Below are 288358 nucleotides of genomic sequence, written 5' to 3'. Positions count from 1 at the left end.
ATGAAGGGTTTGAAGTTCCCTTTTAGGATTGTTATAAAAACACTATAGCAACAGAAATTGTACTACTATGCATATTTTTAAAATAATTTTCTCTCTTCTGTATTTTGTGAACTATGAGGAAATAAGTGAAAACTTTGTTTGTCTGGAAGACTGTGTATCTGTATGACCCTTCCAAGTCTGACATTTTAATTCTGTAAAATTTTTAGCAACTAAGATATGTTCTTAGGAAAAGTATAGGGTATTAATTTTTCCATTTTAATACAAAATATTGATGAAAGTTATGAAATTATGAATGAAAGCATTTGAACCACAATATTGTGAAGGCTTTTTATGGTCAAATCTCATAGCTGGAACTTTGCATTAAAAAAAAAGAAAAAGGGCATCCCTGGTGGTGCAGTGGTTGAGAGTCCGCCTGCTGATGAAGGGGACACGGGTTCGTGCCCCAGTCCGGGAAGATCCCTCATGCCGCGGAGCAGCTAGGCCCGTGAACCATGGCTGCTGAGCCTGCGCGTCCGGAGCCTGTGCTCTGCAACGGGAGAGGCCGCAGGAGAGGCCCGCGTACCGCACAAAAAAAAAAAAAAAAAAAAAGGTGTTTAAAGGTTCCATTTGTCTTTCAAAGTCCAGTAGTTGCATAACTTTCCATGAGTGTTAATATGAGTTAAGAGCAGATCCTGAAAAGAAGTTTCCTAAAGTACTTTTATTATTTATATTTCGTTTGAGACTAGAGGGAAAGTAATATTCCCTGTGAGCCAATGAGCAATGGTTAAAGTGTTTAATGGGATATGGGAAATCCATTAGTCATTAATATGGGGGAGCCCTAAATTCTAATTTTTGCCTTATCTCTTTGTTATGATCCTATTATTCAAACCTGGGAAGAGGGGTTTGATTGAAAGAAGCCTTTATGAAATTGTCAAGCAGTAGTAAGCTGGATGTGAGGATATGCTATAATTTCCCTCGTGCCCTGCATTATAATTCATTATTAAAATACCAGATTGGTATCAAATGTGAGAGTGCAGTTGCATTTGATGTTTATGCATTTTGATACCATTAGTGCATTAAAAGACACTGTGGTTTGCCCCATCTGAGGGAAGTTAACAATTCGCACAGAAGTTTCATATTACACATCTTCAGCTGATCACTCTTAGGGGACTCAGTAAGTGCTGGAGTTTTTATAGAAGATCTGAGCTGCCTGGAGTTGAACATAAAGAGACTTTTCAAAGACTACTACCATATTTGGTCCTTTTTAAAAGAAAAGACAATGATAATCACTCAGATTTCATTGTTCTGTCCAGCCTAACTGGAAAAGAATAATAGTTGATTCTCTATTTCAGGTATTGTCTCGACAAAGGAGTGAGGGTTGTTAATCTTGTGTGAAGTAATATTGTATGACAGTTTCACATTCCCACACAGAGTGACAAAACTGTCATGCCAATGATAAGATACAGAGTCTTCACAGTGTTTGTTCTACAACATTGTAAAACTGGTGTTTTAACCATAGAAAAATTTCAATACCAGAAAAACAAATCCTTTTACCTTTCCTTTGAGTATGTGATAAGTTATGCCATTTCTTTCACTCCTGTGTAGCACTAAAGAAAACCACACAGGATCTATGATTTTTCATGTTGTATTGGTACATGCTACTCACTCTGAGATCTAAGGAAGGCTTCTACTACATTTTACTTTCAGTACTGCAGCCCCTGGGCATCAGCCACAATCTCACCATTTTCCCTGATTACTCAGAACTGGGATATCAATGAAAAAGAATATTTATTCAAAGTCCACTATTGTAAATCCATCGTAATATCTGGAGCAAACATCATTTTATTGACTACATAAGTCCAGACTGATGTAATGAGCTGTGAAACCCATGGCAGGCAACATGGCACAGCAGAAGGAGCAAAACCTCACGGTACTTTGGCTTCAATTCTATTCAAGATCATTCTTTCTTTTTTTTTTTTTTTAAGATTTTTTTATGTGGACCATTTTTAAAGTCTTTATTGAGTTTGTTACAATATTGCTTCCGTTTTATGTTTTGTTTTTTTAGCCATGAGGCATGTGGGATCTTAGGTCCCTGACCAGGGATGGAACCCATACCTCCTGCATTGGAAGGTGAAGTCCTAACCACTGGACCGCCAAGGAAGTCCCCAAGATCATTATTTCTTAGCTGTGTGAAAAAGGAGGTTTATTGCCGATTAGTAGTCATTTTACCCATCCATTGTATTTCCAATTTCCCAAAGCTAAGGGTAAAGTTTCAACCATTTATCACTATCCTCAAGCTCATCATTCTTCCCCCACTTTTTGACTCTCAACACATTACAAAGCCCTTAATAACTGAAAAAAATAAAATAGATGCACTAGGAATGACCTTAAAACATTTTTAGTGAGCCTCCAATTGTGTCTGTATCTTTTCCGTATGCATCTCATAGTAGGGTATATGTGTACATGGAGGTAAGTGGCAGAGTACTGGGTTCAGAGCTCCCTGGAATATTAGTTTTTACAGAAATGTTTAGAGAAAAAAAGATCTAAATTAATGAACTTGTAAAAGTTGCACAAACACATGCAAGTAATATCAGCAAAGTGTGGCTTTTCCATGGTGGCCAATCTTATGTTTCTTTCTGGGAACGTGAAGAGTAGAAAGTTTTCATTAGTAGCATTTAATTAAATAATCTGGTTTATAATATTTAATAAAATTTATTGTAATTGATACAATTTTTTACATTTAAAACTATGTAACTTAATTTTTCTATACTATATATCCTCTGAGATAAACACATCATCCCAACTAGTCCTCAACCATCATAATTGGGTTTTTGATAAAAATAGGAATGGGAAGATCTCTGGGCTGCCAAGTTCAGATAGTGGCTGAAGTATAGTATACATCTTTATCATCAGGGGTAAAGTCAAAATAGTTAATGAGCAATAGAGCACAGGCACCAAGAATCAAAATGGATACTGGCCACTACAAAGTTCCGGTGTGTACTAGTCAAATGTCATCCCTGGTTTTCATATCAAAAACAGAGTCAACATGATCATGCTAGTTCCAAGAATGCCAGACCCACAGAGACCTCTAGCTGAAGTGTGTTAATCGTGGAACTATAGAAGTAATAGGTAGTAAGATTTTACTAGTTCTGTATAATCAAAAATATTCTAGAGACCAACTTAAGCTAACCACACTACAGAGTCATGGCCTCTGAGCCCATTTTCCAAAATTAGAGGCCCTTGAATAAGGTCAAAATCACACATGTTAAGGAAGGATTTACTGTAACACCATACATAGGTTCTCTAGTCCTTCCTCCCAGTCTTCCCCAAAGAAATTTAAGATACTCGGCACTGTGAAAAAGCAAGGAAGGGAATCACCAAAACCTTTTAGGTAGTATTGGATACTGAGCTAATCTTAGTTCCAGAAACCCATTAAATCATCATGGTCTGACAGAGTAAGGCTAATAGGATAAGTGCCAAAATGGAGTACTTGCCCAAGGCCAGTGGAACAAACCCATCCAACGATTATTTTCTTAGTTTATTGGTGTATATTTGAATGGACATCTTTGGCCACTGGCAGAATCCCTACACTAGCTCACTGACCCACAGGGTAAAGGTTTATAGTAGGAAGGGCCAAATGCAAGACATCAGTGTTCCTCAGTCCAGGGTCTAATATACTAATTTCCATAATACATGCAAACTTCAGGCATTTAACCCAATAGCAGTGGATTTCTTGCTCATTTGACAGTCAAGTATGGGTATTCCTGGATGGTGGCATTCATTCACATAGTGACTCAGAGATTCAGCACTTTTGCCTCTTAAATCTCTGCCATTCCCTAGAACATTGTTATCCTCTGCATCTATGTGACAGCAGGGAAGATGTAAGACTGCAAAAGAAGCACAAGATTTCTTAAACACCTTCCCCTGAAAATGGTATTGATAGCTTACATTTCATTAGCTAGATCACAGTCACATGATCACACCTAACTAACTACAAAGGAAGCTGCTAGACATAACCTGGAAATAATCCAGGAAGAATAAAAGAATAATTATTTCGGTGAATAGCAAGTAGTCTGCCACGTGGGAGAATTTCAGAGATTTCATGTCAAACATTTCAAAGATGAACTTCTTCCTAAACCCATATCAATAGATTTATTGGCAATTCCTTTTGATTGGATGACCAAGGATGAAATCTGGTTTAGTTTTCAGATGGTTCTCCAAGCTTTTCTCCAACAGCTAATATAATCTTCTATTGAATTATGGTCCTACTTACTTGTGGCCCTGGAAGACAGTGGAGAAAGACAATCCTTCCAATGGGCAGTCTTTTGAATTGCACCTCTTCTTATAACATAAGAAGAGTTTCTTATAACATAAGAAGAGTTTCTTATAACATAACAAAAGAAGAGTTTCTACACTGATGCATAGACACTGGCCAACAGTTTGCCTGAATGGCGCTCTCAGAATAGACCAGGGCTAATAATATTTATGTCCCATGTGACTGTTCACCAGAAGGTCACCACTGTTTAAAAGGTGTTTAGAAAAACAACAACAACCACAACAACGCATACAAAGGGTTGCGAAGGGAAGACATAAATAGCTGGTAAAGCCTTATGACTAGCTGCAGAAACAAGGATGATCGATAATCCAGAGATTCCAGACTTGAACCTGAATGCACTAAATGGTTATCATTTGGTTAGTCTGCTCTACAGCGCTGAGAGCATTTTCTGTTGGAGATAGATCCATTATGTCAGCTGAAGGGATTTTTAAATATTTACATGCGGAGGAAAATATGTCCGTGTGTGTGTGTGTGTGTGTGTGTCTGTGTACACGTTCTGGTAGGGTATTGACAAAATCTGGTGGGCATCTGTTGTGTTTCCTATATCAAGCACTTTCCTCATTTTTATAGTTAAAAAACCTACTCTGGGAAACTGTCTCCCATTCAAAGTAGTCACTGAAGTATAGGAATAAACCAGTCCATGGCTATTAGATATCTCTCCTTGGAATTTGAATCTGATGCAGAGACAAGAATTAAGCAGACAAGAACAGTCGGACAAATAAAAAGATGGTCCTGGATTGCTGGCTACTGGGATGCCCAGCAGCGCTCACCGTTACCGTCTCAGACTGGTTGTTTAGAACATTCTTTGATGAAATAACTGAAACAATTTTCTTCCAAAAAATTATCTGTTTTTGCTTCAGTGTTTAGAATTGAATTATTTTCTTGCAATCAGATATAACAGGCATAAACTTGTCAACCTACAGAAGTAAACTGCAATTTTTTATTAGTTGTGCTCTCACAAACAAGGTCTTATGTGAAATCCAAATGCACCTATTCCTCCTGTAATGGCCTTAACTTATTCCTAAAAATAATGCCACTAAGTGAAAAGTTGTTAAATATAAAAACATGCAATGTGTCCATACCAATCTAATATATCCAACATTTTTCTCAGATAATATATCAATTGAATAATAAAAACATGTTTATAAAAATAATCAATTTACCGTGTCCCCAGTCGGCGCCGGCTTCCTGCGATGTGCGTTGAAATGAAATTGGGTCCTGGTGCCAGTCCAGTCAGCCTTGAGAATCCTGTGCCGGCTGTTCCTGCTTCTGGAGAGGACGAAGCCACGGAGTCTGCTGAGATACACCAGAAATACATCTACACGTGGAACAACTCCTACAGAACACCTACTGAACGCTGGCAGAAGACCTCAGACCTCCCAAAAGGCAAGAAACCCCCCCCCCCCCCACGTACCTGGGTAGGGCAAAAGAAAAAAGAATAAACAGAGACAAAAGAATAGGGGCAGGACCTGCACCTCTGGGAGGGAGCTGTGAAGGAGGAAAGGTTTTCACATACTAAGAAGCCCCTTCGTGGGCAGAGACTGCGGGTGGCTGAGGGGGAAAGCTTCGGAGACAGGGAGGAGAGCATAGCTACAGGGGTGCAGAGGGCAAAGCGGAGGGATTCTCGCACAGAGTATCAGGGCCGAACGACACTCACCAGCCTGAGAGGCTTGTCTGCTCACCCGCCGGGGCGGGCGGGGCTGTGAGCTAAGGCTCGGCCTTCGGTTGGAGCTCCGGGAGAGGACTGGGGTTGGCGGCGTGAACACAGCCTGAAGGGGTTAGTGTGCCACGGGTGGCCGGGAGGGAGTCCGGGGAAAAGTCTGGAGCTGCCGAAGAGGCAAGAGACTTTTTCTTCCCTCTTTGTTTCCTGGTGCGCGAGAAGAGGGAATTAAGAGCGCTGCTTAAAGGAGCTCCAAAGACGGGCGTGAGCCGCGGCTAAAAGCGCGGACCCCAGAGACAGGCATGAGACGCTAAGGCTGCTGCTGCCGCCACCAAGAAGCTTGTGTGCGAGAACAGGTCACTATCCACACCCCCTTTCCGGGGAGCTTGTCCAGCCCGCCACTGCCAGGGTCCCAGGATCCAGGAACTACTTCCCCAGGAGAACGCACGCACGGAGCCCTCACGCTGGTACGACGTCACGCCGGCCTCTACCGCCGCAGGCCCGCCCCACACTCCGTGCCCCTCCCACCCCCGGCCTGAGTGAGCCAGAGGCCCCGAATCAGCGGCTCCTTTAACCCCGTCCTGTCTGAGCGAAAAACAGATGCCCTCCGGTGACCTACACACAGAGGCGGGGCCAAATCCAAAGCTGAGCCCCTGGGAGCTGTGAGAACAAAGAAGAGAAAGGGAAATCTCTCCCAGCAGCCTCAGAAGCAGCGGATTAAAGCTCCACAATCAACTTGATGTCTGTGGAATACATGAATAGACAAGGAATCATCCCAAATTGAGGAGGTGGACTTTGAGAGCAAGATTTATGCTGTATAGCTTTGCTTCCACAATATGTCCTAGGGGGTCTATCCGTCCGTTTTTTGTTTTTTTTTTTTTTTGGTTTTTTTTTCCCTTTTTTCTTAATAATTATTTTTTATTTTAATAATTTTATTATATTTTACCTTATTTTATTTTACTTTATCTTCTTTCTTTCTTTTTTCCTTCCTTCCCTCCTTCCTTCCTTCCTCCCTCCCTCCTTTCTTTCTTCCTTTCTTTCTTCCTTCCTTCCTTTCTTTCTTTCTACTTCTACTAATTCTTTCTTTCTACTTTTTCTCCCTTTTTTTCTGAGCCGTGTGGATGAAAGGCTCTTGGTGCTGCAGCCAGGAGTCAGTGCTGGGCCTCTGAGGTGGGAGAGCCAACTTCAGGACACTGGTCCACAAGAGACCTCCCAGCTCCACATAATATCAAACGGCAGAAATCTCCCAGAGATCTACATCTCAACACCAGCACCCAGCTTCACTCAATGACCAGCAAGCTACAGTGCTGGACACCCTATGCCAAACAACTAGCAAGACAGGAACACTACCCCACCCATTAGCAGGGATGCTGCCTAAAATCATAAGTCCACAGACACTCCAAAACACACAACCAGACGGGGACCTGCCCACCAGAAAGACAAGATCCAGCCTCATCCACCAGAACACAGGCACTACTCCCCTCCACCAGGAAGCCTACACAACCCACTGAACCAACCTTAGCCACTGGGGACAGACACCAAAAACAACAGGAACTACGAACCTGCAGCCTGCAAAAAGGAGACCCCAAACACAGTAAGATAAGCAAAATGAGAAGACAGAAAAACACACAGCAGATGAAGGAGCAAGATAAAAACCCACCAGACCTAACAAATGAAGAAGAAATAGTCAGTCTACCTGAAAAAGAATTCAGAATACTGATAGTAAAGATGATCCAAAATCTTGGAAATAGAATGGACAAAATGCAAGAAACATTTAACAAGGACCTAGAAGAACTAAAGATAAAACAAACAATGATGAACAACACAATAAATGAAATTAAAAATACTCTAGATGGGACCAATAGCAGAATAACTGAGGCAGAAGAACGGATAAGTGACCTGCAAGATAAAAGAGTTGAAATAACTACTGCAGAGCAGAATAAAGAAAAAAGAATGAAAAGAACTGAGGACAGTCTCAGAGACCTCTGGGACAACATTAATTGCACCAACATTCGAATTATAGGGGTTGCAGAAGAAGAAGAGAAAAAGAAAGGGACTGAGAAGATATTTGAAGAGATTATAGTTGAAAACTTCCCTAATATGGGAAAGGAAGTAGTTAATCAAGTCCAAGAAGCACAGAGAGTCCCATACAGGATAAATCCAAGGAGAAATATGCCAAGACACATATTAATCAAACTGTCAAAAATTAAATACAAAGAAAACATATTAAAAGCATCAAGGGAACAACAACAAATAATACAAAAGGGAATCCTCATAAGGTTAACAGCTGATCTTTCAGCAGAAACTCTGCAAGCCAGAAGGGAGTGGCAGGACATATTTAAAGTGATGAAGGAGAAAAACCTGAAACCAAGATTATTCTACACAGCAAGGATCTCATTCAGATTTGATGGAGAAATTGAAACCTTTACAGACAAGCAAAAGCTGAGAGAGTTCAGCACCTCCAAACCAGCTTTAATACAACTGCTAAAGGAACTTCTCTAGGCAAGACACACAAGAGAAGGAAAAGACCTACAATAATGAACCCACACAATTTTGTAAATGGGAATAGGAACATACATACTGATAATTACCTTAAATGTAAATGGATTTAATGTTCCCACCAAAAGACACAGATTGGCTGAATGGATACAGAATCAAGACCCATATATTTGCTGTCTACAAGAGACCCACTTCAGACCTAGAGACACATACAGACTGAAAGTAAGGGGATGGAAAAAGATATTTCATGCAAATGGAAACCAAAAGAAAGCTGGAGTAGCAATTCTCATATCAGACAAAATAGACTTTAAAATCAAGACTATTAGAAGACACAAATAAGGACACTACATAATGATCAAGGGATCGATCCAAGAAGAAGATATAACAATTGTAAATATTTATGCACCCAATATAGGAGCACCTCAATACATAAGGCAAATACTAACAGCCATAAAAGGGGAAATCGACAGTAACACATTCATAGTAGGGGACTCTAACACCCCACTTTCACCAATGGACAGATCATCCAAAATGAAAATAAATAAGGAAACACAAGCTTTAAATGATACATTAAACAAGATGCATTTAATTGATATTTATAGGACATTCCATCCAAAAACAACAGAATACACATTTTTCTCAAGTGCTCATGGAACATTCTCCAGGATAGATCATATCTTGGGTCACAAGTCAAGCCTTGGTAAATTTAAGAAAATTGAAATCGTATCAAGTATCTTTTCTGACCAGAACGATATGACACTAGATATCAATCACAGGGAAAGATCTGTAAAAAATACAAACACATGGAGGCTAAACAATACACTACTTAATAACGAAGTGATCACTGAAGAAATCAAAGAGGAAATTTAAAAATACCTAGAAAGAAATGACAATGGAGACAAGAGGACCAAAAATCTATGGGATGCAGCAAAAGCAGTTCTAAGAGGGAAGTTTATAGCAATACAAGCCCACCTTAAGAAGCAGGAAACATCTCGAATAAACAACCTAACCTTGCACCTAAAGCAATTAGAGAAAGAAGAACAAAAAAACCCCGAAGTTAGAAGAAGGAAAGAAATCATAAAAAATCAGATCAGAAATAAATGAAAAAGAAATGAAGGAAATGATACCAAAGATCAATAAAACTAAAAGCTGGTTCTGTGAGAAGATAAACAAAATTGATAAACCATTAGCCAGACTCATCAAGAAAAAAAGGGAGAAGACTCAAATCTATAGAATTAGAAATGAAAAAGGAGAAGTAACAACTGACACTGCAGAAATACAAAGTATCATGAGCGATTACTACAAGCAACTCTATGCCAATAAAATGGACAACCTGGAAGAAATGGACAAATTCTTAGAAAGGCACAACATGCCAAGACTGAATCAGAAAGAAATAGAAAATATGAACAGACCAATCACAAGCACTGAAATTGAAACTGTGATTAAAAATCTTCCAACATACAAAAGCCCAGGACCAGATGGCTTCACAGACGAATTCTATCAGACATTTAGAGAAGAGCTAACACCTATCCTTCTCAAACTCTTCCAAAATATAGCAGAGGGAGGAACACTCCCAAACTCATTGTACGAGGCCACCATCACCTTGATACCAAAACCAGACAAGGATGTCACAAAGAAAGAAAACTACAGGCCAATATCACTGATGAACATAGATGCAAAAATCCTCAACAAAATACTAGCAAACAGAATCCAACAGCACATTAAAAGGATCATACACCATGATCAAGTGGGGTTTATTCCAGGAATGGAAGGATTCTTCAATTTACACAAAACAATCAATGTGATAAGCCATATTAAAAGATTGAAGGAGAAAAACCATATGAGCATCTCAATAGATGCAGAGAAAGCTTTTGACAAAATTCAACACCCATTTATGATAAAAACCCTGCAGAAAGTAGGCATACAGGGAACTTTCCTCAACATAATAAAGGCCATATATGACAAACCCACAGCCAATATCGTCCTCAATGGTGAAAAACTGAAAGCATTTCCACTAAGATCAGGAACAAGACAAGTTTGCCCACTCTCACCACTCTTATTCAACATAGTTTTGGAAGTTTTAGCCACAGCAATCAGAGAAGAAAAGGAAATAAAAGGAATCCAAATCGGAAAAGAAGAAGTAAAGCTGTCACTGTTTGCAGATGACATGATACTATACACAGAGACTCCTAAAGATGCTACCAGAAAACTACTAGAACTAATCAATGAATTTGGTAAAGTAGCAGGATACACAATTAATGCACAGAAATCTCTTGCATTCCTATACACTAATGATGAAAAATCTGAAAGTGAAATCAAGAAAACACTCCCATTTACCATTGTAACAAAAAGAATAAAATATCTAGGAGTCAACCTAACTAAGGAGACAAAAGACCTGTATGCAGAAAATTATAAGACACTGATGAAAGAAATTAAAGATGATACATATAGATGGAGAGATATACCATGTTCTTGGATTGGAAGAATCAACATTTTGAAAATGACTCTACTACCCAAAGCAATCTACAGATTCAATGCAATCCCTATCAAACTACCACTGGCATTTTTCACAGAACTAGAATAAAAAATTTTAGTTTGTATGGAAACACAAAAGACCCCGAATAACCAAAGTAATCTTGAGAATGAAAAACAGAGCTGGAGGAATCAGGCTCCCTGACTTCAGACTATACTACAAAGCTACAGTAATCAAGACAGTATGGTACTGGCACAAAAACAGAAAGATAGATCAATGGAACAGGATAGAAAGCCCAGAGATAAACCCATGCACATATGGTCACCTTATCTTTGATAAAGGAGGCAGGATGTACAGTGGAGAAAGGACAGCCTCTTCAATAAGTGGTGCTGGGAAAACTGGACATGTACATGCAAAAGTATGAGATTAGATCACTCCCTAACACCATACACAAAAATAAGCTCAAAATGGATTAAAGACCTAAATCTAAGGCCAGAAACTGTCAAACTCTTAGAGGAAAACATAGGCAGAACACTCTATGACATAAATCACAGCAAGATCCTTTTTGACCCACCTCCTAGAGAAATGGAAATAAAAACAAAAATAAACAAATGGGACCTAATGAAACTTCAAATCTTTTGCACAGCAAAGGAAACCATAAACAAGACCAAAAGACAACCCTCAGAATGGGAGAAAATATTTGCAAATGAAGCAACCGACAAAGGATTAATCTCCAAAATTTACAAGCAGCTCATGCAGCTCAATAACAAAAAAGCAAACAACCCAATCCAAAAATGGGCAGAAGACCTAAATAGACATTTCTCCAAAGAAGATATACAGACTGCCAACAAACACATGAAAGAATGCTCAACATCATTAATCATTAGAGAAATGCAAATCAAACTACAATGAGATATCATCTCACACCAGTCAGAATGGCCATCATCAAAAAATCTAGAAACAATAAATGCTGGAGAGGGTGTGGACAAAAGGGAACACTCTTGCACTGCTGGTGGGAAAGTAAATTGATACAGCCACTGTGGAGAAAAGTATGGAGGTTCCTTAAAAAACTACCAATAGAACTACCATATGACCCAGCAATCCCACTACTGGGCATACACCCTGAGAAAACCATAATTCAAAAAGAGTCATGTACCAAAATGTTCATTGCAGCTCTATTTACAATAGCCCGGAGATGGAAACAACCTAAGTGTCCATCATCAGATGAATGGATAAAGAGGATGTGGCACATATATACAATAGAATATTACTCAGCCATAAAAAGAAACGAAATTGAGCTATTTGTAATGAGGTGGATAGACCTAGAGTCTGTCATACAGAGTGAAGTAAGTCAGAAAGAGAAAGACAAATACCGTATGCTAACACATATATATGGAATTTAAGAAAAAAAATGTCATGAAGAACCTACGGGTAAGTCAGGAATAAAGACACAGACCTACTGGAAAGCGGACTTGAGGATATGGGGAGGGGGAAGGGTGAGCTGTGACAGGGCGAGAGAGAGGCATGGACATATATACACTAACAAGCGTAAGGTAGATAGCTAGTGGGAAGCAGCCACATGGCACAGGGATATCGGCTCGGTGCTTTGTGACCACCTGGAGGGGTGGGATAGGGAGGGTGGGAGGGAGGGAGACACAAGAGGGAAGAGATATGGGAACATATGTATATGTATAACTGATTCACTGTGTTATAAATCAGAAACTAACACACCATTGTAAAGCAATTATAGTCCAATAAAGATGTAAAAAAATAATAATAATCAATTTAACAGTGAATAAATACTGCTTGTACATATAAAGTAATGTAATGAGTTTTATTATATTCTCCAAGGAGGAAGATTGATGATGGCTGACGAAGAGGGGTGAAATATCATCCTTCAAAAGTTAGAGTCACTTGTTTGAATATTGGGCAAGCATTTAATGTTAGCATCATATGAACTTGACAATTCTCTTTCCCGTGAGACTTTAACCCTAAAATAACTATCTGATATGAAAGGCTTTGACATAAATGGAAAAGACTGGAATCTTTGGGTAGAAAAATATGTGCTTCCAAACATGAGGAAATTGTATACATGCACAAGAATGAAGAGTAGCAGAAGAGGACACGTCTGAATTCCTCTTACTTGGCCTCCATAGGCAAAGCACAACATTAAGGTTCATCCAAATGTAGCATGCATTTCAAATTCGTTCCAAGTAATATTCTTTAACTAGAAACTGTTGTATAATATAAACGTGTAAGTGTGCCATTGTTTGAAATAATAATGCTGAAATATAACTTTGCATAGTATGTTTATTTAGTGGATTTTAGGAGAAAAAGTCATTATACTGGAAAAAAAGGAGTCATTATCTAAAAAGTGGTATAAGTTTTCAAGAGCTGTTAAGGGAAAAAGTGATTTGTGGAGTTAAACTGCATACAGAACCAATAAAAGCTGTATTGGGAAGGTGGTAGTGAGTTATGACCCTTTCTCTCTCTCCTCTCAGTTGCCACCTCCAGACAACCACTTCCAAAGTTTTGACCAACTTACCTTCTCAGTCATATAATCTGTAAATTCTTTCCCAATTCCCATGATCCACCATCTGAACTACCCTATTTGCTGATTCATGAATATGCTATGAATGTTCAGGCCTTCAAGCAATTGTTTATGTTCCTCCCTTTCAGTAAACACCTTCACTTTCTCCTCAAAGTTTAAAAAAATCCTACTTCTTTTTGAATTCCCAGCATATATGTCACTGTCCCTAAGCCCCACCTAAAGCAAAAAGAAATGCTTTATTATGTATATTCTCATAGCATATGATTATACTTCCATTCCAGTATTTATCAAATTTCATTATAATTAGTTGTTTATGTGGCTAATTCCTTTCTAAGTTCTTCAGAGCAAGGAATTCTGCCTAATTTGTTTTTGTTTGCCCTGTATCTAGCACAGTGTCTTATTCATCAGAAGATGATCAATAAAGACATGTTGAATCCTTGGTAAGTAGAACAAAGGGAGAGAGTTTTAAGAAATATTTGGTGGTTATACCCATTCAAAAAATAGGCAGAAGAACTAAATAGATATTTCTTCAAAGAAGATATACAGATGTCCAAAAAGCACATGAAAAGATGCTTAACATTACTAATTATTAGAGAAATGCAAATCAAAACTACCATGAGGTACAGACTCACACCAGTCAGAATGCCATCATGAAAAAGTCTACAAATAACAAATTTTGGAGAGGATGTGGAGAAAAGGAAACTCTCCCATACTGTTAGTGGGAATGTAAATTGGTGTAGCCACTATGGAAAACAGTATGGAGGTTCTTCAAAAAACTCAAAATAGAATTGCCATAGGATCCAACAGTACCACTCCTGGGCATGTATCCAGAGAAAACTCTAACTTGAAAAGATACATGCACCCCAATGTTCATAGCGGCACCATTTACAAGAGTCTAGACATGGAACAACCTAAATGTCCATCTAGGACATGTCTAGATGAATGGATAAAAAAGATGTGGTACAGATATAAAATGGAATACTACTCAGCCATAAAAAAGAATGAAATAATGCCATTTGCAGCAACATGGATGGACCTAGAGATTATCATACTAAGTGAAGTTAAGTCAGAAAGAGAAAGACAAATACTATATGATATCACTTATATGTGGAATCTAAAATATGCCACAAATGAACTTATCTGTGAAACAGAAACAGACTCACAGACATAGAGAACAGACTTATGGTTGGCAAGGGGTGTGTGTGGGAGGAATGGACTGGGAGTTTGGGGTTAGCACATGCAAACTAGTACATATAGAATCCATAAACAACATGGTCCTACTGTATAGCAAAGGGAACTATATTCAATATCCTAAACCATAATGGAAAAGAATATAAAAAAGAATGTGTATATATATGTATAACTAAATCACTTTGCTGTACAGCAGAAATTAACACAACATTATAAATTAACTCTACTTCAATAAAATAAATTTTTTCTAAGAAAAGAAATATTGGTGGTTGTAGTGAAAGATGAATAGAATTGAAGGTCCAAGTAGTGCTAAAGTTCATGGTTTGAGGATGCTCTCTACTCAAAGTTGTAACAGTTAAGATTACCTATAAAAGAGAAAAATTTGAAAGATAGCCATGTTCAAAAAAGTATAATAGAACCAAAATAAAACAAAACAAAACTTGAAGTGGTAAGTGTAGCTGAAGGCATAGACCTCCTGGGCTTTGAGTGATCAACAAGTACAGACGACCAGTTCAGATCATTCAGAGTAGTTCCCCTTCGCACGAGGAGAGGACCGGGGCCTAAAACATGCATTTAGTGATGGTGTAAATATAAATTGGTACAGTAACTCTAAAAATAGTAAAATGCTCATACTTTGTAACCCAGCAGTTTCATTTCTGTGTTTGTAACCTAGAAAACCTTGCATACATGCAGAGACTTTTCCAAGGCAGTTAAATGTACATGTTCGGGATCAAGACTTTTGGGCTCAAATTCTGCCTCTGTTGCCTTTAGCTATGTACCATGGACAATTACTTAACCTTTCTGTACCCGGATTTTCTCATCTCAGAAATAGAAATAATAAAAATACCCACCTCTTGGGGATTGTTGTGAGGATAAAAATGTGTTAAACACTTGTGTAACTCTTAGAATAATGCCTAGCACATAGTAAGGACACAAATCTTAGCCGTAATCTTAAGTATGGCAGTTTTGGTTCTGTTTAAAAAAAAGACAACAGGTCCCAAATGCAGTCACTCATGCTAAGCCCCACATCACCAAACCACGACTTAGTTATAGTTTCAGCTCTCTGAGAAACAGAATCTTAAACCAGTCCATCAGGAACACCTGATCAGCCCTAGGTAGGTAATCTGCCTGATAGGCCCCTGCCATCCCCTAAGGAAAGTAACTATGCAATTAACCAGCCTGCTTTTTTTTGCCTCATATAACTTCCAAGTTCCTGCTCCCTTCTGCCTATAAAAGTCTTTCAGTTTGTACATCTCTTCAGAGTGCCTTTTATATCTGTTAGATTGGTTGCTGCTAGACTCAAACTGATTTTTGCTCAAATAAACTCTTAAAAAGTTTTGGGTACCTCAGTTTCTCTTTTAACTGTTTGGGTGTCAGAAGAGGGAACTGAAGGAGATCCCAAAGGGCCCTCAGGAGCACCGAGCAAACAGAGGTACCTGTTGAGCCCCTTGAACTCGCTGCTTTCTTGCAGACTCCGGAGGTCGTGTGGAAGTCCTTCTCGGATTCTAGCTTTGCAGCTTTGTGTTATTTTATGAGCTTTCAGACTTTGAGTATTTCTTTTTCCAGACTAGGTCCAGAAACCAGCTTGAGTCCGACTGGGTCTGACTTAGAAACCAGACTGGGTCTGGGGACGGACCGGGTCTTGCTTGGAAATCAGACCAGGTGTGGGAACAGATTGGGCCCGACTTAAGCTGAACTGGGTCCAGCTGTTAGGCCTCAGGTGAATAAACTTTGTTTTTAAGCTGAATAAGCAGGTTAACCTTACCAAAGATAATCTTGAATTATAGTGGCCACAGTGGAGAACTTTTTCTGTAAGGTACCACATAAATGGATAAGGTTATCTAAGTTAAAAGTTCTCCACTGTGGCCACTATAATTCGACACTCACCATAAAGTGTGGAGGGAAAATTATTTTTCCTCCTCTTCAGTTTCTGGTGACCAGGATGAGGCCCACTGCGACACTCTGCTCACTCTAGAGCCGGCAGATGGGATCCTGGGAAAACTGGTGGAGGCTGGAAAAAGGTGAGAATTCTTATCAAAGACAGCTCTCCCAGTTCTCTGTCTGTGGTGCCTGGTCAAAAGAGGAAGGTAAAATTTCACATTGTCCTTTCCTTTCAAATTTGCAGGCAAAAAAATAAAAATAAAAAATTTGTAAGAATTAGATCTTTGAATTGTGATTTGTGAATTTGGTATTGGGTACCCATTTATTGTCAATCTCTGTGTTGTCTAATCTCCAAATATTTGGGGGTCTTCCAGCTAATTTTTTCTTACTGAATTTAATATAATTCTATTGCAATCTGAAAAAATATCTCAGAATAATTTCTATTTTTTAAATTTGTTAAGGTATGTTTTCTGACCCAGAATATGGTCTATCTTGATGAGTGTTCTATGCAAGATTGAGAAAAGTGTGTATTTTGTTGTTGGGTGATGTGTTCTATAAATGTCAATCAGATCCAGGCAATAAATGATGCTTTTTAGTTCAACTGCATCCTTCCTGATTCTTTAGCTGCTGGAAAGAAAAAGTGCGTGGAAATCTCCAACTATAATGTGGATTTGTCTGTATCTCCTTGCAGTTCTGTCAGTTTTGCCTGTTTTGATTCTCTGGGGCCCTTGTCACATGACAGTAAGATGAGGAAAATTGAAGTGTTCTGTAATCTTATGATAATATCTCATTCCTTGAATGGGTGTAGGTCCTTGGGTTGTAATCTTCAAAAATTTTTCGTAGCCTTTTTTTTTTTTCCCATGAGATTAGACAGGAGAACTAGAGAGAGCTGGTTTGGCTAACTGCCCTTCCCCAGGTCAGATAAGATCTGATAAAGTCCTTTCCTGTGGATAGTAGGCCTTTGCTACAGAGAACACTGTGGGCATATTTCCAAATGGCTACTTTTCTCCTCCTCCTGCCAGAAACATGAGAGGATTTTTCTTAGATCTTCACCTTGAGAACAGGGTAGGGTCCCTGGAGGTAATAAAGACAAAAGTATTGGGTCCCCCCCAAGACTGGGTCCTCCTGAGTTTCTCTCTCTCAAGCTAGTTCATACTTGGCCTCCACCAATTCATCAAAATGTTCCATGAAAGTCTGAGAAAAATGTGAATTGTGCTGTTGTTGGGCAATGTATCTATAAAGGTCAGTTAGATTAAGATGCATTACCACTTAAGTGTTCTTACCAGTTTATGGCTCCAGTGGCGTCTGTTCCAGATAGTAAGCTGATTGTGACTGTGAATTTCTGTATTCACCTTGACTCTCCAGATTTCCCAGTGGCAGTGTGTCCTGTGACCCCAATTTTCCAATGGATCCAAGTCATTGGTTTTCACTTTGTTCAGCATTTTTCTTCTTTGAGAATAGGAGTACCAGCTTCCAAGCTCTTTATATGTCAGAGCTGAAATGCATTGCCTCTATGTATTTTTTAAAGCCGAGTCAATTACTTTGAGGTGAACTCACCTGTGACTCAGTCAGATTATTGAGGATTGTCTTCTATTTTCTCTGGGTACAATGGACTTGTGCAAATGATGGGGTAGACCTGAGGCCTTGAGTCCCTCAGTCAGAAGGACCTGGTGGAGCTGTTGGTTTTTTAAGCTGGGTGGTTAAGAAAAATTGGTGAAGATGAAAATATGGGATGATGTTTTAGGGATGAGAGCCCTCACAGGTGGGTCCAAGGAGCTACTTCACATAAGGTCTGATGAGATCTGAAGAAAATTCGTACATTAGTGAACACATGATTGTTATCGCCCAGAGGCTATCATCTCCCAAGAAATATACTTTGTTGCCCTTGAGGAGATGAACAAGTGATCAAAACTACCCAGTTGCAGCTGCCTCTTCGTGTTCTAAGGACTTCCCTAAAGGAAACCTACACTTTGTGAAACAGATTAATGGGCTTCCTAGTCTCCTGAGTAGCTCTCCTAAATGTCCTGTCCTATCCTGCTTCTCCTTGACCCTCATAATGAGAAAATGGGAAGTAAGGGACCCCCGGGCACACTAAGAAGATTTCCCTGTGAACTTTCTGGTTTGGAAAATGAACCACCTGGAAAGACACATAAGGAGGAGCTAGACTAGGTTGGGAACCTATCCTGCATCTTTCCCACACTTTCAATCAGCACACCAAGTGTGCTGTTTATGCCTCTCCACCCCTCACAGTTCCTCCCCCAAATTCTGAATTTATAGATATCAGAGATGGTGGCTTTTTAAAACTCACACCTGCTCATAGAAGGAGAGACTAAATAAGGGGAGATGTCAGAAAGAAACACTCTCCCAGGACTCATGTGAGGCATCAGCAAAACAAGAACCAGATGCGTGAGTGTCAGTTATTCTCACGACAAAATAGCAAATAATACCATACTGCATCTCCTGAACCTCAACAATTGTTGATTATACTGACAGGAGGAAAGAGAAGGGAAGAAAAGCACTGCAAAGTTTTACACCATCACTCAAAAATTAGAATACCCAGGTACATATTACAGTATGTTTTATGCAATAAAAAAAAAGTACAGAATAACACATTTTCTTGAGTCTAAGATGTAACAACCAATTTAAAAATGACTTTTATGGGAAAAAACCAAACCCTAGAGCCCCTACCCTATTAACCACACATATCTATCGTGGAATGCCTCCTGGCATTAAACATGTTAAAATGTTTAAATGTGAGCATCTTATGTTTGTGGAAACACAGTGTTTTATGGACTCTACTAAGTTACATCATTCTGAAATAAAACATAACAATGAGGGTCTCAACTTCCTTTGATGTAAATGGGTCAGCTTAATGAAATTGAAAAATATTTATACAAACGAAATTTTGACTTATCCATTACCCTAACATTAATAATTCATTAAAAAGTTCTCTGAAAGTAAGTTACAACATTGCACATGAAAAGAGTATAGATGCTTCTAGAGGTGAACTTACGAACACTAACAGGTATTAAGGCAGTAAGTATAGGAGATACCAAAAAAACACAATTAATAACACCATCTGGTAAATCAGTCTCAGGAATAATGCACTCTGGACATACTTGAAAAATTAGTCCTTAGACAAAGACATACAAAATCTTCATGGTTCATGGGGAAAAGGGTAAGGACGTTTATAAATTGAACATGTTCGCTTAGGTTGATTTATTGTTTCCTAAAGCATTTGACACATATACAACAGGAGAATGAATTCTTAAGTACTTAGATTAGTTTTTCACACACAATCAAATAAATTGGCAAAAATATAGAGACATCTGTACTGATGATGAAAAAGCAATGGCAGGAAGGAACACAGGAGCAGTGGAAAAGCTGTTGCCATAGTATGTGCAGACTCACTGTGTTTCATCGACAAGCACTGGGTTGTTAAGAAAATGTAACATCATTGGAAATAGTTGTAAATAATAAAGATAGGCTGTCAACATACTCAGATACAGTATCTATGTAACAGAATTTTCAGAGTGTAGTATCATGATGACATAGGCAGCAAAATCAGACTCAATGACAGTCTTTACGAAGCGTCCTCCTTTGCTGTCCACCCCAGTATACAGTGAAATGGCTCCCTCCTTTAAAGCACATCGTGGGTTTGCAAGGGTGCTGTTTTTCTGCAGTAGGGTGGTAGGTGGCTAGGTTCTTAGTGCAGCTAGGAAGGAAAGCCACACAGCCTTCCTAGCAATGAGACACCTTTCCTCGGACTTTAGTCCATGTAGTTTCAGCAGGGCTACCCCTCCCCTGTCTGTTTCTGGCTGGCATTGTGGCATCTGAGCACCACAGGCCTTCATGCCGGCTCAACTCTCCTGTCTCCACATGGTGAACAGGAAAGTCAAGAAGGAAAAATCAAAAGAAAGGAAGTAGTTTGCTTCTGGAAAGGGGCATGTTATCAATACTTCCCCTGGCTTCTCCTGTCAGAAGCAGGCACTAGTGGGAATCAAGAACCTCTCAATTGATGTATTCATTCATGCATTTGTTTATTTCAGGCCAAAAAATTGGGTACCTATTCTGTGCAATGCACTATTTTAGGTACTGAGGGGCATCTGTGAAAGCACCCTAATCACAAGCCCAAGAACCTCTACAGCTCATGAACCCCAACTTAATGGTTTGACTTAATTTTACCAGTAATAGGAAAAGAGTTCCAGAATTTCTTATTATATTTTCTTTAAGTCAAAATTGAGAACAATTCACTGTTATTTCTTAAGAAAAACACTGCTGGCTAAATATCTCTCAAATATGAGTAACCAAATTCAACTGAATTTTGTTAGCTAAACCTCATGTGGGACCTGACTTAAACTCATAAAACCCTTCATCAAACACACACACCTAATTCCATGAAGCACTGGTAAGTAAGGTTGATTTTTACTGACATTTCCATGGGGAGATAGGGTAGTGGTTTAAATCCCACACCATATAGCAAGGCTTTCTAAACATCCTCTTCAAAGATCAGTTCTGAATGCCTTCCATTTCCCCTTCAGATTCTATCTCCACCTTTTCCCACCCTGTTCTGTGCCTTAGAAGGTGGACCTCTGTTGACTACATCATTGGGCTTCCTTGCTCTGCGGCCAATGGGGAGTTTCAGCAAGAAGTAAGAACAGAGTAAGAGACTGAGATCCCCCAGTCTGGGTGTTGTCTTTATCCCACATCCTAAGATGGAAGGTTTTACCCCTTGATAGGCAGCCATTTTATCATGGGGCTCACAGACTCCAGGTTCTGATAATTGGTACTTCCCTTCAGATCTGGGAATGATAATAATGTCTTTTTTTTTTTTTAATTAATGCAGGGGTTCTGCACTGGCCCTTATGGTTTTCCTACATACTGCATACATCTCAATCAATAGTCCCTTAATTAAACTCGCTTCAAAGTACCCTAATTTGAATGTGCCATCTGTTTTCTGCCAGTACCACCGGCCAATCCAATATCCCCATTTCCCCCAAAGCTCTACTGTCTAAGGTACATGTCGTGTGTCTGTATCTTTCTCAGCCTCTCTCATTCCTCCCTGATATATCTTCCTCCAGACAGTGCTGCACATGCTGATCCCATTCTGCACACACACAAAAAATGCTCATCTAGAAGTTTTATCAAAATGAAACCTGGTTATTAGCTTAAAGAACAACCATTTTCTCTACCTCAAAACCTGTTCTGGGAAGATCCACTGTATTTTACTACAGTTTCCTGCTGGTTAGAAAGACTGTCATATTTCCTTGTGGCACCTAGAGTCACCCACTCATGGTCCATTCACCCACCAATCCCCTCGGTTCTTTTGGGGGTAGAGTGTAGGACTATTTCTGAATCTCTCTTTACTCTGCTGGGTTCACCAAAGCATTTAGAAATATAAAACTGGGGCAAGTTCTACACCTGCAACGCAGATACATTCAATAGCATCCACATTCAAGGAGGAGGAGGAAAGCAGAGTTTTGAGTCAGGTTCCCTTCTCCATTTCTCCTACATGAAGCCTCCCCTATGTTTCCAACTCACATCTATAAGCAGCATCAAGGGAACCCCTTCCAATTCCTGTAAATGTAGAAGCTTTGCGCACTCTGCCATAAAATGTATTACACCCTCTCTCTAACTTTTTGAAATGTGAGAACCTTTCAAACTCCCAAAGTCCAGAGAAGACTTCAGTTTGATTGTGAACATGTCCTATTCATATGAGGCTCTTCTAGATAGATCAGTTTATGCTTCAAGGGCTCAACAATAGCAAATCAGGGGTGTGATCTCTGGCAGGGGCCATGGACTGGCTGTGAGGAACCAGCCAGGCCAAGTTTTGGGCCAGCATCTTGCTCTGCATGAGGTTCAGATGCTGAGTCATACACCCAGGGACTCCGGCTTCCCTGAGTCAGCCAAGCAGCTACTGACAAAATTGTGTTGGCTGGCAAGGTCTATCTGGGGTTTATAAGCAGTGTTTAGACACCAGTGACCCCCGCACTAACCTGCTCTAGCTGATGAGTTTTGAAACTGTGTTGCCCACCATGTTTTTACAAGGCTTGTTGTCAGTGTCTCTCAAATTTAAACGTAAGTGCCAAGCAACTTTGTTTCCTGTTGACAAGCTCTCACAGACTGAGCAACAGAATCAAGTCTCTCTCCCAGGCCTTGCTGAATTATCTTTAGACATTATGGTACAAGCACAGTCCCTCATGTGGGTCCTAAAACAGGACCCTGTAAAGTTCCATTCAGTTCTCCTCTTACAAGACTTGCTATCTACATGTCCCTGAAATGTTTTAACCTTGACTCAGAGTCATCTGCCCTCCCTGGCTCTACACTCCTTGAAAACTCTTCTAGTAACTAATCGCAAGAGGCTTCTATTCTTCTATTCATGGTTCCATAGCTAGCCTGATGGTTTTCCCCATAGCAGAGTATTTTAACAGAGGATGCCTGGTCTCAGCTGCCTCTAGATATTGGTTGATTAATGAATGATTATTAGGAAATCGCCATACCTTTTCACCAGAGAACTATTGGAATGTAAGTCTTCAAGATTAAATTCAGAGACTCAGGTGCTATTCCTGCCACTTACTAGCCAAGTGATTTCTAATCAGTCTTTCTGAGCCTCAGTTTACTCTTCGGAAAATTAGAGCACTGGACTAAATCACGGAAGATAAACAGTTTTCCTCCCGTGTGCCAATTTCTGTTTGAATAGTAATGACTAACCATAGTGCTGTATTGAAAAAGATTCAATAGTCAAGTTCAGGCTCTGTGGGAAAGAAGGTTATGAGAGGTGAAGGGTCAGGACTCATACTATGTATTTGCCTCTCCCGGACTAGCTGATTTTGAATTCCCCTATTCAAAGCAAAATCATGACAGACATTAAAGATTTCTTCAGTGCCTGACCAGGAGCCGCTGGTCCATCTGTAGATGGGCCTATTAGCTAATAAGCCATTTTGGATGCATTGGCCTGGAGAATATAGAAATGCCAGTCAAGGATTCCAGGTAGTGCAGTGAGTGCCGTCTTAGTCACTGTGTAATTCCTTCTGGGAGGTCTATATCCCTGTTAATATCGTGAAGTATAATCATATCAATTCTCCAAAGGTAAACATGTCCACATGACAACTATATTATTTGTCATGTTAGAAATGGATGTGAATTTTCTCAATAAACTGTTTCCCTCAATCACTCTTTAAAAATACAAATTACACTTTTATATGCTGAAATATGGGGGCTGATATCTGCAAAAGAATTCTGTATAGGTCTTAAATAAAATTAATTTCCAAAATATACAAACAGCTTATACAGCTCAATATCAGAAAAACAAACAACCAAATAAAACATGGGCAGAAGACCTAAATAGATATTTCTCCAAAGAAGATATACAAGTGACCAGCAGGCACATGAAAAGATGCTCAACATTGCTAATTATTAGAGAAATGCAAATCAAAACCACAATGAGGTATCATCGCACACCAGTCAGAATGGCTATCATCAAAAGGTCTATAAATAATAAATTCTGGAGAGGATGTGGAGAAAAGGAAACCCTCCTACACTGTTGGTGGGAATGTAAATTGATGCTGCCACTATGGAGAATAGTATGGAGGTTTCTTAAAAAGACTAAAAATAGAGCTACCATATGATCCTGCAATCCCACTCCTGGGCATATATCCAGAGAAAACTCTAACTCGAAAAGATACATGCCCCCCCAATGTTCATAGCAGCACTATTTACAATAGCCAAGACATGGAAGCAACCTAAATGTCCATGGACAGATGAATGGATAAAGAAGATATACATGTAGAGGAATATTACTCAGCCATAAAAAAAATGAAATAATGCCATTTGCAGCAACATGAATGGACCTAGAGATTATCATACTAAGTAAAGTCAAAGACAAATATCATATGATGTCACATATATAGAATCTAAAAACAGTGATACAAATGAACTTATTTAGAAAACAGAAATAAACTCACAGACATAGAAAACCAACTTATGGTTGCCAAAGGGGAAAGGGGGTGAAGGAGGGGTAAATTAGGAGTTTGGGATTAATAGATACACACTACAGTATATAAAATAAGTAAACAACAAGGACCTACTGTACAGCACAGGGAACTATTTTCAATATCTTGTAATAACCATTAATGGAAAAGAATCTGAAAAAGAATATATATATATATGTATAACTGAATCACTAAAAAAAATACAAATTCCACTTTTATACTTTGAAATATGGGGACTGATATCCACAAAAGAATTGTAAGTAGGTCTTAAACACACTTGTTCTTTTATGTTTACAGTAAAATGTTAAGCCCAAAGTGACTACTTCTTAATTTTGGTCTTTTTATTTTTTCTGTTAGTAAAGCATATGTACAATATGCGAAATATTTTACCCTAGGCTGTAAAGGGGAAGGGTGTAACTAACATTTCCTTTTCAGTCTGAAAATTTACAGGAATGCGCTAGCACATCTGTATGGAATTAGCAGAGCTGATTCTATAGATTCATGTGACCCACCAGTTCTAGTTTCTGTGCTTCTGAGATCAGCCTTTTTTTTTTCCCCCTTTTAATAAAAATATGACTTGTCTACATTATGGGTAACATAATTAAACTAGGATAATACAAAGTTGCTTAAATATAAACTCCAAACCATCAAGTTGCATCATATGTTTGCATTCACTTGTAAAATATGGTCTCCTGAGGTATCTTTCATTGGGCCAAACACCAAAACAAGCAAATGGAAAAACTGAAAAATAAAAAGACAGCATTATGGGATTTCAAGGTTGACAAATTAAGCGTTCCTATGTAATAAAATGATTTCATCTTGGAATCTTCTTTTGCTATTTAATTTATGGACTCTATGTGATCCAAGATTACATTTCACAAAAGTGTAAATACATTTAAGACAGAGTACACGTGCTTCATTAATCATGCTATCAGACGTTCAGTCCTAAACCGTAGGCATTTTTTATGTGGCTCCACTGGGAAATCACTCATGGTGTTAATATTTTTGACTCCTAAGGGCTTGTTTACTTCAATTTTTTACTTTTTTTTAAAATTAGAGTTCCAGTTTATTAGAGAAGCTTATTTGTCTATATAAGCCATTGAAAAGACATACAACTTAGAAACAGTGACAGAATATAGTGCATAATATCAGAAGCCTGGAGAAAGATGCTCGATTGTTTTTTAATACCAAGCCATAGGTCCAAAATGACAGGAGAGCTCTCTTTCATCGATTAAAAAAATACGATTATATAAGCACACATATAAGGAGCAAACTACAAGCCAGTACAAACTAATTACAGTTCTGTGGAAGAGTTTTATGTCTAAGTCTTTAGAGTAGTCAAAAATATTTTCTAGAGGAATTAGTAAAGGTAGTGTAGAGTGGATACATTTTAAAATGCAGTTTGTTAGAGATGAAAGAAAAGTTATATTCTATGTAAAGTGACACATGCAGAAGTTTGGAGACAATAACATAAGTGTAAAGATCCATGTTAGTAATCAATGATGATGATAATAACTATGATTGGACAATAACATGTAGGACTAGACAGAAATCTCACTTATTTCACAGAAGTAGAAAATCCAGGCCAAGGGTATTACCAAATATGAGATAGGGTAGTTGATATCTTGGAATACACTCTAAGAAGTTTGGATTTTATTTTAGAAGCTGTAAAGAGGGGGGATATTGTGTCTGAGTTGGGTGTGAAGAAGATGACTTGTGCAGTCTGGTTCTATATAAAAATGTGTCTATATAAAGAGGGATTTACTATGGCATGATGGTTGCTAAGAAGGCTAAGTAGTGTCTAGTTTGGGGGGAAAGTGAGTTTGAAACAAGGTCATAAAAATGGAGTGTTAAGAAACTGGAAACTCTGCAAAGCAAAATTCAGGCTGGAGAGAGAAAAAGTAGAGAAACACTAAGATGGTAACCCTAGGAAAACCCATAATGGTCTGTTGTTATGTTAATTCCAAGGTCATCTTAAAAAATCATTACATGAAAGAAGGTAAAAATATTTCAATACCACTTTTGAATGAAAAAAATAAATCTAGTGTAACACCAAAGGTAGCCAAGTCTATGTTGTTCTTCTGAAACACTAAGAGAATTAAACTTTAAAAAGTCTTCAGTAAAACTTTAAAAATATCATCTTAGTGATAAAGTCACTAAAAAGATATTAATATAAATATAAGGAAAATTATAGGAAAAAATTTTACTTGCTTTATATATTGAGAAAGGGATTTAAAGTGGACTTTTGAGAAGTATCTTAAGAATGAACATCCTTTAACACAGTAGCTTAAATTACTCTTCATATGATCAGGGAGCCATTCTGTATTTGAACATGAAAATCTTATTTATAAAGGGTTTCCTCATCCAAGAATCTTAAATGTGCTATTTCAATTGGCTTCAAAAATTCACTCCATGAATTGCCTAATATAGTTTAAAGATGGGAAATCTGAAACTGCCAGACTCTACTTTCATAAGAAACTTTCACTATTCCAGAGGGATGAAGAGGAGGACAGAAGTAAAAGAAAATGGGAGTGTGTAAAAGAAATTCAGACAAATCCATAATTAATTCAAAAAATTTAAAAATTAAACATATAAGTCTATTAGCAACTTAATAACACTTGCAACTATTTTCATTTTTCCTAGGGAAATACTCTTAATTGAATTAAGAAATTCCTTTGGTTGATGGGGAGGAAAAAGCAAAAACTTGCTTATTCACTGTTCTTTTTAAAGTGGATAATAGAGGGCTTCCCTGGTGGCGTAGTGGTTGAGAGTCCGCCTGCCGGTGCAGGGTACACGGGTTCGAGCCCTGTGCTGGGGGGGATTCCACATGCCGCGGAGCGGCTGGGCCCGTGGGCCACAAGTACTGAGCCTGTGCGTCTGGAGCCTGTGCTCCGCAACGGGAGGCCGCGATGGTGAGAGGCCCGCGCACCGCGATGAAGAGTGGCCCCCGCTTGCCACAACTAGAGAAAGCCCTCGCACAGAAACGAAGGCCCAACACAGCAAAAATAAATGGATGAATAAATAAATTTAAAGTGGATAATAGAGTTATTATTGACTATATTTACATGGTTTCAGAAAAAATTAAATCAATTTCCTGCATATTGTGCCAATATAATAGCCAAAAACGATTTTGGAAAAGGCATACAAAAGTAAAAATAATATAAAAGTGAGTGCAGTAATTTAAAATTTTTGTTTAGATAAATGGTTTGGTTTCTTAAATAAATTAGATGACTTAGAAAGTGGAAAATGAGCATTTTCAAGATGAATATTTCAGTAATATAAGTTAAAGCCATAGTATATGCCAATATTAACGTATCCCTAAGAATCTTATCCTTGTTTCTACACCAGGAAGAGTCTCAAACAGAGATTTCATGTGTTCCCTTTTAAAGTTTTAAAAATAAAAATTCAATGGGTAAATATTTAGAGAGTAATAATGACTAGATTTAATGAAAGGATTTAAATTCTGGTTGGAAGGTTATTCCATATTAGGAAGTCTCTTTGTATAATATTTATCAAACTGATAAAATTTAAAATATTATGTCTTTTGATTCACTGATTGCAGCTTATTTTAAAAGTATTCAATAAAAAATAGAAATCTTTCTTTACATAATAAAGAGTATCAGCCAATTTTAATATTTTATTTAATGGTGAAAAAAATAGAAGTAATCTTATTAAACTTAATTTTGCATTAGTATCACTAAATAAATAGCAAAACTTTGATAGCTGATATATATCATTCTCGTGATTAATACCATTTTAATAATGTATGAAAGAAAAAATTTTTAATTTATTTTTTAGAAATAAAAGCACAGTATTACTTTTTTGGCAATATCAACAGAAACTAAATGTAAATTTTATTCTACAATGCCAGGATTTTTTATAAATAATTAGGATTTGTAAAATTACTTATATGTAATTTAGAATGATTTCATATAATATACACAAATTGATAATATACATATCAAAAAGAAAATATTTTTAGAAGTTGTTTTCACAATAACACCAAAATAAAAACTACAGTAGTGCCCCTTATCCACAGGGGATACATTCTAAGACACCCTGTAGATGCCTGAAACCTCAGATAGCGTCAATCCTATATATACTATTGTTTTTTCCTATACATACATACCGATGATAAAGTTTAGGCACAGTAAGATACTAACAACAATAATAAAATAGAACAATTATAACAATATACTACTAAAAGTTATGTGCTCTCTCTCAAAATATCTTACTGTACTGTAACTCACCCTTCTTCTTGCGATGATGTGAGATGATAAAATGCCTACGTGGTGAGATGAAGTGAAGTGAATGACGTAAGCATTGTGACTTAGCGTTAGCTTGCACTCACCTTCTGTTGTCAAGGAAGGAAGATCATCTGCTTCCAGCGATTTCTTTTTCCCTCTTCAGAATTGCACGGATAGAAAACTCCTTCTTAACAGAGATCTTAGCAACCTCAGCATTCGAAGCTTTTTCTTTTCTTATTAAGTTGAGAACTTTCACCTTTTCACTTCAAGGAAGCACTTTACGATTTTCCCTTGGCATAGTGGAATTGCCGGCATCACTACGTTCTGACACTTTGGGGCCGTTATTAAGTGAAATAAGGGTTACTTGAACACAAGCACGGAAATACTCAGTAGATCTGATGACCGCGTGGGCAGTAAGTGACCAACGGGTGGGATACGCTGGCGGAAGCGATAATTCTCATCCGGGGCGGAGCAGAGCAGGATGGAGTGAGGTTTCATCACGCCGCTCAGAACAGCACGAAATATAAAACTTATAAATTGTTTCTGGAATTTTCCATTTACTATTTTGGACTGAGGTTGCCTGCAGGTAAGTGAAACTGAATCCAAGAATAAGGGGGACTACGGTACCTGGCAAAAATCTTGCAAGGAAGTACATGTGAAAGATATTATAAACCTTTTATGAGCAATAAAGAATAACGAGTAAAGACATATCCCTCATTCTTGAATGAGAAGAATAAATTTTATAAAGATGCCCCTTCTTCTAAAATTATTTACTGGATTAATACAATTTCTATAGAAGTCAATGCAGTTCTCCAGTTCATCTAGAATGATAGAGCGAATGCAAAAGGATGTTTACACTGTGGAGTCACCCAGCATTCATTTCCTCCTTATCGTATTCTTGTGTTCACTTCTTCCACAAATGGCCTATGTCCTCAAGGGAAGCTCACCTCGCTCAGGCCAGCGATGGCCCAAGATTGGCTTAAACCAATCAGCTACTCCCATTTGCTCACCAGGCACGGTGTATCAAGAAAGGTCCTATGACCTAGTTTAGAAGGATGCATATTTTACTGGAAGCTTCAGAGAAAAAAAACTGCTTCTCTTAATTAGAAGTTCCTTGAGACACTCTCACTTCACTCCCTGTTAGGCAGAGGCCATCCCCTAGAACACTGCCTGACACCAAGTTGACTTTCAAAAAGTTAACTTGCTAATTAGAACACTGCAGCCCTCCTAGTGAAGCTGCACGGGGGGAGAAAAAGTGACACACAGAGGAGGGCAAAACCAAGAAAAATAATAAAGGAGTGAAAAATCTTTGTAAGCAATGCCTTTAAGCCCTCCACAGTGGATGTCTGTCATTTGTGACTGCCCAATATATTTTGAACTCCTTCTCTAGATTTTAATAGTTTCCTACATTGTGAGTCTTGCCTTGCCAATGGAGAAACCACCATCTGTCTCAATTTCCTTTGCCTCAGTCATTGAGAACCATGACTTCACCTCTGTAACCAAACATACCCAAAGGAGGACTGAAGAGGAAAAGAACTGCATGAGGAAATGGGCAGAGGGTGGAGGCATCTCTCAGTGGCTGGCAGCAGAATTAGTGTGTTCAGTGCCCAAGGTCGTCAGGGCAGGAGAACAGCAGAAGAAGCATGGTTCTGAAGGGGACAGTGGTGGTGGCAGTAGCAGAAAAACCAAACACAAACAAACACAGCTCTAGAGAATGATTCTGGGCATACTTCCTGGAGCCTCAGCCTCTTCCTCCAGTTCTTCCAATGATTTTGTATGCTTTCTCATATCCTTTAAAAAGCATCTTATTGATAAAACAAGCACAGTGAATTCTGTTGTCTATAGCTAAGAGCCATTACCACCACACAGCCTTACTTCTGTGTACTTTTATTTTTTAATCTGCTTTGGGTTGGAATTTCTACTAGTCACAACTTAATTCATTCCAAGGTAGCAATGACAACTTGGAAAAATGAAGATTAAGGAAAACTAGAATTAGTTCTGGGATATTAAACATATTCTTAGTATATGAAGATATCACCTAGGGAGGGAATGTATTCAGAGAAAGTCAACTGCCAGGTCTGTTTAGAGGCCTGGTGCCGGGACTGAAATTAGTAACTGGTAAGGTGGGAGGACATGGAGAATGCAGTGTTATAGGATAAAAGTAAGGAGCAGTTTTCAAGAAAGAGGGAGTGATCAATTATTTCAAAGGTTGGGATTGAGTAAAGTAAAATTATTAAACGAGTAGGAGTAAAATGAACACAGAATCATACCCACTGGATTTGGTAACTTAGTATTCATTTGGCAACACTGAAAAGGAGTAGTTTCTATAGTGGTACCAAAAAAAACCCCTTAATTGGCCCAGGTTTAGGAACTAATAGGGTGCCCCTGATTTAGCTGTAGCTTCAGCAAAGCTCAAGTCCCATCCCCTCCTCCTGACTCACCACAGTTCCCTCTGCCAAGGAACAAGCGGATTAGGAAGCAGCACTGGAGCTGTGACCTCTAAGGAAAGACGCTTGTGGAACCCAATTAAAATTACCCTAACCAACAGCAATGTCAAATCCCTGGAGAAACTCTGTGCTGACTTGTTTAGATATGCAAAGGAAAATGACCTCAAAATTAAGAGATCAGATGGGATGCCTACCAACACTCAGGATCACTACAAGAAAAATTCCTTGTGGTGAAACGTTCTAAGAGTTGGAATTCTTTTCCAGATCACAGTTCTCAAGTGACTCACTGACTTGAACAGTCCTTCAGAGACCTCCATCTGTACTGAGTCAAGAGTAGAGATCGAGGTCACCGTTGCAGATGCTTAAATCAACTATTTTAATAAATTGGTTATCAGTTCCTAAATAAATACATAGAGATGAAGAAGCAGGGACAGCAGTGAAGAATAGAAAAGAAATATAATATCTAGAATGAGGCGCAGACACAAAGCAGACTTTTCTTTTAAGATGAGGGATAATTTAAGAATGGTGGAATGCTGGTGCTGAACAGAGGGACAAGCTAGAAGAGTGAAGTTTTTCGTGAGCCTGGAGGAGAAGAGTTCCAAAGCGTTAAATGGAGGAGTTGGCCTCTGAGTGAAAAATGGACACTTTTTCCAGTAGAGGTAGAAGTGAGGCGAAGAAGTTCAGATGCAGTTAGCTGAGGAGATTTGGTAGTGAAAAAATGAAGGGGTTCTCATCTTATTTGCTTTACCACCTCAATGAAGCATAAGTGAGATCATCAGCTGATGGAAAAATGTGGAGAGGTGCAGAAGGTTTAAGAGAGTGCAGAAAGCATTAAATATTTGTATTGAAAGTAGGAAAACGAACTGACATAGATACAAAACATTTTCATCATTGCAGATAGTTCTCTTGTATTACACTATTTCAGAGAAGTATTCCATTCTTTGGAAGCCGATACAAGATGTAGAGTTTAATCAAGATTAAGTTTTTGCTAGGTTAGAGGCAAAGGAGTTGAGGGTATTTGCATGGAAGATCCATGGAATGTAGACTGGCTAAGGAAAGAAGTGAAATAAAAGAGAGTACAGAGAAAAGTATAAAGGGGGGATAACGGATCAGTAATTTCAATGATGTTGAACTATTGCATTGGGGCATTAGAGTAAGCGAGCTGGCATAGCAAGTGAAGAGAAGAGAATAATAGCAAGTTTAAAACAATTATTTCAACGATGGTAATAGTTACTGGTAATATTGTTTAATGTGTGACCATGGGACTGAGTACCTGAGGTTGGATGTAATGTTCATTGAAAATAAGGAAGTCCAGAACCTGGGAGACTAGAGTATTGAATATGTTATTGACATGGATGTTGTTCCATGAGCATTAGAGAGATTAATCTAGGAGTTCAAGACTTCAATAAATGACAAGGAATGATGAAGAATTGGAAGAGGACAATGAGGAGAAGCAGGGGAAGATAAGGTCCAATGGTAAGAGCATCAAAGGAACTGGGGACTCTGAAAATAGAAGGAGAGATGTTTTGATAGCAGCGGCAAGGAACAAGGAGGGCATTTACTTGCACACTGCCCCTTTTTTTCATGAGGTTTGAAAAGAAATTATCTTCCTCTAAAGAAGGTTGCAAGGGAATTGGTGTCAGTGAGAGCCCCCATTATTTAGCTTCTGATAAAGCTAAAGGAATTAAAACAGTGTAGTATTGTTATAAAAGTAGACGGGGTAATGAGACAGAATACATAAAAGGAAGTAGGCCCTAATACATATAAAAATATGTTATAAAACACCACAAATCATTAAGAAGGGGTGTTGTATTTAATAATTAGTGCTGGGCATTCAGCTCACCAAATATCAGAAAATATAAGAAAATCAAAACAATAATCAAGTTTCTTTTTTTTTTCTTCAAATTTCTATTTAGGAAAGTGCTTTCTAAGTTTTGAAGACTGTGGCAGAAAAACATTTTAATTGACAGATTTTAAAACTTTTGTAAATAAAAAAGAAAACACAATTATAAAGTAAAAGATAACAGTCAAACAGGGAAAATGTTTTCAACAAATACTGAACAAGGAAAGGGATTATCATTAATGCATAGACACTTTCTTTACAGGAAGATCAAAAATAAGAATTTGCTCTCATCCCTCCCTTGACCTGACTGAAAAAAAATGCAAAAAGGAACAAACTCACAACAGTGAAAAGAACAGGAAGAGAAGCTTACCCATGGAGGAGAGCTTTTGATAAATTTAAATAGAGAATCTCCAGAAGGTACAGTGTTTGACTACTAGGTATTTCAGAAAAGGGGAACAGAAAAGATGGAGGAAGTAAATAATCAAATAACTGAAGAATACCATCATTCTCGAGGTCAAAGGGGTTCATGATATACTCAGCATAATAAATGAAAAAAAGACCCCTCCTATAAAGTTTCTGAACCTCAAATAAGAATAAAGATTACCACATTTTCTAGAAAGAAAGGAACAACAAAAATCCAATTCACTTGCAAAGGCAGGAGAATTGGACTTACATTAATCCTTTTCAGCACCCTGACTGACAGAAAACAATGGAGCAGTAAAAATGAGGGGAAGAGGTAGGGGCCAACAAACAAATGAGACATCTTGCCAAGAAATAATACCAACAAATTATAGGTCAGAATAAATATGTTTTCAGGACTTCAGGACGACTTGTTATTTAAATTTGTGTGTGGTTGTTTTCTTTTGGCTGAATATTATTCAACCTACATCATTTGGGGGGAGTATTCCCTATTGTGTGCAATATTGGTGGGGCGCAGTTCTATCCCTTCAACTGCAAAAGACAAATAGGTATGTCTTCCCCCAGAGGCCATGTGGGCCAGTGCTTAAACTCAGCCACTGGACACTCATTTCCAGAGCTCTGAATCAGACGTGAATGATGTAAAGGTGAAGGGGATGATATAAATCCTTAAGGGTAGCTGCAATAATACCTAGTGGTGACCGAAGGCCTATTCCTGCTAAAATATAGTGGTTATACTTCCTTCTTGAGTCTGCTTGTATCTTGAGCCCCTCTGAATAATTCTTATCACATTTGTGAGCTATCCAAGTTCCTTCTAAAAGATTCCTTCCTGCTTAGGATAGTCAGCTTCTTCAGCTTGCGAGTAAGAATTTTAGCTTATTTTCTATTTTACCATTTTCCAGGTAACAGATCATCAGGAATCAGTAGGGAAATCTGGCCCAGTGGGAGCTGAAGGCAAATAGCTAATCATCGTACTGCTCATTTGTTATCTACTACCACTTGAGGTCAAGGCTTTGGTGAAACTCATTACCAGGGCAAATGAACAGTATAAAGAGCATGAGGAATTCAAAGATTACTAAATGGTGTGCCTACTTCTGAAGGCCTCAAATGTATTAAAGGAAGGAATATGTACATCAAATCCCTAAGTTCTCAGTCAAAACCAAAAGTGAAACCTAAGAAGTGTCTATAATTTTGCTAAAATAATCTTATTTCTTAAAGCCAAAGAACTATCAAACCCAAAGACCAAACTTGGGATCTGACCATGAAGATTGCTGATACACAATGTCAATTAAATTCATCACCTAGTTATGTCTTGATAAAGATACATGTTCTACAGACATTGAATTCAGTCTTCAGTTTTGAGGGGATAGATACGGTTCTAACTGCTTGCTGTGCTGGTAAACAAAGATATGGACTCTCAACAGTGGTCCTCATTAAATAAAATTGAAATGCCAGAAATTCCTTGGTATAACAGGAGAGAATTCAGACTTCAAGATACAGGAGAGCTAACGTGTATTTATCAAGTGTGTCCTGCCCACCCCACACTATGTCCCCTGAAAGATCCCAGAAAGTACTCCCTTTACCAAAGGCTTGTGTCCTGTTAGGTGAGAAGAATACCACCACGACCTAAGGAATGAAGAAATGGTAAATATTTGAGTCAGTACTCAAAAATCATCTTTACTGCTATATGCTAAGTGTCTCAGAGTCAGAATTTCACCAGAGAAACAGAATCAGTAGGATAGAGATATATTGTAAGGAACTGGCTTATGTGATTGTAGGGGCTGGCTAGTTATGTCTGAAACTCTCAGCGAAAGCTGTTAGGAAGGGTAAACTGGAAACTCTTGGGCAGAAGCTGAAGATGCAACCCACAAATGGAATTTCTTCCTCCTCAGGGAAACTTCAATTCTGCTCCTCAGGCCTTTAAATTGACTGGATCAGGCCAATCCAGATTATCAAGGATAATCTTTACTTAAACTGACTATAGGTGTTAATTAAGTCTACAAAATATCAATATAATACCTTCACAGCAACATATGGATTAGTGTTTGCTTGAATAACTGAGTACTATAACCTAGCCAAATTGACACATAAATCTGGAATATTATATTACTATGAGAAAGTAATGAAGAACCAAATAAATAGATGTTCCATGCCCATGGAGTGTTAGACTCCGTAAAAACTCAATATTGATGAAATTCCATTCTCCAAACTTGATCTACAAATTCAGTGCAATCTCAGTCAAAATCCAAGCAGACATTTCTGTAGAACTTGACAAACTGATTTAGCTTGGGTTAGGTAATGATTTCTTAGCTAGTTGTCACTCTCCATGAAATAAAAAAGAAAAGATAGACATATTTCATCAAAATATAAGTATTCTGCTCATCGAAAGACACCATTAATAAAACATATCTGAGCCTCAGTCTGGGAGAAAGTATTTGCAATACCTATATCTGATAAAGCACTTGTATATAGAATATATAAACAATTCCTACAACTCAATAATAAAAAGTAAAACAACGAATAAAAGATCAGCAAAAAACTTGAACAGGCATTTCATGGAGGAAGAAATAAAAATGGTTAATAAGCACATGAAAAAGTGCTTAACATCAATCATTAGTCACCTGGGAAATGCAAATTAAGATCACAGTGGTATATACCGCAAAATCATTAAAACGGAAAAGGTGAAACAACCAGTAACACCAAATGCTGTTGAGCATATGGAGTAGTCAAAACTTTCATATATTGCTGGAGGCAGTGTAGAATGGTATAACCAGTTTAGAAATTATTCTAGTAGTTTCTCATAAAGTTAAAAGTACACCTACTCTAAGACCCAGAAACTCCACGTTAGTCCTTTACTCAAGAGAAATGAAAACATGTAGACATAGGAAGATGTGTACAATAATGTCTGTAGCAGGTTTCTTTGTAGTCACTCCAAACTGGAAACAACCTAAGTGCCCATCGTCAGCAGAATGGATAAACAAATCGGAATATAAACAGACAATGGAGTACTCTTCACTAATAAAAAGGAACAAACCACTGAAACATGTTACAACACAGAAAATCTTCAAAAATTTTATGTTGAGTTGAGAAAAGCCAGATATAAATGAGTACCTACTGTATGATTCAATATACATGAAATTCTACAGGAGGCAGACTAACCTATGGTGAAACAAAACCCATACACCAATTGCCTCTGGGATGGAGGAGTGAGGTGGGGATTAACTGCAAAATTACAAAAGGAATCTTTCTTGGGTGATAAAAATGTTCTATATTTTAATAGAGGGGGTCACAGGGTATGTGCAATTGTCACAACTCATCAGACTTTACACTTAAAATGTGTGCATTTCACAGTGTGTAAGAAAAAGAAAAAAGTGCCTCTGTGGAGTAAGGTTTGTGTAAAGCCGCAGTGAAGCTGAGTTCAGTTGTTTCTTATCACAATATTTTTTCATGAATTGATTTGTTACCATTTGTTTATATTACTTTGATTAAAATGTATTTAAAGTACTCATACAGATTTTCCAGTTAAGATGGTAGAATGAAAATGCCTAAAACTCTCCTTTTCCCTAAACCTAGTGATATAATAACAAATTAGGAGCAAACCAGCTAAAATACCTCAATATCAATTAAAAGAAAGGACTGAGCTTCATGCCATACAATCCAAAATGAGGGGGAGGAGGGAGAGAAAGAGAGAGAGAAAAGAAAGAGGTTTACTTGAATCCTTGTGGTTCATTGTAGTAAAACAAATTACTGTAACTAGCATGAAACACCCAACACACTCACTAACACACACAGTAGGCAAGAAATGTTAATGAAAAGCTGCTTTTTAAAAAATTGTACTAAGACCCTCATACACAGAGAAAGGCGAACCGACACACAACACTTGTACCTGCACAAGCTAAAATATGGGAAGATTTAAGTGTCCTCGTGGGGGTAGGAAACTAAGAAGAAATGCATCAACTGCCTTTAGCTGTGAGTCTTGAAATGTTGCCTTTTAGCTGGGTACATTACTGCCTTGAATAAAATGAGTGGTCTGGAAATAAGAAAATAGGGAAGGATGGGTACTGAGTAGGCTGCTACTAATCTATGCCACAGACGACAGTCTTATCTAGACAAAAGCAAAATTGAAGAAATAGAAAAAATTTCCCTAGAAAGGTTTTGTGTTGAGGAAGAACATAATGAAAATATGAAACTTGATAGAAGCAGAGAACCTTAGAGATGACAAACAAAAGCTGAAGGAAAATGAAAACTGCAGACCTAAGAAATAAATACAGAAGCAAAACCAAACTAAACAGAAAAAAAAAAGACTAAATTTAGCAAATTAGACTTGGCCTATAACGAAATTACTAACAAAGAAAAAAGGTTTGAGATAACCACGATGAACATAGAGGAAAAGAAGGAGATTAAAGTAAGTGGACAGCAAGGCAGAGGACCTGAATAGACATTTTTTTTCCAATTTTTTTCCATTTACATTTTTTTCCATTTACAGATGGCCAACAGATACATGGAAAGATGCTCAATATCACTAATCATCAGGGAAATGCAAATCAAAACCACAGTGAGATGCCACCTCACACCTATCAGAATGGCTAACACCAAAAAGACATCAAACAACAAGTGTTGGCAAGGATATGGAAAAAAGGGAACCGTTGTACACTGTTGGTGGGATTGTAAACTAGTGCAGCCACTATGGAAAACGTACAGAAGTTCCTCAAAAAATTAAAAATTGAACTGTCATATGATCCAGCAATTTCACTTCTGGGTATTGGCCCAAAGAAAACAAAAATACTAATTCAAAAAGTTATATGCACCCCAATGTTCATTGCAGCATTTTTTTAGAATAGCCAAGATATGGAAGCAACCTAAGTGTACATCAATGGAAGAATGGATAAAGAAGATGTGGTATACATACATACAAACATACATACATACATAATGGAATATTACTCAGCCATTAAAAATGAATTCTTGCCATTTGTGACAACATGGATGGACCTAAAGGGTATTATGCTAAGTGAAATAAGTGAGACACAGAAAGACATCTTTCCATATGATTTCACTTATAGTGGAATCTAAAAAGCAAAACAAACAAAACAAAAACAGACTCATAGATACATAGAACAAATGGGTGGTTGCCAGGGGGCTCGGGGGTGGGAGGGTGGGCAGTAAAGGTGAAGGGGATTAAGAGCTACAAACCTCCAGTTATAAAATAAATAAGCCAAGGGGATGTAATATACAGCATAAGGAATATGGTCAATAACATTGTAATAACTTTGTATAGGGATAGATGGTTACTATATTATCATAACAAACATTTCATGATGTATGTAAATGTCAAATAACTATGTAGTACAACTGAAACTAACATAATATTGTCCACCAACTATGTTCAATAATAATAAAAACGTAAATGGACAATAGACCAAAACAAAAATAATATTTGTCATTGAAGTCAGGAAACCAACATGCAGAATGGAAAAGATAATCAAAGACAGAGAAAAATAAAATTTTCTAGAAAATAGGAAGAATTGAATCTGTAGAAAAATATTATATCACATTGCAAGAAAAAAATAATAAATGATGATATATTCTGAAACATGTATTAGGTAAGTTCACAAAACTTCAAAAGTAATGCAAGCATTTTCCAGGGAGAAAAATCAGGCTGAATGCGAGGTGGAAGTGGGAGGGGAGGATCAGGCTGGCCACATACTGATCTAAAACCAGATTAAATGCCATTAAAAAATGCATCAATAACCTACAAAGAGCTAATGAAAGGGTTATGTGATGCCAAAATGGTATGCTTTATGCCAAGCTGAGTAATTATCCAAATATACAGTCAATAGGTAGACATTCTCAGACAGTAGGCAGATAGCTTTAAAACCAAGCAAACAAATCATGAAATATATATTTGTGAATCTTGAAAAAAAATGACAACATCAAAATATTCTACCCAAGTAAGAAACGATAGGAGAAATCATAGCAAATATGTGATTAATTTAAATATATAACAATGACTAGGGAGTCCCCTGGCAGTCCAGTGGTTAGGACTCAGTGCTTTCACTGCCATGGCCCAGGTGCAGTCCCTGATTGGGGAACTAAGATCCCATAAGTCACGTTATGCAGGCAAAAGAAAAAAAAAAAAAAGACTATTATAGGATGCATGATTGGGGAGAGAAAGGTTAAATTGGCATAAGTTGTAAAAATAATAAAACTGGGGGAAAGAAAATGTATCCATTTCGCATATCTCTTGGTCATAAATCAATAAACATAGCAAAGTGAACAAATTGACAAGTAGTAGTATAAGTATATTATTTATATGTTATAAAGGGAATCACCAGAACTAAAATAACAGTACAATTGACAAAAGCAGAAAGTGAGAAAGAGAAAAGAGTTAAGAGAAAGTGCAGTGTGCTAATTATCTAAAATTTCACAGGGAACATCAACAAATGCTGCCTAAAGTTGCTATACCAAGAGGTAGTGGTTAGATAAAATATATAAACTTACAAATGTTTCACTGGCAATATCTAAAAAGAGGATATAATCCTTCCAAATTATGACAAGGAAAGTACACACTGCATACATTTAGCCCAAGTAACAGAAAGAAAATCCATGCACAAGAAGGCAAAAGACAAGGGAAGCATTTGAAACAAAACTAAAACATAAAATTAGATGAAAAAATTAAAACAAAATATATTTGTTTTGATATCAAATGTAAAAAGGATATATTCACACAAAGATGATCAGATTTGATTTTTAAAAATACCAAACAATCTGTTGAATACACAAGAAGCATCCAGAGCTAAAAGATTCAGATTATATGGGAAAACAAGACACGATAGGCAAATATGTAGTAACAAAAAATATCTTCATTGAAAATATCAGTATCACCAAGACTAAATCCAAAACAAATGTTAGATAAGGTAGAGGTCCATTTTATAGGTATGAGGTATACAGTTTACAATGAGAATAGAGCTGCCACAAATGTGTACATTTATAATAAGAGATGAAAACAAAAACTGCAGGAAAACAAGAAGTGGATAGAAACACAGTATTAGCAGCAGATTTTAACTTGCTCCTGTAGGCTTATGACAGACCAACTACACATCAAAATAAACATACAGAGAATTTTAATAATATAATTATACTCCAGCTAACAGATATGCCTCAAACTCTACAACGTGAAAGATATATACCTTCTTTTCATGGAAAATTTAACATTTCTTTCCATGGAAAATTTACAAAACCAGTGCTATATAAAGAACACAGATCATTTCCAAATATATACACAAATACATGAAGAAGAGACCATGATCCATGAACACACTACAATAAAACTAGAAATTAATAATCATAAATAGAAAAATATCTAGCCACAGAAAAGTATGTGCCTTTCTCTTAAATACTTCAAATTCAGAACGAAAAATGAAGAAAATTTATAAAATACAGATTATGAATACATCCTATATCAAAAAATTTAGGGATTATCTGAAGTTGAGCACTCATAGTTTTACACATTTAAGCAATTAAAAAGGAATCTAAACAAATAAGAATTGGACTAATATATCTGAATAAAAACTACAAAATTAAATCATGCAGTTTTTCAAGGAAAACATAAGAAATAAGATAATAATGATTAAAGCAGAAATTTCTTATATAAGAAACAGAAAATCAGGAAAACGGATAAAACCTAGAGTGTAGATAAAGTTTTGGTTATTAGGGGAAGGGAGAAAACACAGAGAAAAGGGCAGTTGAAAAAGGCTCTCAGGAACAAGTATGTAGCATTTAAAAAAATCTTTTCATTATGAAAACCTTCAAATATATACAAAATTAGAGACAGAAATATAATAAACACCCATGTATCCAATAACCACACCATCTTGATTACCGTAGCTTTTATAGTAAGTCTTGAAGTTGGGTAGTGTCAATCCTCTGACTATTCTTCAATATTGTGTACGATATTATGAGTATTTTGCTTCTTCATATAATCTTTAGAATCAGTTTGTCAATATCTACAAAATAACTTGCTGGTATTTTAATTGGCATTGTGTTGGAACTGTAAATCAAGTTGAGAAGAACTGACATCTTAACAGTATTGAGTCTTTTCATCCATGAACAAGGAATATCTCTCCACTTATTTAAATCTTCTTTTCTTTCTTCAGAGTTGTGTAGTTACCCTCATATAGATCTTGTACATATTTTGTTAGATGTATATCTAATATTTTTGCCAATAATTTATTGATATACAGGAAAGCAACCAACTTGTCTATATTGACCTTGTATCCTGCAAACTTACTATAACTATGTATAAGTTCCAGGAGTTTTTTGTTGATTCTTCAGAATTTTCTAGATAGACAATTATGTCATCTGCAAATAAGGACTGTTTTATTTCTTCCTTCCCAATTTGTATAACTTTTATTTCCTTCTCTTCTCTTATTCCAGTACAATATTGAACAGGAGTGGTGAGAGGGGACATCCTCTCTCTGCTGGAGACAACTCCTTTTTGTTTCCTTCATCTGACATCTTGATTTCCCTTTCTTTCCTGAAAAATATTGTCACTGGGGATAGAACTCTGCATTGACAGTTCTTTTCTTTCAGCACTCGAGAAATGTATGCCACTTCCTTCTGGCCTCCATGGTTTCTGATGAGAAACTTGCTGTCATTTGAATTGTTTTCCCCTACCAGTAAGGTGTCATTTCTCTCGCTGCTTTCTTTGTCTTTGATTTTCATGAGTCTGACTATGAGAAATCTTGATGTGGATTCCTTTGCGTTTATACTGTTTGAGATTTATTCAGCTTCTTGAATCTGTATGTTTATGTCTTTTGCTAAATTTGGCAAATATTCAACCATTATTTCTTCAAGTAGTTTCTTAGCAGCTCTACACTCCTCTTCCAGATTCTGATGACGAAATGTTAAATATTTTTGTTATAGTCTCCCAGATCCCTGAAACTCTGGTTGTTTGTTTTTTCAATCTAGTTTCTCTTTTTGTTTGGGTAATTTCTATTATTCCACCGTCAAGTTCATTGATTCTTTCCTCTGTCCTCTCCATTTTGCTGTTAACCCATTTATTAAGCTTTTAAATTTTAATTATTGAATTTTTCACTTATAAAATTTCCATTTAGTTCATTATATCTTCTATTTCTTTGTTGAGGCTTTCTTTTTTCTTTTTTTTTCTTTTGTTTCAAGCATGTTCACAAATGCTCTTTGAAACATTTTTATCATGTCTGCTTTAAAGCCATAGTCGGAAAATTCTAACACGTGCATCATCTCAGCACTGGTGAGTATTACTTTTCTTTTCTCATTTACATTGAGATTTTCCTGGTTCTTGGTATGAGGAGTAATTTTCAATTGAATCCTGGACATTTTGGGTGTTATGATACTTTGGATCTTATTTAAGTCATCTGTTTCAGCAGCCTTTTCTGATACTGCATGGGGTTGGGGATGAAGAGAGAAGGGTGCTGCCTCATTACTATTAGATGGCAGGAGAAGTCCATGTTCTGCCTCTGTTGACGCAATTGAGATGTGAGGAGCACTTTGTAATTGCTGGGCTGGGGTGGGAGTACTAGCTCCCCACTAAATTTCTGCTATACCACCCTGGCTGGGAGGGAGAGACATGCTTTATTATTGTTCCCCATGTGGCTCTCCTTGGCTTCCCATGGGGATGGGCAATGATAAGGGTCCTGACTCTCTACTAGGACTCCTCTGATACCATCCCAGCAGACAGGGGCACTTCATTACTGTTAGGTGGGAGTGGAAGTCCAGGTTCTCCATTGGCACTGTGGGGGCAGCAGGGGGATGGAGTGGCCCATTATTTGGCCTTCTCTGACACTACTCTGGGGAAGGACACCTTGTTACAGCCTGGCAAGGATGAAAGTTTAAAGTCTTCACTTGGACTTTGCTGGTTGGGGGTGACCACATTTTTTTTTTCTGTGATGTTTGGCTGGTTATAGAGCAGTTATCATCTACAAGTTTTCTGGCTGGCTAGTATGCCCCTTTCCTGTCCTTTGGCTAGAGAATTCAGGGTTTTTTTGGAGGCTTTTTTTTTGGTCTGTGCCAGTTGGCATTTCCAGGTTGTCACCTACTCCAGCACCCAGTCCACAATGTATGAAGCAAAAAAACAAAAACAAAAAAACCCAAGGAATTCACTTCCATGTTGTGATTCAGGTCCCTGGCAAGTCTGCCATCTTCTCTCCACTGATCAGAGTCTTCTTACTCTTTTTTTCCATACATAATGTCCAGGATGTTCAGCTAAGTATACTTAGCAAGAGGAATAGAGGAAAGTACATCTACTCCATCTTTTTAGAACCCTGCCTGTGTTTTTCCTGTGGTATTTTATGTCAAATTCCAGGCATCATATCATTTCACCCATAAAGAATTTAGTCAGTATTAGAAAATGTTATTAAAAAATATAGCCACGATACCATTTTCACACTCCCTAAAATTGAAAATAAATCTTTACTAGCTAATAATCAGCTTTCACCCCCACCCCCACATACTGCCTCAAAATTTTGTTTGACACCTGTGTTCAAATAACAATCTCCGATAAGGTACAAACATTGCATGGGATTGTTGGATCAAAAGAGCTCCCCTCCCTTTTCTATACTCACGTCATTTATTTGAAAAACTTTGGTCCTGTGGTATCTCCCACATTCTAGATCTGGTTGACTGTATTCCTGAGGTATCATTTAATGTGTTTTACTACTCTCCATAGTTCCTAGAAACTGAAAATTTATATTATTAAATATAAAGTTATGATTACATTTAGGTTCATTTTTTTTGACAAACGTATTTCACAGGCAGTTCTGTGTGCCTCTAGTTGTACCACTTAAGAAGACACATAATGTCTGATTATCCTATTTTTTAGAAGTTAGCAATAATCACTAGGTTCTGGGGGTAACAGCTTGAATCATTCATTAAAAAGGTCCCCACTGACTGTTCACCTAATGCAAGGGTTCTCAAATAAATTGCTATTTTGGACCAGATAATACTTTGTTATGGGGGACTGTCCTATGCATTGTAGGATACTTAGTAGGATCCCTGGTACCCTCAACACTCTTGCCCCATACACACCATCTTATTGTGACAATAAAAAATGTCTCCAGATGTTGCCAAATGTCCTCCAGAGAGAAGATGGCCCCCAATCAAGAATCCTTGACTTTACAGTTTTAGCAGCCATTAATAACTCTTGCCTGGATCCATTATTTCATTAGAGTTTGCAAAGTTGAGATTTTTAAAAATTCTATCATTCCTGTGTTTACAACTGTAATTTTTTAAAGAAATACTTACTCTGAGTCTATCCAGCAAAGGCAAAATAAATGTTTGATTATTTTATTTATCAATGTTTCTAGAATAAGCTGTGCCCTAACAATCTCCAAATTGACTAATTAATTTTTGTTTAAAGTATCATTTGTAATTCTTGAATATTTACACATTTCATATATTTCAGTCCTTTGCAGTCATTTTTCTTTGTGATGTTCGGGTTTTCCCATCTTTCGTCAGTGGAATCTTTTTCAAGTTAGGTCCTGTTTCCTTTTGACATGACCCTAAATTGTTTGATAATTTCCTTGCTTTCAAATATGACAAAATAGATAATCCAGACTCATTTTACATAGTTCCTGCCCCAGACCTGAAGTCAGCCACCTACCCAAAGGAGCCCTCATTCCTTTTATTGGGAAATGGTATTTAGGATCCACAATCTGAGCACAGTGGGTTTTCATTGCTATTGGGCTGTCACTACTTTCAGGTCTTTTCAATGCGTAGGACCAGGAAATACATATTTTTTTAATGAAAAATGTAAGTTCTGATTACATCTTGGCATTTTAATTCAATTTAACTTGCAGTGTTTTTACTTTCATTTTATATTTAATCTCTTTTCTCTTATGCTGAAATCATGATTTCTAATATCTATCTCCCTCTTTCTCTCTCCCCCTTCCCAATCTCTCTCTCTCACATTACCACCATGGAATGCAATTTCAGACTTCTTGTTCATTTCATCCTTAGGTTACATCCTACTAAAGGATGTAGGTTACATCCTACATCCTGTTTAAATGTCACTTTAAATAATAATTCTCTCCATTTATGACACTAATGTGATAAACAGGTTCATTTGTTTTAGTTTCTTTTCAGTTTTTAGGCATAGCTCTTTTAAATTTAATTTTGTTTTTAACTATATAAGATATACACATGGCTCCAAAGTTAGAACTATAAAACAAGACATGTTTGGAAAGGTAGAGGTTCCATCATTATCTATTCCTTCACCTCCTCTTCCTTCTCTAAGATAACTATTTTTATTAGATATGGTTTATACTTCTGTTTTTTAAAAGTGTACGCACACAGACACACACACACATGCATGTGCATGTTTGCCCCCCCAAAGGTAGCATACCGTATACAATATCCTGCACCTTACATTAAAATTTTTATTGTTGTAAAATATACACAACATGAAGCTTATCATTTTAGCCATATTTAAGTATACAATTCAGTGGCATTAAGTACATTCAAAATATTGTGCAATCATTATCACATTATTAATTTTCAGAACATTTTCATCATCTTAAATGGAAACTCTATACCCATTAAACAATGATTCCTCATTCCCTTCTCCCACCTCAGCCCTTGGTAACCTTTATTCTTCTTTTTGTCTCAATAGATTTACCTAGTCTATCTGCAGTTTGGTTTTTTTTGTTTGTTTGTTTTTCTTTTTCATTGAATTGTATATTCTAGAGATCACTCATAGGAATATAGAGAGATCCTCATTGATTTATTACAGCTGTATAGTATTCTACCGAATGGATTAAACCATATTCAACCAGTTTCTTGTGGATGGGAACTTTGTATTTCTAATCTTTTGCCATTATAAACAGTGCTGCAATGAACAGAATACGGCATTCATCATTTCATTTTTTGCCTGTTTTATCTTTTAAATACATTTCTAAATGTGGAATTGGTGAGTCTAAGGATAAATGCCTATGTAATTTTAGAGCATTTGGATTTGATACGATAGACAGAAATGAACCACAAAACTATTTAAGTATTAAATAAAAACCCATTTAATGGGGCTAAATGTTTAAAAAGTATGATTAAAACACTGCTTTAACCCAGGGGATACTTTATTTAGCTCTTTTAATTAAAATGATTTTGTTTGAAGGACAGGGCATGACAAATACCTCTCTTGCTGTCTTTAGTTTCTTTGGATTTGAACAGATTGGTGTCCCACATGAAATTATGTTGCTCCTACTTTTCCTTATGAGAATACTGTTAAGAAGGAATACTACCTTAAAAGTCTTTGCCTAACTACATTGGGGAAAAAGGGAGGGAGCTATGCCAATTCTCAAAGAATTTTGGCTGCCAAATAGCACATCTGGGCAAATTGGGTCAGGAAAAAATCTTTAGGTATATAAATCTTTAAAGTAAGTTTCTCTAGGCCTGAATAATCCAGACATTGGTGTCTCGTACTATATCCTAAACCATGATTGGATGTCCAGTCCCAGATTTCAGGGGTGTTAGATTTTTAATTATGAAATGCTGAGAGACAATTAGGGCTTCACAGAAATCTCATGAAGTCAGGGCCACAAAGGAAGACCCCAAAGTCGGGTGAGCACAGAGGCTACTCTCGGATCCAGAGGGCATGTGGCCAGCCAGTAGATGCACCAATTGCTAACGTTTAACCATTAATCAGAAGTCTAAGACAGGAACCAGGGATATGCCCCAAGATCCATTTACCCACCATGCGCGTCCCCCCCCAAACACACTTCTGGGGATCTAACTCTTCTCTGGCTGCGAACTCATGCAGAGTCCTGGCAGGGCTCACCCCGAAGCACACCCCCTGTACGGACTCCCCAGGACCGCGGCGCCTGCAAGCTGCCAAGGCTCCCCGCGGCTACGTGAGCTCGGTCTTGGAGGTGGAGGGCGCATTTCAATCCGGAAACGCCCAGCCCCTCTGCGGGTTCCGCAGACTGACGCCGATCCCGATGGGGAGGTGGGGGTAGGAGGGCGATGGGGAGGGCCCGGCCTCCTCGGATGGAGGTTGCAGCCAACTCCCGCGGGAGTCTCTAGTCCTGCTTGACTGAGAATCCCGCATCCCCGGGTCTGGGTCTGGGTCCCTGCAGGAGGACCCGTTCTCATCCTCAACCTTGTGGCCTCTGCCGGGTGGGGAAGTTCAGCTGTGGGTCTAGCCAAGCCAGGCACGTTTAGAGACCCTCGTCCCTGGTCCGTGGCCCAGCGAGGGCGGAGGGGGAGGGGAAGGGGCTGCAGTCGCCTTTCCCAAATCTGCTCCCTAACTGCCCCCTCCCCCGTCGTCTGCTTGCTTTGTACAGGCAGTCAAAACAGAGCTAGCGGCCAATTGAGGGGGACGGGAAGCAAAGTCGACTAGCGCCTCGCCCCCTCCTCCAGGCCCCCCCGTCCTCCCTCCCCTTTCCCACTTCTCTCCTCGCCCTAACCTCGCCCCCATCCCCCGCTCATTTCCTCTCGTACCCAAGCTCGCCAATCCCTCTTTCCAAGCCCCTTTTCCAAACCCTGGCCTTCCTCTCCGGATCGCCCCCCTTCTCCCCAATCTGAGTCCTTTCCCCTCCCTTCACCCTACCCCTTTCCTTCCTCTTCCCCTCCCCCAGCCCCTGGCTCCCCTCGTTCCTCCCCACCCCATCGCCCCCTTACTCTGTCTCCGCCCACTCTGAGCCGGCCCCTCGGTCAGGGCTGCGCCCCACGTGTGGACGGCTGCGCTCCAGCCCCCACTGACAGCCGCCGCCCGCCGGCCCGCCCAGCGCCCCGCCGGGCCTCAAAACCCCCGCGCCGCGCCCTCGCCCGCCGCATCTTCCCCGGCGTCCAGCCTCCCGCCCTCCCTCTCACCGGCGTCTCGCCCCGGTCCCGCGCACCTCCGCCCTGCTCTTCGGCCGCCGCCGGCGCGTCGCTGCCCAGTGGAACTCCGGGCGAGCCGGGAGAAGACCCTCCTTTTCTTTGGGGGGCGACTTTTGTTTGCTTTCCGGCTTATTTCTGGTGACTTTTGCAGCTTTCCAAGATCTGTACCCGGAGCGCACGGGAATCCGCCGAGTCGCTGCGTGCAGGCCCTTTTTTTCTTTTGAGGTCCGCTTTCTTTGTAACTTTACGCCGCGGCTGCTCGGGTTACTTTTGTAATTTCCCGCCCCCGCCTGCTGGCGGTCCTGGAGTCGCTCGGGGCAGCGGCCCGGGGGATGCAACGTGGACCGCGCGGGGCTGCCGGCCGCTCCGCCGCCGCGCCTCGCCGCCCGCTGCTCTAGAGCTCGCGCCTCGCCGGCAGTCAGCGGGCCAGCGCTCGGTCCTGGGCTCCCACTAGAGCAGGGAGCCCGAGCTCAAGGGAGTCTCCGGAGCCGACGAAGGGCTTGTTAGACCTGACTTTTTTCGGGCCGCGTAGATTTTGTCTTCGAGCGCTCCGTCTCCGCGGACCACGGTCCGCGCGCTCTCAGCGCGCGCGATGGGGAGACGACGGCGGCTGTGTCTCCAGCCCTACTTCGTGTGGCTGGGCTGCGTGGCGCTCTGGGCGCAGGGCACAGCCGGCCAGCCCCAGCCCCCGCCGCCCAAGCCGCCCCGGCCCCAGTCGCCGCCGCAACAGGTCAGGCCCGCAGCGGCGGGCTCTGAAGGCGGGTTCGCAGTGCCCGAGTACCGGGAGGAGGGCGTCGCGGCGGCCAGCCGCGTCCGCAGGCGAGGACAGCAGGACGTGCTCCGAGGGTAGGTGGGCAGGCGGCACGGGGGGAAACCTCGGCTTGGCAGCTTTCCATCCCACCCCCTCCCAAAACTCAGTTCTGGCGGCTAGAGCCGAGGCCCCTTCCACCAGTAGACCCCGAAGACTCCCAGAAGCGCCTCCCCCTTTTCCTCAGCAGTTCGGCCGGCAAAAAAAAAAAACCACAAAAAAAACCTCCCTCGGGGGGTTGGGCAGCGGGTGGGTCGGAGGCCCCCGGGTGCGGATCGCGGAGCGCCTGCAGAGCCCGCCGTGCGGGAACAAGTTCCTGGCGGAAGGCGCGCTTCAGGCCGCCCCGCGCCGGGGCTGGTCAAGCCTGCCTGCTCCCCACCGTCGGGGGCGCAACTCCCGAGCCTTTTGTTTGAGGACGTGTGCGGGGTTTACAGCTCATTCTAAACATCAAGCCGAGCGCTCCACCTTCCGACTCGCCATCCTTGACATGTCGGGGCCAAAGTAACAGTTGATCAAGGAGGGATGGATTTGGGGACGAGGGCAAGGATTTTTGAAACGGAGTGTTCCCTTTGTTCTCTGCATCCGGAGGCTAGAATAGTAGCAAATTATATGTTTCCCTGTTTCTTTTCGCTCCTTAAAAAGGTAGCAACGGAGGGCGGATGAAAGGCAATGTTTAGACATTTCTGACCCTCCTCATTCCAGTGTCTAGCTCGTTCACTTCCACGTCTGAGCCCCAAGCCCCAAGAATTTGACGTGTAGTTTTGGTCTGTTGGTTGTCCCATAAATGTTACGAAAACTGCTAATGTATTACCGCACCCCTCTCTAAGTGTGCGTTACTTCACTTGTCTATCGCAGGCCCAACGTATGCGGATCCAGGTTCCACTCCTACTGCTGCCCGGGATGGAAGACGCTCCCTGGAGGAAACCAATGCATTGTCCGTGAGTGCTAGGCTGGGATCGCAGTTTGGGAGCAGCACGCTCGGCCCCATCTCAGGGCCGACCTCTTGCATTCAGTCGTTTGGACACACATTTGCGTTTAGAATCCGGTGGCCACATAGCAGTAATAATTAGGACGCGCGACCCCATTTGAATGGTGGGGAAGAAGCAGCCAGTTTGCTTCGGTTTAGACTTCACTTGTAGACTCTGTTGAAGGGCAATAATAATAAAGGTTTCAAAGATACTTGGAAGTTTTATCTTTCTATGTCTATTAATACAAACTGAAGGGGGAGTACAGCAATTCCCCAGATAACCCACACCACTTTTTCCTGAAGGAGAGCAGATAAGACCACAATGTGATTATGTAAATTATCTGCCTTTTGACTCTGCAGGAGGTTTAGGCCTTCTGAAGATCAAGCTTGCTTAGGCCTCCGTACAAAACCGCTTTATTATCTCTGGTTTCATCTCAACAGTCATCTAACATAGATATGAAAGGAGCACTCTCAGAGATTTAGAGTTGATCCAGGTTAACGAAAATTTTAAAAGAGAACTCTTCCAAATGGCTTGACTTTTTTTTTTTTTAATTTTTGGAAGACATTTAGGAAATTTAGGATTTCCAGATCCCAGATCTCATAGTGTACAGTAGATTTCCAAAGTGTGAGTCTTAGAACTTCAAAAGTTTTGCATATCTGACCTTAAAAGTTTTGATTACTTTATTCAGTTTCCAAAGTGTATACCCAGCTCTCCAGGTTTTAATTGGAGAAGTCATTAGTTATCATTATCAGCCTCACAGTCGTGGACTATGGGATGTCTTACTTCACATGCCTGTGAATTTGTGAGTTGAAGTGTGACTGGCCTTTTCTTGTGTATTTATATAGCACAGCCACATTTGCCTTGTTGGGAGGACAGCCAGGTGTCATAGCACATTTATTTAGAGACAGTCTTGACTTTAGATTGACCTCAATATTCTCCAGGGAAAAGATAATTATGCCACATGAAGAGAGAAAAAGGGCAAGCCACACTAGCCAAGGGATAATAAGGATGTAGTGGCATCTCTGACTCTATATTTATTGGTTTTGTGGGTTTGAGATAGACACTTGATGTTATTTCTGTGCAGTTTTTAGAAAGGCATGGTATCTCAAGTGTTGTGAATGCTAGCTGCTTCTTATTTCTACCCTAAAAAATCCCACAGTATCCAGTAATGAGGCAAAAACAGGAAGCAACAGCTGTGTTCTTTAGGGTGATTCATAAATATTTTAAATAAACCTTTTGATTATAAGCCTTTACTTTTATTAAAAAGAATGGAAGGGTATTGGATATTTTCCCCTCCAGCACATAAGTCATATACATGAGGCGTGTGTAGAGGGTGCATTTACTTTTTCAGACCAGTAGGGTGTTACTGTGCCTGCTTTAAACTTCCATGGTTCCTAGAATTCTGAAACAGCTAAGTCACTCACCACACACCTGCCATACTAGCCGGGAGTGACTTAGGCACTGCGGAAAGTCTGACTCACTAAATGTAATGAATGTGACTGCCATTATTGAGTTGGAGAGTAGCCGAGGAGAAGGGATTGGTTTATGGTACGTGTTGAAAATCTGTAAAGTCAGATTTTATTGGATCAGTGTGGAATGGGAATTCCAGAGAACAGAGCCTTCCAGAATATTCGCAGTAGGAAAAAAAAATGTATACGTATATATATGGCCCTCTGAGTGTCAGCTTTAAATATATTTTTGCTCTTTGAGTAACAGTGTGCTCTTTACATGTTTAGAAAATCAGCTTTGGAAATCTCAAAGTAACAGTGAATATTGTAGCCCTCATTTCTGATACTCCAAGCATTTGGGTGCTTATGAAATACACTGGACTGTACATGTATCATAAATCTGTACAAAGCATAAACTTTGAAATGATCTTTATATCTCCAAGAAACATTTACAGTACTTGTGTCAAGAGATATCTACAAAAATATTTATTAGCACATTTAAAAGGTAATTCAAATACCCAAGACTATAAAATAGTGCACAAAAGAGAGGGAGACTGTAATGCGTTTATATTCTCTTGCATGGGTCTCATCTAAATTTTACCTTAATATTTTGTATTAAGTTCACTAGTTCAATTAGTCTGACATTTAAAACTGTAGTATATGGAGGTAATAACTAAATTGAAACCATCATAAAGTCAAAATTAAGAATTTTCATTCCATGAAATTCTGCCATTTGCAGCAATGTGGATGGACCTAGAGAAAATTATGCTTAGTGAAAATAAGTCAGACAGAGAAAGAAGAAAATGTATGATATCACTTATATGTGGAGTCTAAAAAATAATATAAATGAATGTATGTGCAAAACAGAAACAGACTCATAGATACAGAAAACTAGTGGTTACAAAGGGGAGAAGTGGGGAAGGGACAAATTAGGGGTCCGGGATTAACAGATACAAACTACTATGTGTAAAATAGATAAGCAACAAGGATATATTGTATAGCACAGGGAATTTTAACCATTATATTGTAATAACATAATGGAGTATAAACTGCAAAAACACTGAATCACTGTGCTATACACCTGAAACTAATATTGTAAATCAACTAGACTTCAATAAAAAAAGAATTTTCATTCCATGACTTTCTTATGATAACAAATTATTTATTATATTTATTGAATTTCCATCATTTAGCAAAAGAAAAGCTCTGAGGAAACTTACAAAAAGAGAATAAGTGAAATACAAATAGAAAAGGAGGACCAAAGATTAATTTCCTTATACATTTATACATCAACATTTTTTCTTTACAGAAAGATATTAAAATGATCAACTCCTAGAATTTTAACCTGGTTGGCCTTGACCAGGCTTCATGAGAAGATATTAAAATAAAAATATACTTCTCAAACTACTGGAAACTTAATGCATTTTGATTTGAGTCTGCGTCTTGTTGTTATTGTTCTTAATTGTGGCCTGCAAAAATCACTGAAGTACTTCCAAACTTCCAAATATTTGTTTCCAAAAGGATGAAATTGACTTTCTCACTCTCCATTTGTTTTTTTGAAATCTTGTTAGAACATGAAGCAATGGAAAAGTTTGCTTATTAATTTTTTTGTTGTGAAATTATACTATGAAGAGCATTTTGATCAGTGAATAACAGTGGGAAGGGGTTGGCCCAGAATCATAGCATTTGAGACCCGAAGAGACATCAGAACATTCCAGTATAATCCTTTTGTTTTATTTTACCAATGAGAAAACTAAACCCAGAGAAGCTGTGGGTTTTTTTCCGAGCTTGCAGTGGGTCAATGGCAGAGCGGGAACTCAACCTCAGACCTCTTGCATACCATTCATTTACTCTCCACTGTGCCATGCATCTTCTCCCAGCATCACTGAAATCCCAACACCCAGGTCCTCTCTCCTTTCCTCTCTGGTATTTCTGGGCCTCATCGTTTTTGTCATTGTGGGAGGGACAGATATTTAGATGAGATGTACTGTAGTTTGAGATGAGTGTGAAGAGAAAGAGCCTAAGCATTCTTGCTTCTCATGGGTTCACGGATATACAGGGTACACCTGTGGCCATGACAGGGCTCTGTCTGAGGATGAGTAGTCTCCAGCCCATCAGACCTTCTTTGGGTTTAGGACCTGGGAAGGGGCACTTTGTATATAACGTAAGTCTAGACTAAATGTCTACCTACTGAGGGTAAGGGGGCTTTGAGATAAAACAATGTTTTAGTAAACATTTTTCATTGGAAAGTTATTGGTGATCAGAAAATCTAGCACATTTTAAGAATTAATAGTCAACTCCATGGCAGAAGCCATGTTCTTGCCTAAAATTGTTTTTTATCTTCACACTATAATTTATGACATTTTCGTTTATAGGGAGTGGTAATAGAGATGCTGGCCATATTATGTGGGTGTCAAAAGGCAATCCGGAGAAGAAAAACATTTATTGAGTTAGTTCATTTCTATAGAACACACCCTTTACATTACATATTGAGGGGCTCAGATCTCTTTGAAAGTTGTGAGACCCCCTCCCTAGTGAAAGATACATACACACATTTACATACATATTTACAGCTAGTTTCAGGGCATTCCCAGACTCTCCTCTTCCTGTCTTCACGCATCCACTCATGGAGCATTAAAGCACTTGCCTGTGTGCACAGAGAGAATTCACTTGTGGGTATAGAGATAAATCTCCCAGCTCCTAAATGAACTGACTCTAAATATGGGAGAGACTTCCCATTTGAAGGCACTGGACTACCGATTTTGAGGATCTGTGGTATGTGCTGTGTCAGTGAGCCTAACATTCTTTGCTCTGATGACCCTCATACCTTGGAGGTCATAGCTGCAGGAGGCTTTGACTTTCCCTCCATCAAAATGTCGCAGCAGCTTTTCTGAGCAGCGGGAATAGGCTAGGTTGTGGAGGTAAAATGGGAGAAGAAAGGCTGGAGGAAGGAGAGAGAGAATTATTAAGGGGAACAAAGATTGATGATGGGGCAGGTCAGATACCAGCCGGGAAGGAATGTGCATGGAACCCCTGGGGCTTGGCCAAGTCGTTAGAGCGTGGAGCCTCCAGCTCAGCCAATTTCACATTCTCTGTCTCCTGTGAAGGTCCTTTACAGAGTTGGCTGTGTTTTCTGAAGGTATGCAGGACCTCTAGGTTTCCTCAACCCTCCCAGCTTCCTAGGACCAAGACTGTCTTCTCACCGTGAATTCTGATTATAAACTCTTTCCCTTGAATGGAAAAGATGACCTGTGTTGATAAGAGTTGAATGATTAGGATTATGGAACTTGAAGTAGCTTCATTTGTGTGAACATTATCATAAGGATACTTAAGAGACTTATTCACTTGTCTACAATGGGTAATTTTGTTGTATATCTGAAATTAGGCATTATATATCACATATTTAAAAACATTTTTTTAACATCTTTATTACAGTATAATAGCTTTACAATGTTGTGTTAGTTTCTGCTGTATAACAAAGTGAATCAGCTATACGTACACATATATCCCCATATCCCCTCCCTCTTGCATCTCCGTCCCACCCTCCCTATCCCACCTCTCTAGGTGGTCACAAAGCACCGAGCTGATCTCCCTGTGCTATGTGGCTGCTTCCCACTAGCTACCTATTTTACATTTGGTAGCGTATGTATGTCCATGCCACTCTCTCACTTCGTCCCAGCTTACCCTTCCCCCTCCTCATGTCCTCATGTTCATTCTCTATGTCTGCATCTTTATTCCTGTCCTGCCTCTAGGTTCGTTAGAACATTTTTTTTTTTAGATTCCATATATGTATATATGTTAGCATATGGTATTTGTTTGTCTCTTTCTGACTACATCATTCTGTATGACAGACTCTAGGTCCATCCACCTCATTACAAATAACTCAATTTCGTTTCTTTTTATGGCTGAGTAATATTCCATTGTATATAATATATCACATATTTTATATCTTAGTTTTTCAGGTTTGTTGTTTTTAACTATAGTTTTCTTATTTTGTAAACTATGGTTTATTACCTAATTGTTCGTTCGTTTCCCTGTTGTGCTTTCTACAGCAATTTGTAGAAATAGTTGTGGAGATGGATTTTGTTCCCGTCCTAACATGTGTACTTGTTCCAGCGGCCAAATATCACCAACCTGTGGATCAAAATCAAGTACGTTTTTAATATGTGACCTTATTCACTGCATTATCTGTAAGCTTTTGAGTAAATACTAAATGTCCTTTTCAATGAGGATATAGACCCATGATAATTTTCCTAACTAGGTCAGTACTAATCGTTGGAGTAAAAATCTTTGGTGGCTTAGTTGTTGCCACCAACAACTAAGGGGTAATGGGGGAGTGATTTTCATTAAGAAAAATGATGTCATACTGGTCCAGATGCTATGTGTCTATTCAGTAAAAGAGCCTGGATTTAGTGGAGAAGTAATTCTTTGCGAGTAATAGCTATAACTTAACTGGGTTTTTACCATGTTGCAGGTACTGTTTTAAGTGTTTAACTATATCATTTTATTTAATTCTCACATGAATATTATGAGATACTATTATTACCCCATTGACAGAGAAGGAGGATGAGGCACATAAGTTTAACTCGCCCAAAGTAACATGGATTTGAAGCCAGGGATTCTGATGCCTAAGCCTGTAGTCTCAAACCCTCAGCTCTGTTTATTGCCTTTGCTTAACTCCTGTGGCTCATATCCTGTTTTGTGGGTTAACTAAAGGGGAAGGATAAGAGGATTGAGATGACAACAACTATTTATTGTGTACTGACCAGTTGTTTTACATATATTAGCTATTTTGCTGTTCACATACTGACTCCCAACAGCTCTGTAAGATCACAATAACACTGGGCTAAGATTGTGTTTTTCATGACCTAAGTAGAAATTGATGGGTCTTTAGGTCCAAGATTAATCTTTTAGGCCAGTGTTTAAGGTAATATTTTATAGCAAGGTGGAAGCAGATATTATTTATTTAATTGCTCAATAATTAAATAAATCTTTGTCTGCCTCAAACTAGTGTGAAGTTGTTATATTTTTAACACTTCTCTCTACAAATTTTCCCTAAGAAAAGGTAATAGATAATTTATCTGATTGAGGAATATAAGATTCAAGATTCATATAACAAATGTCATTGTCTGATGATGAAGCTTCTGATTAATGCTCTAGTTTCGTTTTCTGTGAAAATAATCTGTCATTTTCCCGACCTTTGAAAACCTGTTATTTAGAATTCATCGAGACTTTCTTGACCACCCTGATTAGCAAACTTCTTCCACTACTTTCCTGAACCTCCCTTGTCTGACTGCCTGGACGATACCATTCCCCGTATCTTCATTATCCTGTTCTCTTAGTTTTCTCAACGACACCCTCAGCAAAAAACCCAAACCTGGAGAAATTTTTTACAGTTCAGTTTCTTAATTCCTCTACCTGGGCAGCTGAACAATCACTGGCTGACCCTCAGTTTATGGTATGTAATTTAATAGAGGATCCCTGAATTCATTTGGCCTTGAGTAATACTGGCTGCCTTTCCATCAGGAACTCTTCTCTCCTTTCCAGTCCTCAAGATGCTCCAGCTCCACAAAGCATTTAGCACCATTAATCAGTATCTTCTTGAAATGCTCTCTTTTCCCTTCACTTGTAAAATATTAATGGCTCACAATACTCCTTTTCTTGATTATTATTTCTTGGTCTCTTTTCTGTATCTTCTTTATTAGCCTTACAGTCACAGCTAGGTATTCCCAAGAGTTCTGTCCTCCCTGGGTGAACTTGTTTACATATGTCTTCAGTTACTACCAATGTGTTGCTAACTCATAATGATTATCTCTAGAGTAGATCCCTCCACTGAGCTTCATGTTCACATGTTCCAATTCCTTTTGGACATCTCCACTTGAATGGATAGTAGGCATCTGAAACTGTGGCATGAAACTCTCGATTCATTGTTGACCACAGTCTACTTCTTCCACAGTTTCCTTGGCCCCAGCAAATGGCAATGAGCTCAGTGCCCTGATGTCATAATGGACTTGGCATCCACTGTCACGGAGCTTACATCCCTGTAGGGAGACAGACAAAACACAAGTAAACAAACACCACAGAGTCATTATAGATAGTGGTAAGTTCTCGGAAGGAAACTTTGCTGTGAAGGAGAACAGCCTGGAGCCAAAGGGGAACCTAGTTACAGGAGCCAGACAAGACCACTCTGATGAGACGTGATATTGGAGCTGAGTTCTGAAGGACGAGAATGAGCCAGGCATGAGAAGAGCCAGGGAGGGACCCTCACAGGGAGAGGAAGTAGCAAATCAAAAGACCTTTCCTCCACTTGAGAAACTGTGAAAGGTTCATGTGATTACAAAGAGGAAGATTGGGAAGAGAAGGTCTTAGAGAAGCAGGCACATCCAGGGAGATCATACACGGCCTCCTTGGTCATGGAAGGGTTGCATTATATCCCAAATGCAACAGGGAATCATTGAAAGGGTTTCAATAAGAAAATGAAGCAATGCCATTTATATTATTAAAATATTACTGTAGCTGCTCTGCAGAGAAAGAATTTGAAGAGGGTAAGAGTAGAAGCTAGGGAACCTATCAGGAGGTTACTGCAACAGTCCAGGGGAGAGATGAGGGTAGCTGAACCACACAGTATCAATGGCGACAGAAAGGAGAAGATGGATTTGAGATGTATTTTCCAGTGGAACCTGCAGACCTTGTTAAAACACTTGATGTGAGAGAAGGAGAAGCAGTTGCTTAAGCACTGGGTGATGGCAGTGCCAGGCCTCAGCCACCGCATTCTGAATAAATACATGAGTGCTTCCTGCATCCTAGAACTTACACTTCTAGTCACCTTATATTTCCTTCTTTTAACATTGAAAGTGTAGTAGATTTTAAATATATACTAAATAACATATGTTGTAACAGATATGCTCATGTGCATACTTACTACAAATAAATAAAGGTATGCTTGGGTCATAACATTTACTTCCATAGAATACATTTGTCATTAATTGGGTATTTAGTATAGTTTTATAACTCTCACAGATACTATAATTCTGGTGATTGATAATTTTATGTTTTTTGTTGTTCTTTGCAGTTCAGCAGTGCAGTGTTAGGTGCATGAATGGTGGGACCTGTGCAGATGACCATTGCCAGTGCCAGAAAGGATATATTGGAACTTATTGTGGACAACGTAAGCAACATTGGGATAGACTCGATTTATTAGAAATAATTTGATTGAGTGGGCGTTTGATACTGAGTCGTAACTTAAGGTCTTGTAAAGGATCTTAAGATCCTTTAAAAATATGTTGATGTAGAAAAGACATACCTTATAGCTGAATACTTAATGTTTTCCAGTTCTTTAAAAATTTTTGTTTTAGAGTATTGATGTTGTTGAATATTACTAGTGCTTTATCAAATTTGACATATATCACAGGTAAATATTTACTTGATTTTCTTTTATCTAGTTCCATAAAGCATGGATACTTGTCTGAAAAAAATGGTAACGTTCGCTGTGATCTCTCTCTGTTTTTAGGATATCCCAAATTTAACCCTAGCAGAGCCAATCTTATAAATTGTCCTTTGCTCAAATATATTTTATTATTTAACACCACAGTACAGGGCTGTGAGGTGATTTTTTAAAAATCATGTCATTGTGAAAGAGGGAGCTTTAATCCAGCAAAGCTCTTCACTCACTGGAGAATATCCTATTATAATCAAAAACAACCTTTTAGCAAGAATGTAAGGATGATAGCTCTTGTATTTTGACTTATCACTGGGCAATACTTTAGGTTAGTGCTTCCCAAATTGTGGGACTCTTACAGGAATCCCCATATTTTTAAGTATGGATGAGTAGAAGGACATGATATTAACGAAAGTTGAATCATAAATAGTAAGAAAGTCCCTTTTCACTCCGTTTGCACTTCATCAGGTGCAGCGTCTAGGTTTGCTGCTAATCATCAAGACCTCCCTAAGAATTGTTCATTAACCATTTTAACATAGCAAGACCACGTCTTAGATGTGCAAGAATATCTAGCTTGTTTTAAACTAACCTTATCCTGGTTTTGTTGCAGTTTAAAAAACTTCTGAAATTATTGTAAAATATATGTAATATAAAAGTTACCATTTTAACTACTAAGTGTATATTCAGTGGCATTAAGTACATTCACATTATCGTGCAACTGTTGCCAGCATCCATCCACAGAACATCTTTTGTGTTGCAAGACTGAAACTCTGTACCCATTAAATGCTATCTCCCCATTTCCCCTCACCCCACCTCCTGGCAAGCACCATTCTACTTTCTGTCTCCGTGAATTTGACAGCTCTAGGTACCACATATAAGTGGAATCATATAGTATTTGTCCGTTTGTGGCTGGCTTCTTTCACTTAGCATAATGTGTTTGTGGTTCATTTATGTTGTAGCTTATGTCAGAATTTTCTTCCTTTTTAAGGCTGAATAATATTCCATTTTGTGTATATGTCATATTTTGCTTTTATCTATTTGTCCATTGATGGACACTTGAGATACTTCCACCTTTGGTTACAAATAACACTGTGGTGAACCTGGGTGGATAAACATCCATTCAAGTCCCTGCTTCAGGTCTTTTGGATATATACCCACAACTGGAATCCAGGGATCATATGGTAATTCTGTTTTACATTTTTTGAAGACCTACCCTTCATACTGTTTTCAATAGTGGCTACACCATTTTATATTTTACTACAGGTGGGAACCAGCAGTGCACAAGGGTTCCTATTTCTCCACATCCTCACTAACAATTGTTATTTCTGTTTTCTTGATGGTAGCAATCTTAATGGATACAAAGTATCTCCTTGTGGCTGTTGATGTTATTTTTGAGGTTGCCTTCAGGTTTGGGTAATTTTAGCTTTCTGTTTATAAATGCTATGAAGTTTTCTTTTAAAATAATTTAAAATAAACAGGTGAATTGATTTAAAGAAAAATATTCTCTTAAGGTCAGGAGTCGACAAACATTTTCTGTAAAGGCCAGATAGTAAATATTTTACACTTTGTGATCCGTGTCACTATTCAACTCTGCCATTGTAGTGCAAAAGCTACCATATGCAAATAAAAAAGTTTGGCTGTGTTTCAGCAAAACTTTCTGGACACTGAAATTTGAATTTCATATAATTTCCACGTCACAAAAATATTATTCTTCTTTTGATTTTTCAACCACATAAAATTGTAAAAACCCTTCTTAACTCATGGACAGCACAAAAACTGGCAGTGAGCCAGATCTGTTCTGTGGCCCATAGTTTGCAGACCCCTTGTGTAGGTGGTTCTCAGATATGGAAAAAGCTGTTAAGCTAGCCTGAGATTGAGCCTGGGAAATGGAATCTTAAGGAATTTGAGAGAACACCGTGCACTGAGGCCAGTTTTTTGCAAGAATAGAAGATGCCAATGTAATAACTTTTTTTAGGCTAGGGTTGACCAGGTGAGAGCAGGAAACAGCTGGACAACAGTGGATCAGATTATAACAAAATTTCTTTTTTCATAAATGATTTTTTTTCTGTATTTTTTCATACATTCAAGCATTTTCCAAATTTTATACAATGGACTCCAGATTATAACTATTTAAAAAAGTCTATTATGAACACCATATTTATTTATTTATTTATTTTTATTGGAGTACAGTTGCTTTATAATGTTGTGTTAGCCTCCACTGCACACCAGAATGAATCAGCCATACACAGACAGATATCCCCTCCCTTTTGGACTTCCCTCCCATTTAGGTTACCACAGTGCATTAGGTAGAGTTCCCTGTGCTATACAGCATGTTCCCATAATTTGTCTATTTTATTTATAACAAAGCAGATTTATACCTTTTTTTACACCTACAAAAACATTAGGAGATCTGATTGTATCCCTATTTTATAGAATTCAATAGCCAGAGAAGAGACACTGTTATGCTTCTTGAAACTCAGCCTTTTACTCCTCAGGGAGAAAAATCGTAATTCCTTTAGAATTGCAGGGGAAGAGCCTTGCCTCAACTGGTCTTTCAGAGTATTTCGTCAAACCTATCCTAAAACTAGCCACTTTTGCCTGAATTCAGCTGCTGTACCTGTCTGGGGTATGTGTGTTTATATATGTATTTTCCTGAAAGTTCTACAGAAAGAGCTCTTGTAGGTATGTCTCTTCCCTGCTTTTCACACAGAAATGGGAAATGAGGTGACGGAAAGTAGTTTCCCATCCTGTAGGAGGTGCTTTTATGTTCTTCTGCCCCTGTGGCAAGCCATATTGATGTCACCACACTTTTCAGTCAGGGGAAAGCGAAAAAGCACTGGGCCAGAAGCCCATCATACATCTGAAAATTTGTCCTCTAGATATCTCATGGGATGGAACTATCCTTGCCTAACATTTACTCACGGGTAATAGAACATTTGGTTCAAGAAAGTTATATAACTTAAAAAATTCATTAGTCCCAGCACATAAGAAGGTGATGGTATGATAACTAGTACATGTCAGCTCAAGAAATGGTTTAAGAAGATGCTTTCTAAGTTGTCTTATATAGAGAGAGTATTACTGGGAGTAAAGAGGCGGGTGTAACAGTATCAACTTGTAAACCCAGAAAAATCCTGGAAATGTTTTTTAAAATGAGGATTATAAAAACATTAAAATTGCTTAGCTGCTTTCCCAGAAATGTAGAAAATGTTCTTTAGAAAGCACTCTTTCATTTCCTTCAGCAATGTTTATTGAATAACTACTGTATGCCCCACATTGTGCAAGGTGCTGAGAGTACATCAGTGACCAGCAAGATGATGCCCAACTTCTTAGAGCTTATCTTGTGGTAGGGAAGACAGGTAACAAGTAGGTGAAAAGTGAAATGCCTAATACAAATTTAGGGAATGAGAAGTTCTAGAAAAATAAATGAGAGTAAGGGGGAGAGAGTCTGGGTCAGAATAAGCAGTTCTCTGCTATTTTTTAACTGGGGAATCTCTGAGAAGGTGACTTTGAACACAGACCTGAGTCTGTGCTTTTAAGTCTATGGGAAAAGTGTTCTAGACAGTGGGAAAAGCAAATACAAAGGACCTGTGGTGGGAACAGATTACATACATTTTGGAAACAAGAGGAAGACTTATGTGGCTGAAGTGAGGGAAAGAAATAATGGCAGGGGATGAGTTCAGAGACAAAGGTGTAGGGCCTCATAACCAAGGAAAGAAATTTGGACTATCCCCTAAATATTATGGGAACCCATTGGTGCAGTTTGAGCAGTGGAGTGATACAATCCGATTAACATTAAAAAAAAAAATCACTCTGGCTGCTGTGTTGAAACTGGATTGTAGAAATGGCAAGAGAGAAAATGAAAGGGCCAGTTAGGAGGCTAGTGCAGTGGTGCTGGTAAATGATGCTCTAGTAACTGAGGATGTGATAAGTGTTTGGATTAAGATTGCATTGGAGGTAGAATCTATGGAAGGAAGTGTGTACTGATGGAATGGGTGTGGTGAATGAGACTAAAAGAAAAAGCAAAGATCCATAATGACAGCTAGAAGGTTTGGGTTGAGCTCTGGGCTGAATGGTGATGCCATTTCCTGATATTCCAAAGACTGGGTGGGGAGTGGGTTGGACTGGGGTCAGGTGGGGCTAAGAGCATGGGATATCAAGAGTTCTCTTTTGGATTTGATAGTTAAAGAAGTTTGTTAGACTTCCAAGTGAAAAAATCTATGAACTCAGCTCTTAGGAGAGAGGTCAGAGATAGAGATATGACTTCGGGAGCATATAGATTGAATTTTTATATGGTTAATCTTTTAATTGTAGGCCTAGACAAAGATCACTAGGAAGTTGGTGCAGGTAGAGAAGAGAAGAGGGCTGAAGCCAGAGCCTTGATTGCTGCCCAACATTTTGAGGTGGAGAAGAGAAAGGAGAAGCCAGCAAAGAGTGAGGAAGAGTAGACAGTGAGACAGGAGGAAAACTGGGAGAGCATGGTAACCTGCAAGACAAAGGAAAAAGGTAGCGCCTGTAGCAGAGATTTATATTATCTCATGTAGAAAAACAGGCTTTTGTTTCTTTCCTCTTTGTAACATTTTAACCTGGTTTAGCATCTGTTTTTATCCCATACGTTTGTGTAGAAGTAACTACCATAATTTCAGATTTGACTTATGTCCAAGTGTTTGTACCTATATTGAGTGGTACAGGAGTCTGTCTAGTAATAACAGACACTTGTCATATTACCTAGCACAGAGTAGGTGCTCAGTAAATATCTACTGAATAAAAATATTCGGGCTTTGGCAGTCATGATCAGGGTTCTATATCACAGGCTGACCAGCTTGAAACAGGCTTTGCTTCTCCCTTCTCCCCAGATCATGGCAGGCAGTTAAGAAACCAGCTCATATTTCTTTCCATAGTCGTCTTCTTCCTTGCCTTTTGCTTTGTCCCACACTAGGTGTAAGCAATTATATTTTTCTTCCTGAGTGGTCAGCATTCTTTCCATGGTGGAAATTTAGGCTTATACAAGTTTCTTTCCAACTGCAGTTGAAAGGTAAATTTGTTGCCATTATGTCTTGTTACTTTATAAAATAACTTTTATCCTAATTTATTCAAAAGAAGGAAATTACCTCTTTTTTTTCCTTTTGGTCAACTTTTATATCTGCATTGCCTGCTTCTCTTCTTTGGCTATTGCTCTTCAGGGTAAACTTTGGTTGCTGTAGAACAAGTCTTGTTTTTCATACAGATCCTTTGCAGTACAAAAAAGAAGGGGACTTAAGATTGTAGAACACTTTAATGGGTAGCCACAAAGTTTAATGGGTGAACTTTGCTTTTTACACCATTTTATTTAATCCTCAAACTCCTCTGGGGTAGGGACTATTTACTTTATAGGCAGGGAAGCTGAGAATCGGAAGGATGACGTGATTGGGATGTGCTGAGCACAGCAGAACTCCTCATCTGTTCCCTGCTTTGTACCGCCTCCCAAAAAGGTGGGAAGAATCCTGCGAGATCTTGACATATTTTGGGAGCTTTTGAGAATCTGCAGTACATCAAATACTACAGTAAATGAGGGGGATACAAAGGCAAACTCCCTATGGTCCCTCTCCTGGAAGAGCTCTCTCTCAGGTGAGAGTAGGAATAGAAGCAAATGGCTGTATTGGCCAGTCTCATCCTTCTTGTTCAGAGGAACCCTTGGTACTTCCTTAAATTATTGAAGTCACCTACGATCTTTTGTTTAAATGGGTTATACCTGCTGATATTTACTGTATTAAAAATTAAAATTGAAAAATTTAAAAAATTATTTCATTTGAAGTAACAAGAAGCCATGTTGCACGTTAATATAATTTTTTATGAATAATAACTACGTTTTCCACACCAAAAAGAAATTTAGTGAGAAGAGAGGCATTGTTAGTCTAACCTGTGTAGGTTAGCCTGGATTTTATGTGTACTGGGCGAGCTCTCTCCAGGAGGTGCTCCAGGCTTATCCAGCCCTCTTCTCCTCACTGGCATTTGGAAGCTCTGTCTTGGAAAACCCTGAGAGAAGCCCTCCCTCCGCCTCCCCAGGGATAGATCCTGAGTGTCAGTCATGGACGCGTTTTCCCGTTCACATCATAAGGGTTAGCATATGCATAATGAGAGAACATGTCTGGGACAGTGACTTTCATTTACATTTCTTACACCTTGATAATATTTAAAGAAAATTCCTTTCATATTAATTAATTACATTAGGTGAGTGTTACCCATTTGCAGTATACCTTTAGCAATCAAAATACTCAAATCTTTACGGTTGTTTCTGTGAAATTATACCCTACCGAGAGTTCTCTTGACAGATTTTTGTTCCTTCCACATTCCTGTCCACCTCCATCTTTCTCATGCTTCTCACGACCTTTATTTCGCGTCTTTTATCCTGTGTATTTATCGATCTAACTTACTGCCCAACTGTTTTTCCAAGGCAGTGATGAATTGGACTTTCTAGTAAAACTCAGCTTGGGACAAGTGAAGAAGTGGAAAGGTGTGGTTCTTAGGGGGACGTTCCTGTGTAGACATACATAGAATTCTGCTTTGGAGCGAAGCCTGATGCAGACAAAGAATTTTAAGACCATTGGCACACTGATGCTTTAAGATGAAGGTGTCTTGTTTCAAAGTTTGCTTTGGTATTGCTACTATGAGCAGAAGAGAAACCATTCTGTGTGCTCTGGATGATGGTAGGTAATCCAGCTGCATGTTCCTGGTAAGGAAATAGCAACCCTCTTGCATCTTTAGATATTGCTTTATTTATTGAGCTTCCCATTCCCGATATGGCCGTCACTTGAAGCGCATGTAAATGTGCTCTGCCTCGTCACTGCTCTTTCGTGTCTTAAGTCCTGTTTTGGAGGCACAGGTCATAGAATGTAATCCTCTTCTACTTCTGTGAGGACAGAGTGTTAATCTGTTCAACAGGTGGGTAGGTTATGACACAGCTTGTAGTATTGGTATTTTCTCTTGCAGGAGATGAGATTCTTGAATTCAGCTGTCCTCATTATGTTTCACAGGAATAGTTATTTTTCAAGTAATCTGAAGGGTGATTTTTTAAGGACACTTCCTTGGCTTGGGTCCTGGCTGCTGAGTTGCTCCCCTTGGGAGGTGCAGTGGGGAGAGAGGGTGGGGAGAGAGTTCAGATTCCTTTCTGACTCACTGGCTCCCTCTGGGCCACCTGACTTCCGAATTCTGGTCTCCCTGTCGCAAGTCCAGAGCAGGGAAAGTGTGTGCTGCAGGTGTTTGTCATCATTACTTACACATTTTGAACTGTGGGTTAATTTCATAAGAAAGGACCTTTTGTGTTGACACAGTGAGGTTTTCCCCTTTCTTTCTTTCTATAAGTTGACACGTTAGTTACTTCTCTTGGTATTTTATTGCTGAATTGATAGTATTTTCCCCCATTTTTCATGTTAGCTTTGCCTTTTACTTATTTATTCTGCCTTCAGTTTTGGCTTCCTTTTCTTTGTTTTTTTCTTTTTTACTGCCATATCCTCTTTATTTTTTCATGTTGCATTTTCCTCTGCTTCTTTTTCTCCCTCTCTCTGCTCTCTAAAGTCTACAATCCTTTTCCTTCATATTTTAGTCAACTTTTACCTATGAAAATAGATTATAGTGTTAATAGAACTGAAATAGAGGATCGAATCATTATATTCTGACTGTATGGGCATTAGAGCCAGCCAATCCTTGTGATTCTGATTTTAAAAAAAACTTTTACCAAATGCTTGCTTAACAATGTGATTTACATGAATTGTGTAGGTTTTGGTCTCAATATACACTGAAATATATTTACTTAAATGCGTGATGTGACTTGTTTTAGAAGTAAGATCCATTATTGCTATATTTCTACACTACTACATTGTACTTGGACATTTACTGTACAGTGAGCTTCTTGTTGTGTTTGTGTACAGCCGTCTGTGAAAATGGATGTCAGAATGGTGGACGTTGTATTGGACCCAACCGCTGTGCTTGTGTTTATGGATTCACTGGTCCACAGTGTGAAAGAGGTAAGAAGAGAAAAGAGAACCTCCCTTTGGAGAAGTTTATCTTGTTGTAAATGTGTAATTTTTTATCACTTGATGAAAAAATCTAACGAAATAATATTTTCATTCTTCTTTGATTATGTCTATAACTTGCATGGTCAGATTTTGAGATATAGCTAATAGCGGCTGAAGTGTCTCAGTTTTTTCCACCAGAGTGAACTCAGTTCAGGAGGCCAACTCTGGGACTCCGGCTCTAGAGTAATTCTGAGTGAGTGACTGATGGCAGAACCTAATAATTTGGAGTTAATTCAAATTAGGAGTCACTGTTGGCAGTGCGGCCACTGTTAAAAAAAAATGTAGCATGTTCTTGGCTGCAAAACCAACAAAATTCTGAAATAAATTGCCCTAACTAACAAGGAAATGTATTACATTGCATACAAAAATTCCAGAGTCACTGGGCTTCAGGTAGGACATGATCAAGGCTTTCATTCTGTTGTTCTCCTTCTCTTGGCCTTGCCTTCCTTTGTCAGTTTTGCCCTACCCTCCAGTTCTTTATGGTTGTAAAATGACTGCCAGCAGTAACTAAGGGAACATGCTTTCTTGTTCACATCTAGAGAGAGAAAATCTCTTCTTTAACCATGGGCCAATACTAGCCTTCAGAAATACTCCACACACTGATTGGATTAAGCTTGAGTTTTTGAACCAGTCCCTGGTAAGAGGAATGGTATTAATACGTTCCATGTAGACTTACCAGGACCTGCCTTTGGAGCAGGAGATGATGAAAGCCTCTTAAAGTCATCTATCTGAAAAGGAGAGTTTGGTATCAACCCAGTAGAAGTTGTGTTGGGCAGGAGGAAAGGGGTAGGGGAATGGGTACTGGGTAGGCATCCAGCATTGTCCACCTTATCCATGTAAATGGTCGGTCAAGCCAATATGAAAACAATTTACCATAATTTAAATAGCAGTTAAACTCGTGACCTGTAGACTACTGAAAATCCCCAGTGTTGATGCAACAAGTGAACTATTAATAATGTTCTGATAGCAAAAGGGCATATCAAAGAAGGTAAATTTTATAAAACGGGATAACTGTTTAGCACTGAACCATAAAAGTAAAATAAGCTTAAACTAAAATCAATATTACATAATCATTCATAATTACATACATACTCAATTGATTTTCCCAGGGCTTTCATAGCATCTAAAGTTGTATAGTGCTTTCTTTGTTGTGAAACTTTGAGTATATGAAGCTATGTCATTGAAATGTTACAGATAAGTAGTGGTGATGGTTTATATATGTGTAGAGGCTTTGAATTGCAAAGAAACCTTGTGTTTTTAAAATTATATCCATTACACTGACAAAAACTTAATCCTGGTATTCAGGTTGAAGTTTGAGAAGAAGCTGAGAAATTAGAATTATATGGTGAAGTTTGAAAAGTAAGATGTATGCAGCCTTTTAACATACACTTGTATGTATATGTACATTAAGATATTTACATTATTCCTAAGGTAATAGAGATTTCTTGGGACCGAAGTACATTCCACAAATGACAGAGTTTATAGTTACACTTAGGACAAATTTAAATGTCTTCACCAGATGCTTTTATTTTCGGAAGAAAAATTAATTGTGAAATGTTAGCATAAAATGATAAGTTGTTGAGAATGGAATAAAACAAATTTCCGAGATGATAAGTTTATTTAAACACCATAGAATGGAAAATAGTTAAATTTATAATTTCTAACATAGTTATAATTGGTGGAGATGATGTTCATTTTTCTGGAGGTCATGTAAACTTTGTAGCACTTTTATCTTGAGCAGATTTCAAATTCAATTCCTAATTGGCAAAGGAATTGTGTAGTTTCGAGAAAGAGGCTTCCAGGCATTATTACATCGTTATTCTGCAACAGTTATTCATTCATTGGGTTTGTTAGTCCTTACTAAATTTATGGAAATTCAATAAAGACTTAACATATATTTTACACGTACAGTAGCATGTTTTCAGAAGAATTACAAAATTTATTAGTTAATGCATTGGCCTGAAGGATTTTTTTTTTAAAACATGGGTTTGTTTCTTAAAAATCTTTTTAAGTACTAACCTTCAGATGAAAGTTCGAAAACTTTGTTTCTTCCAAAGAAGAAATTAGCAATTTCCACTCTTAGATTGCAACTCTGAACTTTAAAGCTTTTGAAAGATATTTTCAATTGAATTTTTATGTGTAATAGCTAACCCACTGAAAGTGGAGTTCACAATTTTTCTCAAGAAACATTGTCTGCTTAGCTACAAAAGGAATAATTTATTTATGTTGACATTAGTGAATAGGCCCACGTGCCCAGTTTACATTTACGGTTCATATTGTCTTTTTCAATGATTGAATTTTCAAAATATATGTTCTTTGTTCTCCTAGAAAAAACTCTTTTGTAAAATTAGGGATACTTTTCATTGTTAATGTAGAACACATATAATTTCTGTTTAAATTGGTCTCTTGGGATCAGTAGTGTGATAAACATGGCAGCTTTTTCTGCTATCTGGGCTTCTGGCAGACTGGTTTCCGGACTGGAGACAGAGACTGAATGGTAACCAATGGCTGGCATGATTGTGGTATTTAACTTGAGTCTTGGTGCTGGGTAAGCTGAGCCTTTTTGGAGTTCTTTCCTCATTCTTGCTGATATGTACAATGACCTTTTATACTTAGCATTGAAGAAAGAGTTCTTGTGGTCCCATGCTGATTGTAAAATGCAGACAGCTTAGCTATGTCCAAGGCACATGACAATATTCATTTTTTTTGCTTCTCTCTCCATAAAGATGACATTTGAAATAAGATAAATATTGCACTTAATATAAACCTGAAAATACATAGACATGCATTCATCATTATATATCAAGACTTGGTGTTTTTTCTCTAACACTTAAAATATACCTTATTATTTATCAGTAGAAACTTGGAGGGGGCAGGCAGGCAAGAAATGAAATTACCTGAGGGATTTCTGGACTAAGTACAGTGATTACTTATTATAAACTCCAGTGTCCTGGAGACTTCCCTGGTGGTCCAGTGGTTAAGAATCCGCTTTCCAATGCAGAGGATGCAGGTTCGATCCCTGGTTCAGGGAACTAAGATCCCACATGCCGCGGAGCAAGTAAGCACATACGCTGTAGAGCCCTTGCACCACAACGAAAGAAACCACGTGTCGCAACTAAGACCCGATGCTGCCAAATAAATAAATAAATATTTTAAAAAACAAAACAAAACATGGCCTGCGCCAGGTCCCTGTTTCAACTTCTATACCTTAAATGGTTGTTGAAATCATATTTTGTAATGGAATTTTCCTTGATGCTTATATAGAGACCATCTGTTAGAAATATATCCTAGGGCTTCCCTGGTGGCACAGTGGTTGAGAGTCTGCCTGCCGATGCAGGGGACATGGGTTCGTGCCCCGGTCCAAGAAGATCCCACATGCCGCGGAGTGGCTAGGCCCGTGAGCCATGGCCGCTGAGCCTGTGCGTCCGGAGCCTGTGCTCCGCAATGGGAAAGGCCACAACAGTGAGAGGCCTGCGTACCGCAAAAAAAAAAAAAAAAAAAAAAAAAGAAATATATCCTAGACCTTTTTATATTATGCATAAATTACTACTACAAATTGTTAAACAACTGTTTTTTTAATAGTTTTTAGTAGTAAACATGTAAACATGACTTACTTTTAAAAAGTGTAAATTTGGTAAAATTTCAAATACCCTTATGCTTAGTGATATTTCCTTTAAAATGTATATCTTTCAGTAAATGGTACCTTAAAAAGGAGAATAGGAAATTTACTTTTTAACCTACTGATGTTTTAAAGAAAAGTTCCTTTTGTTAATCTGAATCTGCCTCAGAAAAAAAAGTGAGATCAAGTTGCAAATGTTAAAGTTTATAAAATCTAAAGTATCACGCCTTTATGTGAAATGTAAAATGGGCGGATTTCCTTTCAGGATAACTTTCATAAAATCATCCAGTTAACGCATGAACTCAGTGTTGTAACTCAGCTTCTGCTCGAATACTTCCAGTCACAGGGTGTGCGTAGCTCCCTCCATCGTGAGACGGAATTCCGTTGTCAGAGTCCTGGCTGTTCAAACTCTGCGTTATTATGCTCCTGCCTAAGCGGGCATTTAACAGATGTGTAGTGCCTCTCTTACTGTCTAATTCAGGGGGAACGTGATGATGGTGACTTCTCTAAAGGCATCCGTTATAACTTACTGCTCAGGATTGTGTGATGGCACCTTAAAGTCTTGAATTATTCTGTACATTTTTGTTCATCCACTCACATTTCAGTTGGTAAAGTAACTGTGACTGTTATTAAACCTACTCAGACCTTATCCAGATTCTCCAAGAACGAGAGTGGAGATTGGCAAATTAGGGTTTTCCAGAATTCTGGGGATTATGTAGACCAGACCAAACTTTGTGCAGAAATAAGTTATACATTTATTAATCAACATTAATTCCATGCTCTTGGAATTTATTATAAAGTATGCAGGGTGGGTTTGTTCAGCCTATGGACATTCAAGTAGCATAGTAAATTAATAATGTGACCAGGAATACAGGGGAGTGTGGTGAGAGAACAGACTGGAATTCTGCAGAATTCTGTATGCAGTGGATTTGATACTTGCAAGAAACGAATAGGCAGTACTTTTAGAAAAAATTCCTCCCATTGTAATCTTCTTATCTAAAGGTAACGTGTGTTTGTTATAAGGTAATTTAGAAAATAAGACAAGGAAAAACAAGAAATGCAATTATTTATGATTTTTCTCCAGTCAGAATTAATTACTTTTAAGATTTGGGTTATACTTTGAGTCCTTTGTTCTACCACACATATGTTGCTTACAAAGAATGGGCTGTTTCCATTCTTACTGGAATCAACTGTAAGAATATTTCATGTTCTGTAACATGAAATGTACTTATATGCTGCTGCTTCTTTTAGGTTATGACCAACATTGTACTAGATTATGGATTATAATAGTTACACTGCATGTTGTAATAATGAGGGCTAGGTATCTACATTCTAAACAACTGTATGATATTTGTAAAGTTATTTTCTCTGTCTCACAGATGAGGAAGTTTTGCCCACTTCAAACTTATGGTAGCATTGGGGGTATTAGAATGGGAGGAGGATCTCCAACAATCTGATTTCAGACCTTAAATTCAATTATGGTGATATAGCTGTCTGCTGTAATTACATTTTTTATTAATTAACATTTAACATTTAAGGTCATTTTCAGGTTCTCTTGTGGTTTTATTGGTTTGTTTCTTAGCAAAGCTCTGATAAAAATCTATGTAGATAAATCTATATCTTTGATTTTATTCTTAGAATATATCCTAGAAATGTAATTACTGAGTCATTGAATATGTGAAAATTTAAAGTTTTTCATATGTTCTGTTCATTTCCCTCCAAAAAGGCTTTTTATGATTTATTTCTTTGGTATTATGTTTAGAAAGTCTTCCCCATTTCCAAATATAAATATCTATAGTTTTTTCCTAGGAATTTCCTAAAATTCCTATTGGAATTTTATCCTTTTACCTTTTTAACCACAAGTTAGAACATACAGGATGGTAACTAAAATAAATTTATTTATAAATATTTATTTATTTATTTATCACATATCTATTGAGTACTTATTTAGTATTAGGCCAAGTATGTGGAGTTCAATTTACAAACAATATATACTCCCTGTTAATGAGAAGCAAATTATCTGTTTAAAGACTAGAGCTAGTCATCTGCTTAAACACTAAAATAAAATACAACATAGTAAATACTATAATAGGAGTAGTAACAAATTTATGTGAGAGCTCAGAAATGGTTCCTGATTAAGGGAGAATTACAGAAGTTTTCCTGCAATTAATCTGAATGAAAAGAACTAACTCATTATAATGGGAAAAACAGTATTGGACTAATTCCTGTGTTGATATTACACGATATAGCATGATGGAATCTTGTACTGAATAACATTATTTAAACTCCACAATTAATTACCAGTTACCACAGTTACTGAGCTGATGTTGCTTTATAGAAATAAGAGGTCTCCCTTTTTCTTGCACTCAGAAGATTTAGTGAGAATGAAATTACAAGGAACAGAGAGAAAACATTACCAGCCGCAGATGTCAAACTCACACGCTCCTGCACACTCACACACACACACACAGTTCTGCACTCCTGAAGTCGTTAAGAACGTTTTATAACCTTGCACTCTCTAAGCTAAACTTAGCCTTAAATGGGCATCAGAGAAATACCAGAAGATCTGTGGGAACTGAACTTTTTGGCAGTAGCTCAGATGACATCCTTATCTTGAATGCCATTAAGAACACAAGGGAAGGAAAATGAGAGAGAAAAAAAGCAGGCAGTGGAAAGTGGAAGGGAAAGAAAAGAAGAACGGAATGAAGAATGATAGCAAAGGAAGATGGAAAGCTAAAACTCAGAGTGGAGATGCTGGGCTGTATAAAGGACGGCTCTAAGTTTTGGAGAAAATCGGTTCATTGATTAATCTGATCTGGGAGAGACCAAGCTTCCGTTTCTCACTCTTCGATTTAAGCCTGTGCTCTTTTGATCTATGCAGTAAGATTGAATGTGTTGGCAGCCTGTTAGACCCTGATGCTTTATTTCTAAAACTCCTTTGAGTTAAGCCAGTGAGTATTTTCATTTATTCCAGCTCTAAGTTTCCTTATTTATGTATATCTTTGTTTGCTTTTGGTTTGTCTACCTAGAGGCAGAGGAACCTGCAATACAAAATAAAAATATTCAAATATTTTATATTTGTGTAGCTCCATAAATACTTTCCTGTTTTCCTATTTCAGCATCAGGTCCAAAGACATTAGAGTTTTAGCTGGTATGGAAACTAGGTGAAGCTACCACACACACACGAATTAAGTATAATGAAAGGTTATTACATAGGATTTAGCCAAAAGCAATAAATAACACAATGTGCATGGGTGGGGAGAGGGGTTTATGTTATATCATTGTATATTTCAAAAAAAAATTCCCCAATACTAAAAATTCTTAAATAACACCTGTCTCCACGGGTTTCAGATAAAGGATTCTGGACCTGCAATTACCTTATAGAGTTGTTGGGAAGATTAAAAGCAATACTGTGTTAATAAGCTCCTAACACATAATAGGCAGAGCACCTGGCACATGGTAGGCATCTACTGAGTGATATTTGCTGTGTTTTAGGAACACAGGGTATAGCCAGAATTAAACCTTAATATTAAGACCTGTGTGACCTTGGAAATGTGATTGCCGTCTCTGATCTGTGTTTCTGAATATATAATAGGTGTCTACTGTGTCAACCTTGAATTATTTTTGAGACTTAATGATACAATACTTGGCACCCAATAAATGATCATTATTGATGCTAATCTCTTTTAACTGAACTCCCCAGTTATCAAAAAATAACAGCGGAATATTCAAAAATGGAATTTCAGATACGGAATAAAGGGATTTTGTCAACCGTTTAAATCATACACATAAAGTTTAATGCTGCTTTTATTGAGAATGTAAGGACTCAGAATAAATAGCATGTTTTAAGAGTGGCTCGCATTCTTGGTATGAGAATTAAATGAAAGATAAAGTGCCTAGACAGTGTCTGGCACAGAGTAAGTGCTCAATAAATAATAAGCTATAATTACGAAAAATAAAGCCAAGATATGATGTGCTCTCCTACACAAAATTGTGTTTATGGATGAGGAAGATTGTTCCAGCATCACTCGGAATGTCTTAGGTCAGAGTGCATCCGTTGTGAACAATGTAATTTTTGTGTGGATTTTTTGTGATAATACAGGTCAAATGAAAAATACTATATATCATCATCACTGCCTTGCCTGTTATGCAGTTGAATTTTTAGACCCTGCTCTTCTTTTTTTTGACATGTTTCTACTGTAAGTACCAGTGTTGCTATTAGTAGTTACTATTTAACTGGTCTCTTTAGTCTCCCCCTTCTCTATGCACAAAGTCTTGTTCCAAGCATTTCACAGTGTAACTAATATATAGTAGTTTATTTCACTCAAGGTACTTGTAATCAATGGGCTAGTATATTGCTAAATCTAATACGAGTAGGTCAGAGGGGTCTTCAGACTGTCCAGAGAACAGTTTCTCTGTGAAGCTTTCCTTGACCACCACCTGCCTCCCTGCCTTACCTTACCTTTGGTGCAAAAATTAGGCATGCTCTGTTTTTTTACTATACCTGCCATATATCCCATTCCTTTAGAGTAGCTCTCTTCATCATTGCATTGTGACTGCTTACTTTTTTTGCTGTGAGCCTTTTAAGAGCAGATATTTTTATCTTAAGTTGCCTTGTGTTCCCTCTGCTCCACACAGTGCAGTATATAAAAGGCAGGCCGTGTATGTGACTACATAAACATAGCTTCTCCAAGTAGAAAAAATAGAATGAAAAAAGTACAGACGTAGTTGAGGTCCTTGAGTGTTCATGGATGCTTATTCATCAGTGTGGCTCTAAGATACAGTGAAAGGGAAGAGTAGAAAATGAGGCTGGAAAAATAAACTTGGACTTTAATACCCAAAGTCTGAAATGCCAAAGTCAAGAGGCTGCCCTCTATGCAGTAGGCTCTGGGGAGAGGGATTATGAAGGACTTCTAATCTTGAAAGGAGTTCCCTATAAAGGTCAATCTGGAGTGGTAAACAAAAAGAACTGGAGGTTGGAGAGGCTGAAGGCAAAGACCTCATTCAGGAGAATTCATTGCATGTCAGGTAGATAATAGCAATGAATCTATTACGTTTGTATATATAGTGTTTTCAGTCAGATTATGATTTATCTCTGCGTAAATTAAAGTAGTATTAATTTGAAGTGGAAAATTATGTAATGCTGGGGATTATGATAAGTTTTTTAGAGAAATAAATATTTATAGCAACCCAAAGATATCATTTTTTAACGTCAAATTACAAATGAGAAAACTGAGGCACAAGGAGGTAAAACAATTTGCTGAAATTCACTCAGCTAATAAATGGAGAAAGTAGGATTGGAACACAGTGGCATAACCTCAAAACTCACACACTTAACTACAACTTTATTTCGAGTGAAACACAAAATTGCAAAAGTAATGTATTTCTACACTTTAGAAATATATTGTATCAATTGTTAAGTATGAGAGTGATAAATAGGTACCCACTTCCAATAGAATGAAAGAGATGGCTTGCTATTTTTATGTTCTTTTGTTATCTGGCTTAGGGAAATCTTTTTGGTATATAAATTTCTGATTATACCTCTGCATGCTTATACCTAGAGTTTCTTTATGTGTAAGATCTGGTAAAATATTTATTCAAAACTCATAATACTTAAAACAAATTTGAGACTTCTATTTCCAGCCAAGATGGCCTAACAGGAACCAGATTAACCCTCCTGCCTGAGAAGAACTGAAAAACAGAATAAATATATGAAACAATGGGTTTCAAGATATTGGACCTCAAGTAACAACAGAAAGTGATCCCTGAAAGGACTCTGCTAGATTTTCCCAGGTTGCTGCTTGAGAGTTTTTTCAGGCTGTGCTGTGGGCAGAGAGAACCCAGGCATAGCCTGACAGATTCTTTAAGCTGTATGCAGAGTGTCTTCTTAGTTCACAATGGAATTAAATCAGAAAGCAGTAACAGAAAGATCTCTGGAAAATACCCAAACATTCAGAAACTGTGTAACTCATTTCTGGTATCCATGGATCAAAGAAGAAATCAAAAGGGAAATTAGAAAGCATTTTGAACTGAATGAATGAAAACAGTATATCAGAATTTGTGAGATGCCATTGAAGGAATACTTGGAGAGAATTTTATAGCTCTAAAGGTCTATATTAGAAGAAGAGAGGTCTCAAATCAGGGACCTCAGCTTCTTCATTAAAAAATTAAAAGAACAAATTAAGCCAAAATAAGCAGAAGAAAAGAAGTAAGTTCAGAGTAAAAATAAAAGAAGTAGGAAACAGAAAAAGTGAGAAAATCATTGAAACCAAAAGCTGGTTCACTGAAAAGATTAATAAAATTGATAAGCCACTATCCACACTGACAGGGAAAAAGCGAAGACACAGATTATCAATATCAAGAATGAGAGAGGTAACATCGCTCCAGATTTTACTGATAAGTGAATAATGAGGCAATACCATGAACAGCTTTAAGCTAATAAAAATGAAGTGGGTAATTTCTTGAAAGATGTAAATCACCAAAGTTCACTCAAGAAGAAATAACGTAGATATCCCTATATCAATTAAAGAAATTGAACCTGTAGTTAAAAACCTTCTTATAAAGAAAAATCCTGACTCAGATAGCTTCATTGGTAAATTCTGCTGAACATTTAAGAAGGAAATAATGCCAACCCTATAAAAATTTTTCTAGAAAAGAAATAGGAGTTAAAACTTCCCAACTCATTCTGTGAGGCCAGATTACTTTGAAACCAAAACGGGTGAAAGGCATTTCAAGAAAAGAAAAGAGCTTGCAAATATTTTTCATGATACAAAATTTTTGAATTTCAGCAAACTGCACCAACAATATATTGAAAGAGTGTATATAATAACCAATTGTTTTATCCCAGAATAAAGAATCAGTGTAAGTCACCGTATTAACAAATTTTTAGAAATCACATGATTATCTAAATAGAGGCAGACAAACATTTGACAAGATCCAGAATCCATTCCTGAAACTGTCAACAAACTAGAGAGTAAGAGATCTCCCTCAATGTGATAAAGGGGCAGTTCCAAAAAAGCTGTAGCTAACGTTATACTTAATGATGCATAATTATTTTCTATTTCCTTGATTATTCTTTTTTTCCTATAATGGAGTATTCTTGTTTTCTTAATCTGCTCTGTGTCTTAAAAAAAATTACAGTATGTTAGAAAGTTCCTGTCCCATTTCTTTTTTTTTTTTTTTTTTTTTTTTGCGGTACGCGGGCCTCTCACTGCTGTGGCCTCTCCCGTTGTGGAGCACAGGCTCCGGACGTGCAGGCCCAGCGGCCATGGCTCACGGGCCCAGCCTCTCCGCGGCATGTGGGATCCTCCCGGACCAGGGCACGAACCCACGTCCCCTGCATCAGCAGGCGGACTCTCAACCACTGCGCCACCAGGGAAGCCCTGTCCCATTTCTTTTTGTCTTATGCTTGCTTAAAATGGGCAGCTCTGTCCAGAATTTCTATTTCCACTAACTTGGTAAAAGTGAATTTTCCTTTTCTCCCTTCCAAAATTGCCTAAGAGTTATCTTCCTGTCCTTGCTCCTGTTCGAGAGCCAGGGATTCAAGTACTTGGTGTTCTGAGCCCAGAAGAGGAGAGGAAGATCTCAGCTGGGGTTTGGGCAGCTTTGATGAAAGGATCTGTGCTCTGCACTTTCTGAGGATATTCTTTGTATGACTTATGCTAGGATCACTCTGTACGGTCATGGGAATTTTCTCTTTTCAAAGGGGATATCCCTGAAATTTGAGTGATTCCTCCCATTTCAGCTATAGTCCCTGGTGTACCTTTGATTTCAGAGAATCGTGCTCGGTGCTGATTTCACCCATTTGCCCCATCATTCTCCAGTAGTAGCTCCTCCTCACTATTGTCATCATAAGGGACCTCAGTCCAGCCTCCTGCTCCCTGAGAGTCTTTTTTCCATATTGTCCATGGGTCTCCTCTTCTCCTGTTGAGTACTCGGGATGATTGACCCTGTGTGGCGGGGATCATCCTGTCTTCACTGTCTGGTTTCCTCCCATCTGGTAGAAATCACAACGGCTGGTTCCTCTCTGTTTTTCTGCTTTCTGATGAGCTATTATGTTGGTTGGTAGGGACTTTTACTCCTCCAAACTTTCCCTAATTTCTCCATAAGCTGAACCCACACTAGCTCTCCAGGGAGAATTAGTAAGACTTCATAGGATATTGATGAATCATTCTCATTCCCTGTATTATTTGGAGGAGCAGTCTCCTATTTCATTCCTTGGCTGCCATTTTCAAATATTACAGCAGGAGTTTGTGCCTATTTCCTACTTTAGGTGCTGAGAGTGAAATTTTTTGTTAGATTTTACCTTTTTTGTTGCTGTTTATATTAGCAGTGGGAAAGGGAGATTCTATGATATGGTTTCAATCTCCTGTGTTTGCCAGGAAGTTGATATCACATTTACAAGTTTTTGATCTGAAATCCATCTAAAGTCACACGGAAAGCCAGGTTATAGGGGTTTCTGATAGAAGATGAGATGATTTGTGATATTGCAGTTGACATTTACAAGTAAGATTGTGGTGGCTTATTAAGTACACATTATTGTACCAAGAAACACTGGTTCTATGGGTGCCTCATCTTCTGTGGATTAAAGACTGTGTTTCCCATGACCATACTTAATGTCATGGTTTAATGCATGCAAAATTCTTCCATATGGACAAAGCTGAATGTGAATGTCTTAATCTGACTTAGAAATAGCATACAAGGCACATTCCAAATTTTGAACATGACTGTTTTCATCTTAAGAAAAAAGAATTAAGTTCTGATTGTCACAGAGAGATTTTAATTAGAATTTGACAGATTAACGGTGCTCTCTTTTTTTTGTTTTTTTGCGGTACGCGGGCCTCTCACTGTTGTGGCCTCTCCCGTTGCGGAGCACAGACTCCGGACGCATGCGCAGACTCAGCGTCCATGGCTCACGGGTCTAGCCGCTCCGCAGCATGTGGGATCTTCCCGGACCGGGGCACGAACCCCTGTCCCCTGCATCGGCAGGCGGACTGTCAACCACTGCGCCACCAGGGAACCCCTTAACTGTGCTCTTAAGCAAGTCAATTCATGAGTAATTTCTTGTTTGAAATGTGAGGACACTGGGCTAGATCACTGTTTAACTATCTTTGTTGGTAATAAGAATCACCTGGAGTTTTTTTGTTCCAAAATATTGATTCCTACGCCTATACCTTGGAGACTCAAATTTAGTGCTCCAAATTCAATGAATTTCAACCATCGTGGCATATTAACATTTCCAGGGAGGATTTAAAATCCTGACACCCAGGCTTCATCCAGATCAATTACATTAAGAATCTTGAACAATGGGACCCACACTCAAGCATCAGCATTTATTTCTTAAAGCTCCCAAAGTAATTCCACTGTAAGGCGAAGTTTGTAGAACACTGCTAGCATGAGGTAGTTACAGAATAACCCAGAATATTCTTATGACAAGTCTGAGAAATCATTTATAAAAATATAGTCAAGATTTTATCAACAACTCAGTTTTTGCATTTAGAGCCCCAAATGAAGCCACTCTGAATAAAACTTACTATCGGGTTATTTTGAACAGATTTATAATGTTTTAACAATATTGGAATAGGCTTTCCCTCTCTCTGATGTGGCAAAATTGGATTTGAAAAGAGTCAACTTTAAAGTTTTCTCCATTTCACAAATTTTTAAATCTCAGTGACCTCAGTAAGATGTTAACACTCCCTGCAGGGGGCAAGATTGAGTCAACAATGTTTAAAATGGCTTCAATTATAATGTTTATAATCTTGGCTTGGTTACTGTGTGGTAAACTAAAAAATAAACCCAATATACCTTAAAAATCATAAGTAGAAAATGGAAACCATTATCTAGGTCTTTTTTAAGGAAAATCTCACTTGTTTGAAGCAACCTTATGACATCATTATCTCGCTTAAACTCTGTAGCTTATTCAATGATAACATGATAGTTTTGTAGATCATAGTGAGATTATAGTAGTGTAGATTATACTGAGATGTACAAAGAGACACATCACATACTTTTTGTATTATACGTTATAATATTTCCTCTTTTAAAAATAATTACTGGCATTTATAAGTATTTATTTCTCACTACACAACTGTGTACTTCCTGTTGCTTATGACTGTGCAAAACTAAGAAAGTATAGTTTACTGTCCCTGTATTTGAGTGGGAGACAAGGAACTTGATCTCTTACTTGTAATTGTAAAGAATGATTTGTGAAGGAGGTGGTATCTGAAATGCTGTTTGATAAACAGACAGTTTGGAGGGCTTGACTAGAGCCGGGGAATACCAGGCAACATTTTTCAGGCACAGGGCACTTCAGGAAAAAACCTAGAGCCGGAACCAGACAAGATGAAAGAGCAGCTGAGCAGATAATGGCCAAGGAGCTGAGGGGGTGAGGAAAGGACTTTAGGGAATCCCAGTTAAATCTACAACTCTGCGGCAAGATGTTTGAAGAGTTTTTGCTTATCTGTTAGGTATGATCACGAGTGTAGGATTTTGCAAACATCCTGGCCAAATCCTCCAGTAATTTCAGGGTCCTTGTGGGGCCGTGCAGGAGCCATTTTGGTTATCCTCAGATTGCTGTGGATTTGTGAGGTGACCTCTTCCTGGAGTCCCAAAAGAAGGCCGATGTATTGTGCCCTCTGCATTCCCCTCACTGTACCTAACACACTGTCCCCGCCCTGGACTTCTCATGCTGTGCTTCTCCAGCCTGCCTCTGACAGTACTCCTCAGCACAGAGGGGTCAGCCTTTCCTTTTGCTTTTCCTTCCTAACAGGACTTTCTTAGGTCTTATCCTCTTCCTTAGGTGCTAGCTGCATGGCCAGTTTGGTGCTGATGAATGCTGGAAAGGTAGAGATTGGTCTAGGAGTAAGGAGCTCTGCATTATGGGTTAGTCCACAAGGTATACTCCAATATATAAAGAACTTGGTACATTGCTTGGTAAAAATGCCTAAAAATACTTTCTGTTATTTAATTACTAGAATTATGAAACATGTACATCCAATCATTCAATTAAAAGCTTTTAGGGGATTGTGTTACTTATTGTAAATATCACATTACAAAGGATCTTGAAATATAGCTCTAACCCTGTTTGCTAGCCCAAAGACATAATAATGAACTAGAAAACATATCTCTTTCTCTGAACACTGTACTGAAAGAAATTTGCAGTAATAAATGCAGAATTCTAGATTACTGTGCTTTGAATTATGCTGTCTGGGGACTGCAGTGACCTTGTTCTGTACAGAGTGGCTCTGGATGTCACAGACTATCTTATTGCCTGTTAGGATGACACTAAAGCAAAAGCTTGAACACAGTAGTTACTTAACTAGTAAGCATAGTAGTTCCTGACTCAGGGCATTTATGAAAGTTTGGAGTGAACTATCTGACCCTCTGCTTTATTCCTCATTCATTTTGGATTAGATTTATGGTGATTACCAAACCAAATCTAGGAAATTCCACTCACAGTTCCAAGGAAATCTGGCCCACAAATCTCTGAGAATCTGGAATTTCTTGAGTGTCTTCATCCATAACACATGCACACATGTCATATGTTAAGTTTTTGTGCATGGTGTTTGGTGTTCTAGGTGTTGACGTCAGGCTGCCCTAGAAATCCTTCCCATCAGGCTGATTATTAGCGTAAGATAAAGCAAGGAATCTCCTTCCCTACCTTACTCCCATTTGTTGAAGACATTTAGGAAAGGGTATCCCAAAATGTATTAAAATAATTGCTTAATTTGTTCTTGTTTCTTCTTTATTTTATGGAATATCTTTTTATTTACTTATATCTTCTTTAATTCTAACAATGCTTTGTAGTTTTGAAGTATGATTTTTATACTTCTTGTGTCAAATTTTGTTAAATTTATTCCTAAGTATTTTATTTTTTGAGGCTATTGTAAATGGATTTGTTTTCTTAATTTCACTTTTTAATTTTTCATTACTAGTGTGTAGAAATACAGTTGATTTTTGTGTAATGATCTTGTATTCTGCAACCTTGAGGAACGTATTAATTTTTTCGTGGATAATTTAGAATTTTATATATACATGAGATCTTGTCATCTACAAATGGAGATAGTTTTATGTCTTTCTTTCTAATATGCATTCCTTTTATTTCCTTTTCTTGCCTAATTGCACTGACTAGAACCTCCACTACAGTGCTGAATAGAATTGGCAAGAGCAGACACCCTTGTCCTATTCCTGATGTTAAGGAAAAAGAAAGCAACCAGTCTTTCACCCTTAAGTATGATGTAGCTGCGGGTTTTTTGTAGATGGCCTGCAACAGGTTACCTGTTGTCATAAAAGGTTGAGGAAGTTCCCTTGCATTCCTGCCTTTTGAAGTGTCTTATGAGAGTCAAGGAAACAAAGACACACTTATTCAAGAAGACCTATTAAATCTAGGTAAAAACAACAAGGGTCTGTGTCACTTGAGCCATGACTTGCTTCCTCCTTCCCCACCCCTCAGTGCAGTGTAATGGAAGCTCCAATCCAAGCAGGTATGGCCCATGAAATGGGGCTCCCTCTTCCTCTCATTTCTTAGTCAAGAACTATTATATCTATACAGAAGGGGCAGCTGCCAGTATTTACAATGTATATAGTAATGTGTATACACTGTATAGAGTATATAGTAAATAAGGTAGGAGGATAAGAAAGGGGGGACTATCTCTCAACTCTGAATTCTAGCCATTAAGTTTTATGGTGGGAAATCCAGGCAGAGAGAGCATGAAGTACAGAGACACAAGATGAAAAGGAAGGGCATGTTTGGGAAGAGAAAATTGGTCCACCACGGCTAGAGTGGAGTGTAATTTGGGGATGGGAGGTTGAGGAATTTATCAGTTATGAAGGAAAAAGGTAATAATGATAAAAATAACAGCTAACTTTTCAGGAACTGGGTAAACACTTGACATGCATCATGTCATTGAAACCTCACAACTCCTCTAAAGAGTAGTATCCTCACTTACAGCCTAAGGTTCAGAAACAGTAATGGTGTGCAGTCATACAAAAAGGGCCTTCTATGTCAAGTTAAGAAACGTGGACTTTATCATATACTAACAGGAAGCCAGCAAAAATATTTTGTTTGGTTTGTACTTTAGGAAATTTTAACTTAGACGTGGAAGAAAATAAACTCTGAAGGCAAATGACACTGAAAGAAAGATGGCTGCTGAAATGGTCTAGGAGAAAGGGGGCCTGAACTAAGTAATCAGAGTTGTACTGAAGGGGAGGCTATGCATTCCAGTGACATTTCCTAAGCAGAATGGACAAGACTTAGTGACAGATCTGGGGCTGGAATGAGAAGTGTCAAGAATTACTGTAAGGGTTTTAGCTTGGATGACTGTGTGAATGCTGATGACCTTATCTGATGTGATGATCACAGAGAGAAAACCAGAGTTCTAGGAAATGACAGCAGGTTCAGGGTAAGGCATGTCATACCTAAGACACCCATGGGACAGTCAGACAGCTTTGTCCAGTAAACATTAGCAAAAATGGTCTGATTTCAGAAGAATAGGTGAAAAGTAAAGCCTAAGGATGGAGTAACATTGCTGAAAGGAAGGAACTAGCCCAAGAAAAGAATCAGAGAGGGAATAACAATATTTAATGGATAAAGTTGCTTTCTTTAAAAAGTGGCCAGAAAGGAAGAAAGTTGATGAATTAGAAAATAAAATATTAAAAAGACAAATTTCTCTACATAGAATGCACAAGAAGAGAATGGCAGCATGAAGAGCTCTGTTAATCTGGTCCCCAACATTATTTTTTTATTTTTATTTTTTATTTTTGCAGTACGCGGGCCTCTCACTGTTGTGGTGTCTCCCGTTGCGGAGCACAGGTTCCGGACGCGCAGGCTCAGTGGCCATGGCCCACGGGCCCAGCCGCTCTGCGGCATGTGGGATCTTCCCAGACCGGGGCACGAACCCGCGTCCCCTGCATCGGCAGGCGGACTCTCTACCACTGTGCCACCAGGGAAGCCCCCCAACATTATTTTTTAACAACCGTAACTGTTAAAAAATATTTTCAAAAACAGCCATTTTAAGTCTCTGAGTATTTCTGAGTTTGACAAAATGAGATGGGGGGAAAACGTTGACTGTCATTTAGGCATAAATCTCAATACCTTTAACTGGTATTAGGAGAGGAGAAACTTCATTCAAATTCAAATTCTTCAGAGAATTCGTAGGTCATAGATCAAAATTCAAAGTGATCATGGTGTTTATTAGAAGGGATTGTGACAAGGAGGGAATGGCTCAAAAGAATATTTCTAAAAACTTGGCATCAATGCCCTCAATAGAATTGAATTAGTATCATTTAATTAGAATCAGGTTGAGGAAAAAAAATGCTCATCATTCAGAGATTGGTTTTTTAACTTTTAAAACTGGCGGCAAAATTTCTTTATTCATCTAGGTGGGCTTTTTCTTGATTTGTTATTGTTGCTGCATTTTCCCCACTGTGTTTGTTTAACATTAGAAAATTACCCTCTTCGGATATTGGAACCATTTTGGAAGAAATAATTTTGGCTCTGTTAAAGAGTAAGAAGATTATCTATGACATAAATGCCAGTATTCTGCCAAAATCATTAGGCTTGTGGCTTGTACTTGGCTCTGGTAGCATTGTGACATGGTAGCTCTAGCAGTCTTCCCTTGCTCCAGTTCCTGTGTGGACAGAATAGGATTATTCCCTAAGCTCTGTTACCACCCGATCTTGCAAGGAAGCATGCCAGCAGTGCTTTTACCAATAACCTGCTTTTGTTCTCAGTAAATTGTAGAATCTCAAAGTCTCACTGCTTGGAGCATGGTTTTCAGTGTCCTGAGAACATTTGATTGCATTGCAGAAAAATCAAGTGTCTTCTTAAGAAAATTCCAAGTATATTTTAGAAAGTGACCTTTTTAAAGGTTATTCAAACTTGTAAAAGTCAGTTTTAAAACTAGGACACCCATTTATGATAAAAACCCTCCAGAAAGTAGGCATACAGGGAACTTACCTCAACATAATAAAGGCCATATATGACAAACCCACAGCCAACATTGTTCTCAGTGGTGAAAAACTGAAACCATTTCCACTAAGATCAGGAACAAGACAAGGTTGCCCACTCTCACCACTCTTATTCAACATAGTTTTGGAAGTTTTAGCCACAGCAATCAGAGAAGAAAAGGAAATAAAAGGAATCCAAATTGGAAAAGAAGAAGTAAAGCGGTCACTGTTTTCAGATGACATGATACTATACATAGAGAATCCTAAAGATGCTACCAGGAAACTACTAGAGCTAATCAATGAATTTGGTAAAGTAGCAGGATGCAAAATTAATGCACAGAAATCTCTGGCATTCCTATACACTAATGATGAAAAATCTGAAAGAGAAATTAAGGAAACACTCCCATTTACCATTGCAACAAAAAGAATAAAATACTTAGGAATCAACCTACCTAAGGAGACAAAAGACCTGTATGCAGAAAACTGCAGGACACTGATGAAAGAAATTAAAGATGATACAAACAGATGGAGAGATATACCATGTTCTTGGATTGGAAGAATCAACATTGTGAAAATGACTGTACTACCCAAAGCAATGTACAGATTCAATGCAATCCCTATGAAACTACCACTGACATTTTTCACAGAACTAGAACAAAATATTTCACAGTTTGTATGGAAACACAAAAGACCCCGAACAGCCAAAGCAATCCTGAAAAGGAAAAACGGAGCTGGAGGCATCAGGCACCCTGACTTCAGACTATTCTACAAAGCTACAGTGATCAAGACGTATGGTACTGGCACAAAAACAGAAAGATAGATCAATGGAACAGGATAGAAAACCCAGAGATAAACCCACACACATATGGTCACCTTATCTTTGATATAGGAGGCAGGATGTACAGTGGAGAAAGGACAGCCTCTTCAATAAGTGGTGCTGGGAAAACTGGACATGTACATGCAAAAGTATGAGATTAGATCACTCCCTAACACCATACACAAAAATAAGCTCAAAATGGATAAAGACCTAAATCTAAGGCCAGAAACTGTCAAACTCTTAGAGGAAAACATAGGCAGAACACTCTATGACATAAATCACAGCAAGATCCTTTATGACCCACCTCCTAGAGAAATGGAAATAAAAACAAAAATAAACAAGTGGGACCTAATGAAACTTAAAAGCTTTTGCACAGCAAAGGAAACCATAAACAAGATGAAAGGACAACCCTCAGAATGGGAGAAAATATTTGCAAATGAAGCAACCGACAAAGGATTAATCTCCAAAATATACAAGCAGCTCATGCAGCTCAATATCAAAAAAACAAACAACCCAATCTAAAAATGGGCAGAAGACCTAAATAGACATTTCCCCAAAGAAGATATACAGATTGCCAACAAACACATGAAAGGATGGTCAACATCACTAATCATTAGAGAAATGCAAATCAAAACTACAATGAGATATCATCTCACACCAGTCAGAATGGCCATCATCAAAAAATCTATAAACAATAAATGCTGGAGAGGGTGTGGAGACAAGGGAACCCTCTTGCACTGTTAGTGGGAATGTAAATTGATACAGCCACTATGGAGAACAGTATGGAAGTTCCTTAAAAAACTAAAAATAGAACTACCATTCGACCCAGAAATCCCACTACTGAGCATATACCCTGAGAAAACCATAATTCAAAAAGAGTCACGTACCACAATGTTCATTGCAGCTCTATTTACAATAGCCAGGACATAGAAGCAACCTAAGTGTCCATGGACAGATGAATGGATAAAGGAGATGTGGCACATAGATACAATGGAATATTACTCAGCCATAAAAAGAAATGAAATTGAGTTATTTGTAGTGGGGTGGATGGACCTAGAAACTGTCATATAGAGTGAAGTAAGTCAGAAGGAGAAAAACAAATACCGTATGGTAACACATATATATGGAATCTAAAAAAAAAAAAAGGTCTGAAGAACCTAGGGGCAGGACAGGAATAAAGACGCAAACGTAGAGAATGGACTTGAGGACACAGGGAGGGGTAAGTGTAAGCTGGGACAAAGTGAGACAGTGGCATGGACATATATACACTTCCAAATGTAAAACAGATAGCTAGTGGGAAGCGGCTGCATAGCACAGGGAGATCAGCTCTGTGCTTTTGAGCACCTAGAGGGGTGGGATAGGGAGGGTGGGAGGGAGATGCAAGAGGGAGGAGATATGGGGATATATGTATATGTATAGCTGATTCACTTTGTTATACAGCAGAAACTAACACACCATTGTAAAGCAATTATACTCCAATAAAGATGTTAAAAAAAAACTAGTACAGACTCTGTGTATCCTTTCAAAAAAAAAGGCCTTTCCTTTTTTTTGAAGACAATTTTCTCCTTCTTTTCTTAACTCAAAATTTATAACGGGAGTTTATCTCTGTCTATCTCATGTTACCATTTTCTTTGGATGTAGGGTGTTATCCTCATCAGTTAAACATTTGAAGAAATTACATATGGTGAAGGTTTTTCTCAGTATTGGATCAAATCTATTTCCAAATCAATATGGAAATAGATCAGGAAAAACTCAGGAGCACTCTGTACTTGGAAGGAAAAAGTGCATTCCAAGATTTCTGCATTAGAGGTTAAGGAATTGATGAGTAACCTGTTTGTTTTTCATAAAAGCCAGTAATCAGTGAAGTAGAAAACTTGCTATTTATTTTTCATATACTTGTTACTGTTAATGTAAACTTGCATATCTGGATTTAGATGAGTGAACTTAAAAATGATGCGTGTCCCCTGGCTACATAAACCCATGTGATTTTTTTTAACATCTTTATTGGAGTATAATTGCTTTACAAGGGTGTGTTAGTTTCTGCTTTATAACAAAGTGAATTAGCTATATGCATACATATATCCTCATATCTCCTACCTCTTGCGTCTCCCTCCCACCCTCCCTATCCCACCCCTCTAGGTGGACACAAAACACCGAGCTGATCTTGTGCTCTGTGGCTGTTTCCCACTAGCTGTCTATTTTACATTTGGTAGTGTATATTTAAGCTGGGATGAAGTGAGAGAGTGGCAAGGACATGTATACACAACCCATGTGATTGCACTGCATTATTCTCTGTACTTCATGTCTCCATGTGGGCACTAGCATTGATATCTCCACTTCACAGTATATACAATATCTGCAAGTATGAAGGAGTAAACTCTGGTTTTCCAGTTTCTGTTTAAGAGAATAAGTTGTGGAATTTTAAGGAAAAGGTTGGAGATTTTTATTATTCTCTTATTTTGTTTCTTTTTGCATTTGCTGAGGTTTCCATGATTAATCCCAACCTTGTTGGTTTTGTCTTCAGTAGAAATGCCAGTGAAAGTTCTCCTGACCAATACTTATTTCTTTTTCACAAGCCTTTCTCACCATCAATACAGCTAACATATGTTGAAATAAAATTGATATGAAATTGGTCAGCTTTCCTTTTTAATACTTGATCTGGGTATGGCTCTAATCTCAAATTGTCAACATTATAAAATTACTTTTTTATATGATTTATTTTTTCTGTTTGTAGAAATAATGCATGTTTATCATACAATGCTTGGGCAATGCTGACGATTAACGGAAAATTATTGGAGTCATGTTTAAATAATGTTATGATAAATAGCTATTTTTTAATGAGCACCTACTATGTAGAAAGACTCTTCCCATGAATTTTTTCAATAAATTAGTGTCAGGAAGCTAGTAAATGTTGGCACTGAGATTGAACCCAGGTCTTTCTGACTCTAATGTGTATTCTCTCTGCTATACTGCTAGTCTGTATACTATATCGTTCTCCCGGTCATGCATTATAACTAATAACACACACACATTTATTGTTTTTTATGCTGCTGTATTGCTTTGGACATAGTACCTACCCTCATAGAAACTTTGTTTCCTCAAGTGTCTATTGAGTATAGGAGTAAGTTTGCTACTATTTTTATTATTAAGAACCATAATTATTTTCCTTTTAGAAATGAATTCATCTGTTATTTATCAATCATGATTACAAGGCATAGATACAAACACATTTACTAGAAAGCCAGAGTTTTTAACTTCATTATGGTATTAGAGAGATGCATCGCCTGAGTGCATTAAACATTTCTTATGTAGTATAAAAAGAAAAAAAATGTTTTAAATGGAAGAATATGAAAACAAGAGTATAAAAGCATTTAAAATCCAAATCAGGGGAAAATATAGCTAAATGTATGAGAACAAATATTCCAAATAAAATTTTATCAAGTGTTTCATGGGCTATCTTGGTCAAATACTTATTAATGAGTACAAATCCAGCTAAACTGCCACAGGTGTAATTGCCATTATTGACTCTGATCTAGCATGATTGTATAGAAATGTTCATTTTTACCATATTTAGTCTCAACTTGCTTCCTATCAGTGGCATCTTGCCTTGTCTGAAGCTAGACCTTGAAATGTTACTGAGTTGAGACCTCCAGGCATGTTAAAATCTCCCAGAAAATTTATGATAGATTGCAGCTTACCGACAATCCATGCTTGACAGTCACTGGCAAAAGTATGGCAGCTGACAAAGACTGTTAATACAGCAACCATTTTTACCTTACATCCTGGCAGTTGAATGAGAAGATTTAGGGCTTCAGTGGATACCAGCCTAAAATTCATTTTTCTAATAGATTCTTGAGTCTGAGTTTATTGAAGCATGAACTCCTAAGGTTTTATCCTGGCAACAAAAGATATGTGGAAAATGAAATGGTCATAAATATGACTGAAACGTTTATTAAATTTCTAGCAGGAGAGTAAGGGCTCCAGCAGAGTATATGTGTTCTTTACAACTTCAATAAAATGTCATCCTTGTAACTTTTATGACTTTTTAATATGTTGGTTAAGTTTAAGTCTACACTCTGTTTACATGAACTGCATCTGAGTTTAACTGGAATTATTATTATTATTATTATTGATAAATCAAGAAGTTTTCTCTAATTGATGTTGTCTAAATTGGAGCAGTGGTGTCCCAAAGGTAAAATAGCTTGTAAGTAATAGGCTATGCAAATTCAGAACTTTCATATGTGTTGTGAGAAGTTCTTGTGCATTTTAACCTTTGTTGTCATTGGAATTTCTTGCCCAAGCATGTTAACTGTGTATCAAAATTTGTAAAGTACATAACATTATTTTAAATAAAATAAAGTGAAACATTTATTCATTTAGGAAGTATTTACTAAGAAGATATTATCTACTAGTCACTGTGCTAGGTACTAGGGAAACCACTATAACCAAGACATTTAAAATCCCTTTTGTATGGTGCTTACAGTCTGTTTGGAAAAAAAAATACACTTAAAAATATATTGTGATAAATGCTCTGAAGGAAACAAAATGTTTCCTGAGATAATGGATTAAAGCAATTTCAATGATCGTGTAAGAAATTCCACTCTTTAGAGATGCCATTTAATTTGAGACCTTGGATTAGTCAGGATGGCCTAGGTTATGTTACTGTAACAACCTTAAAGTCTCTGTGGTTTATTTACTTAGTAAACAAAGGTTAATTTCTTTTCACCCTATGTAACCAAGTGTCCAGTATGAGGTATCAGGGGAACTTTGTTCATCATAGTTACTCAGGGATTCAGAGTGAAGGAGACTCTGTCTCAACATGTCTCCATGGTCACCAGAGCAAAGAACGAAGATATGATGACTTGAAGACTGGCCCTTAAAGGCTTTTGTCTGAAAGTGATATCTGTTATATGATTGGCCAGAAAAGGTCACATGACATGGCAACACCTAATTTTTTAAAATACAGATATATACAGTTTTCTATGTGCCTGAAAAGAGAGAAAAATTGGATTTTGATGAGCGGTACTAGTGACTTGCACAGGCCTTAAGGATGAAAAGGAACTAGCCATTTTAAGAACTGAAGGAATAAAGTTCTTGGAAAAGGAGATTGCATGGGAAAAAGCCCTGAAATAAGAAAGAGGTGAGTGTTCTGAAGATAAAAGAACAATGGAAGTGGAGTATTGTGAACAATAAATTTTTTAAAATAAATTTATTTATTTTTGGCTGTGTTGGGTCTTTGTTTCTGTGCAAGGGCTTTCTCTAGTTGCGGCGAGTGGGGGCCACTCTTCATCGCGGTGTGCGGGCCTCTCACTATCATGGCCTCCCTTGTTGCGGAGCACAGGCTCCAGACGCGCAGGCTCAGTAGTTGTGGCTCACGGGCCCAGTTGCTCCGTGGCATGTGGGATCCTCCCAGACCAGGGCTCGAACCCATGTCCCCTGCATAGGCAGGCAGATTCTCAACCACTGCACCACAACAATAATTTTTTATATGATTAAATATTGTTTAGGAGAGTCATTGTTTTGAATAATTATCTGTCTTCCATTAAAAATACTAATGTGGTAATAGTGACCAATTATTTTTCCACTTAGGAAATATTTTTCCTAATTGTTTATCATTTACTTTAACTTTTTCATTCATTGTCAGCAGGGTTATCTTGAGATTGTGAAAGTTTTTCCTATTGTACTCCATTTATGGTAGGTGTACAGTTGTGTGGAATAAAAAATCATGATATGCTAAATTTTCTTAAGAAGACTTGCATTTGATGTTATGTCTTCTGGGTTTATAAGAACAACTGTGTTTTTCTCTTCTATGGCTTGCCTTGTCTCTGATAGCCCTCAGAAGAGAAGTCTAAGTATTAAAATTGTAGGGTAAAAGATATAGGGCAGATAACATAACATTCTAACCCTAAAGTTATTTTTATATATGGGCATTAGTGAGATATGTCTGATCTCTTGCAGTTAAATAAACTCTGAGAAATGCCTCTAAATAAATTCTGTACTTAAATGATAAGTTTGATTTAGTCCTGGCAATTGGACATAATTCTGTCTAATCACTCAGGAATGCTCTGTTCTTAATTAAGTGATCTTTTTAAGTGTAATACTATGGAAAAATTTTAAAGTCTGGAATATAACAAAAGACATTTCAAGAAATCTTCCATGTGCATACCACCAAATGAAAAGAAAACTAACTTTAAAAACATTGCTTCAAATCACTTCTTGCCCTTTCTCCCTCTCTTTTATAAAAAAAATACATCTTTACAGGTAAACTGAAATCCCCTTTGTTCTTTTTTTTCCTCTCTCCTGCTTTTCCAGAGGTAATCACTGTCATAATTTATAGTGTATTTACTCCATTCACTTTATACATTTACTACATTTAGTGTTTCCACAAATTATATATATATCATTGTTTTACATTTTTAATGAACATAAATGCTATCAGACTCCATGTATCCTTTAACTTATTTTCATTGAACATTGTTGTTGAGATCTTCCCATGTTAATACATACAGAACTAGTTTATTCATTTAAACTATTCTGCAGTATTCCATTTGTATAACTGTAAAGCAGTTTACTTATTCATTCTTTCACTGATAAACATTCAGATTCTTTCTCATTTTTCCTAATTAAAAAGTGCTACGATGAACTTCTTTTAAAGTGTTTCCTTGTGCATGTATGTAAGAGTTTCTCTTGACTAAACAAGATTGGATGTATGCATCTTCAGCTTGTCACGCATTGTTAGACTTCTCTCCACAACAGTTCACTTGACCATGAACATGGTCCTTTCTTAGCCAGAGTTGTCTTATCCAGTATTATCCAATACTTTGTGTTGTCAAGTTAAGAAGCTGGGCTGCGTGGACTACCACTCACTAGCTTATTGACCCAAACTCTCTGTACCTCACTTTGCTCTTCTGGAAAATGAGGGTAATAATAGCCATACCTTGTAAAGTTTTCATGAGGACTAAACAACACAAAATATGCAAGATGCTTGGAACAGTGCTTGCCACATTTTTTGCCCTGTCTGCTGTGTGTCCAATTATACCTCATTTTAATTTTGTTTCTCTCAGGATGTTTGCATATCTTTTCATTATTTATCAACCATTTGTATTCTCTTCTGTGAGTTGTTTATTAATATTTTTCTCTATCTTTCTAGAGGTGTTCATCTTTACTTTTTGATTTGCATGCCTTCTTCATATATTCTGGATATTAATTCTTTGTTTATGGCATATAGATATATATATGTATATGTACATGTACATATGTCATACCTACATAAACCATAAACAGAATTAATGTCTATATATGTGTGCGTGTATATTTATATTTATTTATTTACTTTTATATTTATATGGCTCAGCTATCTGCTCTTAGACTGTTGTTTGCTTTTGAATTTTTGGTTATGGTGATTTTTCTTATATAGAAGATTTTAGTTTTAACTAATTCTCTTTTACTAATTTCTTTTATGATTTCTGCTTAAAAGTATCTAATATGTAGGTATACTAAAATATCTAATATTCTGTATCTGCTTAATGCTTAAGTTATAGTAACTTAAAGGACCTAGAATACATACGTAAAGAGAGAGAATATGAACAAGCATGAATGTGCTCAAGTATAGATAATACAACGGCATGAAAAAAGCTGTAATTCTATGAAAATACAAAAATAAAAATTGAACGAAGTTTTACATTAAACAATTAGTTTTTCTCGCACCCCTCCGCCTTGCCCATTCCATATGCAGTTCAGTTTCTGGGAGTACATTAGACAGCCCAATCACTTACAGGCTTCCATCACATATATGGTGGAAATGTTACTCATAGCAGTCAAGACATACACAGCAGAAGGATTGAAATGCTGTTAAGTAGCCTCTACTGGCCACCAGATTCATCTACTCTATAAAAAGAATTATATTATTGAAGAAAATTACTATACACTTAAAAATTTTTCCAGCTATTATCGGTTAAAATAAAAGGTTTTAAGAACCATCGATTCATACAAAATATTAATATCTTCTGAGGTCTTTTCCCCCAGGCAACTTATTTTTCAATGCTTGGGAAACTTTTACGGGTTCAAAGTCATTATACTTTATGTATCCCACAGACTTACCTGTCTTGGGTTGTTCATTAAAATTGTAACATAGAATTAGTAAAAATTCAGAACTTGGAAACAGGTAGACTTTAAGTCTGCTGCCCCAAAGGTAACGGATTGCTTAGGGACTGTGAGTCTCTTCCAAGATAAGTTAAAGAGTTAGCCGGTCCCAGGTAGTTTTTCCAAAAGGCTGGATCTCGTTTTCAGCTGGTATTCCTTCTCTCTGTAGCTTGTTGGATGTCACCTTTCATAAAGTGCTTTTTATTCTTGTCAACCCTAAATCAGTGCAGCCTGTCTAATTTCTTGTTCATGTCTTTTAAAAACCTCTTAGCTGTTTCCACACCTTGGCAAGTTATTATAAATTAGACAAGAGCAGATTTTCACATTATAATGATTTTGAAGGATCTTTACTAAAACAAGCATGTGTACCTTTGAAGGGTTAAGCATCATTTAAATATTTTAATTATTAATATTTGCAGGTGACATGGGAATGATTAAAAATTTGGAGCTCCAGGGCATATTATTAATATAGCAATGTTCTAAAATTCTAATCAGAACAGGGATGTCCCTGCACAGAATGATAGCTGCCCTTGAACTTTACATCCTACCTTCAAGAGTACAGATAGAAAAAATTATGTGGAGTCTTAAGTTTTAGTTAACATATTTAACTTTCTTTAATATTTTCCACAATGAATAGCATGCTACCTGAAACAGTTAGAGGTCTTAACTGCAAAACACAAAAACCAAATTTGGCTCATTTAATTAAAAATAATAACAAATTGTATGTAATTGAAAGGGTAGATATAGAATCTGTGGGCAGTCTAGAGAAGGAAACTTGGAGACTAGGTGAGAGGCAAGGGAAGCTGACAGCAGAAAAATCAGCTGAGGTCTTAGCTGGTTAGTACCTAGTTAGTCCTTTGATACCTCCCCTGTCCTCCTGCTGTTGAGACAGATATCTGAATATGTACCTTTGCATCAGTTCTCCCACCAAAACTCACACAATAGAGCTTTCTCCTAAACGGGAAATAGGTTTGGAGGCAGAACGAGCCAAATATGTTCACATTTTCCCTACATAGCTCATCATATCTTTTGACCGTGATTTTCATGAACTCTATAAATCCATCACAACTATTCAAATTTATGAGGAATTAAAATAGAGCCTTTTTGTTAAACAGTTTAGTTGCCCTCAAAATGTATGATTAATTAAGGAAACCCTATGGGGTTTATTACTTCCTGTCTATATATTATGACAAACATTCTGTAATGACCCAAGAATTAGAACAACTTGCTTACTGAGTAGAAATCTGATAAGCACAATGCTTATATTATATACCAAAAAAGATAATATGAAATGTGTGAGTACTCGAGAAAGATGTTTTTTTCTAGTAGGAAATTTCAAGTTTGATTTCCTTTACTAATTAGCGACAGAAGATATAAATAGATAATATAAAATAAGAATCATAATCTTCTAATTTTTGAAGTCAATCAGAGACGCATATTTAACCTAGCAAACATCTGGTTGGAAATTTTAAAATTTACTTAAGTGTCAGGATGTGTTTCTGTATCTGGAATGTTAGCGAAGTTTGGAAACATGTGGACATTTAGCTGGAGTTTTCTTTGATCTTCATCATTAGGCAGTCAGAGCCTCTCCCATAAGCTCAGATGCTGACAATCTCATTGTATTCTGTGCCATGATTCCTCTCTACTGAGGGCCTGCTCTCAGTGGCACAAGGCATAGTCTCCTGGCAAGGAGATAGAGGCTGCAGGTAGAAATGGATAATCTGAAAACCAGATAATGTCATGGCTAATCACAAATTGATGATGGTGCTTTTGTTGCCAGGCTGGAGCAGTACTGCTGGAATAATGGCTAGGAGTCAGGAATCAAAAGGGGTGCTTTCTTTTACAGACCACATTAATGGATAAACGTTGTGCTGTTATATTTGTCCATTGTACTTTCTGGCGAGGTAAAAAGGGAGATTATTTTTCACTGAGTAAAATTATGTGGGTCTGGTATTTCTCTTTGCAAAATAATTTATTTCTGGCTGCACAGTATTAATTTTCAGGCTGTGAAACCTGGCTTCGATTCCAAACAGATCTTTGGGAAAGAGGGAACTTTAATAGAGAAAATAACTCCGTGAGGAAGTATATTATTTCTTGGAAGGATCCTGCTATCCATACAAGTGGTTTCTTCCAGCTTTCACATCCAGGAAAATTGTATCCGTGTATAATTATGAGGAACAAAGGTGGATGGAGGCTTTTCTGCTTCCCTCATCCTTCACCTTGCAATGTCACTGTATTGGCCGTAATGAAATAAAGCATAGAAAAGTGTGCTGTAAACTAGAGAGTGCTCTAAAATTGTTTATTAATAGCCACAATAGCCACAGTTATGAGAACAGCCACCAGCAGCTGCGCATTTATTAAAAGCCAGGCACTGTGTTAAGTACTGGAAGTTTTTATCTCATGACAGGCTGACATCCACATCGTAAGCTCTAAGTAAAGTTCTCTTATTATACTCATTTTTACAAATAAGGAAACTGAGTTAAAGTAACTTACTCAAGGCTATAGGTGAGTAGTTTGTGAAGCATAGGTGAATGGTTGTGAATCCAGAGCTGTCTGACTGCAATCCTGTGCTCTTAATTAGTGTGTTAAGTGCTTCTATATGCATATAATGCTAGAGCCCCAAAATACGACAGTTCACCTTTGAAGGTTTCAAGGTAGAAGATAAACTGCTTGAAAACCTCAATACTGTGTGGAGTAAGTGTACACACTTTATCTCATTATCATCCGTTGCTTTAAAAAGAAATGTGAGAAAGCTAATTGTGTGACTCTTTATCACATCTTTTTTTTTTTTTCCTGGTTCAGCCACTTACTGTCTTTGTGACCTTGGGCCAGTTACCTAACTTCACTGTACCTCGGTTTGCAAATCCCTAAAATGGGCATAATAATAGTACCTAAGTCATAGTGTTGTTTTGATGGTCAGAACAGTAAAAAGTATATGATGTATTTATAGTAGTTATACAGTACTTTATACCTCTGTTCATATCACTATTTATATGTGTATTTCCTCACATTGCCGACAACATCCTACACAGGAATGTGGGACTGTGTGCTTTCCACTGATTATGGGAAATCAGATTTTAGGCTCTAGAAGAATACATGTGATCTTTGATGTTTAGAACAATAATGCAAGGAAACACAGAACCTCTGAACTATGATCACTTATAAATATTTCAGTATTATTAGCAGTTTAGGCAATAGTTTGGCAACTGCTAAGAAAGTTTGAATGCTACAATCATGTCATAAGTTTCTATAGTTCTCCATGATATTTATGGTAGTAGTGATGTCATCTGGAGGAAAGCCAATTACACAAAAGATACCGTTTTATTAAATCTATTCCAGGCAGTCATGTTTGAGAATACAACAAGGGACTCATCTTTTGATAAGGTTAGATAAGTGTTTGCCAAAGTGCATTTATTTCATCCCACTCTAGTTTATTTTTGGCAGTGTTGAGTCTTCGTTGCTACGTGTGGGCTTTCTCTAGTTACAGTGAGCTAGGGGCTACTCTTTGTTGCGGTGCGCGGGCTTCTCATTGCGGTGACTTCTCTTGTTGCCGAGCAGGGGCTCTAGGCACACGGGCTTCAGTAGTTGTGGCATGCGGGCTCAGTAGTTGTGGCTCGTGGGCTCTAGAGCGCAGGCTCAGTAGTTGTGGCACATGGGCTTTGTTGCTCCGTGGCATGTGGGATCTTCCCAGACCAGGGCTCGAACCCGTGTCCCCTGCATTGGCAGGCAGACTCTTAACCACTGCACCACCCAGGAAGCCCCCCACTCTAGTCTCGAGGAATGCTATTGAATGAAAATATTTTATGAGCAAATAAATTTTGAACACTGCCTGTTATACCCTCCTCTTGGCAGTTAATAATGCACATAAGTACACTGAGGGCTCCTGAAAATCATGTAGTTTCACACTCACCTGCACATACACACATTTTTCCTTTTTTTAAATCAAATATATTTGATCACAGAATTTTTTTTTTTTTTTTTTTCTGGTACGCGGGCCTCTCACTGTTGTGGCCTCTCCCATTGCGGAGCACAGGCTCCGGATGCGCAGGCTCAGTGGCCATGGCTCACGGGCCGAGCCGCTCCGTGGCATGTGGGATCTTCCCGGACCGGGGCACGAACCTGTGTCCCCTGCATCGGCAGGTGGACTCTCAACCACTGCGCCACCAGGGAAGCCCCAGAATTCTTTTTTGACAAAATCCTCCAAATGTTCTGTGGAACTGGTGTTCCATTGACCACATCTTGGGAATTACTGAGTTAGACCATATTTCTGGATCTCAACTCAGTGGGTGTATTTTGTCATGAAAAGCCCTTGACACCCCAGATTCCATCGGCTGTAAGCCTCTAATTTGAGGTTGAATACTGCAGGAGAATGAATCAGGAGGCTCAAGCTGTCACATCAAATCCTTTTGACTTGGGGCTAGTTGCCAAAACTTTCTGGACTTTATTTCCTCATCTCTTCATCACAGGATCAGATAATCTGTAAGGGTGTTCTATCTTTAAAAGTTGTTATTGAAAATAATTAAAATTTAAATAATGCTATACAGTTCTCAAAATACTTTTCTATGCCTCCTCTAGAATGGCCTGGAAACCTTTTGGGAAGCTGGCAGCAAAGCCCAGCACCTACCTAATAGTGCAGGTTATTTTGGAAGTTTACAGAGCAGTGTTTCGCCTTCTATAGATACTGTGTGTGGCTTCTTGGGCATTTGGCCAGCAATGTCTACAGTTCCAGCACTGCAGCCTGTCTTAGCATTGAAGGGATACTTCTTCGTAGTCCACCTTCTTAGAGAACAGAAGAGAAGCTGCTGGTATGACTTGAAGTTGGTTGGGTCATCATGCCATAGAGTGCCTGCTGAAAGAGAATTTCCATAGCTGAGAAATACTTGCTCACTGAGAGTAGTGGAAAGGCTAAATCCAGTTGGACATGCAGCCATCTGAGACATGGTGGTTCTCTTTGGAGGCATATCAAAGTGTCCAGGGAAGTATTTGGTAAGCTGGACTTCACTTATGAGCTAAATTAAAGGATTACAGTCTTAAAACCAGGGAAAAAAATAAATGTCTCCAGTAAAGAGCATTTAATGCAGAGTGAGAACCACTGAACAAACACAGGACACTGCCCCCCAGCGATGATGCCACTGAGAGGTAGCAGATTGTGGTGCTTGAGGACATGGGTTTGGGGGTCAGATACATTTGACATTTAAATTCTGGCTTTGTCATGCACTGTCTTGTGACTCTGGGCAATTTTATTTAATTTTTATTTTATTTTCTTTAACCTATCTGAGCCTACTGTCATCATCTGTATAGAAAAGCTATTTATGCCAACCAAATAAAGTTATTGTACAGATAACTTTAAATGATGGGCATAATGTACTGCACAAACTTCATGGTAGGCACTGAAAAAGGATAGGAATGATTTATAGCTTCAAACATAACCTTAAAGAACTCTTGCCTCAACGCCAAAGGCTGTCTCATTCTCTGTTTCCTCATGGTGTTGGGAGACAGCTACTCCTGTGTGCATCAGTAGAACTTTCTGGGTTGATGGAAATGTTCTTTGTGCTGCCAGTATGGTAGCCACTAACCGCATGTGGCTCTTAAGCACTTGACATGTGGCTAGTGTGACTGAGGAACTGAATGTTTGTTTTATTTAATTTAAATATAAAGTTTAAATTTAGAGAGCCACATGTGGCTAGTGGCTACTGTTTTGGACAGCACAGTTACAGATTATAACAAACCACATTGGTATGAAATTTATAACTGCTGAAGCTTCTTTCTCTAAAGTACTTTTTCATGTCACAGATTCTACAGTTTAAAAAGTTGGTTGTGACCCCTTTAAGAAAAAAAAACACAAGGTATTCTTTTCTGGTGAATGTCATCAGCCACATTACTTAAAATCCTCCTATGCAAGGAGCTGATTCAGACTTTCACACTGTGGAAGAGAAAATATTCAGTGTAACCCCCCGAGGTTGTATTGAATTTCACTGAAATGATGGTGTGCTTATGACCAAGTATTTGATCACTTTAATCAATGTCCCATAATAATTAAAAAAAGCACGTTCTTTGTTTATATGGTACAAAATTGTAAATCCATCTATGGAGGCAAGCTTTTTGATTGTATCCCTATTTATTTTTTGTCTCTTCTGTCAGATTTGAAAAGATTCCTCTTATAACTTTATGCTTGTTTTACTGAAACTTTGCTATTGATATTTCATTACAGTTTTAGTGTATAAATCTTATATCCTCTTAATGAATTGTAATTTTCAACCTTAAGTAAATATGCTTTTTTGGACTCAGGTATTGCTTTTTGTGCCTGAATTCCATTCTATTTGATATTGATTATTACTACTTCAGCTTTATATCATTTTTCTTTGTCCTGTTTTCTACTCTTTATATCATTTCATTTTGATGGTTTTCTTATAGACAGAATAGAGCTAAATTTTGTTATTTTAATAAGATCTACAAATGATTTTTTGTTTGATTAAAAACTAAGCATGTTTGTGTTTATTGAGATTTCAGTATATTTATTTGGTTTATTCCCATTATTTTACTTTATGTATAAAAGTCATTATATTTTGTAGTTTTCCTTTTTTCCCCATTGCTATCATTTTTGGCTTAATCACTTACATTTCACTCCTCTGCTTCCACTGCCCTTCTTCCTTAATTAAGAAATTCTGTATTCTTTAAACTAGTGATTACCGTTGTATGGAAACATCTGTTCCTCTCTTACAACAGTTCTGTGGTATAGAAATGAAAAAATACCTATTCCTGGGGCTTCCCTGGTGGTGCAGTGGTTGAGAGTCCACCTGCCGATGCAGGAGACACGGGTTCGTGCCCCGGTCCAGGAAGATCCCACATGCCGCGGAGCAGCTGGGCCCGTGAGCCATGGCCGCTGAGCCTGCGCGTCCGGAGCCTGTGCTCCGCAATGGGAGAGGCCACAACAGTGAGAGGCCCGCGTACCGCAAAAAAACCACAAAAAACAAACAAACAAACAAAACCCTATTCATCTCATTCCTAGACATTTTACTTGTTCACATCTCCCAGTCCCAAGTTGAGATCTTAGGAATAATTTATTTCCAAGTCCTCATTATGGCAAGTACCTCTCCTATTCCCCAATTCCAGACATTATTATTTTAGGCTACTGTCTTACCATATAGCTCTTTTGTTTCAAGAATCCTTTCTCAAAAATTATAAATTAATAACCTGTAAATGTTGTTTCACTGTATTTTAACTCTCTATACTACAAATGGGAAGACTAATGCTAGGCTAGTCCATCTTCTTTGTAGATAGCCTGTTCTTTCTTTCTAGAGATGGAAAGATTTTTTTTTCCTTTTAGTCTTAAGGTTCAGATATTCAGAGATTTCATGAGGCTTTTTTTAATATATCTTTTTTCCCCATTATTCTTGTCTAGGACTCTATGAGCAATTTATTTTTATTTTTTAAATTTTTATTGGAGTATAGTTGCTTTACAGTGTTGTGTTAGTTTCTGCTGTACGACAAAGTGAATCAGCTATACGTATACATATATTCCCTCTTATTTGGATTTCCTTCCCATGTAGGTCACCACAGATCATTGAATAGAGTTCCCTGTGCTATACAGTAGGTTCTCATTAGTTATCTATTTTATATATAGTAGTGTGTATATGTCAATCCAATTCCAAATTCATCCCGCCCCCACTTCCCCCTGGTATCCATATGTCCATTCTCTATGTCTGTGTCTCTATTTCTGCTTTGCAAATAAGTTCATTTGTATCCTTTTTCTAGATTCCACATATAAGCGATATTATACGATATTTGTTTTTCTCTTTCTGACTTACTTCACCCTGTGACCAAAAGATGTAAAGCTACTTTTCACTTAAGCTTAGGAATTCTTTTTTTCCTATTATTTCTTTATTTTCTACTGTTTTTTTTTTTAAATCTTATTTTGGAATTCATATTATTTACATTCTTGTCTTCAATCTCTGTCTTCCAAGTCTCATCTTTTACTTATGATATTAATTTCTTAGAAATTTTGCTCTGTGCTGTAAGCTATTTCTTCTGTCTGATCTTCTAGACAACTAATTTAGCTTGAGACAGTGACCGTTTGTTTTTCTGTTCTTTGGTTGAGTCTGAATATTGAAAGGGTTTACTTTCTTGAACCAAAAAAAGACTTTAGTCTTTTAATATGTGTTTGTCTATTCATGAAGCAAATTCCCTTAATACCTATACCAGTCAAGCTACCTGGGTTTCTCCAGCGGTTACAAACTTGCAGGCTGTGTAAGATATAGTCCTTTTTATTTTACTGAGCTGCAATTGTAGTACTGTAACCTTCCTGCTGAGAGGTCACAGGGGCATCTTTTGCTCTTGAGCCTCTCCTGGTCCTGATGTACGAGGAACAGGTATAGCTCCAACCAGAGAGCCAGGAATGATTCACTTTACCAGTGTAGACCACCACCCATGCTGGACCACCCCTGCCAGCAGGGTCTGGGGACTCTCTGCTGTTCTTCATGTGGCTAGTCCCAGAGGAAGGGCCTCCCCCTTTGCAAGTCAAATGGATCTAATGATAGATGCTACCTGTGTCCTTTTAGAAGGCCTTATGACCTATGGTCTTTTTTGCTCTTCAGCATTTCCCTAAAACTCCCAAATAGTTAAAACCCCATTAAATGGATCACATGGCATTTGCTCTCTTCTCAGGAGAAATACCAGCCCCGCCCTGGCTGGTTAAATGTTATACTGGAAGTTCTATGTCAGGGCAGAATCATAGAGAAGGGCTTTGGTTTTCCATTCATATAGTGCGACATGTTTCCTGGGAAAGCTGTGATTTATGACGTTTGGTTGACTCAGTGCATATATATAGCTGCCTACGTGGCTCAGGAAGAGTTGATTTAGGCAGAAATTTCAGAAAGAAAACAGTACAGGGCTTCCCTGGTGGCGCAGTGGTTGAGAGTCCGCCTGCCAATGCAGGGGACATGGGTTCGTGCCCCAGTCTGGGAAGATCCCACATGCCGCGGAGCAGCTAAGCCCGTGAGCCACGGCCGCTGAGCCTGCGCGTCCGGAGCCTGTGCTCCGCAACGGGAGAGGCCACAATAGTGGGAGGCCCGCGTACCACAAAAAAAAAAAAAAGAAAACAGTACATTGCATCCATATTATTACATAAAGACTCTGTCATCAAACTGTGCCTAATATTTTATTCACTGCTGCTTTAATCCAGTCTTGTGACCTCATTGTATTTGGTGCAAGGGATGTATAAGATCTGTTCAAACACTGGTTTCCACTGACTTTATTGATAATGGATAAATGTTTGTGAGCCCATATTACTTTTCCCTGAAATTATTCAGGCTTACTTAATTATACTATAGGTTTTTCTTAGCTACCATAAAATTTGGTACTTTGTTGATTTGACTTGCATATTATCCATCTTCTGTGTTAATCATTTATGTCTGTGGTTCCCTTATTAACTCATGACAACATACTTTTGTCTTTTTAACTTTCTTTTTCAGAAGTGACAATATATTTCTGCTTAAATAATCTTACTTGTTTATAATCTTAAGCAATTTTTGTCATCCTTAAAGTAAGTTAATTGGCTTTGCTCTTGGGAGAGTGCACTTTAAGTTCATAGGCCATGAGTTTTAGGACCACATCTCTGATGGCCCTCATCCTTATGAAACGTGACATCAAAGATAGCAATTTTGTTTGCATCACTGGCCAGTACCTAATTATCTTTCCTGCCTCTTCATTCTTCGAGTGCTCTTTGATGTCAGCAGTAGCCTTGTGCTTTGAAGGACTGTATGTAGAGGGTGGTGAAAGGGGTCCTTATTTGCTGAGTCCACATTCCACTGAAATATTAAATAACGGTATTATGTTAGAAACAAAATGCAATGCAACTGTGGTAATTAAAATAGTTACTCATCTATTTGCAGAAGCAAAGTCTTTAATGTTTCTCTCAGTGTAAGAGAGAGAATTTGTCCCTAACATAATCTGGCTAGATGGAGACTCATCTTTGGGAGAAATCAGAAACAAAGCAAGACCAGGCTTGCTCATTGGGAATTAGGAGATTGTACATTGGATGGGAGGAGGCATTTGTGGAGCGGAGACAATATTCATTTAAATGCTAAAGGACTTTGATCTGTTAGGAGAAGGCAAAGCTACCAAAAGCTGAGACTGTGGATGTTCACTCTCGGGGTCTCATTAATGCATCGTGCATGGTGCAGTGCTTTGGTATGAAGTGGATGGCCAAGTCCAATGTCAGCTTCACTTTTTTTAAAAAATTAATTTTAATTGGAGTATCGTTGCTTTACAATGTTGTGTTAGTTTCTACTGTATAACAAAATGAATCAGCTACACGTATACATATATCCCTTCTTTTTTGGATTTCCTTCCCATTTAGGTCACCACAGTGTATTAAGTAGAGTTCCCTGTGCTATACAGTAGGTTCTCATTAGTTGTCTATTTTATACATAGTATCAGTAATGTATATGTGTCAATCCCAATCTCCCAATTCCTCCCATTCCCCTCTCCTTTCCCCCTTGGTATCCATACATTTCTTTTTACCAGCTCTTTGATTCTCCACATATAACTTAATGTCTGATTTTTAGTTTTTTCATGTGTAAAAATGACAAAAATTGTTAGCGCATCAAAATAAAGTGAGATAGTTTATAGAAAGGGTCATTATAAAGTGCCTGCCACAGAGTTAATTTTCCTCTCTTGATTGTCAATAAGTAGGGACAATGAGTCAGGGAAAACAATGAGATACCATTTTTCACTCATTAAATTAATAAAAATTAAACCGTTTGCTTCTACTCAGTGTTGGAAGGAGTGTGAGGAAATAATAGTGTAAATTGGTACCACCTATTCAGAGAGCAATTCCGTAATATTTTTCAAACTGGCTACTTGACCCAGCAATACCAGACCTCGGAACTGACCTTACAGAAAATCTGCCAAGCTGTGTAGTGAAGAAGACCCATGCAGCACTGTGTGCACTTGTGCTCAGTTGTAAACAGCATAAATATCCATCCCAAAGCAGGTGAGCAGTGTGGAAGGGGGATGTTTCAGTGCCCTCAGTGGTGACTCTGTATATGAAAAAGACTCAAAGTTTATTTGTTTTGGTGTTAAAAATTCGGGTTTGCTTTTTTAAGTATACTTTCAAAACCCTGGTCATTCTGGGAGCTTTTTTTGCGGTACGCGGGCCTCTCACTGATGTGGCCTCTCCCGTTGCGGAGCACAGGCTCCGGATGCGCAGGCTCAGCAGCCATGGCTCACGGGCCCAGCCGCTCCGCGACATGTGGGATCTTCCCGGAGCAGGGCACGAACCCGTGTCCCCTGCATCGGCAGGCGGACTCTCAACCACTGCGCCACCAGGGAAGCCCCGGGAGCTTTTTAAAAATATTTTTTAATTGTGTAAAATACATGTAATGCGAAACTTACCATCTTAACCATTTTTAAGTGTACAGTTCAGTGACATTAAATACACTCACATTGTTGTGCTACCATCACCACCATCCATCCACAGAACTTTTTTGTCTTACAAAACTGAAACTGAACCCATTAAACACTTAACTCCCCATCTACCCTCCAGCCTCTGACAAGCACCATTCTACTTTCTGTCTCTATGAATGTGACTACTGTAGACATTTCATAAAAGTGGAATCATTCAGTATTTTTCCTTTTGTCGCTGGTTTGCTTTACTCAGAATAATGTCCTTAAGGTTCACCCGTGTTGTAGCATGTGTCAGAATTTCCTTCCTTTTTAAGACTGAATAGTATTCCATTGTATGTATTTCGTTTATTCATTAATCAGTCAATGGACACATGGGTTGTGTCCACCTCTTGACTATTGTGAATAATGGTGCTGTGTACGTGGTTGTCCATATATCTCTTCAGATCCCTGCTTTCAGTTCTTTAGTGTATATTCCTTGAGCTTTCAAATTTGGCGTATAAATATCACTCATCTACTAATAAGTCTAGCAGATTTTAGTAGTCACTTTAAGAGGTCTTTAAATAGTATTTGGTCCCATTTTCATATGTAGCTAATGAAACACCTCCCTACCTTTTAAACTGCTTTAATATATTAAGTACACCTAATATCTCCCTTAAGTACTTCAGTTGTGCAACTTAAAAACCTTTGTAAGCACTCAAGTTACTCTCATAAACCTAATTAAAATCTAAATGTCTAAGTACTCAAACTTACAAATTTATAAAAATCTGAACTTCACTTAAATGATCCCGTTGTGTGTATAAGCATAGTCACATTTTAACATAAAAATCACAACTCTAAATAAATTACATAATTATTTATTTTAAACTGTGGTTACAAGACAATCTAATGGAATGGGCAAGATGCTATTAAACATTACAGGTACATAATTTTTGCACAAGTTCCTAAAAGCAAAAATATTAAATTAATGGCTTTGATTCTCTTAAACATTTCTGTACTTAATTCTAAAATTTCCTGAGGGTGACAGATGTTTTTCCATCCTGGAAGATAATCGCTATCTTATTTCACTTTACTTAACTCTGAATATTTAGACCCGGCATGAATTCTGGACCAGCAGACATTTAGGCAAATTTTATTGAGACTAAGGAAACTATAATTAGAGTGGTTGCCTTCTCTGCATGCTCCAGTTATATCTGTGATCAGATATTTCGGCTGGCAGACTGACTAGATAGATTCTCAATTAGAACCATAATGGAATGCACTAAACCTTATTTGTAATTGCTATGTCAAAAACTCCATTACTCAAAGGAGGCTGTCATATGGCCAGGATCATTAGACTTAGATTATACACATTCCATAGTTCTTCATTGTACTCACTCATGTCTGCAGCTCCCACACAAGACGATCACTTGATTGCATGTTGTATTTCTTTGGTTCCTGAGAATGGAAAGAATGGAAATGCCTTCTTGCTTAAGTCCAAAGACTGTGCAGCTTGATGAGAAATCTCACATATTTTCATACACCTTCTGGGATCAGGCAATTATTTGTGTACTAAAGTGGGGATGAATGGAATTTTGGATATCTTTATGGCATTATTTGACTGCACAACTCCAGGGGATGTCATTTACATTACAGTAGTTGTGGGTAGCTTTCCTAAATTATGGAGTGTACATCTGTGCAGTTGTGAACCTTAACTGCATTCTGCGGACAGTTAAATAAATACTACTACAGCCACATGGACAGCTGATGTATTGCTATCACTGTGACTAATTTCCCGCCTCATGTGGGGCTTCTTGGGGACACCTAGTCTATTGATCTTACTGCTTTCTCCCACTTCTTAATCTGTAAGTCCATTCCTTTTTTCACTTCCCAGCTCATCCAGCTTAGATTCCATAGTCTATAATTTCAAAATATATCTAACAACACCTTACACCCCCTTGCCATTCTGAATTGTTTTCTTCTCTGACAGACAAAACCCTAATCCTAGATGAACCCTTATCTCTGAGTGAGCTTCTCAGCTGCCTAGAGCTGTTGGAAAAAGTCACAAAACAGACAGATGGGTCCCATTATAAGTTCATCTTATTCTTCCACCATAGAGAGGTGCTGTTGTCACCTGGGAATCTGCTGGATTCTCAGGTCAGCTCCCTCTCTTGGTATCTGCAGTGTCCATCTCAGTTAGCCTCTGAGATCTGACACCCCAGCTAACCTCTGCCAAAGACCTACTGTCTCACCTCCTGTTTTACAAAGAAAAGAGAAGGTATCTGAGAGGACATTGCTCATTATCCTCTACTATATAAACATGCCTACATCTCTGTGCAGCCTGCCATTCCTCCCTTGGGTTACAAGAACAGTGCTTTTCTTCTCCTATCTAAGGATAACTCCACACAAATTCTGGTTTCACTCTCAGCCTGACTCCTTAGGGGTCTTATACTAGAAATTATTATTCTCTATGGTAATCAGAAACCCTCCCTTTCAACTAGGTCATTCCCATTGACTTTAGTAATCCTCGTCTCTTCCACAAAACAAAACAAAAAGAATAAATAAGCAAAAAAATAAATGAATAAATAAAAAATTTCTCCCTCAATCCCAAATCCCCAGCAGACCTGTTTTTGTCTTTACCTTCTTGAAACCTCTGCAAAGGTTGTCTGGTTGTCCATATGACAATAATGCTCATCTTTGGTTAGCTATCACTGTTTAGCATCTCTAGTTATATTAAGAGGACTTGTGAAATATAGCAAAATTCCCAACTATATTCAATTGTATTTATTTAAAGTAAAATGGTAACATAGGCTATAATAATAAAGATAGAAACTAGAAAATATTAGCACAGATGTGGAGGAATTGGAACTCTCACTCATTACTGGTAGGAATATAAAACCATGAAGTCATTTTGGAAAACATTTTGACAGTTTCTTTAAAAGTTAAACATGTGCTCACTGTATGGCCCAGCAAAAGGCCACTGGTTGGTTATCAGATGTGGTATATCCATATAGTGGAATATTATTCAGCAGTAAAAAGGATTGAAGTACTGACCCATGCCATAGCATGGATGATCCTCAAGAACGTTATGCTAACCAAAAGAAGCCAGACAAGAAAGATCACATATCATATGATTCCATTTCTATGAAATTGTCCAGAAAAGGCAGATTTATAGTGACAGAAAGATTAGTGGTTGATGGGGGCTGGGAATGAGCACAAGGAATCTTTTTGGGGTGATGCAAATGTCCTAAAGTTGGATTGTGGGGATGGTTGCACAGTTCAATAAAATTTATGAAAAATCATTGAATTGTACATTTAAAACAGATGAATATAGATGTATAAGTTATACCTTAATGAATTTAAGTTTTTGATGAGTTTGCTAATTGTACCAATTGCTTAATGTGAATAAAAGTGAAATTATATAAAGCCAATTAATATGCTGTATTGCAGTTAGATATTTGAAAATCAAAATAGCAATATTTGTGTTTCACAGGATAATTTTTAACAAAATTTTCTTGGTCATATAGTAATTAGGAAAACATCTGTTTCCAACCCACTGGTTCCAGCATACCAAGTGTTAAGCAGTTCACTCCTTTTATCCTTTGTTAACACACTGCAAGTATGTCCTTACCTATGAATGGTTAGCATGGTATACAATAATATTTTACTTGAAGTGAAAACTTGATGAGTGTATGGCCAATCATAACATTTAATTAAGGTCTCTTAGTACTCTTTGACCATAATTAAAATGCTAGTAATGTCTGGGACAGAATGGTTTTAAATCTGATCAGGAAATTTAAATCTCTTTTCAGTGTCTAATATTTGTTCACATTTTACATGTGAGTAATTCTGGAATAAATAGGTTACATTGTAAGTTTAAATTTTAAGGTAATCACTTGCCAACCAGAAAGCAAAGTGTAACCATGTAAGAAAATAGATTCTGAAGCACAGTCTTAACGAAGGGAAATACAGGCAGAAGAAATAAGGAATGGTAAACTCTGTTCCCGGGAAGGGGAGTCTGGGGTTGGCTTAATTAGGGCCTTTAACATGCAAGGTCGTTTGCAGGGACAAACAGCTATCATTGTCATGATAGTCCTCTTCTCCAAGAAGATCAGACTAAGAGGACACAATTTTAAGAAGGTGCTGTAGTTAGAAGGAAGGCATTTCCTGACAAACTGGTTTACTTAAGAATGAGATTATGAGAGAGGCTATGCAGGCTTCTCTCTGGGAATCCTAAAAGGGTACAGAATGTGAACGTAGGTATATATGCATGAATCTATGAAAAAAAAAACAGAAAAAGAGACTTGGTGAAAAGTAGGCTTTTCCCTGCTTGTTCAGAACGTGATACAATTTATCGTAAGTCTAATATTTATTTAAAATGGCAAAATAACGTGTTGCCTGAAGGACAATAGAGTAGGTTTAAAAAATTTATGACCTGGCAATTTGTGGTATGGGAAGCATGCTTCTTTACAAGGTTGACATATCTACATGTATAATACAAAGATTGTCTTCTTCAAAAACATGATTTGCAGCCAGCACATCTGTTCTTGTGTAATGGATTAAAATGAGCTATTTTTGTTGAAGTTCAGTTGCAGAGTAACAGAATGTTAAGCCAGCTTGCTAAAAAAGTTACCTATTTTAGATTTTTTCCCTTTATATTGAACTTTTAAAATGTTCTTGTATCTGACAAAGCCTCATTCTTCATTAAGAAACAGAAATTTTATGTGGCTCTAAGGTGTATTTTTGTCATACTGTAGCATTTAGATGAAATCTAAGTTGTTCTTGTTTAACATTTTGAATGTTAAATTATATCCAAGTTTGATATTTCCCAGGAACAGTTTTTCATAAAAATCTTACCAACATTATTGACTGTTCTTCCATGGAATGTAACATTGTTTTGTTCTTACAAAAATCTGAAATAAACTTGTTCTGGCTTTCCCCTTCAAATGGAATTATGTCATTTGCATTAAGGCTTATCAGGAAATCCTGACTATCCTCTTACATTCCCAAGAGTTAATAAACTGTATGCATACAAATCTCTGTAAATGGGGGAAAAGCTTTTTCACATATTTCTGTTGTAACTTTATAACAAATGTTAATCATTTAATTCGTCAGTCTTTGGGAAACTGACCTTTCTCTGATTTTCTGTGTCTTTCAAAACACAAGCAACAAATTAAAAATCCATTAATAATTCAGTTCTGCTTAAAATAATATACATATACTGATCATCTTAAAGAGTCATTTAAGTAAATTATAGCAGGAAGAGAGATATAATAGAAATGCACAGCTTTCAAGTTGCTTGTAGTCTGGATCAGTCCTTCTTAAACTTTAAGGTGTGTATGGATCTCCTAAATATCTTGTTAAATGCATATTCTAAGTCAGTGTGTCTGGTATGAGGCCTCAGTCTGCATTTCTAACCAGCTCCTGAGTGATGCATTTGTTGCTGGTCCATGAACCACTTTGTGACCCAAGGGTCATAATAGCTGTCCTTAATATTCATAGAAGAGTCTGCGTGTAGATCATAAGTGACACACATTTGCTAACGTTTTTATCATCATCATAACCGAGCTGGACAATTGTACAATCATCTTCTAGAGAATAGAGATCATATAATATTAACTTGGAAAGAATCCATGACCATGGGCCTTATTAGTACTGTGTTCCAAGCTGAGCTACACGTAGAACTAAACAGACTGACAAGGAAACAGAAATCAATTGTTAGAACTAAATGATTGTAGACATTCTGGACTGCCCAAATATAGACGTGATATGGAAGGGTATATCTTCATTGGTTCTGTTTTGATTTTCTGAACTCTTGACCACCTAGTGAAAGAAGAAATTTTTCTCGGTAAAGAGGAGCCACTAAAGCAGGTACAATCAGGGCACAGGTGGCGCACACCAGTGAGTGAAGAGGGCTGAGTGGCTGTGGCGGTGCTGTCATAGAGGGGACACACTTCACTCCACTACTGCCATGCAACATGTCAGGCCTAGCATGGCTAGAACTTCCAACTTTTTAAGAAAAGCCAGAAATACAAATTTCATGTGAAATTTCCCCATTTAAAAATGTTGGCTACTCATTTAAATTCTTTTAAAACATTAGGCGGCCAAGAAAACACATCTGTGTCCCAGACACAACCCTTGAGCCATCTATTTACAGTGTCTAGGGTAGAATACATTGAATTCTTGTAATGCACTTCTCAATATTGAAAAATTAAGAATTTTCAAAATCAAACACATTGGCCTCTTGTTGTGCGATGTTTTCATCAGAAGAGTCTCTGTTTTATGTATTTGGAGGTCCTGGTGTAAGATTGGTGTGTGATCATAAAACCTGTCTTCCTGTCTTCTTTCACATTCCAGATTACAGGACAGGCCCATGTTTCACTCAGGTCAACAACCAGATGTGCCAAGGGCAGCTGACAGGCATTGTCTGCACAAAGACTCTGTGCTGTGCCACCATTGGACGGGCCTGGGGCCACCCCTGTGAGATGTGTCCCGCCCAGCCTCAGCCCTGCCGGCGGGGCTTCATCCCCAACATCCGCACTGGAGCTTGCCAAGGTGAGTTAGCCTTCAGCCTGTGTGCACAGAGTCACCCATGTGTCTGGGCTCCTTTCAGTGCGCTGGGAGAATCTGGCACTGTGGATGGGAACCTTTAACCCAATACTGTTTCCAAGAGGAGCCTCATCAGCAAGCCTGACTAGAGATGGCTTACCTTCTAGCCACCTAATAAATATTTTTCAATTGACCAAAAAGGAGAAGAGATATATGAAAAGTATGAAAAACTGGGGAAAATTTTTAAAATACAATTAAAAATATTCAATACAGTCAGAGGATAAGCCATTCCATGTCTTCATCCAGATGGTGCTACACACTCCCTGCTACAGCCCCTCAAACTTTGCATATGTAAATACCCAGGCGACACAGTTTTTCTGTCTTTCCAATCTCATTCAACATATAAGAACCTGAACCCAGGTGACAGGGAGAAGTGAGCCGTCCGGTATTGTTATTAATAGTATCTTCAGAGACAAAGTATTAACTCCATCCATGACTGTAGTTATTTCTGAGCTTATAACCAGTTGGTTACAATCTTGTCTCCAGGCAATCTTCCTAACGACATATCAGGGTTAGATTGGGGCCCTGAGGATGCTACAACCATAAACTTTAAACCAAATAGCTGGAAATTGTTAAATACTTAACTGGATAATTACTTTTCAGCCACCATGATTCTTAGCCTTTTTTGGCAACTTCTCTGACGTCATATGGATTAAACACGTTTTTAGAGCTTGGAACAGAGTGCCATAATGAGCTTTCAAATGGTGGTAGGATCACAGGAAACTGGAAAGTACTTTTGTATTATTCACAGAAATGATGTTACTCATACTTGTCATGAGAGTTAGGTTTATTTGTTCTAATTAAATCATGTACAAAGTTAGATGGGAAATCTTTCAAACTGATGTTAGTAACCAGTGTCAGAGGTAGAGAGGTTACCTATCCAGCCCATGTAAATGGTATATTGCAGAAAACCAGGCCAGTGCCCTAAAACCCAAACGAAAATTGTAGTGTGGGGAGCCTGTATATAACCTCAATCCATTGAATAATAAAATCTGAGTGCTCTGTGTAATTTGGTAAGTGTATCTCCGATAGTGGCCTCCAAAGATTTGTGTTAGTTTTGTAGTTTTATAAAAGGTAGTTTAGGGCTTCCCTGGTGGCGCAGTGGTTGAGAGTCCACCTGCCGATGCAGGGGACACGGGTTCGTGCCCCAGTCCGGGAAGATCCCACATGCTGCGGAGCGGCTGGGCCCGTGAGCCATGGCCGCTGAGCCTGCACGTCCCAAGCCTGTGCTCCGCAACGGGAGAGGCCACAGCAGTGAGAGGCCCGCGTACCGCAAAAAAAAAAAAAAAAAGGTAGTTTAAAAAATGATCTGTATCTAAACTCTTTTCAAATCAAAACTACCGGGATACCCAAGAGATGACCATATAACCCAGCAGATTCACAACTTTATGTTTACTTGCATGTAAAAGCCTTGTCAGCTGTGGACTTAGAATGGTTTTGTGAGTATTTTGTCTCTTGGATTAATACCAACCACAACAAATATGAAGTTTGGGTTAAATGTCATTTTTAATCTGTTGTTTACTATGGATAACAACATTCTAAATCATTGATATGATTATCGGTATGATTCTATAGAGTTCCTGATAAAGCAAGTTTTTTCTATAAAAGATACACTATACTATATAGTATATAGTATTTACCATACTACATAGAATTCCTAGGTTAGGTATAGATTACTGTATAATTTATGTAATTTAATGGATTACTATTACAGATAAAATGCTGTATAGATCTACTAGATTAATACTGACTAGATTTACCAGAGTAATAATTTTTGTTTATTCTCTAGCACTTATCACCTTCTAACGCACTTGCTTATGGTCTTTATTGCTTTTACTGTCCCCCAGATAGAATGTAAGCTCCATTTGGGCAGAAATCTGTTTTATTCATTAATGTCTCTGAGGCATTCTAACATGCAGTAGATACTCAGTAAATATCTTTTGAATTAATAAATGGAATTGATATTAAAATACTTCCAAAAACCACTGTTTCGTAGAAATAGTCCAGGTTGAGAAAAGCCCTCAACTTCAACCAAAACATCGCAAATTATTGACTCTCCTCATCTTCTATATTTGTACTTAGGCTTCTTTACCTTGATATTTTGTCAGAGAGGCCTAGTTTTTCTGAACACAATTACAAAAAGTGTGTGATCTGATCTCAAACTTCCTGAATGTCCTTCAGGATTGAGTAATGTCTGAAGGCTTATTTGTTTGAATTTGTTTATGTAGTAGAGATAAGTTTTGGGCTCCATTTGCCCAAGAGTATAATGGATTAATACAGCCACAGGAGCGAAATGAAATTTGCCACATTGTTAAAAGGTCTGGAAAAGTTGAAAAAGTTCTGCTTTATTTCAAAATCATGGCATCGTCAGAAAGTTCTCAATTAAACACTAATCCTCAGTTCAGGCTATTTTAAGACTCCATCTTACTGTGATTTCATTTTTTCCTTTAAATTCCTAGACTGTTTCCCAAATACTCTGCCAAATTAATTTGGAAGATAATAGGGCGTAAAAATATAAGATAATAAAACATGATACACACATGTCAGACTTCTTTTTTATAATAGTGATCTTTTTTATAGTGTAACTGAAAATTTTTGTGGAGTTAAAAATAAATTTCAGCTGTGTAGATGATAGCCAGTTTAATATTGGTTTTAAAACATGGTTTATATTAGCCAAGGGAGGACATTTCTGAAGTTCTAAATATAAAATTATCCTGTAGCTGATGCAATTAGTGAATTACTTTATCTATGGCTTAGGAGGGGATGAAATAAGGTCTTGTAGTAAACCAAATAAATGTGAAAAATGAGGGCCAACAGAAAATTAAGATGACACTTTAAAAAAACTAAGCCGTGGGACTTCTCTGGTGGCGCAGTGGTTGAGAGTCTGACTGCCGGTGCAGGGGACGCGGGTTCGTGCTCCAGTCCAGGAAGATCCCACATGCCACGGAGCAGCTAGGCCCGTGAGCCATGGCCGCCGAGCCTGCACCTCCAGAGCCGGTGCTCCACAACGGGAGAGGCCACAACAGTGAGAGGCCCGCGTACTGCAAAAAAAAAAACCCAACAAGAACTAAGCTGTGAGGAAACTAGTAAACTTTTTACTTTTCACTGTTGCTGTCATGACTTTCTGTACTCAAATAAGCAGTGTCAGAAGAGTATACCTTCCTAGGGTACTATGAGGTCAATCATAATGATTCTTGACTTCTTTCATATATAGAGCATTTCAGTTCTAGCCCTTATGCCTAAGTCTAATCTACATTTAGTCTTGTACATTCTTCATTTTATTAAACATTGAAGGACTAAAGTTGGCTCACATAAGCCTTAAAATTTAAGCTAGCATAAAAATGAGTGAATTAAAGGTAATAAAAGTGGCATTAAGCTCTTTTCCAAGAATATCTACAAACTTTAAATATATATGTCATAAACTGTCACGTGCATATGTTGTATTATTTTTTTACAAATAGGTTCTTCTTTTTAAATCTTTACTATGTTACACATTCACTCTAATTAGAAGGGTATTTTATTTAAGAATAATACTTTGGGTCTTTTAGATTTTCAAATATATTTTAAAATTTTCAAAATATATTAAAATTTATATAATTATTAATTTATGTTGCTTGATTTTTAGAAATTAGGCTTTTAAACTACTCCAGATGTTTCAAAACTGGAAGTACGGCAGAAGAAATTTGCTTATTTAAATCCATCTTTTGCTTTATTATAGACAATAGTAATAGACTGATGCTGGGCCTCTGCTCCATTCCAAGCAGTGTGAGAGGCATGGAAATTGTGACATACGTGACAGAGTCAGGACCTAGCTAGGACACAAGACAGGGACTTAAATAAAGAAAGAGCAGTATAGACCCTGAGTCAGTCCCTGCAAAACAAGTATTCGTGCCTGTCCTTGTCAAATGGGATTAGTATTCAGAAATATTTAATCCTTCAATCAGACTGCACATGAATCATGTAGAGAAGTTGAATCTTATCTGAAACCAGGCAGGCATGGCTAGTTCCTCAGGTGTATCCTGAGAGGAAGATACTGTCAGTAGAATGTTATTTGCAGGCCTTCTGTATAGCACAAAATGAAAAGGAGATTTGGTTCATCTGATTAGTATAAATTATTAAACACAAATTTATCTTGGCTGTCTGCATTGACCAAGTTAACCAGATCGTTGCAAAGTTTAACTGTAGTTCACACTATGTGAACACAAGCCGTTCCTAAACAATCCAAAAAATTTACCTAAAACATAGTCGATTATAGGAACTCGTATTGAAAATAGCAGGATATTGCCCTTCTTCTAACTCAACAAAAACTAACAAGAAAAGGAATAACAGAGAACAAGCCCTTCTAAAATAAAACTCTGCAACCCCCAGTTCAGAGCAGTGATGGACACATGGCGGTTGTTGGGAAGTCATGGGGACAGGGAGAATCTTCTGTGTGTTTGCCATGAGCATTAGCATCCTGAAAGGCTGTTGAGTGGATGTGGACGGTCTCTTGAAGAGGAGGAGTATATCCCATAAGAGAGGGATTCTACTGCAGGCCCTCGGAGTAACTGAAGGCATATGGAAAGAGAGTCTTTGGTGGCAAGCCATTTCTAATATTCTCTAGCCAGCCTTCCAACCCAGAGATGCTCCTTTAGGTAAAGGAGGGGGAAGGAAAAGAGGATATGGGAGCCACTGGTGAGCAGCTTGCAGAGTCTGTATCTGAAAGGGCAGAAGGTGGGAGCTACACCACTACCTGAAAGTTTAAAATTAATACCCAGGAGGAAAAGAAAGTGGAGAGAGTTTGGTAAGAAGCTGCATGAGTCTCTACAGAAGTTCTCAAATCAACCTGTTTCTTCTTGGTTTTCTCCACTTTTGCTTCAGCAGGAAATGCCCCATTTAAAGGTGAGTACTAAAGAGAAAAGGCTTACATATAAAAGCTGAAAAAAGAGAGAAATAACATAAGGAAAAGACAGAGGAACATGCTTTATGGAAGAATTACCTAAATAAACACAAAGTTCATATACTTTTTTATCTCAAGGAAGTGAAAAATAATATGGTTCTTCTCTTAACAGGTGCTCAAAGAAGCACTGTTAAGAGTTCAGAAAAGACAATCAGAGATAGTGCATTGGTAGCACTCAAGAAACTGAAGAAGGATTTGAAACTTTACCTAATGAAAGGCAAATGTTACACATATACATACAAACATACATAAGACTGAAAAAATTCAATGACAAAGGTTAACCTTGAGGAAATCACAAATCAAAATGTCTGAGGACAATAAATAATGATTGTAAAGAAGCAGAAAGGTAGTGAAGTCAGCAGAAAGGTTGTAAAGAAAACTGAAGAAAGGAACTGAAAAAAAGCATAAAGATAATATAGAAACATTTTCTAAAAGAGATAAAAGCTTCAGTTTGCAGATTGGAAGGCACAAAAGTTCAATAAGAGAGAGAAGATAAGGAAAATTTTGTGGGCATAATAAGACAGAATAAGCAAATATCTTTGTTAAAGGGAATATCTTAACTGGTCTCAAACTTCTGTAGAGCAACTCATAGACCAGAAAACAGTGTGGCAGTGTCTACAGACTTCTGTCCTTGATTTACACATATGTAAATAAAAGTCCTTTAGTTGCTCTGTAAAGAATCAACTCTAGGGGGGCCAGAGTGGAAGCAAAAAATAACAGAAGTTTCCTGCAGCAGTACAGGTGATATATCATGGAGGTTGAGACCAGAATAGAGGCAGAGGGCCAAGATTTGAGATATATCTAGGAAGTAAGCACTTGTTACTGATGGAATGAAGTGAGACAAGTGAGAGGATGCCGAGTTTATCACTTAGGTTTCTGACTTTGACATCGGGATAAACAATGATGACATTTGTTGAGATAAGGAAGATTGAGACAGAACCATGGTCTGTTTGTTTTTAGTTCGGAGTCCTACAGGTAGTAAGTTACCAATATTTGCTTGTTGGGATGATCATTTATTCAACATTGGAATTTTGTGAATACATGAATAGGTATTCTGGCCGAATCAAACCACATTGAACGGTTGCCAAGATACCCTGTATGTCTTAGGCTCCAGTCAGAGACAGACCTATTCTTCAATTGTTGTACTTAAAGATTGGCATTTGTTTTTGTAGAAGTACTATGTATGAATATATGTGGAGTGTAGAATAAGAACTTATATTTTAAAAATGTATCTAATTTGGGGACAGGCCAAGTTAAAAAATCATGCACTATTAATACAGTAATAGGAATTGGTCCTTAGTTCCCACAGATATAAATTAAATGAACCATTTTTATATGCCTGTAACACTGGCACATATATTTTCACATTTTAATGTCAACTAAAAATAATATACCATCTAATACTAATTTATATAATAAAATCAGTTTAATCTCTTAGGGCAAGTTTATTTGAAGAAGTTGGAGAAGAAATGAGTTCATAAACTAGAATTACTATTGCTTTGTTACATTATTTATAACCTTAGTAGACATAGACTGAAGGGATTATATAAGGTTTAAGTTTCAAAAGATTCAATATTATTCTGTAAAATCCTTGCATGTGATTTGAAGTTATCCAGCATTTAAAGAAATAGTAAGTTTGTGCCTGAGTTGAAGGGAGGAACAGAAACCCATCTGTATAACTTGGACAGTGGAAAACTAATCAGACGTTAGTAGTTCCTTATGCTGGCACTTGGAAGATGCAGAAACTCTTGCATAATTTGGAGGTCTGAGGCTTGCTTCTTTTGATTTTATAGGGAGCACTCATGTGTGCTTCTAGGTTCATGTTGATTATTTCTATAAGATTTCTTTAAAATTTTCTTTTTTATTTTAGTGATTAACTTGATCTACCCAAAAGAAATTAATTCTGTATAGCTGCTCACTCTAGGATATTTCCAAAAGTTTTATTTCTTTTTTTCTAGGAAAGTACTTTTTAGGCAATTACAAAATAAACCCTGTAAAGTCAGATTGCTTTTTCCTTTGAAAAATTACTGAATCTACTAAATATGTAGTCAAAGCTTTTATGAATAGTATTAAGGGATTTATAGGTTTGGCCTCATTTTTTAGCTTATACCGAGATATTCTTTCTCTGATTTATCTGCCAGGAAAAGAGGTTTCTAGGGATGTTTTATACCACACTGTAATGAGGGTGGAAATTTAGTACATTTTTAAAATAATACAGTTCGAAATGTAAATTAAACTGTTCAGGATATAAACCTCCTGTCATGTATTTCATTCCAGTTGCTTTTTGTTTGGATCAGCTATCCTTTAATAAGACAATGATATCTACTTTAATTTCAGGATAAAAATACTTTGGACTATTGTAATTAGTTTTATAGACAGATAGTTAAAGTGCGGAAGAAATAATAAGGATGCTAAGCTCTTTTGTAGACTTAAATTCCCTAATTTACACACTAAGATACACCAAACGTGTGGGCTTACCAAAAAAATAATAGGATAAATATATACTGACATAGAAATATATCCACAAAATATTTTAATGGAAAAAAAACAAGATGCAGAACAACACATACAGTGTGATCTTATTCTTGTGAAATAAATGGACCACCACTCTGAATGTGTGTGTGAATAAGTCTAAAAGAACAGACTACTCACTTATATCAATGGCTATCTCTTCAATTTTCTATTTTCTGCATCTTTAATGTTTATTATAATGAGTATATGTTATTTTGTAATTAAAGATGTAATACTAATAAATCTGTTATGTTGGCCTGTCAATTTGACTAGGTAATGTAAGTTTGCATAAGCTTATATATTATATTTCCTTTTATATACAGTGTTCATCATAACAATATACTGAGTTACCTTTTACACAAAGAGAAATAAGGCAAGTTTACATAGATATAAAATGAAAGATTCAGAAACTCTAAATAAAAGAATTTTTCCCAATCTCCTATAATATATTAGCTCTAGTTTTTTTGTACAGGCCCTTTATCAGGTTGAGTACATTCCCTTGTATTTCTGGTTTACCAAGATTTTTAAAACAATGAATGAATGTTGAACTTTGTCATTGCTTTTTTCACATCTATGATATACTCATATGTTTTCCTTAATCTGTTAATATGATGAATTGATTTATGCTTGAATGTTGATACAACCTAGTTCCTGGGATAAACTCCACTTAGTTATGACGTATTAACTTTTTTATATATTGCTAAAGTTGACTTGCTAATAATTTTTGTGTGCCTATTCCAAAAAGATATTCTTCTCGTTTTCCTTTTTTTTTTTTTTAACATCTTTATTGGGGTATAATTGCTTTGCAATGGTGTGTTAGTTTCTGCTTTATAACAAAGTGAATCAGTTATACATATACATATGTTCCCATATCTCTTCCCTCTTGCGTCTCCCTCCCTCCCACCCTCCCTATCCCACCCCTCCAGGTGGTCACAAAGCACCAAGCCAATATCCCTGTGCCATGTGGCTGCTTCCCACTAGCTATCTACCTTACGTTTGTTAGTGTATATATGTCCATGCCTCTCTCTCGCCCTGTCACAGCTCACCCTTTCCCCTCCCCATATCCTCAAGTCCGCTTTCCAGTAGGTCTGTGTCTTTATTCCTGTCTTACCCCTAGGTTCTTCATGACATTTTTTTTTCTTAAATTCCATATATATGTGTTAGAATATGGTATTTGTCTTTCTCTTTCTGACTTACTTCACTCTGTATGACAGACTCTAGGTCCATCCACCTCATTACAAATAGCTCAACTTCGTTTCTTTTTATGGCTGAGTAATATTCCATTGTATATATGTGCCACATCTTCTTTATCCATTCATCCGATGATGGGCACTTAGGTTGTTTCCATCTCTGGGCTATTGTAAATAGAGCTGCAATGAACATTTTGGTACATTACTCTTTTTGAATTTTGGTTTTCTCAGGATATATGCCCAGTAGTGGGATTGCTGGGTCATATGGTAGTTCTATTTGTAGTTTTTTAAGAAACCTGCATACTGTTCTCCATAGTGGCTGAACCAATTCACATTCCCACCAGCAGTGCAAGAGTGTTCCCTTTTCTCCACACCCTCTCCAGCATTTATTGTTTCTAGATTTTTTGATGATGGCCATTCTGACTGGTGTGAGATGATATCTCATTGTAGTTTTGATTTACATTTCTCTTATGATTGATGTTGAGCAGTCTTTCATGTGTTTGTTGGCAGTCTGTATATCTTCTTTGGAGAAATGTCTATTTAAGTCTTCTGCCCATTTTTGGATTGGGTTGTTTGTTTTTTTTGTTACTGAGCTGCATGAGCTGCTTGTAAATTTTGGAGTTTAATCCTTTGTCAGTTGCTTCATTTGCAAATATTTTCTCCCATTCTGAGGGTTGTCTTTTGGTCTTGTTTATGGTTTCCTTTGCTGTGCAAAAGCTTTTAAGTTTCATTAGGTCCCATTTGTTTATTTTTATTTCCATTTCTCTAGGAGGTGGGTCAAAAAGGATCTTGCTGTGATTTCTGTCATAGAGTGTTCTGCCTATGTTTTCTTCTAAGAGTTTGACAGTTTCTGGCCTTAGATTTAGGTCTTTAATCCATTTTGAGCTTATTTTTGTGTATGGTGTTAGGGAGTGATCTAATCTCATACTTTTACATGTACCTGTCCAGTTTTCCCAGCACCACTTATTGAAGAGGCTGTCCTTTCTCCACTGTACATTCCTGCCTCCTTTATCAAAGATAAGGTGACCATATGTGCGTGGGTTTATCTCTGGGCTTTCTATCCTGTTCCATTGATCTATCTTTCTGTTTTTGTGCCAGTACCATACTGTCTTGATTACTGTAGCTTTGTAGTATAGTCTGAAGTCAGGGAGTCTGATTCCTCGAGCTCTGTTTTTCGTTCTCAAGATTGCTTTGGCTATTCGGGGTCCTTTGTGTTTCCATACAAATTGTGAAATTTTTTGTTCTAGTTCTGTGAAAAATGCCAGTGGTAGTTTGATAGGGATTGCATTGAATCTATAGATTGCTTTGGGTAGTAGAGTCATTTTCACAATGTTGATTCTTCCAATCCAAGAACATGGTATATCTCTCCATCTATTTGTATCATCTTTAATTTCTTTCATCAGTGTCTTATAATTTTCTGCATACAGGTCTTTTGTCTCCTTAGGTAGGTTGATTCCTAGATATTTTATTTTTTTTGTTGCAATGGTAAATGGGAGTGTTTTCTTGATTTCACTTTCAGATTTTTCATCATTAGTGTATAGGAATGCAAGAGATTTCTGTGCATTAATTTTGTATCCTGCTGCTTTACCAAATTCATTGATTAGCTCTAGTAGTTTTCTGGTAGCATCTTTAGGATTCTCTATGTATCGTATCATGTCATCTGCAAACTGTGACAGCTTTACTTCTTCTTTTCCGATTTGGATTCATTTCCTTTTCTTCTCTGATTGCTGTGGCTAAAACTTCCAAAACTATGTTGAGTAAGAGTGGTGAGAGTGGGCAACCTTGTCTTGTTCCTGATCTTAGTGGAAATGCTTGCAGTTTTTCACCATTGAGGATGATGTTGGCTGTGGGCTTGTCATATATGGCCTTTATTATGTTGAGGAAAGTTCCCTCTATGCCTACTTTCTGCAGGGTTTTTATCATAAATCGGTGTTGAATTTTGTCAAAAGCTTTCTCTGCATCTATTGAGATGATCATATGGTTTTTCTCCTTCAATTTGTTAATATGGTTTATCACATTGATAGACTTGCGTATATTGAAGAATCCTTGTATTCCTGGAATAAACCCCACTTGATCATGGTGTATGATCCTTTTAATGTGCTGTTTGATTCTGTTTGCTAGTATTTTATTGAGGATTTTTGCATCTATGTTCATCAGTGATATTGGCCTGTAGTTTTCTTTCTTTGTGACATCCTTCTCTGGTTTTGATATCAAGGTGATGGTGGCCTCATAGAAGGAATTTGGGAGTGTTCCTCCCTCTGCTATATTTTGGAAGAGTTTGAGAAGGAGAGGTGTTATCTCTTCTCTAAATGTTTGATAGAATTCGCCTGTGAAGCCATCTGGTCCTGGGCTTTTGTTTGTTGGAAGATTTTTAATCACAGTTTCAATTTCAGTGCTTGTGATTGGTCTGTTCATATTTTCTATTTCTTCCTGATTCAGTCTTGGCAGGTTGTGCATTTCTAAGAATTTGTCCATTTCTTCCAGGTTGTCCATTTTATTGGCATAGAGTTGCTTGTAGTAATCTCTCATGATCTTTTGTATTTCTGCAGTGTCAGTTGTTACTTCTTCTTTTTCATTTCTAATTCTATTGATTTGAGTCTTCTCCCTTTTTTTCTTGATGAATCTGGCTAAAGGTTTATCCATTTTGTTTATCTTCTTAAAGAACCAGCTTTTAGTTTTATTGATCTTTGCTATTGTTTCCTTCATTTCTTTTTCATTTATTTCTGATCTGATCTTTATGATTTCTTTCCTTCTGCTAACTTTGGGGGTTTTTTGTTCTTCTTTCTCTAATTGCTTTAGGTGCAAGGTTAGGTTGTTTATTCGAGATGTTTCCTGCTTCTTAAGGTGGGCTTGTATTGCTATAAACTTCCCTCTTAGAACTGCTTTTCCTGCATCCCATAGGTTTTGGGTCGTCGTGTCTCCGTTGTCATTTGTTTCTAGGTATTTTTTAATTTCCTCTTTGATTTCTTCAGTGATCACTTCGTTATTAAGTAGTGTATTGTTTAGCCTCCATGTGTTTGTATTTTTTACAGATCTTTTCCTGTAATTGATATCTAGTCTCATGGCGTTGTGGTCAGAAAAGATACTTGATACAATTTCAATTTTCTTAAATTTACCAAGGCTTGATTTGTGACCCAAGATATGATCTATCCTGGAGAATGTTCCATGAACACTTGAGAAAAATGTGTATTCTGTTGTTTTTGGATGGAGTGTCCTATAAATATCAATTAAGTCCATCTTGTTTAATGTATCATTTAAAGCTTGTGTTTCCTTATTTATTTTCATTTTGGATGATCTGTCCATTGGTGAAAGTGGGGTGTTAAAGTCCCCTAGTATGAATGTGTTACTGTCGATTTCCCCTTTTATGGCTGTTAGTATTTGCCTTATGTATTGAGGTGCTCCTATGTTGGGTGCATAAATATTTACAATTGTTATATCTTCTTCTTGGATCGATCCCTTGATCATTATGTAGTGTCCTTATTTGTGTCTTCTAATAGTCTTGATTTTAAAGTCTATTTTGTCTGATATGAGAATTGCTACTCCAGCTTTCTTTTGGTTTCCATTTGCATGGAATATCTTTTTCCATCCCCTTACTTTCAGTCTGTATGTGTCTCTAGGTCTGAAGTGGGTCTCTTGTATACAGCATATATATGGGTCTTGTTTTTGTATCCATTCAGCCAATCTGTGTCTTTTGGTGGGAGCATTTAGTCCATTTACATTTAAGGTAAGTATCAGTATGTATGTTCCTATTCCCATTTTCTTAATTGTTTTGGGTTCGTTATTATAGGTTTTTTCCTTCTCTTGTGTTTCTTGCCTAGAGAAGTTCCTGTAGCATTTGTTGTAAAGCTGGTTTGGTGGTGCTGAACTCTCTCAGCTTTTGCTTGTCTGTAAAGGTTTTAATTTCTCTATCAAATCTGAATGAGATCCTTGCTGTGTAATCTTGGTTGCAGGTTTTTCTCCTTCATCACTTTCAGTATGTCCTGCCACTCCCTTCTGGCTTGCAGAGTTTCTGCTGAGAGATCAGCTGTTAACCTTATGGGGATTCCCTTGTGTGTTATTTTTTGTTTTTCCTTTGCTGCTTTTAATATGCTTTCTTTGTATTTAATTTTTGACAGTTTGATTAATATGTGTCTTGGCGTATTACTCCTTGGATTTATCCTGTATGGGACTCTCTGTGCTTCCTGGACTTGATTAACTATTTCCTTTCCCATATTAGGGAAATTTTCAACTATAATCTCTTCAAATATCTTCTCAGTCCCTTTCTTTTTCTCTTCTTCTTCTGGAACCCCTATAATTTGAATGTTGGTGTGATTAGTGTTGTCCCAGAGGTCTCTGAGACTGTCCTCAGTTCTTTTCATTCTTTTTTCTTTATTCTGCTCTGCAGTAGTTATTTCCACTCTTTTATCTTCCAGGTCACTTATCCGTTCTTCTACGTCAGTTATTCTGCTATTGATCCCATGTAGAATCTTTTTCATTTCATTTAGTGTGTTGTTCATCATTGTTTGTTTCATCTTTAGTTCTTCTAGGTCCTTGTTAAATATTTCTTGCATTTTGTCCATGCTATTTCCAAGATTTTGGATCATCTTTACTATCATTATTCTGAATTCTTTTTCAGGTAGACTGCCTATTTCTTCTTCATTTGTTAGGTCTGGTGCATTTTTATCTTGCTACTTCATCTGCTGTGTGTTTTTCTGTCTTCTCATTTTGCTTATCATACTGTGTTTGGGGGTCTCTTTTTTGCAGGCTGCAGGTTCGTAGTTCCCCTTGTTTTTGATGTCTGTCTCCAGTGGCTAAGGTTGGTTCAGTGGGTTGTGTAGGCTTCCTGGTGGAGGGGACTAGTGCCTGTGTTCTGGTGGATGAGGCTGAGTCTTGTCTCTCTAGTGGGCAGGTCCACGTCTGGTGGTGTGTTTTGGGGTGTCTGTGGACTTATTTTGATTTTAGGCAGCCTCTCTGCTAATGGGTGGGGTTGTGTTCCTGTTTTGCTAGTTGTTTGGCATAAGATGTCCAGCACTGTAGCTTGCTGGTCGTTGAGTGAAGCTGGGTGCTGGTGTTGAGATGGAGATCCCTGGGAGATTTTCACCGTTTGATATTATGTGGAGCTGGGAGGTCTCTTGTGGACCAGTGTCCTGAAGTTGGCTCTCCCACTTCAGAGGCACAGCACTGACTCCTGGCTGCAGCATCAAGAGCCTTTCATCCACACGGCTCAGAATAAAAGGGAGAAAAAGTAGAGAGAAAGAATTAATAGAAGTAGGAAGAAAGAAAGAAAGAAAGAAAGGAGGGAAGGAAGGAAGGAAGAAAGAAAGAAAGAAGGAAAGAAAGGAGGGAGGGAGGAAGGAAGGAAGGAGGGAAGGAAAAAAGAAAGAAAGATACAGTAAAATAAAATAAAGTATAATGAAGTTATTAAATTAAAAAATAATTATTTGGAAAAAAAAGGGACAGATAGAACCTTAGGACAAATGGTGGAAGCAAAGCTATATAGACAAAATCTCACACAGAAGCTTACACATACACACTCACAAAAAGAGGTAAAGGGGAAAAAATCATAAATCTTGCTCTCAAATTCCACCTCGTCAATTTGGGATGATTGTTTGTCTAAAGGAGGGAAGGAAGGAAGGAAGGAAAGAAAGAAAGAAAGGAAAGAAAGAAAGAAAGAAAGAAAGAAAGAAAGAAAGAAAGAAAGAAAGAAAGGTACAGTATAATAAAGTTATTAAAATTATTAAGAAAAAGTAAAAAAAAAAAACGGACGGATAGAACCCTAGGACAAATGGTGGAAGCAAAGATATACAGACAAAATCTCACACAGAAGCATACACATACACACTCACAAAAAGAGGAAAAGGGGAAAAAATCATAGATCTTGCTCTTGAAGTCCACCTCCCCTTGTCTATTCATGTATTCCACAGATGCAGGGTACATCAAGTTGATTGTGGAGCTTTAATCCCCTGCTTCTGAGGCTACTGGGAGAGATTTCCCTTTCTCTTCTTTGTTCTGACAGCTCACAGGGGCTCAGCTTTGGGTTTGGCCCCGCCTGTGCGTGTAGGTCGCTGGAGGGCGTCTGTTTTTTGGTCAGACAGGACGGGGTTAAAGGAGCCGCTGATTCGGGGGCTCTGGCGCACTCAGGCCGGGGGGGAGAGAGGGGCACGGCGTGTGGGGCAGGCCTGCGGATGCAGAGGCCAGCGTGACGTTGCACCCGCCTGAGGCCCGTCGTGCGTTCTCCGCAGGAAGTTGTCCGTGGATCCTGGGAACCTGGCAGTGGCGGGCTGCACAGGCTCCCCGGAAGAGGGGTGTGGCTAGTGACCGGTGCTCGCACACAGGCCCCTTGGTGGTGGCGGCGGCAGCAGCAGCCTTAGCCCCGTCTCTGGGGCCCGCGCTTTTAGCCGCGTTTCGCGCCTGTCTGTGGAGTCCGTGCGTTTAGCTGCGGCTCACACCCGTCTCTGGGGTCCGCCATTTTAGCCGCGGCTCGCTCCCGTCTCTGGGGTTCGCGCTTTTAGCCGCGGCTCGCGCCCGTCTTTGGGGTTCGCGCTTTTAGCCGCAGCTCGCGCCGGTCTCTGGGGTTCGCGCTTTTAGCCGCAGCTCGCGCCCGTCTCTGGGGTCCGCGTTTTTAGCCGCGGCTCGCGCCCGTCTCTGGAGTTCCTTTAAGCAGCGCTCTTAAACCCCTCTCCTCACGCACCAGGAAACAAAGAGGGAAGAAAAAGTCTCTTGCCTCTTGGGCAGCTCCAGACCTTTTCCCGGACTCCCTCCCGGCTAGCCGTGGTGCACTAACCCCTTCAGGCTGTGGTCACGCCGCCAACCCCAGTTCTCTCCCGGAGCTCCGACCAAAGCCCGAGCCTCAGCTCGCAGCCCCGCCCGCCCCGGCGGGTGAGCAGACAAGCCTCTTGGGCTGGTGAGTGCCGGTCGGCCCTGATTTTCTGTGCGGGGATCTCCCCACTTTGCCCTCCGTTCCCCTGTTGCTGTGCTCTCCTCCGCAGCTCCAAAGCTTCCTCCTCTGCCTCCCGCAGTCTCCGCGCGCGAAGGGGCTTCCTAGCGTGTGGAAACCGTTCCTCCTTCACAGATCCCTCCCACTGGTGCAGGTGCCGTCCCTATTCTTTTGTCTCTGTTTTTTCTTTTGCCTTACCCAGGTACGTGGGGGGTTTCTTGCCTTTTGGGAGGTCTGAGGTCTTCTGCCAGCGTTCAGTAGGTGTTCTGTAGGAGTTGCTCCACGAGTAGATGTATTTCTGGTGTATCTGTGGGGAGGAAGGTGATCTCCGCGTCTTACTCTTCCGCCATCTTCCCCTCCGCCCCTCGTTTTCCTTCTTATGATGTCTTTGTCTGGCTTTGGTTTCAGGGTGATGCCAGCTCAATAAAATGGGTTGGGCAGTGTCTTCTCTTTCTGTATGAATTTGTGTACAACTGGTATTGTTTCTTTCTTAAATGTTTGAAAGAATTTAACAGCAAAGCCACTAGACCTGAAGTTTTCTTTGGGCAAAGATTTTAAACTATGAATTAAATTACTTTAATAGATGTACGACTAGTCATAATATCTGTTTGTTCACCTGAGGTGGTGAGAAGTTGGAGGATGCTGAGTGCCCATCACCGGGAGAGTAAGCACACTAAGTGTTCTGCAGCAAATCAAAGCAAGGGATTGGTTGCCCACATAACAATATGGATGGTTTGTAGAAACAAAATTCTAAAAGAAAAAATCAAGAAACAAAATGAGATCTTTAACATATACCATTTATATAAGTTAAAATGCATGCATACAAAGGGATCCTGACTCCTCACACCTCATTCTCTTGCGAACAAGCGAATATCTTCTGTGCATTCAAGAAATATGTATGTACAAATAGACATAGATATTGTGAAAATCAATGATATCTATATTGAAAATACTTTCTTCTTACAGACGTTGACGAATGCCAGGCTATTCCTGGGATATGCCAGGGAGGAAACTGCATCAATACAGTGGGCTCTTTTGAATGCAAATGTCCTGCTGGTCACAAGCAGAGTGAAACTACTCAGAAATGTGAAGGTAAGGGTCTCTATTTTGAGGGACATGTCTAATTGTTGACTCTGAATCCAAGAAAAACATGACTTCATTTTGAGTTTTGGAGGATTTAATCACAATTGTAATTATTTATTTTAATATGAAAGTGAAGGAATAACCTTAGAGTAGTTTTGTATTAGTTTGTGTAATTAATGGGGTTGATTTGGAAAAAGAGCCAATGATCATTTTACATTTGTTATCTCAGTTTGTTTTAGTAAGAGTCAGAGTAATCCAGCCATTTATATTTTTTCCTTAATGAAATAGTTTTCTATTTCACTTATGAAATTATATCAAACATTAAAATTGGGTACAGACTAGTTCCGAGGAACAAGGAGAGTGTTTGATTATACGTGAGAAGGCACAGCCGCCGATTGATGAGAGTGGTTGTGACATTTCCATTAATCATCCAACAATGTATTACTTCTTAGTTGAAATGGAATGAGCCTTTTCTACAGCACGTTTCATAAAAACAGCATATAGAACCAAGACACAGTTTGGCGAAAGTCAGTGCCACTCTATTCGCACTTGTCTATGTTCTTTAGGAAAGGGGGCTATTGATGTAATGTAGGCGCCACCTGGAGCCCTGAATCCAGTCGTCTCTTTCCTTATTTCCTGCCCAGGCAGCCAAATCCATTTAACCAAAGCCGAGAAAAAATTATGTGATTTAATGTTTGGGATTGGTGGGGAATAGTATGATTGGAAGAAGTGGTGATTAGAATTTGAAAGCTAAGGATTTTATGAAGCCTTTACTTTGTGTCTAAGTCATATTTATTTGAATAGGTCTTAAAAGTGAGTATTATCAATTTTCTTTGGGTTATAGTGTCTCTTTATGTAAAAGATCAAGTGGTGTTTCCTTACATAAAATTATTTAGTGTAATTGGTGGCATAATATATCTGGAAAGACTATAAACTGTTGCTACACTCAGTTACAGGTTTTGAATTATAGTCAGCTTACATATAGTTTATGTAGTATCAATGCAAAAGTGTTGCCATAAGTTTAAAGCTACTGTTTGTTCTAAATAAAAATACGATGATAGCAATTACTTTTGACCAACTGTCAAAGGTAAGATTTTAATTTTTTATGTGGATTACAATGAATGTGAAATATAGAAGTACTAAAAGATTTAGTTTCAAATGATGCCCTCCCTATTTCTATTATAGCACATTTTATATTTCTGTTCATATGGCAATGAAATTCTCCAAAGAAATCTTTTTCAGTCTGTAAGTTACTAGATCTGTTCAGAAATAAGAAAGGTAACTCTAGAGCTTTGAATATGTCATTAGGGGAGTGGTGGTAGCATTAACAAGAAACTGCAAAGTCACGTTAATAACTTTGAAAAATTGTGTTATTGATTTTTTTGTATGTGTATTTGTTTATTGACCATCTCACTTCAACACTTGAGTAAGATCGTTGAGGACAAAAACTCTGTCTTGGTTCATGTTATATCAAATAGCCTGGAACAGTTCCTGATATATCGTAAGCTATATTGATTCATTGGGAACAGGCTAGATAATAAGTTAAGTTCTTTTACTTGGGTTGAATATCCAAAAGAAAAGAAAATATGGGGCCAGAGTTGAAATTGTTTTTGGAAAGAGGCCAGTAATCTTCATGATGGGAATTTTTCCTTCATCTGACTTTTTTTTTCACTTTCTTAATAATCTTATTTTACTTTGGTTGCAATTCAAAAACCAAGAGCATGAACCTTAAGTGCAGTTTAGCATTTTTAGATTTTTGTATCATTGTCCCTCTTTGGTCACCTGCAGGAAATGCTTTTGAGGTCAGGGACCTTCACTCTCTGTTTAAGAGGAAGAACTATCTTCTGCTTGTTCATTGGGATATCTTCTTAACTAAAATCTTATCCTAAAAGGCTTGTTCTACTGGAAGTTTGAACATATATAGTTTATACTAAAATGAAAAAAAAATGGTGAAGGAGCATTCATCTCCTAATTTAATGTTTGAAACCTGTGACTCTGTATCTATCATTGAGGCCTGTTTTGTTTCACATCATTAGTCGGGTGGATTCTTTTTTCTCATGTTCAGTTATAGGCTACTGTCCGAGCAGTTAATCTGAGTCCAAAGCAGAAAGGAATATATGTTTCTCTCTCTCTGTTTGTCTGTAAAAGAATCAGTTATTTTCCCCCATCACTAAGTTAGTATCCCAGATTCAATAATACCTCTCATGTCTACAAAAGTCATATCTTATTTCTCCTGGGCCAGATTGCCTACAAAACCTTTTCCTAATTCTGTCATACAGTGGGCAAAATTATTCTTTGGTGGAATAAACTATTTATTCACATCCAGAAAGAAAGTTGTTTCAGTTATTTACGCTTTTCAAAGATTCATTCATCTAAATGTCTGTTTAATTTAAATGAAGAAGAAAAGCAGAACATATCAATATAATGTGAAATGGTGTATCAGAAGACTGTTCACATTTTTCTTTTTTATAATAAAATATGTTATTTTGAATTTCAGTCCACTTGGATAAAGCACAAGTAGGTACCAGATGTCCTTACATGATCCCTCCTCCCAGACTATACCTTCTCTGACATTCCTTGAGCTAGTTATTCTTTCCTGGCTTAAATGGAAGGCAGGAAAATAGCATCACTGTATTGGAAAGTTTCCCTTCCGTGGCCCTTTACATGTCAAATAGTTGTTTGCAATTTATTCTGAAGGGTCTTCAGCTTTGCTCCATTACCACAGTATTTAGTTGTTTGGGATTTGTGACAACAAATGTATTTATTTATGCTCATGAAACTCATGAAAGTTGTTGGCACAGTATCGTTAGCTGCTGTTCCAACTCTGATAAACCGTGGAAAATAAACGTCTGTGCTAAACTGAAAGGTACTTACTTTTACTCATATTACCAAAAGTGTATTAACTTTAAAATAAATAATAAATAAATTCATTGACTATTTCTCCCAAAGAAAACTACATATTAAAAATTGAGATTCAAGTAAGGGGACTGTAAACATTGGAAAACGTTTTAGGTCATTAATTTAAAAAACACAGAACTAGCTTTTAAATCTTCTTAAGAAATTTGCAACACTGTAGTTAAAACATAAATCCCCTCTCCCTTAAATAAGAAAGCCCACGCTGTTAAACTCAAATCTACTTTCTGCTCTCATAACAAATAAGGTATTCCTCTATCACAACACTTTTTATTGTGCATTATTAGTAATTTTTTGTCTGAGTCTGCCTGCAGGTAATTTGTGCCAAAATAACATATTAATAAAAGCTAATATTTATGGAGCACTTAATTTATTCTCGACTATACTTAAACCACTTTACATGGGTTTTCTTATTAAATCATAATACAGTGCTGTGAGGTTGATTACTATTATTAACCCACTTTACAGAAGAAGAGACTGAGGCACAGAGAGTCTGAGTGACTTTTGCAAGGTTTAATGGCTAGGAAACCATGGAGCCAGGGGTCCAACCTGCTAGATTCATTCCAGAGCTTTCACTCTCAGCAAGCTCTGTTGAGCAAGCAAAGATGGGTGACCGGGCAGCACACACTCCAACTCATGGACTGTATTTACAGGGGGAAACTCATGGAGACAGCAGAAGCAACAGGGGTACCTGTTTGCTCATTGCATTCTGTGGTCATGCCCTGCAATCCAGCAAGGTCAGAGTTAGACCCATTTCGGTGATCCTTGTACTGGCTGTGGAGATTTTGCTATATTTTCTATTTATTAAAATGAAAGTTTATTATGTACCACTGTGCTAAAATAATCCATTCTTTATGACTTTAGAATTGAAATTGCAGGGGAAGGAGAACAACGGTAGGGAAAATTGGAACCGAACTAATTCTGTCTTTATTCACAGAAGGGAGTCAATAGCAGAGGTCTAGAGAAATTAATAGTAAAAGAGGAAGAGGTCAGGGTGTTAATACAATGAAGCTGATTATAATTTGCTTTTGGCAAAAATATAAGTATTATTTTAAAGGGTGTATGTAGTAGTTGTATTGTGAAGAAACATGTTCTTAAATCATCTTTAAACAAAAAGCTGCAAAAATCCTGGTCATCAACTGCAAATGAGCTTCATGGCCCAGTGAAATCACAGCTGATGCAGGAGTCAAAACACAGGCTGCTCCTTTGCAAATAGGTAGGTTAGGACTTTTAAAGTAGGAAACAGGTCAATCTAGCTCTACTTTATGGTGATTGCATTTGTCTATTTCAGGATTTCTTTTCTCTCTACACACACATATACACACATCTACCTACATATCTATGCTCCCTCTCTCTCTCAGTTGCACAGAATTTTATTCATCACCGTATTTGTTTCATGGCATAATCTCATTATTATTCCACACAAACCCTGCTTTCTTTTTTTCTTTGATTCCCTATCTAAAAGTGTGGAGCAATTTCAGAGGCTTCCACTTGGCCTTCCTCACTATAATAGCTCTTGCTCTACAGGCCAAGTGCTGTCTGTGCCAGTTGTGCCAACTAATAGGTGTGTTCCGACTAATTAGACATTTGAGGTCTTGGGAAGTGAATACTAGCTGGGTCCATGCACCCAGTGGACCCACTGTGACCTGAACCTGGTCCAGAGCTTCATTCATTGCCTGGCTCTTCTGTATCCTCATACTAATGTGGGACCATGATGCCACCTCCAGGTGTCAGTGTCATTTCAGACCCTGTGTCCAAGGGTCCTCTCAATGTTTGGGTGTCATAGCCTGCTTTTTTAAGTTGCTTTAAATAATGTAATAAGTACCCATGAAACTACCAAAAATAAAAGCCAGGGCCAGGATAATAACCCGTATTGATCATGGTGCTCCCTCAACCACACTTTGTATCTGGATTCTACATTTTTCTGGCTTTTTTTAGATGGTTGTATTACACCTATAGATATTTCACTTATTATTGTTAATTATTATTTCAGTTTTTAAAATTTTACAAAAAAATTTTGATCTGTGTGGAGCTTTTATTATAATGAAATAGTTCATCTATATAGTTGCATGTTGTTCTAGTTCATTCTTTAGAATAGGATATAATATTCCATTATGTGGCTTTATCTTAGTGTGTTTATCCACTTTCTCACTGATGGGCATCGTTTTCTGGTTCTTCCTGTTGTGAATAGTGGTCAGTATACTTGCAGACACACATACGCTGATTTTCCGGAGGGATATCTACCTCTCTTTTTGATCCCTTCATTTCCCAAAGGGTGACTCATTCACATTTCCACTAGGATTGATGTCTGTGTAGGCAGCTTAGGTCACAAGGCTTAGCATGCTGAGCCTTGTTTCCACCTACTGTTGTTTGATGCCTGATTGGGGAACAAAGAGCCTGACACTCTGCAGTTAGGGTGCCTCCCCCCTCATCCCAGGCCTGTGTGCTGCCTTTCAGAGAAGCATCTGCTGAGCGATCAGTGAGCCCACTCTGGCTCACAGGGCTAGACTCCCATCTTCTAAATTACTCCTTAGGTCTTTTCCTCGAGGCTTTGAGCTCATGATACAGATTAAGAAATCATACAGGAGAAGCAAAGATACTGCAAACATTTCCATATCTTGTTAGTTTTTGTTTTGCACATGTTACAATTTATTTATATTTTCCCAAAGCATTAAGCATGACCTACTCTTTTTTTTTAATTGAGGTATATACTTCACTTAGAATATTAAATTAGTTTCAGGTATACATCATAGTGATTCAATATTTTTATAGGTTATACTCCACTTAAAGTTATTGCAAAATAATGGCTATATTTCCCTGTGCTCTACAATATATCCTTGTTGCTTATCTATTTTATACATAGTGGTTTGTGTACCATACACCTATCTTGCCCCTCCCACCTTCCCTCTCTCCACTGATATTCACTGGTTTGTTTTCTATATCTGTGAGTCTGCTTCTGTTTTGCACATACATTCATTTGTTTTATTTTTTAGATTCCACATATAAGTGATAACATACAATATTTGTCTTTCTCTGACTAATTTCAGAAAGCATAATTCTCTCTAGTTCCATCCATGTTGTTGCGAATGGTAAATTTTCATTTTTTATGGCTGAGTAATATTCCATTATATCTTCTTTATCCATCGTATGTTGATGGACACTTGGGTTGTTTCCGTATCTTGGCTTTTGAAGCATCACCTCATCTGAAGCATAGCATTTTCCTGGCAACAGCCTTCAATATTCAGTCTCATTTTTGAGGTATATTAATAGAAGGGATGGAGCCTATAATAGCCCAAACGCCTCCTTGAGAACAGGATTAAATTCTGGGCAAGTCCAGCACACTGGCAAAGATTGCTAAAGCTCATTTTCCTAAGTTAACCTGATCTTAGTCCCCAGCCTCCTTCTTCCCAGTTCCCCATACCCTCTCCCCTGGAAACAAAGTTATTAATTTTATAACACAGGGACAATAATGGAAACTTTATTTAAATGGAACTACTAGCTCTGAGAATCAAAGCCTGGCTCAACTTGCCATTGCTTCCTGTGTGTGCTAAGCAAAAATGACATCCAGCAAGTTCCCTGTGTTTTCATTTCTCTCTCTCTCTTTCTCCCCGCCCCCCCATAGAAGGTAGACAGTGACTTGTAATCAAATGAATTGATAGTAAAAGTTCTTTGCACTAAGGAATCTGCTTTTCATGATGCATTTATCTTGGGAGGCAGAGCCTTGAGTGGCTTAGAAATTTTTTGCATATATATTAAGAGTTAAAATCTAAAATGGAAATCTGAAGCATTTATGCTTTCATAACCATTTGGGAAGGGCATATGGGCCAGGTTAGCAGTGGGGTTTTCAATTTTGACTTTAGAAGCCCCCCATGTGTCTCATGAATGGAAATGTCACATCCAAGAAAGTGAGGCCAGCAGGCAAGAATGATAGGAAGTCCAGAGGAGCAGCCAAACAGCAGCCTGGGGCCGACATTTGAGGCAAAATCAGCACATATCACTTTCTAGGGTATTTATCAGAAGTTGCCAGTCTAAACTCTCAGCTTCTTCTCACAAATGACTTCTGCTATTAAAATGCATGCATTAAGTAACTTGGGCACTACTTTGGCAATCTTAGGCAACTCACAGCAATATTTCATACTGAGTTACTGAAGTGACATCTCTCCCTTAATTTAAACCTAAATGAAATGGTTTTCATGGAAAGTTGCACACATACTTTTCCACGAAAGCCTGAAGGAGAAAGAGTTCTTTATTTACGGCATTATGGGTAGCATCATCATTACAGACATGAAGTCTGTGAAAAATACATATTCCAAAAGAAAATTATGTAACAAAAAGATATTCTTTAGCTTGTGATCTAGGTTTTGAATCAATTAGAAAAAAAATTAGAAATATTCAGGTCACATTTTAACTTTTTTTTAAATGTGATTTTTTAAAAATCTTTATTGGAGTATAATTGCTTTACAATTTAACTTTCTTTTACAAGAAATTTATTTTTTAAAGTTTTCATTCCAAGAACAAGAGGAAAATTGTAGAGAGAAATGACAATTTAAGTTTCAAGTACAATTCAGGAAATAAATGTGGAGAGAGAGGAGAGCATAGGAGCAAATAGTACAAGATTTGGGGCCCAAATGTCAGGGTCTGTGCTTCAGCAGCATGTGGGGACTGTGTGATCTCAAGCAAATTAATGCCTTTATCTTTACAGTAGAGATAATAATGGTCTTTTCTATATAAGGTTTTTATGAGTATTATATAAGATAAAGAAAGCATTTGGCCTTTTTTAGGTCTTTGTTAAAGATGGCAGGGATATATAGCATAGACAATTTAATTATAAAAGATTCAATAAACCATGTGATTTGAGATCTTAAAAAAATAATTGTAAAAGAGTTCTAATATAACATTTCAGTTATTACTTGTAGTACAGTTTCCTATAAATAAACTCTTTTAATCTTAAACAGAACAAAACAAAATTGACCTACTGGAGCATATATTTGCCTACTCTGACCAAAGTATTAACAAACAATGAAATGGACTCAAACCCATCATCATGATGAAGGAACATGGAACTGGGGATTTAAGATTATCCATTAATTCCTGACGTCTCACCCTGTTTTTACTCCTCTAGCCCCAGTTTCACCCAAATTACAGAAATGGATATTTGAGGCCCAGGGGACTTTTATTTATTTAGCATAACACAATGGTCAGGAAATTGTATTTTAGTGGATTCAGGGAAATTTTCCCAAATGGTGGAACCAGTGTTTCCCCAGTGCCATTGTATATTTAAATCCCTTTTTAAATAAATATGAAAAAAAGCATGGTAAAGTAATTTACATGATTCTTGCAGTTCACTTTCTGCTGAAGATCACTGGAAAAATTGAGAGCCTGCAAAAAACCGTTCTCAGAGATGCAAAAGTAGGTGTGTGTTAGTGATAGAAAAATCTATTCTACCCTGGAATGAAAGGATCAGGTGAACATTTTGAACTTTGACATTAGAAAAAAAAAGATATAAACTCAAATATGCTCCCTCATTTATTCATTTTACTAAGTCATTGCTGTTTTATAGTAGAAATGTAAAGGCAATAATGCAGGCCAAAATAAACAAAATAAAATGCTGGTTTTACAATATTCTCGATATGTAAATTTAGCTTCTACTGAAAGAGAGAGAGAGAGAGAGAGAAAAGCTATCTCACAAATTACCATGGCTCAGTGCCTGAAGGAAATTAGTCTACTCTAAAGAAATGTCCTGTGTAGTCAGGTAAAAATGTAACAAAATTTGAAATATAATACCTTGATCCATGACTGCATTTTTTACAAGTGTTGTCAGTTACTGACCTTGTGTATACTACATTCACCACCTAGGCATGGAAAAATGTATGAAGGACTGGTGAAAATTTTTAGGAGCTACTAATTAATTTTAGAGCTTCCATTTTAGTCAAGATATAAATAAACAAAGCTGTGATAATGCTTAAGCTGTGTTTCTTTCATAGTCCCAAATTAGGAATCTCTCTTTTTATTAAATATAATCCTTTCATATTTCAGTGTAAAGTGTTTCTCATCTATACTCTGCCTTTGCTAGATTTAAGTGCAATTAATTAAGGATAATATAAATGATTTTGAAAATTTTAACTATAGTCTCCTGCTGTATTGGTCAAAAGGTCAAGTAAATTGTTTCTCCAAGTACCTGTTGTTTTACTTACTTCCAGAAGACAACTATTTTAAGCAGCTCTTATTTCAAGGACACAGAATTTAAAATAAACAAATGAATAAATTTAGTTATAGTATGTGCAAGTTTCTTTCAGTGTCATCATATGGATATTATATGAGTTACTGTGTTTTCTGTGTAAGCTTTGGTTTTCCTGATGGACGGTGGTTTCATATTTCACATGTTAACATATCTTTTTCAGTTTAACTATGAAAGCTGTCTGAGTATATTTTTGTCTCAGTCCAGCAGCAGTGCACATAGGACAAATGCAGGGCAAAGTTGCGGGTTTGTACAGTCTAGCGTGGCTGAATTCTGGTGATTGGCAGAAGACAATTTGGGCAATGTTTACTAACAGCTGTACACCATCATACTAAATTTAGTACGGCTTGATTTAACTAGCTGTAGCTGATGCTAATCTGAAGCATAAACATATTTTTAAGCTTTAGGTTTCAACTTCCAAATTCTTGGAAATGCTACCAGGAGTATGTGACTATAAATCAAAATTTCCCTTCTCTAATTTGTGATAGAATATCATATAAGAGTTCATATCACATAGAAGTAAACAGCTTTTCATTTTGTTCTTATATGTATTAGGGATTATGGTGAGGACTTTCTTATCCAGCAAAATCAGTACTATTTGCTAGTTAATAAAAAATGAAAAGAGAAGATAATAAAAGTGATACATCCTTTAACATTTCAGTTTAACTTAAAACTTTGTGTTGACCTTCGTTTTCCAATCTTCTGTTACAGGGAGTGGGCCTTCTTTTTGAGAGTGGTTTCCCAAATGACCTCAGGAACTTTCATTGTCTCATAAACCTCCCCCAAATGCTTATGATTTCCAGTTTCATTTCTTTAAATTAAAGCAAACTCAAGGCACTCTTGAGTGCAGAGTCCTTCTAGATCACGGGTCGACAAACTTTTTCTGTAAAGGGCCAGATAATAAATATTTTTGGAGATGGAAGTCACCTTTTATTGCTGATATGCAACTCTACCACCCTAATGCAAAAGCAGCCATAGACATTAAATACATAAATGAATGAGTGTGGCTGTGTTTTAATAAAACTTTTCATTACAAAGACAGGCAATAGGCTGCAGTTTGCCAACCCCTGTTCTTGATTATCATGGTTATCACTATTCTTGCCCTATTTCAAATTGTCTTCCCTTTACCTAATTTTATAGCTATTTTCTTAGTGACTGGTTAGGTGATTTTAGGTGGGTCATGGACAAACAAATTTTATTTTAATAGTTATAATCCATTAAAATGTCTTAAGGAAAAAAACATAACTAATACATCAAAACTATGTGTTTATGAATGCTATTCCTGAAAGTATTATTCATTATAACAAAGTTCAAATTAAAATTTTTTGTAGAGACTTTATTTTTTAGAGCAGTTTTAGGCTCATAGCAAAATTGAGAAGAAAGTATAGAGATTTCTCCTATAGTCCTTGACTCAGCACTGGAGAGCCTTCCCCGTTATCAACATCCCCCACCAGAGTGGTACCTCTGTTACATTGATGAACGTATATGGATGCATCATAATCACCGAAAGCCTGTAGTTTACCTTAGGGTTCACTCTTGGTATTGCACATTGGATTTGGACAAATGAAAACTGACATGTATCCATCATTACAGTATCATAAAGACTATTTTCAGTGCCCTAAAAATCCTCTTATTTAAATTTTTTAAATGAGTATGCATACAGAAATATATTAAGTAAAAAGTAATATAAGTGATTCAAGGATATAGCAGTTGGTATGGAGATGTGATTTTTAATGACTAGAATTTTAGAAATGACATTGTAAGATTTATTATTATCATCATTATAGTTATTGTTATTATTATCACAAAGCTGTTTTACTTCTGAAAATGTGTTCTCCAAACTGAAACTCAGGGTCACCATTATGTTTGCCAGAGAGTTCCAAAAGGAAAGGAATGGGCTGCTAATAAGATCATAAAAAATTTAGCTCTGTTATCTTTCTTTCTAGGTCTATCTTTCTTATCTCCAATTGCTGTCTCCTCTTCTTCCCATCCTTTCTTATAGTATTGCTCTTTTTCTATTCTTCTCTGCTGTCACCTAGACTGTAATTAGAAACCTGGTTATTCCTGAAATTACAAGAAAATTTCTGTTGACATCATTAACATCATTCCAGTTCATTCTACTCTTAAGCATCTACCTGTATGTGGTCTATGAATCAATGCAGCACTCAAAAAGAAGGGATGTGTATGCTACTGCAGTTAGTATTTTATTTTTAAAATAAAAATTTTCAAACAAAAATATGAGCAAACTTTTTCTAAAACTACTGCTATATGCTTATACATAAATAGGTTCTGTTTTAACATGAAGGCATATAAAAAAATGCTTTCAGTAATGTTGGGAAAAACTATCAAAGGTTCCTTTCTTGTTTTGCTGGGTTCTAAGCACAACAGATTGGAAGCCATTGAAGATATTTTGTAATAGAAAACATTTGAAGTTTGCTAAAAATTTCTCATCTAATACTTTAGTAAATCCATATTGTGAATGTTTAGTTGTTGGCTTAGAAAATTAATTCTTCATAACAAACTCATAGAATACAGCTAATCACCAATTAGGTTATCATAACTTTTCCTACCACATGGAATATTTTTCCCTTAATTTACCATATGATAAAAAAATATTTTTTATAGTTAACTAACAAAAACAGGAAGTATAGCATTCTGACATTTGTTTGAAACTTGATTTTACATTAAAAATATTGCCTATAGCTTCAAGATAGAAGATTGTTCATGTTGATGTTTCTTTTTCCAAAAAGTGTGATGTTGCATTTTATATAAATCCTGTGTACTAGTGTGGACACTCTATTTGTAGTGACTAGTTAATCGAGTATTAATATTTCTATCTAGAATCAAGAAAGTATGTGGATCTCATGGTAAAATATATTCTAGGACATGCTCCTCTTTAAACACTTAATTAAAATTTGATTGTGTTTTTCTTTTAGGAATATTGTTATATTATATGTAACTACTGTCTTTATCATTTGCATAACTTGTGAACAATGGAGTGAGATGAGGGAGAAAAGAAAGGGGAAGATTGTTCTGCCTTCATTGGTTCATCCCTCACCTCTGGGCTGTGTAAAAAGAGAGAATCCTTAAAGAAGTTGAAGGGTAGTGAGGATCTTTTTTGGAAAGTGTTGCCCATGAACTAGAGTGTAGGAGGGGGAACAAAAGAAGTGGAGCCCAACCCAGATCTGAAGACTCTCTGCTCTGCATTTCCAGAGTTTGAAAGGCAAAAGATACATGAGTTTCCCACCTCCCAAGTGAGGACCCCACAGAAAGGAGATGGGTTGGGTGTTCTTGAAAAGAGCTCTTGCCACATGGATTCCTGTAAGGTGGGTGATCCTAGCCTGGGGATAAACTGTCAGAAAACTGGGGCTGTTGAGAGACTTACAAGTGGTCAGATAGAGGAGGTATCCCTGGGCTCAGCGGTGAGAAGTGAGAGACCTCAGCATTGAGGTTTCCCAAAATATCAGTAAAAGTATTAGGCTTTGTAGCCACCATGCCCAGAGGGCACTGATGCCAGAATCATTCATTCAGAAAAATATTTATTGAGTTCCTAGCACACTACTAGACCCTGGGGAAAGAGTAGTGAACAAGCGGATAAAAATCCTTTCTCTCATGCAGGTTACATTGTAAAAACAAGGGACAAACAGTAAACAAGTAAAAATCTACACCATGTCTGTCAGATGTGAAAAAGCCATCAGAAAATCAAAGCTGGGTGAGAATGAGGGTGTGAAGGAGGTGAGGGGAAAACCATGGCTGTGAGGGGAGGTGGATGCCTGACAGGGACCAGCAAGTGCAGTGGCTCTGAAGCAGGGGCATGCCTGAGGGATGGAGAGAATGTTAAAGAGGCCAGTGTGACTGGAGCACAGGGGTAAGGAGGACCGTGACTAGGAAGTGACAGGTTTAGAGATGCAGTCTGGTGCCAGATTTTGTGGGGCTTTGCAGGCCCAGGTAAGTACTTTGGACTTTAATTTGAGTTCTCAAAATGAGAGTCAATGGAGAGTTCTGAGCAGAGGAGTGAAATATTCTGACCTCCATTTAAAAAGATTTGCTCTGGCTGCTGGGTGGTTAAAAAGATGATAAGGGAACATGTGGATGCAGGGAGAGCAATTAAAAAGCTATTGCAGTAGTGTGAGTTTTGATGATAGCTTAGACCAGGAGTTTATTGGTAAACGTGATAAGAAATGGTTGAATTTCATGTATTTTGAAGGTTGAACCAACAGAATTTGTTGAGGGTCACTTGTGAGCTGGGGAAACAAAAGAATTGAGTAGTTCCAAGGTTTTCCGAAGGGAGGTCACACAGTTCCCATTAACTGAGATGGAGAACATCTGTGGGGGGTACATAGTTGGGTGGGGGGGTAGATACCATGACCTCAGCTTTAGATGGTTAATTTGAGACACCTATTAGACATTCAGGTAGCCAGTTGTAGTTGCGTATATGGGTTAAGGTCCAGAGCAAGGTCGAGGCTCACAATATAAGTTTGGGAGTCTTCAGCTTGTAGCTGATGTTTAAAGCTACGAGAATAGATAGATCATAAAGGGAGCATTTTGATAGAGAAGAATCCAAGGGCTGAGCCCTAGAACATTTCAACACTTAGAGGTCCAGGAGATGAGAAAGAACCAGCAAAGGAGACTGAGAAGGAAAAATCTGTGAGATAACATCTCCACCAACCAAGTAAAATCTTTGTTACCAGTACCTGTCCTCTCTCCTCCCCACTACAGCATTGAAAGAACTCTTAATAGCTGCTGTCTTGGGAGGGAGGAATAGGAAAATAGAAGGAAAAAAGACAACCACATCTCCACTGCTGAAGGCTTCTAAGCTTCTGCAGGCTCAAACTGGGAAGGAGGAAAAGCTTTAACTGGATGAGAAATTAGAACTATGTGGTTTGTTGCATTTGAGCAGACATTTTGTTCATCTAAAAAGGGTAGGAAAACCTAAGGGAGCTGCCTGAAATTTCCTAGGGTCAAGAAAGAACTGGTCAAAAGAAAATGTGCAAAATGGCAGTGGGAGAAATAAAAAGTTACTTTCTGCTTGCACCCTTATGGTTTCAAATACTCATTACCACATATTTTCTCAGTTTATTTGAAAACATTTCAACTTCATGACTTACAGTTGTAAGTCTGCAGGCAAACATTTAACTTTTGCATAAATCATCAGACAGATCCTGTGAGTAATTTAAAGAAAAGTGAATTTCAAACATGAAGGTCTTTCAGAATCTCAGTGAAGACCCCTGAGGTGCTTCAGTGTCCTTGAGAATTGTCCAGATTACTTCCTGTGGATAAGCAACAATTCTGTCTTGTACTGTAAAGCAGTCATTCAATATGTTGTGCAAATGTGTCTGTGCTCTGTCAGCCCAGAGTGTGACCCCAGTGAGGTCCAATCAGTCTTGGTGAGTTTTCCCAGTCAGCCATTTTGAATTTGCCACTTTGCACACAGAATGCTAGTGGATGAGTTGTTGGATTTATGCAACTCCATCACCTCCTTGAGCAAATCAAATTGTGTGCTTTACAGGCTGAGTGAGCCTTAGGAGTGACCCCTGCATACTTACACCTACACAATCCAATCTGTGCACAAACACAGATATGTCTGTGCAGTTCAGTGTATGTACAGTTACATATTGAATTTAAACTGGATATATATGAATGAAATCTATCAGGGGAATAAGGAAATCAGCCAAACCCAGGAAAATACAACTGTAACAATTCAAAGATTAACTTTTTTTAATAAGAATTGCATATAGTATGTGTCTTAGTAACTGGGCATACCATTTTTGTTGAATTTATTTCCTTTTATGGCGATAAGTATGAAAAGCACAGAGGCTAATGAATATTTATATAATAATTCTATAATGGAAGGTAGGACACATTTTCACTTAATGCCATTTATTTAGAAAATACAAAATAAATGCCTTGATGCATCATCAAATTATTGATGAAAGATCAAGATTTCTTAAATTAAGATTCCTACTACATTATGCCAAAATACATTTAAAAATCCCAAGGGTTTTATGATTATGTCTTAATGTACTGATGTTTAAAAGAAAAAATGGGAACAGAAAATATTAAATGCTTGCATCTTTGCCAAGTCCAAATGGTTATAGTGAATTTAACTTTGGAATTTCCTGACTTTTATGTTGTTAAAATTGTAGGTTTTACTCAACATTAAAAGAGCCTTTCAATTTAATTTTTCTATATTAAAATTTTTAAGATAATTATGGAGGGCAGATAAAATTGGAAGAAAGAAAGATTTTAGAAGACATGGTTTAAACAGTTCATCACTCAATTGTTAGAAATATTCTTTTACAGAAGCTCAATGTCATCCTTTTAAGCCTTTAGTATTTTGCAGCCTGTAAATAATTTGGTCTTATTTGTCTTGGACTAACAAAAGGAACAAAATATTGCCACCCTGAGTAAATAAAAAAAAAAAAAAAGAAAAAATGGGAAGAAAAGGAAAAACCACACCTGGTAAATAGCTACACTTCCCAAGAGATATCATTTGGGGATGCAGACCAAAAATTTAAACTCATATTGTTTGACTATGTTATCAGAAATTTTCATGTATTTTGAAATACAAATAGCTCTCCAATTGTTGTTGCAGTCTTAAAAACACTCTGATAGAATTGCCTCTTGCTGCCATTACTTCATGCCTGAGTTACTCCAAATTAGTATTTAGAAAGATGCACTCTTGGTTTCAGGCCAAAAAGGAACCATGCATTACATTGCTACAGTCATAGAAGAAAATGCTATTATTTTGCCTAAGCGGACAAAAAACCTTTTAATTTAAAAGGTTCCTTTACTGCCTATTAATGTTATCACACAGAGTATTTTAAATATACTTCCCTATAACTAGAGGAAAAGGGACAAAGAAGGTATATATAGTCATACTATAGTAAAACCCTGAAATAACACAAAAATATTGATATTACGTAGTAGATAACAAGCTTTAGTCCTCCATACATTGGATGTACAGTGGATCGTAGTGTTTTCCATGATCCTAAAAAAATATCCTTTCCTTTCCGTCTTTCGCTTGAGCCACTGCCCTTTCTTTTTCTTCCTTTCACATCACACTTAGGGATTATCTACAGTCATTCTTTGTTTCTTCTGACTTACTCTAGAACCCATTGTAACCTAGAGAATATCCCTACCAGTCAAGTGAAACTAATTTCAGCCAGCTCACTAGGTGGACTTTCTCCATTTCTTATGTTACCTGACATTCCTGCCCGCCGCCCCCGCCAAAAAAAAAAACCAACAACAACATCTATACGCAGTTGGCTCCCAGAAACAGAACCTAGATCTCTCCCGAGCTTCCCACCTTTGTATGCAGCTGCGTACCAGACATGTATGCTTTGGATGCCCCCCAGTTATCTCAAACTCTCTGTGTGTACCTTTACCAGCATTTCTCAAGTCCCTTGTCTCAGTGATTGGCCCAACTACCCACTTTCTAGCCCAAGGCATAAATCTGGATAGCACTCTTAATACCTCTCTTTCCTGATACAACCATTTTATCACCAAGAATTTAGATGGATTCCACATCTTAAATATATTTTGAATCCATCCGCTTCACTCTGCCTTTATCACCATGGTCTCTTTTCTGGATTACTGAGACAGCTTTCTTTGAGGTCTCCCTATCTCCTACTTGTTCTTCTCAATCTTTTTTCCACATTGCAGCCACGATGGTTTTTCTAGAACACAGATTTGGTCATATCCCTCCTTAGTCTCCTGTTCTCGAGACAGAGTTTCTGCATGTCATCCTCTGCTTACATCTCTAGGCTTGTTTCTTTCTATGCAGTCTGTGATTCAGACACATTTAACTTTTACTTGTTCTTCAAGTCGTGCACTTTGTTGCCTTGTCTTTGTGCCCTCTTCTCTCTGCTTGGATAACAATACTCTGTTTCATTTTTGTAGCCTGTTTTAGATCTATTTGCCTGTTATGTTTCAGTTTAACTGTCACTTTCCTGTGTAAGTCTCTCCTGACCTGTTTTGCCTCTGCATTCCCTTGTCACCCTGCACTACTCCTGCTTTAGTATTTATCACACCGTATTGTCATCAGGGATAATTCTGATCTCCTGCCCATCACAGCCAGCTTCTGGGGAAGGAGTCCAGCAAACCCCTGGTTTCAGCTGTAGTTACAGCTTAGCAATTCTATTTCTGGTCCAAGGAAATTTTCATCTTGTATTTTGAAACCAGCTGGCTCTTTTTGTTTTGTCTTTTTTGTATATTATTTGTCATTGTTCCGTGTTTGGAGCAGAAGTGAAGTACCAACAAATCCTGACTAGAAGTTAAAGTCTGCATGATTAATAAGCTGTCCAGGTGATTCTTATGCACATTAAAGTTTTGTAACATCTGTGCTCTATTTTATTCTATAGACTGAAGCTATTTGACATGAACTTATTCAACCTCAGATTCCCTTTATTACTACATCCTCATTTTCCATTTTCTCTGCCTTTGATGAAGTGTCTTCCCATCTTTCCAGAGTAGAATGTTCTAGCTCCATGCTTAATTCCATCACCTTTCTAGACTCCTTTTAACTCTTGCTATTAATAAATTCATTTTCTAGCTTGCATCTCTTCTCTTTCCTGACTCTTACCCTTTTTTTTTTTTTTTTTTGCGGTACGCGGGCCTCTCACCGTTGTGGCCTCTCCCGCTGCGGGGCACAGGCTCTGGACGCGCAGGCTCAGCGGCCATGGCTCACGGGCCCAGCCGCTCCGCGGCATGTGGGATCCTCCAGGACCGGGGCACAAACCCGTGTCCCCTGAATTGGCAGGCGGACTCTCAACCACCGCGCCATCAGGGAAACCCCTGACTCTTACTCTTTACCTACAATCAAGGCCATCCTAAACCACATTAACACAAAAGCTCTCTCCTCCATCTCTTTGGTCACATCTCACTATACCATTTTTTTCTGACTTTCTTCACTACAGTCGCCTAAAAGCTTAGTTTGTACCAGCAATCTTAAGTTCCTTAGCACCTGTTTCTTATCCTTTCGTAAAATTACCTTTATTCTCTTGAATCCCTCATAGCATTCGCTATTCTTGATTACCCTGTTTCTTCTTAAATATAATTCCTTGGTGTATTAGTTTCCTATCGCTGCTGTAACATATTGCTATAAACTTAGTGGCTTAAAACAACACGGATTTATTATCTTACATTCTGGAGATCAGAAATTTAAAATGGATCTCACTGGGCTGAAATCAAGGTGGTGACAGGACTGCATTTCTTCTGGCGTACCTAGAGGGGAATCCATTGTCTTGACTTTTCCAGCTTCTGGAAGCTGACCTCATACCTTGGCTAGTGGCCTCCATTCTCTTCAAATCTAGCAGTGTGACATCTTCAAACCTCTCACTGAGTCTGACATTTCTGCCACCCTCTTCCGTTCAAATGGACCTTTGATTATGTTGCAGCCAGGACGAGATAATCCACAGTCCTCTCCCCATTGCAGGACCAATCAATTAATAATCTTAATTCCCCTTTGTCATGTAAACTAACATATTCACAGGTCTCCAGGATTGGGGCTCTGATGTCATTGGTGGGCTATTATTCTACCTACCACACTTGACTTGATTAAAATTTAAATAGGCTTTCAATAATTCTGGTGACCTTTTTACTTTTTCTTTATTCTCGCTTGATTTTCTTCCTTCAAGTGAATATACCTCCTTTGTAACTATCTTTAACACCCTCTCTTATGTTCTCTTCTCTTTCCTTTATATTCTCATCTCACTGATTATATTCACATTGATGGTTTCAACTGTCTTTATCCATAGATAGATGCCAATAACTTTCTAAAGATTTAGCCTGAATTTTCAGCTGCTTTCTACATATTATTAGCTTGAAATGTTAATGCTGAAACCATCAACTTTGCCAAAAATATAGTTTCTTTACTTCACTAACTTTATTAATATTAGCTCAGTAATGAAGCCTTATTGTTCCTTTCCCATACGCTCGCTTTGATTTCAGGTGCTATATTCATTTCATTTATTCTTTCTTTTTTTTAAAACATTTTTATTGGAGTATAATTGCTTTACAATGGTATGTTAGTTTCTGCTTTATAACAAAGTGAACCAGCTATACATATACATACATACCCATATCTCCTGCCTCTTACGTCTCCCTCCCACCTTCCCTATCCCACCCACATAGGTGGTCACAAAGCACGGAGCTGATCTCCCTGTGCTATGCGGCTGCTTCCCACTAGCTATCTATTTTACATATGGTAGTATATATAAGTACATGCCACTCTCTCACTTCGTACCAGCTTACACTTCCCCCTCCTGTGTCCTCAAGTCCGTCTGTACGTTTGTGTCTTTATTCCTGTCCTGCCCCTAGGTTCTTCAAAACCATTTTTTTTCTTTTTTAGATTCCATATATATGTGTTAGCATATGGTATTTGTTTTTCTCTTTCTGACTTACTTCATTCCGTATGACAGACTCTAGGTCCATCCACCTCACTACAAATAACTCAATTTCGTTTATTTTTTTGGCTGAGTAATATTCCATTGTATATATGTACCACATCTTCTTTATCCATTCATCTGTCCATGGACACATAGGTTGCTTCCATGTCCTGGCTATTGTATATAGAGCTGCAATGAACATTGTGATACATGACTCTTTTTGAATTATGGTTTTCTTAGGGTATATGCCCAGTAGTGGAATTGCGGGGTCGTATGGCAGTTCTATTTTTAGTTTTTTACGGAAGCTCCGTACTGTTCTCCATAGCGGCTGTATCAATTTACATTCCCACCAACAGTGCAAGAGGGTTCCCTTTTCTCCACACCCTTTCCAGCATTTATTGTTTCTAGATTTTTTGATGATGGCCATTCTGACTGGTGTGAGGTGATACCTCATTGTAGTTTTGATTTGCATTTCTCTAATGATTAATGATGTTGAGCATCCTTTCATGTGTTTGTTGGCAATCTGTATATCTTCTTTGGAGAAATGTCTATTTAGGTCTTCTGCCCATTTTTGGATTGGGTTGTTTGTTTTTTTGATATTGAGCTGCATGAGCTGCTTGTATATTTTGGAGGTTAATCCTTTGTCAGTTGCTTTGTTTGCAGATATTTTCTTCCAGTCTGAGGATTGTCTTTTGGTCTTGTTTATGGTTTCCTTTGCTGTGCAAAAGCTTTTAAGTTTCATTAGGCCCCATTTGTTTATTTTTGTTTTTATTTCCATTTCTATAGGACGTGGCTCAAAAATGATCTTACTGTGATTTATGTCTGCCTATGTTTTCCTCTAAGAGTTTTATTGTGTCTGGTCTTACATTTAGGTCTTTAATTCATTTTGAGTTTATTTTTGTGTATGGCGTTAGGGAGTGTTCTAATTTCATTCTTTCACATGTAGCCATCCAGTTTTCCAAGCACCACTTACTGAAGAGGCTGTCTTTCCTCCATTGTATATTCTTGCCTTCTTTATCAAAAATAAAGTGACCATATGTGCATGGGTTTATCTCTGGGGTTTCTATCCTGTTCCATTGATCTATATTTCTGTTTTTGTGACAGTACCATACTGTTTTGATTACTGTACCTTTGTACTATAGTCTAAAGTCAGAGAGCCTGATTCCTCCAGCTCATTTTTCTTTCTCAAGATTGCTTTGTCTCTTTGGGGTCTTTTGTGTTTCCATACAAATTGTGAAATTTTTTGTTCTAGTTCTGTGAAAAATATCATTGGTAGTTTGATAGAGATTACACTGAATCTGTAGATTGCTTTGGGTAGTATAGTCATTTTCAAAATCTTGATTCTTCCAATCCAAGAACATGGTATATCTCTCCATCTGTATCATCTTTAATTTCTTTCATCAGTGTCTTATAGTTTTGTGCATACAGGTCTTTTGTCTCCTTAGGTTGATTCCTAGGTATTTTATTCTTTTTGTTGCAATGGTAAATGGGAGTGTTTCTTTAATATCTCTTTCGAATTTTTCATCATTAGTGTATAGGAATTCAAGAGATTTCTGTTCATTAATTTTGTATCTTGCTACTTTACCAAATTCGTTGATTAGCTCTAGTAGTTTTCTGGTAGCATCTTTAGGATTGTCTATGTATAGTATCATGGCATCTGCAAACAGACGGCTTTAACTCTTCTTTTCCGATTTGGATGCCTTTTTCTTCTCTGATTGCTGTGGCTAAAACTTCCAAAACTCTGTTGAATAATAGTGGTGAGAGTGGACAGCCTTATCTTGGTCCTGATCTTAATGGAAATGGTTTCAGTTTTTCACCTTTGAGAACAATGTTGGCTGTGGGTTTGTCATATATGGTCTTTATTATGTTAAGGTAAGTTCCCTCTATGCCTACTTTCTAGAGGTTTTTTATCATAAATGGGTGTTGAATTTTGTTGAAAGCTTTTTCTCCATCTATTGGGGATATCATATGGTTTTTCTCCTTCAATTTGTTAACATGGTGTATCACATTGATTGTTTTGCATATATTGAAGAATCCTTGCATTCCTGGGATTAACCCCCTTGATCATGGTGTATGATCATTTTAATGTGCTGTTGGATTCTGTTTGCTAGTATTTTGTTGAGGATTTTTGCATCTGTGTTCATCAATGATATTGGCCTGTACTTTTCTTTCTTTGTGACATCTTTGTCTGGTTTTGGTATCAGGGTGATGGTGGCTTTGTAGAATGAGTTTGGGAGTGTTCCTCCCTCCCCTAAGTTTTTGAAGAGTTTGAGAAGGATAGATGTTAGCTCTTCTCTAAACGTTTGATAGAATTCGCCTGTGAGCCATCTCGTCCAGGACTTTTGGAAGATTTTTAATAGCAGTCTCAATTTCAGTGCTTGTGATTGGTCTGTTTATATTTTCTATTTCTTCCTGTTTCAGTCTCAGAAGGTTGTGCTTTTCTAAGAATTTGTCCATTTCTTCCAGGTTGTCCATTTTATTGGCATAGAGTTGCTTGTAGTAATCTCTCATGATCCTTTGTATTTCTGCAGTGTCAGTTGTTACTTCTCCTTTTTCATTTCTAATTCTATTGATTTGAGTCTTCTCCCTGTTTTTCTTGATGAGTCTGGCTAATGGTTTATCAATTTTGATTATCCTCTCAAAGACCCAGCTCTTAGTTTGTTGATCATTGCTATTATTTCCTTCATTTCTTTTTCATTGATTTCTGATCTGACCATTATGATTTCTTTCCTTCTGCTAACTTTGGGGTTTTTTTGTTCTTCAATTGCTTTAGGTTTAAGGTTAGGTTGTTTATTTGAGAATTTTCTTGTTTCTTGAGGTAGGATTGTATTGCTAAAATTCCCTCTTAGAACTGCTTTTGCAGCATCCCATAGGTTTTGCATCGTCGTGTTTTCATTGTCATTTGTTTCTAGGTAGTTTTTTGATTTCCTCTTTGATTTCTACAGTGGTCTCTTGGTCGTGTATTGTTTAGCCTCCATGTGTTTGTATTTTTAACAGTTTTTTTTCCTGTAATTGATATCTAGTCTTATAGCGTTGTGGTCAGAAAAGATACTTGATATGATTTCAGTTTTCTTAAATTTACCAAGGCTTGATTTGTGACCCAAGATATGGTCTATCCTGCAGAATGTTTCATGAGAACATGAGAAGAAAGTGTATTCTGTTGTTTTGGGATGGAATGTCCTATAAATATCAATTAAGTCCATTTTGTTTAATGTGTTGTTTAAAACTTGTGTTGGCTTATTTATTTTCATTTTGGATGATCAGTCCGCTGGTGAAAGTGGGGTGTTAAAGTCCCCTACTAGGATTGTGTTTCTGTTAATTTCCCCTTTTATGGGTATTGGCATTTGCCTTATGTACTCAGGTGCTCCTATGTTGGGTGCATATATATTTACAATTATTATATATTCTTCTTGATCCCTTGATTATTATGTAGTGCATTATGTATGTATCCCTTGATCATTATGTAGTGTCCTCCTTTGTCTCTTGTAATAGTCCCTATTTTAAAGTCTATTTTGTCTGATATGAGAATTGCTACTCCAGGTTTTTTTGTTTTCATTTGCATGGAATACCTTTTTCCATCCCCTCACTTTCAGTCTGTATGTGTCCCTAGGTCTGAAGTGGGTCTCTTGTAGACAGCATATAGATGGGTCTTGTTTTTGTATCCATTCAGCCAGTCTGTGTCTTTTGGTTGGAGCATTTAATCCATTTACATTTAAGGTAATTATCGATATGTATGTTCCTATTACCATTTTCTTAATTGTTTTGGGTTTGTTTTTGTAGGTCTTTTCCTTCTCTTGTGTTTCCTGCCTAGAAAAATTCCTTTAGCATTTGTTGTAAAGCTGGTTTGGTGGTGCTGAATTCTGTTAGCTTTTTCTTGTCTGTAAAGGTTTTAATTTCTCCACTGAGTCTGAATGAGATCCTTGCAGGGTAGAGTAATCTTGTTTATAGGTTTTTCCCTTTCATCACTTTAAGTATGTCCTGTCACTCCCTTCTGGCTTGCAGAGTTTCTGCTGAACATCAGCTGTTAACCTTATGGGTATTCCTTTGTATGTTATTTGTTGTTTTTCCCTTGCTGCTTTTAATATTTTTTTCTTTGTATTTAATTTTTGATAGCTTGATTAATATGTGTCTTGGCATGTTTCTCCTTGGTTTTATCCTGTATGGGACTCTCAGGACTCCAGGAAGCCCTGGACTTGATTGACTATTTCCTTTCCCATATTAGGGAAGTTTTCAACTATAATCTCTTCAAATATTTTCTCAGTCCCTTTCTTTTTCTCTTCTTCTTCTGGAACCCCTATAATTTGAATGTTGGTGCGTTTAATGTTGTCCCAGAGGTCTGTGAGACTGTCCTCAGTTCTTTTTCATTCTTTTTTCTTTATTCTGCTCTCCAGTAGTTATTTCCACTCTTTTATCTTCCAGGTCACTTATCCGTTCTTCTGCCTCAGTTATTCTGCTATTGATCCCATCTAGAGTATTTTTAATTTCATTTATTGTGTTGTTCATTGTTGCTTGTTTCATCTTTAGTTCTTCTAGGTCCTTGTTAAATGTTTCTTGTATTTTCTCCATTCTATTTCCAAGATTTTGGATCACCTTTACTATCATTATTCTGAATTCTTTTTCAGGTAGACTGCCTATTTCCTCTTCATTTGTTAGGTCTGGTGGCTTTTTACCTTGCTCCTTCATCTGCTGTGTGTTTCTCTGTCTTGTTTGGGGTCTCCTTTTTGCAGGCTGCAGGTTTGGAGTTCCCGTTGTTTTTGCTGTCTGCCCTTGGTGGCTATGGTTGGTTCAGTGGGTTGTGTAGGATTCCTGGTGGAGGGGACTAGTGCCTGTGTTCTGGTGGATGAGGCTGGATCTTGTCTTTCGGGTGGGTAGGGCCGTGTACGGTGGTGTGTTTTGGGGTGTCTGTGAATTTATTATGATTTTAGGCAGCCTCTCTGCTAATGGGTGGGGTTGTGTTCCTGTCTTACTAGTTGTTTGGCATAGGGTGTCCAGTACTGAAGCTTGCTGGTCGTTGAGTGGAGCTGGGTCTTTGTGTTGAGATGGAGATCTCTGGGAGAGCTTTCGCCGTTTGCTATTATGTGGAGCCGGGAGGTCTCTGCTGGACCAAAGTCCTGAACTCGGCTCTAACCTCAGAGGCACAGGCCTGATACCCGGCCGGGGCACCAAGACCTTGTCATTCACATGGCTTTTGGGAAGTCTGAGGTCTTCTGCCAGCATTCAATAGGTGTTCTGTAGAAGTTGTTCCACATGTATATGTATTTCTGATATATTTGTGGGGAAGAAGGTGATCTCCATGTCTTACTCCTCTGCCATCTTGAAGGTCTCCCTTTCATTTATTCTTTCTTCTCCTAGTCCCACCCTCATTAACTGGAGCTTAGACCATATCTGCCTCTGACCCCATTTTTACCCTAGCACTGTTCTTCTTTATCAACACTGGCACAAAGCATTGCCAAAAGTAATAATCCGTTTTTTTTTTTTTTCTTTTTGGCTGTGCTGAGTCTTTGTTGTGGCATGTGGGCTCTTCATTGTGGCACACAGCCTTCTCTAGTTGCGGCATACGGGCTGTCTAGTTGTGGTGCACAGGCTCAGTAGCTGCAGTATGCAGGCTTAGTTGCCCCACAGCATGTAGGATCTTAGTTCCCCAATCAGGAATCGAACCCGCATCTCCTGCATTGGAAGGCAGATTCTTAACCACTGGACCACCAAGGAAGTCCCCCAAAAGTAATATTCTTATTCCCTTTCTCCTGCTTAGTGATTCAGTTGCTCCTCGTTGCTACAGAGCAAGAAAAGATTCTTGAGAATGTCATTCTAACCTTCTAGTTGTATCTTCTACTCCTTATAAATACCCGCAGCTCATGGGAAAGTCTTCATTCCTCATCCATAGTTTTTGGCTTATAGTTTTTCCCATCTTCTCTGCCTGTTTAAATTCTGCCCCATTCTTTAGGGTCTTTTATCAACTACTATGTCCTCCAAGAACTTTTCCTGTTTCTCATAATTAAATTGAAGTAGCATATTGTTAATCTTATATGGTGGAATCAATCATATCATGCCTTGTTTTAAATTTACCTACTTAATAAATTATAAATTCATGATGGTTAGAGATTATGTATGGCTGATACATGTTATATGACAAAGGACTTTAATCAGCAATTACTTAATGAGTTCATGAATGAATGGTAGATGCTGAATTTAAATCTATTTATTTGATTTAAAGAGAGAAAATTGAGAGTTTTATGAAGAATTAATAGCATTTTCATTAACATTCCTTATGAACGTAGATGCAAATATCTTCAAGAAAACATGAGCACACTAAATCCAGCCACATATAAAAATGATTATACATCATTATCAATTAGGATTTATCCCAGGAACGCAAGTTGGTTCAGCATCTGAAAATCAAGTACTGTAATATATCATATAAGTAGAATAAAGGACAAAAGCCATATGATCATCTCAATATATGCAGGAAAAGTATTTGAAAAAAATCTGACACCCTTTCATGATAAAAATGATCAATAAATTAGGAATAGAAGGGTACATTCTCAACCTGATAAAGGACATATATAAAAAACTATAGCTAACATCATACTAACTGGCAAAAGAATCAATGCTTCCCTGAAGATCAGGAATAAAATAGATGTTCACTCTCACAACTTCTATTCAACATTGTGGTGGAGGTTCTAGCCAGGGCAGTTAGGAAAGAAAAGGAAATAAAAAGTATCCAGGTTGGAAAGGAAGAAAAACTATTTGCAGATGACACACATTCAGTGGATAAGGGATCAACTAAAATGAGTAAGGTATCCACTAAAGTGGAGAAGATATCCTCCTCTAAAAAGCTATATTTAGGGCTTCCCTGGTGGCGCAGTGGTTGCGAGTCTGCCTGCCAATGCAGGGGACACGGGTTCGTGCCCCGGTCCGGGAAGATCCCACATGCTGCAGAGCGGCTGGGCCCGTGGGCCATGGCCGCTGGGCCTGCGCGTCCGGAGCCTGTGCTCCACAACGGGAGGGGCCGCAGCAGTGAGAGGCCCGCGTACTGCAAAAAAAAAAAAAAAAAGCTATATTTAGACCCAGTAAACAGTTCAGCAAGGTTGCTGCTATAGAATATCAACATATAAAAATGAATTGTATTTCCATACATTAGCAGTGAACATTCTGAAAATGAAACTAAGAAAAGTATTCCACATCCAATAGGACCAAAAGAATAAATGCTTATGAACAAATTTAACAAAGGAAGTGAAAGACTTGTACACTTAAAACTATAAAACCTTGTTGAAAGGAGTTAAAGAAGATCTAAATGAAAGATATCCCATGTTTGCAGATTGGAAGACTAAATATTAAGATGACAGTATTCCTCAAATTGACCTATAGATGCAACACAGTCCCCGTCAAAATCCCAACTGGCTTTTTTGCAGAAATTGACAATCTGATCCTAAGGTTCATATGGAAATTTATATGCAAATCATGTATCAGATATGGGACATATATAAAGAACTCTTACAACTCAATTTTAAAAAGACAAATAACTTAATTAAAAACTGGCAAAGTAATTGAATAGATATTTCTCCAAAGAAGACATATAAAAGCAATCAATAAGCACGTTAAAGTGTGCTCAACGTTATTAGTCATTAGGGAAATGCAAACCAAGAGTATAATGTGATACCACTTCACATCCTTAAAATAGAAAAGGTAATAATGAGTGTTGGCAGGATGTGGAGAAATTGGAATCCTCATACATTGCAAGTGAGCACGTTAAATATTACAGCTGCTTTGGAAAACAATTTGGCAGTTCCTTAATAAGTTAAATATAGAGTTATCATATGACTCAGCCATTTTACTTCTCGGTGTGCATACCATGTGAGATGAAATCATATGTCCAGAGAAAAGTAGTACTCAAATGTTCATAGCAGCTTTACTCGTAATAGCCAAAAATTGAAAAGAATTCAAATATCTATCAACTGATGAATGGATAACTAAAATATGGTATATCCATACAATAGAATATTATTCAGCAATTAAAGGAATGAAGTTTTGACATTTGCAGCAACATGGTTGAACTTTGAAAACATCATGCTAAGTGAAAGAAGCCAGTCATGAAAGACCTTATATTTTATGGTTCCTTTATATGAAATGTCCAGAATAGGCAAATATATAGATACAGGTTAGCTGTTATAACTCATAAATCTATTAGTTATGGATTAGCTATTGCCTAGGGCTTAGAGGGAGGTAGGGAGAGTGACTGCTAATGGGGTGGAATTACTTTGGCAGGAATGAAATTGCTCTAAAATTAAATTGTAGTGACAGTTGTACAACCCTGTAAATACCAAAAATTGTTGAATTTTGTACTTTAGGTGGATGGCTGTATTACCATGCAATTATTATATTTTTATAAAGCTCTTTATAAAGATACAGTGAAATTCTGAGTGCAATTGATATACATTATCCTTTCAATATCTGAAAAGGGTAAAGCAAACATTACTTTTCCATTACAACTTATTTTATCATTTTGAAAATGCCTGTTGTCTCTATAAAAGCTTGAAATAGCAACTTATTATATTTAAAATTTAGCTGTAAGTTTTCCTAGTTTCAAATAGTATATTAATAAAAATTCAGTGTACATAGAAGAGAAATAATATTTACTTTTTTTCTATACCAAAAGAAAAGTTATATGCAATATGCCAAATACATGTGGTTCCTTGGCATGGGATGGAAAGAAAATATTCTATGAGCACTTTTTTTAAACAAAATTTCTTATTTTATTTGTTCTAAGTTCTCTGTAACATAATTGTTACATGGACTGCTTTTATGTATGACATGTAAATATTGGAATTGACAGAATCTCTAGGGCAATGTTCTTAGAATTCAGTGATATCTGAGATCACACTTAGCACTACTTACCAAATTATTCATTATATTCTGCTTAGAGTAAGAGTTACAGTGAATGTTGTAAATGTTGGTTGACAAATATGAGGTTATGTGGTTTGGCAGTCAGAAATCTGTCAGATGGTTTTGCTTAGATCTACTTTCCTTTAAAAAAAAACAAAACAAAAAAAACCTGTATTCCACTTCTTCAAATTACCAAACACTTTCCAGTCCTTCTCTTTCTTTACTCTCCCATGGCACACTTAAAGCTCCATCTTTTTTGACAGAGTTCTTCCTTACTATCCTGTCATCATACTCTTGCTTTTACCTTCCCTGATTCTTCCTCCCAGTCTCCTGTACTGGCTTCTCTTCCTTTGACTTTCCCTTGGATGGTGGTGATTCTCAGAGTTCCCTCCTTAAATTCAATTCTTTTCATTTATGTGTCTTCTTTGGAAATCTCATTTATCGCTACAACTTCAAAAGCAATCTGCAGAGTCGATGATAAACCACAAATATACATCTTTACCCCTTACTTTTTTTTACTGAGTTTCAAATTTTTAGCTGAAGAGTTGGAATTTCTGCCTATTTCTCTTCAAAATGTCTTGTTCAAAATGTCCCAAACTCAACCAAACCTCAAAATGTGTTCTTCCCTCTGTATCCCATTTCCTGTTAATAGCACTGCCATTAGCTCCCTTCTCAATCAAGCCAGAAGTCTGAGATATTTATCTAGTGGCAAAGTCCTGTTGAATTCTCCCTCTAGAATCTCTTGAATATGAGTTCTCTCCCTCATCATAAAGCTTACTTCAGGCTCTCATCATTTATCACTGGACTATTTATTGTCTATCTACATTAAACACAAGGATTATCTTTCTGAAATATTGATTTGCTTATGAAATGTTCTTGTTTAATTTAAACCTCTTCATAGACACCTTAAATCATTTCAGAAAAAAAGCCAAAGTTCTTGGGAAAGCTCTCATATGGGTTCAGGATTCAGCATATGGCTGACTGGCTAAGCTTATCTTCATCAGTTTCCCAACCATACTGGTACACTTTCCATTGTTCAACTATGCTGTATTTTCAGTTGTATTCACCCATACTGTTTTTGGCTTTTATTTTGGTTTTCATTGTTTTTTATTAGTCTAAAGCTAACTGTATTCCACTTGCAGCAGTAATTAGTTCAGGACTCCAGGCCTAAGTCAATGAGCACATTTTCCTGGCTAGAGGAATCATTCAAAAGAGTTAGCATGTGACTCAGTTCAGGATATTAGGAGAAAAGGGAAGATTTGCTGGGTGCTCCTGGGAAAAAGTTCTCCTCCTCTTAGAAGAGAACCGCTGGAAGAGACACCCTCTCTTCTCCACTAGGTATCCCAGTCAAAGATCTAGCCTAGGACTGCTATAACCATTTTGCTTCCATCAGGGAAGTCAGCCTTAAGGATGACATCAAAGCACAGAGGAGAGATAGGTGAGTAGATCTCAGAGAAGCCGAGCAAGAGACATTGCCTTAAAACAACCCTAAAATCCTTGCCACTTCTGGACTGCCAGATATGCAAGCTATTAAATTTCTGGTTTATGTCAGTTTGGATCAGTTTTTCTATTACAGACCAAAGCCTCCAAACTAATAAATAAACGTTTTTTAAAAAGTTCAAGGGGAGATGGACAGAAGCATATTAGGTATGCAGAACGTGAATGAAATGAATTCCCATTAAGACTGCCTTTTCCTGTGAATAGACTTGTCCCTATTAGGCTTACTTGTTTGTACCTACATAGGCAATGTATGTTTTGTATTTGTGAAGATACTACTTCCAAATCTGATTGTGACGTATGGTCTTGAAAAACTATTATTACAGAAGAGCTAAATGCACGTATCCTTCTTAACATAAATGTCAACGCTAAATTTAAATTGATGAATAAATATTGGGCACATCGAAAGGCAGGGTTTTTTGATCAGTAAAAAAACAAAGCACCAAATTTTTTAATTATTAAAATTTGAGGGGGAGCCTAGCCCAAAAATAAATGAAAAATATTCCTATTGTTCATATAGAATTCTTAAATACTTTACTGGGAACCTTTTACATATAATTATTTGGAAGCTAACTTTTCAAGGTTCTAACTTAATTCTAAGGAGAATTGTGAAACATGGAGTTTTTGTAAAATAAAATATTTAACACAAAACCCACAAATTTAATATCATTCCATGTGTTCTTCTATGTTCCAGGGTTATTTTTCTCCACTTAAAAAAGAAAAATGTCAAACATCTTTCAGTTTCTACTCTTTTTGTTGTCAGGAGGCTATTTGGAAGTAGAGCACAAAGAAGTTTTTTATTATGAAAGGAAATGGCTGAAAATAAGAGTAAATACTTAAATTAAGGACTAAATGAAGATTCCTAATTTTTAAGAATTTGGATCAATCCTGGGCTCCATAAGTGCCTTGACTGTTGTCATAACTTTGGATATAAGAGGATCAGAAGGAAAGTTTTGGTCCTTCACTTTTGTAGTGCTTGCTGCTTTACTGTGTGCTATTCTCTTTTTCTTTTTGTCTTCCTTATCTAGAAGTGATTATCAGTTTATTTGGTGATTAGAGTATAGCTGTTCTAGTTTCCTTTCTCTTCTGAATCCACATTCGGTTTTATTAAGATGCCCTGCACTAAGATAGCAACACAGGATGCAGCAGACCCTAATTTTGCACATATGGTTTCATTTTGTTGGATTAAATCTGATGGTAACTCTTTCACCACATTATATGTTTGCTTCTCATGTAACCAATTCATGTTAGAATTCTGAGCTCTCTAGGGGAATTGGTAGATTATGATTTGTACCACTGTGCCTTCAGTGGCTAACTGTTAAGCCTCTAATGAAGATATTATTTCAGAAAAGTCTGAATCTGGTAACTTTTTTATTAAGAACTTTCCAAGAAGACACAGGCATATAGTTATTTCATGATACAGCTTGTAGGCAAGAATGACTTGTCAGTAAACGGCGGGAAAAAAGGATGAATAGAGCAATAGAGGAATTTAAGAAAGGCATTGTCAACCATTCTTTAATTGTGAGGTTTAAAATTTATTTCCTTGTATTTACAATTAGCATATAATTTTTCCTTTGCTTTTTATTGATACACTTAAACATATATGTGTGTGTGTATATATATATGCATCTAAAACAAAACTAAAAGCTCAGGTTTACTTTTAAGTAATCATCTATGCTTATGGCTTTTATAATTGTTCCCTGTATTCACTGATCTTTGCTAGCTCTGTTCCTTAAAAAGGACAGCTAACTCCCAGGCATCTGTGGCTGGATTCTCCTCACAATGGCTCATTTCCTTTTAAATGTATTAACAAGTAGCTTCCAGTGTACCTAATTGTAGCTTTGTTGACTTTCCACCTCTCTCTGCTTATTGAACTAAAAGAAAAGTACATTAAAGCTTATATAAATGGCCAGGTTTTCTGGTTTGGGGACAGTTTAAAAGAAAGCAGACCTTTCATTAATGTGAACGGGAGTAGACTAGTCCTAACATTGAGTAAACTGAATGGATAAGTGCAGGGAGGCACAATAGGAAAACTGGACACTTCCCAAAGCCACCCAAGTTTGCCCTTTGCCATTTTACTGTATTATTTTAGGTTTGAACTTAATTTCCAGAATGTCAAATATACCGATATTCACATGTAAGTACAAAAACGTATCCTGAAGCCAAATAGAAAAAGAAAAGTGCTTGCCACCCTCCATTGGTTCAAATAATTAATGTGAAAATTAGCTATACATTTTTAAATGTAGTTATTTCATATTTTAAAATATCATCCATGCACGTGTTTTTTTTAAAGTCTCTAGTAGGATAATTCCCTAATTGATGTAGAATGGAAACTAAAACATTTACATCTTTACTTATTTCCAATTTAAATTGCATTTGGGGGAAAAAAAAGGATATAGAGTTTTGCTTTAGTTGGCCTTGTTTTACTGCCATGGGAGTTTACTTTCATCTCAGTTCCCATAGATATGTGTGAGAAATTCTTTAGGGCCTGAAACAAGAGTATCTTCAAGGTTATATGATCTGACCTAATCAACCATGAGTGCTCTCATACTCTTTTTAAAAAATCCCTTTTAAAAGCTATTTAATGAAGGCCTTTCTCAGTCATCTTCTCCTTCTTCCCCTGATTAGACGTTGATGAGTGCAGCATCATTCCTGGGATATGTGAAACTGGCGAATGTTCCAACACCGTGGGAAGCTATTTTTGCGTTTGTCCACGTGGATATGTAAGCTCAACAGATGGCTCTCGGTGCATCGGTAAGCCTTGTAGTTTTGAAGGCACAATACACTGCTTCTTTCTAATGACAGAACAGCCCAAACAGGTACGGAGATGGCAACGATTATAAAATGACTGGGAAAATGCTGGAAGAGTTGTTTAAAATAAACGGTACCACTATTGAGGGACTGATCGACCAGGTGCTCTTTGCAAAAACTTCAGTTTCAGAAGCCATCTGGGTTTGCTTTATGTTGTCAAAGCCATTTCTGAAATGAAGAAAGATTTCCTCAAGACACTGCTCTTGCCAAGTGTTAACAGACACAAAGGCATGAGAAAGATTTTTAAAAATCTACTTTGGGAGACAAAATGTAGTAATTAAGTGTTCTTTCATTGCTATGAATCATGAATGTAGTGTCTTATTTACTTAGCATGTGTTTTTTCTAGTGAAAATAGTTATTACAGAAAAGAAATCGATACCTTTAATTTTGTTTTAAGCATATTTTAATTAAAGGCGTATATATTTTCATGTTCTCTTTTGTTTAGAAAGATAAAAGAGTCATGTGTAGGTAATCTATTTTTGAACAAGCCTTAGACTTTAAGAGCACTAAAGATTCATATAGTACAGGAATTAGGGAAATTAAAGCAGCACCCAAAGACGAGAGTTGCTTAGTTTGCTGGAGGATGACCGTCTGGGCAATGACCGTCTCCCATCCCCACTGGGAGGGTGTGTGAGCAACTAACTTCCAGGGACTTTGTAAATCCAAAGGATGTCCAAGTGAACTGGGTTGAAGAGAGGAAATAACAGAGGGTTCAGGATGTAAGCTAGAAGTCCTAGGCCACCAGTAAAAAGTCTTGAATTCACTGGATAAAATGTGTTGATATGCCAAACACTATGCTATGGCCGTGCAACAGCAAACATGAGAAATGGAGATCCTGCCTTCAGAATACTATGGTGTCATCGTAAATAGTAATAGAAAAGTAGCAATAGCAGTCAAAGAAGAAGCTATGGTAGTGGTAGTAAAATTGACAGCTGCCATTTATGAAATACATACCACGTGTAAGGCACTGGACATCTGTATCACCTCATTATCACATAGTGGTGGGGCCTTGGGTAAGCTACTGACCTGTCTATACTTCAGTTTCTTCTAGTAAATGTTCAATAAAATATTTCTTATTACTTCTGTTATTATCATTAGGGGAAGGAGGAGGTATAGGAGAATGAAGATGTACTCCTTAAAATAGCCGTGTGTGATAGGCATAATTATTCTGATTTATAGATGAAGGAATTGAGGTTTAGAGAGGTAAAGTGACTTACATGATGTTACAGGGCTGACAAATGGAGCCACGATTTGAATCCAGATCTCTCTGCACCTGTGCTACCTGTGGTTCTACACTGTCTCCCTATCTGCTTTAAGGTGACAGAGACCCTGTGCCTAGATATCAAGGTGTCCAGCATGAGTGGTTTCTCTACCACCACTCTGACAGTCTGCTTTGAAAAGTACAATGTCCATTTGGAGCCTCCCTTTCCCGTTGGAGTATTATGAGATTTGAATGACAATTATTTGTTCTTCACGAATGAATCCGAGTTCTATCTTACACTAGGTAAAACATTATAGAGGCGTTAAGTCTATAAAACTGAGCAAATTAGCTGTTTTTAGGGTCAGTGTTACCAGTTGGCTCACTGCATAGTAAGTCTGATTCATTTAACATAGTTTAACAGAATTGAAAATTAGTAGAACTACCTATACTTGGCTTAATTTTCTTAAACTGTATAGGAAAAGAATGTGCATATACATACACGCATATATGCAATCATCAGCTTGAAATAGGCATGAACTCAACTCTGTTGGAAAAATGTCAGTTTGGGAGTCATCGTTGAACATCACTGGCTGGATGCCATAGACCCTGACTCAAGGAAACTTATATTCTAGAAATGGCTAAAAGAAATGTGGCTGGAGACATAAGTGAGGTTATCACCATGAAGTTCTGAAAATGCCAAATAAGATGTATGTATTTTATTTGGTAGACAATGTGGAGTAATTGAAGGCCTTTGGGAATGAATTGTACAACTAGACCAACTAGTAAGAAGGCAGAATTTGCCGTAACAAATGTTAGTGTTTTATATCAGATTTCTAAGTTGTTTCTTTCTCTCTCATTTCTTAAGTTTCTAAGTCTTTCTTTAGTCAACACATGCTCATTTTTTTGCATTGAAAAGGAAGCGTATTTTTCATCATATTCAGATGATCAAGATCCCCAGTGATTTTTTGAGGTTGTTTTCTTCAATGTCAGATATTTGGTTTACCATTAAATCATGGTAAACTCTATCTCTTGCTTTTTTATATAAAGTTATCAGCCTTTACTGGACTTTCAAAGCCCTTTAGAGCCTGACCCAGCCTGTATTCAGGACTCGTCTCTAACCACTTATACCTCACACTCACGTTTCTCTTATTGCAGTACATGAGCACACTGCCCACAGTACTTCCTCTGCCTGAAGCATCTTGATTTCCCCCTTCTATGCTTGTTAAAACCCACCTCATCCTTTAAGTACCCACTTAGGTATCACATTTCTTTATAGCCATCCCTGCTTAACCCACATTTTCTTGTCAGGCAAAATCAATCCGCGCTTCCTGTAATATTTTTTATTTCCTTCATTTCTGGGTTTATCACAGTGTCACAGGTATTTGTGCTTTACTCATTGGCCAGACTCTGAGCTCCGTTAGGTCCTGCCTTATGCAGCTTTCTGTCCCCTGTGCCTTATGTAGTCCCTTCCTTAGAAGTTTGGGCTCAGTAAATCTTTTCTGAATGAATAGGCAAACCAGCAAATGAATGAATGAGATGACATTGAATGTAAGAATTTAATGTTGGTTAATAACTGCTTTGCATCATTTGGCATCCTGCTGGACATGATATGATGGCACTGAGTTACAGTCCCCAATGCTCAGAAGGTGAGAAAGCCTGCTTGAGCTCCAGAGACCTGAGGCACAGTGAGTTCTTTGCTAACCATGAGTTCCCATTCATTTCAGTATCAATATCCTGACACAGGAATAGAGGAAAGCCCCTAAGGAGGGGAGAATGACGTTCCAAAATTGTAAAACCAATGTTAAAATTAAGTAATAAGCAGCTTAAAAATTTTTTGAATAACTATGTTTCATTTGGAATAAGTATGTGTTTTCCACATATGAAAAAAATAAATCTAGCATTTTAATATGTAAGAGATCTTTGGTTTTGATTTTTTAAAATCTGAGTCTGTATTTTCTTAGATGGAATTTATTTATGATTGAATTATATATGTCATAAATATTTCCATGCTGTTTATTTTGTAACCACATGTATGCTAACAATAATGAGTTGGATGAACTGAAAGCTTTTTCTTAAGTAAGAAACTGCATGTTATCTGCACCTTTATTTTAAGAGTGGCACATGGTGAATGCTGCCCTAATCCCTTATTCTAGTTAATCAAAACATCTTGAATCTATACAACATTATAAAGCATCAATAAACTGCCTTTTTCTTTCATGTGTAGGAAATAGCTTTATATGGCAGGAGAGTTTAGTGGGGCATTTTAATTATAAATGAGGATAGTTTTCCCATTTCATTTTATGCTAAATATAAAAATCAAATTCTTAATTTGATTTTATCTCCTGTTTTCCATCAAGTTTTAAAAAATATACTGGAAACAGCTCTCCTTTTTAACAAAGAGTACTAACATATGTCATTTCGAAAAAGAGTCCACCCATACCTAATATTTTTTTTCTTAGAAGCATTTTTAATAGCACAACTTAATGACCCTTATATCATTTAGTAATTCAATGTCGTTATAATATTCATGGCATTATTAATACCTAATTTCCACGTTGCAGTAGAGGCAAGAAGAGTGACTGGCAGTCAGCGAGTCAGTAATGATTGACAAGCAGCCGTGAGCAAATTCTGTATGCAGGTTAATGTGCCAGCTACTGTCGTGCACACAGAACTAGCAGGGACCCTATTTGGGGGACTGGAAAGTGACAGTCAGCAGCAAGTGAAGTTCAGAAAATGAAAGTAAGCATTTAGAAGTCCTTAAGGTAATATGATGTTGCCACAATATCCTTGTGCATTTCCTTGAGCTTTACAAAAGTTTCAGTGCACAGTATTGCCATGGAGTATTCTTGAGAAAACAAAACCTGAAAACATAATGTGAAAAGTAGTAACGTAAGAGACAGTTTGAGGCAGTGGGTCGTTAATTGCTAAATAATTTCTTAGCCAATAAGTGCTGTAAGTCCAAAAGAAAGTCCTGATTATTATAGTTAAAATTCTCAAGGAAGTGAGCACTGATAGAGACTTTGAAAGATGGATGACAGCTAAACAAAGGAATAAGACCGCACTGAGCGAAGAGAAAGGTGTCAGCAGCCGTACAGATGCTGAAAGTGAGGGGCCTTGGAGACGGTGAGGAGAGCTTGTCTGGGAAAGAGAGCTGAGTGAGAAAGTAGTTGGAGACAAAACAGGAAAGATGGGTTAAGATGAAGACTCTATTGTTGAGGCTCGTTAACTGCCATGCTAAGAAGTTGCAGGTTGATCCTGAGGATGGTGGAGCCCATCAAGAATTTTGAGCAGTACAGAGACAAAAGACGAGGGAAGACTGTTTAAGCGAAATGAGGAAGATCTTCTGACAGTGATGGTCAGGATATGCTGTCCTTGTGCAGCACTCTTTGTGATGATGGGTGTTGATTACATGTGTGTGCGTGCATTTGCAACAAATGCTTGAAGGATAAACCAAAACTCCTAAAAATGTTTAACTAATGGAGGAAGGGAGACAGGGATGAAACAGTATAGTGTTCGAGTTTTAACCCCAAAATCATATAAAAGGCAACTGGTGGAACAGGGGTAGTAATTTTAATTAAGAAAGAATGTCCTAGAAAGAGAAGGTTAGACAATGAGGAAGACAAACTTCACTATTTTAAAGGAAGAAGTAAACCTAGGAGCCACAGTCGTTCTCTTTCTTTCATTGTTCCTAGTTCTAGTTAGTCTTGTATGATAGAAACACAAAAGCAACATGAAAGTGTTTTAGGAATAGCAAGAATCTGCAGAATTAATCAAGTGGAACTCAGGTTGGCGCCAGACTCTCAGCGAGACAAGTGCAGGTCTCCAGTATGAGGGGCTGATGTCTGAGGCAATGGTTTCTATGTACTGAACACCTACTGTCGCTAGTCTTCTGACCTGAGCTAACCTCATCAGGGTTTTCTGGCTGACCCCTTCATTTTTAATAAGCAAAGCTCATTCAACAGGAGATGTATTTTTTTCAAGGTAAGCCCCACCTCCATCTTTTACCAAGTTTTCATCACATTGTATAATTAACTGTTAGTTCACGTAAATCAAGTTTAGACTAAATGTCAAGCCATGAAACAAACTCTGATAAGAGTACCATTATTTTGTTTCAAGATAGATTTATATTTTAATCAGAAGAGACGGATTGCTTCCTCTTCCTCAGTGTGGGTTTAAATAAGACTTGATGTAAATCTTCTTCTGGGAGTGTAGCGAGGGTGATAGGAGATTATTAGAGGACTAGACATGTTTTGTTACTTATGACATATCAATTCTACAGTTAAATATATACCAAGCATTAGAAGGATTTGTCCTAATGGTGTAATAAATATGCTTCTTCTGCCTTTTTCCCTAATAATTCCCTATTTCAAGGGATGATGTGCCTAGACAACTCTTAGTTAGTTCTATAGGGTGCCCCTTTTTATTCTTCCATATGGCACACTTCCAACACAGTACTTTCTAAGCACCATGCAATTCAGATATGCAAAGGAAAGAACCTAACTCTCAGCCACTGTCTTCCTTTTGAAATGTATTTTTGGAGAGACCTTAATTGTGAGACATCACACTACATGTGTCTGTATCTCATCCTGATCTGTTTTTGATGCAAAGGATTGGAAGTAGATTGTTTACCTCCTCGATGTTATTAGAAGAGACTAATTATAGAATTTATGGAAAAAAGTTATGATTTACTTTCGAATCTTCTCTTTCTGCCCCTCCACCTTCTCAACAATGACATGGTTTCCTCCAACACATCTTATAAGACTGAGTAGAGGTTTCCAAACTGTGTAGGACAGAAGTTAATTATGTTTATTGAATTTGAAGACCCCCTCTTTAATATCAAACATGTTTTCAGATCCACACATGATGATAACCCAATATCTTTGAGAAAATACATAATGAAAAAAAAACTACTGGATGTTCAGTAATAATTTTAAATGAATTTGTTAGTCACAATGGAATCTCCATCAGTAGGAACCATAATAGTGCCTGTATATTATGAGGCATTTTCATTTGCATTGCAGTGTTCAATGTAAGTATAAATTTGTGGAGCCCTCACAATAACATTGCAGACTCCCAAAATCTGAGACTGGTACAGATTCCTGATGAGCCCCTACTCATTTTTTTTACATATTACCTTATTTTCAGTATGGTATTGTATTTGACACATGAGTTGTTTAGAAGTGTAAGGAGTTTACCTGGTTTGCAAATCTTCCATGTTGGCTTGAAAAAGTTTTGTGTTTTCTCCAGTTGTTGGATAGATATGAGATCAAACTTGTTAACTGTACTGTTCAAATTTTCTCTTGAGCTGCTAGATTTTATCTACTGTGTCTATCAGTTACTGAAAGAGTTGTATAAATGTACCACCTTGGTAGTAGATTTCTCAGTTTCTCCATGTGGCCCTTTAAGCTTTTGTTTTATGTATTTTGATGCTATGTTATAAGGTGATGAATGTTTAAAAGTATTATATTTTCCTGGTGAATTGAACCATTTTTTGATGTATATTGATTCTCTAAAGTTTTTTTTCTTTTCTTCTTGGTCTGTTTCTAAATATTTTCTCTTGGTTCATTTTATTTCATATTATTTGGCATCACATTTTGTGAGTTGGAGAGGAAGGTTTAAATATATGCCATTTGGATATGTTTCCTCTCAATCTTTTGTTTCCTTTTGTCTTAAATGTGCTTCTTTAAACAGCCTAAATCTAAATTTTGGGGGGCATAGTCTTAAAATCTTTGTCTTTTAAATTGAGATTTAAATTTATTTGTGTTTATTACAGTAACTGATATATTTGTTTTTATTTCTATTATCTTCTTTTTTGCTTCCCATTTATCTTGCTTTTTTGTTACTTTCTCTTTCTTGCTTTCTTTTGGATTTATTCAGGCTTCCTGCCTTCCATTCTTCCACACCCCATTCTTTTTCCTCTATTGTTTAGAAATACGTAGTTTATTTCTGTGGTTTTAGTGCTTATCCTAGCTGTTTGAAGATGCATATGTAACTTAAAGCCTAGAATTAATCTGTATTTTTACCCACATCTAAATAATAAAAGAATATTAGAATGGTTACACTTTGATCTCCCTCTTCCAATTTAAAAATTCTAGTCAATTGTCACTCCCTTGTTTGCAACAAATTAATCATTATTATTATTGTTTGATATTTTAGTACTTGTCCATGTATCTAAAAGTATTTTCCCTGTTTATTCCTTCATACATTTCAAACCTTCCATTGGAATTATTTTCCTTTTTACCTAAAACACCTATTCTAAAATTTCCTTTAGCAAGAACCTTTTGGTAGAAAATTGTCTGTGTTTTCCTGAAAATGAACTTAATTTCCCTTTGGTTTCTTGGGGTACAGAATTTTAGGTTGACAGTTATTTTATCACAGAAGACAGAAGATACTATTCCATTGTGTTCTAGCATCCACTGGTGCTATTAAGAAGTCAGTGATTGACTTAAATATCATTCCTTAGCCGATAATCTGTCTTTTCTTCCTAGCTGTTTTTAAGATCTTCACCTTTTCTTTGTTGTTCTGCAGTTTCACAGTGATATGGATAGCTGTGGATTTCTTTTTATTTTTCCTTCTTTGGATTTATTGGACTTCCTAGATCTGAGGTTGTCTTGCAACATCATTAGAAAGTTGTAAACTAGTATCTGTTGACTGTTGCCTTCCCACAACTGTCTGCTTATGACTCTTTCTAGTACTCTTATTAGATGCAAATTACCTTTTCACCCTCACCTGCATACTTCTTAACCTCTTCTCAACATTTTCCATCTCTTTGACTCTCTGAACAACACTAAAATAATATATTCAGCTATATCTTCCTGCTCAGTAATTCTCTTTTCATCTATGTGCAATACACTGCTTAATATAGTCACTAAGCATTTTATTTCAGTTATGATCATTTCATTTATAGAAGTTTCATTGAAGTCTTTTACATCTTTTCTTTCATTGTTTATGGGCTTGTTTTTACTGTTCCCATTTTTAGATTTTTAATTGCCTTAAACAGATTAAAGATTATTTCATTATTAATTAATATTTAATGAATCATCATTAATTAAAAACAATGATTTTCAGAATTGGTTTGACCATTCCAGTATCTGAAACCTGCTGTTTATTCAGCTAGTTTTTGTTCATTGAGCCTTGTTTCTCTGTGCATTATTTATTTACTTACTTATTTAGTTACTTTGCTGTTAGCTACTCCTTTTTTCCTAGAACTTTATATATGGGAATTCTTTGAGACCTATGTCAGTATTAAGTCCTCAATTGTACTGATTTTTGCGAGTTACTTGGAATATCCCTACCTGGAGACCTCTTTATGTTATATTCTTCCTTTGAAGTTTTTCAGAACACAAACTTAATGTTTTGACATCAGAGCTGTCTGTGTGAGAAAGAGCTTTTGGTTTCAGATTTTTAGGAAGAATCTTTTTTTCCCTCCACCCAGCACTGAGGTATAAACAGGCAAGTCTCTTAGCTGCCTTCCTCTACATTAGCCACATAACAAGGATATAGCTGTTTGGGACTCCTACTTTATGAGGGAGTTTCCTATTACATTTTGCATTAACAAGGTGAATCTGGGCTTTTATATCTTAGGCTCTAACCCCTTGTGAAATTATCAGAGTTGAAAATCAAAATCTCCAGAGTTTTGCAGAAACCCTAAAGCGAAAGCTAGGTGTGAACTTACCTCCTAAGATTCCTGTCTTCACTTCATTTTGAGACTCTGTTTTTTTCGTTTTTTGATGTCAGCAAGATGATGTATATTTTAAAATAATTTCTCATATTTTATCCAGGGTGTTTCAATTGGGAGAGACACTCAGGGTAGCTAATACACCATTCTGCTGGAAACAGAACATATATTGTTTTATTTAATTCTCTCATCAGCCCTGTTCCATAAAGAAGAAAAGATATGTTACAGAATCAACAGTAATAATATTTTGATGTAAACCTAGGTATTCTGACTCAAAGCCATTACTCTTCTTTTTTTTTTTTTTTCCCAAGTCTTATGGTACAGCCTCCTCCTTACAGAGCCTTGAAGAGATCAATACAGTCAATCTACCATGTAGCCCTGAATGTGTTTTGTAACAGTGATTACTGTAAAGAGCTTAGGACTTTCTTATCTTAATTTACATCCTATTCTTGAGGAGTGTAGCAATCAGGTAAATCTAGGAATATGATACTTTGGGTTCCTGGAATGAATATCCTAAAAACTATTTTCCTGGATCATTCTTGGGAGTAGAAACCTCTCTGTGAAATTATTCCCAGTGACAGCCTATCCAAGCCCAGCTTGTAACGTTTATGAAATGTCTGCAGTGCCTTTAAGTATGCACGCATACATCACATTTAGTACTTTGCTCTTGGGCATACTGGGTTTCTTTTGGGAAATGGAAGGCATTCTGATTCTTACATGGAGTACCTTCAAACCAATTCTTTAACAATAGCGTAGAAGCAACCTGAGGTATACTTTGGACCATTCAAGGAAATAATATATTTATTTTAAACTCAATATCTAGTGTAAAAAATTTAGGCCTTCCCTATTAATAGCATTATTTGTAATTAATGGTGTCATCTTCATCAGTGACATGCAGCTCCTGTTTGTTGTGGTACATCGTTCTTCTTGTCACAGACAAAACTTCTTGGAAGCATCTGGATAAAAGTTAAACAATATATAGTGAAACTAGACTTACATTTTTTTGACTCTCTGAATAAAATCCGAAAGTCCTTCCCTCATGGTCTGTCAGGCTGTGCACGCTCTTGCCTTCTGTATGCCTCTGAGCTCAGGGTCTTCCACCCCCCTTATGCCTGCTCTTCTCCAGTCACATGGGTTCCTCATTTTTCACATATGTCAAGCACATCTCCTTCTTTCTCTTTGAACTGCCCTTCTTTCAGGTAACCGTGTGGCTCATGCTCTCATCTTATTAAAGTCTCTTCTCAGATGTGTCAAAGGAGCTGTTCTGCTCAACCTTTCTAAAATAGCACCTGCGTCAGGTGGATATTACTGGGTAACAAATAACCACAAAACTCTCAGTAGTGAACAGCAGTACATGTCTGCAGGTTGGCTGGGTGACTAATTGACCAGTCTAGGCTGAGACTGGGTTGTCGCTTTCCTTCAAGCTCTGGGTCTGTCTGGGTGTGGCTTCTCACTGCAGTGTTGGCTCATATCTGCTTCACGTCTTTCATTTTTGTATGCCTGGGATATGGCATGGCATAGATGCTCAGTGAATATTTGCTTGGTAAATAAGTAAAGGAATGAATAAATGTGATAGAAATTAAACGAATGAGTAGATATAATAGAAATTAAGTAAAATAATTCCCTTCGCTTAGCATCTCCTAACATGTGAAATAATTGATGTGAACTCCAGGTAATTCTGTCATGTCTTCTATTTAATTTTCATATGTTCAGATCAGAGAACAGGCACATGTTTCTCTGGCCTGGTGAATGGTCGCTGTGCACAAGAGCTTCCGGGCAGAATGACAAAAATGCAATGCTGCTGTGAGCCCGGCCGCTGCTGGGGTGTTGGAACCATTCCTGAAGCCTGTCCCATCAGAGGCTCTGGTGAGCTGCTGGCTGCTAGTTCCTCAGGACAGACAGTGTTAGGAAAATTAGTAACAATAATGTACTTTAGTGTTTCCCTTAAAGACAAGTCATGTTTGCATTCCTATTAGTGTCTTCAATATGACTTGGGTGTTTTTTGTGAGGGTTAGGGTGGCATTGGTTATTGGGATCAGTTTTTATTATATCCATTTTGTTAATATTAGAAAAACTCCTAAAAACTGATCATTACTTGACTTTAAGCAAGAATTTTTAATAATTATCTGGAATGTCAGTATTTCAGTTCAGTTTTAAAACCTCCTAATCTTCTATTTGAAGCTTGAATAACAAATTTTGGCCTTCATTTATACTTTATTTCAGGAATGCCCTTAGCTTATAGTGTCCCAATCCTTAAAGATATGTCCTCTCTTTTCTAATGACCTTAAAAATTAAGAATACAAGGGTAGGAGGATACCTCTCATTCACTTTGCTGTATTAACTGCTGTATACCTGAAGCTATACTGGGAAATTAAGATGAATGAGAAGTAGTTCCTCTTGTTAATATAATATGCATAGTTAAGTACAATTAGTGTTTATCACATAAAGGTATGTTGATAATATGTTATTATATTATCTTCATGTTATATTATAAATACTATGAAAAATAATAACACTTTTTGAAATATGCTTATAAAGATATGTATCTATATGTACTATTATGGAGAAAAAAATTAAGGCACATTCTTCCTAAATCTCTAAGCCATGAAATTCCAAAATTGAATAGTAAAAATTTTTAAAAAGCAGAGTTAATGCATAGTATATAATTTTGGAAACTCATCATTCCACTAGTATGTGATAGTAATGTCAATACTCAGACAATTGCTTGAGCTAAATAGTTTTCACTTCTTCTTATATAGTGCCCTGATTCTGAGAACAGTTAAGGAAATAAGGCAATCACTATATTCTTGCTTCTTTTCCCTCAGCTTTGATACTTGGACAGATAATGAGCAGATTTAAAAGTTTACTAAATACTGTCTTCTGTTAAAAATCCACATTAGAAAAAAATTATTCTGAAGCCATATTAATCCCTTAAAGAGAAGAGAAGAGGTAGGAAAAATGTGTAGGTACAATACTGATGGAGATTTAAGTAAAACCAAACATACAGAATGAATTACGTAAAGGTTTAATTTTCATCCATTCAAGTAAATTTCTTGCATTTACAGTTATATCTGGAATTTTATGAGTTGCACTTAGGGACATAAAATCAAAATGTGTAGATAATTGTTTGGTTATGCAACTCAGTTAAAATATGGTATACATATTTTAATTTTTTCTGAAACATCTGTATCTTTTTCTGCCACTGCTAGCATTGAAAATGTTTATTAAGATAATAACTTACTTATTCATATCATCAAGTGAGGATAACCTAAAATGATTATTACAGTACACAAATTGCCTTTATTATGCAGAAATCCATTCATTTGTGGTTAACTGAACTTTCTTCTCTTTTAGAGGAATATCGCAGACTTTGCATGGATGGACTTCCAATAGGAGGGATTCCAGGGAGTGCTGGTTCCAGACCTGGAGGCACTGGGGGGAGTGGCTTTGCTCCAAGTGGCAATGGCAATGGCTATGGCCCAGGAGGGACAGGCTTCATTCCCATTCCTGGAAGCAATGGCTTTTCTCCTGGTGTTGGGGGAGCCGGTGTAGGGGCCGGGGGACAGGGGCCCATCATCACTGGACTAAGTGAGTGTTCACTTTGTGCATAGACTCTTTGGTTTTCCACCTTAAATAATTTTATAATATCTAACTTTTTTGCCAAAGTATGTTTGTGTCTGTGTGTGTGTGCAGAAACTTATTTCAAGGTCTAAAACATAATATAGTAAAACAGAATCTTAGGAAAGTATTATTTTTATGCTCCATAAACTTTCTAAATTGGAGAAAAGAATGAGTGACCCACGTTCTCTTTGAAAATAGAGATGAGAGCGTGGTAATATTCCAAGTCCAGATGACACCATTAAAGATCACGTTTTTCGGTTCCAGTGTATTTCATTTGGCTGCTTGCAGCTGCCCTGATCATACAACCTTTGAATTGTTTTCCAGAACCATTTCTCAACTGAGATAGACTGAATAAATCTTGCTCTGTGCCTATACAAATATTATAATGAAATATCTTTCTTTTCTTCGCCCTTTTTTGTTGAATAACTTAAGAAATTGAGAACTGCCAGAATTGGCATTGATGTGCTTGACATTTCAGTTCATTCTTTTTAAAATAACTGCTCTTGCTAATAATATTTAATGATGTCCTACAGTGTTATGTTTATTCTTTTTGGCATATTGCCTATTTACTATATCTGAATATTCAACTACAAAAAAAAAGAAATGGAAAGCATTCAAATGTACAGTAGAACATTCCTGAAATTTTAAAAAGACACCGTTATGGGCAAAGTTTCCAGATGTATATTAACAAGTGCAAGTTACAACCATGTGTCTCAAGAATAGTTTTTAGATTCTCAACGTTAAAGTTTTAATAAAATATAGGATAATGTGGGCTTTTGATATGTACACCTAAATAATATACTATTAAATATCCTCTTAAAAATCGACTTTAAGAAAAGCAATCCATGTTGGAATGATGAAATATCATTTGTGTTCTAATTTTCCCTAGCTATTCTGAACCAGACAATAGATATATGTAAGCACCATACTAATCTCTGTTTAAATGGACGCTGCATACCTACTGTTTCTAGCTACCGATGTGAATGCAACATGGGTTACAAGCAGGATGCAAATGGGGATTGCATAGGTAAGCTCATGCTTCTTTAATTCTTGGTTTTCTAATAGCTTTTAGACTACAGGAACAAGTTGAGCTGAATATGATTTTTAAAAAGTCTTTTGAAGTAAAGCTAATTTCCAAACGGGCTCTCCTCTGTGCATGCTCTTCCATGTGCTCCCTTAACCTACTGCTGAGCTGGACCACTTCAAGACTCCCCTTCCCTTTCTGGTCCTAAATGTTGTGATTTCTGTCTCTGCTTCCCCCTTTCCTTCCTTGTTAGCCGAACAACACTGGATATACGGTGGCATCATTAACATGCAAGAGAAGGTGGAGATTGGGAGGAAGCGGTTGATGAGTCTCTTTTTGAGCATGTTGAGTTTTAGGTGTCTCTGGTACTTAATTATAGAGGTCTCAAGCTAAGAGGAGTGTTCAGGACTAGAGTTAGAGATTTAGTAGTCAGTAACATAGAGGTGTTTATTAGAACCATGAGGGTGAATATTGTCAGCCAGGCTGAACAACAGGAAGAGTAAAAAGATAACAGGAGTAGTGCAGCTGGAAACCTGTGTACCAGCAACATTAGTAATGTTGGAGAGCTGGCAAAATAATCTGAAAATACATGGCACTGAAGCCTTGAAACGGTATGCTTTCAAGAGAAAAGGAGTGTCAAGTGTTAAGTGCAGCAAAAAAATCAAATACAGTGAGGACAAAACCACTATTGTATTTGGCAATGAAGAGAGTTTTGATGATCTTTTAAGGGTAGTTTTAGGACCATGGGGATTGAACCATTTTGAGGTTATTCTTTTATTTATTCATCTTATTAGCAAATAATCATGTATGTGTTTTGTAATTAGCATAACCCTAAATACCAGATTTGGGTTCAGGTCTTCTGTTATAAAATATAGATGAGAGGCCAGGAACAGAGACAGGTAGTATCACAATTTTCCCAAGTAAAATTGAAAACATCTAAGTGCACTATGACTATGAAAAAAATGTAAGCCAAATATGGTGCTTTGGAAAAATCAATCATTCTAAACTGTGTACAGAGACACAAGATCAGAATGATTAAATAAAGCTTAGCCCAGGGTCCCTATATACAGGTGCACAGGTTTTGCACCGCCCAACTGTAGAGGGTACCATTCACATAATCTAAGTAAATAGCACACCCCAGGGTTGTGCAGGGTATAACCATATGCATCAGTCCTGCCTTAGCACATACTACTTGGTGCTTGTTTAAGTGATAGACCACGTGGTTATTTTTGGAACACCAGGACATACTGATATATTTATTCTACTTATATGACTTAAGAATGATTTTACTGCCAGAAAATATGATTATAAGTATACAACATACAAAACATTCCCTCTTGCACATACATAAGCAGTTACAATCTATCAAACTGAAATTTGATTGACTATTTTTGTTTTGCTATTAATATTTGCTCTTCATGTATCACTGCATGATTCATCAACCAACAAATAAAAATAGGCCATAAGCTTAATATTTTCTGTAAAAATTAGCCAAAGACCTCCATTTAGTTCATGTTAGCACCCAGGTGAGTTTTTAACTCAAATCATTCTATTTTGGAATAGTAAGAAATAATTTGTTTCTGTTGAGCAAAGGTAATCTTACAGCCCTTGAAAATTAAAAGTGTTTTCTAAGTTGGAATATAAAGTACTTTTCAAGGGTAGACATTTCTTACCACAGTAGTATCTGAGAATTTAACCATTTTGATAATCAGTGTTTCTCAATTACTTCATTTATTTTAGGAGTTTAAAATCCTTATGAATTTTGCTTAAAAATATTCAGTCCTCAGTGAAAACAGAGGAAGGAATCAAAGTGTACAGACTGTAATATTTAAATTCTGTTCATCTATACAAGGCAAAACAAAGGTGATCATTTGGAGGTAATAGGCATTGAGACTCAGAGTAAAGGAAAAGCATGAAATATACATTTCAGAATGTGGCAGTGGTCTTTTGTGATTAGCCTAAAACTTAAAATCTTAAAATAATCCTGGGAAACAAAACAAACAAAAAAACAAATGGGATTTTAAAATCATATGGAATTGTGAAGTCACTAATAGTTTTTGGTGACTGTTTGTACTTCCGAAGAAGAAATAAATAAGTGAACTACTATATCTTCTCCGTGTGCTGTAACCTTGGTGAGGTCCCTAAGGGGCTAAGGAAACAGAAATGAATCAGGGCTGTAAATGGCAAAATAACTGGCAGAACTGTCATAGCAATGCGGGACCTTGGGAACAGGTTCTCAAGGGGAGGAAAAGGACCCTGCTTCCCAGAAGGTTTACCTAAAAAGAGGGGGTTGGGTGCATGGTCTCTCATGTTCTTCACTAGAACAGAGCTTTACAATGATGCTTCTAGAATGATACATCTATGACACCTTTCTAATCGTTGCATTTCGATGTTGGGTACACAGAGAATTTAAGGGATCTTCAGCATTGCCTAGTGAAGGTAATGTTGCCAGTTGGACAGACCATTAGTTATGCTTGATATGCTTGTTAATGCTCTAAGCTCTGTCTTTTCTCATATTGCTTCATTCCTTTGGCTCAGTGAATTGATTTTATCAACCAAAAGCGTAAATGTGAGTCTTAATGGGCTGAAGGCATCTTTGGATGAATTGAAAAAGTATTTAATCCTGTTTTCCTTTGTCGTTTTTATTTGCTATGAGATTCTTTTTTTTCCTCCTTTACCAGAGAGGGTTTAATTGCATTCAGTCTGAGTGTATATATCAGTGAAGCTGGTGAGTTTGGTAGAGTACAGTTCCTCTTTTAAGAACATCTGTGAAAGGAGTAATCTGTCTATTAAAATGGTAAACCTGTGAATTGACTTTATTGTTGTATTCTCCAATTTAGCTGAAATTGTATATGTTAATGGCTTCTCATGTATATGAAATGGCAAGTCACTATGCCTAACCAGTCAGCCAGGTTTTTAATTCTCCAGCATTCAAAATAATATTTAGTGGGCATTGCTGAAAGAAGATGAATTAAACTTTTTCTAACACTGGCAAACTTGATTTCTCTGGGATTTGACTAATCTTCACTGTCTAGTCAGTTGTTTGGTTGTGCAGTCCTTGAATTCTGTGATGGGTTTGCATTTAATCAAGGCTTAGAGAACCTGAAGGAAAGCAGTGATGTTTCTCACACTTGGGACCAGAACTAGTATTTGCATAAAACTTGGTTTCATACAAAAAAAAAAATCCCTGTGCCAATTTTAAGATCCTAAAGAAACCAGAAGCTACTGAATGTAATAGACTTTGTTTTACTTAATTTCCATTTTTTTACCCCATCCTTTGTTTTTTACTTCAAAATATTATCCAAGCCTTGATGCATAGTTACATATATATAGTTGAGTTCACAAAAAAGTTAACAAAAATTCCATAATTTGTCTCTTTTTTAAAACTAGTAGAAGTGTCAACATGTAATATAAATATATATCTTTAAAAATCTTTAATTATCTTCTAACTCTGTACTAAGCTTTAAAGAGGCTATTAACTTGCCCAGATTACTTAGATAATAAGCATTTTCTAGCGTATTGGAACTCGTGGCTGTATCTTTCCCAAGTCCATGGTTTTAATCATTGTGCATTACTCAAATTGAAAAGTTGTTATTTCTTGATTAAAGCAAATTCCCTTGTACTCTCCAATAGGTGTTATTTTTGTAAATCTCCAGACTGGCCTCTGTAGTTGAAGAAAGGAATTTTTATTCATTTATAAATACTCTGATATTTAGACTATTACCACTGACTGGCCTTCTCTCAAATTTGGGAGGCCTAAATGTACTTTAAACAAACATTTCTAGAAATGGAGTGAAGTCTATAATGGTTTCTTTTGCTACTCACAGATGTTGATGAATGCACATCGAATCCCTGCACTAATGGAGATTGTGTTAACACACCTGGATCCTATTATTGTAAATGTCATGCTGGATTCCAGAGGACTCCCACCAAGCAAGCATGCATTGGTAAGGCAGTTTGCTTTCACATATGATGATGTTCCATGAAATATAGTGACCCAGGCTGTTGGGGTTAAAAGTGAATATTAAAATAAGACATGGAATGAAATAAATGCTGTTACATTATTACAGATTTACTTTATGCTACCCTCAAAGTGCTCTCTTCAAACATAAACACTTTTTGCATGTGTAACACAGGCAATGTGGTATCTGGCTTCACAAAAAAAATTCGGTTTCTCTTCCTTCCCTAGATCACAGCTTCCTTTCTCCAAGTAACATCAGTAGCATTACTGCTCTCTGATTAACGGAGCTTACGATTTATTGTCGTTTTCAACTTCTGTTTCTTTGAACCTCACACATAGTCGGACACCAAATCTAACCTGCTCTTTATTCACAGTTTCCTTGCTATGCCCACCATCCTCGTCCAAACCTCTCCCTCACTACTGATTCATCCCAGAATTCTTTTAGCAGATGACTCTCCTTGTCTTCTTTTTCATTTCCTATTCATCCCCTGGCAGTTACTTGAATCACTTTATTCCAGCAATTTTTTTTTTTTTAAACTGCAGGTCTTGGTGCCTTGTTCTTATTAATTAATTTATTTATTTTTGCTGTGTTGGGTCTTCGTTTCTGTGCGAGGGCTTTCTCTAGTTGTGGCAAACGGGGGCCACTCTTCATCGCGGTGCACGGGCCTCTCACTATCGTGGCCTCTCTTGTTGCGGAGCACAGGCTCCAGACGCGCAGGCTCAGTAGTTGTGGCTCACGGGCCCAGTTGCTCCACAGCACGTGGGATCCTCCCAGACCAGGGCTCGAACCCGTGTCCCCTGCATTAGCAGGCAGACTCTCAACCACTGCGCCATGAGGGAAGCCCTATTCCAGCAATTTTTGTCATGTAGCTCTTAATCCAGATATTCTGCAGTTAGTTCACTCTTACTCCTTGCTGACTTTTGTAAAAATTAATTTTTATTGGAGTATAGTTGATTTACAATGCTATGTTAGTTTCTGCTGTACAGCAAAGTGAATTAGTTATATATATACATATATCCACTCTTTTTTTAGATTCTTTTCCCATATAGGTCATTACACATTATTGAGTAGAATTCCCTGTGCTATACAGTAGGTTCTTACTACTTACCTATTTTATATATAGTAGTGTATATATGTCAATCCCAGTCTCCCAATTTATCCCTCCCCCTGCTTTCCCCCTTGGAACCATCAGTTTGTTTTCTACACCTGTGACTCTGTTTCTGTTTTGTAAATAAGTTCATTTGTGCCATATATTTTTTTGGAACCCACATATAAGTGATATCACTTGCTCTGACTTTTAGGTCTTCAACCACTATGTCAGAAGCAACTGCACCGGTAATTCCAGCTGCACTGTCCACCCTCTCCTACATTCACTGCACATCCATTTCATTTTTCTCTTTCTTTCCCTCTTCAGCTATTATAAGTGAGGGCTATAAAATTGCATAAACCTACGTATCCAAGAAAAAAGCTGGTGAGAAATGAAAATTTTGCTGAAGAAGCAACATGATCTTGAATATTACATGTAAAAATAAACTAGATATTTAAAATTACATTTATTGTTTTATTGTCTTTATCTATAATTATTTTAAAAGACTAATATTTGGCTATTGTTAATTTTCCCAGACATTGATGAATGCATCCAGAATGGGGTTCTTTGTAAGAATGGTCGATGTGTGAACACAGATGGAAGTTTCCAGTGCATTTGCAATGCTGGCTTTGAATTAACTACAGATGGAAAAAACTGTGTTGGTATGGAAATTGCCTGCTCCCTTGCAAAATATTTTTTAAAGGATATACATTTTTATTTATATATTCTATTTTCATGAAAGCTCACACAACACATATGTGAGAGTTGTTCAGATGACTTAGGTAAAATATAAATACATTTAACATAAGACTATTAAAGTGAAGGGACAGGTTTTTGGGAAATGTCATAACAAATGAATAATTTACTACTTCTGGAAATTTTCTGTGTGACATATGTTTAATTGTAAGTAGCAGTTGTTCTTTGTAATTATTAGCACCTACTGTATTTTGAATGTCGGGGTTATAACACTGACAAAATAGAAAAGGCCCACCTCCAATCTGGGGAAGCATAAAAATGTTTGACATATGTGATAATCAAACCTCTAAATTTTGGTCCTGGTGATGTCTAACAGTGTAGTAAATATCAGTACTCCACAGAAATATTCTATTTGCACAGCAACATGTATTTCACCAACTAATGAAAGTCCAGATCATTTCACTTGCAGTGAGGTTGTCATTGCTTTATTCTCTCATACAATATAAACATCCCCTGAAATCATATTAACTTTTTTGGTAATCAAAATAAAACACTACTCATGTGGTTTTAATAGAAACTAAGCACAAAGGTTCCTTAATTCTTTTTCTTTATGTCCCTTACACTAAAGGTCCTTCATGTTTTCTACACTATTTGCCCTCAGTCAGTTGGCATTCATAAGAAAAAAAATCCATGACCACATGGCTCATTTATGCAGTAGAATATGACTAGTGATTGTTTGTAGAAAGAGGGGGAACTGGTTTCCTCAAGGCCAGTGGTGTAAGTCACATTCTCCTTCTGCAGATCATGATGAATGTACAACTACCAACATGTGTTTGAATGGGATGTGTATTAATGAAGATGGCAGCTTCAAGTGCATCTGCAAACCAGGATTTGTCTTGGCTCCAAATGGGCGTTACTGCACTGGTATGTATGGCTTTGAGATAGGAAAGTAACCATAGTTGAAACCATCTTTTTTATTTGAATCAATCATGCAAGAATTACTTCAGTTTCTTTATGTGGATTTTGTATTATTCACATCTCTTGCTAATTCAGTACGGCAGGTGTCTGAAGTTTCCTAGAAAAACATACATTGTGGTTTATGGAACACTAATATCTTTACAAAAATAATAATGGCATAGGAAGAATTAAGGGAATGACAGATTGGTTCTAGCAAGTCTGGAAAAGACGATATAGAAATAATTTCTGTCTACTCTTTGCCTCAATAAAAAAGAGGAAGAAAAAAATCTTGTGTTCGCAGAACTAGATTTTCCACTGTCATTCATTACTGGTTTTGCATTATATCTTTTCCATAAGCTAATCCACGGATCATTTGTTACTATATCATTACCTAAAAATCTTACATCGATTTCATGTAGAAGTAATTTGAATATTCCTAGCAATTGTTTTGTTTATAAAACCCTTTTGAAGGCCAAGCTCTAGCGATAACTTTAGGAAGCAAAATATATGACTCTTGCAAATAAATAAGACTGTATTATGTTTATACTCACAATTGGAATTTAGTAAGATGGAACAAATTTTGCAGTTTTTACTTAAAAGCAAGTTATTTACAGTTTTCTTCTTTTAGACAAAATTAACTCCATGGATGCTTTCTGTCTTCAATTATACAAACTTATCTGAATACCAAATAATACTCATAACCAATCCCTGTAATTTCAATGAAATTCTGGAGACAGTAGAGAGTGAAAAATCAAGACTCATTCTTGTATTTCTGAATAAAAGTAGTTTCTTGACTATTCAGGAAAGGGGAATTCAGTATTAAATAGAAATATTGTAGCTTTGCTGATTGATCTCATGCATGGGATGTCATCTCAAGGTGAGCTGACTTGGATTAATCACAGGGTATGAGATTAGCATTCTGTTTCAGTGTGTAGCATGACATTACAGCATGTAACATTTTAGCAGTTCTTAAGAAACTTAAGTACTCATATAAAGATCACCTAAATCTCACCAGTTCCTGCTTTATTGAACTTTCTATTAATTTTTTAATTACCAATGCTGTAATCCATAAATTTTGAAATGCTCATGATTTGGCAGCCCCGTGTTTGGAAGGCTGTTTCCCTTTTGGGGGGAAACCATTTAATGGTGGGTTACAGTTCATAAATTCAAGCAATTGAATTGAAAATTACAAGGGAGACCCCAAATTATTTTGTTATTATGAACTAATTGAATTAAAACAGCATCTTAGTTAGAATTTTATGTGTGTGTAACTAAAAGTTAAATACAAACACTGACCTCAGTTTGAAGAATTTGTTTCACTTAACTAATTTGAGTTAAATATCTTTAATATTAAGCTGAATTGCCAAATAAATAATGAAAAATGAATTTGTGAGACTCTTCTAAGTGGTAAAATGAGGCAACTTTCACTCAGTCTTTCTGAAAAATACGTTTGAAAGAATTGCATTTGTGTATAAGATTTATTGTCACATCTGTGTGTTCTTCCACAAATTATAAAATTGAAAACAAAGTGTTGATAATGTAGAGTGGTGGCAACAGGTGAACTCTGTAGGAAAGTTAAATTTACCCAGTAATGGCCCGGCTTGTGTTTCCTTCTGGGCAGATATTGATGAGTGCCAGACCCCAGGAATCTGCATGAATGGGCATTGCATCAACAATGAAGGGTCGTTCCGCTGTGACTGTCCCCCAGGCCTGGCTGTGGGTGTGGATGGACGCGTGTGTGTTGGTAAGTGAAACATTCTGTAATGGCCCCACTGACCAAATGATCTTTGAAAAAGGGATAAAGATATATCCATACAATGGAATCATATTCAGCCATAAAAACGAATGAAGTAGTGACACATACGAAAGCATGGATGAACTTGAAAACATTACGCTAAGTGAAAGAAGCCACACATAAAAGACCACATAGTATACGAGTCCAAATGAAATGTTCATGAAGGTCAAATCTGTGGCGACAGAGCAGATTAGTGGTTGCTTAGAGCAGGAGAGGATGAGGGTGGTGGGAGAAGGGGGTGATCACCAAAGGCATTTCTGAGGTGGTGAGATGTTCTGAAATCAGCTAGGATGATGATCAACTCTGTGAATATGCTAAAAACTATTGAATTGTACACTTTAAATATGTGAATTCTTTGTATGTGAATTATATATTAATAAAGTGGTTTAAAAGAAATGGACAAGGAGCCCGGCTAGCTCCCTTCAGAAGCCTCTGATGAGATGCAAGTCATAAATGCTGGAGAAGGTAAAAAAAAATTGTCCTTTACCAGCATTCTTCATAGTGTTAGATAACCACATCTCTAAATACAATGGATTTATATTTTATAATTAATAACAAATAAGACTTGAAATGGGTACTGTAGTTGTATCTAAATAAATTCTTGTTTTTATCCCAAGAAAATCTATTTATTTATTTTTCCATTTGAGTTTTAAAAATTTTTTTAAATTTTATTTTTATACAATTTTAAAGATTACTTTCCATTTACAGTTATTACAAAATATTGGCTATATTCCCCATGTTGTACAATATATCCTTGAGCCTATCTTATACCCAATAGTTTGTAGCTCCCACTCCTCTACCCCTATATTGCCCGCTCCCCCGCCCCGCCCCCGGTAACCACTAGTTTGTTCTCTGTATCTGTGAGTCTGCTTTTTTTCCCGAACAAAATTTTAAATGTAAATAATTTATACAATAGAACTTCGACGTACATCAAAAGCTAGAAATGTTTCTAAATAGTTATTCTTCATCACTGTGTATGTAACTAATGATAGAAACCTGGGAAGAGTATGAGAGAGAATGTATATTTTATTTGAAACCATTCAGAATTCCTCTTGGATACTTTTGAGTTACCAGGCATCAGCTTTAAAGAGGCAGGCAAGATGAAAATGTCATTGGCATTTCGAAACCCACCCAACGTGTCCTAACGATAGCAAGAGCAGAGTGAGTCTGTTGTAAAAATACATTGAATGCCGTATTCTCTCCAAAGCACTTTCATGAAACTTCTAGGGTGAATTAGCCATTGTGCACCATCTGTTTTCAGGTCACATAGTAAAAGGCAGACATACTCACTGGTTTAAAAGTATATTTGAGAGAAATGAAAGTCTTTCTCAGACATAGTTGGTTTTACTTTATTCTTACCTATGGGAATCAAAACATTTGGATTCTGAAGGTTAAAAAAAAAAGAGGCAACAGCAGATGGAAATAATCTGACCACTTAAAGTTTCACCCACTCTATCCAATCTAGGATTTATTTCAGCTTACAAGATTGTCAGCACTTCGTTCAGGGCTATTTCAAATACAGTAACTAGAAGAATGTAGCTCCTTGCTGCTTAGAGAGCTAAAATATTTTCAGTTGCTTTTTTCCTTTATCTAAATGCTTTTGCTGAAACCTATGGTGAGTACAAAACCAGTTTTAGAGGGAGAAATAATTTTTCTTTTAAGCAACCGACATATGAGTAGTTGTTAGGAATTCAGTGTTCAAACACAAATATTCCTTCTCTTGTCCACATACAGAAAAGGCATTAGAAATTTTTGGGAAACGCTCTCCAGTTTTTCACAATTGTGGTTACTTAAACTTTTTAAAATAAAAACACTATTTGTTCTGTGTGTAAAATTATATATTACTGTTCCCTTAACATGCTAGATATTTTTTCTTCATGTCTTCTGCCTTTTGAAATGCTTTCAGTTGCATTGATTGTTGAGGTTAGAAATGAATCATTGCTATGAATTATTATTAGAGTTAGCACTTTAATTCTAGATTTTGTTTGTTCATTTTTGTTTCCCTAGAGAGTGCGATGGGGGTTTTTATTTTCAGAAAATTAAATTACTATTGTAACTAGTATGTTGAACAAGCATGACTCACAGGCAGGATATGAACAAAAGGCAACTGTATTTTGTTTTTTTCAATCCTTTAAAAATATATTTTTAATTATTCAATGGGAGCAGTTTATCCAATAAGTAAGGAAGAAAACTCAGGCAGCCCCTTACTTTACTATTTTTAGATAGCAAAAATTTATATGACTACTTTAGGTAATGAAAATAATCTGAATGTAGCAATTAGAATGTCCAGCATCATATAATAGTTAATATTCGAACTTGATTTGAAGTTACGACTTCCCTCCCAAGCTCAGACCTTCGTGAGGAAGACATTTCTGACTCCACAGGCTCAAGTGCAGGAGGAAAGGTGAGAAGGCAGAAGCAGTGACAGTGTCCTAGGGTGGCTTCAAGACTTCTGGGCTTCACACAAGTTTAAAGCCAATTTCTTCCTCGTGGGTGATTTCATGATTATGTCAGGGGCGTTGGCCTGCCCTTCCCGAGATGCAGACACTGCATTTTTCTCCTGGTGGCCACTCCTGGCTCAACGTCTTGTCTTTCTGCAGTCCACTTCAGACAGAGATCTAATGGTGTCTCATCACCCTCCACGTAGTCGTTTTAGGAACCTCACTTAGTGTGGCCCATGTCTCATCCATAGGACGTGCCACCCTTTGCCCTCTGAACCGAGTGAACAGAGGTTCTACAGTGGGAATAGCAGCCACTCTCCTCTGTGTGCTACGTGTCCCTGACAGAGTTGGGTGCAAAGCTCTTCAAGTTGCTCCCTGCGAAGCTCTGCTCTCTTGACCAGGGGTGAGGATGGAAGCATGCCCAACTTGTAATCTGGCTCTTCCAAAAAAATCCTCCTCAAAAACTCTTCTCTTAATTGCTATTCTCTAAATTGTATCCTCGGTATTGGGAGGGGTTTAAGGACCTGGCAACCAATTTTCCATCTCTACTTCCTTCAGGATGGAGTCTCAAAATTCACCTTGTTATATGATATTTAGCACCATGGGATTTCAGCTTAAAGTTCCTTTTTAGCATCCTGTTACGTTAGTATTTCAATATCTTCATGAACGCTGTTTGACAGTTCTGTCAGGTAAAAGGTTAATTTTTTTCTTTACCCTAGTTCTGCTATTTACTAGCTGTGAGGCCTTAGGCAAGACACATTACCTCTCTGTGCCTCCTTTGCTCACTAGTTGTTTTTGAAGATTAAATATGTTAACATTAGACATATTTGTGTAAACTTGAATGATGTCTGGCACATAAAACATGCCCAATAAGTTAACTACTACAATTATTACTGTTTTGTTAAATCGGAATAGTGATGTTACATCAAAAATAGTCTTAGAGTTGCTGCTTTAAGCTATAAAGAAAAGTTGATACTAAAGAATGTAAAATACAGCTAGCATCTTGTGTCCATACCAATTTTACCTTTGGTAAAGATAAAGTATGATAATTCCATGAAAAAATCCTTTAGCAATTCCAAGTTTTAAGAAAGAAAAGACATGGAGAAATTTGATAACATATGGAACAGGTATAGCTTAGGATGAAGTCGAGTCACCCACCAAAATATTCATGTGATCATGTTCTGATCGTGCTGCTGGTATCGGTACCTCTAATCCTGTCCACTGGGAACAGTGGCTTGGTTACATTGAAGAGAATAATGTGAACTAAGGTTCCAGTGTGGGGTCTTTGAAAAGGAAAAAGTCAACTGTCTTCATTAAAAATAGAAGTGAGTACCATAGGCTTTTTATCAACTTGCTTCTAAAAATTGTTCCTGGCTTATGTTCTTAACATGAAAACAGAAATAACTTTGACCATTCTATGATGCCTTTTGAGATAAGTGGTACCATCCTAAGAACTCACAAAAATCTTATTGAAAATCATGAACTATGTGGTATTTGTGCATATTTGTCATTGTGTTGAGTCCTATTCTTATGTGTAACTCAGAGCTGACTGCCAAACCAGGCCATAGCAGAAGCAGAAAGGGACAGCACGTCCCCTTCCCAGGCTTGGAGTAGTAAAATCTTATGACCTTCTTCTATCTGAGCATACACAGATCTCATTGTTTAATGCGGCCACACATCTCATTGTTTTAACGGGAAACATCACCACATTGTAAGACATAGGTGACTCACTTTGCATAACAAGCAGATAAAGTTATTTCCAACAAGTTATGAATAATTATAGATATTTATAATAATGGTTATCTCTTTGATGGAATTGCCATATCAATAGACTGCTTAAAAGCTCTACTGCTTCTCTGGCCTGTATGATGATCTGAGTTTTTTTATAGTTCACCATTTACCATCTCATAAAGTTGTATTATATTTTATGAGAATTTAGAATGAGAGAACTAAGCAGGATACGCTACTTTGGGGTGTAACAGGACATAGTAGAAAGAGGAAAAGTTTTGGAGGTCACACAAGCCTGAGTCTGAATTCCAGGTCAGACAGTGGATAGTCTACAGCTTTGAGGTACTTATATAACCGCTCTGAACCTCAAACTCCTCATTTATAAAAAGTGGGTAATGATCACTATCCTATGGAGTTGTTGGCCTGAATGTTCAACAAGATAATGTCTGTAAAGCAACAAGCACAATGCCACAGATACATAATGATAGTTATTGAATATTATTTGTGTAACTGGATTTATTGAGAGTCTGCAATGATTAAAACACAGTCACAACAGTAAATTGGGGGTTGAAGAGAAAGGTCACCTAACTCAGAAATTTAAGTAAGAAAGTTCATGACCAAGCAGTATCATCTCAAGGTAGTTTAACTGCACTGCACTTCATTGTTCATAAGAACTTCTAAAATAGAAATGATATTAAATGTAGTCAGTGATTAGAGCTCTAAATCTTGTTTGTAACTGTGGAAATATACCTGGCTCAATGACAGGCCCGTGAGGAAAAGTGGGATAATTGATGCTTGTGTAGCACATAAAACTTCTTGGAGAAAAAAAAAAAAGGATTGTTGATAATGCATTTATTCTTTCCCTCTCTCAACAAACATTTGTTGATTTCTTAACACTATGAGATGCTAAAGATACAAAGAAAAAGAAAAGTGGCAGATGCCTTCTAGAAGCTTCCCATATAGTGACCACTTAAGTTACAAGAAGCCTTCAGTTTTGAAATCTCTTTGTCTCTATCACTGTCTCAAATCATTGTTCTTCTGTCTCCTTTAGATACTCACATGCGCAGTACATGCTATGGTGGAATCAAGAAGGGAGTGTGTGTCCGTCCTTTTCCTGGTGCAGTGACCAAGTCTGAATGCTGCTGTGCCAATCCAGACTATGGTTTTGGAGAGCCCTGCCAGCCATGCCCTGCTAAAAATTCAGGTAGTCACCTTCGCCAGTTTCACACCTGATAAAGAATCTAGAAATGTCACATTAGATATTTGGCCAGAGTACCTCGGCTCTGAAGTGTTTTGTCTTTATTTTTAATGGAAGAAAAGAAATCCAAATCTGTGTTGACATGTGAAGCATATAATAAAGAGATCTATCTTGTTTTTACTTATGATCTCTAGGCAGAGAGAACACACGGTGAATTTTATGATTATTTATTTATTTTATGATCCAATTATGACTGTTACAATGGATTCTTTACGTGAATATGTTAGCCTCAGAATCTTCCATCCCTTCTGTCATTCTGAAGATAAATAGCATAAAATTTACGTATCACTTTCAAGGTTATAATAAGTTCATGAGAACCTGGTTTTATTTATTTTTAATCTTTACACAGAATGGTCTTAGGCTGCAGTCTATCAGAAGTTCCAGTCTATCAGGAATATCAGTAGTTCCAGAAAGTCATAAATTTATTTCTGAATGTTGTCATGAATTATAGGCACATTAAACAGTTTAATTCTTTGCCTATTCTATGACTTGTTTATTCATATTTTTATGAAAACTGTATTGAATAGATGTAAGTACAGTAGGGAATCAGAAATAAACACAATCTCTTTTCCTTTAAAGTTGGGAATAGTTGAAAATATAGGTAGGCAAACATATAAATTACAGTTTGGTATGATTGCTGCCTTAAAAGGGACATAAAGAACTGGGAGAGCACAAAGGAAGGAGCAGTTAGTTGCCTGGAGAGGCTGGGAAAGACTGCACAGAGGGGTGGAGGCTTACTTTGGTCTTGAAAAAAGGAATAAGAACTTCCCAGGTAGAAGATGGAAGAAATGAATTCCAGCAAAGGAAGTGGCTTGTAATTCTGTTAAAAATCCTAAATGGACTGTTCAAACCTTAGCAAAATGGTGAGAGTCCCTCGGGAAGAATTACTGAGTATGACATTTTTTAAAAAAAGGAGTTAATGAAGGAAGTCTTCCCCTAAAATGTTAAGTGAATTATGCATATTATGAAAGAAGTGCAAAAATTGATAACAAGACTAGGTAAAAAGATTAGTGGCTAATAAAATGAGTTCTGAATATAAGTGGAAATATAGGACACAATAAAGATAGCATTGAGATCAGTGAGAACAAATTAAACTAAGTAATTAATATTGTTGATAAATATTGGGAAAAATATGAAGTTAGCTCCCTACATTAAATGTTACAAAATAATTTTTTTGTAGAAGATACAAACTTTTTGTTATCCTGTAATGATAAAGGACACTCAAAACAGACCCCAAAGACTAAAATACACATATAAAGTAGAAAAATATTTTATTTAATTTATAAAGAATTTACATTAATCAATAAGGAAAGTTGAAATCCTCTATAGAAAAAAGTACAGTGTACATAGAACTTCACAAAGCAGAAAGGCAAATGGTAGAGTGCCATATAAAAATTAAAAGAAATCTATCTAAAATTAAAAGAAAAGTTTAAAAAGGTGTCATTTTTGTTTATTAGATTGGTAAAATACAAATGATTGATTTTCCCCAGTGTTGGGGAGGATATACAGAAATGGGTACTCTCTTACATTGGTGTTAGAAGGGTAACCTGGGATATTTAGGGAGAGGGGGACTATCAAAAACCTTAAAAGAGACATAAACTTTGAGCAGTTTTACTTCCAAGAGATTAACCTAGTGATAGAATTGAACTTTGTATTTTTTTATTATAATTGCAGAAAGTTGAACAAACCTAATTTCATCAATAAGAGATTGATTGAATGAGTGTGGTAGATCCACATAACTGAGAAAAGATGTTAAATCGTCTTTATTATAAATAGGCTATTACATGAAATGTCTATTGTAGAGTACAGAGGGTCCAAGCCTGCTCCCCACTTACAAACTCTATGACCTGAGCATGTTACTTCCCATCTCTATCCAAGCTCTCTTGGGATTAAAAGAGGAAAAATAACAGTATCTAGTTTGTGGTATTGGGAGGATTAAATAAATTATTAGATGCAAAATGCTAGAACAACACCAGGCACATCACGTGGTAAATGCTATTTATTACGTGTTTTCTATTATTTTATTATTGAGAGGAGAAGAAAAGCTAAAAAGCAATCTCTGTTGTACAATTTAGATATTTTTAAAGTTTACATAAGTAGAAAATATTTGTAATGTTTATCAATATATTAATGAAATTCAGGGTGATAATCACAGTTATTTTTATTTACATTTTTATGCTTACCTGTGATTTTGGAATTCTTAAAATAATTTTGTGCTAGAAAATGGTCCTTTTCATTTTAAGTTGTTGCAGGTAATTCTTAATGATAGTTTTGGAGTTATGTAAGTGACTTGTGTATGGAACAGATATAATTTAGAGTTTTTGATTTCTCTATTTGTTTTTATCTTACAGCTGAATTCCACGGTCTTTGTAGTAGTGGAGTAGGTATCACTGTGGATGGAAGAGGTAGCTCTATTCAATTCTCAATCTTATAATAATTATACAGTTTATAGGTTTATTATTATAATATTATAGATAAGATGTATTTAATATTATAAAAATATATCAGTATAAAGTAATAAAATAAACTATCTCCTAGAACAATGGTTATAAGCTAGATGGTATCAATAAGTATGTAGATGTACATTTTTCATAGTAGATAAATATTTATCTGTTAAACATGCATTGTTTAAAATGTCACTAACAAACTACAACCATGATTTTATGGATACCGTCACTTAAGAAGAAGCTAGAGCTTGTAAAAAAAAAAAAAAGAAAAACAAGTCAATTTAAAGAAAAATGTTAAATAATGGTGCTGACATGGTTTAAACAAAAACAATCTGTAAGAGATATTTGATATGGATCTTTAAGAGATATTTGAGATATACTGCCCTAAAAATAAATTGACTACTTATGACTAAGAATACTAAAATGTTTCTGTCCAACCAAAGAAGTACAAGGTTTCATTAAAGTTTTCTTTTTTAAAATTTAGCACTATGATTAACAAAATTACAATATAGAACTTGAACATTAAGTACATATGTGTTTATAAAGTTATTTTATATGTTAATAGTGTCCTTTGTTTTTTTAAAATAAAATTGTAGGGTGCTATTAATCTTTAGTTTACATATATATTCTAATACTTTCATGTTTGAGGAGACTTTAGACAAATTATAGATTGACAGTAAATATCACATTTTTTTGCAAAGAACGTCAGAAACCAGAGTAAAGGAGCAAACTTTTACAATGATGTTTCTCCCAAAAATTAAATTAAAAGACTAACATTTCTGGAGTATTTAAGGCTTCCCAAATTCTAGAACACAGTAGTTAGGATTAAAATTTGAGCATAGTTACCAAAATTTTATTTTATGCTGACTCGTTTTTTTATTCCCTTTCAATATGGCCTCCCCAACAGAGCCATTGCAACTAGATGGTTGCTCATACAAGCACATCATTCCTCAAGTCCCACGGCCCACGGGTGACAGAGCGTAGTCATGTTCATGGCTTGTTGTAAAACACTGTGTTCTCAAGCATCCACATTTGAACTGTCCTCTCCATTAATTTCAACTTATCAACAATGAGTAACATTTAATAAGTATCATATTACTTAGTTGACTATAAAAAATGATAATAAAATAGAAATATTCCAGGCCTTCAGGACCATAAAATTATACAGACACCCTAATAAATCTTTGCCTTTTAATTAGATGGTTATAATACCTATCAAGTTGAGTTTTCCTTTGGGTTTTGAGCCAACAGTCTATAAATTTCTTTATTAATTTTATCATAAATGCCAGCACATTACATGGCTTAATGCTTTGAATTTCTGCCGGTTCCCTTCATTTTTCTTTTGACTTACCAGGAAGTGTCCCATATCTCTCTATTTTATTCTCACTCCTTATTTTCATTTCGTTTCCCTTTCTGAATTGCAAATTGGGGGTTTGCAGGGTTAGACACTACGTATTTTGAGTGCTCTTTACTAGACATACATGTATCAACAGACAGTAAGTGGCTGTGAGCATTAAACTCTGAACATTTAATGCAGATATCAATGAGTGTGCTCTGGATCCTGATATATGTGCCAATGGAATTTGTGAAAATTTACGTGGTAGTTACCGTTGTAATTGCAACAGTGGCTATGAGCCAGATGCCTCTGGAAGAAACTGTATTGGTAAGTTATTTGTTTTATTATACAAGAGCCTTTTGTATAGTTTAATCCCATGGATTATAGGAGAAATCAAACTACAAATAAATGAGTAAAACTAGAGATCTTACAGTTTTTCTTGTTTCCTTTTTAGTGCAGAGATAGAAAAATATGGGAATCAAACAAATGCTGTTACATAGTAACAAACTTTTTAGTGGCACAATTTAGTATTTAAATTATTTTTTTCCCAAGTGAATGGACAGAGTCAGTTATCGGCCTGTTATATCTGCATATATCTTAATCCTATAATTTTTCACTAGGAAGTGGGATTCAAAAATTAATGAGGCAGTGTGGATAATAATAAGTTAAGAAAATTAAATATTACAGGTTGACTTATAAAGAATCCGTTGCTGCAAAATATCCAAACATGATAACTGAGATGGGTGTTTCCTTTTGTAATTTATAAGGGAATGTTTGAAAAAACTCAAGTATGTAGTTTGTATGTTCAAGAATTTGTGAAGAATCTAGATTTTCCCGTGGAGCACTTGAGTTCACTTTTATAAAACGAATGTTATTCCATCCATTATTATATATAATAATTTTTACATCTAACCACTGATGACTCTTACATCCAAGTCTTGATGATTATGATTAGAAAGAAATACATTTTTCTATGTTTATGGCTCTGGGTTTTATTACTGATTTATGTTATTATATATCCATTTCACCTTGGGTTGAAGACATACATACAGATGGATATATAAAGCTATATTAAATATCATGTACTTATAACAGATTTTGATATCTGTTGGGAAGGGCACCAGCCAGAGATTGTTGAACATTTATAAAAATACGCAAACCAGCTAGTTTTTATTCCCCAGAAGCAAAGTTGCTTCCAGCATAGTGTCCAAGTACAGTTGAGCACATGAGTACCCTACTGAAAACAGGGAGATTCAGTTAGCATTCACACATTGAACATGGTTCATGGCACTACTCAACTATTTAAAGTAGGTACGTGCATAATTTTGATAAAATTAAAACTAGATTTTAAAAATAAAAATGAAGCCGAATTCCAGTTTTAGTTTGCTGGGGCTGCCCTAACAAAGTACACAAAACGGGGTTGCTGAAAACAACGGAAATTGATTGTTACAGTTTGGGAAGTCAGAAGTCCAAAATCAAGGTGTCAACAGGATCACACTCTTTCTAATGGCTCTAGGGGAGAGTCTTTCCTTTCCTCTTCTAGTCTCTGGTGTTTGCTGGCAATCTTTAGCATTCCTAGGCTTTTAGATGTGTCACTCTAGCCACACATCCATCTTTCCCCTGTGTGTCTTCACATCAGCTTCCCTCTGTATGTGTTTGTCCCTATGTCAAAATTTGCCCTTTTTCATATGGACTCCAGTTGTTGGTGTCCATACCTATATTGGAATACAACCTACCTGAAGGATCTTATTTTAACTTGATTACTCTGTAACAATCCTATTTCTAAATAAGGTCACATTCTGAGGTACTGTGGGTTAGGGATTCAAAATATTTTTTGAGAGACCCATTTCAACCCATAGCATGGACTAATGGATAAATAAATAGTGATTCAGCCACTTAATAAAATGTACAATCATGAGGGAGATTATGGTGATGCTTAAAGTATAATACCGCTGTGGGGCAGTAAGTAAATGAAGAACAAAGTAGTAATGTGCCTTTTCCAAATCATTACACACCTCCCAGGAACTTCAAAAGCATCTTAAAAGTAGCCACAAGAATAAGAATGTTCCATATGAGTAAAACCAAATATATTTTGCTTAGGATCAGGAATGTGTTTTGGATACGAAGAGACTGAGTCAAGGTATGGGGTGAGGAAAAAAACAAACAACAGAAATAAAACATTTTGATCACTGTGCTGTTTGTTTCACTGTGTGTGTCTCCTGTCTTCTAACGGTTGCTTCCAGACATTGATGAGTGCCTGGTAAACAGACTGCTCTGTGACAATGGCCTATGCCGAAACACACCTGGGAGCTACAGCTGCACCTGCCCACCTGGCTATGTGTTCAGGACTGAGACAGAGACGTGTGAAGGTAAGAGCCATCTTCCTTCGTTGTGAACAGTAAGCACCTCGATATGCGTGAACCACAAGTACGTTATGAAGCAGTAGAGCAGAAAGAATGTTGTTTGAATATGTTTAAAATTGTATAATCTCTTTCAGCTAATCTGCCAGTTTTAGAAATAGCATGCACCTAACCCAGTTTATAAAACCATCAGTTTTGTCCCATTCAGATGAAATATCACCAAACATTTTGAATTTAATGGGAAAAAAAAGTGAAAGGAGCCAATTTGTTTTACTTGCTAATAAAATGTCAGATTTTTGTTTGTTTTTCCCTTTTTAAAACCACTGTGACACATTAGCCTGGGGGAACCTGCACTGTAATGGCAAAGTCAGCTCTTAGGCATTTTATTTATGAAATGATTGATAGACCTCAGAGGTTGGCCCAGAAAATATTTGGGGCTTGAGTAAAAATGGTCACCTTAATTAAATTTATAGTCCAAGAAAATTGTCCTTTGCATTTGAAAATTTTGAAGTTATAATTTGGGCTTAAAGATCGTGAATCACTGTTTAAAAACGTCTTCCTTTGCTTTTAAGCTCATTTTTCTTCAGTGGGAGTTACATGAATGAGTTAAATGCTTAGGAAAGGCCTCATTTTCAGTAGATACCAGCTAAGCAATGAGTGCCTTCAATTATGTTTTTGTTTCTTGATCAAAGTACTGTGTATTTCAGAATACTCTGTGGTATGACTACTAGTCATTGTTCCTTTTAAGTCTCACTGTGTGGGCCTACAGAAGTGTCCCATGACATTCTCAAATCCAATAACTACTTCCGAATAGTAACCTTTTCAAAAAAAAAATTTCATCTTTAGTTATTTGGAGTAGCCCTTTTTTATCTGTTAAAGTATTTGTTTCCTAGTGACTTCATAGCCAAGAAAACTGCAATAGTAATATTATGCAAAAAGATGTTAACATTCTCTTCATCTTATTGTTTAACTTCAAAGCATTCTTATGAACAGAAACAAGTTAGGACTCAAACAAGATGCCAGAACACAAAGGACTTAGCTGAAGTCGATGAAATGCAATCACAAAGTGCAATTCTCAGTTTGGATTGAATTTGAGGGACCACTGAAAAGCAGTAATTAACCTGAAGAAAGAAAAAAAGGGAAGAAAAAAGAAAACCTCGGCATAAAATGCAGTTTTTCTGAACTTAGTTCTGTTAATTGTTGAGTTCCCCTCCTATCCACCACCTGTGGCAGGAGCTGCTCAAAGAAAAGCCCACTTTCCATTCCCAGCTAAAGTACTTGAAGATTCATCCTGTCCATAGATGAGCAGAGACGACAGGGGGCACGCTTAAGAATTTTGAATATTTTCACATAATATGTGTTTAGCCTAAGCTTCTTAAATGTATTCAACCAGAGTCTTTATTTTCTAGCACCCACTCCCCTCAACACCTCGTATCCTTCAAAATTGCCATGAGAAACTTTGTAAAAGAAAAAAAATTCTAGCCATATTTCCTCCATGAGTTTTTTGGAGGGTGGGAGAAGGGATTTCAAGAATTGTGTTTCTTTCCATTTTGTTTTTATTCCCGACTTTCTACACTTCCTTCTCACTGCCCTTTATCAGTTTTATCTATTGTCTCTTGGAAGATAAGCTTCTGTTAAATGTCAGGAAGCTCTGAAAGCAAGAATAGCTAAGGGTATCATCTTGATTTAACTGGGAAGCTGATGATTATTAGGACTGGTTTCCCTGTCCATAGCAACAGAACCCTTTGGTGCTCTTGTGAGGGAGACACATAACGGGGAACTAAATGGTTGGTGTCTGATTCAGTTTGGTCACTTTGGTTTGCGTACCAAATCATCGGTATTTATAGCATATTTCTTCCATTTTAACGAGTAAGATGAAGTTGAAGGGTACTGAGAGGTGAAATACCAAAGGGTAAATAAAAGGGATTCGCCTACTTACGTGAAAAAGTGAAGAGTAGGAGCTAATGGTGTTTAATAGTATGACATTGGATGATTACATAAATATTAAGGCATATTAATACCAAATCAGGCAACAGTGATGGTTAGAAAACATGGTCTTTACTTATTTTGTCCAAAGGATAATTGTTCCTGATAAACCTGAGCCTTTTCTTTAATACGAAATATGTTTTATTATCTGTCGTTTATAAGAAAGAAGTTTATATTATGTAAATAAAAGAGAAATGATAGAGAAATATTTTAGTTCTAGCCTTATGACATTTGTGGAAATAAAATTGATTTATGGTGAGAAATCCAACCAAATAACTGTTATTTCTACACTTTCTTCCCACTATTAAGTCATTTGCATTTTATTAAGTGTTTTGCAAAAAAGAAATAGACCTGCAGACCACGGATATCTTTTTCCCTTGGGTGTCCTCCTTATTTCCAGCCTTGCATTCACACAATAAATTTGTCTGCCTGAAGCAGTTCTCTGCATGCTATTCTTTCTAAACTAATTTCCAAAGACTAGGCAGGGAATTATCAGCCAATTCATTGCCGATTCTAGCTTTCTCTATATATATTTGCTAGATTCACTAATTTTGCTTGTCATTCATGTTTTCAACAGGCTATTTTAAATACGTAATAAATAGCAGTGATCAAGTTTCTTTGATATTTCAAACTGAAGTTACAAAAATTTATTTTACTTTTTTGTTTGAGCTCTGAGAGTCTGTGAAAGTTAAAATTTTTATAGCAAGCACTGTGGTTTAGATTGTGTTTCCAGTGACATAACTAGTTAAATGTAAACCAGATGTGCTTTGAAGTTTATTTCCAGGAATGTACAGTGAACTGTTTCAGTTCCTGGTTCCACGACATTTATAACATAAAAACATTGTATTTAAAGAAAAATTAAACAGTTTATATTTGTAGCTGTCATGGCATGTGTTTATAGTTTTTGAGTTCATAATTGCTTAATATAAAATAGGGATTTTGAAAGTATATGATACTGACATTTTTCTTTTGGGGGAGCTTCTTACAAATAAAATTAGTAGGTAATATATCATCTGTCTTCAGATTAGGTATCTGCTGCTTTTTTGGCTGATTTCTTTTTTACATTGTGTTTTTATTGAAAGAATTTTAGTACTCTGGAATAGATGTTTTCATTCCAAGTCTGTGCTATATTTATAAAACCTGCTCTTGTATTTTTCTTTTAAGAGGCCTTCTTGCTACAAATGACCTGAAAGAAAGATGCATTTATATTTCTTCACACAATTTCTACTTGAATTCATTTTATACCTGGGTACTTCTTTAGTAGTTTTGAAATAGCAAAGAAGGAACATAACTGTTTTCCGCATGGATTTTTAAATTTGCATTTCAAGTCCATAGACTTGAAAATCAGTGAGCCCTGCCTTTTCAGAACCAGTTTAGTTTGTATTTGACTTGAGATGTTCAAGAGTAAACATTACAATCTTCTAGTTATTTATTTGCATGTTTTCCTTGGTATATATAGTATTCATGTTTAATTCAAAGAGGTGTTTAGAAAAAAATAAGTATTATGGTGAACTCGGAAACTGTAGTGTTCAAAAAAAAAATCTTGAGGTATGTTGACCTGTTTCGGATAGTTAACCAAATACAGAAAGAAATCCATGTCTCTCTTCCTTAAATTGAGTGGTTTAATTTATATTGAAGGTCAGTCTTTGATATTGTTTCTAAACACTTTAGCTAAATCTTGTATTTATTTTTAATTAACTCATGTTAAGCTATTTAACTTTATTGGCTTGACATTTTGCTTAGTCACCACTTGAGAACATAGGCATACTCTAATTCTGACCGTCATACTTCTGACCGTCAACAGGAGTTGTTTAGATTATGGTATATGATTTGATTTAGGACTCAGATCAAATTAATGATGGTAAAGGTCTATTTAAAACAATTAAAAGATTTTTTTCTCTTTTTAATTTTAGCACAATCAGTTGTGCTTTAAAAATGTCTCACACCAGGGGGCTTCCCTGGTGGCGCAGTGGTTGAGAGTTTGCCTGCCGATGCAGGGGACACGGGTTCGTGCCCCAGTCCGGGAAGATCCCACATGCCGCGGAGCGGCTGGGCCCGTGAGCCATGGCTGCTGAGCGTGCGCGTCCGGAGCCTGTGCTCCGCAACGGGAGAGGCCACAACAGTGAGAGGCCTGCAAAAATGTCTCACACCAAACATGGAAATGTGAACGGGAAGGTGGATAAGGGCTAGAGGAGAATGCTGTACCCAGTATTAAAGTTTCATCCCTTATTCCCTGATTTGTATCCAGAAATTTGGAATTAAAGCCAGCATTGTGATATGTTGTCTCTACTACAGGCTTTTTAAATTCTTCCAAAACCTCTCGGAGCCACAAATGACAGAAACAGTCACTTTTGTGCACAGCACACATTGCACCCAGGAATATGTTGCTTTCCGTTGAATCAGAATTCAGATTTCCCACAGGAAAATTACATCTCATTATAGGAGAAAATGAATCCAATTTATGTAAAGTTGTAGTGAAACAGTGAAGCTTTAGATGCTAAACCCTTTCAAAATAGGCTGATTCCTATAGTCCTACTGAGTCCCCGGCCGTGCACATGTGTATTCACACGTAAAATGCACTTCTCCTTTCCCCATTCACTTTATGCCTCATAGAACCATATTAAAATTACAAGAGCCAAGCTTACCAGACATTCTGGCATAGCGTGGCTTGTTGGAGTAATATTTTCCAGAAACACATGGCAGCTCTAACAGAATCTTTTCCTTCTGGATTGTAGATATAAATGAATGTGAAAGCAACCCATGTGTCAATGGGGCCTGCAGGAACAACCTTGGATCTTTCAATTGTGAATGTTCTCCTGGCAGCAAACTCAGCTCTACAGGATTGATCTGTATTGGTAAGATTCATACATGGTGCTGATGTTTCAGTTTCACTACAAAGATAAGCAGAGACCTCAGGACTTCTGTGGATAAAAACAGAACACGATCACAGGAAGCTAATAATTAGGAGTTACTTCAGTTGTTTTCTCTTGTTATCAAGATGGGAGTACAACATGATAGCATAAACTGGACAGGCTCTTATATTTTGTTAGATTCTGGGAAGCGTTCCTTTTTAATAAGTATATATATTATGCTATACATTATAAGCATTTCCATACCACACACATATTTATATTCATTCCCCAGGAATGCCTTAGGCATCAATACAATCAAATCCTTACTGCATACATTTTATAAACAACCTTCAATGGTAAACAGAAATGTGATCGCATTTGGACTCAGTTAACAAGAATTTGAAGAGTTTAAACTTTAAACAAATAGAAAGAATTTATTGTTTTTTTTCATTTCTCCCATCAATCATAAATTTATGAGCTCCAAGGAAGAGAAGATAACTGTTTTCTTGCTTTGGGAAATCTCTAAGAGAGAAAGATTCCAAAACTTCCAAGACATCTTTCAATGTATCTCAAAACATATAAGGTCAGTTTTTGACTATAGGAGATATATAAAATGAAATAGTCTGATCTATCACTATAAGCAACCGTTTAGCATATGTAAGGGAAAAAACGATCCCAGTCATTCTTTCCTGCTTCTAGTGTCTATGGCTACACTGGCTAAGTATACATACTTCATATTATTACCTAGTATCCACCTTTAAAGGGAACTAAATATATATTTCCAAGTAGTTAGGGAGATGTTTCAGTTTTACATAGTGCCAAATAAATTGGCTGTTTTTGTTTGTTATTTATTCAATATCAATTTTCAATTTAGTATTTTCCAAAGACAATAGTATTTTCAGTATTATGTCTGATGCTAGCAATATTTAGCTGGATGCTTAGAGTACCTGTTTGTCACAGGAGGAGAACTGACCAAGTCCAAAGTTTCAATGAAAACCTTCCCTTTGGAAATGCCAACTCTTCATCTCCCAGTGAGGTACAGCTGGTGAAATTTGAGCCTTGCTCAGCTCTCCATACTAGGAAATAGACTGCCATCTGCCTAGGGCATTACTTTTTTTTCTCACAGAATTCCTGGTTTGGGGGGAGGACGTGTGGGTTGGATCTGGTAAGGCAGAAATATTTTTGCTAAGCCACAGTTTCCAACTGAGATAGACTCGTTTTATTATGCGAAGGAAATGAACTCAGCATTAGTCAATTAATGTCTCAGTAAACTAACTCTGTATGCCACTTGGGCATCAAAGATATCTTAGTTTTTGCTTTGTCATAAACATGTCTATGATTTTGGCCTTTACCATTATAGTTATTAATGAAAAGGAACAAAGACTTTCTATTTCCAAGTCATTATGTTGGACACCTAAACACCACCATATTTTTCTCAGCCAACGTGTTACGTGTTTTCATTCATTGTGATCATATTTGAATATCCCAGCCTAAAGCTGCTCAGAAAGAAATTTACTTAATATTTTAAAATTTTAGACATCATTTTTTCTTCTTTTTTTATTAAAAACAGAATTCTAGTTTTAAAAAGGGAGTTAATAGTAAAATATACTTAGGAAATATTATGAATGTACTTTTTAATAGGACTGTCAAATGGCTTTAATCAGTAATTAGCCTGCAAGCTGTTCTTGGTAGGGGCCAAATCTCTAAATTTAGAACTGGATAAAAATTCCCTGATATAATTAAAACTTTAAAATTGTCAGAATGTACATGAATTAGTTAGATACAAAGAATATTTAGGGATTTAGAAGATATTATGCAAACTTCCTAAGTATAAACCAATCTTGAACTGTTCTAGAAACTACTTGAAGAGACTGCTGTATGCTGGTTGAAATGATTAAATATAATAGAACAATAAATTTGGTTAATCTTTCCTGCATTACACTGCTCACATCTGATAGCTCTGCATAATCTAGTCCAATCTCCCTCGTCTTTGGCTTGGATCTGCAATCTGGGCATGGACATGACAGGCGCAATGCTCCTCATCTTAGCCTATTAGCAGCGTTTAGCACCGTTCATCACTCATCCCTTCTCAAGAACTTTTTCATTTATGGCCTCCTCTTCTTTTCCTTTCACTTTTCTGGCCTGTTTTCTCAGTTTCCTTTGTTAAATCTTTCATATTCTCCTGTTTTCCAATTTGAAATGTCTCACAGGTCAGTCCTTGGACCTCTTTGCTTCTCTGTCTTACACTCATGCTTAGATGGCCTCTACATTGACTCACATTTCTCTCTCCATCCTTAATCTGTCTGCTAATTTCAGACTTGTATTTCTAATTATCTGCACAGTGTCTCCATTTGGGTGTCTAGTTGACATTTCAGACTTAGCAAATTTCTATCTTTCAGCTTAAATCTGTGTCTCCTAGAATCATTTCTGTCTTGTCAAATGGTAACTCCATTCTTGTAATTGCCAGCCTCTAAAATCCTGGAGTCATCCTTGATGCCTTTCTCTCAAACTGCACATTTAATCCATCAGTAAATCCTATTGACTGTACTTAAAGTTTATCCATATTTCAACCACTTCTCACCACCAAGATCAACAACCTCCAGTCCAAGCCACCATTATTTCTCTTCTTGATTTTTACTGTAGCCTCTAGCTTATCTGCTTTCCCTGCTTTATTTTTTTCAGAGATCTTAACCAACCTCTGACTATATAACTATGTCTATATTGTGACTCTGTGCGTGTGTGTGTGTGTGTGTGTATGTGTAGGTATATAGGTACACACACAAAAGAAAAAACAGTCAGGAGATAGAGATGGATTGTATATGTGTATGTATGGATGGATTTGGGGACTTTTCAGTGTTGATACAATACCAGCCTACAGAAGCAGAGTAAAGCCTCTGAAATCATACAACGCAGGTTTGAATCTTGATGCTGACCCTCTCCTAGCTGGGTGACCTTACTTGGGTAAATTAGTTGACCCCTGTGCCTCAGTTTTCTCATCTGAAAGTTGTTCACACCTTATAGGGTTGTTTTAATGGGTAAATAAACTAATACATAGAAAGCTTTTAACAGTGCTTGTTGCTACCTCAATAAATATTAGCAAATATTATTACAATATATCTTACTTAAAATGACTACAGCCAAGGTGATAAATCAGTAATTAACCCAGTCCTTAAAAGACCATTTCAATACACAGTAGCCTTACACAAGCATCTCAGTTTCCTCTGTGCTATGGAATGTACAGGTTTAAGCCTCTAAAAAACCTGTAATTTGAGACCTGATACAAATGCATTTGAGCAAATCTTTTTCATTTGCATACAGTTTTTATCCAAACTGAATCTCAAAACAGAAAAAAGCAAACGGACCGCCTATTTCTTCCCCACAGCCTTGCCCCATAACTTTTTGTATTCCGTCAAGGACAGAATTGTTTGTTTTGTTTTATCCTCTGACCGAGAGGGCTTGGGTTGTAGGTAATGTCCTCTTACCCACTACCTTGTTCCATAGGGAATCAGATTACAACGTCTCCCTTCATGGGCCTGCCAGTTTCACTGCAATTCCCTTTCTGTGTTTCTGGTTGTTTTTTTGGTTTTTTTTTGCGGTACGCGGGCCTCTCACTGTTGTGGCCTCTCCCGTTGCGGAGCACAGGCTCTGGACACGCAGGCTCAGCGGCCATGGCTCACGGGCCCAGCCGCTCCGTGGCATGTGGGATCTTCCCGGACCGGGACATGAACCCACCGTGTCCCCTGCATTGGCAGGCGGACTCTCAACCACTGCACCACCAGGGAAGCCCTGTATTTTTTTTTATTGTTGATTTTAGCAGTATAACTTTATTTGACCTTATTATTAGATGAGTTTTAAAGTAAATACTGTAGTTTACATTTAGGTCTGTGATGCATTTTGAGTTAATTTTTGTGAAGGGTGTAATGTCTATGTTTATATTAATTTATTATGACCTTAAGTTTGCTAATGACTTGGATACAACACCAAGAGCATGGGTCATGAAAGAGGTAATTAATAAATCAGGCTTCATTAAAATTAAAAACTTCTGCTCTGCAAAAGATATGGTCAAGAGAATAAGAAGCCAAGCCACAAACTGGAAGAAAATATTTGCAAAAGACATATCCGATAAAAAGACTGTTATCTGAAATATAAAGAGCTCTTAAAACTCAACAATAAGAAAACTAACAACCTAATTAGAAAATAAGCTAAAGATCTTAACAGATACTTCACCAAAGAAGATATACAGATGGCAAATAAGCATATGAAAAAATGCCCACATAATATTTCATTAGCGAAATGCAAGTTAAAACAATGAGACACCACTGCACACCTACTAGAATGGTGAAAATCCAAAACACTGAGAACACCAAATGCTGACAAGGATGTAGAACAACAATAACTTATTCATTGTTGGTGGGAATGCAAAATGGTACAGCCACATTGGAGACAGTTTGGATGTTTCTTATAAAACTAAACATACTCTTACCATACACCCCAGCAATTGCACTCATTCGTATTTATTCAAATGACCTGAAATTTATGTCCACCCAAAAACCTGTACACGATATTCATAGCAGTATAGAGTCATTGACTGTAAAAAATGTACCACTCTGATGTGGGATATTGATAGTGGGGAAGGCTGTGTGTGTGAGGGGGCAGGGAGTATATGGGAACTCTGTACTTTATGCTCAGTTTTGCTGTGAACCTAAGACTGCTCTAAAAATTAAAGTCTATTTTAAAAAATGAAAAAAAAAATACTGTAGGAATAGCCTTTTTCTTTATTGTTTTCCAAGACTGTGACCACACTACGCTATTAAGCTTTATTAAATTGTTTTACATATCATCGGCAGAGGGATCACCTCAGGAGCTTGTCAAATGCAGACTCCTGGGCCACACACCTGGAAACTTATGAGTCTGCATTTTAACAAGAAGCTTGGTAATGTTATGCACAGTAAACTGAGAGCCACAGTACTGCAAGGAAAACTTCACATATGATTTATTTTACCCAGTTAATATTTGCCATGTCAACTTTGGATTCCTTTTCTCTGCTTCAAAATTGGCTTTTTAATGGGCATTTAAGGAAGAACTTAAATCTGATGTAGAAACATAGTATAAAAAGTTAGGAGTAGTTGCCTCTGGATGGTTAGATTACAGGTGATTTTTATATTTTCTCTGCTATTTCTTCAAGTAGTTTATCATAAACGTGTTACGTTTTGAACTAGAGATAAGGCTATACATATGTATTATAGAAAGATGCCTGAAAGAAAATACATCAAATATTAGCCTTGGTGTGTCTTAATGGTGGTTTTATGAGTGATGTTTATTTTTTTTATCTTTAAGATTTCTTTTATTCAAATTATTCATCAAATAATTATCTTCGGTTGGAGAGACACTGGCTTCTCTCCAACAGAATGGAAATTGTGTGTGGTTTATTTGGTGGGGAATTAGGAGAGAAGGAGATTATTTGGAGAATGTTATTTGATAAAATCTTAAATATCAAAGTATCTGCCATAAAGAATAAGTCTTATGAATATTTTTCATACAAGTAATGATCTTATAACAGTAATGCCCTGTATTTGCAAATCCCAGTACGAAATCGTGGGCAGTAGCAGCTGCTCCTGGAATACCCATAGATATAATTGTATTAATTATCATATCGTGTGAAATATATACAGTACCATATTTAATTTTCATGTATGTAATATGCTATATTTAAATGCATGTACGTGTAAATGTCTATAAAAAAGTTTTTTAAATAAGGTTTTGTTTTTTAATACTATTAAATAATGCCTTTGGTGTATAGAACTGAGTTCTGTTTTCTTCAGAGATGAGAGCTCCCCACTATTTCCTATTCCTTTTCAGACAGCCTGAAAGGGACGTGTTGGCTCAACATCCAGGACAACCGCTGTGAGGTGAACATTAACGGAGCCACTCTGAAATCCGAATGCTGCGCCACCCTCGGGGCTGCCTGGGGGAGCCCCTGTGAGCGGTGTGAACTAGGTAGGAGCCTGGCCAGCGGGCTTCTGGGCTTCGCATCGGAAAGCTTCTTCCTCAATAGGCATCTCTTTCTCTGTATATTTCCACCATGAGGCAGACCATAAGATCATTACCCTCCCCAACATGTTGTCTTTTCTGGTAAAATGTATTCACTTCTTGAAATATGTATTTGGTTTATCCTTTTACTATAAGCAGACCTTCTGAATAGTTTGGATAAGGAAGGGAATCAACTAGAATTTAGCTACTGGGTGACTATCAGTATCCTCCAATATTCTTATTTGCATGTGTCCCGGTAGAGCATGATGTCTCTTTTCTCTAAATCTTTTGTTTACTTGTGATTTGGTTGACAGTGTGAAAGCAAAAGGAAATTGTAGGAAAAATTATGAGAATCTCAATATGGGTCAACACCAATGGAGTTACCACAGCATGTCATGTGCTCCACTGAATTGAACAGAGGGCAGCTGGAGTCCTTTGCCTCTAAAGCCCAGATTGTGGTTTTTATTTAGTTCAATTTAGATTCCATTATACTGTTTCTTGAGCTTAAGACAGTTGTGTTTTTTGTAATGAATTAAAAATGTGTCCTTTGTTCTCACAGATACAGCTTGCCCAAGAGGGTTTGCCAGGATTAAAGGTGTTACTTGTGAAGGTGGGTGCATTCTTGAATGACATTGTTAAGTCTTTAGAGCAGTATTTAAAATTAACATTCACTGGGGCTTCCCTGGTGGCACAGAGGTTGAGAATCTTCCTGCTAATGCAGAGGACACGGGTCCGAGCCCTGGTCTGGGAAGATCGCACATGCCGCGGAGTGACTAGGCCCGTGAGCCACAACTGCTGAGCCTGCGCGTCTGGAGCCTGTGCTCCGCAACAAGAGAGGCCGCGATAGTGAGAGGCCCGCACACCGCGATGAAGAGTGGCCCCCGCTTGCCACAACTAGAGAAAGCCCTCGCACAGAAACAAAGACCCAACACAGCCAAAAAAATAAATAAATAAACAAATGTGGGGTTTAAAAAAAAAAAGAATTTAAAATTAATAAAAAAAAATTAACATTCACTCTCACACTTTGGAGATATTTATCACTTTCAAAAACCTTGGAATTTCAATAAAAATACTAGATGTAGTCAACAAATGTTTTAGAATAATATTCTTAGGAAACAGCTTAGAATTTCCCATTTCTCCTCTTTATGCTGTTGGATGAATTTTTGTGAGGACATCACTAGCCTTTAAGGCACAGAACAGCTGGCAAAGGTGTATGTCTGGGATGTGTTTTATGGACGGGCAAGACTGTGGTAGTTTTCACAGCTGGTACCCAGGAAACCCGGTGGCTTCGTTGTGGAATATTTCTGCTTAACTCAAGTAATAATCCACATTGTATTGCAGAATGAATATGCTATACAGGAAGTAAGACTACACCTGCTTTTTCTACTTGTAACATCTTTTTCTCTCTGCTTGCTTCATTTCCCTGCAGACGTTAATGAGTGTGAGGTGTTTCCTGGCGTTTGCCCAAATGGACGCTGTGTTAACAGCAAAGGATCTTTTCATTGTGAGTGCCCTGAAGGCCTTACGTTGGATGGAACTGGCCGTGTGTGTTTGGGTAAGTCCATGCTGTCTTGTGTTTTATGCATGAAACCAAGCATGAATTTTCTTATTTTTTTGGAGAGTGGCCTGACCAAAACTATTTGGTCTATAGCTGGAAAACTTGCTTTAAGTGAGATATTTGGGGGAAACTCACCAGAGGATATTTTTCAAGTGAATGAATTTAAATGAAATGGTTTCTGTATAATACAGAAAGTTAGTATACTCTCAAATTTATCTCAAAAATTCATCTTCCCCGACTGAAACTCTGTACCTATTAAACACTAACACCCCATTTATCCCTCTCCCAGCCCCTGGCATCCATGCTTCTACTTTCTGTCTCTATGAATTTGACTACTCTAAGTGCCTCATAGGAAAGGAATCATACGATATTTGTCCTCCTGTGACTGGCTTGTTTCATTTAGTGTGGTGTCTTAAAGGTTCATCCATGTTGTAGCATGTATCAGTATTTCTCTCCTTCCTCAGGCTGAGTGGTGTTCCATTGTATATATGTACCACATTTTATTTGTCTACTCATCTGTCGATGGATGCTTGGGTTTCAGCTGTTGTGAATAATGCTTCTATGAGCGTGGGCCGTACAGATATATTTTTGAGTCCCAACTTTCACACACACACACAAATTATAAGTTCTTTAATCAGATATTTTAGACTGTTTAGTCTTTCACACTGAGTCAGTGGAAGAAGAGAACTATGTATATTTTGAACATAGAAAAAAATGGGAGACTCGCGTTTGAAGTTTAACATTTACCAGCCCATTGCAGCTATGCTCCTTGACAAGACAGGGGGGAAAGTCATGGCAAAGTTTGGATGTGGCTTCTGTGTGAAAACATTGACTGATCCTACCTCTTCCTTTACCATCTTCAGAATTTAAATTTTCTTAATGCTTTATTTTCTAAAGATTTTAAATAAGGAAGCTCTTTCTGTCAGCATTGTATTATAGAAATGCCTAGCTGACTTTATTTTTTATCAGCGTTATTCTTGACTAAACTTAAGTTTCATGATTGAAAGAGAAACTTCTATTGATTCTGTGTTGTCTCCGAACAATTTTTTATTTACTTAAGGGATTTTTTCCCAATATCTTATGAAACAGTAAGTTTTTAGTTTGTAAAATAACTTTACATAGGCTTGTATTTGAAATTTAAGCTTGTAGACAAAGTGTGAGCAATGGTAGTATTATATTCCAAGATCTTCAAGGTATTTAAATAGGTATTCTAAAATTATATATTAACTAAGTATTCAAAAAATTATATATTAAAAATTATTCCAAAACTCTATAATAAATATTTTTAAACTATTCTATTCAAAGATCTTTAAAGTATTTTAAAAACAGGGATTTTTAAAATTAGTAGTAGGAAAAAAGTTTGCAACAGCATACAGTTTAGTTATTATAATTAACACAAATTTTATTTTAAACTAAGTTTTGACAGCATATTTAAATTTGGATACAAAGTATGACTGTAAAATCATTTGGAAAAAAAATCATATGGACTTGTTTAGAAATTATAATATCCAAAGTCCAATTATAAAGAAAACTTCTTTTTGGAGTTTTATTCTTAAATTATCTCCAAAGTTTAGAAAAATGTAAAGTATCTTTTGAAGATGACAAAGTAATAGTATCAGTATGGTCCAATAACTAATGAAATCAAATTGCCTTCAGTAACTAAATGATGCTATATATGAATTTATATCATTGATTTTAAATTATCACTCAGCAAAATAAATTCTCAGTAATATCACTCAAAATCATGCCTTTGTAATATTCTAAGAGGATATATCGGATTCTTCATCCTTGTACTTCTGTTAAATGCTTCTTTTTTTAACATCTTTATCGTTAAATGCTTTTTGTCACTACTTAGATTTTGCTACAATAACTTACCGTGGCTGTGAATGTGAGAAGGTTTCAAGAGATTGGCATATGAAAATGGAAAATATTCTGAGAACAAAAGAGATAAACTGCTCTGATAGAAGTTGATCTAAATCAAACTCAGATGCTTGCAGGGGCCAAGAAGTTAACATAAATGAGTGAGGTGGTAATAAGGAGTAGTGAAGACTGCAACAAACTGTAAAGCACATGTACTATCCAAAGGTTTCCAAAATTAATATTAAAATCAAAACATTCACAGGCCATATGTTGACAGTGTTTTGATTCCTGATGTAAATATTGATATGAAACTCAGTAGTAAAGGCACAGGATTACTCTACCAGGCTCTTATAACTTTTAACATATGTAATTCAAATGCTTTTTTCCCCCCACTAATCACAGAATTGCTCATATTTCAGTGGCCCTAAAATATGCTAAAGTTATTTGTTCTTTCTGATGTCAGTGATACAAAAAAAGGATCATAGCTGATGATAAGAAGGAATCTTATCCCAAGGGAACCTTTTCTTCCTGAAGGTGTCAGGTGAGAATTAGGTAACACTGAAGGAGAACCCACCTGTTCTCTCTTTAAATGACTGTCATTATGGTATCCATTTCAGGAGGTCAGGGACTCTGTCTCCTGCTCATTAGTGTGTCTCCAGGGCCTGGCCTCATCCCAGGGCCTAAGCAGGTATTTGGTATGTGAATGTTCAGTGCATCTTACAGCTTAATCTCAAACTGTGGTTCCCTCTCCCTGTAGATATCCGCATGGAGCAGTGTTACTTGAAGTGGGATGAGGATGAATGCGTCCGTCCTGTTCCTGGGAAGTTCCGCATGGATGCCTGCTGCTGTGCAGTCGGGGCAGCTTGGGGCACTGAGTGTGAGGAGTGCCCCAAACCTGGCACCACGGAGTACGAGACCCTGTGCCCCCGGGGGCCTGGCTTTGCTAACAGAGGGGACGTTCTTACTGGGAGGCCATTTTACAAAGGTAACCGTCAGCAGCGCATTTGGTCTCTCTGCACTAAAGCTCACCTTCCGCATTCTCTGAAGATTGATTTTGCCTTAAACATTTGATTTCCCACTTTATTTTCTTTGTTAAACAAAACATGCAACCAGCCTTATGGCCCAGGAGTATAAATCACCTGTACAAGTTGGTGTTGAAGTGAAGATACTAAAAAAGACAGCTAATCTCACTTTTCTTACAGCCTTCTACTGTACTGCTGCTTTCCTCAGCACAGCCTGATGAGATGCAGCCCTGATGTTGCAAAAAGTTCTCTATCTCCCCTAAACTTTACAAAACAAATAGAAATAAAAGGATCAGAACTGTTCAGTAAAAATACAGAATCTTTTTCACAGTTGGCACTTCCTGTGTGGCATCAATGTAATCATTGAAAAATTTGATATCCCCCATTTTTACTTGAGTACATTCTTTTCCATCATGTTAGATTTTTAACTTAAAATGATGGACCTACCCTTTTATTTTTTAACATCTTTATTGGAGTATAATTGCTTGACAATGGTGTGTTAGTTTCTGCTGTATAACAAAGTGAATCAGCTATACGTATACATATATCCCCATATCCCCTCCCTCTTGAGCCTCCCTCCCACCCTCCCTATCCCAGCCCTCTAGGTGGTCACAAAGCACCGAGCTGGTCTCCCTGTGCTATGCAGCTGCTTCCCACTAGCTATCTGTTTTACATTTGGTAGTGTATATATGTCCATGCCATGCTCTCACTTCATCCCAGCTTAAGGATAAGCTGGACCTACTCTTTTATATCAACTGGCTCTACATTCCAGCTCTGTTCTGCCTGTAGATATCAATGAATGCAAAGCATTCCCTGGGATGTGCACGTATGGAAAGTGCAGGAATACAATTGGAAGTTTCAAGTGCCGTTGCAATAGTGGCTTTGCTTTAGACTTGGAGGAAAGAAACTGCACAGGTGAGACTATTCTTCTGTTGTACTGGGTAAACCTTGGCTCTCTTTCTTTTGCTATTGGGAAGTACTGCCTTTAAAACCCCATCTTCTCACTAGGAACATGTACATTGTTCTTTTTATTTCCTTTTCCTGATGCCTAAACCACTTCTCCAGCAAACTTGTGAGAGAGCTGCAAAAGAGCATGAAAATAATATCTGTGCTACCTACAAGAACAGTATAACAATAGGATTTTCAGAATATATGAGTACTAAAGAATATAGCCATTAAATCAACACTTGTATAAACTTGACATTCTGTTACAAATTTTAAGGTTTGTAATAGAGAAGTTGTAACTTATTTTCCTCATCTGTGGGCAGTTTTCTTAATATTATGCTTCAGTCACAATCCATATCCATACCCTTATCCTTCTCTCTAAGAAAATACACAAAATTCCAAGTTTTTCTATTAGGTAATATAACAAATTATTCCAAACACTTGAAGTATGTCTCCAAGGTCTTGTTTTCAGAACTCTCGTTTTACATATTCTCTTTGGAATTTTCCCTTTTCTCCTGCCCCCACTACGCGTTCCTGATCTCCATTGAAGTGTCTCTCTTGACTTCTTCCTAGCTTCGTACTCCATAGGATCCTAGTGATTCACTCCTGGCCCTCCCCAGCCTAGACTATCCCCTGAGCATTTCACAACTATCCATCTGGTCTTGTGGAGTTCTGCCGTCTTGTCTTTCTGCCGTGCCTTCCATGCCGATCCCCGACTCCTAACCCCCTCACCACTGTTTTCTCCATTCGGGGCTGCTGAACTTGGTGGGGAGAGCCTGAGAAAAGGTGACCGAGGTCCCTGCATTTGCCCCCAACCAGGCCTTTGCTGCTGCTGAGCGATACTTGTATTCACCTCTTTACGTCCCTTAATAAATTTCTCTTAGCGGCACTTCTAAACCTCTTCTGGCTTACACACCCTCTCGTATCGCTATTCATTCCTTTTCTTCTTTATTGAAGTCAAACCTGATTGCCAGGACCCTTCTCACACACCCTCTTCTCTGGTATAAAATGTCCTTTTCCAGCCCTACTCTCTCCTCCATTTCCAGAGAAGGAAATGTGATGTTCTTCTGCAATTTTCCAGCGAAACTCTCTGCTTTCACTCTCCTTCCCTCTTTCTTCTCCAGGCCCTTCTTAGCGGAGTTCTCTCCTCTCTCTCTGGCATCTCCCCCTCTTTACTGGTTTCTTTCCCTAGACCTGTAAACAAGTGCAGAGCGTCTCCTCAGCCCTCCTTTTCCCTCAAGCTACCATGCTCTTTTCCTACTTTCACCTCTCATTCCTCTCTTTTAAGTAACCATTTGCTTTGTAGCCCCTGAATGCTGACCTCCCTCCTTCAGGCACATATATATATACTCTTAAAAAACACCTTTGCCAAGTTCAAAAAAATCTTTCTCTCAGTGCATATTCTCCTTGACCTCTGGCCAACCCCCTCCTTGATTTTCTTCTCTCTTAGCTTCCATGGTATTTCCCGTCTGAGTTGTCCTATCATGACTATGATGTTCCATCTCTAATCTTCCCAGATTCTTCTTGTCTTTGGCATTTTCCATCCCTTGGGCATTTTCCAAAATCCTCTGCTTTCTCAACATTCTGCCTCTCAGAATTGCATCTACCATCACGCCTTTTTGGATAGCCTCTGTTGAGCTGACTCCTAGGTGCCATCTATAGCTCTCTAGTCCTCCTGAGTTCCACTCCTGCATTTCTAACTCCCATCTGGACAGTTACTCTTTGTTTTCGTCTCCCTTTGTCCCACCCCCCTTCCTCTGCCTAGGGACTTCCTTGGATATATTAATAGTATCATTTCACTCAGGATTGAAGCCTCAGACTTAATTTTGACACCTCCCTCTCCCAATAGAAAAGTGAAAAAGTTATGTATATTCTTCCATCAAAATGGTTATTTCAAGTACTTGTACTATTTCTTCTACACTATTGCTGCTGTAGGTTCAGCTCCTCAGGAAACAGATTGAGCAGAGATTAGCAGGCACGAAGGTTATTAAGGATTGGTCTTGGGAGGGGGGGAAAGGAAGCAGAAGTGGGCTGTGATGCAATCCCAATGTGGTCCTCAGCCCACCTGCCCCGGGAGCTCTGCATCTGGGAAGCACATCACAGTTGTCTTGTACCTGCATGATGAATCTTTGCATACATCTGCCCCAAGAAGGGGTGTGACTGTGAGGAAGGTCCGCTTAGCTGAGGTGCTTCCTGAAGACAGTTCTCACCTCAGGACTTTCTGCCAGCCGCAGTCCCGACAGCTGAGGGCAAGGACGCGTGAGTCCTTCCTTCTTGAAGGGGGACCTGGGCAGCACATCGCAGTCTCTACTACACTGCAGATTCCTCCAGCGTCTCCCACCCCAGTAAGTTTCCAATTAGATCCTTCATTTTCACAACCACCAGGTTTTTCATCCTAAAGCAGGGCTTGGATTGTATAACTTCCCTCAAAACAACTTCTATTGACTTAGATGATCCTAGACGTAGATAAAGAAGGTTTTCCAGTTCTGACTGCCCTGTTTTTGGTGTGAAATTAGCCAAGTCACTTAATGGCTCTGAAACTCAACTCGTTTATACTGTATAAGAGAAGTTTGTTGAGAGCACTGCGGTGTTGTGGGATGCAATGTGAAAGGACAGTGGGACACGGTTGGCTGCCCTTCTTCACAGCATGTAAGGCCCATCTTCTGCTCCCCACGCTGGCACCCTCAGTAACCGTACCTATCTTACCTGTACTTGCACCCATTATCAGCCTCTCTATGACTTGATGTTCTTTGAAATGCATTAGTTTTCTTCATCTGTGCATTTTATCTCTTGCCCTTCTATTTATTCTACATCTTTAAAGTTAGAATTTCTATGCCATCTTCCAGGATCAGTTCAAAAGCCACTTCCTCCAAAATGCTAATTCTTAACAGCGAATAGCTTTCATATATACTGCCCTCTTTATGAGACAAGAACTGTTCTCAGCACTTCAGAAACATTGGTTCGCTTACTCCTATGAGGCAGGTGCTACTACATGCCCCATTTTACAGATAAAGAAACTAAGGCACAGAGAAATTAAGTGACTTTCCCAAGCCCCTACACCCAGAAGATGACAGAAGTGGGATTTGTGCCCAGTCATCTGGTTCCAGAGTTCATAATCTGCACTATGCAGCTCCCACCACATCACATCAGCCAAAATCTGTCCCTCCTCTGCCATTGAACTTATTCTGTGTTCTTCATATGGCTCTCATCACCAGTTCCTAGATACTGATAGATAAAAATTAAGAGAATTAGTGTGCATATTATTACCTGCTTAATTGAATCAATCAATTTTGTTAAGACTTTTGTTTAAAAGAAAGTACCTGCATTTTTTCAGTATGTCCTGCAATTGGGAAAAATCAATAGAAAGAAAACAAAAGCTGGGAGAAAGCAGGGGCTGAGACTACCCTCCCTACCCCCCGCAAGAGAATGTGTGCAAATTAGCCATTTATAAATCCTGTGATAGAAAAACTTAAACATTTAAATTCACGAGAATAAACAGATGCTGGCAAAAACATTTTTCCCACTCTGACAAAAATATTTAAGCAAGTCATGTTTTCTTAATCTTATTTTACAGACATACTGCTCTATTGAAAATCTTGATTTCAGGAATGGGAGATTTCTCAGAGAATCCTATTTTTGAGAGTCTAAGTGCTGCTGTTAAAGATTCTTATTTACTGTAGTATGTAAAAATTGACAGATGCAAAAGCCCATCATTATCGTTTGTTTTTAATTTTAAAATTAAATCAGTAGGCTCTTCCGTCTGAATATGACGCAGAAACACAGTTGGGGCATATTCCACGGCCCTGCCATATAGGCGCGTTCTCCGGCTCAGGGTTCAGTGGTCGTATCTGCCTCTGAGGCTGTCTCTGTGGCCGGCTAGCCACCCCTGCTCAGAGGCAGCAGCCCTCTCACGCCCGCACCAGGGGCGGACATGGGCTAATGCAGCAGAACCAGCGTGGGCTTTGCGTTTTGCATGGGACTCCATCCATATGGCCACTGCTTCCTCGTTTGCCACCTGCCTTGGTCGGCTCATATCCCAGTTGCTTGGTTCATCCTTCTGTTATCATTTCTAAGCCACAAAGAGAAATCCACAATTCCAGAATTCTTAAGGACAAAAAGGGCCCCCCTGCCCATTGGCTGTGACAGTTTTGGCAGTTGGGGAAAGGAATATGCCTGCAGCCCTGTCCCCCTCGAGGTGACCTCCTGAAAATGCATCCTTCTACGGCTCGCCCCTGCTTCCTCCAGCACTTTTGCTCGGAAGGCCAAACCTCTCTGTTTGTTAACACCTTCTCATCTCACTCTGGTTTTCTGAATTTCTTTTAAACCCTGTGAACTAGACATTGACGAGTGCAGGATTTCTCCTGACCTCTGTGGGAGTGGGATCTGTGTCAACACGCCGGGCAGCTTTGAGTGTGAGTGCTTCGAAGGCTACGAGAGCGGGTTCATGATGATGAAGAACTGCATGGGTAAGCTGCTCGGGTCTGCAAACCGGTGTAGCACAGACTCCTTAGTGCGACCTTGGCCTGTCTCAGAGCTGTGAACAGCATGCTTGGCAAGAAGCTGTGGTGAGAGAGAGAACAGATCTAAGTGTCAGACAGGAAATCCGCTCCTCGATAGCTCTTGGGGAGCCCCAGGCCCTCGGTGCCTTAATGGCAGTGAGATATTGAGACTGGGTTCTGCTTATTTATAGAATCTGAAGTCACCACAGACTAACTGCTGAGGAGGGAGTCACTGAAAATGTATGGTAGTGGGTGGTGACCCCCAAATTTATATTGTCATGCGAATCCCATGTCCTTTTCCTTACTTGGGTGTTATTACAAACACTCTTGGCATTGCCCACCTTTTAGCCCATCGTTTGATTTTTAGCAACTTATAGGACTCAGCTCATGGGATACAGAAAGTGATCAATCTAAGAGTTTTCTTTCACTTTGATTAGAGATAGAGACATATGGTGTCTGGAGTTTAGAGTGATATAAAGCGAATATTGTTTATTTTTACCTCTCATGAGCCTGCTCATTTCATACAAGTAAAAGCCTTGATAGCTCACTATCTTTTCAGAGTAGAACTTTAACCTTTTATCTGCTGATCATAAAGTGAAGAGAGCGTTATCCCATCTCTTATTAACCCATGTCTCATGTTTGAGTCACAATGACCTCAGATAATGAATCTTTCTCCCATGCTGTGTGCGTGAACGTTTTTTCCTCAGAGTTCTTTAATGGCTCTCACGTTTTTACCTTTCAGACATTGACGAATGTGAACGTAACCCTCTCCTTTGTAGGGGTGGCACCTGTGTGAACACTGAGGGCAGCTTTCAGTGTGACTGCCCACTGGGACATGAGCTGTCACCGTCACGTGAGGACTGTGTGGGTGAGTTTGTCTCCTCAGCACATAAAACCCTCCCAGTTCAACTGGTAAATATCATAAAGCTCAGAGGTCGTTCTCATGAACTGGTTGGTTTGGGCCTGTGAAATCTAACAGATTAAAATTTGGGAATTCAGAGTCTGTACATTTGGATTCAGGCTGTGTCTTTAGAAGATGCTTACCCCAGTTCCCCTCGTTTTCGTTACAAGCGCACTGGAAAGGACCCTGTGGGAGGGACCCTGTGTCAGGCCTTGTAGTTCCCTCCTCCGGGTCGGCTGGGATGGGACAGCTGCTCCCCTTGGAAGGGCTGCTCCCTGATAGTTTGCCTGTGTGCACACCTGTGCACAAGGATCCACTCGGTGCCCCATGTCAGTCATCACAGGGTCTGCTCACCTGTGTGTGAGCTCATGCTCCAACCCCCTCCTCACAGAAGCACTGAGGCCTCTTTACCGGCCCTGAGCTCGGGGATGGGGGGCGGAGGATGTAGGTGCGACCACGGCTGGTCTTGAAGAAGCGTTCCATAGGCTTTAAAGCTTTGATTTAGCCAGGAAATGTTTTCCTCACAGTAAGTCTTTCTTGAAAGTGTAAGCAAATAAAACAGTTTAAAATAGACAGATCCCACACCCCCAAATAAAAACATAGCTTGAGCACACCTCCCGACTACTCATGTATTTATTTATAACCCATATTTATATCGCTATGCTAATGATTAGGTGAATCTTAAATCATAGATCATTTTATTTATTTTTTAAATTTTTTTATTCAATGAAAGATTCTTTAAATTCTATCGTGCTTTACAATTCTCAGAAGTTTTGCATTCATGTTTTTGTATAATCCCATAATAACCCTTTTTTTTTTTTTAACCCCTACCCCTATCTTTCCCCTCCACCGTTTCCTCTCCCCACTGGTAACCACTAGTTTGTTCTTTGTATCTGTGAGTCTGCTTCTTTTTTCGAACAGACATTTTAAAAGGTGAAGGTTTTAAATATTTTTAATTCCACTTTAATAGTTCGAAAAGCTTTTTCACACAGATAATTACAGAATATTTATTCATCGTTGTGATACCAGTGATCCAGAGATCTGTTTCTAAGTTCAATTTATTTTGCTAATTAATTTTCATGGTTTTTTTTTTTTTTTTTTTTGTGGTATGTGGGCCTCTCACTGCTGTGGCCTCTCCTGTTGCGGAGCACAGGCTCCGGACGCGCAGGCTCAGCGGCCATGGCTCACGGGCCCAGCCGCTCCATGGCATGTGGGATCTTCCCGGACCGGGGCACGAACCCGTGTCCCCTGCATCGACAGGAGGACTCTCAACCACTGCGCCACCAGGGAAGCCCTTCATGGGTTTTATAGCTGAAAAAAAAAGTTCCCCTCAATGATATAATGTACATTATAAAATATGTATTTTTGCATGTTCAATAAAATAAATATTTCATGATTATAAACATAAATCTGCCACATTGTCTTCTTAGTAATTTTGAGAATTTGGGGTGAATTTCTTGTTATATCTGATTTTTACCTTAGATTGTGTTTGACGGGTAACTTGTGTGAGGAAGTGTCACTCTACCATTTTCTTGCTCTTCTCATTTTGCATTATTAGTACTAGTTTCTTCCACAGATCTTTGCAGGCGTTTTCTTTAAGGCATCTGCCCATCTTATAAGGGTTAGTTTACTTAAAAACAGGCAATATAATCTGTAATCCACCTATCCAGGCCCTGTAAACACAATGCCATGAAAAGTTAAAAACTGAGGGCCCTATTTTCAGCCCCTCTGTTTTTGGAACCAGCTGTCTTCCCTCAGGAACCTTCATGTTATTTAGACAACACGTAACCATCCAATTAAGACCAGCTGAGGGTGCCAGTGTAAATTCATAGATTAAGTATTAACAAGCTTTATTTCTGGCATGTGCTAGGTGGATGTGGTCTAATGTGGTACTCACTAGCCACACGTGGCTATTTAAATTTTATCAAAATTAAATAACGTTAAAAATTCAGTTCCTTAGTCACAGTATCCATGTTTCAAGCACTCAGTAACAGCTACATATTGGACAGCACAGATATGTAACAGTTCCATCAATGTAAAAAGTTCCACTGGAGAGCACTGTTGCAGGTAGAACTAAGAGAAATATAGATTCTGGCGTTTTCTTTGAATTGCTGCAAGAGACCATCTTACTTCCCCCTGAAGTAAATAAAGCCCTTTGGAGACCATTGCTCTGATGCTGCATGTTCTTGATACTTTAAGTGGTGTTGTGATTTCATAAAACATTAACTCTGTGTATCTTTTTATAGATATTAATGAATGCTCCCTGAGTGACAATCTCTGTAGAAATGGAAAATGTGTAAACATGATTGGAACTTATCAGTGCTCCTGCAATGCTGGGTACCAGGCCACGCCAGACCGGCAGGGCTGTACAGGTAAGGGTAGACCAGGCAGGTCTGGAAGTTGTATTTCTCAAGTCAGTGGAGGAATGCTTCTGGCACGGAATATATAGTGACACCGATGGGAGTCCTTTGTCCTAAAAACAAATCTAAGAATGGGGGCAGATGCCATGGTTTGGTGGTTTTGCAGAGGAACCTTTGGTTTTATAATAAGAAACATCCTATATTTCTCTATATATTTCATCCTATATGGTATATCTGAGTTCTTTAATCTTAGGTTACAGGAGCTGAATGTCAAATGAAATGCTGTCTAAAAGGAAGTGGGAGGAACTAAGAAAGGCTAATGTTACAATGATCAATCAACATGAAAAATCCAAAGTCACTGGAGCATTGTCTGTTTAAGAAGAAGTAGAAAAACTCTCTTTTTTTTTTTTAAGGCAGTATCTCTGACAAGTAACGTGGTGGCAATGTTTTTACAGATATTGACGAATGTATGATAATGAACGGAGGCTGTGACACCCAGTGCACTAATGCCGAAGGAAGCTATGAATGTAGCTGCAGTGAAGGTTATGCCCTGATGCCAGATGGGAGGTCGTGTGCAGGTACAGGAAGGAAAATACACAGACTTTGTACATCTGGTTAATCTTATCTTACAAATCTGGCTCCACATATTTTGTGTGGAACTGGATGGAAAAAAATGCATGAGCTTAATAAAAGTCATCCTTGTTTTTCATTTGATTTTGATTTTGTATCATCAGATATTGATGAATGTGAAAATAATCCTGATATCTGTGATGGTGGGCAGTGTACCAACATTCCTGGAGAGTATCGCTGTCTGTGTTATGATGGCTTCATGGCTTCAATGGACATGAAAACATGCATTGGTGGGTACCATAAGAACAGGATAAATATTTATGTACAGTGTGCACACACACACACACACGCGCACCTAAGAAGAAAAGGCTTTTTTGGTTATTTTTAAAATTCAAACCATTGTATTAGAAGATGTGAAAGCCAAAAAGGAAGAATTATTTGAAAAAAAAATCCTTAAAGACAATATATTTATCTGTAATACTGTGTCCTGCAAATACATTATATTTTAAACGTTATTTGTGTATCTCATTAGTATGCTATTCAGTTTAAAAGATAGCTTTTGAATTACTAGAATAAACAAGTATTAACCAAGGTGTTGAAAATCAATTTCCTAGACGTGAATGAATGTGACTTAAATTCAAACATCTGCATGTTTGGGGAATGTGAGAACACCAAGGGATCCTTCATTTGCCACTGTCAGCTGGGATATTCAGTAAAGAAGGGGACCACGGGATGCACAGGTAGGTCTCAAGCTTGTATCCCCTGTGTTTCAGTTTCTTATATTTCAGAGGTTAACCTTCAGCATCATTTGTTCCCTGGAATTTCTTGTACTTTCACCCACACCAGGTTGTGACAGGTATGTGATAAGTAACTGGCCCAGAGCATGTGTGATGCGTTTGTCTCTTCTCTGTGGTAGATGAGCACGGTCTCCGCTACCAAGCCGCAGACCTGGCTGCGTGCTTGGTCACGGAGTGGGAGAATGGGTGTGGAATCTCGCCCCCATGGTTCTGATGTGCTCCTGATAGCTCTTGGGGCAGCGTTCACTTTCTCCTGCCCAAACAGGAGATATACGTAAGGAAGAAGCACCAAAAGACCTGGAGGAATCCCAGGTGTTTGCTGAGTTTTACAGTTCTTTTAAACTAACAAAAATTAATCTAAAACTTGTATTTAGACTCTTTTCCTTCCTTTCTTTCCCCATCTTTTTCTCTGCTCTTCCCTCCTCTCTTTCCATTTGCTGTTGCCTTCTCTTCTCCCTGCCCAAATTTCCTCTCTTCGCTTTTTTTCTTTGTTCACCCCATTCATTTTATCTCTTATTCCTGTTCTCTACTAAATAGTTTTAGCCTTTTGAAGGTCGGATGGGGGTTGAACTCCCAGGGTCAATGCTTTGGGCCAAATGTCCATCATTGCTCAAGGCTTTAGTGTGGTATTTTGCTCAGGCCAGGTGGTGGGTGACTTAGACTGCAGCCTAGGCCTTAAGCTGACACCTCCAGGAAAGAGCAAGTAATGAAAGAAGAACTCTGCATGTTCATATGTATGTGTACCACATACACAGACACTATATACATAATACTGATAAAAGCATCTGGTCATTTTCCAGAAAACATTTCCAGTGATTATTTTTATATATTCTGGCTGGCAGTTTCTTTCAGGGAAGGCCTTGTTTGATTTGGATCATGAACTTCCAAATCCTGTTGGAGTCTAAACATATTAAAAATAAAAGTGACGTTAATGTTTTCTCTGTGTTTACTTTAAAATTTTGCCTATACAGAAATCTCTTGGAAGTAGAATTAACTAGGTTGTATCTTATCTTCATATTAACTACGATTTCTCAGATGTGGATGAGTGTGAAATTGGTGCCCACAACTGTGACATGCATGCCTCATGTCTAAACGTCCCAGGAAGCTTCAAATGTAGCTGCAGAGAAGGCTGGGTTGGAAATGGCATCAAATGTATTGGTGAGTATTTTGCAAATGTAAATAACCTTCGCTAAGACACAGAATCCCTAGAGGCTCTTCTTTGCACAGTTGTTAACCTACATACTTAAATAGGAACATGCCTCTTAGTTTCATTTATTCTCTTGAAAATTAAAGGCTGTCTTTCGTTGCAAGATAATTCTTGCCTAAGAGTTTCCTTTAACTTTGGTATAAATGATCAAATTACAACAGTATGCCTTGGCATCTGCTTTTTAATGTGGTGTTGTTCAGTAAAAATTATTTGATGTGCAGCCAGAAATCCAAACAGCTGTAGGATGAAACATGACTAATATATTTTTCCAGTTTTTTCATAGAGTAACAGTGAGATTTAAAACCCAGTGAAATAAATGAAGGGAATGAAACGATTTTTTTCAGATAACCTAGGTCTATAGTAAGTGGTCAATACCAGCTTCTTAATAGAAAATAGAATCCTTCTTCCAGAGAAATCTAAATGTCTTGGATTCCAAGAAGCCAGATTAGAAGGAGAATGTGAAGGCAGTTGCCATTCTCCAAGTTTTATAGTTCTTGACCAAAGTCTAATAAGTCCTTTATAGCTGTGAGGCAAGGAACTGGATTTTACCCTTGATGTCATTCACAGTGCTGCTTGGTACGTTCAGTGTTTTATGTGCCTCAACAATAAGGCATGTTGCAACTCGTAAAAATTATCCAGGTCTATCTAAAATACAAATTAAAGCAAGCAAAACCGACCTCCCCATGATTACTCATTAAAACCTGATAAGCCTGCAGCAAGAATTAAAGGATAATTTTAAGATCTCTTATTAATAATATTAGTTAATTTGAATGTACTTTCTTACCTACTCAATTGTTTTATACTTGTCAAATGTTTATGAGCTGACTCCAGAATTTGAGTTAACATAGTTTTTAAATAACTTTGCTAAGGAAGGTTCTCTCACGGTGTCACTAAGTCCACTAGCTACCCACTTGAGTCCAGCCATTTCTCTATCATTAATCTCACAACTTTTCAGCTATATCCCCATTCCCAGTTTTCTAGTCCCATTTGTTTACTGTTTTTCCCTCCTCTAGCCTCTCTTTTTTTGTGCTTCTTGTCCATCTATCACTCTGGCCAGCTATCGAAAAATAGCCTGCCGCTAATACAAAAGATTTAACCATGTCCAGGCACCTCTACTCCAAAATGGCATCCAAATCCCTCCACTCCTTTCCATCTCCATCCCCCTGCTCTCATCACAACCGTTCTCTCTCTCAATCTGCCCCCCACCCCAGCCCTTTCTCTCCGTTAGCTGCTAAAAGAACCTCCTCATATGTTGGCTTACTCCCTCTCTGGTCCTCCCGCAATCCATTCTCCACATTGCAGCCAGGTAGATTTTTTAAACCATGGATCTGATTTCTTCACAATTGTCATCTTAATCCATTGAATTTAGGATAAACTTCAGCTTCCTTCACATGGTTTACAAGACCCTCTGGCATCTTCCCACTATCTCTCCAGCTTCACTTTCCTTCATCCCTGGTCTCCTACATTGTTCTTTGTCACTCTAACCTCCTTTAATTTTTGTCACATCAAAGCTCTTTTCCTTCTCAGTGTTTTCATACGTGCTGTTCCCTCTGCAAGGAAGACCCATCCCTACTTCTGTTCGCAGGTCAACTCTTGCTCATCCTTCAGATGCGAAGTTAACTGAAAATGACTTCCTCAGTGGAGCTTTCCTAATTCCTGCAATCCAAATTAGACACCCTTCTTATTTCCTTATACCTTGTAACTTTTCTTCATGGTACATGTATGACAGTATTAAATTTAATTGAATTCTCTGTGTTTAACATCTGTCTTTTCCACTAGACTAGGGGGGTTCCATGAGGTCAAGAATCATATCTTGATTTCCTCATCTATAAAATGAACTTGAAAATTCTATGGTAATTTTCCTGCTCTGAAATTCAGTATTATCTTGAAAATTGACCCCTTTTTTAGTGATAAGGTAGCCAATGATAAAATTCACCCTCGGTAGAAATCGGAAAGAAATCTAGGCCTGGTTTTCTTTTAAACATTATAATTCTAGTTGATTAGACAGCTCACAAAACGCTTGAACTAATTATTTTGGCCCATGTTTGTAGCATGAACACTTTGGATCATAGGTCTGAGGTCTTAGAAAATTATATAGAACTGCAACTTGACCAGTAAACTAAAATACATTCCATTTGGCCAGTTTGGGGCCAGTTTACATTTAAATTAAGACAAATGAAAATCTTCCTGGGTGTTTAAATATTCCATTTTCATTTATGAACTTTATTGCTATGTTCTCTTGACATGCAGATCTGGACGAATGTTCTAATGGAACCCACCAGTGCAGCATAAATGCTCAGTGTGTCAATACCCCAGGCTCCTACCGCTGTGCCTGCTCCGAAGGGTTCACTGGAGATGGATTTACCTGCTCAGGTGGGTGAGGTCCTGATTTTCATGCAACACTCTGTATGTTTTCATCATCAGAAGAAGACTGTAGTTAAAGGAGTCTGAAATCACTACCTCTGTTTTTACACTTGACTTAAGGTGAATATGTATCTTTTGCTTACATTAAACACAAAAACCTGGAAATTTTTTAAAATAATGGCATTTATTACTATCATGTACTCTTAGTGACTGTCATTTCCTTTTATTCATTAATTAACATAATGGTCAAAAATACAGGCTCTGAGTCAGGCCATCTGGATCCAGATCTTGCCTGTGCTGCTTACTGGCCATATAGCCTTAAGTGAATGACTTAACCTGTGTGTCCTTAGTTTCTCCATTTTGAAATGGACATGGTGGTAATAATAATAATAAATACTATTTCCCTTTTTCTTTTATATCATTGAATGAATGACATGTTGGGAAAACTATACAGCTTCTTAAAATAAAATCTATGACCTACCCAATCACTGCTATTTATTGTGTTTATCAAAATCTCAGTTTATCACATGGTATTGAAAGGATTAAATGGAATAATACAAGTAAAGAGCTTAGAAACATGCATCATAAGAGCTTAATGAATGTGAGTAAATTCACTCTGCATTCCTTGAGGATAAAACATCCACTTATTATATTCACGTAAAAGACTAGATCATCTTGCTGGACATAAAGAATGATACTTTTAAGCTTGAGAGATAGGTGTTTCTCAGTTGAATTTCAGTGCACACTTTAAACCCCAAATTAAAAGATAGTTTTTTCTAATTAGTGACATCAAAAACACAGACTTACAGTTTTCTAATGCCTCTTTAAGAAAACATGTTTATTCAGTTGTAAAGCTTCCTTACTTTTAAACCTCGGGTACTGCATCTTTCTTAGCATGTCTCTGCACCGTGGTGTGAGGGCAGGGGCATGGCTTTGGTATCAGACACAGCTGGACCTAGACCCTGGCTCAGCCGCAGACTAGATCACTGTGACTCCCAGGCATCAGTCGCCTCCTCTTAGCCTCAGGTTCTTCCTCTTGTAAACCTCACAGGGTTGGTGAACTAAGTGAAAACATGAACGTCAGGCAGCTAGCACACTCCTTGGCAAATGTTAGGCCCTAAATATAAGAATATTTTAATGAGATTGTAATGGCATGAAAGAAACTTTCCTCACTCCCTTAGAGTGTCCCTTACTTGCTTAAAAATACTTGAACTAGTGAAAAAGTTGTTCATTTTAATACTGTAATGTTTTCAAATGAATTAACACCATTTTAAGATTAATTCCAATGTTCTTGGTTATATCTAAATGATGTTGGTGTAACACAGATGCATCAAATTAGCATTAAAGAGAACTGAGACAGATGTGAGAGACACCTCATTCCTCCTGTTTATCATAATGGAATTGAATGTTAGGGCATAAACAGCTCTGCTATCAAGTTGTATACCCTTATTTAGGTGTATATGGATAATTGTTGTTTGATGTTAATGAGCACTAACTCAAGCCAGTGAGACTGGTTTAGTTATAGAGCAAAGAAAAAAAAGTCATGAGATTTGGAACTTAATAGAGATGTAATTTGCTCCTTCAACAGATGTTGATGAGTGTGCAGAAAACATAAATCTCTGTGAGAATGGACAATGCCTCAACGTCCCGGGTGCATATCGCTGTGAGTGTGAGATGGGCTTCACTCCAGCCTCAGACAGCAGATCCTGCCAAGGTGGGTCACCAGGATTCCAACTCATTTCCAAGTTGGATCAACTACAACAAATGAAACCACAAAAAGGGCTGAACAGGCTCCACCTGGAAGCAGAATACACAGCACATGCTGCACACATAAAAGTCATTTGTTTAAGCATGGATTATTTTGCCGAATGAATAATGATGAAGGTGGCTTTCATCTCTTATGAAGTTTTCCTGGCCAAGAGCCAAGAGTTGGAACTTTGGCTTATTCGTTTTTTTTTTTTAACTATTTCTTTTTTTATCACTAAATGAATGAAATGTGGATAAACTGTTCAGCTTTTAAAATATATTGTGTACCTCAATCACTGCTATTTAATGTGTTTATCAAAATCTAAGTAGCTCATTTTTGGCATTACCTTTATGCTTTAGTCAACTGTCTGTATGTCTGGGACTGGAAGTCCTCTTCAGGGACTCATCAAGAACTACACCTTTTGCTTAATAGTCATGTCTCCTGCTTCTAAGTTATGACATCACCCCCTTTCCTAGAAATGGGACTTCGTGACTAGTGTGATATCTTTCCAAGAAAAAGAATTTGGATTTTCTTTTACATTAGAGACTCAATTCACATTACATAGAGTTTGGGCCATCATTGTGTTCATAAAAGTACGTGAAAATGTAAATAAAGGAGAAGGATTGAAAACAATTCATATGCCATAAGGTTTTAACAAAATTAGTGATTCATAGAAAACCTTAAAAAAAAACTCAGGCTAACTGCTAGCAAAGATTATAAAATGAAACCAGATTACAGGCTTTCCCTACATGAGTATCTAATCAAATGAACAGAAATAGTAAATGCCAGCGTGCGTGTGCACACGCGCACACACACACACACACACACACTTCACCAGCATCAACCAAACAAAAATTATGCAATCTGGGGTAGCTTGGAGTAGAGCCTGACTCTGCCCCACCACCAGAAGTGTCACTGAAGAAAGAAAGTGTGCCTAAAAGATCATGGCAATTTCCGTAAATATCTACCAATTTGAAGAGAATCAGAATGAGAGAATGAATAGTAGGCTCTGGGAAGATGATACTAGAAACTGAAAGTATTCATGCTTCTACTTCGACCTGCTAGGTTGGGCAGAACCTAAACCATTTTATACAAGGCATCTGTAGAATGATTTTTATTTTTTTCCTAGTCCTGGTTCCTTCTAAGCATTGAAGTCAATTAGTAGAAACTGTGAGTCAATGTGTTTATGGAATTACATGATTTATTACCCACGTCAGCTTGACAAGAATTGGTGGGAAAAGAGACAAATTAGCAACAGCCAGACACTTTTGCCAACATAAAATTTCAAAATTAATCCTTTATACATAAGACAGCATTTCCCTTTCATAATTCTGTTCCATTATTTGTGGCCTAGGGTCTTCCAAAACTTCTTGCAGAACCTCCCTCAAGGTGGTGCTAAATAGTTTCTGTTCACTGTACTTCCTTCTCATGTTGGCTTTCCCAAAATATGTTGTTTCCATGGAGAGAAATCCCAGTTGCCAGGGCACCTGAGAGTGGCACACATGTAGCTCACCCTTTGCTCCATTTAACCAGATGCCAACTTTTGAGATCCCCAAAATGCAATTCCATGGTTCTGCCTGTTTCTCTATGGTTTTGTCTTCTCTCTTTCTATGAGATCTGGCACATTTAGACAGTTTATCCTGAATTTATTACTTTAATTCCTTGATATTTTCCCATCTTATTATAAATTGATGCCCCTTTGAATTGATCCTCTAAACAACATTGTCCACTCAGCATCTACCTCTAATCATAAATTCTCAGAATTTCTATAGAGTTTAAAAAACTGCTGGAGTTGGCCATTTCCCAGTATTCTTCACCAAAATGGGAAGGTACAGAACCTGCAAGAACCTCCTCAGGGACAGGTTAGGACTCCATCAGATGGAGTAAACCCAGATACAGAGCATTTAGTATGATTTCCGAAGAGAGAGCAGGGGCCAGGTTCACCAACAAAGAGCACACAGAGCCCAGTGGAGGTCCTCCCATCCATATTTCTCCTCTTCCCCCACCTTATGAAACTCTGGGCCACAGAATAGAAGCTATAATGAAACCCATACCCCAAGCTGTCTTCCAAAGAAAGCCCAAATCAAAAAAGAAGGGAGGATGTCGAGAAGCTCCATCCAAACTGTATCTCAGAGTACAGTTGACACTTGAATAACATGGGGGCTAGGGACACTTACCCTCAGCATGGGGGGAAATCTGTGTATAACTTGTAGTCGGCCCTCAGTGTTCACAGTTCTCTGCATTTGCGGTTCCATGTCCACACATTTAACCAACTGCAGATAGTGTAGTTGTACTACATACACTGTAGTATTTACTATTGAAAAAAATCCATGTATAAGTAGACCTGCACAGTTCAAATGTATGTTGTTCAAGCATCAACTGTATATAAAACTCTTGAAAGAGCTGACCAAGTAATGTGTAAACAAACTGAAACAACAGCAACTGTGCAGGTGTTCTATGGAAACAACAACAACAACAAAAGCATACAAAAAGCAGATAATCAATCCAGAGTAGAGGAAAACTACTCAAGGAACAAGAGCAAATTTTGCATAGGTATATTGTACCTCAGATAACCTTAATAAAAACATATGATTGAACAAGTTCAAAGTGATTATAAAAACAGAAAAAGGGCTTCCCTGGTGGCGCAGTGGTTGAGAGTCCGCCTGCCAATGCAGGAGACACGGGTTCGTGCCCCGGTCCGGGAAGATCCCACATGCCGCGAAGCGGCTGGGCCCGTGAGCCATGGCCGCTGAGCCTGCGCTTCCGGAGCCTGCGCTTCCGGAGCCTGTGCTCCGCAACGGGAGAGGCCACAACAGTGAGAGGCCCGCGTACCGCAAAAAAAAAAAAAAAAAAAAAAACATTAAAAAAAAAAAAAACACAGAAAAAAAAGACAAAAAGAGATATTGCAGAGTTAAGGGAAACAAAAAACATGGACCAGTGCAGCAAAATAAGAGAACAATTAAATAGACACAGCAAAGAACAGAGGAGATGAAAATGTAATTACTACCATAGAGAATGGACGTGAGATAATCACAGTGAAAAAAAAGGGGGGAGAGGATAAATTAACACTATTAGAGAAAAGACAAAGACCATAAACTTAAGTATAATGGGTGTTTCTGAAGTGAAGAGTCCCTAAAAATTGAATAGAAAAAAAGTATTAAACAACCAAACATTTTCCTGAAATAGAAGAAGGAACTGAATATACAGAAAGAAGTAAATCATTTTTATTTAACCTTATTGAATTTGTCAACTTAAGTAATAGAGATTCTTCAAACTGCAGATAGAAAAGGCAAGTCATGAACAAAACAAACATTCAGTACCAACACACATTAGAATGCTGCCCTCACAGTTATAAGGACACATGTGACAAGAAAGCTATACCTCAGAGTTAGTTAATTATAAAGACAATAGACAGGGCTTCCCCGGTGGTGCAGTGGTTAAGAATCCTCCTGCCAGTGCAGGGGACACAGGTTCGAGCCCTGGTCCGGGAAGATTTTGCATGCCAAGGAGCAACTCAGCCAGTTGCACCAGCAACTGAGCCTGTACTCTAGAGCCCACGCACCACAACTGCTGAAGCCTGCACGCCACAACTGCTGAAGCCGTCACACCTAGAGCCCATGCTTTGCAACAAGAGAGGCCACCGCAATGAGAAGCCTACACACCGCAATGAAGAGTAACCCCTGCTCACCGCAACTAGAGAAAGCCTGCGCGCAGCAATGAAGACCCAACACAGTCAAAAATAAATAAAATAAATAAATTTATTTTAAAAAAAAAGACAATAGACATATTCTGACAAGTGAAATAATTCAGAAAGAAACCACCTGTGGGATCTCCCTTCTTGTCTTGGGCAAAACAAAAACAAAAACAAAAAAAACACACAACTTATCAGCAATGAAAAACAGCCAGTCAAGAAGTAAATGGAGAAGTGACAATAAAAACATTATTGATTCCTTTAAAGAATTACTACTAAATACTGTAGAGATTATGGTAAATGCCATGAACATTTAAAAAGTGAAAATAATATGAATAACAAAAATGAGTTGGAAGCATATATGGATGCTAATTGTTAATCATCATTGTATAGAATCCATTAATACTGTCTTAAAATTGTGTTTGAATTTTAACATAAAGCCAAAAGATGATACAGTTTTAGTGTTTTCATCAATTCTTACCATTAGAAAGCATTTTAGAAGATACTGAGATAATGAAAAATTGATCTGATGCATGGAAATTGTTTCAGCTTTACTCTCTGTGAATATGCACTGAGAAATATCAATGTTTGGAATGGTGTTCATCCAATTACAATGATAATTCTGGATAGAAGCATTTTTGAGTGATTTTTGTTCTTGCTATCTTATTTTCTGTGTTTCCTATCTTTTCTGTTTCCTATCACTTTTCTGTATTCAAATTTCTGAATATGCATCAATTTTATAAAAACAAGGCAGTATTCTCTTAAAATACCTTATTCCACGCAACTTTTACGTTATTTAAATGGAAGTTATTTCTAATAAAGTTCACTTAAAAGTAAAATGCATATGCAGAAGGCTGATAATACAATTCCACTTCAATTTATAGATTAACACAACTCAATTATAAACTAACTTAATGAGTCTTTACTGATTTATATAAAAAGAATAACTTTGTTTATTGCCCCAACACAAGTAAAGAAAACTTTACACATCAATTGAACTTCTAGACACAATTTGAACTATACTTTAAATATAAGATAGTTGCAATGCTTTATTTTGACAATCATAAATGACCAAAAGACCCGTTTATACTTAAGATATAACTGTCTCAAGACAGCATTTTAGAATGACTTGTCTAGTCTAGCCTAAAATGGCATGCCTGGTCTGCATTCTCGGGATATGAGGTAATTTGTGTACAAAAATGTCCATCCTCTTCCTATGAGTAGAAATACAGATTACTTCTACAGCTGTACAGGCACACTATGCCTTCATTTTCATACGAATGAGGAGTAATAACTTCTTGTTTATTTTGGGTTAAAGCTTCATGGAAGACTTTCATAAACTGAATTTATGATTTCAGTCCAATAGAGATATCTTAATGAGATTTGGAGGAATGTGGGGCAATGGATGATCTTATTACACACTACTGGGAAAAAACTTCTTTCCCTGTTTATAACTGACTTTATTATAACAGATCAGATTACATAACAAGAAAGAAGTTTAAAAAATTAAACTTAAATAATTTAAAAGATATATTTAATATTTAAAATATTTATGTTGTATATTTTGTATGTTGTAGATGTTTATAAAACATCTGTTTTCACTTAATTATTATAATCTTTGAATTTGTTTTTATCTTTAATTTTTTACAATCTTATTCCTTTAACACGTTCATATTTAATTTCTAGAAGGTTTTTATGCCCTAGGCCAATTTTTTTCTGAAATATTTTACAGGTCAAGACAGTAAAATACTATCAATAAAATAAGATAATATTCTTTCATATTTCTGACCCATATAAACATTAGTTGCTTGCCATTTATGTGACATCTTTGGTCAAAGAAAAAGAAAATTTTTTGCTGCATAAAAACATCTGAGGAGATAGAATAATTTATTAATGTCATACAGTAAATCTAAATGTCTTTGTAATCAAGAGATTACTATTTTTTTTAATCTCCAGATATCGATGAATGCTCCTTCCAAAATATTTGTGTCTTTGGAACATGTAATAATTTGCCTGGAATGTTTCATTGTATCTGTGATGATGGTTACGAATTGGACAGAACCGGAGGGAACTGTACAGGTATGGCCAGTTAAGGGCTTAATTGTGTTCTTATTAGTTGAAATGAACATTTTGTGCTAGATATAGAAGTTCCTCAAATTTCTGCTTAGCCTGCTATGCCTTGGGCTATGCATTTTTTTGAAAAAGAAAATTACATTCTGATACATTTATTGTTTTATTATTTTTTTATTAATTTTTATTGGAGTATGGTTGCTTTACAATGTTGTGTTAGCCTCCACCACACAACAAAATGAATCAGCCATACACATACAGATATCCCCTCCCTTTTGGACTTCCCTTCCATTTAGGTTACCACAGTGCATTAGGTAGAGTTCCCTGTGCTATACAGTATGTTCCCATCAGTTATCTATTTTATACATAGTGTCAATAATGTATATGTGTCAATCCCAGTCTCCCAATTCCTCACACCCCACCCCTTTCCCCCTTGGCTGATACATTTATTTTTAACTATTGAATGGATCCATTGTAATATAAACAACTTAATATTAAATATCCAACACGAAATTAGTAAAGTATTTCTTTGTATGTATTTGTGATGTCCACATATATGTACAAATATATAATACATGTGTTTAAGTTTAATTAAACAAACAGTGATGAAATGTTTCTCTTCAGAATTGCAACGTTTCATTATAATTTATTTATTAAGGATATTAAATGATATCATCATGAATACTGTGTGACTGATCTATGGAAACTGCTTTAGGTGTATACAAGTATTTCATTTTTATTTCATTGTTCTGAGTCCCTCCTAAAGATTTTTAGTCTACTGACTTGCAAACTTTCCACCAAATTCTTTGGAACAGCAGTAGGCACAAGGAAAGTAAAGATGTTAATGTGGGCATTTTAAATGTTTTTCCTAGATATTGATGAATGTGCAGATCCAATAAACTGTGTGAACGGCCTATGTGTCAACACTCCTGGTCGCTATGAGTGTAACTGTCCACCTGATTTCCAGCTGAACCCCACCGGTGTGGGTTGTGTTGGTAAGCAAAAGCTATATGAAACAAATGAATAGAAGTACATAGAGTTAAATACTCATACTCTCTTGTGATGACCATTTACTACAATTAACTTGAGAACAAAATAGTAGTCCTTTACCTGAAGAAACTCTAGATTACCAAAATATATGGTCACTTTTATCCTGCTTATCTTCCAAGTCATATTTTGAAACAGGAATTTTTGAGACATCTGCTCCCACCACCTCCTCTCACAGACTTGAGAACCAGGGCCCTAGAGGTGCAGTCATTTGTTCAAGGTCTCAGAGCTTGCACATGGCAGAGCTGAAGCAGTGTCCTGAGTTGCCTGGCTCCCTGTCCAGTACATTGGCCAGGACAGATGTGTTTGAAATGTGGAATCAGTTTTACAAAATGAAGATGTTTCAGGTTTATGCATGACAACTGACAGGCAAACAGTTAATGGCATTTATAGGACCATTTCAGGTATATATTTTTTCAAAACCAAGAAAATACAGAATAAAATTTGAGTTAGCCATGATTAAATTCCCATTAAAATTTCTAGTAAGGTTGTTTGTGCCTTTTTCTTCTGCAAATTATTTTCAAAATGACTTACAAATATAAAAAATTAAAAAGGTTTACTGGATGCCTATGGCAGATAACAAGGACTGTTTTTCCTGATACCAAAGGCTAAGAATATGCAAACTCTGTGAACCAGCAGCTCCTCTCTGGGCTTTAGATATCAAATAAAGTAACTTACAGGCCCATACGGAAACATAAGGAAAAATATTCAGTGCCTCATTATTTGCAGTGGCAAGAATTTAGAAGCCATATTTGGAGAGTGGATAGATTGAAAAAGAATCGCAGTTGAATACTGTGGAGTTGATGGATTGGATGTTATAAAGATGGAATGAGGTATACGACAAAATACCATTTATAGAAATTTAAAATGTGCACACGAAAACAAAAATACAATTTTGCAGGAGCAGAGACCAAAAGAATAATATTAAACACATTCATATGGTTGGGTAGGGGATGAGGAATGAGAATGGAGAGCAGGGATAAAAGAGAGAGAATGGGAGGGAAGGAGGAAGGAAGGATGAATGAATACAGCCTAGTAAGAGCAGAACCATGAGTTAACACCTCTGTCTGCACCGGAGTCAGCAACAAAAACAAAACCAAAAAAAAAAAAAAAAAGAAAAGTAAAATAATAAAAAGCTGCCAAAGTGATTATAATGTGCAGCTGGAGATGAAAACTACTTGGTAGACTGTAATAAGGACTTTGGATTTTACTCTGATTGACGTGGGACACCACTGGGAGTGGCCTGGGCTAAGGTAATGCTTCTGAAGGATGACTCTGGCTATGGTGGGGAAAATAGACTATAGTTGGGTCCAGAGATGAGTTAGGAAACAATTGCGATAGTCCAGATGAGGGACGTTGGTGGCTTGAACTCAGGTTGTAGTGATTTAGAAGCAGTGGTAAGTCATCAGAGTCCAGATATATTTTGAAAGTAGTGTTGACAGACCTTATTACTGGATTGAATAAGGCATGATAGTAAGAATTCAAAGTTTGACTGCAAGGTATAGGGCCTGAGCAATTAAAAAGTTGGAGTTTCCGTTTATTGAAAATGCAGAAGCCTGGGAGAGGATTGGAGCAGGTTTTGTATGTGGAGTAAAGAGTATCAAGTGTTTGATTTTAGACGTGTTAACTCTAAAATACCTTAGATATCTAAGAGGAGAAATCAAATACTAGGCACATGGCAGAAAGATCTGAGTTCAGGAGAGAGGTGAAAGATGGAACCACAAATTTGATAGTATTTAAAGTCATGGAACTAATGAGGTGATCTAGATGGTAATTATGGATAGAGACAAGACAAAGGCTGAGATTCATTGATCTCTTAAGTAGCCTCCCTAAAGTTGTTACAGACTAGCTTTCCCAAAACCTGCAAAACTCAATGTGCAAATTGAAACTAAACTGTGGGAGAATGGAGATTATGGGGAGGAGAGGAAAGAGATGGTGTTATCAATATTTCAGTGATAGGATACATTGCTTTAAATTAACATATTGGATTTCACTCCCTTTATTGATAAACTCATGCTATAGATTGATTATAGGAAACATTTTTTGCAATCATATTATTAAAGGTCCAGAATGTCCCAGATGAGTAATTGCTTACTATCTTGTTTAGTCCATGATCTATATGGATGTCTAGATGTAGGAAAGTGTAATTTATTTAATTCCTGCAACTCAGTCTTGAAAAAGTTTAAAGCAAGAGATGATTCTGTTCTGGGGATTAATGTACAGAATTTGAATTTCATCATTTGAGTGACCATTCTCCAAAACAGGCATTCTTACTCTGATAAGGACAATTTTAAGTTCCTGTGTTGCCCTGCAGACAATCGAGTGGGCAACTGTTACCTGAAGTTCGGTCCTCGGGGCGACGGGAGTCTCTCCTGCAACACTGAGATTGGGGTGGGCGTCAGCCGCTCCTCCTGTTGCTGCTCTCTGGGGAAGGCCTGGGGGAACCCCTGCGAGACCTGCCCCCCTGTCAATAGCAGTGAGTATGGAACGGAAGAAGAGGAAAGAAACACTGGTAGCTGAGCACTAGCTACCATTTTCTTCTGGTGCTAGGGGGTGGGGGAGGTAGTGAGGGTCAAAACTTTGAATCTGGACTACTTTCAATGGTTGTGCTGAAACCAGCCAAGAGTGTGTCATATAAAAGGAATCTGAATTCCTCTCTTCTTACTGTTTTTCTTGATAATGCTAAAAAGAAAAAACAGTTTTTAACCACAATCCAATATGAATGATGATAATATCAGTTCTCCCTGGTGTCACAGATAAAGACCATTCCTGGTTCTTTTCCACAGTTGTTTTAGTTCAGGTTCATAGGTGAGTTGTATTCCTCAAGTCCAGTCATATTATGTCTTAAATTGAAATGTATGTCCTGATATGAACATAGGTGAAACTTTTGAATTGTTGAGTCTTTTAGTTTTTATTTACTAGCCAGAAGGGTTGTGATATAAATTATCTGAAAATAACCTTTTTCTTTAATTAAAAGCAAATGGGTTTTGTTATTCTACTTTGTATATAATTTATGAAGTAATCATCTTATTCCAAGTAAAATGTAATGTACTTTTTAAAGATAATGTATTTGAAAAGGCACTAAGGAAAATATAGATACACCCCTTAGGATATGCGCTTTGAGCCTGGCAGTTGTTAAGTGCTAATTCACTGTCAGCCTCTTGCACACAGGTATCAAATTTCTTTTTTTCCATTGTTTTGCAGCTGAATATTACACTTTGTGTCCTGGAGGTGAAGGCTTCAGACCTAACCCCATCACAATCATCTTAGAAGGTGAGCATATCTCTAATTGTCACCAGATTTAAACAAGGTAAAGAATTTACTTTAGAGCAAATCTGGTAGAAAAGTTAGTGTGGAACAGTCCCAACAAGATTATTTTGCAAAATTACAGATGGACAATTACCAGTCTGATGAATAACCATTTGTAAATCAGAAAGATTTGACCCATTGCAGTGACCTGATGTGTGATTGTTCTGCAGAGAAACTCTTTTTATAATTATCCCCAACTTTAATCATCCTCAGCTTGCTGTAATTACTCTTCTCAGATTATAGCAAAGTTCCATGACAAAGCCAAGAAAATTCATGGTCAGAATAAACCTCTCATCTAAGTGTGCATTCACGTGGATGTGTGGAAGTCTGCAGGTCTTACAGTATCACACATTTGAAAGCTCTCATAGTAACTCTTATCTTTCATGATGGTATCTGAGCTGTCTCCCCTTTTGCAGATATTGATGAATGCCAGGAGCTACCAGGTCTCTGCCAGGGTGGAAACTGTATCAACACTTTCGGGAGCTTCCAATGTGAGTGCCCTCAAGGCTACTACCTCAGTGAGGAAACCCGCATCTGTGAAGGTGAGATAAATTTATACCTAAAAATTATTAGTGCTATTTAAAACAAAATTACTGGTCAGGCCTGGAGAAAAAGGGTCCATCTTCAAATTTTATCAAAGGATATGTTGAGACTGGTTCATAGCTTTTTTCTTTTCCTATCAGTGCTGCTAAGTTGTATGATGATAGATAAATTAATTTACAGATTATTTGCCACAATTTACCATTATTTTTCTCTGAGTAAATGGGTTGGTAATAAGTGGGGGAAGCTGGAATAATATGAAAACATTCAGTATCAAAATAAGTTATTAGTTCAAATACCAGTAAGTTATATTTTATATAGAAAAATAGGTAAGTTTGAAATGCAACCATTAGGCTAATATTTTCAGTAACTTTTAAATGTTGGACAACATAGTATGAAGCAGTTCAAAGGTTATGCAGATGCCTTTCTTGGTTCCATCCCCAACTTCTCACATGGTGGTGTAATCATCCTTTCAGAGGTCTGTCTCCCCACTAGACTGGGAGCTTCTTGAAGCAAGATCCACATCTATTTCATCTTTATAGCTACAAGTTCTAGCTTACAGTAGAATCTCAGTATTTATTTATGGAATGAATGAATGAATGCTTCTAAAAAATGAACCTTAAACATGTAATGTAATTGTTTCCATTATAACCTTTCTTTTGGAACATGTTAGATAAATGCATCTGGAAGAAATATGATTTAATAAGGAGAATTACCCAGCAGCTGTGCTACTTCTAGAATCTCTGAATGGGTGCTAATTTGAAAGGAAAGCCTTTTTAATTTTAAAGAAAAAGGCTTTTCTAACTGCATTCAGTTTAAAGTTGACACTAATATTTGGTTTTCAACGACATAAGAGGAAAGTAGCTTTAAAGCAATTCCATTTGACGAATATGAAATTTCAATTAAAAAGTATAGGTGCCATTTAAGTTATTTTTTGCCACTTTGGAATAGTTTATTTTGATCATCTTTATTTTTGAATGTTAGGTTTTTATTCTTCAGAAGAAGGACATGTTTTATATCATGTAAATGCATATTTGGGGGCATTTCCTATGTAATTGCCTTAAATTCTAAATTTTATAAAAATAAGATAAATTCTATAAAAACATGAATTTGGGGAATCAACCATATGCTTTGTTCAGTAGTTTAAGTGATATAAATTCATGGGGAAAATATTTACTAATTAATGGACATTCTTGCATCCTCTAGATATTGATGAGTGTTTTGCACATCCTGGTGTGTGTGGACCTGGGACTTGCTACAACACCCTGGGAAATTACACCTGCATTTGCCCACCTGAATACATGCAGGTCAATGGAGGCCACAACTGTATGGGTAGGTAAAGGTCTCTGAGATTGATTAGGTCACAGTTGCTGGCTTCCTGGCCAACAGTTATCTCCCAGATACTTACATCTCAGAATTATTATTCAGAAAGTTTGGAAGTTAAATCTTTATGAATAGTGAAGTATTTCAAAGTCTTATAAACTTCTGGGTCTGTACCATATTTTTGAACTTTGGCTACATAGTTGCATGTTACAAAGCATGAGTCAGGTGGAAAATTTCATCAAATATTGTAAATATATATTCTTGAATAATTTTTATTTTCCATTCATGTAAAGTGAACATTATTTTATGAATAAGAGAACATTTAAAATTTAACATGTAATCCTTTTTAAATTAAATAAATGCATTTGAATAGAGAAGTATCTATTAACTTTGTCCCCCCAAGAAAATTGTAAATGAAACCCCTTATTTAAAAACAGGAAAGATGCTTATCTAAAAACTGATTTGTGTTCAGCCTAAGGAATTATTTTAAGATACCTCCAAATGACCGTGAAAATTTTCAGAGTTAATCGAGGAAGTTTGGTGTGTCCAGGTGTGTGGGGTTTGCTATTAGCTGCTTGCTGATAGGATTGGTTGGCTTACTTGTTTTTCTCTATGTAGACATGAGAAAAAGCTTCTGCTACCGAAGCTATAATGGAACCACTTGTGAGAATGAGTTGCCTTTTAATGTGACAAAGAGGATGTGCTGCTGCACATACAATGTGGGCAAAGCCTGGAACAAACCTTGTGAACCATGCCCAACGCCAGGAACGGGTAAGCACACAGCTCCTGCTTCTGCTGAAGGCCGAGTCAGTGACACAGGTATACATGTAACAGTAGAGGAAAAGCAAAAAGTACTAAAAGTACGGAAAGCAGACACACTCCGTTCTGAAAATATCCAAGAGCTCATATGGCTCGGTTTCTGAAGCAGCCCTCTTTGGGATTCAAACACTAATTCCTGAGATGTCTGTTGAGTAGGAGTCTGGATCCTGAAAATAAGCCGCATTGCTGAAATTAAAATTTATAACGCTAGCCCATTTAAACTCATTATCTTAAAACGTGCTGCTTACTTATTCTTTTATTCATAAACAAGTATTTATTGAGAAACAATTGTGTGTCATTGTGCTATATTTAGAAGGTGTCATTTTGATTTAAAAATTTGTGGTCATTTATAAAGTCCAGCAAGCTCAGTGAGTATCTTTTTAGTTCGACCTTGGAAAATATGCAAAAAATGGATTTGATGAGCAAACTTAACATAAAAGCAATGTAGTGTCAAAGTTTTCCTTATGCATCATTTCCCTCAAACTTACCTGAAATTTTTAGGCAGAAAAGAGAACTGGTCTTTACACAGTAAAATTTTTCTCCAAGCACAGATTCTTTTGAAAGAAAAACTGAACGATAATAGAGACAAGAGCAAAAAAATTGTCTTAAAATTGTTGCCCACTCAGGTTCCTTTATGACCTGAGAAGGGATCACTCTTAATAGTTGTAGATACTAAGAGATGAACCAATAGGACAAATAGGAAACAATGGTTATGCATTTGTTACCAAATACAGTATTACTTAGGGTATATTTATTAAAATGTTTCATTTAACATGATGAAATTAAGGAGAGGCATGGTGAAAAATGACATATGGGGCCTTTCTCAGTGGCTTAAATTCAGTGGGCAAATGAATTTTCTTTTTTTTCTTTTTTTTAATTGAAGTATAATTAATATACAATATTATTTTCAGGATTACAACATAGTGATTTGACATTTATATACATTACGGATTGATCTCCACAATAAGTCTAGTAACCATATGTCCCCATACAAAGTTACTGCAATTTTATTGACCATTCCTTATGGATACATTACTTTCCTGTGACTTATCTATTTTATAGCTGGAAATCTGGCCCTCTTAATCCCTCACATCTATTTTGCCCAACCCCCAACTCCTTTCCCCTCTGGTGACCGCCAGTTTTTCTTTATAACTATGATTCTGTTTCTGTTTTGTTTCGTTCGTTTGTTTTGTTTTTTAGATTCCACATATAAGTGAAGTCATACATAGCTTGTCTTTCTTGGTATAACTTATTTCACTTAGCAAAATGCCCTCTAGATTCATCTATGTTGTTGAAAGTGGCAAGATTTCATTCATTATTATGGCTGAGTAATATTCCATTGTGTATATATATGTGTATATATATACATACAGTATATCACATCTTGTTTATCACTTCATCCATCAGTGGATACTTAGGTTGCTTCCATATCTTGGCTATTGTAAATAATGCTGCAGAGAACATAAAAATGTATATATCTTTTTGAGTTAGTGTTTTGTTTTCTTCCCATAAATACTCAGGGGTGAAATTGCTGAATTGTATGGCAGTTTTATTTTTAATTTTTTGAGAAACCTCCATACTGTTTTCCATAGTGGCTGCACTAATTTACATTCCCACCAACAGTACACAAGTGTTCCCTTTTCTCCTCATCCTCACCAGCACTTGTTATTTGTGGTCTTTTTTTTTTTTTTTTTTTTTTTGCGGTACGCGGGCCTCTCACTGTTGTGGCCTCTCCCGTTGTGGAGCACAGGCTCCGGATGCGCAGGCTCAGCGGCCATGGCTCACGGGCCCAGCCGCTCCGCGGCATGTGGGATCCTCCCGGACCGGGGCACAAACCCGTGTCCCCTGCATCGGCAGGCAGACTCTCAACCACTGTGCCACCAGGGAAGCCCTATTTGTAGTCTTTTTGATAATAGCCATTCTGACAGGTGTGAGGTGATATCTCATTGTGGTTTTGCCTTGCCTTCCTCTGATGATCACTGACATAGAGCATCTTTTCTTGTGTCTGTTGGCCATCTGTATGTCTTCCTTGGAAAAATGTCTGTTCAAGTCCTCTGCCCATTTTTAACTAGATTGTTTGTATTTTTTATATTGAGTTGTGACCATTCTTTGTATATTTCAATATTAACCCCTTATTGGATATATCATTTGCAAATATCTTCTCCCATTCAGTAGATTGCCTTTTCATTTTGTAGATGATTTCCTTCACTGTGCAAAAGGTTTTCGTTTGATGTCGTCCCATTTGTTTATTTTTGCTTTTCTTTCCCTTGCCTGAGGGCTTTTCTTTCCCTTGCCTGAGGAGACAGATTCAAAAAAATATTGCTAAGACCAGTGTCAAAGAGCATACTGCTTATGTTTTCTACTAGGAGTTTATGGTTTCCAGTCTTACATTTAAGTCTCTAATCTATTCTGAGTTTATTTTTTTTATATGGTGTAAGAAAGTGGCCTTTTGCAAGTGTCTATACAGTTTTCCTTTTGCAAGTGTCTATACAGTTTTCCCAGCACCATTTATTGAAGAGACTGTGTTTTCCCCACTGTATAATCTGGGCTCCTGTGTCATAAATTAAGTGATCACATAAGTGTGGGTTTACTTCTGGACTCTCTATTCTGTTCCATTGATTTATGTGTTTGTTTTCGTACCAGCACCATACTTTTTTTTTTTTTTGCCGTATGCAGGCCTCTCACTGCTGTGGCCTCTCCCATTGCGGAGTACAGGCTCCGGACACGCAGGCTCAGTGGCCATGGCTCACGGGCCCAGCCGCTCCGCGGCACATGGGATCCTCCCAGACTGGAGCATGAACCCATGCCCCTTGCATTGGCAGGCGGACTCTCAACCACTGCGCCACCAGGGAAGCCCAGCACCATACTGTTTTGATGACTATAGCTTTGTAGTATAGTTTGAAATCAGGGATCTTAATACCTCCAGCTCTGTCCTTCTTTCTTATTACATTATTGACTGGGGGATTTTTGCAGAAACTAATGCCTGTGGCTGTAATACATCTCCAGTCAAAATGTGTTAAGATTGCTTTGGCACAAGTGGATTTTCTTAGCTCTATCTTGCCCTAGTTTTATTCCAAAAAAAACAAATAGGAACATTTTTATAATTCTGTAATTTGAAAACTTCACCAGTTAGAAATTGAAAATCATTGGTTTGGGGAATAAAATATTACTTTTTTAGGTGAGAGGAAGTAAAGGGCTTAGGTCTGATAGACTGGTCTGTATTTAAATCACAGCTCTGCCATGATTATTTATCCTTTCTGAAACTGATTCCTCGTATGCTAAATAAGGATAATAAATCAGTGGTGACAGTGACTAATTGATATGGTTATAAGGACGATCATTTATTTATTTACTTTTGGTTGTGCTGGGTCTTAGTTGCAACAGGTGGGCTCCTTAGTTGGAGCTCACAGGCTCCTTAGTTGTGGCATGCCAACTGTTAGTTGCCGCATGCATATGGGATCTAGCTCCCTGACCAGGGATTGAACCCAGGCCCCCCGCACTGGGAGCATGGAGTCTTAACCACTGCACCACCAGGGAAGCCCCTTATAGTGATGATTAAATGAGATGATGTATACAAATTACAGTTCGCATATTGCCATGCAGTTAGAAGCCATTAAATTGAGCATCTGTGATGTGCCTTTCTATATGTTCTGGATGCTTGGTGAATATTGGTGGATGAAACAGACAAAGTCCCTCCCCAGATAGCACTTGGCATATAGTCTGCAGTATGTGTTTACTTGATACTGTTTTCAAGAGGTTTATTCATGTGTGTAGCAGTGGGCATTAGAAGAAATATGCTTCTTAAAAATTAGACTGTTAGTTTGGTGAATTATGTGGAGTGACTCTCATAGTCTCTGTTTTATTCCACGATGCATTGTTTTTGATGCCTCAAATTTCACATTCCAACAAATAGACATTTATATTAAAAAAAGACATAATTCATGTCTCATTCATTACTCATTGTTAACATGTTTCACCACTACAGAATTATTTTTGCATGCCTATGCCTTTGTGCAATTCTAATCCCTTTTTAAATTGGTACACTAACCTGGTTTTTCAATCTATGTAAATCGGGTCATTTTTAAAGCCCTCCATATCCAAATACAAAGAATTTAAATGCCTAAAGTAGATGTTTTGAATCTCATAATGATTTACTTCTAATATCAGAGCAGTAAAAAGTTAATGATGATAATAATAAGAATAGCAATAATAATAATGATAAAGTGTGCTTAGATTCACTTCTTGCAGAAGCTGGCATTGTTATCAAATAAATATAATTGAAATTAAAATGTCTCATTGTGAATAGTATAAAATACATCTGTCAGTAAAAGTAATACTATGTAAAATGTTATTTTGAAGGAGTTTGAGAATTTTAAGAGTGCATTTGCTTTGTTTATATTTTAAAGCTGACTTTAAAACTATATGTGGAAATATTCCTGGATTCACCTTTGACATTCACACTGGAAAAGCTGTTGGTGAGTTTTTACTAAATTATGTTTATTTTAATACATGTAGCATTTTGTAAAAATTTGTTCAGTGTTTTTAAAGTGCCATAAAAAATAATAATCTGTATTTGGATCTAATATAGTTAGACAAGAAAGAAATAACATGTTTAGAGCCTCTAACCAAGTTTTAACAGTGGGATTAGTCCATCAACGTAGTCTGGTGATTGAGTCATGATAGTTATGTGACTATCTCAAGATTTCGTACATATCAAGCTGAAACTTTAGTTTTCCTCTTCATGAATATTGTATTACATGACTCTAAATAATCCACTTTATTTTAACCTTTACCATCTGTTTTTTCATAAGTATACGTTTAAGTTTTGGGTGTATTTTTACAGTATTCCTTTCTCCCAATCTACTTATAAATTTGCAGAATTATTAATTATATAAATCACTTCCTCCTGAATGTACTTTCTGTTGCACAATCTACTTTTCTTCTGCAAAGATTAAATAAACAATATAATTTTAAATGTCCATTATCAATTCATGTATAACAAAGGACATAAAATTAAAAAAACATAGCTGGCTTTATCAGATGGCTGATAGCAATCTGGGGAGCCTGACATGTAACTTAAGAGGAAGCTTGATTCCCTAGGAAATTCATTTGCTATATTGACACTAATATCACTTGGTATATTTGATCAGCTGCTTCATTTTTTTTCATCACTGTTCAAAGGAGATAATATCTTATGGTCTGTATGCTTTCATAAACCACAAAATCATTCATACTTGTATAGAATTGATTTTTGTGACACTGTGTGTTTTCACTCCAGTGTACACATAGTATTATTCAAGGTTTTATGGTGAATACATTAAGCAGAACCCTGTATATTTGATCACATCTGTTCAATTGCAGACATTGATGAATGTAAAGAGATTCCAGGCATTTGTGCAAACGGTGTGTGTATTAACCAGATTGGCAGTTTCCGTTGTGAATGCCCTACGGGATTCAGCTACAATGACCTGCTCCTGGTCTGTGAAGGTAATCTGAATGATGTGTGACCTTATCCAAAAAAGTTTGGCAGACATAACTGGTTTTTAGACAGTTTTCTGATTTTTACTGTTTCTTCTATAGCATTTGGGAGTTGATCACCAAATTGGTTAAGTGAATATAATACTGATGCAATAATGAAGTTTTAAAAATGGAATTGTTGCTCTTTCAGATATTGATGAGTGCAGCAACGGTGATAACCTCTGCCAGCGAAATGCCGACTGCATCAACAGTCCCGGCAGCTACCGCTGTGAGTGCGCTGCAGGTTTCAAACTTTCACCCAACGGAGCCTGTGTAGGTAAGAAAGAGAATGACTTGTTCTTTGACACTGAGCACAATGTTCTTTACACTTCCTGCACTGAAAAACTGTCCATGCTTTCCTATCAAAAAAGGTATTTTCTTTGTCTGGTTTTGGTATCAGGATGATGGTGGCCTTGTAGAATGAGATGGGGTTTGTTCCTCCCTCTGCAATTTTTTGGAAGAGTTTGAGAAGGATAGGTGTTAACTCTTCTCTAAATGTTTGATAGAATCTGCCTGTGAAGCCATCTGGTCCTGGACTTTTGTTTGTTGGAAGATTTTTTGTGTGTGTGTGGTATGCGGGCCTCTCACTGTTGTGGCCTCTCCCATTGCGAAGCACAGGCTCCAGACGCGCAGGCTCAGTGGCCATGGCTCACAGGCCCAGCCACTCCACGGCATGTGGGATCTTCCCAGACTGGGGCATGAACCTGTGTCCCCTGCATTGGCAGGCGGACTCTCAACCACTGCACCACCAGGGAAGCCCTGTTGGAAGATTTTTAATCACAGTTTCAATTTCAGTGCTTGTGATTGGTCTGTTCATATTTTCTGTTTCTTCCTGGTTCAGTCTTGGAAGGTTGTACCTTTCTAAGAATTTGTCCATTTCTTCCAGGTTGTCCATTTTATTGGCATATAGTTGCTTGTAGTATTCTCTCATGATCCTTTGTATTTCTGCTGTGTCAGTTGTAACTTCTCCTTTTTCATTTCTAATTTTATTGATTTGAGTCCTTTCCCTTTTTTTCTCAATGAGTCTGGCTAAAGGTTTATCCATTTTATCTTCTCAAGGAATCAGCTTTTAGTTTCATTAATCTTTGCTATTGTTTTCTTCATTTCTATTTCATTTATTTCTGCTTTGATCTTTATTATTTCTTTCCTTCTACTAACTTTGGGTTTTGTTTGTCCTTCTTTTTCTAGTTGCTTTACGTGTAAGGTTAGGTTGTTTATTTGAGATTTTTCTTGTTTATTGAGGTAAGATTGTATTGCTATAAACTTCTCTCTTAGAACTGGTTTTGCTGCCTCCCATAGGTTTTGGGTCGTTGTGTTTTCATTGTCATTTGTTTCTAGGTATTTTTTTATTTCCTCTTTGAGTTTTTCAGTGATCTCTTGGTTATTTTTATTAGGACATGTATGTGGAATATAGAAAATGGTACAGATGAACCTATTTGCAAAGTAGAAATAGAGGCACAGACATAGAGACCAAGGGGGGAAGGGAGGATAGAATGGATTGGGAGATTGGGATCGACATATATACACTACTATGTACAAAATAGATAAGTAATGAGAACAGACTGTATAGCACAGGGAACTCTACTCAATGCTCTGTGGTGACCTAAATGGGAAGGAAATCCAAGGAAGAGGGGATATATGTATACATATGGCTGATTCACTTTGCTGTACAGCAGAAACTAATACAACACTGTAAAACAATTATACTCCACTTAAAAAAAAGAGAAAAAAGATAATTTGGAAAGATTTTCTAAGTAAATCTATTCATTCATATTGAACCTATTTCACCATATCTTTTAGATTCTTTTGTTAGGAAAAGAAGAGGTCTCTCAATGGATTTTCCTGGAATTGGACCTAAAATAAAATAATGTCCTTGAGATACCAATCAGCATGTAAAAATTGCATGATTTAAAATTTTTTGAAAAGAGGTTTGGATACTTTTAAAGCCTTGCTTATTTTGATTCAGCTGTTGTTATGGTTCATTTTCAGACTGTCTGTAATAATTAATAGCAGATTATAGAAACAGCGCCTGTGGAAAAAAATGAAGGAATCTTAATAAAGATCAGATATGTATAACATGTGTTTTATTTTTTGTGCTAGATCGCAACGAATGTTTAGAAATTCCTAATGTTTGCAGTCATGGCCTGTGTGTGGATTTACAAGGAAGTTACCAGTGTATCTGCCACAACGGCTTTAAGGCTTCTCAGGACCAGACGATGTGCATGGGTAAGAAGGAGGACATTAGTTTCAGGGGGTGACGTGGAGCTGAGACTCCAGAAGAGATTACAGTTTGGTCATTCGCCACAGTAACTACCAAGTCTCTGTCAGAAACAGTCTTACAAAAAATGAGCTATGTGAAACTGTTTATGGTTTTATTCAATGTAAAAATTGCAAGCAGGACACACCATAATATGTTCTTGAGTTCAGTGTTTACGGCCTTTTTCCCTAGGTGACTTTCACATGCTTATTAACCTGAGCTCTGGGACACTCAGGGTTACCTAGAGATCACCACGGTACCAGCTGCCCATTTACCCCTCTCTGTTCCCACTCAAGAATGCCTTTTGGAATGCAAGAATACAAGGGAGTAGTAGCAGAGTGACAGTTTTGAAATGAATATATAAACACACACATACGTACATATGCTTCTTTCACCCGAATCATTGACTACATGAGATTTATCTACTTGTTTTGCTTTTTAACTGTTACAAACAATTTTTAGAAGCAAAGATAGCGGAACTTTGAAAAGCCTCAGTAGCTAAAGTACAGTTAGTTAAGCAATAATTGTGTTCAGTAAGTACTTGCTGAGCTGATGATTAATAAGATTTCAAAAGCAGATGGGCTGGACACCTTGGAACTCAGCTTAACTACTTAAAGCTGATGTCAGCCACTGGCTTATCTCCACTGAAGCACTTTGCGCTTGAAGGAGGAAAATTAAATTTAAAAGTTGGCTATTTATAATTATCATGTTCTCAGTTTAGAAAAAGCTAAAGTGCATCTACTCTTTTGGTATTTAAGATACTATCTTTGTGAATCGTAAGGTCAGATTTCAGTACAGCAGAACGGCAGAACTAGTTTCCTTTATGGCGTATCCATACATGAGGACCACCTGGAGAACGTCTCCATTCTTGCAGTGCCTCCTAAGAGTTCCCCTGCAGACATTTCCCATGGTCCTAGGAAAAATTCTCTAGGGAGTACTTGTGCAAAGGACACACGGAGGATGCGGCCCTACTTGGATGAACTTTCTGAGATTGCTTGCTTATATATGCTTCTCCTGGCTGTTCTCTCTGAGAGGGAGGATATGATTTGCTAAGAAAAACCCCTGAGATATATGGTTCAGAAATTCATATGGTGAAAATCTGTCCTTGGTCCTAACAATTCATCCATGATGAAAGTCAGCTAGACTCCTTGGTAATACCTCTCCTAAACAAAGCTTCCTTCCTAAGGAACAGTAATACCCTCTTTTTTTTTCAGCATCCTGGAATTCATAGTCTAGCGTCTCCTCTCTTATATGCCATGACCTTTCAATATTAATTCCATTTTTTCAAAGGCTAATAACAATTGAACTCTAATAGACTTCTTCAATTTAGATTCCACTAATTCATAAAATTTAGGAAATCACAGTTTGCCTTTGTTGTGCTGATCACATTAAGATATGAAAATTTCTGGGGGAGCATTTATAATGCTTAATAGAACAAATTGTTCTAGTGTTTCAAAAGATTGATTTCCTTACAATTGACAAGCGAACCTATTCATTAAAACCTCTTACTAAGGAGATAGTTGCTGGCTTATTAGTCCAGTTCTTTTCTGAGTCGTATATGTTCCTGTAAGTCATTAAGTGGCACTTTTTCCTATAATTTTCTACTTCTGAGTTAGCTCTACCTCATATTTACTTTCCTTAAATAAATGTGGGTTCTTAGTATTGAATGAGGAAAATCTAAGTAAGCCAGTAGTTTAAAAAAAATCTAAAAGTTTAAGGCTACGTTTTTCTAGTAAAAAATTGAATTCCTTTGAGCCAGTGTTTCTTTGTAGATGTTGATGAATGTGAGCGGCATCCATGTGGAAATGGAACTTGTAAAAACACCGTTGGATCCTATAACTGTCTCTGCTACCCAGGCTTTGAACTCACTCATAATAATGATTGCCTGGGTAAGTACTCAGTCCTTTATTGCTTCTCTTTCATTTCTACACAACATCCTGAAACACAGAATAAAGCCAAAGAATAAATATGTTTATTATTCAAATTGTGCATGTGTGCAAAAGATATGTAATATCATTAACTAATTTCTGGTTAACTGAAGTCACACTCATGGCTTAAATAATCACAAGACAATCTGCTGGGTTGAATACTATGTCAATCAACTAATCGATTCAAGGGAAAAGGCCATGCAGATGATAGTAAATATATTGGGACTGATTTATGGTTTGGGGTTATTTTTACCCCTTAGATGGGATCAAAGTTAGACCTGTTATGGTTTCAGTGTTATTATTTCATATTTCATAAAATCCATTCTTGATTTACATTCAAACACTGACAATCTACAACTGAAAACCCTGTTGTGTTTTGAAATTTTATTTTCCGTCAGCTTTTGAAGCAAAGGATGCCTTTTCCCACAGAAAGAGTGCGTGGTGTCTAGGTTTCCAAATCAGCCCTCAGAAACCTATTTAATCTCTGTGAACAACTGTAAACTTTCAGTGGAAAATAAAACTGTCTTCTCTACATGGCACAGAATTTTAGCCTTTGCCTCTAACAGACAGTGATTGAAATAAAAATTGAAAGTGACTGAAGGAGGAGGAGGGGGTCCTGTAGTTGCTGGAGAAGATAGTAAACGATATGACAACAAACACTGACAATATTTCATTTACCATGTGCCAGACACTTTACTGGTGCTTTACTACATAACATCTCTTAATTCACATTATCCTGTAAGGTATGTGAAAGTAACTCAGGCCTTCTACCTTAATGGAACCATCACAGCTCAAACCCACCTCCTAATTTAATCCAATATATATTCCTCTCAGCATTCTTTATTTTATAAAATTCTGCAATGGTGAAAAAATTTAGAGCTAACTAGACACTTTATTGAACCACCTTCTTGTCTGTAGTTTCTCAGACCCTTTGTACAGCCAGGGAGAATGAAAGATACAAATATGGCTCTGATCAAAGTATAATCTGCAAACAAACTAAAAAATTACTCAAACGGGATCAACCCTAAGCTTAACTGAAAACCTACCACTTAAGAACTTCTTTTTCCAATTGACAGAAAAACGTGTCAGCAATTCTAGAGTGTTTTACATATAATTGATTTTTCTGTATTTTTGATATGCTTCATTATTTGTCCTTTGAATATAGTCAGCTTACCTCCAGGTAAAGTTACCTGCAAACTGGTCCAGTTAAATCCGTGTATCCTCTTACCTCCAGGATGAGAACTACATTTCAATTGGAAAGCATGGAAAGCTTCACCTTAAGCCTACAGGAGAGATCTGTGTGACCTTACTAGTCACCTGATCCTTATGATATGAGCCATTTTTCTCTGTGTTGATGAGGAATTGTAATGTAGGGTTTTGTAAATGTCTACCAATGAATATGTTTTTAAGTTGCAACTTGTGACAGAATATGTGTTAAGAGCTCTCTCTGAAAAGCTAACTCCTGTTTGCTTACAGATGTAGATGAGTGCAGTTCCTTTTTTGGTCAGGTGTGCAGAAATGGACGGTGTTTTAATGAAATTGGCTCCTTCAAGTGTTTATGTAATGAAGGCTATGAACTTACTCCAGATGGCAAGAACTGTATAGGTATGTACATAATAAACAGTCTTTATGTTGTTTTGTTTTGTAAAATAATGATGTGATTCCCCCCCACACCAACTTCGGGACACATTTGCATTTCATTTGGTCATCTGATTACATGACCAAGATAAATTTCATGGGAAATTTTGGTAAAAGGTATAAGCCAACAGTTGGGAATGACTCGTATGCAGTGTTTTTATTGGGAGAGAGCTTCAGGCTATCCGTGTCTCAATAAACGTAGACAAAGGAAAATTAGCCTCTTGCCAAATGAGTAATACTCAATATGTCAAAAGTCTCTAAGGGCATATTTGCCCAGAGTGACGTGGTAGATCAGAAAGCCTGAGTTGAATTCATGTTAATATCCTTTGGCAACAATCGTCTCATCTTTAAATCATTTTTTTCGTGTTTCTCTTTAAAGATACTAATGAGTGTGTTGCCCTTCCTGGCTCTTGCTCTCCTGGCACCTGTCAGAATTTGGAGGGATCCTTCAGATGCATCTGTCCCCCAGGGTATGAAGTAAAAAGCGAGAATTGCATCGGTAAGGCTAACGTTTATTTTGAGTCTGTGAGCTGTTTAGTATAATAAGACCTGGTATAGACTCTGTGGAAATATATTAAATCCAAACCACTGTAAGCATGCTGACCCGAGGAATTAAACATATAGCTGCCTACATCTGTTTTATTGAACCATCAGAAATGATTTGAAGGTGGAGTGGTGGGAATAAAGAATTTAAGGATGTGGGATTTTTCATTAACAGAAATCTCATACTAGTCAAAGAATTTTCAGTGCATTCTAAGCTTTTTTCCAAATGTCAACAGAGACTTTCTACTGAATTTAAAGAGTGTCTACAAAAATTGTAATCTTTGGCAACCAATTTTAAAACAGCTATTAAAGGTGTCTGGAGTTCTAGAAATGTGAAGCAGAAAATCTTGACAATGCTGTTGAAACATTTTTTTCCCTGGGAAGGCCACATGTCAAAACAGAAAATATTAATCCATTTGTCAGAACAGATGTTTTTCTGCGGAAACTCTCCCAGTGTACAAGAACACTGTAACCACATCAAAAGTGGGTCCCAGAATTGCCTGGTGGACATGATGAAGACCGACCTTTTTACAGTTACTTTATTTCACTTTTGTACAAATTATTTTTAACAGTTTTGTTGAAATTCAGAAGCACCAGCATCTTAGTGTGGTTCTTCTAATGTGAAATGATTGTTAAGAGTTTTTTTGCCTTTGAGTTACCCAGTTTCTTAAAAAAATTCTAAGTAGCTCTACTGTTCACACTCAAGGGACTTATGTAGATGGAACTGAAGGAAACAGTTCACTTAGTTAAATTTAATTTCTTTTCAGACCATATAATTACAAATAATAGGTATCCCTAGTCATTCCAATTTGGTGTTTATATCTTGTCCCTTTTTTGTCTGATTTGTATAGTTCCTTGTAAGATTGTCTAGTGTTTTTAATACTTAAAAATAATCAATAATAATACTAGAAGCATCTTAGCAAAAACTTTCTTGAAAAGTTTAAGATCCTTTCTTTCATTTTCTTTGTTTATATTTAATCTCAATTCTTCAACATCCCTGTGATTCATCTCTTTATGGAGCAAGGATAGCAGCAGTGTGTCAGCCATAAGGAGGAAATAGAAATGCATATGTCTCTTTGTATCAGAAAGACTTAGCTACCTTTTTTCTTAGAGAAAAAAATCTATGATTCACTTACATATTTTTAAACCTCAGGAGTATTTCTTTATCCACTGATAAACAACATCACTATTTCACATGTCGTAAGAATGGGTTTTTAACTGACTTACTTCACTGTAAGAATATTTCCTTCATCCTATCAATAGAATCTCTTCTACCAATTTTCCTAGATGAAATGCTTTCTAACGTGACTATATGTACACTCACACACACACACACACACACACACACACACACACACACACACACACATAAATCCATCCTGACATTCAGTGGACATTACAGTGGACACAGAATCTTTTAGGTGCTGGAAACGCAAAAAGGAAGTTTTTTTCCTACAGGTAACTTACTGCCTAAGAGGAAAGACATATTTCATAAGAAACCCCGTTTTGTAAAGATATCCTTACAATTCAGCATGACGGACACTGTACTGGGATCTGTTCAGGATGTGGGATCACAGTAGGAGGCTGTGAATAATGATGGTGGTGGTGAGAGGATGGCATGTCAGGAAGCCTGTCACAAAGGATTGGTGACATTTGAGGTGTCTCTGAAGTGTTGGATAGAAATTTACTTATCAAAGAAGGAAATGGAACAGAGAGGCATTTTGAAAAGAGGGGCAGCACAGACGTGGTAAGGGGCATCGATTGGCCAGCCCAGAAGATTGCACTCAGTGCTGCAGGCAGTATGGAGCACTGCAGGTTGATTTAGAAACGATGTGGTGCGACTCACTCATTAAAATTCTGCAAATACAAATTGAGAATGTAGAATGTGCCAGACACTGTGCTAGACTAAGCTGAGGGTGCAGCAGTGATCCAGACAGACAGACACATCACATAAGAGGCACATCACATAAGTTCATGGAGCTTATGTTCTAATGTGCCTGAAATTGTGTAATGTTTATTCATTTAGTTAAAATAACCCATTAAATAAGCACTTCCAATGAAAAAAGGCCGAACATCGCTGGTAAGGAATCCTTGTATATTTTAAGGAACCATTCTGGGGTCAGGTGGAAATGATAAAATTCTCAACACATGTCTGAGTTCCCCTAGTTCCACAGGCACAGATTTTCAAAATAGGTGTGTGTTTTAGAAAACCAGCCCTGGTGGCAGTGTGAAGAGGAGAGAAGGAGATGCAGCAGTCCAGCTGGGAGATTTGCAATAATCCAGGCGGCAAATGATGTTGAGTTTGAATGTAGAGAGGAGATAGAAATTACAGGCCACATGCTGCTTGCATGTGAAAGTTGAAAGGTCAGGGAGAGGAATAAATGTGATTCCAGGTCCCCAGTGTGGATTGCTGAGAGGGGCATCATAGAAGGGGACCATTGCTGAGGATGCGATGCCTGTGAGACATTGAAGTGGTCCTGTCAGGTAGGCAGGTGGATGTAAAAACACCCCCAGGGGTCAAGTCTGGAGAGCTAGAGACCGACTTGGGAGTCTGGGGCTATGGTTGATTGAAACTGGATGTAATCTTTGACTTTTGAGGCAGTAACACTTTATTTTTTAAAGATAAGTTAAACGTATACATATACAATGTATTGTTTCATGTTAAATATCCAATGGCTAGTGAACTGTTAGAGTGTGGACAAATTATTTATTTTCAAATATTGAACAATGTTTTGATTTGATTCAATCAATAAATTATCCTGCTCTTCTGCAGATATAAATGAATGTGATGAAGATCCCAACATCTGTCTTTTCGGTTCCTGCACCAATACTCCTGGGGGCTTCCAGTGCATCTGTCCCCCTGGTTTTGTATTGTCTGATAATGGACGGAGATGCTTCGGTAAGTTTTGAAATGGCTTCTCTGTCATAATTGGCCCTTAAACTTCAAAGCTAGACAGTAAGCCATGATTCAGTGTTTGTCACTAAAAATATATGTCTCTGGCAAATACATCAGCTGTAAGTTTAAAATGTAGGTCTCAGATGTATATGCACTGGACAATTTTTAAGGCACTTTGAATTATTGGCTCTGTTTCTACATTTTAAAAAAACTTCATGCTAAAAGAAAAATTGTTATCTTGTTTCATCATTTTCATTCTGTTGTTGGCATAGATGTTTTGTACATTGGTGAGGAGTTGCTTCTGATATGATGTAACTTACTGAAAATTACCTAGATTGATTTTGTTAGGCTATAATGTAACAGTGGGGGAAAAAAAGGCATGGAAATTATTTTAATATTGAGCATAATTTGTCACATTTCCTAAGCACATTATTAAAATATTGTAAATATTGTAAATAATTAAATATAATTTTACAGAGCGGTCAGTTTAAACTGGCAAGTGTTAATCAGCAATTGAGGATTTCCAGACCTATCTTTTAACTGCTAATCTAATCTGCATCACATGTTCAGCCCATGAGAAATGTTCTGTCGGAAACAGAGTTATATACAAATTATTCCATCTTTTAAAATGACCAGTAAGGAGATCTGTGATGTTTGCTTTCTTGGTTAGATACTCGCCAGAGCTTCTGTTTCACAAACTTTGAAAATGGAAAGTGCTCCGTACCCAAAGCTTTCAATACCACAAAGGCAAAATGCTGCTGTAGTAAGATGCCAGGAGAGGGCTGGGGGGACCCCTGTGAGCTGTGCCCCAAAGATGATGAAGGTAAGAGCAACAACTACATAAAATGCCACTTTGCACTAGTTTGGGACTGTCTGGCGGAACCCAGTTGGACTATGTAATTTATGAGTATTTTGAGGATGAAATTATCCCCTCGCTTATAAACTTTAATGGTTCAGTGAGCAACCTAGTCTCAGGAACTTCTTTCAACTTTTGTATTCAACATGTGTACATGCAGGGAGTTACCACGTTATTTCATTTCTTCCACCAAGGCTAGTATTACTTGTTTTGAAAGGAATGAATTTGAGAGGTGCAGGGCAAGAGATCCAAGGAGGGGATGAAAATTATATTCCAGATTGCTGCGGGAGTCCCACATGGGTATTGTATCCCACGCTGTGGCTCCCAGCCTCTTATGTGATGTTCTGAGAAGCTGAGTCAGCACAATAGCCATTTGCAGGAATAGACCAAGAACCTCACAGATCTAGTTAGCACAGCTGAAGGGTACAATTGTTCAGCAGTCTTGGAACTGGCCTGGTCTGAAGGCCAGAGGTAGCTTCTGTGTGTAATGGGCAGAGAGGCTCTTTGGCTGACCAACATTAAACAAGCAAGCAGACAGAAGCAGACACCCTCCATAGGTGGTGCTCTGGGAGGAGCTCAACAAGCTCAGGTGACCTCTAAATATGCTCAGCGTTGCTTTTGCAATAAATTATAAAAATAGAAAGACTCTTACTAAAAACAGCCTTGTAGAGGAGAAGTAAGCCTCATTTCATGTATTATCAGTAATCAGTTAAGTTCTCTGATAGTTGAGACTCTTTGATAATGGGTAATTTGTGTTTTTCTCTGTAGTGGCATTCCAGGATTTGTGTCCCTATGGCCATGGAACTGTTCCTAGTCTTCATGATACCCGTGAAGGTGTGGTTTGATATATTTTATTTTTATAGTCTTACATAAGTAAATTTTTGTACATTTATTTTATAATCATGCTGATTTTACTGTATAACATAGTATATTGCATTTAATACACAAATACAATATTTATTATATAGTTATCATATGCACTATATTTATCATAAGACTATGTTGTAACATGTGAAATACATTATATATTTCTCTGATAAAAGAATTGTTTATATGTTTTAAAATTTTTAAGCCTCTTTTGAATAGATATATACAGTTTGGGCATATCTTTTTATGTAAGAGAGTTCATGGGTGATTCTGTATTTTAGATGTCAATGAATGTCTTGAGAGCCCTGGCATTTGTTCAAATGGTCAGTGTATCAACACAGATGGGTCTTTTCGCTGTGAATGTCCAATGGGTTACAACCTTGATTACACTGGAGTACGCTGTGTGGGTAAGTGCTGACTCCACATTTCACACTTTGAAAGTTCTGTTTTCTTTCTTATATTCAGCAAAAGGTCTCTCAGGCCCCATGGGTGGCAGTGGGATTTACAAAGCCAGGATAAGTAGCTAGTAACTGCTCTTTCTTCTCCCATTCTACATTTTCCAGTAGACCTGGTTTATGTGAAGATGGGGAGAGTTGCCCAACCTCTGCCTTCAACCAAATATACAAACTCTGATGTGTCTAGAGATTTACAATTGCCAAAACCACTAACTGGGAAAGAGATCCATTTTACTTTATGACTTTCCACTTCTGCTCTGGTGGCAGAAGACCACATCCCTCCCTGGGTTTGTGTTTTTTTTTAGGGCAAGCCACGGCTGTCTGAAGGCTCAGATCATTGCACACTTGATCTCTCGGGGTTCTCTGCATAAAGGCCAGCCAGCCAAGGCCAAGGGGGGTTGCAAGAGTCATGTGTGCCCTGCACAGATCTGGGACATGTGTGAGGGCCAGATGGATATTCATGGGCATACTCCTATAAAACTAAACCTTCTCCAGATTTTGTGGCACTTTCTTATTCTTCTCTTTCAGATACCGATGAATGTTCAATTGGCAATCCCTGTGGAAATGGGACGTGCACCAATGTTATTGGGAGTTTTGAATGCAACTGCAACGAAGGCTTTGAGCCAGGGCCCATGATGAATTGTGAAGGCAAGTGATACTTTTCTTTAGTATTATTTCTTCTTGATATAGAAAGGGTTTTTCATGTCTCAGCTTTTATTTATACTATTCTGACGTTCTATTGATGATTATATTCATCACAAACATATTTTTCTTTATCTCAGTGAGCATAGTTACAAAAGCTACTTTAAAGCCCTTGTCTGATAATTCCAGCATCTTGGTCCTCTCAGAGTTGGCGTCAGTTGCTTATCTTTTCCCTTGAGATTGGGTCACATTTTCCTGGTTCCTAAGTAATTTTGGATTATGCCCTGGATATTGTGAATGATGTTTTCTGGAATCAGTTATATTATTTTGAAGAATATTGACGCTTTTGTCTTAGCAGGCAGTTAACTTGGATAAACATAAAAGTGGACTGTCAGGCCTATGGAAGACAATGGTTCAGATTTCAGTTCTGTTCTTTAAACCCTAGTGGCTAGCTTCTTTGATTTTGGCCTACACATGTATGGTTAAGTCAGCAACTTGGGCTGCGTTTGTGCAAAAAAATGAAAAAGGTATTTCTCTACCTCTGGTCCTCTCATTTCTGGGATTCCTCCTCATTCTTCAGCAGCCTTGGTTGCCCCAAGGCTCCCTTCCCTGAATCCTCCTGGACAGAAGCTCAGAAAGGTTCTACTGAAGATTTAGCTGCCAGGTGCTGCTGTCAGGACTGGTGCTATCCACAGGAAAAAAAAATTTGAGAACCTATTCTTTGCCTGTTGTTTGCTGACTTTCAGTTCACCACTAAAAACCACTTGAGGTGTTGTTTTTGTATTTTTTTCAGAGTTTATAGTTGTTATTTGTTGGAGGATGAGTTAGGTGCAAATACATCAGTGTTTATCTGAGCAAGTAATTAGAACTCTAGGCTGAGCACATGCCTACCTGTTTTCTTGATCAGATATCAATGAGTGTGCCCAGAACCCACTGCTGTGTGCTTTCCGCTGCATGAACACCTTCGGGTCCTATGAATGCACATGCCCGATTGGCTATGCCCTCAGGGAAGACCAGAAGATGTGCAAAGGTAAGGCTACAGACAGGGGAGTAGTTAGCACTTTATTTGCCATGCTGGAAATATATTTTAATGAGTTTATGGTTCTCAGCTGTCTTCTTCTAGAGCTTTAGAGAAATGTATCTGACAACATTGCTGGTAGATTTCCATATCTAGATAACAAGATACTTGATGGTCTGTCCAGTCAAGTCAAAAATAAGATGTCACACTCTTGAGCTCTTATTAAAGCAAAGATAGCCCTTTCCTGAACTTCTTATCTTTAGGACCAATGCTGAAATTTTATAAATCTAGAATACAGCCAACGGTTGAAAAAGACTGGGCTCCTCCTTTCTCTGTTACATAATAAGAGCCAGAAGACCAAAAAAGTGACTTAAAAATACTAAACAATACCCTGTTCCTGAAAATTTCTTACTTCTATGTTTTTCCTGTTAAAAATATTTTATAGACCTGGATGAATGTGCTGAAGGGCTACATGACTGTGAATCTAGGGGCATGATGTGTAAGAATCTGATTGGCACCTTCATGTGCATCTGCCCGCCTGGGATGACCCGAAGGCCTGATGGAGAAGGCTGTGTAGGTAAGGCTTTATGGGATGGTGTCTTTTTATTTAATACTTCTACTCCAAGACAGATTTACAGCGCTATTCCCAAATCATCCTAACTGCAAGCCAGCTATTTTCCAGCTGTTTCAAGGCTGTGCTATATAGCTAGATTTCTTCGATCTCAGGGTCCATGCTAATACAGTAGGTTCTGGATAATACAGTGGAGATTATGCTTGTCCTAGAATATATGCCCTCTTGTTTATCATAATTCTCTGTCTTGTAAATCTAAATCATTAAATTTAGAAGTGTGGAAAAAAACTCCTTGAAACAATGCCACTTACTTATGTAGCAAAATTAAAAGTATGAGTTAATATTCTCGCTTTTGTATCACTCCATGAATGAGGAGAGTAATGAGGCAGGTAATCTCCAGAACTCTGTTACAGGCTGGGTATTTCTGTGACTTAGCCATATTTTTTAATGTTTTTGGACCTCAGTTAATTCATCTATTAAAGGGAGGAGGTAGGGCTGGGGCTCTAAGATCACCTCAGGAATTTGAAACGTTATGATTTTATGATGAGTACTGAAGTATCACACCATGTAAGCTGGTCGTGGCCACCCCATCCAGTATCTCAGCACTTATTCCCTAAAGTGTTGTCGCCTGAGGCACTGCAGCCCACGACACGGTCTTCCTCCTTCTTGAGAATAAGTGTCTCCCCTTCTTTAATTAATAATCTGCTGTGCTCCCTTTTTAACCTCCAATACCTGGAAAAATGTGGATATTTTTGGAGGAACATTTGAAGATTACTAATAATTTCTTATTTGGGAAAAAATAACATAATAATAGTATTTCTTAAAATAAATCTATTAGTGATTGCCTGGTGCTAAGAGTCAGAATGGAGAGTGGCTGTAAACGGTTGCTGGGGATCCTTTTGGGAAATGGAAACGTTTTAAAACTGGATTGTGGCAATGACTGTACGACTCCAGAATTTACTAAAAATCACTAAATTGTACACTTAAAAATGGAAATTTTATAGCCAGTAAATAATACCTCAGTAAATTTGTTTTTAAAAATGAATCTACCATAGGAAAAGAAACATGAGGATGTCCACTAAATTTTGGTTGTAGTAACAACCAAAAAAAAAAAAAAAAGAGTAGGAAACAACCTAAATGCCCATCACAGGACGACAGCTAAATAAATGTGGCATGGCAATGCTATGAAACCTTACAGAGCAGTTAAAAGGAATAAAATAGATATGTGTATGTACTGAAGTAAAAATAACTAAATATTTGGTTACAGAATAATATATACAATGTGTCATATTTTAAAGAAAATTGTAAATCATACAATATTTTTTCTGTAGGTACATATGCAAGCCAGTAAATACACAGGAAAAGATTTATTTATTTATTTTTAACCATTAATTCTTTATTTTTGTGTTTATATTGCAACATCATATTGGAATACAAAAGCTTTTCCCCAAGGCCAGCATGCTTTCTTCCACAACAAATTACACTCCAGGTTCTCACTATTGATAACATATATTTAGTTACAAGATGTGCATGCAAAAGCAAAATATGCTTTGTGTGACTTAAGGCCTTGTGAATATTTAATAAATTTGGTGTAATGAATATTATTAGGAGAGAAAAATGATTTGAAAGTAGTAAGATTGATGATATAACACGAATCAAGAGGGATATAAGGTAATTATATCATTTTACTGTATTCAGCAACCAGAAAAATCTGAATTTTAGCTATCAAACTGGAAAAATATGGTGTATTATTTTCTCTGCAAATGGCCAAATAGATTAAAAATTAAAAGACTCTATTAGGTTCATTATACAATATGCAAGCTGTAAAATATTATTAATCTTTTCTATCGTTACTAGGTTTCTGTGGCAACTTGGAAAATCTTATGCTCAAGAGAAATTTCCCAACATTTGTTTGCATTGTCAGGAAAATTTTTAAAAAAGAAAGAAAATAAATCTAAGATTTGTAGCAATCAAGTCTTTTTAGATATGTTTCAGTTATACGTTTTGAATTACAAAAAACATAACATTAAAGCAGACAAGATCCAGATGGATGCTAAAATTAGTGGGCAAAAATTTAAGAGAAAAAGGATATAAACGCCAATTCGTAGAAAAAGAATTACATCCAGGGACGCTATTAGAGGTTACTCGTCTGAAGTGAATTCAACTGTATGTGTCAATTTTAATTTTTTTTACAAAAGAGTGAATTCCTGAATTACATATGTAATATTAAATTAATTTTTAAATCTCTGCAACAACCCATCAGATTATAATTGGATTTCATAGTTTCTTTTAATCTAATAGATATTTCATTCGAAATCCACTACTTAATAAAGTTAAAATAGATCACCTTAGAGGTTTGGTTATGCAGTGGTTCTTTCAAAAACACTGTTTTTCTAAGATCTGAAAACACTGTTCTTACAAGATCTGAAAACCAAGTTAAACCTAGACTCTTAAGTCATGTTTATAGAGTAATATATGTTTCTCAAAGTGTATGAAAGGGTAGAAATAACATGTATGGAAGACACTGTTACAATTCTGACTTGTTACGCATGAGATCCGTTGTAATTTTTTTTTTTTTTTTGGTTGCATTGGGTCTTTGTTGCTGCGTGCGAGCTTTCTCTAGTTGCGGCCAGTGGGAGCTACTCTTCGTTGCAGTGCGCGGGCTTCTCATTGCGGTGGCTTCTCTGTTGCAGAGCACAGGCTCTAGGCACGCAGGCTTCAGTAGTTGCAGCATGTGGGCTCAGTAGTTGCAGTGTGCAGGCTTCAGTAGTTGTGGCGCACAGGCTTTGTTGCTCTACGGCATGTGGGATCTTCCCAGACCAGGGATCGAACCCATGTTCCCTGCAATTGACAGGGGGATTCTTAACCACTGCATCACCAAGGAAGTCCCCATTGTAATTTCTTTTTGTCAAGTTATCTCAGGGATTCTCAGTGCCAAAGGTGTGAAAGCAAAAGTAATCCAAGACTTTAAGATACATCAAGTTATCTTTCAAGTATAAAAGCTGTACTATATATCATCAAACATGGCAGAACTCACTCAGTATATCCAACAAACGCCCTTCTTGAAAAAAGTAATTCAAATCAGACAACTAAAATACTAATCAAAATAAAGGTATCAACATTAGGGACAGGATGAGGTCAAGAAGGTAGACCTTGAACCCTCAGATTCTAGAAATAAGAAACACTGTACAATTTTTTAAATCCATAACTCAGTTTAATACTTTTGCGTATACTTTAAAACTTATGCAATAAGTTTCCTAAAAGAAAAAATATATATCTTTAACAAGAAACATCACAGTGAGTTTCAGAACAATAAGAGCAAGTGAAAATCCTTAAAGCTCCCAAGAGAGCAAAACCAGATTCCCTACAAATGAACCTTAATACTGGATAAAAGAAAACAGTGGAGCATCAGTATTTTCAAAACATTCTAAGGAAAAATAATTTTGAACTAAAATTTTATATCCAATCTAGTGATAAAGCAAACAAAAATATGGCATTGTCAGAAATGTGTTGTAGAATATTTATCACCCACGTACCCTCTCTGAAATGATTACCAAATTATATTCCAATATATTTTTTAAAGTTAATTCAAGAGGAAGTAGTAGTATACGTGAAGCAATGGTAAGCCAAGAAACCAGTAACCCTTATTATGTGGTTTAAATAGATGCTGGTGGTCCATAAAAACAAAAACATAACAAACCAAAATTTCTCGACCACATCAACATGGCAGGTGACACAGGGAGAGAAGAGAAAGAAGTCATACCAAGGTACTCGTTATGGTCAGAAGCTTTTGAAACAGATACCTCTTGATATTAATAGAAAAATATTCATTAAAGTGTATGTTGAAGTTGTTTCATGGTTACCACTGGAAGAATAGAAGATTACAACTTCCAGACATGAGTTAGGGATGAGAGGAGGGCAGAGAAAACTAGACTGATCGAAGAAATATTGAGAGAAGGGGGCAATAGCATGGTAAGTATAAAATAATATAAAATGGCAGGCAAGAGTCCAAACATATCAGTTTGGAAATAGTTCAAATTTCTGTTAAAAGGCAAATGTACTTTTAAAAATTATTTTACAATGCAGCTTGGTGCTTTTTACAAGAAACGTACCAAATCAAAATGTGAGCTAGATTGAAAATAAAGGGGTAGAACAAGATATTCAAGGCAAATGCTAATAAAAAGCAAGCACATGCAAAATAAATATTAACAGATTGAAGATTGAAAAGTATAGACATGAAGGGAGCAATTAATCAGAAGGATTTAATTGTCATGAGTTCTCATGCTTCTGACAACATTGATTTGAAAAATACCTCAAACAAAATTTACAAAATATCAAATAAACACAATAAGTAAGTACATAGGGATTTTAATAAAACAATTTTGCTCTAATATATTTATTTATTTATCACCAATCAAAAGAGCAGTACGGCCTAAATTCCTTCTTCCATTAGCCGCCCTTAACACACTGCTCCACTCCTGTGATTTTACTCAAAGGCAGTCTAGGAACTTGTCCTTTATCCATGGCCTAAGTGCCCTTTTACCCTACCCTCCACCTCTCCCTAACACCTACCCCCCCCCTTTCCCGCCCTCAGCCTCTCTCTCATATCACATAAATTGGCATCCTCTTCCCCAAAGTTCTTTCTCTCCTTGTCAAGTAATCCCTTTTGGAGGCCAATTTTCTTATTCTCCATCAAATATCACCTCTTCCCCGAAAAGAGGAAGAGGAAAAGAAGGAAAGGGAAAAAAACACTTTGTTAACCAAGAACCCATCTTGGAAGGATGAGGTATATTTAAAAATAAATTAGTATTCTATCATATTAGTATTTTGGTGAGGAAGTTTTAAATATGATATAACCCATTAGAAGATAAACTTGTAAATTACAATTTTATAGTCTACTCATGATTCACATTATTTGCTTTTCTAAAGATGAAAATGAATGCAGGACCAAGCCAGGAATCTGTGAAAATGGGCGTTGCGTTAACACTATTGGGAGCTATAGGTGCGAGTGTAATGAAGGCTTTCAGTCAAGCTCTTCAGGAACTGAATGCCTTGGTAAGTTGATAAACGAGTATATTTTACTTGGTAAATGAAACATCTGTTTTGTGACATCATCACAGAAGAGTTCTACATATGTATCCTTGTCTGCTAAACAGATTCCCCAATCTGAGTAATAATCCACATACCTCTTCCTTAAAGGTAGACATCTATTAAAATGACATATTCGTATATGTATGTGTTGTACCTACGTCTATGCTTAACGTAAATAACCATCTTAAATGGTCTTTCCAAAATTAAGATTAATTAAGCTCTATGGAAAATGTGACTTTAGTAAAACTTACATCAGGGGATGATTTAATTCCAAAAGAAAATATTTGCTATGTAAGGTAAGCTTTGCTGTATTAATGATATTAAAGAATATGCCACATTTCAAAAATGCAGTGAAAGTTGATTTTTATTTTATGGTACAGGAAAATGTTTTACAAAATATTTTCTTTTGGAAAATATAAGTCTCAGACATTTTAATGATAACATGCATACATCATAAACCATTTTAGTTAATTATGAGCAGGTGTAAAAGTATGGAGTAGTAAAATTTAAGGCAAACAGAGAACTAGCACTCATCACTGGATTTGGTGCAAAAATAGAACATTTCAACTACATCAGATTGTTCTCAAAATGCTGTCATCTGCTTCAAATCCTAGGAAATTATTAGTCAAGAAATTGGCTATTGTTGTCTTAAATCTAGACCTTTTGGGAAATAGAAAAGATAGCCTACAGAAAAAGTGTTCTTTTCTGTTCATATTAACAGTTCATTAGGATGGTTCTTAAAACCACATAAAAGATCTCTTTGCCTACTTATATCATTGAAATCCCTTTATTTATAATTAAAAAACTACTTAATCCAATGTTTGAACAGTATTTTAGATGTCTAAAATACAGGAGATTAGATTGAATATGTACCAAAATTACAACATAGTCTAGAATTTGCTTTTCAAAAACAAATCCTGTTGCTCATTTGCTTATTTAAAGGGAAATAATTTTCTTTGATTTTCCTTTTATCTGGATTCTACAGGAATGGTAGTTTACTATCACTTACCTGCAGATGAAAAAAAAAGAAAAATCCCAAATCTATTTCTTAAGTATAGTTTCACTTATTATTAAATTTAATAAACTGTGTTTAGTGAAAGAACACTCCGTGAAATTAATCTCCAACAAAACTTTCTAATCATTGTCTTAAACATTGTCTTAAAAGAATATTTAGCTTTTAAGAAAGTATTTCTAAGGAGAACATTGATTGTCCTATTTAATTTGAAGACCAAGGTGTCAGTTCCTTGACACTGATGCCTATTAACTACATTCTCATTTCAGACAATCGACAGGGACTCTGCTTTGCAGAGGTATTGCAGACCATGTGTCAGATGGCATCCAGCAGCCGTAACCTTGTCACAAAGTCAGAATGCTGCTGCGATGGGGGGCGAGGCTGGGGTCACCAGTGTGAGCTCTGCCCACTTCCTGGAACTGCCCAGTACAAAAGGATATGTCCTCATGGCCCAGGATATACCACTGATGGAAGAGGTAAGGAGTTGAGGAAATTCATGCATATTATTAACACAGTGAACATTAAATCAGATTAATTTTGAAGGAAGTAAAATAATAGCTAAAATATGTGTGTGTATGTTGTGGTTGTATATGCTTTTCGCTAATGCTTCAGAGACTTTGAAAGGTATAATCTTCATATTAAATCTAAAAGGCAAAATCTATTATTATTCCTATTTTAAAAGATAGAAACTGAAGCACAAAGCTTAAACGATAAATCATTTTCCCAAGATCACAGCCTTTTTAAGGGATGGACCAAGGAATGGAACATATCTGTCTAACCCCAAAGCCCATGGATAACTCCTGAACTATACTTGCTTCATTTAAATAAAGGTTACTTGTTTGTTTGTGTGTAACGCATTTGTTTGAGTGTACGCAGGGACTCATTCTGTTGGCAACATATTTACAAACCAGCAAGTCTCATAAATGATTAGTAGTTTCCATTTTTTTGGTACAATCAGTATACTAATGTCCTAAAAATGTCATTTTCCTCTATTACTATACAGATTCTCGACCCTGTGCTTGATTACTTTGCTAATGAAACCCTTTCTTCAGTCTAATACAAGTGTGAATTTAAAACCAATCCATGGTATACTATCACAAATTCCAAATTAGTTGAACTTCAGAGGGGTAGCTTTCTAGATTCCCAAAAAATAATTCATACTTAGATTGCAGAACGAGTAGACTTCAGTGGGGCTTTCAACATAGCCTTCCTTTTGTTTACCTCTTCCTATCACTTCAGATTCTTTTTTTTCTCTCCCTTCTATGTTGCCACTGGACTGAATGATGAAAAGGTACACCAGCACAATTATGAATGTTGGTTCTTAATGATCTGTCAATTCCTTAATTTCTCTTAGTTTCTAACCAGTTTTATTCTTGCATCTGTATTAAATTACATTTGTTTTTGCCTTGGGGTTTTTGGTGGACAGATATTGATGAATGCAAAGTTATGCCAAATCTCTGCACCAATGGTCAGTGCATCAATACCATGGGCTCCTTCCGGTGCTTCTGCAAGGTTGGCTACACCACGGACATCAGCGGAACCTCGTGTGTAGGTAAGGCGAGGCGAGGCGTCTCTGCATCTGGGTGGTTGTTTCCTACATGTCATTTACTGTCAGCAGAGTATCTTTATTATGGAGCTTTGGAATGTACATTTTGTTAAAAAATGCCATTCCTTTCAGCAGTGTGGTTCTTAATATCATAGGAGTTGTCCAAGGCCTTGTCTAGTAATGTGAGACACAGAATTGTTTAATTCATCAAAAAGTCTGTGCAATTAGGGAAACATAGAAATTATTAAAAATATATTTTCAACATTTTATGTTTAATTTAAAATGTATAAAGGCATGTTTGTTTGTCATTCTTTTAATGAAAGAATAGGACTTTTGATTGTGAAATTGTGTGTTTGCATATGGAGAGAGTGCTTTTTGCTTGTTTCTCATTGTGGTTTTTTTGCATAAAATATGCCAATTAAGCATCATCTAAAATTTCCAGTTGCAAAGCAGTCTCAGTACAGAGACCTTCTACATTTTTACAATCTCTTTTTCTAATTTATTTTATTGTCTCATCGACACCATTCTATGACAATTGGAGGGGGTTGGTAGCTTGCCTTTCTGAGTCTTTCCAAAGCATTTAGTTTTCATTAAAGAAAAAAAACTTTTCTCCTTCATATTTCATCAACTTACATCAACTTGTTTTAATAACAAGCATACCTGGCATGAAAAGGTTAAGAAAAACCAAACTAAATCTTAGTAAACATTCAACTCACTTGTTTGGGCAAGAGAGTGATAGAGACTAGGCTATCAATCATGAGCTTTTAGCATTCTGTGGGCTATCAATCAATGTGTTTTATGGGGGAAATGGAGGTGATTTGCTATCAGAGTCCTAGCAGAAAGAAGGTGGCATATTCAAATGAGGACAGTTTACAGAGACTTGTTTTTGACAAAGAGACAGTATATAAAGGTGCGGGTAGAGTGGGCAGAAACTGCAAGGGATAATGCTGAGTGCTGGGACTGTACCACCTCTGGGCCAAAGATAGAGGGAAAGGTTGAAACTTAGAAGAGGGAAGAAGTTTTGCCCAGAGACCTGCCTTGAGAGCATCTGTGACCTCTGATCCCATCTTGCGAGGAGGGAATTGAGGAATTAAGGACCAGCCTGAAGGCAGAGGGCAGGAGAGCCTGCTAATGGTGTCTGTGCAGTTCAGCCTCCTGGGCCCGAAAACAGGGTGGACCAGGGTGAGGACTGCATCTGAAGGGGGAAGTGGGAGGCTTCCAGCACAGTCTGTGATGCCGAAAGATTCTTAGGGGAGTGTCAGCTAAGAGAGGTTGAGAATTCCTGCCACATCCACGTGTCAAAGGAAAGAAACTCTAGCCTTTAAGTTTATGATTCTCAAGCTGTAAACCAAAGTACACCCAATCTAAAAAAATCTAGTGTATTTTTTTAAACCCAGACAGTTGTTCCGGATATTATAATATTTGCCCAAGACACGCTCGACAGAGTAAACCGGTAAATTAATTTAGAGAAAATTGTTCTGTGCCTCATTTCTATTTTCCATTTTAAGTTGAAGAGTAAAAGAAAAAGATGAAGTGAGAATATGGAGGGAGGAAAGGGACTGGTTTTTCCTTCTAACCAATAATTTAATCCTCACATCACTTTTGCTTAGATCTTGATGAATGTTCACAGTCCCCAAAACCCTGCAACTTCATCTGCAAGAACACAGAGGGGAGTTACCAGTGCTCCTGTCCTCGGGGCTATGTCCTACAGGAGGACGGAAAGACATGCAAAGGTGAGTGAAGAGTCTGCATTCTTCTGAAAAAAGAGTCCTCTCTTTTTTCAGATTCAAAGTCAGCTAATCAGGGATGATACTGTGTGTCTCACCTTCACTAAAGCACATCTTCCTAGTGACCATTTTATGATTCATAGAAAATTCTACCAAAGGACACATGCCAGGAGGCAGAGAGAATTAAAACCCGGGTTACAGTGGTTTGCTTCTTACAGCAAACCACCCAAACTGAAAAATAAATTAAATAATACAGTAAGCTATGGTGAAGGAAGAGACTGAACAACTAAAATAATATTTATTTTGTTGCTTATCTGAGATTTCATTTCTCTAAACTATCTTTATTACACATTTACTGCAGAAGATTGAAAATGAATAGGTAAATTTAAATTTTTGCTTACATAGTTTTAGTAGTAATTATCAAACTAAATTAGTTAATTAAAAGAGCTTCAATACTATACTCATATGTTCAATTTTATAGTAAACCTCATCGGTATGAAAATAATGGACTGAGGAAATTCCTGTCTAATTAAATTTTTGAAATACAGTTTATTCTCAAGAAGATGAAGTTTTATTTCCAAGAAATACCAAAAAACAAATAGAATAAAATAATAGGAAGCAATATTATACCCTTGGCTCTACTTAGTGAACCGTTATGAGTCAATTTAATTTTGCACGTTTATAGTTATTTTTATTTGAGTGCAACTGTGTGTGTGTGTTTTAAGCTTTAAAATAGTTAGTCTTGTCTGCATCTTACATTGCTCTGTGAATTTATTTAAATGTCTTTTCCCATATTAAGTTCCAATCCAACCAAAATCAGATTTTGAGTTTTCTATCAGTATAGTTCAAATACTAGTTCCATTTATGACTAGAATTACAGATGCTGTGATTTTGCTTCTTCTGGTATTTATGATGGTGTTTTCATTTGGATCCTGAGAACCTGACTCAGTGTTTGTGTTAAGACCTTCATCAATTTTCAGATTCTGTTTTATTTTTGTTTAATCCCTTCTTTAATAGAAATAAGTGACCAGCCATGTGCTAAACTGTGCATTAAATACAAGAATTATAACCTTTGGATATTAGTTTTGAGAACAGTTCATGAACACCACTATGATTCATCCTTTCAGTTTTTTATTTTAAGAAAACTTTGTGGTATGTATCACCTTAGCCATCCTATCATTGTAGCCCATGATATTTATGCTGCTTAAGTATGTGAAAAGAAACTCCTTGCCATATGCATATGGATATCTACAAAGCTTCCAACAAAAATCTAGACGAAATACTCCTTGTGGCTTCCTGAGAAAGGAGGCAAAGCCAGATAACTCTGCTCCAATTTTCATAGGCTTCTCTTTCATTGCAGACCTTGATGAATGTCAAACCAAACAGCACAACTGCCAGTTCCTCTGTGTCAACACTCTGGGAGGTTTTACCTGTAAATGTCCACCTGGTTTCACACAGCATCACACTGCTTGTATTGGTAAGACAAAACTACAAAAGAGGAATTTTGCAAACTTTTAGTAGAAGCCTAAAACTGTACTAAAAAAATGGTAGAATAATGGCTCAGTATTTACATTAAAACCAATCCCTCATAATTACTGGTCTAAAAATGTTGTTAATAATAGATTTTTTTTCACTAGAACAATATCCAAAGGAAAAAATCCTGTATAGTCCAAGCACATGCACATGAGGTGTATTCCAGGCAATGCCTTTATATTGCATTCTAAATATAACCATGTTTGTTCAGATAAAATATGAGTAAAGGCTCACTGTAGTTTAGAACATGCTAATGAATATGCTGGGTTTTTTTTTTTTTTTATGTTAGAAGGCACACAGGTTAAGAGACTTTGTCTGTACTATCGAAAACCATGTCCTCAATTGACCCAAAATATGCTCTAATTTCAAATCTCTTGAAATATATTTTTTCTGACCATTTTTGCCTTTAACATGACCATGAATAATGGTATACATTTCCCTAAAATTCTGTTTTCACATCATGAAACTTAGGCTTTCATACTTCACTTTTTACTTCATGTAGTAAAATTTGAGTCATATAATAATTGGGAAGCTTGACGCTCTCCCACTTTGTGCTTTGCTAGACAACAATGAATGTGGGTCTCAGCCTTCACTTTGTGGAGCAAAAGGAATCTGTCAAAACACCCCTGGAAGTTTCAGCTGCGAATGCCAAAGAGGGTTCTCTCTTGATGCCACGGGACTGAACTGTGAAGGTGAGTTTATTTGCTCAAATATTCTTATTCTAATACAGCAAACTGTTTTCTTTTAACTTCCAAGCCACTCAATGAGCAATTGAGATCATCTCAAAAGAAAAAAAATTAACAAAATAAAACCCAGAAATTGATTTTTTTGTTCATAAATTTTCATATATCATTTTGGGGGCAGAGGAAAACCTTAATGTGATGAAACAAAAATTCTGTGAGTACAAATTGGCTTCTAAAGTAACTGTTTACCTAATTACTGATCTAAAAAAGAATTGAACTGAAAAAGAATTCTGTACCTAATTTAGTTTACAGTAGTGTATGAGTATACCAGAAAAAAATTGGATGTCTGTTCCATGATACTTGAATGTGTAAATATTACATGTAAGACAAAGAACGAATTATAGAGAACCGAAAAAATGTACAGAAAGCTCTGGGAAAAACTGATGGCGATTTTATTTGGTCTGAGACTCCTGATTCACTCTCTTTTCTATAAAGGGCATTTCCTATAAAGTCTCTGTCACAATAGGTATTTCCTATTAAGTCCAAGGGAACATTTAAGTAGGAATAAAATAAGAATTTGCCTGCAGTCAATAAAATATTATATTGTTCTTCAGTATTTCTATTGCATGTGCTAGCGTATGAGACAAATGTACTAGGATTGGTAGCTTTTACAAAATGCTCATGCCAGAGATTCTGAGAGCATATACATCCCCTTTATATTTTTATATACAATTGTAATTTATGTCTTTATTGATATTAGTCACCCTTTAATTAATTATTCTTAGAAATATATGATTTTGAATTCTAGAAATATATTCAAAATTGTTAATATTCTCTAAGAATTACTCAAAGTTTTTTAATATACTCTAAGAATTATAGGACTTTTATATGTATCTAATTTTCTGCCAAGAAAAATTCAGTTTAAAAATTTTCTATTTTAATATTTTGTATTCGAAGTCATTGAGACTTTGAAAGTATTCTGAACATACAGCTGCTTGCCATGTGTGGGTTTGGCTTGTAACCATCCACATAAGATATCATTTATTAATTATCCATATAAATTTGTTACGCATACATCAGACATGCCAATTTCATTTCACTTTTTATGGGTAGGTTTCAAAGCCTCAGTTGTCATTCCAGAAGAGTATGCATGTCTGAACAAAGAAATTATTCCATATGTGTCATAATACTATATCGTGTCTAAAAATAACATATTTAGAATACTTTAAATTTGCATCTAATTAATCTTGAATGGTAATAAAATTTTTTGTGTGCAAACCATTATACTTTTTAGGTATTTCTGTAGTGCTTGTATCTTCCCAAAAATGAGGATTATATGTCAATCACTTTTGAACCTACTGGAATATATAATGCAAAGATATTTATATCATTTACCAAATAAATCATACCGTATGTAGTTAATCCATCCAAAATGCACAACATTTGTGGTTGCTATGGTTGATTTGCTGACATTAAGTTGTTATTTAGAGCACTGACGTGGCATGGCTGGTGGATAGCATAAGAATGATGTGGTTTCTTATCTCAGAACTGTTCTCTGCACCACCACTGATTAATAACCATGTGACTTGGAAAAATCACAGCCCCTCAGTATGTCTTGTTTGTTTGTTCCTGTGATAATAGTTACCCCAGGCTGTGTTTGGAGTTCATTTAAGAATAGTAGAAGAAAGGTTACATAAAGATCTTGCCGGGATTGTTTTTGCAGATGTTGATGAATGTGATGGAAACCATAGGTGCCAGCATGGCTGCCAGAACATCCTGGGAGGCTACAGGTGTGGCTGCCCTCAAGGATATATTCAGCATTACCAGTGGAATCAGTGTGTCGGTGAGCACTCGCTTGTTACACAGCATCTGCTTTTCTCACCTTAAAGCATCTTTGAGTAAAAAGAACGAACAATAAAGACTGGCATTTCAGTGTAGCCTTTAAACCCTAGAACTTAAAAACCAGTACTTAGGACTGATGCATGGGGATCCATTAAACTAGTCTCTGTACATGTGTGTATTTGAAAATATACATAATAAAAATGTTGAGTACCTAAATGGTAACTCAACTAGAGCTTTCATAATTTTAATTTTCTGCTAGGCGTAATTCTAAGTTTCTGAAGATGGTGTCAAGAATCATCATCTTCACATGTTAAGGTCAGAGGGTTTTTATCGGTAATTTAGTATCTTTTGATTGGGGGTTGAAGGATTGCCCATCCATCCCCCTCATATAAATCTAAAGGGATTCAGATCAACTTAATGAGCACCATTCATCTGTGCTCTCCAGTCACATATTTAATGAAGAGGCTAAAGGATTTTAAGGTAGAAAAAGTACCTAGTTACAGCAAATTCTATTGAAAACTCCATACAAAAGTGTTTATAAAATAAAATCTGTAGGCACTCAGCTCCCTTTCTTGCACTTGATAGAGTCATGGAAATTCTCCTTTTAAGGAGAGATTGATCAAAGAGAACATTACTCTCTACTTGAATAGCTGGCTAACTTAGTTAGCATATGCCTAATTTCTTGGCTCCATTTGAATGCCCTTCATAGAGGCACCATCCAACACAGTGTGACATTAGATGCTGGCACAGCAGAACAGAAAGGGGAACAGTGGTCCTGCTGAGAAACAACGGGGTACTTCCTGTTTCTCTGTAGTCATTTAAATTACCCCACATGTATTTCAGATCTTTTACTGTGAGCAATCCACTAAATAAATTAACCTGATTTTATCCTTGGTGATCTTCTCAAAAGAAATTTCTAATGACAGTTTAGTGAATTGAGAAAATCAAGACAAATTTCAAAGGAGGGAAAGCAACTCTGAACGTCATCGCAAGTCTGCTGTGGCCTTGTGCCAGGTTAAAGACAGATGCTTAGCCACACCACAAATAGACACTCGTGGGGGAAATGCAAAAACCACTAATGATCTAGGAGTTAAGGACAGAGTTTGAAAGGATTATCAAAATGATGAGTTAGGCAGTCAATCAAAATAACTTCATAAGTTTAGTTTACTTCTTTTCTCTTCATAGAAAAAAGAATGTCGCAGAAGTTGTTATGCCCTGATTTATTGATTCATAAACAGAGATAAAGTATAGGCACACTCTTCAGAACATAGGGAATGGTACTTTTTTAGATAGCTATTAAACAGTGTGAAACGATTTTATTGTGTTGTTTATAAAATATGAGGCCCAAGCCTCTATTTGGTTAACACCACGGCTTCTTGTTTAATTCTACAGAACTTAAAGCAAAAGAATGATCCTCTAATATTTCACATGTGTCAGCTTAACTAAAATTCTTGTTTTTAAAGTGATCATGAGTGGAAATAGGAACATGTATGGAGTATCAACTCAATTTCTACGTTTTTAAGTTTCCTGGAGTTTTTGTCTGTAAGCATTTAGTGCGAAAATAGCCACACAGGTTTTCACTGAATTTGGTCTAACTTAAAGTCAGGGCTATGTGATGTATCCCACTTCTTCTTGCTGGGATCCTTGGAATAGGCACTTAAGCAAGGCAGTCACCCCAAAGCAGCTCACGCTGGAGTCCAGCCAGAGGCCAGTGTGCCTTCTAGTCAGGAGAGACCCCCATGGGCAGAGGGATAAGTGGTTTCAAAGATGAGTTCAAAGCTAAAGATACATAAGCAGATATCCCCAACTGCAAGAATTAATTTGTTAGCTTTCTCTGCTAAAATGGGCCTCTGTAAGCAGCAGGCCCCTGGTAAGTAAGATGAAGCAGGGGTTTAATTTGAAAGATTCGAGATTCTTCTGTGCAGGGTTGAGCAGTCCAGCTGGTCCCTAGTAAAATTGCTGACTTTCTTGCCTTGAACCCACAGAACACAGTTGGAATTTTAACTCAAATATATGGCAGTAAGAGAATTAAACAACCCATTGGGAACTAATAAAAGCAACAAGTTAGCAAAATAACAAGCATTATAACAAAATGCAAATCGAAAGGGCACAAATCATTTTTATCTGTCACTATGGGTATGAAATATCTTCAGTTATTCATATGATTGAGGGGGGAATATAGTATGAAGTATTTCAGACAGATTTAAGTGGGGTCCCCTTGTAAAAAGACAAAAATGTTAGTGCATCAGATAACTTAAGTAATATTAAATTGTAAACCTACAATGTTGTTAATACTACTACCAATTTAAGAAAAATGACAGTTCTTGTAAGTGTTAATAATGAAAAAAGTTTTTAATTCAAATGAATACTTTCAGAAGTTTCCAGCCAGTTACCACAGACATTTATAACATTCTGGTACGTGGACTGTACAGATTTAGGTAACATTCTCAAATATATGCAAGCATGACGATTATTCCAAATTGAAAATAAGGGAATATTATTAACATTTGCATATGGTTACTTCTAAGTATATGAAGCTTTGGGTTATGTGCTGTCAGCAACTTCTAGTTCCTTGTATGTCCTTTTCAAAATAACTTGAACATGGTTTAGCAAGGCTTGAGTCAGCTCAAAGTGGGTCTCAAACAGGAACGTATTTTCAAAGTCAGATTACCTAAGCCTATAGAATTATGCTGTGATGTACGTTTATAGCATATAAACATGAAGTCTATCCTGGTGCTTCCAGAAATTTTACCTACTTAGAAATGTTCATGTCAGTGGTATGTTTAAAAGCAATTTATTCAACTAACTAGTTTTGCCTGGTAATTTTTCTACCTAACACAGTGTCGAATACTATATTCATAGCAGGATCATTTTGTTAAATTATAACCTAACTCACATTCTCCATTAGGAGAGAAACACCACATATAAATGTCAGATTTAATTATAAAAGCAGATGAGCCTTTGAGGCAGAATTCCAAGTCTTTTGTATGTAGAAATAAAATAGTTATATTTATGTCATAGGTAGCCTGGTTATTAAGAATTTATTCATATGCTTTCTCCCCATGAAATGAAGGCTAAGAATTTGTACATATTAGGTAATCATAGCACATTTCATATCCAGTAATTAAGAATTCTACATTTGGCAGTTTGGTTTAATTCTGAAACTATAATCACGATACAGAAATGTGCCTAATAACATCGGCCCTCTCAATAACCTCTGTGCCGTAGTTAATGAAGTTTAATTTCCTGTGTGAGAGGCCTCTTCACTGAGACTGTATCTGCATCTTCTGTAATCTCTCTGAGCTCCTGCAGATAAGCACTTCCCTGTAGCTGCTGTGTCCCAAGGGTACACCTAATTGCAAATGGGCCTGTTTCCCCACATGGGCTGAAACATAGACTTGTCAGGTATTAGGTAAACAGACACACTATGCTCCAGTGCAGTCATGAGAATTTGAAAGAATTCCACAGACCAAATGTGACTGGTGCCCAGGGTGACATTTGGATTATAATAAAGCCCACAGGGGGGTCAAGCCACAAAATAGGTATCAACCAGATAGTTAAGAGCAAAATTGTCGTCTCCAAAGTTAAAAGCACAATCAAGCTTTGAATTTGTAAAAATGATAAGAGCAGCTGAAAGTATCAACCTGTAATTATCTTGCTGTCAGGCATTTATGGTATAATGTGAGTCATTAAACTAGTAAAACCTATGTCAGCTGATGGCTTGGTGCAAACCCATGTCAGAAGGCAAAGTCTGCACTTGATGCATTCTCAAGTGTTAAAAGTGTACAAGGTTATTGGTTCAGAATGTTCAATTAAATAATGTTTATTTCAGTTATTTTCATTTAAGGTATTTAAATTTTTTATCTGTTTTTCTTTCCATATATAGTGAAGGCTTTGGGAATTGCTGGGAGAATGGATAAAAATACAGATATAAATAGAGGCTTTTAAAAAATTGACATATAATTCACATACCATAAAATTCACCTTTTAAAATGTACAGTTCAGTGGTTTTTAGTATATTCTCACAGCAGTGTGCAAACGTCAACACCACAACATCTTCATCCCCCCAGAAAGAAACCCCATACCCATTAGAAGTCATTCTCCATTTCTCCCTCCCCACAACTCCTGGCAATTAGTAATCTTCTTTCTGTCTCTGTGAATCTATCTGAAGTGTAGGCTTTTGAAGTAACCTTCTGATACGAGAATAGAAGAGTTCTTCAGTAGTCAAACTGCAAATATCTGTCCCCAGAGGCTGCCAGGGTATTCAGAAAAACCTAGTACAAACAGAATATAAAAGGGCGGGGCAAGGTTTTGTTTAAGTCATAATTTAGGGGGATTTGTTGGGTCTTGTTGTGTTTTTTTTAATTTCATAGGCTTTGCAAATCAACCATCAGGGTAAACATTTAAAAAATACGGTTCTAGGGCTATTTCCCCTGTAAAATCGTAGGTACTTTGAAACTCAGGCTCTTCTTTGCCCCACTGCCCCTACCCCTTGTAAGAGTCTCTTGCTTTATGTTCATAGATGAGAATGAGTGCTCCAATCCAAATGCCTGTGGCTCTGCTTCCTGCTACAACACCCTGGGGAGCTACAAGTGCGCCTGCCCCTCTGGGTTCTCCTTCGACCAGTTCTCCAGTGCCTGCCACGATGTGAACGAGTGCTCGTCTTCCAAGAACCCGTGCAATTACGGCTGCTCCAACACGGAAGGGGGCTACCTCTGCGGCTGCCCACCTGGCTACTACAGAGTGGGACAGGGGTAAGGCCCTCCACCTCCCCGCACACAGGAAGGCGAGCGTGGTCCAACTCAGGCTGCCCTCCCTGTGTTCAGGCCGCCTGGCCACCCGGCACTGGAGGGGGGGCAGTTCATGGTGATTAAAAGCCCACAAGGGAAAAGCATTGATCAGGGCACTTAGGGAATAGGAGGAGGAAGCACATGGAAGAAGGCATGTGGATTACCTCCTTTGTGGTGAGCATAAGACTCAAACGTGTGTACAGTATCACTCTCTTGCCTCTTAAAATGGCCTGAGTGGATTCAGTTGGATCCCTCAAGGCCAGAGACAAGCAGTTGTCTAAAAATGCTGTGGCTCACGTGTTGTCAGAGACACCTGAGTTAAGTACAAATGGAAATGGCTTCACCCCAGATTCTTCTGTGAATTTTGGCAGGTGCTAGCTCCATGCTCCCTGAGGAAGGAGTTGTTTCTCTCTTTGCTCATCTGGTTTTTTGTTGCACAGAGAGAGGATGCGCCTGGTTGGTGTGACACTGTCTCCACAAGGCTGGGTTCCCTCCAGCTAGTTGCACTTTCCCAAGTGCAGCTGTCTCAAGTCCTATCAGCTGCAGATGAGGTTCTGGCCACGTGCATCCTTCCTTCAAGGAAGTCAGTGCTCAACAGCATAGAAGATAAGAGTTTAGGAGTCAGTCAGGGTCACCCTCCTCAGAAGGAGCAGTGTGTGAGTCAGACACTGAGGGTCGTGGACTAGTATGTCCACTGTGGGTACATAATAATGCTTGAAACAAAAGTCGTGGTGTAGACAAGGGTCATTTAGAGCCAGCTCGCTGAGTCTTTCACTAACCAGAATTGGAGTTCAGAAATCTCAGTTGGTAAAGCAGAGAGCTTTGTTGTGAGCAGAAAACATAGGCTTCAGGCTTTTGAATCAAAAGAACTTCTGGGGCTTCCCTGGTGGCGCAGTGGTTGAGAGTCTGCCTGCCGATGCAGGGGACACGGGTTCGTGCCCTGGTCCGGGAAGATCCCACATGCCGTGAAGCGGCTAGGCCCATGAGGCATGGCCACTGAGCCTGCGCGTCCAGAGCCTGTGCTCCACAACGGGAGAGGCCACAACAGTGAGAGGCCCACGTACTGCAAAAAAAAAAAAAAGAACTTCTGGCACTCTCTTTGGAAATTCATACTTAATTTTTATCTTCTTGATTTAACTACACATAGTGCTTCAGTCTAATTAGGATAGAAAATTGGGGAAACTTGGGGCTCACTCTTAGAAGAATTTTGCTGTTCAGAATAAAGGAGAATCTCATGTATTAAGTGTTGAAGAAAAGAGTTACCAAGACTATTAGGTTTTTATATTTATGATCTTAGGGTTTGCTTTGTGGGTTCTTATTTTGGAAAAATCTCTGCTCTACCTCTGGAAAACAGTAGTCAACATTATAATGAAGTCTAACATCACCTTGCATCCTATTGCAAATAGCCACTGTGTCTCAGGAATGGGATTTAACAAAGGGCAGTACCTGTCAATGGATGCAGAAGTGGATGAAGAGAACGCTCTGTCCCCGGAAGCATGCTATGAGTGCAAAATCAACGGCTACTCTAAGAAAGACAGCAGACAGAAGAGAAGTGTTTATGAACCCAAACCCACTGCTGTGAGTAACCTCACTTTGTTTTGTCACCAGATTTTATCCATATGGAGCCACGTATATTTTGCAGTAAACTTTTATGTAGGTTTCAGCCTCAGTGAAGCTAAAACTGTCATGAAATTTATTGGCTAAATTCATGGACACACTATGGCAGAGACAAGTAAATTAAAATTAGAGGCATTTTTAGCTCAAAACACAAGGACTGGGGGACTTTAAGATTCACAGTTTCAGATCGTATGTTTTCATTTTTTGATTTGTGCCAGAAGGCAATAATATGGGCTTCTAGGAAATAGCTATTTTGAAATGATTCAAAAACCAAAATTATTTTGAATCTGTCCAGTTCTGTTGTATACATATGTAATGTACTGGGCTGATTTTAATTTTCAGTAGGTAAGCCAACTTGGTCTTATATTGTAATATTTATAAGACAGGTGTTCCTCCCATAAAGAGTTTATCTCCACATAACTTGTATTTTGTAAGGAGCTGAAGATCTGAATTGCCTGCTGCTGCTATGTCTTTGCTGTTCATAGTAGTTAGCAGAGTGGTTAAAGGGGCAGGCCACAGACTTCATGATTTTGAATATGTTCCCTGATCCTCCCTACTTACTACCCATGTTACATGGGCCATTTTACTTAACCTCTCTCTACCTCAATTTCTTCACCTGTGAAATGGGAATAAAAATAATTACCTCTGAAGGCTGACAAGAAGATTGAGTGATTACTGTGAAGCTCCTGGAATGGTGCCTGGCATAAGCATCGTACATGTTCTCCGAATAGTACCCAGTATCTGGAGATGTTTTCCCCCAGACATCAGGGAGAGTACCATCCTTGTCAGTTAGTGTTACTGCAGAATTCCCCATCAAAAAACCTAGTCTTCAACTCACTGGCTGTGTGAATTGGGCAATTTGTTCCAGTTTTCTGGGCCTCAGAAACTTATTTGTAAGACTAGATAGACTTAGCTAGCCAAAAAGTCTCTGGTTCTATTTTATAATAATAAATAGGCCAGCATTACATTTACCTTGCGGAGACTGAGGTGTCTAACTGATATTTAAATATGGCAACTGAGATATTCATCAAGTATCCCAAACTACAAATCCAGAAATTCTGCTCATAAAACCTTCCCATCGTAGTTCTGGGGACAGGATTTTGTCTGCACACTGATGGGGGCACTTCTGCACCACTTTTCTCAAGTTTTTGGCAGGCATCCACTCAATGCATTGATTTTTTTTTTTTTTTTTTTTTTTTTGCCTGTCTTACTGAAATAGCATTCCTAAACCTCCCATACTGCTGACTGAGGGAGACTTGGTTCATCTGGGCCATGCCCCATTGGCTTTTTACCAAAGCTGGTTCAAACCTGAGCCCTGACGACTCTGCAGTTCCCTCCCTCTGCACTAACAGCTCCCAGCAAAGACACTCACTCACGGTTTGTGACCATAAAATCAACCTGGGCCTTCAGAGTGAAGAGCCCTCTGGGGACAGTCCCTGCTGTTAGATAACAGCTGCACTTCTCGTTTTAACTCCAGAAAAAAAAAAAATTACAGTCATTTCCTAAATTGTCTCTTGTTTAGTATTAATAAGCATGATAGTCCATAAACTCAACAAAAAAAACTTGAAATGTGAGTGCTCCCCATAGGCCCAGACCTGAAACTTTACCTGGATAAGGCTGAGTGAGAAGTCGTAAAGATTTACAGGGCATACTCTGTGGAATTGACCTTTTCTCCCAGCTGACAGTAAGTTACAAGCAGAGTGCAGAGGGGCAGAGATACATCGTCCTTGTGGCTGCACCCCGACAACAGGCTCCTTTCGAGTCATCTACCTGTGCTGTTGAAGGTCTTCCCACATCGTTTCCTGCTCTTTCTCCAGGTTGAACAGATCAGCCTGGAGAGTGTCGACATGGACAGCCCCATGAAAATGAAGTTCAACCTTTCCGGCCTTGGCTCTAAGGAGCACATCCTAGAACTCATGCCCGCCATTGAGCCACTCAACAACCACATCCGCTATGTCATCTCCCAAGGGAATGACGATGGCATCTTCCGCATCCACCAAAGGAATGGGCTCAGCTACTTGCACACGGCCAAGAGGAAGCTCGTGCCTGGCACATACACACTGGAAGTCACTAGCATCCCTCTCTACAAGAAAAAGGAGCTTAAGAAACTGGAAGACAGCAATGAGGACGACTACCTCCTAGGGGAGCTCGGGGAGGCTCTCAGAATGAGGCTGCAGATTCAACTCTATTAACCCCTTGCAGACTTTGTTCCAGGCTCAAATCCCTGCACAGCCAGCCTTCAGAAGCCTCTGAGAAATCAATGACTAATTTTAAAGAGGAAAAAAAAAGACTTTTATTTCTTTCCTCCCTGTCTCAGACTTTAGAATGTTGACCCTCACAGGGAGTGATAATTAGACTCTGGTGTGGCCAAAGATTTGAGTACAGAGGCAACCGTGGTTACTGTATTTTCTATATAACTTCACTTTAAAATATATTAAAAAAAAAAAACTAAATATTCAAGAGATCAGCATATGGCACTAAATGCACAAAAATAATGTGAGCTTTTTTTTTCCTGTTAGCAGTCTGTAACACTTTGGGTATTTTGCTATAGTTGCTAATTAAAAAAAATATAGATGTTTATTTATTTTTAATGCAGTAATATATGGAGAAATGAACAAACTATGTAAACAAAAAGGGAAACTCACTTGTTTTTCTTTAGATTTATAAATTTGAGCTATTTCTTTTAGAGGTGCTTTTTAAAAAATTCAGTAGATTCAAGAGGTGTTTCCGTTGGTTTTCTGCCAGTCATCCAACTGGTACACATCTGATTATTTTAAAGGAAGCCTCACAGAGCTGAACGGGCAGTGTAATCAATGTGTCATTAGATCCTTTATAAAGGAGATCAAAGCCAGAGCAGCTCATTGTGATGATATTTCACATCACCAGACACACCAGGCAACAGAAGATGAAGCACACAACCACTGTAGCAAAATACCTTGACTGCTTGTGAGACCAGTAGCGTTGCAGGCCAAACCGTACTGTATTTCCTTCTCATAACCTCAAGGAAGCACATGTGCTACCCACAACACCTCATTCTTACCCAGGGCGTGCTGCATACTTGTGGTACTGTAGGCAGCTGAAGAACTGCTGTTCCTTCGGAAAGGAACACCTGGCGTTCTGTAGTGTTTGGTGCTGTCTTAGATTAATGGTGCATTTATTATGTTCAAGCTATTTCAGGATTGCCATATGTGCAAACAAATCATGCAGTACAGCCAAGGAATATATGTTGTTTTTTTTTTAAATCCAATTTTTTTAGAATTTTCATTAATACTGTAGTTATACACCATATGTCTCGTTTTATCATAGCCTATTGTGTATGAAAGATGTTTGTACAATGAATTGATGTTTAGTTTGCTTTAGTCATTTAAAAAGATATTGTACCAGGATGTGCTAATAAGAGTAAGTCCCCGCGTTCTTCTCAACCCAAGAACCTGTCCCTGGACCAGTGACCAAACCTCATATGTGAAATGGCCAAAGCACATGCAGGCTCTGGGTTGTTCCTCTCACACCTGTGCTGACCAAAGATTAGTTACCAGTTAGATCCAGTTTGGGACTTTGTTTTGTTTTCTAATAACTAAAAAAACAAACAGTGTAAATTTGTAATCAAGTGTTTATGAGGAAAAACTTATGGCTTTTGGTTTTGTTTGTTTTCATAGGTCTGTGTATCAAATATGACACATTTCTTGCAATAAAGCTTATTTTGGGGTAGCTTTCCGACTGAGAGTTTTATGGGACTACAATCCCTGTTTTGTTTGTGGGAGGGGCTGGGGGCTTTGCTTACAGGGACCTGTATGAAAGTACCAGAAGGAAAGCCAGGCACATTTACAAGAAAACAAGCGACTGCTGTCAAGTCTGTGACACAAATTAGGCAGGAGTGTTCAACTGACAATTACAATATAAGGTCATATCCAAATTGAAGGACATAGTCAAGGCAGTTGGTTGTTCACTTCTGCGTAGACTCTAAGCCTCCAAGGACCTATCTTCCTAGAGACCTCAGAATCTCTTCACTTCATCCTCACCTGTGGTTTGGGTGCCATTGTGTTAAAGCACCCTAAAACACCTGTGAGGAAGTGAAACATTCTCTTAAAGAGTCTTCCTTCTTAGGGTTTTCCTGAACTTGAGTTTTTAGTCAAAAGTATGCAGCAGGCATACCCCGGGCCAAATGGCACCTTCACCAAAAATAACAGGAAGAGAGCTTCCTGTCTCTTGCAGTGTTGTACACTGTCCTCACAGGACAAGTGTATAGATAGGAGAAGTCGTTGAACAGGGACTCTCTTCTGATACACAGCTGAAATGAGAACAGACACGTCTCTGAAGTTAATTCCACACAAAGTTTGAGAATGTGTGTGCTGAAATTTTTCATCCAAGGAATAAGAAAACAAGGAAATATTATGACTGATCTTAATGCTGTTCTTAGCCAACCAGAAATTAGCTGCATGGAATAAGGGAAGTATTTGCCTTGAGGCATCCTTTAAAACTTAACATGCGTCTTCAGTTTCATCTGGCATCTGTTACTGGTACAGCGTGAGTGCTGTAATATGAAATTACCTGGAACCAAACTTGACTCTGAAAGTTGAGCAACAGCACTCTTAGTTTAGCTTTAACCTGCTCTGGAGGAAGTTGAGAATCCACACCATTAGGTGCTTTACACAGAAGAGAAAAAAAAAAAATCATTAGGTGCTTTACACAGAAGAATGTACTAGAAGGAAATGACTACTTCAAGATGCTCCTTCCAGGAAGAACCTTTCTGGGCACGTCTGATAGCTTTATTGCAACTCCGTTATTGTGAGCACTGACACAGCTGTGATTAGTTTGTGCCTCTCTGGTAACTAAATGCTAATGATAGATCCTGTACCATTTTGTCTTTCTCATTAACTGTCCCCTCAGAAATTACCTTGGCGAACTTACAGAAAACTTCACACAAGACTAAATTAATAATGTAAGCCCAGACATATAAACCAAGTCCAGCAGGTAAATGTAATAGTAAAATAATAAGCAATAATTTGGTCTTCAGCTGACATGAATTCCTTTTCCACTAGCATTTAGATTTGGAGCTTTTAAAAATTTAGGCCTGGGGCTTCCCTGGTGGTGAAGTGGTTGAGAGTCCGCCTGCCGATGCAGGGGGGACGGGTTCGTGCCCCGGTCTGGGAAGATCCCACATGCCGCGGAGCGGCTGGGCCCGTGAGCCATGGCCGCTGAGCCTGCGCGTCCGGAGCCTGTGCTCCACAACGGGAGAGGCCACGGCAGTGAGAGGCCCGCGTACTGCAAAAAAAAAAAAAAAATTTAGGCCCGTTTAGTACTTTTTATTTTGTTCCTTGTTTGTGGTAGGTGAAGGTTGGTTACATTTGCACATGAACACTGAAAATAATTTAAGGTAATATGTAATGATTTTACTCTAAATTCTAACATCTGCCCTATTTCATTATCTAGGAATATCAAACAGGATAATTCATAGATCTGTCCCTTCTAAGGTTTTGGTTTGCCTTCTTGGTTCAAGAATAAATGCTTATGGTAGAGAGTGGGGAACACAACTAAAATTTACAGAACATCAATTTGAGACCTACAGACCTTTTGGTTCGTATCCTTGATGCTTCAAGGGAAATGAGTCAATTCATATGTTAAATTGAACCATGAGGAATTGCCAATATTTGGCCATGTTTGACTTACAAAATGGTAATTTCACATGGTTCGATAGATATGTAGTTCAGAAATATTCATGTTTCTCAAGAATAGGCTGGAAATCTGAAAATTTCCCTTCTCTTTGAAAGAATCAGTTCTGTTCACTTCTCTCCATGCTGCCTGTGGCTCATTTGAACTTCTAATTTACAATAGTCCACAAGAGAATGAAAGGACATAATGTATTCAAACAGCCACTTTCTTTCATGCTCCAGAGACTTTGGAAAGAGTGTAAATCACACATCTTTGGGACCTTGAGGGGATTACTGGAAACTGTTTAAAGACAAAGACAAATCCATTGGGAAAGGTTAAATATAGCCCATGTTTTTTTGAAAAATAAAAGGGAAACTTTAGGAATCGTTACTTCTGAAGAGACAGGAAAGATGGCGATTCATTAACACCCCACAGGAAGTGAAGGTGACAGCTGTTTTGCAATCTCAGCCAAGCTTGCCTTTGATATCTAGCTTATGGTTCTATTTTATTTTATTTTTTTTTAGCATGATAGCTTTCTCAAATAAATACAAAGCCATGGTTTTCTTGCTTAATAAGAAGTACGTGTTCCTGACCTTCGTTCTCTTTGAAGATCCATTTGATGTACAGAGCGAGAGTCCTGAAACACAATGAGCAGCTCACTAAATTCAGCATTTTAGCCACTGAGACGGTATCACTTTGCAGGTAAAAGAAAGAGATCTTCAGATCAGGCCGGCCTGAGTTTAGCAAGTGGAGGATAGGACAAGCTCACCGACTCCCTTGGGTATGCTGCCCGCTCTGAGATCCTATCTGCCCTACTTTTGGACGGACAGGTGGGTAGAAGCCTCCTGGGTGTCCTGGTGTGATGTGCAAGGCACTTTATTCATGTCCAATTAGTTGTAAACGAAAGAGAAGTTAAAAGGAAGGACTCAATCCAACAAGCTACACAATGTCCCTGAGCCTTGGTCTCTTTCCTAGGATGATGCTTCCCTGCAGTGTGACTGAGAAAATAGAGTGAGATGGTCCGGGCAGCGCAGTCAGCGGAGGGCTGAGCACACAGCAAGCACGCAGTAACTGTCATCTGTTCTTCTTCCTCTTCCTCCTCCCACCGTGCCTACAGCCACAATATGGGGTAGAATGCACCCCCATAGTCCCACAAAACTCTTTCCCAAGTGTGGCCCTGAAATTACAACCTTCCCACTGAACTGTATGGGATAACTAGCACCCAGGACGTGTCTCCTAAGTGGTCTGTACCTCTAGGGCGAAGTCCTGGTGTGGTCATGAGAGTTTACAATCTCCACTGTGTTCTTCACTTACTGGAGTCACCAGCTACAGCCCTGGAAGTTCAGGCCACCAACACAGCCAGAGCCCTCCTATCTACAGATGCCTAGGAAACCAAACCTGAAGGAGAACACAGACATCTAATAATCGTTTTTAGAATGATGTAGTGCCATGGAAAGTCAGAGCTACAGAGGCCTTTGGAAACCTACCCATATGTACATGTGAGGAAACTGAGGCCCAGAGTCGTAACCGAGCTAATTGTACTGCTAGTTTCCACCTAGGTGAGACCAGAACCCTGGCTGCACGGTTATAGTCTGGTATTATTCATACTTCCCACTACATGGTCAGCCTACTTGGATCTCTTTTAAACCCTGAGGATATAGGCCAGTTCCCATGGTTTTGGCTCACATTGAATCCAAAAATGTTTTCCAAGCACGATTCAAGCACTGCTTTTTGTTTTGTCCACCCCACCCTCTGTGTAACTGCACTCAACCTCCTGTAGACCAGAGATTTGTATACACACTAGGATGCCAAGATACTAGCTGCCACAGAGTAGACCCCACCTAAATCACGCGCTGCTTTCAAAGCACGCTAGAGCTCTGACTTTCAAAGGGTTAAATATTTTATTTAAACCAGACCTTCAAAACATTAAAAAAAAAACCCAAAAAAACCACATACACTTTTGTTCCAGTAAGAACACTTAAGGAAAGCACACTAGTTGCTTGTGTTGCTTAATTGTCATGTTTTTCCTTTTCCTGTGAGCCTAAGAAAGACATTACTAGATTAAGCTGGCTTACTTTTGAAAGAGCCAAGAACCAACAGCTCATATTAGTCACCCCCGTTAGGGCTGCAGTTGAAATGTCAGGATGTAGTGTAGACATTTTCCAAAGGAAAACAGGAAAACGCTTTACACGATTTTGAGAGCAAACCGTAGGGAAAGTTAGCACTACTAGCCTTCCCCAGACAACTACTGCTACATGTGTGAGTTCCATTAATGAAATAGCAGTGAAGGCTGTGACTGGCCAATTCCTGAGAAACATGTCAAAAAAGCAGCCCCTTGGCCTGCTCAAGCTGCCTAGGTTTCTGCTCCTGGGTTTACCGCCTTCCTTCCACACCCCAGCACCCCTGTACTGAGGGAACCCATTCATGCAGGGATGAAATTAGAGCCTCGGGCTTGTGCATTCATGAATGTAAGGCCTGAGACAGAGTCTAAGACCCACGGTCATGTATCAGCACCTAGGAACTCAGTGTGAGATGAATCTGTACCTTAGTCGTTCTGGTAATTCACAGAGCCAAGGCCAGAAAATAGTCAATGAGTAAATGAAAGGAGGGAGAGGATTCTAAGACTCCATAGGATCTACCGCCTTGGGTAGTAGTGGATGGCCACAGAACACCACGGACCACCTGGGGAGCTGGGCCTCGTCCAAGGAATGGGTGGTTTCACAGTAATGATTTCACTGGACATCATCTGGACTGATTTCTGGGGGTCACTCTGGAGGTATCTTCCCTTCTCTCTGGAGGACTTTCTTGATTTATGCTGCTTTTCTGCACCTTCCTAGGGAGCCTCATAGATCTTACCCAAGATGATAGTAGATTGAAAGCTCTTTGGGAAGGCTGACTATAATTTGGATTTGTCACATGAGGGGACACCCCCGTCCTAACCTGAACTGAAGCTACTGTTGCTTCTGTAGTGTCGTGGGTGGGAGAAGAGGCCCAAAAACTGCTTTTCGTAAGACACAGATTACACACCTCTTGTTTTTGAAACAAACTGATTGTGTGAATATTTGTTGGGTAGTTATTACCCAGTCCTAAAAAGATTTTCCCTCCAAAAGCCTACAGTCAATTCAGGGAAACAAGATAACCACATAAGATTATGAAGTGGTATGTGGTTAAGGGCCCAGACAAATGCCCCAGACTTTTTTTTTTTTAAGTCTTTATTGAATTTGTTACAATATTGCTTCTGTTTTATGTTTTGGTTTTTTGGCTGTGAGGCATGTGGGTGGGATCTTAGCTCCCAGACCAGGGATTGAACCTGCACCCCCGGCACTGGAAGGCGAAGTCTCAACCACTGGACCGCCTGGAAAGTCCCCCAGACTTTGCCTTGAAAAAGTAAGTGACCATTGAAATGTAGAGCTACTGGAGATGGTCTTTTGGAGATGGTGAGAATTGACCTTGTAGAATGAGGCAGATTTGGATACAAGGTAGAAAGTTGGAAGGATTTCCTTGAGTATAGAATAAGATGAACAAACCTTGGAAGTGATAGTGTGGATGGCCTATTGGAACACAAAGAAAAGACAGGCCAATGGGTCTTGAATTATGGTACCATAAAGAACAAAAGAGAAGATTATTAGATAGTATGGGGCTTAGACATGAGGAACCCTGAAGGACTTGCTGAGCCATTTGGACTTTATCCTTTAGTCAAGAGCTAGTGATGGTCATTGGTGTATGGATGAGAGTTGATGGAGAAGAGAGGACCTAGGACCAAGCCCTGGGAAATAGAATATGAGGAGCTTGTCAGAGCATCTCGGAGAAAGAGAAAGGAGAAGTGATAAAGACCAGAAGAGAGGAGTATCAAAGATACCTAGATAGGAAGGTATTTAAGAAAAGTATCGTGAAAATCTTTTGCTAACAAAATCAAATCTTCTATGCGGCTGCTTCCTGCTAGCTATCCGTTTTACATTTGGTAGTATTTATAAGTCCATGCCACTCTCTCACTTTGTCCCAGGGATAGGAAGGGTGGGAGGGAGACGCAAGAGGGAGGAGATATGGGGATATATGTATACGTATAGCTGATTCACTTTGTTATAAAGCAGAAACTAACACACCATTGTAAAGCAGTTATACTCCAATAAAGATGTTAAAAAGAAAATCAAATCTTCTCCTTTGCCACCCATATCTACTCACCACACCCTCCAATCTTCATCTCTTCCTTCACTTGAGTCACTTTGTTGCAAACAATGACAAAATAAATGGTTTGCATGATCCTTGTCCCACCTGTATATCTGAGACGTAGCATGGCAGAGTGGGAAAAGGGTAGCCTTTGAGGCAAAAAAAGAACTGATCCTGGCTGCCACTCATTCACTGGGTGGTATTAGTCAAGTTATGTTAAGTTTTCTAAGTTTCCGTTTGTGGCACATCTGCATTTTTTGCCTTTCCAGCATCCTTTCCCGGTGCTTTGTGACAACATACCAACTTTACTTTGGGTAACTACCCAGCCACCATCGCATACAGTCATATTAGGACTTCAAGGATTTCCACTTGCCCCCATTAGATTCTCTCTCCACGAAACTTGAGACTTGACCAGAATAATGCAAGAGCAGATAATAGCTCTTGCATTCATCCAAACAGTACC

At 37.6% G+C, this 288358-nt stretch overlaps 1 protein-coding gene across 1 annotated transcript; it reads left to right on the top strand.

Annotated features, from left to right (window-relative positions):
* Window positions 1-48957: 48957 nt before the first annotated feature.
* FBN2 (fibrillin 2) lies at window positions 48958-280271 on the top strand. The gene is made up of 65 exons (XM_030869739.2): window positions 48958-49211; window positions 50029-50111; window positions 55642-55740; window positions 58662-58757; window positions 66932-67027; window positions 112342-112539; window positions 129116-129241; window positions 161780-161905; window positions 172555-172707; window positions 174196-174429; window positions 175352-175489; window positions 179314-179433; window positions 181072-181197; window positions 182033-182155; window positions 183810-183932; window positions 189204-189356; window positions 191762-191815; window positions 193395-193520; window positions 195437-195562; window positions 200275-200394; window positions 206251-206388; window positions 206981-207031; window positions 207851-207976; window positions 210597-210824; window positions 211651-211776; window positions 216144-216272; window positions 217048-217173; window positions 219453-219578; window positions 220022-220144; window positions 220301-220426; window positions 220751-220876; window positions 221969-222091; window positions 224391-224513; window positions 226093-226218; window positions 231899-232021; window positions 232885-233007; window positions 235374-235535; window positions 236264-236332; window positions 236785-236910; window positions 238115-238240; window positions 238850-239002; window positions 243457-243525; window positions 244412-244537; window positions 244719-244844; window positions 246668-246793; window positions 248597-248713; window positions 250229-250357; window positions 250770-250889; window positions 253707-253832; window positions 254500-254652; window positions 255454-255519; window positions 255834-255959; window positions 256536-256655; window positions 257557-257679; window positions 258113-258244; window positions 263168-263293; window positions 264611-264817; window positions 265768-265893; window positions 267498-267620; window positions 268975-269091; window positions 269711-269839; window positions 271554-271673; window positions 276195-276426; window positions 277869-278040; window positions 279897-280271. Exons 1-65 carry the CDS (start codon window positions 48958-48960, stop codon window positions 280269-280271), a joined length of 8739 nt encoding a protein of 2912 aa, XP_030725599.1.
* Window positions 280272-288358: the final 8087 nt, after the last annotated feature.

The sequence above is a fragment of the Globicephala melas genome, chromosome 3 (genome assembly GCF_963455315.2).
Source record: "Globicephala melas chromosome 3, mGloMel1.2, whole genome shotgun sequence".
Classification (NCBI taxonomy): domain Eukaryota; kingdom Metazoa; phylum Chordata; class Mammalia; order Artiodactyla; family Delphinidae; genus Globicephala; species Globicephala melas.
The sequence above is the reverse complement of the archived record's forward strand: the minus strand, read 5'-3'. Positions and strand labels throughout refer to the sequence as shown.

What these genes read in the sequence shown, in the direction of transcription:
- FBN2 (XM_030869739.2), top strand. Translation starts at nt 48,958, where the DNA reads ATGGGGAGACGACGGCGGCTGTGTCTCCAGCCCTACTTCGTGTGGCTG. An exon ending in TGCAAATGGGGATTGCATAG is followed by an intron (nt 175,490 to 179,313) that starts GTAAGCTCATGC and finishes TGCTACTCACAG; the next exon opens with ATGTTGATGAATGCACATCG. An exon ending in CAGCGGAACCTCGTGTGTAG is followed by an intron (nt 265,894 to 267,497) that starts GTAAGGCGAGGC and finishes ACTTTTGCTTAG; the next exon opens with ATCTTGATGAATGTTCACAG.